This window comes from Barbus barbus, assembly GCF_936440315.1.
Source record: "Barbus barbus genome assembly, chromosome: 11".
Classification (NCBI taxonomy): domain Eukaryota; kingdom Metazoa; phylum Chordata; class Actinopteri; order Cypriniformes; family Cyprinidae; genus Barbus; species Barbus barbus.
The window spans coordinates 7,600,952-7,842,835 of NC_136739.1; the positions used below are offsets into that span (position 1 = coordinate 7,600,952).

The window sequence follows — 241,884 nt, forward strand, 5'->3', positions numbered from 1 at the left end:
ACCGGGCTAATGTGGTCATACTTCCTGGTACTAGTAAGAACTTTTGTTGCTGCATTTTGAACCAGCTGGAGTTTGTTTATTAAACGTGCAGACTGCAGAGCAACTTCCTCTAATGCACTTCCTCTAATGTCAAAATAATTTTCTAGTCTATTTAAAAGAATGTTGTGGTCGATAGTGTCAAACGCGGCACTAAGATCCAGTAGCACTAATAGAGAGATACAACCACAATCAGATGATAAAAGCAGGTCATTTGTAACTCTAATGAGAGCAGTCTCAGTACTATGATATGGTCTAAAACCTGACTGGAAATCCTCACATATATATTTTTTCTCTAAGAAGGAACATAGTTGTGATGATACTACCTTTTCTAATATCTTTGATAGAAAAGGGAGATTCAAGATCGGTCTGTAATTAATTCTTTGGGGTCAAGTTGTGTTTTTTTTAATGAGAGGCTTAACAACAGCCAGTTTGAAGGTTTTTGGGACATATCCTAATGACAATGATGAGTTAATAATATTCAGAAGAGGATCTATTACTTCTGGAAGCACCTCTTTTAAGAGCTTAGATGGAACAGGGTCTAAATTACAGGTTGTTGGTTTAGATGATTTAACAAGTTTATACAATTCTTCATTTCCAATAGAAGAGAATGAGTGGAATTGTTCCTCAGGGGATCTATAGTGCGCTATCTGATGTGATGCTGTGGCTGGCAGCTGCATGGTTACAATTTTATCTCTAATAGTTTCGATCTTGGAAGTAAAGTAGTTCGTAAAGTCATTACTACTGGGCTGCTTGGTAATGTCTGCACCTGCTGATGTTATATATTTTGTTAATTTAGCCACTGTATTAAATAAATACTTTGGGTTGTGTTTGTTTTCTTCTAAAAGAGACATAAAGTAAGCAGATCTAGCAGTTTTTAATGCTTTTCTGTAGGATAGGGTACTTTCCCGCCAAGCAATATGAAATACCTCTAATTTTGTTTTTCTCCAGCTGCACTCCATTTTCCGGGCTGCTCTCTTTAGGGCCCGAGTGTGCTCATTATACCACAGTGTTGGACTCTTTTCCTTAATCTTCCTTAAGCGTAAAGGAGCAACCGTATCTAAAGTGCTAGAAAAGTGAGAGTCAATAGTTTCTGTTACATCATCAAGTTGTTCTGAGCTATTGGATATGCTGAGGAATTGAGATAAGTCAGGAAGATTATTTATAAAGTAGTATTTTGTTGTAGAAGAGATGGTTCTACCATATTTGTAACAAGGAGTTTAGCGTTACAGCTTTAGCTATATGGAATATACACAAAACTAGATAATGATCTGAGATATCTTCGCTCTGCTGCAATATTTCAACGCCACTGACATCAATTTCATATGACAGTATTAAATTTAGAGTATGATTTCGAAAATGAGTAGATCCTGAAACGTGTTGTTTAACACCAATGGAGTTTAGAATGTCTATTAATGCTGATCCCAACTAATCTCTTTCATTATCAACATGGATATTAAAATCACCAGCAATTAGGACTTTATCTGCAGCCAGCCCTACCTCAGATGTTGGCCTGTATACAGTAGCCAGTACAAACATCACAGGAGATTTATCATTAACACTTGTTTCTTTGCATAACGTTATATGAAGCACCATTACTTCAAACAAATTGTACTTGAAACCCGACCTCTGAGAAATACTGAAAATATTGCTATAAATTGTAGCAACGCCTCTCCCTTTACCTTTTGGACGCGGTTCATGTTTGTAACTGTAATCTTGGGGGGTAGACTCGTTTAAAGTAATGTAGTCATCTGGTTTTAGCCAGGTGTGGCAGTGCAAAATACTTTGGGCCACAACATTTTTTCAGTTTACTTTAATTTTCACTTTGCGTGATTGGGGTGGAGTGTGTCAATTAACAGCGGAAGGAGGATATAAGGAAGTGAATCTTACCCAGGAGTATTCCGTCATCAGTAAGGTTTGAATTGTGAGAGTGATTGGATTACCGTGCAAAGCGTAAAGACGGCCGCTTCCGTAACTGTTGCCTTCGGCAAACGATATCTGGTGAGTCCCACTTGACTTTTTAAGTGTTGCACTTCAAGATCATCTGGTTTTATTAAGGCTGTTCTGAAGACAAGTCTCGGCTGCTTGTTCACCTGTCCTGGAGTCTGATGACAACTCGATACACTCTCCAGCTTCCCTCATTACTGTGAACTTGGTCAGTATCTCTACGGCGCCATTAGACACACTCATTCACTCACTACACACACACACACTCGTATAACATTCATCCCAGCACATTCAGTGTGTTCTTTTTTGTTTTCCATGATTGTTCAGTGGTTATTGTTGCTTTAAAATTGTGGTTTGATGTTATTCCTTAATTATGAAATGAACAAAATGCTTATTTAATGTTTCTTTGTTTTCTCTTTTTTTATTTTCTCCTATGGACAATTTATGGATGATTGTGGACATGAATCTGCAGTGTTGGAAACGTGAAATAGTGTGACGCAATTACTACACGGATTTCACACTTGAATTGATCCATTTTGAATTGTTTTTTTGCTTATTGTTTTCTTCTCTTGTTCCTTATTTTTCAAACAAGTTTGTTTCCATGGACATTGTGGATTAAATCTTCCGTTTGTGAACATTTTCCTCTAACTATTTTTATGTCTTAATATTGTAACAGGTGGTTTATTTTTTTGCTATCCTGGGTTAATTTAATTTTGTCAGGATAAATCCTGGCTAGCGCCCGAAAAAATGTCTCTAACAGACTTTATTTATGCTAGGGCGGCCACCACCGTTACACAGGTTTCTGTCAAACAAAGCACATCTAGTTTATGTTCAGTGATCATATAATTTACAAAAAGCTTTATATCTCCTGAGTCTCCTTGGTTCCGTACTCCAGCGAAACGTGACAGAACACCGGACCTCAAACAAATAATAAGCGGCGCCCGTTTTTGTTCCTGTTTTTTTAAAGGTTTTTTTTTGTTGTTTTTCCCGCGGCACGGATAGCACCACGCAGTTCTCCGCCCTGGGCCACCGAGATCTCCCGTTAGTGGCGTATGCGCAGGAGTTCTGCGGGCTCGCCGTGTGGACGGAGCTTGATGATGCAACGCTCAACTCTCTGTTCTGGATTGGGGCCAATTACTATCGGCCCGTGGACCTCCCAGACACCACAGGTCTGAGCTGGAGGGAAGCGATCCTCCGGTGTCTGGAGAGTGTCTGGCCCCGATCCAGGATCAGGCAATCCGGGGAGCCATGGTGGAGTGTGGAGCTCGGGAGGCCACCCCCCCTCCCCGTTGGATTTGTTACGGCGCGGTACGCGCCTTCCGGGAGGGGGGAGTAATGTCACATTTATGGTCTGTTTTGTGTTTGTCTTTGTGCCATGTGTTCCTTCTTTGGTTTTTCCTGTTCCTGTTCTCGTTTGGTCCCATTTAGTTCCATTTGTTACAGCTGTGTTTGATTAATTATCTCATTTGCCTCCTGTTACTTAAAGGGGTCATCGGATGCTAAATTCACTTTACAAGTTGTTTGAACATAAATGTGTGTTGGAAGTGTGTGTACACATCTATCATATAATGATAAAAATCCACCTAGTGTTTTTTTTTTCAATCCCTATTTTAAAATCCCCTTTCTCGCATCAGGCTGTTCTGAGATTCCTGTCAGAATGACGTAGTTCTGTACAGGCCCCTCCCACGATAGTTGATTGACAAGAACGCCTTACCTTAGACCCGCCCTGAGTGAGCTGTCCGTCTCTGGTGCAGGGGAAGGTAAGGTGTCTTAGATCGAAGTGTTTAGTTGTTGGATGTAATAATGAATATATCAGTCGACATTTACTCCCGACATCTGAGCCGCTGAAGATCCTGAGGATTCGTAACTTTCTCTTTGAAGTGAATGCCCGATCCCCGATCTACATAAATGCATCTATGTTCGCCTGAATCATTCGTGATCCAGCTTTATCTACAGAAGAAGTGAGTATAAGGGTTTTTATGAATCTTTGCAAATCGCCTTTCCTAATAATGTGCTAGTTAGCCAGTTTCGCGGCTGAAGTTTAGTATGCTCCATAGATACGCTCCTAATGAATAATATCAACTTGTGTAAAATGTGCATCCGATGACCCCTTTAAGCCCTATGTTTCCCTGTCTCCAGCATCCGGTGTTATACGTCATATGTGTCCTGCGTTCTCTATGTTCCTTGGCTTTTGATTTCCATTAAAGACTGTGTGAATTATATCTCCTGAGTCTCCTCGTTACCATACTCCAGCGAAATGTGACAGTCCTGACATGAATCTGTTGACAAAACACTCAACACAATCTACTGAAACCACAAAACCTAACTTAAAGAAGAGATACTGTAAAGCAGCAACAAATAAAATGAAAATATATTATAGTTTAAATTTATATTAAATGTGATTATATATTCACTTTAGAGTGCTTATTTGCCTAATATCCTTATTATCATTGTTATATCCACCTTCTGTGTGTGTGAAGGTGTGTATTATAATAGGGAGTTTGAGCGGGGCAGCCGCTGCAGAGAAGAAACAGACTGTCGATTTGCTCACCCCACTGACAGCACAATGACTGACAGCGCTGAAAACACAGTGACCGTGTGTATGGACCATGTGAGGGGGATCTACAGCACATCAGCACATGATACAGCACAGACCATCAGCCCGTCCACAGCTACCGCCACGGTGAGACTTATCACGCATACAACTCCTATAAAAAAGTGGCTCCTTCCTGCTCATTATAAATCAAGTGCACTTATTTGATGTGTTGTTTAACATACTAAAGCACATGTAAAGGACATGATTATAATTTTATCTCTTGTGTGTTATTCAGTATTGCATTTAAAGTTAATATGTGACCTTGGACCACAAAACCAGTCATAAGGGTAAATTTGTCAAAGTTTAGTTTTATACATCATCTGAAAGCTGAATGAATAAGCTTTCCATTGAAGTATGGTTTGATAGGACAAAATTTGGCTGAGATACAACTATTTGAAAATCTGGAATCTGAGGGTGCAAAAAAATATAATATTATTTTGATATTATTATTATTTTGTAATATTATTAAAATATAATATTATTTTCAAAAAATTGAGAAAATCGCCTTTAAAGTTGTCCAAATTAAGTTCTTAGCAATGCATATTACTAATGAAAAATTAAGTTTTGATATATTTACAGGAAATTTACAAAATATCTTCATAGAACATGATCTTTACTAAATATCCTAATGATTTTTGGCATTTAAAAAAAATCTATAATTTTGACCCATACAATGTATTTTTGGCTATTGCTACAAATCTACCCCAGCGACAGCAACTTCACAATTGCAAATGTCTAATCACAATTCTATTTAAATTCTCGACATACAAGTTTTAATAGGTTAAAGTATATTTTAGTTTGTCATAAATGTTTGTCAGTATATTCAGCAGTGTGCTTTAACCATATTTCAAAGACTAGATTTAATGCAATTAAGTGTCTGAAAACATTACATTGAGTTCACACATAAGTATATTCTTATAAAGTATATTATTTACATTAGAAGTACTTTAAAAATAAGTTAAAGTGGGGTTTTTTTCACAATTGTAAAGCAGATTTTTTTTTCAGTTTGTGACAATACCATCAACACACATTTATGTTCACTTCTAAACATTTGAACTGAAATCTAAAGTTGAGTTCAAGCTAGAAGTAACAATGAAATTATATAAAAATATGTGCATAAGTCTATTGCCTCTGATGCTTTCAGATAGCAACTATTCCGCGAAATTGTGAGTGATTGGCTTAAGTGGCTTTATATATCAGTCTCTTGTCTCTTTCACTCTCCTCTGTATTTATTTCTTTCAGGCCGTTCCTCATGCTCTGTTGGCTAAGTGTGTGGCTCTGGAGTAAACTGGAGCAGCAGCCAGTCAGCCCCACACACCTGCAGACAGCCACAGCATTACTCCCTACAGGTATTCACTCCAACAAACTGTCTCTCTCACACACACACACACACACACACACATACACACACAATCACAATCACATCACCTGCTCACATTTTGCAACAAATTCTGTTATGTTTTTATTGCTTCCTGTATGTTCCCTGCCTAAAAGTTCCCATGATGCTCAGCGCATCAGCTGTTTTTGCTGTTAGCCCTTATGTTGCTGCTGCCACAGCAAACGCCAGTCAGGTTTGTTCATTTACCTTCCCACTAACCCACCCTGAACTTCCACCTAAACCATCTGTTCAGATCAGATGCTAAACTGTCTATCATCTGAGAAAACATGTTTCCCTCTCAGTTTTCTGTTAATTATTTCTCTGAAAAAGTCACCAAGTTTAAACATTCAATAGTTTTAAATTCTTAAAATGTTTTCCTAGTACATCAAGCTAAAAAAATTCAAAGCATCCAAAATCTAACAAATTTGATCACTTTAACTATCATAGTTCAAATTACTTGCTGTTAACAATATAAGTTAACAGCAAGTAATAAGAAAAAAATATTATAATAATAAATATTATTAGTTCATTTGTTTTTACACCCTGTTATGTATCTTTCCATCTTTTCTATTTTTCATGTTCTGTGTACATGTGATGTTCACAAAAGATACATTGGCTTGGGTCTGTAATATGTACATTGTACATCTATGTACATCATTGTACATCATTCATTGTAATATGTATTGAAATAGGCACATTTTAGAGTGGCCTTTTATTGTGGCCAGCCTAAGACACACCTGTGCAATAATCATGCTGTCTAATCAGCATGTTGATATGCCACACCTGTGAGGTGGATGGATTATCTCGGCAAAGGAGAAGTGCTCACTAACACAGATTTAGACAGATTTGTGAACAATATTTGAGAGAAATAGGCCTTTTGTGTACATAGAAAAAGTCTTAGATCTTTGAGTTCAGCTCATGAAAAATGGGGGAAAAAACTAAAATGTTGCGTTTATAATTTTGTTCAGTGTGCTTTCAAAATCCAAAAAAACGTACTAGGTTACGTATGTAACCCAGGTTCCCTGAAGGGAACGAGAGCTGCGTCTCGTAGCGTTTTCGGACGCAGCTCGAAGTTCCTGGAAGGGAACTGTTAATTTCCGGGATTAAATAGGAAAAAAATACACATTTTCAATGTGGTCTCAGTCATTTAGACCTCATTGTATATTTTAATGAAAAACTGCAGTTATTTAATAGCCTAATATGCCTAAATCTTTCCTACTGTGTTTTAATACATGTTATGAATATACAGGTGCATCTCAGAAAATTAGAATATGGTGAAAAAAATCTTTTTTTATTGTAACTTATTTCAAAAAGTTAAACTTTCATATATTTTAGATTCATTACATGTAAAGTAAACATTTTTTTTTAATTTTGATGATTAGAGCTTATAGCTCATGAAAGTCAAAAATCAGTATCTCAAAATATTAGAATATTTACATTTGAATTTCAATAAATGATCATCCATGCAGTATAAATTCTGGGTATCTCTTGTTCTTTGAAATTGGGGAAGACTGCTGACTTGGCAATGGTCCAGAAGATGAACATTGACATCCTCCACAAAGAGGGTAAGTCACAGAGGGTCATTACTGGAAGGTGTGGCTGTTCAAGGAGTGCTGTATCAAAGCATATTAAATGCAAAGATGACTGGAAGGAAGAATTTGTGTAGGAAAATGTGCACAAGCAACAGGGATGACTGCAAGCTTGAGAATACTGTCAAGCAAAGCTGATTCAAACACTTGTGAGAGCTTCACAAGGAGTGGATTGAAGCTGGAGTCAGTGCATCAAGAGTCACCACGCTCAGACGTCTTCAGGAAAAGGGCTACCAAGCCACTTCTGAAACAGAAACATTGTCAGAAGCGTATTACCTGGGCTGTGGAGAAAAATAACTGGACTGTTGCTCAGTGATCCAAAGTCCTCTTTTCAGATAAAAGTAAATTTTGCTTTTCTTTTGGAAATCAAGTTCTGGAGTCTGGAGAAAGCCTGGAGAGGCACAGAGTCCAAGCTGCTTGAAGTCCAGTGTGAAGTTCCCACAGTCAGTGATGATTTGGGGTGCTGTGACGTCTGCTGGTGTTGGTCCATTGTATTTTATCAAGTTCAAAGTCAATGCAGCCGTCTACCAGGAGATTTTAGAGCACTTTATACTTCCATCTGCTGACAAGCTTTATGGAGATGCTGATTTCCTTTTCCAGCAGGACTTTATCACCTGCCCACAGTGCCAAAACCACTTCCAAGTACTTTGCTGACCATGATATTACTGTGCTTGATTGGCCAGCCAACATGCCTGACCTGAACCCCATATGGAATCTATGGTATATTTTCAAGAGAAAGATGAGAAACAGTCGATCCAACAATCCAGACGAGCTGAAGGCTCAATAGTGCCTCAGCAGAGCCACAGGCTGATCACTTCCATGCCATTCCTCACTGATGCTGGAGTTTGTGCTAAAGGAGCCCCGACAAAGTATTGAGTGCATAAATGAACATACTTTAAAGAACTTGAACTTTTCTGTTTTTCAAGTCCTTTTTTTGATTGATTTTAGGAAATATTCTAATATTTTGAGATACTGATTTTTGACTTTCATTAGCTGTAAGCTCTAATCATCAAAATTAAAACACAAAACTTTTGAAATGTCTTTACATGTAATGAATCTAAAATATATGAAAGTTTAACTTTTAAGTTACAAAAACAAATTTATTTTTTCACCATATTCTAATTTTCTGAGATGCACCTGTGTTTCAGTTGTACTTGGGAAATGTCAGATGGCAGTTTGTAAAAGCTCTGCTCATCACATTACAGACTCTCAGTGTGTTTAGTGGATGTTGGATGCAGGACCGCTGCAGTGGTGCAGAAGAGCTCTCTCTACCAACAGCGCCATCTACTGCCATGCTGCGGCAGGCACATAGCCTGAAGAGTAAATGGGATAGTGGTACACAGGGGCAGTTGGATTTCATCTTTAGGGGGCACTCAGAGAGACCATAAGATGCAACGATACAAATTACTTAAATAAACAATATTTTACTGTGCTTATGAAAACTGTATTACTATATTAAGTAATTAGACACAATTACCTATTAAAGTTACAGAAGTTAAGTGAGTGATTCTCAAGTTTTTCTTTTGTTGTTTGATTAACATTATAAGCCTAATATAAGAAATGCATGGATCCGTTATACTGACACACATCCAATATTAACTGTTTATGTTTACTTGAATACTCGTCAATTGTGACACAAAATTTTGTGTATTTGCTTATTTGCTCAAGAAGACGCCTAAGTGAATGTCCCGGTCTCATGAAAGTGCATTTCAATGGCACGATATTCTGATTTTGGCGTGCATATGAGACGCAATGGTTAGGTTTAGGGGTGTGGGGAAGGCGCGTATCATAAGTACACCAAATAGAAACAGAAAATCGTGCCATTGAAAGCACTTTCATGAGACCAGGCTGGCCTGCTGTCCATGCAGTGCCTCTCTGTGCGTGCGCGCGTCATTCAAATGTGTGCGCGCACATTAACGATCTATCACAGCGCGTGAGTACCACATTGAGATAAACGAGCGAGAATGATTAACTTTCTTGAGGAAGCAGCACTGGCCTGATCGTTCAGAAACCTGATTATAGTTTTAGGGGGGATGAGACGACAAATAGGGGGGCTGAAGCCCACTTAAAAAGGGTCTAGAACCGCCCCTGGTGGTACAATTTATCAATTAACCCAGCAAAATGTTAATCTAATGAAGACGTAGGCTGTATCCGAAATCGCCCCCTATACCCTCAAATAGTGCACTATTTGAGGGGACAGCCATTTTAAGTGGTGTTCGAAACCATAGTGGATGTTCTCGAGTGCACTCATTCAATCCCACAATGCACCGCAAAAACGAGTGTACAAGCGATGTACACTCAACGGCTAGAGAATCCCCAGAATGCACTGAGAGAGTCGCGCGCCGAATGAATTCCCGTGTCTCACCAGAAGATGGCGCCCACAGCTGAATCATCCATCCATTAATTTTAGAAGCGCTCGTCCACGGCGTAATACAACACAGGTACAAATTAATTGCAAATTGACTACTAGGGTTTATACATAATTTCCGTGACTGAGTTCTAGATAAATCCTCCAATCTTACTATTGGAGCTGCCCGTATCAAATTATTATTTAACAGGAAGCAAACTATGCAAAAGGGGCAGTCCTTCCGGTGCACTTAGTGTCCGAATTCACTCACTCGTTTTCATTCACTCCTTCAAGTGAACTAACGTTATATGAGTGGACTAATGTAGGGAATAGTGAATGAGGGTATAGGGGGCGATTTCGGATACAGCCAGAGACTCTAGACTGTTTTTAGGGCATTTGTGAGTAGGGTGAAGCTGCAGGCCCGGAGGCCCAACCGCATGTTCAGACCAGCACACTATCGTTTTTTCAGACAGTGCCTCCTGCTGTTTGGATGAACATTTGGTTGTAGCGGTGTGTACCGTAATAATTTCCAACATTATAAAACTGCTAGCAAGTAGTAACATCGGATACGTGAGTAAGGTTATTAATTTTATTAAAGCGATTCCTGAAAATTACCAGGTTTTATGGCATAAATCAATGTGACATCTTATTACACCAACAAACGAATAGTATATTTTAGTATTAAATTTAGTATTTAATTTTTTTTCTCCCCAGTTATTTTCAAACACGTGGTGCGTAACCTGTTATTGCTAGCTTAGTCAGTTTAATTTGATAAAAATTAGTGTCGAAAGATAGCATTATTTTATAATATTTACAGCTTGCTCTTATTTTCAGTGTTATTGTACCATTCTGGGATACTTAATATGTTTTCGAACAAAATAAAAAACGTTAAAGTAAAAATGTTAAAATAAAATGTATAATATATAATAAAATTATTATTTGTAACATATTTTAGTACTATGTAGGTCTACTGTATATTACTGTATTAACTACTATTATTTCATACTATTAGTAGTAGTGGTATGTGTAATAAAAATAATATTGCACGTTGTTTTTATTGTACTTTACAAATCTCAAGTGCTACCACAGACAATAATAGTAACACAATAACTAGAATTAGAAATAAGTTCATTAATAATTACAAATAAGATCTTTGGAATAAAATGCGGCCTTGAGTTTATTTTCATCAAAATATCAAGGAATCTGCGTAGAATTGACAATATGAGCTCTGTTGGTTTGTCTAAATAATTTGCGTGTGACTTGTGTATTTTTTCCCAGATTGTTTATTTGTACAGGCCATCATTCATGGCTTTTGCGAGCTGCAGGGCTTGTCTTGGCAGGAGGCTGAAGATGTGTTCCTCCAGGGTCCCATTTATTACTCAAGGTATGTTTTCAATTTTTGTTTGTACAAAAACTGTTGGATTTTTGTGTTACACAACATTTCTGACAACAGCATTTATCTTTTCTTTTAGTGAAGTTTAGGAATTTGACAGAAGAATTGCTCGAGAAATGAAAAATCTCCCCGACAAGAATGTAAAGCATTTATTTTATTTGATGTTGTTTATTTTTATTTTTATTTTAACCTGTGCTGATCAGCTGGCCCCCATCTTCACACAAATCTTCAATAGATCACTGGAACTGTGTGAAGTCCCCTCATGCTTCAAACGCTCCACCATCATCCCCGTCCCAAAGAAACCCAAAATTACTGGATTTAATGACTACAGACCTGTGGCCCTAACGTCTGTGGTCATGAAATCATTTGAAAGACTGGTTTTGGCTTATCTGAAGGACATCACTGGACCCTTACTGGACCCCCTGCAGTTTGCCTACAGAGCAAACAGGTCTGTGGATGATGCAGTCAACATGGGACTGCACTTCATCCTGCAGCACCTGGACAGACCAGGGACTTATGTGAGGATCCTGTTTGTGGACTTCAGCTCCACTTTTAATCCTCACCTCCGTCTGCCAGTGGATCAACAGCTTGCTGACAGACAGACAGCAGTTAGTAAAGCTTGGTAAATCCATATCCAGCACCCGTACCATCAGCACTGGAGCTCCTCAGGGCTGCGTACTCTCCCCACTGCTCTTCTCCCTCTACATGAATGACTGCACATCTAAAGACCCCTCTGTCAAGCTCCTGAAGTTTGCAGATGACACCACACTGATCGGCCTCATCCAGGACGGTGACGAGTCTGCTTACAGACAGGAGGTTAAGGAGCTGGCTGTCTGGTGCAGTCTTAACAACCTGGAGCTGAACACGCTCAAAACTGTGGAGATGATCGTGGACTTCAGGAGAAACCCCCCTGCACTCCCTCCAGGGCCGGCCCAAGCCTCTATGGGGCCCTAAGCAGAATTTTATTTGGGGGCCCCTTGGTGCCGCCAATATGACTGGTTATTGTCAAAGCTTGATTATTCACACACTATAAATCTAACACACCCATTATCAGTGTTTGTTGTAGCTGTGTTGCTTAGGGGGCAGTTGTGGCCTAATGGATAGAGAGTTGGCCTTATAACCTGAAGGTCGTGGGTTTGAGTCTCGGGTCCAGCAGGGATTGTAGGGGGTGAGAGTGAATACGAACACTCTCTCCACCTTCAATACCACGACTGAGGTGAGACCCTTGAGCAAGGCACCGAACCCCCAACTGCTCCCCGGGCACCGCAGCATTGGCTGCCCACTGCTCCGGGTGTATGTTCACTACTGTGTGTACACTTGGATGGGTTAAATGCAGAGCACAAATTCCGAGTATGGGTCCCCATACTTGGCCACAGACCACTTCCCTTTCCTTTTACATCATACTGCATGTTTTTACCCTTCTGTGATTTATAATTGTAATAGTTGCAAACTTACAACAGTGGTCAAGTGTTCATTTTCACTTTAACATTCAAAGTCTTAGGTCAAAGTTTCACAGACAGACTAAACCAGGATTAAGCCAGGATTAAACCATAGTTCAATTAGGACATTTAAGTGATGTTTATAAACATGCCTTAGAAAAAAAATCATTACTGGTGTTCATCATAAGACAAAACAAAAGCACTGACATGTTTTAAGATCAGTCAGTGCAAGTTTCTTTCAGTTAAAATAGCTCAGATTTACATTTTAGTCTAGGACTAGGTTTAAGTCTTGTCTGTGAAACAAGAACCCGGGGGTTAAAGTATTAAGTGGCATACTTAATGTGCTGAAAAGTAGCTAAATAAACCAGCAGACAATGCATTTACAGAACAGAATGTTATTTTAACAACATAAATATTAATCGAAGTTGTACTTTTATTACAAGTCATACTTTTTATAATAAATATTAAACACAACAGAGAGCATCTGTAAATATAAAACAACAACTCTTAATTAATATCTAGCTAATTGAGGCATAATGATATTGGAATATAATAGCAAAGACGCAAAATGTAGGCTGAGGTAAATAATGTTAAGCTGTTATCAGTTTATGAAACAGAAGCTTATTGTTATTATATATACCAATATATACCCAGGAAAGGTTATGGCAATTTTTACTGATCTGACCAGGTGTGCATTTCCCAAAAGCAACTATGGTCGCAAGTTCTGTCGTTACAAATAGAGTTCAGTGGAAATAACGACCACAGTTAGCTAACAATGGGTTTGAGAAACGCACCTCTGATTTGTGCCACAAATTTGTGCCATGTTGAATCCCCCCCCCCCCCCCCCCCCCCCAAAAGATCGTTTTGGCTGGCGCTGAGCTGAGAAAGACGAGCTCAGAAAAAACATTAAAAGAAAGACGCGCTCTGTGCTTTTCATATTTCATAACTGTTCAGTGTTTTAAACCAAATACAGTTTATTTTAGGTTTCAGACATTTAAATACACTTCAGTTAAGTGAAACAAAAATACATTTAATTTGTTAAATAGGCTACGCGCTGATTTCTGTGGAAAGCGGCAATAATAATCCTTTCAATTAATGGACGACATGTTTTATTCCTATCAAATAGTCTACACATTGTGTAGGTTACCATAAAGTTTACTGTTTTTCTCCCAGCTAACTGACCACTTACTTTCATGTATTTCGGGAGAAATAGGTGAATTTACGTGATGCTAATCCGACAGATCCACACGGCAGCGTCCGGCCCATAGGTTATTATCAACATGCTCATTATTGTAGCTGACACGTCGCTATGGAAATAATAAAAAATTATATGTATAGAATATTTAATTATTTAATATTTCACTTTTGTATAATTACCACTGTCCATTGACATATATCACGAATATAAGATAAAATAAAATAAACGGTCATTTCCTCTATAGACTACTCTTGGGGGCCCTCTGGTGGCCACGGGGCCCTAAGCAGCCGCTTAGTTCGCTTATGCCTTGGGCCGGCTCTGACTCCCTCCACTCACCATCATGAACATCACTGTAACAACAGTGGAGTCATTCAGATTCCTGGGCTGCACCATCTCTCAGGACCTGAAGTGGAACAGTTTGTGCTCCTTGCTGATATATGTATCGAAATGGGTGCATCTGTATTGATACAGCAGCAAATGCCATGACGCAGGTTTGAAAGAGAAACACAGAACAGAAAAGACCAGAAGAAGTTTAAATGTTAAAGACATTTTTTGCATCTCTTAATTGCTCTGGAATGATATTATTATTATTATTATTATTGTTGTTATAGAGTTTACAGGGTATGGTGGTTTTGCTGTTGCAAACACTACTGTTGTTGTAGAAAAAAATATTGATAAGAATATAGTCTTATTTAAAGTAAAATTCGATTCTAATCCTGTTCTGAATTTAGGGGAGAGCGGGGCACAAAGTAACACTTTTTGACTTTCTCAAATTGTGTAATCAAACTGGTCTGATGAACCTCATTCTAAGCATCAAATTGGAAGGAAACCAGTTCTGCTCATCACCTACAGAGTACCATCCCAACAGTAAAGTGTGCAGGTGACAGCCTCATGCTGTGGGGCTGTTTTTCTGAGGCAGGGACTGGGAGACTGGTCAGGGGTTGAGGGAAAGCTGAATGGAGCAAAGTAGAGATATCCTCGATGAAAACCTGTTCTACAGCGCTCAGGACCTCAGACTGGGCAGAAGGTTCACCTTCCAACAGGACAATGACTCTAAGAACACAGCCAAGGCAAAACAGGAGTGGCTTAGGGACAACTCTGTGAATGTCCTGAGTGACCCAGCCAGAGCCCCGACTCAAACCCTATCCAACAAATCTGGAGAGACCTGAAAATGGCATATCCATCGACGGTCCCCATCCAACCTGACCGAGCTGAAGATGATTTGCAAAGAGAAATGGTAGAAAATCCCCCAATCCAGGTGTGCAAAGCTTTTTGCAACATACCCAAAAAGACTCAAGGCTGTAATTGCTGCCAAAGGTGCTTCAACTATGCACCTTTTTCTTCAATGCCGAAGTAAACCTATGGGTGAGACTTCCGGTTCATTAGCCGTTATAGATAAAGAACGAGAAGAATAACAACATGCAGTAAATAGTTTGACTGTTTGCACTACAAACCAGTGTGTTCATAATTAAGATAATACATTAATAGGACAAACAAATTTTCAATATCAAGCAGCAAAACAAACTCTTTTGTACAGCTAAAAATAGCTTACAGCAAGAAAAAGGTGGATACTGAGTACTTATGTGATATTTCGTTTTTTTTATCTTCTTTTTAATAAATTTACAGACGTTTCTAAAAAAAAATCACTTTGTCATTATGAGGTACGGAGATTATTGGAAGGGGGAAAATGAGTTCAAACAATTTCAGTATCAGGCTGCAACACAAAATTTAAAGTGAAGGTGATCTGAATGCACTGTAGTTTCTTTAAATTGCAGATACGGAATTTTGGCTTATGGTGAGATGAATTACAGTCCAGCAGGGTTATTGTGTTCTGTACTAATGTTCTGTGAAATAATCAAAATGGCAGAATCTTTTAGGCTAATAGTGGACAGTTTACTGTTTTTGTTTCATCTGATTGTGGTTGTTATTCAACAAACAACTTCAAATACATTTAAATGGTGAGCAATGGAAGGTGTTACATCTGAATTGTTTTGTAGTCAAAAAAACAAAAACTTATGGAATGTTACAACTTGTAAATGTAAATATTGGCGTTTCATTTATGTGTGATCATTTTTGTATTGGGATTGTACTCTTAGGCCTACTGTTAATGAAACACTGTCTAGCCTATATATATTATATAGATGATTAATGATTATACAGAATTTAAAACAATATGTGAACATTTTCATTTTATCTTATTCTTATGCCATTATAAATTGACAGCCATTTTTATAAAGAAAATGTTGAATGAACTCCTGACACTTAACTCTCAATTGATTACATTGTGTTCTGCTCTTGACCTGTTTGACTTTAATGACTTTTTGTCTGAATATTTTATTATTTTGTATGTTTAGGCCTAATTAGCCTAACGTTACCTCAGTAAAATACTAAAATTGTTCCCTGTTTTATTGTCATCTTAAAATTACACAAAGTGACATTTTATATTACATAGACACGTTTAGAGCACACATGTCCTGGAAAACAAACCCACAGCAGTAAGCGGGTCACTATAATGTCAGTGAAAGCAGTTATGACCTACACGCGTGTTTCCATAGCAACGAAATCAGCCGCAACTCTTGATAGCGTGCGCGCGCAGCCGCCACTAGTGTTTTTTTTTTTTTTTTTTTTACGTCAATGACAACCGGTTAGTTTTGACTCAAGCGGAAACTCAGCTTCGGTGTTCTCGGTGTCTGGGCGCGGTTTCCGGCAGCGGGCCGGCTATTGGACACCTCACGGATCCGTTAACCGACGATGGCGCTGGCTTTGCCTTCTGTACGGAAGCCGAGATGGAAGAGGCGTAAAAATTTGAGCGAATCCCCCAAGTGAGTTGGATCTTTTAAATGATTCATTTAAACAACACGGAAGGATTTCTTTACTGAATCAACCCAAGCCGCTATCGAGTCAACCACTCTCCGACTCATTGAACCTTTTCAGCGTGAATTCAATGTTTGTATTGTTTAATGTAGGCTGCATTACATTCATGGCGGCATTAAATTAATTAAATGTAAGTTACATACAATTATTAAGACTAAAAGGTAATAGGCCTTTTGCGTTATTGGACGTACTGGTACCCATAGATTAGCCTATATAGACCATAATAAGAAACAGAATTGGACATAATTAAGGATCTTCTACAGAAGATTTCACGTGTGTCACCAGAAAGACAATACTACTGACACTTTATCAGACCTCCTGAAATCCTGAGATGTTGTTATCCCGCTAATAATGTTATTTATTTATTTATTTATTTATTTTATTTATTTATTTTTGTATATGGGCAGATCTCGGGCTCTGCTGTAAATAGTTATACATCTAAAATGTTTAATAAATAAAGAATCAAAAGAAGAAAGAAAATTTCACATGTAACGAACAGGTAACAAACAAGAGGAAACACACAAAAGGACGAACATAAGAAAATAAATTAAAATAAATACAAGTGTAAATATGTTTTTAGTAATAAAAATAATAAACAAGTAGTTTAGCTAGATTAAATGACAACTGATAAGCAAAGGAAAGCTAGACTATATTCTGCCACGTTGAAACTTTTATTATTATTTATTTATTTATTTTACAATTTTTCAATTCTAGCTTTTTTCTCGCAATTCTGACTTTTTTCTGACTTAAACTATAACCTCAGAATTGCAGAAAAATAAGAATGTGAGATTAAAAAAATCGAAAAGTCGAAATTACGTTTTTATTTAATTTTTTATTCTGTTTTTATTCAACTTGCATATCTGTATGTGCTTTCCCTGTCTTTTTAATAATCTTCTATTATGGTCTTTGCCAATAATTTGTCTTCTGTCTATATTTTGTTCCCCTTTATTATATTTATTTAGTTATTTATATTATAGGTGCTATAGCTTACTCTTATTTGTGTTTAATTGTGCCGATCTCTATATTTTTATTTTACTTTTTTTTAACCTCTGCTGCACTTTGGTCAGTCGTATGGCTGTTTTTTATACGTGGTATATAAATAAATTGAACTTGAAGTAGACTCATAAATAGAGTCATCAAACTAAAACTCATAAACAGAATCACTATCATACAAAAAAAAATGGGGGGGTGGGTGAAGAAGTAGTTCATATTATGTTTCAAGAAAACAGCTATCCCTACGTAATTACGTCATGATGTAAAAGAATCAGTGAGTCGTCCTTGAACTGATTCTTTCGAACGAACTGCTTAAAGTAACCGGTTCGCCAAAATGACTCGGACTTTACAATAGCGGAGAGCGACGCGGCAGAGGATCCCCACCCGTGAGCATGGCGGTGTGCTAGTGTGTATTAATGAAGACCGGAGAGAGCAGGCGGAGACGGAAAACACTAACATGCGCCCCGATCGCTTCAAATAATCTGATTTTAACGGACTGTGTGTTAATTCACCGATGCCAGAGGCAGTCCGCTGGGTTTCTCCATGCAGTCTTCGTTTACTTCTATAGGATGGTGAGCTGAGCAGATAAAAAGCACAAGTTATTGGTGATTGCATCTATCCAGCCGTTCCCTGCTGTCAATTATAGGCGCGCGTGGGCCGCCGGTGCTCCGTGATCATGAAGCGCTGCTGCGGGAAGCGCGTCTTTGTGCGAGGTGTGTTTATGTTGGCGGACAGACTCGTTTAAACGCCCTAAACATGAATGCCATTGTCATGTCGAGTGCCGTGTGAGTTTATTTTGATTCGTTGAACCTTTCAGACCGGAGAGATGCGTGAGTATAAAGTGGTGGTCCTCGGCAGCGGCGGGGTCGGTAAATCCGCCCTTACCGTGCAGTTCGTCACCGGGACGTTTATTGAGAAGTACGACCCGACCATCGAGGATTTCTATCGTAAGGAGATCGAGGTAGACTCGTCGCCGTCGGTGCTGGAGATCCTGGACACGGCGGGCACGGAGCAGTTCGCGTCCATGCGGGACCTGTACATCAAAAACGGACAGGGCTTCATTCTGGTCTACAGTCTGGTGAACCAGCAGAGCTTCCAGGACATCAAACCCATGAGAGACCAGATCATCCGAGTCAAGAGGTGAGATGGGACCGATAACCGTCACGAATTAGGGTGTCGGAGCTTCGCTGTCGGTGACATGTCATTGTATACGATGAAATTGATCTTAACACATCTGACAGCATGTCCAGAATCGGCCCGTGTGTGTGTATTGGGCCTCTACAGGCCTGTTGCTCGAGCCTTGATGTGCCGCATCCAGTGTTTAAACACGCTGCTGTCTGCATGAAAGATTCATGCTCAAGTGATGCGATGCACTTCTCTGCTGCTCGAAACCTGATCCATACTTCAAATGCTGTTCTCATTTGTTTAGGAAATATTGTAATGGCTATGTGATGAATATTTTCGTGTGTTTTAAATTAAAACCAGCTTTGAAGTTTCTCTGGATAATTTGACAATATTAGCTTTTAGCTGATTTAAAATAGAGTCTTCACTTCCAGGGAAAATACTCTATAGATAGATAATTAAAATGCACTCATCTTTATTTGTCTGAATATCCCTCCCCTAAACTACCATAACAATCAAAGTAGTCCATAATAGAATTATTAGAATAGAATAAGAATTATTATTATTGTTATGATTAAAATCATAGTGTCAAGAGTAATTGCAAGTTGCAATTATCTGTCTCTCTGTCTGTCTGTCTATCAAAAATAGGAAATGCGCTTTGTTGTTGTGGGCGTGTTTGAAAAATTGCAAAATGTATTTAATGTCTGAAATTTGATCACTTTATTTTGTGTTTTTAGAAATGCATTTACAAACATGTTTTCTCTTGTTTAGATCATGTTTTGGCCTAGTTTTTTTTTTTTTTTTTTTTTGAGATATAGGCCTACAGGCTGAAGAAGTCAGCACTTTAGGGAAAGCAAACATGGAAATTTACAAATGGTTGGTATGTACAGGTACATCTAAAAAAATTACAATATTGTGAAAAAGTTCATTGTTTCTTGTAACTTATTTCAAAAAGTGAAACTTTCATATTTTAGATTCATTGCAAAGTATTTCAAAAGTTTTTTTGTTTTAATTTTGATGATTAGAGCTTACAGCTCATGAAAGTCAAAAATCAGTATCTCAACATATTAGAATATTTACATTTGAGTTTCAATTAATGACTATCCCTACAGTATAAATTCCGGGCATCTCTTGTTCTTTGAAACCACAATAATGGGGAAGATTGCTGACTTGGCAATGATCCAGAAGACGAACATTGACGCCCTCCACAAAGAGGGTAAGTCACAGAGGGTCATTACTGAAAGGTGTGGCTGCTTACGGAGTGCTGTATCAAAGCATATTAAATGCAAAGTTGATTGGAAGGAAGAATTTGGGTAGGAAAAGGTGCACAAGCAACAGGGATGACCGCAAGCTTGAGAATACTGTCAAGCAAAGCTGATTCAAACACTTGTGAGAGCTTCACAAGGAGTGAACTGAAGCTGGAGTCAGTGCATCAAGAGTCTCCACGCTCAGACGTCTTCAGGAAAAGGGCTACCAAGCCACTTCAGAACCAGAGACAACATCAGAAGCGTCTTACCTGGGCTGTGGAGAAAAAGAACTGGACTGTTGCTCAGTGGTCCAAAGTCCTCTTTTCAGATGAAAGTAAATTCTGCATTTCATTTGGAATCAAGGTCCCAGAGTCTGGAGGAAGAGTGGAGAGGCACAGAATCCATGTTGCTTGAAGTCCAGTGTGAAGTTTCCACAGTCAGTGATGATTTGGGGTGCCATGTCATCTGCTGGTGTTGGTCCACTGTGTTTTCTGAAGTCCACAGTCAATGCAGTCATCTACCAGGACATTTTAGAGCACTTCATGCTTCCTTCTGCTGACACGCTTTATGGAGATGCTGATTTCATTTTCCAGCAGGACTTGGCACCTGCCCACACTGCCAAAGGTACTAAAATCTGGCTCAATGACCATGGTGTTACTGTGCTTGATTGGCCAGCAAACTCGCCTGACCTGAACCTCATAGAGAATCTATGGGGTATTGTCAAGAGGAAGATGAGAGACAGCAGACCCAACAATGCAGATGACCTGAAGGCTGCAGGAATCAAAGCAACCTGGGCTTCCATTACACCTGAGCAGTGCCACAGGCTGATTGCCTCCATGCCACGCCGCACTGAAGCAGTAATTCATGCAAAAGGAGGCCCTACCAAGTATTGAGTGCCTAGAAATTAACATACTTTTCAGAAGCCTGACATTTCTGTTTAAAATGTCCTTTTTTTATTGATCTTATGTAATATTCTAATTTTGGGTTTTCATTATCTGTAAGCCATAATCGTCAAAATTTCAAGAAATAAAGGCTTAAAATATTTCACTCTGTATAATGAATCTATATAATATATGGGTTTCACTTTTTGAAATGAGTGACAAAAAATATTGACCTTTTTCATGATATTCTAATTTCTTTAGCTATACCTGTATTGCCAAATTGTAACTAGTTCTGAAAAACACGATTCTGTTCAAATTCTGTATTCAAAACTTCCTGAGTAAATGTTTTACAGAAATAAAACAAAAAATTTGACTTTCTGTGGGCTTTTAAATCAGTGCTGGTTTGACTGCATTCAGTGCCCCTGAAACTAAAATGTAAGCAACAAGTGGCAGAAAACAATGCTAATGGAATTCGATTTAAACTGATTCTAATGGCATCATATAAGAATTCCCCAAGGATCAGTTGAGATCCCACTGAAAAACCGTATCCTTAGTCGTTCTGGATTCCATTAGTATCCTTTAGGATTGGCACCCAAATCCAGGAGCAATCCGTTACCAATAGGAACTTCACTTATCAGGGACAGTAAGTGAACTAAAGATGATAAGATAAATAATTGGGGGAATACAAGTGATTCCATTAATACTTTTATCCTTCTTATCAGTCTTCTTATCAGTTTTAACTCAGGCTCCCACCAACCTCAGTCACCCTGAAGCAGAAATATATTAATACAGACCTGCAAACAACATCTCCTCCAGCACACATTCCCATGCAAATAATATACATCTGCACTCTCACGCAGAAGGATGTTTCTGCCTTCAGAAAATATTGAATAATTGAATGGCATAAATATTTCACACAGTAAAAGTGATGCATAATGAGGAGGAGATAGTGGGAGTAAGACACATCTGTCACAGCTCTGTTTGTTCTTGTTGAAGGATGAATGAGACCGGTAGTGAAAGAGCAGGGTTTAGTGTCATTTAAAGAAGTGCATGACTAAAATAGATGATTGTTATAGCAAGTGCAACTGTTATGGCTCACATTTACACTGAAAAATTACTTCAAAATGACTCTGGCTGCAAAAACTTGGCGAGTTTTGCAGTCACGCAATGCTAAAATGTTACTAAAATGGTACAGTGCAGACATGTGACCCAATTTTGGTTCATGACCCACAAATTGTGAGAATCAAGGGACAGCACACTGTCATTCTGAAAGAACTTTTAAACTGTGATGTCATTAGTGGTTTGTTAATAACAGGGTGTGTTTATAAGGGGCGTGGCTTCAGTAAGCCCACCCCTCTCATCCTCCCTTGACCATGATTAGTGGTTGTGGGTGAAGACGTTCTTCTTTTGCCTAGAGGAAGACCGTACTATGAGAATTCAGATGTGAGGTGCAGGATGTATTGTGTGTCTGCCTTGAGAAAATAGTATAATCACAGTGACCCATTTTGATACAGTTGAGATAATTAAACAAAAAGGTGAGGCCCTGACAGGCTACATTGTGAATATTGTCAATTACACAACTGTTTGAAACTTTTGCGTCAATAAGACTTTTGAATGTTCTTTATGTCTCTTATGTTATCAAGGCTAGATTTGTTTGATCAAAATACAGTAAAACAGTAATATATTATTGTAAATTAAAATAACTGTTCTCTTTGTTAATATCTTGTAAAATGTAATTTATTCCTGTGATCCAAAGCTGAATTTTCAGCATCATTACTCCAGTCTCCAGTGTCACATGATCCTTCAGAAATCATTCTAATATACTGATTTACTGCTCAAGAAACATTTCTTATGTTCTAATGTTGAAAACAGTTGTGCTGCTTAATATTTAGTCTTTTTTTGATCAATTTAATGCATCTTTGCTGAATAACAGTATTAACTTATTAAAAAAAAAAAAACTTATTCGCCCTAAAACAAATTTATGAAAGAGTGTATTAAAAATATTACAGACACAAATTTTCTTTGTACAATATTTTAAGTCAGGCAATATATTAAACAAGTAAAGTGTTAGATAATTTTTTTCTTTCTTTAAAATGACTTTTCTGTGCATTTGTATAAAAATAATATTTACCAGTAATATCCTACTCTGACATCCATGAGCCAATCAAATCCTGATGGATAAAATCAAGAAATAAATTCTGTTTAAGTGTTCTCTCTGGTTGTTTCCAGGTATGAGAAGGTTCCTGTGATCCTGGTGGGGAATAAGGTGGATCTGGAGAGCGAGAGGGAGGTGTCTGTGAGGGAGGGACAGGCGCTGGCCGAGGAGTGGGGCTGTCCGTTCATCGAGACGTCTGCCAAGAGCAAGACCATGGTGGACGAACTCTTTGCCGAGATCGTACGGCAGATGGACTACGCGGCACAGCCGGATAAAGATGATCCATGCTGCTCCTCCTGCAATATACAATAACCCCCCCAACACACACACACAGAACTCACATTACAGTAGCTTTGATAGACCTTCTAGTGTCAACGGTTTTCCATCATTCTGTATCTGCAGACTGACAGTAACTTTGAGGATTTTTTTTTCTTGTCACTTTAAATCCTGACTGACTCAACCACAGGAAGAGCACTTGCCTTAGGTTTCACGTTTCCTGTTTGAGCAGGATCCTTCAGTGGCGATGAGTTGGACTTTTATGTTCTTGGTCTTATGGTATTGATGATTTTATCTGAATTTGTCACCAGGTCAAAGAGAGAGAGAGCGAAAATAAGAGGGTTCTTAGCCGTATGCTTGATATAGCCATATAATCATTTAATGAAGCCTTTCTAATTGTCCATTTATTTGGGAATAAATCCCTTAAAGTCATAATTTTTCATCGGTATCTCATCTGAAACATCAAGAGGTAGAAAAACAGTCAGGTGGCTTTAGCTCTGTTCTAAAACCTAGTTAGCTGCCTACCTAGACAGTATGTTAAAGCCCAAATATGTTCCTTATGGTTTCCCAGAACGCATTGCGGTGAGCTCTGAAAAATTAATCCAGGATTGTGGATGAGATTCTAAATATATTTGAATTTCTTTCCACTCCATAATATTTTGCTGAAAGTTAATAAGGTGTGTTCTATGTATTTTTATACATTGCACACACAAGTATCATGCTGTTAGCTTAACAGCATGCTAATGTCAAACTCTCCAAATCCAAGTGTATGAGCTTCACATAAGCAACTGTATATGTGTGATGCAGAGCAGGGCTGAACGATTAATCAAAGTAATCACAATATGGTTTTGTGCAATTATCAAATCACAAAGGCTGCAGTTTAAATGCATAAATGTATGTTGGAAGTTTCTGAATGAAATTATGATCAATGCTTTCAGTTGCTAATAAAACATTTATAAACCTGCAGCCGACAATGGAGAAGCTTTAAAGTCGTCATCATGAAACAGAAGTTACGATTGTATTTTCTTCCCTATTGTTACTTTTTGAAAAAACAAAAAAATATTGGGCGGGGCTTGGTTTTGTTCTTTGAGGATTTATTGGATCATTGTCATTTGCTGTTGCTGAATTCTCTTGTGATTGACAGGTTGCACACTCGCTGATGTTGCTGCAAATGGGAGGAAAGTTATTTTTATTAAAGATTGATTAAATGAATTTAAACGTAAAAGTAATCATGCACATGGATAAATCCTAAAATAATCACTGCAGTAGCAATATACCATAAAAATTCAGATTTATCACTTTTGATTTAAGGGGGTCCCTGCAGTTTTCCACCAAAGTAAAAGTTTGATAGGATAATATTTGATAATGCTTTGTTTTATTTTGCAGTAAAACAGTATTATTTACTATAATAATCAATTTCATGTTTTAATATTTAATTAGAATAATCATAACAATAATAGTACTTATTTTATCGTCATATTGATATGATTGCTATGAGTTTTGTGAAATTTACAGTATGAAATATACATTGCAATCACAATTTTTACCAGAAAAAACTACTATTCCACCAAATTGTTCAGTCTGCAAAATCCATCTACATAGAATGTTGTTAATAAACAGTAAGGCGTCTTAGTAGGTTTTGGAACAGAGCTCTTTATGCTGCTTCCATTCAAAGTCAGATTTAGAAGATGAGTTCAGAAACTGGCGACTCTACCAATAGTTTTGCAGTGAAAAAATTGTGAACAAAGAACTCTTGTAGCAACCAAATTGGGGACGCTGTGCTTTACGCCACTAGCAGTAGTTCTAGTGTATCAACAGAGAGAACCATTTATCTTGTTTTTTTATGTTTGCTAAACATGTTGTATCATGCAATGTTGGACCTTTTGACTCTTTGATGTATTTTATTTGCTTAAATGTTGAATGTTTGACTGTAAATCTCTCTGACTGCCACCATGTCTGCATCATGAACCCTCCATCGTGAGTTTCAAGAGACTTTCAATTGCACTTTTCCAAGCAGGAATGTTAACTTTCCAAACGAATGGAATGCAGCGTAAGTCCCTGTCTCTGATTGGATGGGGACACATCTGGACACTGAACTTTTGCTAATTTAGTATCTCATATGACTCTGTAGGACTCGTTTCTTTTTCTGTCTCTCTCTATTTTATCACCCTCTTTCTCACGCATCTCTTCAGTGTCTCAGCCCCTTTCTACACTCGCTCTCAATATTCTGCCATGCTTTTGTGGGTCATTGATGCTGACGATGATGGCTGTTGGTTGACTGTCTATCCGTTTGTAAAGAGGTTGCCAGTTTTTCTTGGTATCCTCCTCCTGGACGGGCTTGAGGTTGAATCTCAAGGCTGAACATATAGAGATTATGGAGGTGTGTGAGTGTGTGTGTGTGTGTTTGAATAGAGAGCTCTGAGTCAGTATTGATTTTATATTTTTTTATGTGGACCTGTGCTCAACTCTTCTGAATGATTGAATGGTGACACTCTGTTTTTGTTTTGTTTGGCACCTAAATAAAGTGCATCTGACACTCGCATGCACTGCAGTGTGGTTTCTGTTTTTTCTGTGTTTTAAAACCAAATATATGCCCGCTTTATAAATAAGAAATATTTGAGCAGATCATTGTGGCGGGAGGAGCCAACGACAGACACAGTGGGCGTGGCGTCAAGCCTCGGAGAGGTTTTTATTAAACAATATATCAAAATAAAGTGTCCAAAGGGGGAAAAGTGTCCAAAACAAACAGGGATCTGGTGTCCTCGTCGTGCTGCGGGGCTGTGCAGGAGGGCAGTGTTCAGGAGGGAAGGGTCCAGGGAAGGGGCGGAGTCCGGTGGCCGCACGCGCTCCCCTCTCGGGGCCGGGAGCGAGTGGCGGCGGCGTCTCTTGCGCGGCTTCGTCCATCTTCGGGCATCCCGGCGCTTCTGGGGGATTCGGCGGCCCGGCATCCTGGCCCGTCAGCCGCCTAACGGGTGCGGCAGTCCTCCTCGACGCTCCCTTCCTGGACCCACGAGGACACCAGCGTGCATGCACGGGGGAGAGACCGGTCTCACGAGGAGAGGCGCGTTCGGCATTTAACGGCGGCGGTGATGAGGCTCTATTCACGTCAGGTGCGCCTCATCACACGCCGCCAGCCCTGGCTGTTTCAGCGCCCCTCCTCTCTCACACACCCACTCCTGTCGGGAGCCTGGTGAAGGGCGGCGAATATGGGACGGGGGGGTGGTGATGATGGACAGGGGGGAGGCAGCCGACTCGTCACAATCATGTTACACTGAAGGACAAAAGTGCATCCTGTAGTTTGTTTGAATATCTGCACACACATGACAGGTTCTGTTTTCCATCAGGCAGGTTTTGTTTATTTGATGGCTGTTAAACTATTTCGTTGTAAGAGATACAAGTTAGTTATTTAACATTTAGCAGATGCCTTCCATCTAAACTGTCTTTTAAGGTGCTGTAGAGCATTTTCCGTCATCATAAAAGTTTTACACATGAAGACACAAATAGAGTATTTGAGATGAAGATTCCAGTCATATCAGTAGTTTAATAAAAGCGGTTTTATTTTACATGGAGCCGGTCGACACAAGGGGGAAATTAGTTAAATTGTAACTGACAGCAAAGAGCTGTGCATTTCTACAACTGGACTCTATAACTGTAGTGGTATTGGAGTATCACTGATATAGGCCTATCCTATTATAGTTTTTGTAAATATTTTGAATTAGATATTTGGCAACACTTTACAATAAGGTTCATTAGTTAACATTAGTTAACAACATTAGTAAACATGAAATAAGAATGAACAATACTTTTATAGCATTTATTAATGTCTGTCCGATCGCTACCACTTTGTTCATTTAAATGGAGAGTCATCACAATTATCACCAGTAAAGTATGGAGTACCACAAGGATCTGTCCTAGGTCCTCTGCTATTTTCAATATACATGTTGCCCCTTGGTAATATTATTAGAAAATACGGGATTAGTTTTCATTGTTATGCCGATGATACACAACTATATATCTCAACAAGACCAGATGAAACTGCTCAACTATCTAAGCTAATAGATTGTGTAAAAAATGTAAACGATCTGATGACCAATAATTTCCTCCTATTCAATTCAGATAAGACACTTATTGGACCAAAAAACAGTACACGGAATCTCTTGGATTACAATTTGCAACTAGACAGATGCACGTCCTCTAAAGTCAAAAATCTGGGTGTTATATTAAACAGCAACTTGTCCTTTGAAAATCATATTTCCCATGTTACAAAAACAGCATTCTTCCATCTTAGAAACATTGCCAAGCTTCGAAACATGCTACCTGTTTCTGATGCAGAAAAGCTAGTTCATGCATTCATGACCTCTAGACTGGACTATTGTAATGCACCGCTAGGTGGTTGTCCTGCATCTTCCATAAACAAGCTATAGATAGTCCAAAATGCAGCGGCTAGAGTTCTTACCAGGTCAAAGAAAATATGATCATATCACCCCAATTTTACAGTCTACCTATTCAGTTCCGTATCATTTACAAAATATTATTATTTGTCTATAAGGCCCTAAATGGTTTAGCTCCTGCGTACCTAACTCGTCTTCTACCACGCTACAATCCAACCCGCTCCCTAAGGTCGCAAAACTCTGGACTTTTGGTAGTACCTAGGACAGCAAAGTCCACTAAAGGACTTAGAGCTTTTTCACATTTGGCTCCCAAACTCTGGAATAGCCTTCCTGATAACGTTTGGGGTTCAGACACACTCTCTCTGTTTAAATCTATATTAAAGACACCTCTCTTTAGCCAAGCATTCACATAATGCATCTTATAATCTTGTACAGTAGTTATATCTGATCAATGTACATTATTATTATTCTTTAGCTTGAGTTGAACAAATCATTTTTGCTTAAATGGAACAGTAGCTACGCTAATTATGTCTCTATTTGTTTATCTGTTTCTGTCACAGGATTAACATCCCATGGTAACTAGGAATTACAGAAGCTTCAGTCTGGATCCAACCCTTAAATGATCTGAGATGACCGAACACCTGAGGAAAGATAATGCCAACTCCTCAGAGGACCTCAGAGGATGCCAATGCTCAGACAACATTCAGAATTACCAAATTTTGCCATAAGTTAAAAATATTAAGCTGCAATATATTGTGGAAATTTTAATTCCTGTAGAGCTGCTTTGCAATGATTTGTATCATAAAAAGTGCTATACAAATAAACTTGAATTTAATTGAATTGAATTAATCTTAGTTTAAGTTAATTTCAGCATTTACTAAAGCATTATTAAAATCACAAGTTTTGTTTGTTAACATTAGTTAATGCACTGTGAACTAAATTGAATAAACAATGAACAACTGTATTTTCATTAACTAACATTAACAAAGATTAATAAATAGTGTAATAAAAGCATTGTTCATTGTTTGTTCATGTTAGTTGCGGGTGGCGATGGCGCAGTGGATAAGACACATGCCTTTGGTGTGAGAGACCCGGGTTCGAATCCACTGTGAGACACCAATGTGTCCCTGAGCAAGACACTTAACCCCTAGTTGCTCCAGAGGCGTGCGACCTCTGACATACATAGCAATTTTAAGTCGCTTTGGATAAAAGCATGAATAAATGTAAATGTAGTTAATACATTAACTAATGTTAACAAATGACACCTTATTGTAAAGTGTTACCAGATATTTTTATATATTTTTTCTGCTTTTGCTTTAGTTTGTTAACATTTAAATAATTTAATAATAAACCAATTTAAGGGTTGGATCATCAATAATAATTAAGCAGCAAAACTGTTTATTAGAATGATTTCTGAAGGGTCATGTGACACTGAAGACTGGAGTAATGATTTGCAGGAATAAATTGCAAATTATTAACATTTACTTTAATTATCCTTATTATTCCAAACTTTTCACTAGTACTGTACCATAAAATATATAGTATACTCTATATACTAAAATATGGTTGAGTATGTAGTATCATTCTGCACACATGCATAAACAGGAAAGTCTATGTGAACAGTGAGCTGCTGTTTTATGGGGTAAATCTTTTACGGCAGACCTGAACTCTCTGCCCACTCACTGGACACAGGAATGCAGGGAAAAGCAGCCAAGAGAGGACACGGGAAATGGACAGAGGACATAAGACCACAGCAGTGAGGGGGAGATTCACACACCAGCATGAGACTTATTGCTGGGTGTCATGGCAACCGCATGGCAACACATGCTGCCAATTTCACACTCTAATTTGCAGTGATTTGATTGGCCAAAAATAGTTAGTGTGGGAAGATACGGACACACACCATCTATCAACATCCATCAGAAGGCATGCACCTACACTTAGCTGCCTGTCATATGTCAGATGTAGAACACTGAATGTGATCTACAGCACACTTGTTGCAGGAACGATCTCTCCTGAGAAACCTGCTTTATAAATGCCATAAAGACACAACTTTTTTACAAATGCACAGATTTGTAAAATCTGCCATCAGAATGAGAGTCCAAACAGCTGATAAAAACAGTATAATAATCCACAAGCAATCCACACAACTCAAGTCCATCAATTAATGGCTTGTGATGAAGTAGAAACTGTGTTTGTAATAAACAAATCCATCATTAAGATGTTTTAACTTCAAACCATTGCGAGTTCATATATCCATAATGTTGCTTTCTCCAGTCATCTCGTCTGAATCAGGAGAGAAATCTGTATCAGGAGAGAGATCAAGCACCTTTTACAAGACAAAACAGTTCAAAACAAATATGTCAGTGGATGTGAGAGGACAACAGGAGATGGACCTTTTCACGAGAGGAAGAGATAGTTGGACATGGAATGGTATTTCAACCAGAAGTAATGATTTGAAGTTAAAAATGTCTAAATGGATTTGTTTCTTAAAGCCACACAGCTTTTCACTTGACAAGATGTTAGTTGATGGATTGGAGTGTTGTGGATTACTTGTGGATTATTGTGATGTTTTTATCAGCTGGCTGGGCTCTTATTCTGACGGCACCCATTCACTGCATCCATTGGTGAGCAAGTGATGTAATGCTAAATTTCTCCAAATCTGTTCCAATGAAGAAACAAATAAGCAGCCTATGCATTTATTTATTTCAAAATGTTTTGAAATAACTAGAACTGCAATTATTTTTAAAGGTTATTTTTAAGTAGAAACTGGCTAATTTGGCTGTACAGAACTGATTTGCTACTGTTTGTAGCTCACAGCGTTATGGTGCTTCACTCTGCAGATGGCAGCATGTGAACGCACATCTCGTTGGCTGGAAGGTCTCGTGTGTTGGTTGGATCTGTGCTGTGCTCAGTCAGTGTAATCCCGTCTCTTCAGCCGGCAGACATGGCGACTGCGAGGACGCTCGTATGCTCCAGAACAAGCTGCATCTGAAGCGGCTCCGCAGCATCACCGTCGCGCTCGGTGCATTCGTGCACAAACGCACACTTGCACACAGCGGATTTATAATCGGGGTAAGCGTTTGGATTCTTCCCATTCATAGTGGTGCTCTGTGCTTGGAAGAGATTAAGGGGTAAATCTAGCCACAGATTTGAGCCTGAGAACTGCCGTGACATTGCTGAAGCTCCGTTCCGTTATATTTCCATTATGCCCCGACGCTTTCTTCCAGGCTATTATGAGTCCATTCACTTGATGAAGACCAGTGCGAAAGGCATATCGAAATAACATATTCTTCTATGAGGACCTTGACATTAGACGTCAATAGACCTGTTCCGCGCTTTGTTCAGTTACACTGCCTGGTACGTGGAGCCTACGACGCGACGGACGCTCCATTTCTAATTTTTGTTTTAGTTTCTGTTCTAGTCAGTCTGAAGCAAAATTAGCTATAAATATGACATGTGTGCATATAGTCTTAGCTGTTTTAACCTAGACAATGGAAAGTCGATTTGGAATTTAAATGGTTTTCATTCATTTCTTTGCACCTGATTGAACGCTTTGAGGCGAGGTGACGTGCAGCTTCAACGCGACGCGACGCGTGTAGAACGCGCACTGAAAGAATAAAGCGCATGGATGAGCCATTCTGAAATCCTCCAAATTTAATTCATTTTAACGCTGAAAGACCACGAAAGCAGTCTATTTGACAAAGGTGAATTAATTCAGAGAATAAGGTCCGTTTTGTATTCCACGTATAAAAGCCTATGAACTTCTCAGCGTTGTTCTCAGCATTTGATCTCTGTGTTCTTAATTAAACATTGCGGCTTTTTGTAAAATCATAATTTTAGCTATCCTGATGTGTTATGCATGTGGCATTTCATTTCCCAGCCAAACAAAAGACACAGTGCCTGAAGATGTACTTGCATCACCATCAGTACCGATGATTTTTCCAGGGCTTTTGGGGCATTACTGAATGAATGGAATTTTTTAAAGACTACTGGTGAAGCACTGGCTGTGTTTCTCATGGTGGATTTGGTTTTTGCTGGCACTGGTCTGATCTTTCACCCTCCCCCTCTGGATAACCCCTGAGAGCAGATCGAGCTTTATTGCTTCTCTCCAAGGTGTTTTATTGATAGTAGCCTATAAAACTAAACAGCCCAGTTTATATCAGAGGTCTATTTTTACAATGCACTTTTATTTATTTAAATCTACTTTATAAACAGCTCAGATATGAATGATATTGTTTGTGTAAATGAAAAGTGTAAAAACTAGTGACTAGACTTTATTAATAAAGCAAAAATGTTTTATTTATTTATTTATTTTTATCTGTCCTAAGATAAATTAATAAAACCTCTCAGGGCAGTAAATTGGCCTCAGGCACAAAAAGAAATAATACTGTCATATTACTGTCAGGAAGACAAAAATGCAGTTATTTCCTGGTATTTCTTTTTTTATACAGGCATATACAGTACGAGCATAAACCAGTAAATATATTGAATATTGACTGTTTGGAAGGTTCTTTTGAAGATTGCTTAGATAAATGTTATTGCGAATGAGAAGTGCAGGTCGCATATGGCCATCTGATCCACAGAGATCTGTGTTTGTTGTTTCATATTTTCCTCTGACTGCACCCTCTGTCAGTCTCTCAGCTTCTCACTTTCTCTTTTTCCGTTCTCTTTTCCTCCCCTCTGTTTCTCATGTTGACCCTTGGTTTAGAAGTAATGACATCAGTGCTCTGGAATGTGTGATAAACCCTGAAAATGATGGGAACAGAGAGGGAGAGATATGAGAAGTTGGATCAGCGTAATAGGTTCATTGTCTGAGGAGAGCACAAAAACATTAGACCAAAAAGACTGTAATTTTAAGCTTCAAATAACTTACATGTCAAGAGCCATCAGTGTAAATACAAAACTTCTTCATTTTCATATGTCCACTGGGTAATTATTACTATCCTTGTGGGACATTTGGCACAGACAAAACCTGATCATACACACATAGTCAGAGTGTGATTTTTGTGTGTGTTGTGTGCAGGCTGAGCCAGGAAGACCATGGTGGAACAGGGCCAAACGTCGTTAGCGGGACAGAGGTTAGGGGCACCAGAGACTCTGGGGATCAGCACCCTGGAGCCCGGACACAAACCGCCTGCTATGCCCCCTGGACGCCTGGTGCCCATCAGAGTCGTGCTGCTGGATGATTCAGAGGAGATATTCGACATATCGGTGAGTTCATATCCAATAAAACTCTTATGTTGTGTTTAAAAAAAAACAGACTCTTCTTGGTGGACATATATGGCCTCTTCAGACCAACATGAATGATTGGTACGATTTTGACATGCGATTTGTCTGATATACTCAGAGTGAAGTTATTTTTCCTTGTTTAGGGGGAAAAAAGAAGTTTAAAGAATTTGCAGTGATATACTGTTAGCGAACATCCTGATGCCGTCCACACTGCTGAGAGCAGCGTTTAGATGAATATGTAAATATGCGCTGCACGCTTTCCTCTCTAATAACAAACAAATACAGCACAAAAATGACAGCAGTGAGAAAGCAGTCGTTAAGAAAGCATCTGATCATAGCCTTGCACCAGCTCTGCAATTTTCATGTTTCAAGTCATTTTTATTTATATGGCGCTTTATACAATATATTGCTTTAAAGAAAGCTGCTTTACAACATCAAAGGGTTAGTTCACCCCAAAATGAAAATTCTGTCATTATTACTCACCCTCATGTTATTCCAAACCCGTAAGACCCTCGTTCACCATCAGAACACATATTAAGATATTTTTGATGCATTCTGAGAGCTGTCTGACCCTCCATAGACAGCAATGCAACTGTAAAGTTGCCAGGTCCAGAAACATAGTAAGGACATTGGTAAAATAGTCCTGCTCCAAGTAACCGTCTTCTGCCATTTTGGAGAGTATCACAATGCATATGCACGCTTTCCTCTAAGCGTAAAAAACAATGATCACGTAAATGTACACGCTTTCCCCCCTAATGCAAACAACACTGATTACAATGATTATGTTTTTGGGTACTGCCAAAAATGGCGTAAGACGTAATAGGATTAAAAAAACGAAATTACCGTCATGGGAAAATTGCGTCGGTTAGAGGTTCTGAATTTCAAATTTATTTTCGATTAATCGTCCAGCCCAAGCCACACCTACCTATTACATCATTGCCACGGACCAATGGTAGTTTGCCAGCTAGAGTAAACTTTTCTGGAAAGTTTCATACTCCCGAAACAAACTGCAAACTAACTTTGTTTTGGTCTAATTTTGGTCAAAATTACGTCATCAGCTCATTCTTTGATTTCACTTCAGTTATATCAGGGACTTAATGTGTAAAAAATGGCAGAATGGCTAAATAAAAATGTAAATTCACTCTCTGACAGTAGGTGGCACTTATAAAAAAAAAGCTCTGAACATGTGACTAAAAGCTGAATCTCACTGGCTGGCCAGCTTCAATTGTAGTGCAATTAAAAAGAGATTAAAACACCTCTATGTTGCACTGACTGCATGTGAATTGTGTCAGTCTGAACAGAGTTGAGCATTCATCTTGGTTTGAACTGGCCTGTACTCTATGAAGTTTTCACTTGAAGAACGCAAGCTTCTAGAGGGCATATAAGTCTGAATTAATGAATTTAGGTAAAGGGGTGCAGAGCCAGTGGTGGTTCTGTAGGCAAACATCAATGCCTTGAATTTAATGCGAGCAGTTATTGGTAGCCAGTGCAAATTGATGAACAGAGGCATGATGTGCGTTCTTTTCAGCTCATTAAAGATTAAATCTTTAGTCCATGTGGGTTTTAGCATATATAAGTTTTTTAAAAAGTATGTTTTTTGTTTTTTCCTTTAAGGAATGTCTCAGGGCGTATACAGATTTGTGTCCAATCAGGTGTTATCTAAAATAAGAATGTCCTTCTGACTAGCAATTAATAGTTTTCAGTCACATGACTGGCACGGAAACCTGTGGGCAGCACATTTGTAGAACTGCAGCGCAGGCCTGTCAAGCATTGTTTTGCTCTTCAGGTGGGCATTTCTGTAAGGATCTCATGTTTCATGAAAACTAGGAGTAGGCAGATTATGGTTCACTGGTGTCTTCAGTGGTGTAAACAGTCAGTTTATTCCATTCACAACCATCAACTGTGTAATGTATTGGCTTTGAAAATATTTAATTGCTTTCATCCATAGAGCAAGCTGAGGTTATTGACAAAATATATAAAAATAGTTTATCCTCAAATTTTTGTTTCAATAGCAAATGTCAACAAAATAAAGGATGGGCCTTAATGGTGGGAATTTTATATATTTTTTGATTTACTATACATTACACGTTATACCAAAAGGCAAAGAGTCACTGACTGCAATCTGTCATTTAGAACATGCTGGCATTTGATCTGATTGGAGGAATATTTGTGACCCTGGACCACAAAACCAGTCATAAATTTCAATTTTCAAAATTTGAGATTTATACATCATCTGAAAGCTGAATAAATATGCTTTCCATTCTTGGTTTTGTTAGGATAGGACAATATTTGTCCAAAATACAACTATTTTAAAATCTGGAATCTGAGGGTGCAAAAAAAAAAAAAAAAAAAGAAATATTGAGAACATTGCCTTTAAAGTTGTCCAAATGAAGCCCTTAGCAATGCATATTACTACTCAGAAAGTTTTGATATATTTACGGTAGTAAATTTACAAAACATATTAATGGAACATGATCTTTACTTAATATCCTAATGATTTTTGGCATAAAAGAAAAATCTATAATTTTGACCCATATAATGTATTGTTGGCTATTGCTACAAATATACCTGTGCTGCTTATGACTGGTTTTGTGGTCCGGGGTCACATTTATAATTTTCATAATATAAACATTCTGTACCATATGTATTGAACATGATTGTGATTATTAATAGATTTTGTTGAGCTGGTTTTATTAGCTGTGGGTGTGAGTGAGACTGATTTGTGAAGGGAAGTGAGAGTGTTTCATGAAGGTGTTTAGCTATTCTGTGGATAAATATAGAGCATGCCTGTGCAAACCAAATCTAAAATTATATGTTATTTTTTTTCTTGTAACCTGCAACATTGCAGAACTGTGAAACTGCAGAGAGCTGAGAGGTATTGTCCTAAGGTTTGCTTGGCTGGGGTTCAGCTGCTCTGGGTTCAACGCTCTCTCTCTCACACACACACACACACACACACACACACACACACACACACACACACACACACACACACACACACACGTTGGTTTTTGTGGTTTATGGGGACTCCCCATAGGCGTAATGGTTTTTATACTGAACAAACTGTGTGTGCTATTGCCCTACACCAACCCTACACCTAAACTTAGCCCTCACAGGAGACTTTGTGCATTTTTAGATTTTCAAAAAAACACAATTTAGTATGTTTTTTAAGCCTTTTGAATTACGGGGACATAGGCAGTGTCCTCATAAACCACCTTCATATTGTAATACCTCTATCATACCCATGTCATTATACAAATTTGTGTCCTCATAAACCACATAAACATGCACACACACACACCTCATATTGCAATGCACACCTGAGTGAATTGGAAGATGTAATTTGTGATCAGTAAAATGTGATAATTTCATAAGAAAATCAGGTATTGTTACTTTGAGTTTCAGGTATTAGGCAGATAAATAAAAAAATTCTGTAGATTTTCTGGAGACAGCAACACTTCACATGTCAACTCTCTTGATTTTGTAGATTTTTAAGTAATAATTTTGGGTCAGTAAGATATTTTTATGTTTTTGAACATTTATTCAAAACATACATGACATTTATTTGATCAAAAATACAACAAACAGTAATATTATGAAATAATATTGTGTTTTAAAATAAGTGCAATCTATTCAGTATATTTTAAAATGTAATATATACATGTGGTATTAAAGCTACATTTTCAAAAACTATGATACTTTTTTGAGTATAATGTAATTTAATGCATCCTTGCTGAATTAAAATGCATTAATATTATTTTTACAGTTAGTAAAAATCTTACTGACTCCAGAGTTCTGAACGATAGCGTATGTGATGTGGGTTTTGATGTATCTACGTAGATCTCAGATCAAGTCCGAGGACTGGTTTGTCACGTTAGATCTAAAAGACGCATACTTCCACGTCTCCATCCTTCCCACTCACAGGAAGTCCCTGAGGTTTGCTTTTGGGAGCAAAGCTTACCAATATCGGGTTCTTCCCGTTGGCCTTGCACTCTCACCCCACACTTTTACATCAACGATTGGTTGATTCTAGCTCAATCAGAGCAGCTGGCGATTCAACATCGAGGTGTCGTTCTCGCGCACTTGAAAGAGCTGGGGTTGAGACTGAACGCCAAGAAAAGTGTGCTTTCTCCAGTACAGAGAACCACTTATCTAGGCGTGCCGTGGGATCTGACCACGATGCAGGCATGCATGTCCCCTGCTCGGATCGAGTCGATCCAGTCAAGAGAGTGAAAGAAGGCCAGTCACTCACTGTCAAGCAGTTTCAGAGACTGCTGGGTCTGAGGGCAGCTGCGTCCAACGGGATACCTTTTGGCCTGCTGTACATGAGACCCCTACTTTGGTGGCTCAAGACCAAGGGGTTCTCCCCGAGGGGAAAACCACTCCGCACTTTCAAGGTCACGAGACGATGCATACGTGCCTTAGATATGTGGAGGAAACCTTGGTTCTTGTCCCAGGGCCCGGTGTTGGCTCCTTGTCGCCGTGTAACACTAGCGACGGACGCGCCCCTCACCGGTTGGGGAGCGGTCATGAGTGGCCACCCTGCCCGCGGTCTGTGGAGTGGCCGCCATCTGACATGGCATATCAATTGGCTGGAGATGCTGGCCATGTTTCGAGCACTCAAACACTTCCTCCCAGACCTAAGAGACCACCACGTGTTGATGCGCACCGACAGCACGTCGGTGGTCTTGTACATAAAGACCAGGGAGGTCTGTGGTCACGACCCTTGTACAAGCTGGTGGTGGTGAAGCAGATATGGCGAGTGTTTGGCCAGGCACAGGTGGACCTGTTTTCGACTATAGAGTCAGTTCAATGTCCCCTCTGGTCCTCTCTGACTCCTCCAACTCCTCTAGGACTGGATGCTATGGTGCAGACTTGGCAGAGGCTTCGTCTGTACGCTTTCCCCCCTATCGCTCTGCTCCCGGGAGTTCTGGCAAGAGTGTGCCGGGACGAGGTCAGTCTACTACTCATAGCGCCGTTCTGGCCGGGCCGATTATGGTTCTCGGACCTGATGTCTCTCCTCGATGGCACTCCATGGGAGATTCCCGTCAAGGGAGATCTCCTCTCATAGGCGGGGGGCACAATCGTCCACCCTCGCCCGGAGCTGTGGAAGCTGTGGGTGTGGCCACTGAGGGGACACATCTCATAGCTTCCGGTCTCTCAACCGAGGTTGCTGAGACCATCCTCCAATCCAGAGCTCCCTCTACGAGGAAACTGTACGCCCTGAAGTGGAAGCTCTTCACTTCATGGTGCGGAGGCTGTCAGCTCGACCCAGCTAACTGCCCGATTGGTACAGTTGTGGAGTTCGTGCAGGCCTGTTCCTCTGCAGGGTTAACCCACTCCACCCTGAGGGTCTACGTGGCGGCTATATCAGCCTACCACGCCCTTCTCGGTGGCCTTTCAGTGGGTAGACACCCCCTAGTACATGTTTCTTCCAGAGGCTGAGGCCTCCGGCCAGAGAGCTTATGCTATGTGGTGGATCAAGATGCTATTCCATAGCCTCGAGTCGTCTGCTCTCCCCTTTCCTGGGGATCAAGACTCACTTCTTAGAAGTTGGCCTTTGGGACGCAGGCCCCACCGACTTTAGCCACTCGTGGCCCTTTTTCTCTCGCCCTCGTTGTGCTCCCGAGGGATACACATAGGGCAGGGACTTGGAAGTCTGGCGGCGTGGGCATCTCGTTCCCCTAGCGTTTTCGACGCACCTCGAGTTCCTGAAGGGGAACGTCTCAGGTTACGTATATAACCTTGGTTCCCCGAAGGGAACGAGACGCTGCGTCTCGAAGGCCACACTTCCGGCATCTCTGCCAGCGCTTGCTTCATTCCTAGAAGCTGATGCTGGCTCCGCTGCATGTGCTTTTATGCTTCCTGGTCGATTACGTCACCCGCCCGTGACGTCTCGCCCTTCCATTGGACAGATTACACATGTGATTCGGAGCGCGGTCACGCTAGAGGAATTCCCCCTAGTGTTTTCGACGCAGCGTCTCATTCCCTTCGGGGAACCATGGTTACATTTGTAACCTGAGACGTTTTCTGCCATCTGGCAACCCGGGGTGTTGAAATTCTATTGGGTGAACTGGCAGTGGGCATAGTCACACAGACCAAAACAAAAACAGACATTTTGACATGGAACACACATTTCAAAGTAGAATAACTGGTTGCAGCATTGCTTTTTTGAGAAACAAGTGTGAACCTGGCATGTTTCCTAAATATCTGTAAACATATTATGGCATTTTATGCTTTAGTACAGTCAAAAATTACATAAAGCACCTTGTTTTGGCTATTTAATTGTAATGACTGCCATATACTGTCTTGTGCTTGACATGTTTTTTGCTCAGTCATTTGGCAGTGAGATTCCCAGCATTAATGATCACCCTTGACTGAAGTGTGTTGATTATTGATCATGTGTGCTGTGTTTGTGTTAGAGCTCTAGCTCTCTGTTTGAGTGAAGATGATAAAGTCCCTGAAGAGGGTGTTATTCTTTCTTCCTCCCTACTGACTCAATCAATATGTCAGTTAATGTAATGATGAACTGAATAAACACTGGTCTGAGTCATAATCACTGACACATCATACTGACTCCATTAGTATCAGTGTGTGGTCTCTCTTTCTCTCTCTCATTCTATCCTTCTTTTTCTCTTGCTGTATTTTGTATGGAGCTCCACACATTAGGGCTGTATGAAATTTGAAAAAACAAAACAAAACAAAAAAAACACTGACATTGTGATATAATTATATACATATATTGTAACGGGGTGAGGAATCACACGACAGGGCAGGCAGGTTAAAGGCCCTGAAGGGTGGCTTTATTGAGGAGGAGTGATGGGCAAAAAGGGTCCTTGTGGGTGCTCCAGTGCGGTGAGTGCTCTCTTCTTCCTTTCCCAGTGCAGTGAATCCGTGAAGTGTTCCAGTGGGGCTGGTCGGTCACACGCTGCTGTCTGTGGGAGAAATGAGAGGGCGAGTTAGTGCTTGGTCTCATGGAGTAGTCTCCTTGTGTGTGGGGCTTACGTGGCTTATGGTGCCACCGCCTGACGAGCCGCAGCTGTGACCGATCAGCCTGTGATGAGGATGGGCAGGTGTTCCTCGCTTGTTTCCAGGGCGATGCTGATGACACTTCGGGACGCTCGTCACAATATATATATATATATATATATATTTTTTTTTTTTTTTTTTTTTTTTTTGCAATATACGTTGTGATAAATTGTGAATTGTGATACGTGTTGTATCACCCAATTCATGCCAATACTCAGCCCTGGTTTTCTTAGGCCTGTTTTGGACCAGGACCAATATGACTACAAAATAAGAATAACTGTCAATATTTTATTGAGAGTATTGATGGGAATATTGTTGTATTACTGAAAATAAGGAAATATTTTATAAATATAAGTATATATATATTTAATTTTTTAAATTTCTTCATTTTCAAACAGTTAACCATCAAGCCTTTTTTGACATTTGCAAATAAAAATAAGTACTCGAGAGCATGCGTGTGTCTATATCGTCCTAATGCACGGTGAGGAGGAGCGTTTGAGTGGCTAAAGACTCTCCAAGGACCACAGTTGGAGAATTTAAGAAAATAGTTCAGTCTCGGGGTCAGAAAACCTTAAAAAAAATTGTCAAACAGCCCCTACATCACCACATGTTGTTTGGGAGGGTTTCAAGACAAATTCTCCTCACTCATCCCAAAACAATCTCCAGCATATTCAGTTGTCAGACATGACTGGAGCCAAAAATGGGACTGGCTTTTATGGTCAGATGATGCTAAAAAATTAGCTTTTTAGCAGCAAACACTCAAAATGGTTTTGGTGAACACAGGGATTAAAAAGTACCCCATGTGTACAATGAAATATACTGCTGTGCTTTTGATGTTGTGGGCCTAAATTTCTGCTGGAGGTCCTGGACATCTTGTTTAGACACATGGCATCATGGATTCTATCAAATACCAACACATAAAAAAATCAACAAGGGACTGACTCTGTTAGAAATCTTATGAGGGGCCATGTTTGGATCTTCCAACCGGACAATAATCCAAACACAAACCTCAAAAACAACACATAAATGGGTCACCTGGCACAAAACCAAGCTTCTGCTATGGCCATTCCAGTCCTCTGACCTGAACCCTATAGAAAATGAGTGAGGTGAACTAAAGAGAAGAAGCACCATCATGGAGCTGTGAATCTGAAGGATCTGGAGAGATTCTGGATGAAGGAATGGTCTCTGATCTCTTGTCAGGTGTTCTCTAACCTCATCAGGCATTATAGGAGAACATTTTGAGCTGTTAAACTGGCAAATGGATGTTTCAAAAAGTATTGACTAAAAGGGTGCCGTTAATTGTGGCTAATGTGTATTAGAGAAATACATTTATTTCATAATGATATTCCTCCTCATTTAAAATTCTTATTATCCAATAAAAGGTTTCATTTTTGTGAATTTTTTAAATAAAAGATCAAAAGGATTAACAATGCAGATTAATTTTCACAGCCTTCTTTGATCATATTTACCAAGGGTGCCAATAATTCTGACCACGACTGTGTATATATATATATATATATATATATATATACATACATGTAACAAGCTGCGCCTGTGGCTCTGCTTATTTGTGACAACGCTAATTTACACTGTGCTTAGTAGAATGCGTTGGTCTATATGTAAATGAGATGTTGCGTCTGTGTTCTTTCATTTGCGCCTGGTCAGTAAATCAACCACAGAAATTTCCTCACCCATCGGCTCTGTTTTGGACTTGCACTCTAGCGCTAATTTGCACTGTTTAGTAAATCTGGCCCATAGAAGGAAGAGGTATATTAAATTATTTAGGCATATAGTTGGCATTTATCATGTTTATCTCTGACCTCCAGGACAGAATTTCTGCGTGTGTGTGTATAATGGAGCGTTATGTGTTTGTGAGCGTGTGCAGAAAGTTCCCACTGTTGTCCTCATGTTCACATCTGTTTCTGACATTCACGGTGGATGAGCTCTGCATTCAGACACATTATGAGGGGCACTCGATGGAACACATGCCACTTTTCCAATGTTAGAAACTGAGTTTAAAAATGAATTTCTGTAAGATTTTAAAGACAAACAAGAATATCCTTTTAATCTATTACTTTGTGCTGTCTCAAGCCAAATTAATACACTACAATTCAAACATTTGTGGTTGGTAAAAGTCTCTGTAAGAAAGTCTCTTATGCTTACCAAGGCTGAATTGATTTGATCAAAAATGCAGTAAAAACAATAATATTGTGAAATATTTTTACAATTTAAAATAACTGTTTTCTATTTGAGTATGCTTTTTAATTTAATTGAAATAAATTTATGTCTGTGATGGAATTTTCCGCAACCAGTACTCCATTCTTAAGTTTCACATGATGCATATGATTTCTTTTGGAAACCATGATTTATTCTGGATTATTTTATGAATAGAACGTTCAAAACAACAGCACTTATTTGAAATAGAAAACTTTTGTAACATTATAAATATCTTTTCTGTCACTTTTCATTTTGACATTACATTTCTTGGGTACTAGCTGAAGAAGGTGTTTCTGTTGTTTATATAAATGTTTGTCCATGAATCTTTTGTTTAATATATAAAGTCATAAAAGAATAACAAATCATAAAATTGTAAAAAAGAAAGAAAGAAAATTAGCCACTTTCTTGAGTTAATTTGCTGAAAGGCTGCAGCTGACATCACGATTAATGGCGCATTAAGTAGAACATTAATTTAATAGTTTAATAGGGGGAGTTTTGATGCTAACAGGCTTGATGCATTTTTTCTAATACATGGAGAAGTTGTAAATACAAGCCTTAGGACTCAGTTTTGTGAAATGAAAATGGTAAAATATTTGCATATAAATATAGACTGTTAAAGCTGCAGATAACCCCCTACACGACGCGGACGGGCATGACGAGTGCGTCGCATGTCTGGCCGTCGCCCACGCAGAGGCTGCACTCACTAGGGCTTCGTGTCCTCACTGCGAGGACATGAACCTTGCTTGCCTTCGCTCGCGGATTGCCTTTTTTCATGAGGGTGATCCACCCCGCTCCATTCCCCCGTCTCCTCTTAGGAAGTCAAGCCAAGTCACCTTTATTTATATAGCGCTTTTAACAATGTAAATTGTGTCAAAGCAACTGCACAATATCAAAAAAGGAAAATAGTGTGTCAATAATGTAAAATGAAAAGATTAAAAAAAAGATTTTCAGTTAAAGGCATTTCATTATTGAATTCAGTGATGTCATCATCCAGCTCAGTTCAGTTTAAATAGTGTCTTTGCAATCAGGTCGATGATATCACTGGAAATGAAGTGTCCCCAACTAAGCAAGCCAGAGGCGACAGCGGCAAGGAACCAAAACTCCATCAGTGACAGAATGGAGAAAAAAAACCTTGGGAGAAACTAGGCTCAGTCGGTGGGCCAGTTCTCCTCTGGCCAAACAAACCAGCAGTTCAATTCCAACTGCAGCAAAGTCAGATTGTAAGGGCTAAACTGGTTCCAGTGGTCTTTCCCGATGGCTGTCTAAGTGGCGGGGTCCTCACTGGGGATCTGTCTCTGGCGCTCATCTCAGTGTCCTGGTTTCCGCTGACGTTCAGGGCTGTAGAGGTCGTCTCTGGGATCCACCATCTGATCTGGATACGGACTGGATCTGGTGACTGCCGTGACCAACTGGGCTGGATACGGACCGGATCGGGTGGCTACGGTGACTGGGGATATGTCCTCGGGGCTCATCCAGGTGTCCGGCTTCCGCCGACGATCAGGGCCACATACATCATCTCCCGGCGCCGATCCACCATCTGATCCGGACATGGATTGAGAAACAGAATAGAAACAGACAAATATTAGCGAAGATGCCATTCTTCTTATGATGTAACGAGTACATCATGTGTTATGGGGAGTGTTCCCGGCTCCGGTTGATCTAATTAATGCAGCCTAACAATCCTTTAAAAGATTTGAATAATAGAAGTGTATTAGTGTGTTATGTGTAAGCCAGCTTAAAGAAATGTGTCTTTAAACTAGATTTAAACTGACAGAGTGTGTCACGGATTCTGGAAGAGAGATGAGGTGAGGACTCAAGTGCAGGAGAATGGTGTGTCCTTTAATAATAAAATTAAACAAAAGCTGAACAAAAACCACCCCGAGGGGGAAAAACAGGCAGGCAGGCCGAGACTGCAAACACACACACACAACGTCAAACATCTCACATTAAACATGAAATAACGGAACAGCACAGGACTGCAGACACCAGGAGAATAAATAGGGAGACAAACGAGGAGGACACAGGTGAAGTTACTGAAACAATAATGAGATAACAAGGAGGGCGGGGTCAGACAATAGACAGGAGAGCACATGGCACAAACCACAAACAACAAGCCATGTGCTCAAACAAACAGACAGTGACATCTGGTGGCCAACCAGGGCACACCAGCAGGACCGTGACACAACCCCCTCATTAAGGAGCAGATTCCAGATGCTCCACACTAAAACTGAAATAAAAAAAAAATGTCTGGGAGGGAGGTGGTCCAGAGGCGGATCAGGGGGAGGGATGGTGGGCCAGGCCCGTGTAGTGGCAGAGGGCCTGGAGACACCTCTGTGCCAGGATGCCAGGGTGGTGCCGGCAGAACAGGAGGCCAAGGCGGGGCAGGCAGAGCAGGAGGGTCGTGAGTGGGCACTTCCGCTTCGGAAGCCTTGTGAGCGTGCACCGCCGCCTCGGGAGGATCGTGAGCGGGCACCGCCGCTTCGGAAGCCTTGTGAGCGGACACCGCCGCCTCGGAAGCCTTGTGAGCGGGCACCGCCGCCTCGGAAGCCTTGTGAGCGTGCACCGCCGCCTCGGGAGGATCGTGAGCGGGCACCGCCGCTTCGGAAGCCTTGTGAGCGTGCACCGCCGCCTCGGGAGGATCGTGAGCGTGCACCGCCGCCTCGGGAGGATCGTGAGCGGGCACCGCCGCTTCGGAAGCCTTGTGAGCGTGCACCGCCGCCTCGGGAGGATCGTGAGCGGGCACCGCCGCTTCGGAAGCCTTGTGAGCGTGCACCGCCGCCTCGGAAGCCTTGTGATCGGGAACCACCGCTTCGGAAGCCTTGTGAGCGTGCACCGCCGCCTCGGAGGAACTGTGAGCGGGAACCGCCGCCTCGGAGGAACTGTGAGCGGGAACCGCCGCCTCGGAGGAACTGTGAGTGGGCACTTCCGCTTCGGAAGCCTTGTGAGCGGACACCGCCGCCTCGGAGGAACTGTGAGCGGGAACCGCCGCCTCGGAGGAACTGTGAGCGGGAACCGCCGCCTCGGAAGCCTTGTGAGCGTGCACCGCCGCCTCGGGAGGATCGTGAGTGGGCACCGCCGCTTCGGAAGCCTTGTGAGCGGACACCGCCGCCTCGGAGGACCTGTGAGCGGGAACCGCCGCCTCGGAGGAACTGTGAGCGTGCACCGCCGCCTCGGGAGGATCGTGAGCGGGCACCGCCGCCTCGGAAGCCTTGTGAGCGGGCACCGCCGCTTCGGAAGACTTGTGAGCGGGCACCGCCGCCTCGGAAGACTTGTGAGCGGGCACCGCCGCCTCGGAAGACTTGTGAGCGGGCACCGCCGCCTCGGAAGACTTGTGAGCGGGCACCGCCGCCTCGGAAGACTTGTGAGCGTGCAACGCAGCCTCGGAAGCCTTGTGAGCGGGCACCGCCCCTTCGGGAGGATCGTGAGCGGGCACCGCCGCCTCGGAAAGACCACCAGCAGACCACGCTGCTCGCACCGACATCAGCGGGGGATCCTGCACACTGTGCATCAGCCTGAGACGCTCTGTCACCGGACGCAAATTACTGGGTGCGGCAGACGAGGTCTCTGACGCCCCTTGCCTCGCAGCCTTGTCGGCCATCACTGGGGGCGCTGCAGCTTCTGCGAGCACTGCCTGAGGCCCACCAGCCACCCTATCTGTTGAACATGCCAAGCACTCAACAAACTCACCAAATGTCAGGTGGTCCAGCCCCCTCATCCTCCACCTGTTGAGGGGCTCCTCAAGGGCACTATTGAAGAGGTCCTTGAGGGCTGCATCATTGTACCCCAGACCCTCTGCTGCACCAACGAACCTCAGGGAAAACTTCCTCACGTCAGTGTCCTGCTGACGGAGGGAGCTCAGAGCCTGGAACTGGAGGATGCGTTGGTAGTGAGGGCTGCTGATGTTAGAGGCTGGTGGAAGGTGAGAGCCCATTCTCCGCTGAGTCCTCATTTGGCTGTTCCGTTCTGTCACGGATTCTGGAAGAGAGATGAGGTGAGGACTCAAGTGCAGGAGAATGGTGTGTCCTTTAATAATAAAATTAAACAAAAGCTGAACAAAAACCACCCCGAGGGGGAAAAACAGGCAGGCAGGCCGAGACTGCAAACACACACACAACGTCAAACATCTCACATTAAACATGAAATAACGGAACAGCACAGGACTGCAGACACCAGGAGAATAAATAGGGAGACAAACGAGGAGGACACAGGTGAAGTTACTGAAACAATAATGAGATAACAAGGAGGGCGGGGTCAGACAATAGACAGGAGAGCACATGGCACAAACCACAAACAACAAGCCATGTGCTCAAACAAACAGACAGTGACATCTGGTGGCCAACCAGGGCACACCAGCAGGACCGTGACAGAGTGTGTCTGCCTCCCTAACAGTGTTAGGTAGATTGTTCCGGAGTTTGGGTGCTAAATAGGAAAAGGATCTGCCGCCCGCAGTCGATTTTGATATTCTAGGTATTATCAAATGGCCAGAGTTTTGAGAACGCAGCAGACGTGGAGGACTATAATGTGATAAGAGCTCGCTCAAGTACTGAGGAGCTAATCCATTCAGGGCTTTATAAGTAATTAACAAGATTTTAAAATCTATACGATGTTTGATGGGGAGCCAATGCAGTGTTGACAGAACCGGGCTAATATGGTCGTACTTCCTGGTTCAAGTAAGGACTCTAGCTGCTGCATTTTGGACCAACTGTAATTTGTTGATCAAGCGCGCAGAACAACCACCCAATAAAGCATTACAATAGTCTAACCTTGAGGTCATAAACGCATGAATTAGTATTTATGCGTTTGACGTTGAGAGCATAGGCCGCAATTTAGATATGTTTTTTAAATGGAAAAACGCAGTTGTACAAATGCTAGAAACATGGCTTTCAAATGAAAGATTGCTATCAAACAGCACACCTAGGTTACTAACTGATGAAGACAAATTGACAGAGCAGCCGTCAAGTGTTAGATAGTGTTCTAGGTTATTACATGTGGGGTTTTTAGGTCTGATGATTAACACCTGTTTTTTCAGAATTTAGCAGTAAGAAGTTACTCGTCGTCCAGTTTTTTATATCGACTATGCATTCCGTTAGTTTCTCAATTTGGTGTGTTTCACTGGGCCACGAAGAAATATAGAGCTGAGTATCATCAGCATAACAGTGAAAACTAACACCATGTCTCCTGATAATATCTCCCAAGTGTAACATGTAAAGCGTGAAAAGTAACGGCCCTAGTACTGAGCCTTGAGGTACTCCATACTGCAATTGTGATCGATATGATACCTCTTCATTCACTGCTATGAACTGATGGCAGATAAGTACGATTTAATGTTCAGATAAGTACGATTTGAACCATGCTAATGCACTTCCACTAATGCCAACAAAGTGTTCTAGTCTATTTAAAAGAATGTTGTGGTCGATAGTGTCGAACGCAGCGCTAAGATCCAGTAGAATTAATAAAGAGATACACCCACGATCAGATGATAGTCATTTGTAACTCTAATGAGAGCAGTCTCAGTACTATGATATGGTCTAAATCCTGACTGGAATTCCTCACAAATACTATTTTTCTCTAAGAAGGAATATAATTGCGAGGATACTACCTTTAGTATCTTTGACAGAAAAGGAAGATTTGAGATCGGTCTGTAATTAACTAAATCTTTGGGGTCAAGTTGTGTTTTTTTAATGAGAGGCTTAATAACAGCCAATTTGAAGGTTTTAGGGACATATACTAATGACAGTGATGAATTAATAATAGCCAAAAGAGGATCTATGACTTCTGGAAGCAGCTCTTTTAGCAGTTTAGATGGAATAGGGTCTAACATACATGTTGTTGGTTTAGATGATTTAACAAATTTATACAATTCTTCCTCTCCTATAGTAGAGAATGAGTGAAATTGTTCCTCAGGGATCTATAGTGCACTATCTGATGCGATATTGTAGCTGACGGCTGCATGGTTACAATTTTATCTCTGATAGAATCGATCTTGGAAGTAAAGTAGTTCATAAAATCATTACTGCCGTGCTTTTGGGAAATGCCAACACCTGTTGATGCTTTATTTTTCGTTAATTTAGTGACTCTATTGAATAAATACCGGGGGTTATGTTTGTTTTCTTTGATCTTCCGCGTAAAGAAGCAACTGTATCTAAAGTGCTAGAAAAGAGAGAGTCCATAGTTTCTGTTACATCATCAAGTTTTTCTGCACTGTTGTATATGCTGAGGAATTGAGATAAATCAGGAAGATTACTTACAAAGCAGTCTTTTGTGGTAGAGGTGATGGTTCTACCATACTTGTAACAAGATGTAGAATTTACAGTTTTAGCTATATGGAGTTTACACAAGACTAGATAATGATCTGAGATATCATCGCTTTGCTGCAGAATTTCAACACCACTAACATCAATTCCATGTGACAGTATTAAATCTAGCGTATGATTTCGACAATGAGTAGGTCCGGAAACGTGTTGTCTAATCCCAATAGGGTTCAGAATGTCTATGAATGCTGATCCTAATTCATCTTTTTCATTATCGACATGGATATTAAAATCACCAACAATTAAGACTTTATCTCCAGCCAGTACTAACTCAGATAGAAAATCAGCAAATTCTTTAATAAAGTCTGTGTGGTGCCCTGGTGGCCTGTATACAGTAGCCTTTACAAACATCACAGGGGATTTATCACTAACACGTGTTTCTCTAGATAATGTTATATGCAGCACCATAACTTCAAACAAGTTATACTTAAAGCCTGCCCTCCGAGAAATACTGAGAATATTGCAATAAATTGTAGCAACACCTCCCCCTTTACCTTTCGGACGTGGCTCATTTTTATAGCAGTAATCTTGGGGGGTGGACTCATTTAAAGTAGTGTATTCATCTGGTTTTAGCCATGTTTCTGTCAAACAGAGCAAATCTAGATTATTATCATTGATCAAATCATTTGCAAAAAGTGTTTTTGTAGAAAGGGACCTGATATTCAGTAAGCCAAGCTTTATCAATTGTTTCTCTGTATTGTAAACATGTTTTATTTGTTGAACATCAATTAAATTGTTACTCTTAATTTGGTTTGGACGTTTTCTGTATTTTCTAGTTCGGGGAACAGACACAGTCTCTATAGTGTGGTATCTGGGTGAAGGAGTCTCTATGTGCTGATAATTAACTGACTTCTGTGACGTGAGGCAGCTAGCAGATGGTCGGTTTAGCCAGTGTGTCTGCTTCCTGACCTGGGCCCCAGTTAGTCAAGTACGAACTCTAAGACTATGTGCCATATTTCTAGAGAGAAGAGCGGCACCACCCCAGGAGGGATGAACACCATCTCTTTTCAACAGGTCAGGTCTGCCCCAAAAACTCGTCCAATGGTCTATAAAGTCTATGCTATTCTGCGGGCACCACTTAGACATCCAACCATTGAGTGACGACAGTCTGCTATGAATCTCATCACCACGGTAAGCAAGGAGCGGACCAGATCATATTACAGTGTCTGACATCGTACTTGCAAGTTCAAACACCTCTTTAACATTATTTTTAGTGATCGCCGACTGGCGAAGTCGAACATCATTAGCACCGACGTGGATAACAATCTTACTGTACGTTACGTTTAGCATTAGCCAGCACTTTTAAATTTGCCAAGATGTCAGGCGCTCTGGCTCCCGGTAAACAATGGAATATGGTGGCTGGTGTCTCTATTTTCACGTTCCGTACAATAGAATCGCCAATAACCAGAGGACTTTCATCAGGTTTCTCAGTGGGTGCCTCACTGAGTGGGGAGAACCAGTTTGATGTTCTGATCGGAACGGAAGAGCGGTGTTTTGACCTGCGACTAGGCCGCCTTACAGTCACCCAGCTGCCCTGCTGCACGGCTCAACCGGAACCGAACAATGTACAGGACTCCCTGAGCTAGTCGCATCCAAAGCAGTATCTACAGCCCTCACATTCTTACTATCCTCAACTAAAGTTTGGATGCGTGTCTCTAATTCTGAAACCTTCTCTGTCACCCTAACTATTTCCCTGCATTTATCACATGTGAATCCTGGCCTGGTTTCCTTCGGCTCGTCTGAGGAGGAGGAGATAGCCATTGACAAAACTATGTCCTTGATGGCATCTGACGCTGACAAGTGGGCGTGTTCCGGTGAAGTGTAAGCCCTTCCACTTCCCCCTTCGGGCAGCGAAAAGTCATTACTTAAGGCAAAATCACTCACAAGTACCAGCTCCCCGCAGGGTAAGCTACCCTCGATGAAAATGTCCACAAATGTAATTTCTCCCCCTGCGGGCGACGATATGTCATTAATAAAAATAGAACCTCTTGCCTCCCGGCTATCGGCTTGGAAGGCCATCCCAGATGTGTTGAGTTGGGTTCTAAAGACCATAGAACGAGGTTACTCGCTCCAGTTCGCTCGTAGGCCACCTGCATTCCGCGGCGTGGTGCAGACCTTCGTGCAGGACAACGAATTTCACGTTCTCCAAGCCAAGATACGCACCATGCTTGCAAAGGGTGTCGTGGAAACGGTCCCCTTAGCGGACAGCGAGTCAGGCTTTTACAGCCGCTACTTCCTCGTTCCCAAAAAAGACGGTGGGCTCAGACGATCCTCGATCTCAGACTTCTGAATCGAGCCCTCATGCGACGGCCGTTCAGAATGTTAACAATAAAGCAGTTCCTTGCGCAAATTCGACTGTCTGTGGATCTGAAAGATGCTTACTTTCACATCCAAATAGTGCCCCGTCACAGGCCGTTCTTGAGATTCGCGTTTGAGGAGATGGCCTGTCAGTATACAGTCCTCCCGTTTAGACTGTCCCTGGCCCCCCGCACTTTTATAAAGTGCGTAGATGCGGCTCTTTCCCCTCTGAGGCAGATGGGAATCCGCATATTGAATTACCTCGACGACTGGCTGGTGCTAGCCGACTCAGAATGGCAACTGATTGCTCACAGGTCGTTGTTGCTCAAGACCCTCCTGTCAGCCTTAAGAGGACATCATATCCTGGTCCAGTCAGACAACACAACTGTGGTAGCCTACATCAACCACCAAGGCAGCCTCAGGTCACGCCCCCTTCACAGGATGACTCGACGTCTCCTGCTTTGGGCACAAAAATGTAGCTCCGGGGGAATGGACGCTACATCCTCAGACGGTTGAATTGATCTGGTCAGTCTTCGGCAAGGCAGAGGTCGAACTCTTCGCCATCCGAAGACAACTGTCACTGCCCAACCTATTTTTCGATGTAGCGGCATGCTCTGGCCCACGATTGGCCCAACACCCGCCTATATGCATTCCCTCCGATCGCCCTGCTACCCCAGGTTATGAAGCGGATCAGAGAAACAAAGTGCTTTCTCTCCTTCTCTTGGCCCCCCTCTGGAGGAACCAAGTTTGGTTCCCAGAGATGATCCAGCTGCTAGCTGCAGCACTGTGGTCAATTCCATGGAGGAGAGATCTTCTCTCACAAGCGCAAGGCAAGATTTGGCATCCCCAGCTGGAACTGTGGAGCCTTCATGTCTGGCCACTCGATGGGAGGTTGATCGATTCCCAACTATCTGCGTAGTGCTCTTTCTCCCTTTGGGCGTACAAGGCTTATGACAAGCAGACCCTAGATATTTCTCGGGTCTCTTATAGCTTGGGCTCATGTGGCCCACTTTGAGTGTGCCTGAGCTGAGCTAGCAGAGCAGGCTTAGTTCTGCTTATGCTTATAGCCCGGCGCTACTGGATGCTTTCCCCATTAGTAGTCGTCAATGAAAAATGACGACGCAACGAGAGTTCCCTTTCGATATGTCATTAATAAAAATAGAACCTTGATCCCTGAGATAAGGGAACAAGCATTGCGTAACTGGTCGTGCTATAGCTGCACGCAAATCAATGGCTGTCGCTTCAGTCATTAATTCTGATGAAATGGTGCTTTGGGCCGACTTATATAGTAAATGTCCCCCCCCCCCCCTTTGGTGGGCTCAAGCGCCATTGGTCTGTGCAGTACACAAACGTTAATCAATCTGGCTTCAGTAACAGAGTAAACAGGAGTTTCCCCATTAGTAGTCGTCAATGAAAAATTATGACGCAACGCTCGTTCCCTTATCTCAGGGAACCGAGGTTACATGAGTAACCGGAGCGTTTTATTATGTTAATCTGGTCATGTCTCAGGGAAGGACTAACGTTCCTCTCTCTTTGTGTTCTCTGTCATTCTCTGAAACAAAGATCATCTCATGGGCCATGATGAAAGCAATGTATCTTGCTTTTGACCACAGTCATTCTGACTATCTGTTTGCTTTGCCCAATATAATTTGATGTGAAAATCCAGCAATTATCTCACATTCTTTAGTTTTGACTTTCTGACATACATTACCAGCATTCCATACATAACAAATATTTCCTGTGAATCTTTGCAGTAGTTGATTTGTACAATGTGTTTGTTTGTGGCAACATTTTAAACTAGCTTTAAAAAATATAGGCAGCGGCTATTTGCACTATAAGTGTAAATAGCGATAGATGCTATTTACACTAAGTGCAAATAGCGATGGATGCTATTTACACCAAGTGAAAATAGCACTATTTTTTAACGATATGCTATTTACATTGTGCAAATAGCTATAGATTCTATTTACACTGTTAAAATGGCTATTTATTCTACTTATTCCAAATAGTGGCAATTATCTGCACCTCAGTATTGTAGTACATTATAAAACAGTACACAATAATAATGTATTGAGTGTAAATAGTTATAGTTTTATTTCAAATTATTAAATGGATGCCACCTTATTGGGACAATAAAGCCCTCCCTACACTTACCCTAACCCTACCGATACTTTTATTTTAACTTACTTTAACAAATAAATGCCTTTCTAATGCGATATGAGATTTGAAAAGGGAGAAAAAAAGTTCTGCAAAAGGTGGGTTCAAACTCGGGTCGATCGTGTCAAAAAGCGCATGCCTTACCATCTACACCACTGAAACTGATGCTGAATTACTGTCTTTTTTTATTGTTGACTAACCCAATCACACGATAGTGGGCATAGTTAGTGTAAATAGACTTTTCAAACAAGGCGGGCTATTTGCACTTAGTGTAAATAGACACTCCGAAAAGGATATCTTGCTGGAAAAGTATTGGTAGTCACTGCCATTTACTGTATGTAGCGTGTTGTTGGATTCTACTAGGAATCTTAACTACCCCAGAAAGTCTTTGTCAGCTATCTTCATCAGAAAAATCATGCTTGAATCATGAATACACCAGCTTGGACTAGCATGAAAATCCATGCCGGTTTAACCTCGCCTTTTCAGCTGGGATAGCACAAATCCACCTTGATCCACATAATTTAAGGTATCATTTATTTTTATATTATTATTTATTTATTATTATATTGGATCCATAAGTACACTTTAAGTCACCTTTTATATCATTAATATTATATTATCTGCAAGTACAGTTTTTTTTCATAAATGCTTTTAAGATTTGATTTGAAGTGAACATTCAATACAATTAAGTGTACTTTTTTTCCAAAGGGAGCCAACTTTTTATGTGTCCTCACTAGTTAAAAATGCTAAAAATCTGCCAAAAACTTATATTATTTATGATCTTTTGACTCCTTTAAAACCATCATTTAATCCAAATTACTTTCTTAATACTGATATTATTGAAGTTGATTGATTAATGGCATTTAAAAGGAAAGAAAATAATATTTTCTTAATGATGTGAAACATAATGTTTGCGTGTTTGTGATTTGATCTTTAATGACATATCTTTAAGGCAGATGCAAACACGGCAAAGACAATCTGTCCTCCTGACACAATAGGGCAGCGAATATACCAGACCATTTGCCGTTTTCGTGTCTGTACACGACTCTCTTTGGAAAATATCTCTAATCTTGCAAACCAAGAGGGCTGAACAAATGCTTCAGGGTGATTTTCCACCAACTGAACACTGGTTTCTGCAGGGCTGAGTTAATGAATAGACTACACACACACACACACATGCCTGTGGCATTTTCACAGGCATTGACTTGGCTCATGTTAACTAGATATAATGGGTCAGTTCTGTTTGTAGAGTGAAAGACAAAGAAAGAGACAGACAAACGGATGTGTGCATTTATCTTTCTTGACCAAAAAGATAACACTGTGACTACAAAAGGTTTAAATATTGTGGCTTTTAATCCATGTCTTGCATTAATGTCATCTATGTACTAGTGTAAATTAGTTTTTTGCAAGTACACATTTGAAATTCACAGTCTTTCTCTTCCAGAGTTTTTGACTAATAAGGATTCAGGAGTGTATCCCAATGTTTATCCAATCAAATACTGTCTATAAAGAAAAAACCTTCCCCTAATAAGACAGGTGGCTAGCAATAACAAGTAACAAATCAAATTCCTTTCAACAGGAAATACATCATTACATGAAAACTGTGTTTGTCAACAACATTTGTGTAAAATAAGTATACTTAATTGTATTGAATGAATATGCAATGTACTGTACTTAAAATATTAAAAGTTTATTTAAAATATATATATATATATATATATATATATTTGCAGATATAATAATGATATAAAAGTCAACTTAAGTGTACTTCAAAAGAGCACACTTTCATGATACTTAAGTAAACCTTTAAAAAGTGCACTTAGTCATTATGCCAAGTACATTTCAAATCATGTTTTAAAAATCTTTTGCCATGCTTCACAGAAGTACACTTATTTTGATGTGTTGACTAATATACTAAATCAGATGTAGTACCTGATTATAATTTTAACAGTAGTGTGATAGTTCATTTTACATATATTTGATTTTACATTTGCAATTAACATACATTTAATTGTCTGAAATTTAAAACATTACATTTGTTCTTTTAAAGTATATTATTTATACCATACAGTTTTTAAAGTATTCTGAAGTGTACTTCCTTTCACTAGGGGAAGCTATTTCATGAGATCTTTAAGATATAAGTGCACAGACCAGGATAATGACATTCACTGTCAAATATTTTCAATATTGATTTTTACGTTGTTCGTTTTTACCTACAAGGACCTGAATAATAAAAGCCAGGCAGCTATTTTAAGAACTACTGTATCTTTGTTTTCCACCCTCTTCTGCTATTCTGTTCAGCTTTCCTTTCTGATGGTCTTTCCCTTGTGACTTTTTTTGTGATTATGACCTGTCTCTCTTTTACCACTTTCTGTCTCTGTCTTTATGATGTGTCTCTATGCAGTGAGATGGGGAGTTACTTGCCCCTGGTTATGATAACCATGGAAACTGTGCAATCTTCCATGGGAACCGGGTGGAATGTTTCAGATCTCACTGTCATTGCTGCAGATATTTGCTCAGACTTGTGTTTCCTCAGTAGGGGGCAGGGCAAAATTTAGTACTGGGGATGTCTGAATATTGTTTGGATAGTCAGTCTGAGCTGTTGTAGAACAGGACAGATTCTAACAAGCAATAAATTCTATCCATTCTGTTTCAGTTCTAAATATTTGACGACAGGCAATAAGATGCTTTGTGGGTTATTTGGTGTTGATTTTTCATGTTGCACTACACAGATCCATCAGATCTCATTGGCCAAAAATTCTAGACATGTTCTGATTGTAATTTTGCCACATTATGCAACTTTTTTTGCGCTGAGTGTGAACAGACAAATTCACAACTTTGCATCTGTTTAGGATGCTGATTTTTCCTAACGAAATAGAAGCCTGTTTAGTATTGCTATTTGCTATTAACTAGTTGTTTATTAGTAGGGCTGCCCCTAATAGATTAACCATTAGTCGACCAGAAGAAGCTTGGTCGACCAAAATTGTATTAGTTGCTTAGTCGCAGAAAATAAATAAATAAATAAATAAAAATCCACATTGGCGAAGTCATGCCACGGCTGGTCTATACAGTAGGCTACATCGGGCAGGATATCCAAACACTCGCCTATCATTTATCGACCTCAAATATGGCTTGTCATCTGAAATATGTAAGTAGCAGCAATGTAACATGGCCGCTCAATCTAATGTTAATCTAGAGAAATGTGCGCTGTTCAAGTGTCTGTGCGGAGTGTGGAAACTGAACTGTAGCGCTCACTGCAGGACAGATGAAGGCGCCGGTGCGCTCACTTGCTCTTAAAATACTCCCTCATTTTTGCTCATATAGATAAGAGTTATACATTTTTCAAATCTGTACTCTAAACTCTACGTTTACTTTTGTGCACTCACAATTACAACAAAACATTGCGCTTTAAAAAAAAATCAAAAATCAAACAGGATGCGCTTTCTGGCGTCTCAGTCTCTGTGAACTTGAACGCAAAACTCTGTGTATATTTGTCTTACAGACATGAAAAAATATATTTATAGAGAGCGAAATGTCAACTTTCAAATGAACCAATTCAAATGGAAAACAAATATTCTCAGATTATGTAATCCGTATGAAACATGCAGACAGGAGCATCCACTACTGCAAAGATGATGAGTCAAGTGTTGCCGACTTCATCTCTTAAACAGAAAACAAAGAAAGCACTAGTTTATCAATAAATTATTAAAATGTTAATGCAGTCTCCTTACTGTTTTTCCCTGACACATTCATAGTCATTTATTAAAGTCTCTGTGCTGCGGCAAGCTATATGTGTGCACTTGAGCGCATAGGCTATGTAGGCAATTAAAGGCTCATTATTATGATTTAAATCGTTTATTAATAAACGTGCGATTAGTTGACTAATGCTTCAAATGACGACTACTGGTCGACCAGAAAAATCTTTATTCGGGGACAGCCCTACTTATTAGCATGCATATTACTAGCATATTGGCTGTTTATTAATACTTATAAAGCACATATTAATTCCTTATTCTGCATGACTTTATTCCAGATCCCTTAACCTTAAGCTTAACAACTACAACAACTACCTTACTTAATATCATTAAGCAGCAAATTAGGAGTTTATTGATGGAAAACTCTTAGTTAATAGTGAATATGTGTTCCCTAATCTAAAGTTTTACCGTCTGTTTATTCATATTGAATGTGAAAATTGTACCTGCAGATAAAATAAAGTTCTTAAAGAGAGACACTTTCATGACTGTTTCGTTATACACTTAAGTACACTTTAAAAAAGGGCACTTTGTAATCATGTCCAAATAAAAGTTTTACTGCATTTGTCATTCTTTACAAAACTATTTATATTTTGATGTGTTGACTAACATACTAAATGCAATAGTTTGTATTTTTGAATGCTGTGCTTCAAATTTTTTAATAGTCCTCCTTTGCAGCACCTTAGATTCAGAAGCAAAAGAGTTTAAGAGGTTTTGATATCAAGCCTAATTCGTTCTAACTAGAAAGTCATCGTTGTGTTTTGTTGTTAACAGCATCGAGCATCGGGCCGGGTTCTGTTCGAGATGGTCTGCTTGCATCTGAACCTTATTGAGGGGGATTACTTTGGCCTGGAGTTCCAGAGCCATCACAGAAAAATGGTAAATCTGTTTTTTTTTTACACCAAATACAGTCATAATAATTTTTTAGGACCATTTTCCACCATTTATCTGACCCGTATAATTAAACAAGTTGATTTTTGCTGCTGTAGGAGCTCAATGATCTCAACAGAAAATAGCTGTTTTGAGGCCTGTTTAAAGATCTCTGCTGTGTGCTCTACTCCACAGGTTTGGTTGGATTTACTAAAGCCCATTAGAAAGCAGATCACACGTAAGAGGCCTCACTGCTGTGTGTGTGTGAGAGAGAGAGCGAGAGAGATGGAGAGAGAGAGTTTAGTATCTCTCTATGATCTCTCAAGACATAGTCTCTATTTTTGAATGATCTGAGTCTAAAACATTCATGCTAGGCTTATATAAACGTAACCCTCTCTGTGTGTGTGTGTGTGTGTGTGTGTTAGGGATGTAACGGTATGAAAATTTCTCATCACGATTATAGTGACCAAAATTATCACGGTTATCAGTATTATCACGGTATTGTTAAAATGTGCTGGAGATGCTCAAAAAGTACCGATACATAAATCACTTCACCAAGTTTTATACTTAAAAATCAACAAACAGCAAATAGAATGACTTTTTGTTTGCATAATCACTAAAACAATAACATTACCAATGAGGTCTGGATTTTAAATGACAACTTGACTGACACCAGTTTAATAGCATGTTCAAATAATGTAAATGTTCAAATAAAGCTTTGAAAAAGTTTCATATAAAGGTAAACCTCACATTTCAGCCTTTAAAGAAAAGAGTTGAGTTAAAATGATAATTGATTAATAAATTATTATATGCATTTTATTTGCTCCATAAATAATTCTATATAGCTTATCTGAATTGTTTAAATGTGTAGAATCCATATAAGCTTGTTTTTCATCAACCGGTTAAAATTTACAGCAGGACATGCAAATTTGGTCCGTTTTTTGGCCAGACAGAAACTGCACACAGACTGAATGTAAATAAGTGTCTGTAAATCCACTCTCTGGCAGCAGGTGGCGCTTTATATGGAAAAGCTGAATTACAGCTGATTCCCGCGAACAAAGCAGTATTGTGTTTAAGAACACTTCCTTTAGATATTACATGGAGCTAAGATGAAAACAAAATGCCATCGAATCGTTTCTGAAGACAGTCAGATCCTTCAGAGGTACATTCATATAATTAATTCACTGATATATTCATTTGTATAATTCCCTCAGCACTCTTTTAAAACCTCCCAGCTTTTCCGCCCTATTTTCACTCAGAATGAAACTACTCTGCTGCCATGCGCACGTGAGACTGTTACTGAAAATTCTGCTTTATGCTGGACAGTATTTATGTATCGCGAGTTGTTCAAATCACGGTAATCGAATACGGTTTTAATGATAATTAAAATATGAAACGGTAATACTAACCGTGGGGAATTTTATCATGATTTATCGTCAAACCGGTAATCGTTACATCCCTAGTGTGTGTGTGTGTGTTTGTGTGTGTGTGTCCAGGGCTCAAGCACACCGTCCTTCGGTTTGTTGTGAAATTCTTCCCCCCTGATCATTCGCTGCTGTTGGAGGAGCTGACCAGGTGAGGCTGTTCTTCCGCTCGCCTTCAGCTCATTCATTGTGGCTTTCATGTGTCTCTCACATGTGCTTATATGCCTGTTTTCTCTCAGGTACTTGTTTGCGCTGCAGGTGAGGCAGGATCTGGCCAGCGGACGTCTCACGTGTAGCGACTCCAGCGCTGCTCTTTTGGTCTCTCATATCATCCAGTGTGAGTTATGCTGATTGTGATTGTGTCTGTTTAAAGCGATGCAGCCTTAACTACCCTAGTGAAAAATGTATATACTAAAATGTATTTGGAGTACATGGTTGTTGGTTGTGGGGTGAAGGGATGGAGCGAGGACTCAATAGTGCAGGAGAATGGGCTTTTTATTAGTAATAAAACAAACAAAACAGCAACAAAATCTACCCCGTCGGGGGAAAAACAGCAGGCAACAAGGCAAATTGGCAAGACAAGGCAGGGCAGGACACAACCAGTGTTGATACAGGACTGCAAACACAAGGAGAATAAATAGGGAAAAAATGAGGAAAGTAACGAGGGAAATACAGGTGGGGCAAATGAACCAATAATCAGGAAAAAAGAAGGGTGGGGTCAAGACAATAGACATGAGAGCACATGGCACACAGGAAACAAACACAAAAGCCATGTGCTCATACAAAACAAAAAACACAAGCACATGGCCAGCAAAACAAATCACCGGCCATGTGCAAAACAAGACACAAACACGCAGCTAATGAGAAGACTCATAAGCCGCGTGTTCACACAAGATGTCACAACATGAAAGCATGCAGCCAATGAAAAACACGAAGTGTGTGCAACAACACAAGAAGACAAGAAAAGCACACGGTCACACTCGAAACTGCGCGCTCACGTGAAAACAGAACATGACGGGAGTGTCAGGTCACAAAACACTGAATAACACTAGACCGAAGTGACAGAACCCTGACACTAATACATTTAGCCTACATATTTATATACTCAATAAAAATACCCTGCAATTGTTCTTTTGGTATACTAAACTGGTATACTTAAAGTCTGCTAAATTGGAACAACTAGTTTTGTACTTAATGCACTTTAATTGTGCAGAAGTATGGTCTCAAGCAATATGTCAGTAAATATGTTAATAGATTTGAACTATACTTAGTATGAAATAAATGTATTTAAAATATATTACTTTTTTACTAGGGTAGTTACCCTTAACCAAAACAGATAGCCCATATACACACTTGTAACTACACAACTGTTAATAAAATTCTGTATTAATGTATCAGGTTACTATTTTGTTTGGCAACTGAGAGTCTTCAGTCAGGTTAATGAACTCTATTATGTGGTAGAATTTTTTTTATTGTGACTATTATTATTGCCTAAGAGGTTTTATCAGTACACCTTGGTAAAATCACTGTAATGCACAGACTCTGCACAGTCTTGCAATTGATACCATTTATTGTTGCGCTTATGGGACAAAACAGCTTAAAAAGATTTCAGAAATGGTTTGACCTCCGTAGGTCAAATATTATGATATATTGCATGATATAGTGATTGAATTCAATGAATTATGTCTAAAATTACCTGTTGCTATTTTATGTTAGATAATAGTTTATCTTACATAAATAATCCTATTTCTAAAGAACATAGTTATCTATTACTTAAAAAAATTTATACAGTTTGTTCCCTATTCATTTAAAGTGCCATATAGTATAAAACACATAAGGGCAACTAACGCATACGGTAATCCAACTGGACAATCATTCAGTAAAAGGTTATAAAGCCATGGATATGTATGTTAATATTTTTATATATCCTGTTCCTTCTCTGTCTCTTTTTCTGTCTTTGTCTTCTATCTCTGTCAAGTCATTTACTCATAGTGAACCTGTGTGTCTGTGTGTGTGTGTGTGTGTGTTTATTTAGCTGAGATTGGGGATTTTGAGGAAACTCAGTGTAGACAGCATCTACTTAACACCAACTACATCCCTGACCAGATGGCCCTGATGGACACAATCATGGAGTTCCACCATAAACACATGTGCGTCTCCCAAACAAAACACTAAGGCTCACTGTTTGGGCACTTACAATAGATCATAGGCATCTATTTGATTTCCCTGTTGGAAAACAAAAAAACAAAAAACGCATATGCTGGTTAGGTATGTTTTGAAGCATGGGAGCTGGTTTGCTGGTTTAAGCTGGTCCTTAGTTGGTCATGGGCTGGTTTAAGCTGGTCCTAAGCAACTAGCTCCTGCTCAGGTAAGCTTAAACAAGCCCAAACCAGCTGCCATGCTTCAAAACATACCTATCTAGCATATGCTTTTTTTTTCAACAGGGTTGATTATGCATTTCCATCTGGAAGTAATTTTTAACAATTTGAGACAAAATTAATTAACCTTTAAAGTACAGTATAGCATATAGCAAAACACCAGGCAGTGTTATAACTTGTGCTTGTGTATGTTTATAAGTGGACAAATGCCAGCAGAGTCAGATTACCGGTTGCTGGCGATGGCGTGCAGGTTGGAGATGTACGGTATCCGACTCCATCCTGCTAAAGACAGAGAAGGAACCAAACTCAGCCTGGCTGTAGCACACGGCGGCGTCCTTGTGTTTCAGGTGCATGCAATCACACGCTCTCTCCCTCTTTCACACACACAAAGGCATACATGAACAAAAGCATGACATGAATTGTGTTTTACTCAGGGACACAACAGGATCAACAACTTCAACTGGTCTAAAATCCGCAAGCTGAGTTTCAAGAGAAGGAGGTTCCTTATCAAACTAAGAGCAGACCCTACTGTGAGTTTCATGTAGTATGAGTGAATCATTATATTAAGCTCTCAATTAGTATGTCGAATTGTAATGTGGACTCTCTGTCTGTCTCGTCCTGTAGCAGAATGTTAATCAAGATACGCTGGAGTTTTTGATGGAGAGTCGGGACTGCTGTAAAATGTTTTGGAAGATCTGTGTGGAGTATCACGCCTTCTTCAGGCTCTTTGAGGAGCCCAGACCCAAACCCAAACCGGTGCTGTTCAGCAGGGGCTCTTCCTTCAGGTTCAGGTACTGAACTGGCGAAATGCTTTTGGTAACATTTATATGCGTGAATTTATCTGGGGGTGAAGTGTGAACCCTTGTGAAAAGAAGTGCACTTAACTGTATTGTGTGTGCACTTGTAGTGTACTTCAAATCTAAAAGTATTTTTTAACTGTACTTGCAGGTAATGTAATATTAATGAAATAAAAGGCAACTTAAGTGAGTACAATCGTTATGTTTAATAGTCCTGTGTCATGCTTTAAAGAAGTACACTTATTTTGAAGCACATGGCAAGTACTTAACGGTAATTTTAACTGCAGTGTATTATTTTTCTCTCGTCAAAATGTTGTGAAATCCAGTTGGACTAATTACCCCCTCTTCTCTGCAGCGGTCGGACACAGAAGCAGGTGATAGATTATGTGAAGGAAAATGAGTTTAAAAAACTGCCCTTTGATAGGTGAGCCTGATCTGTTATTTTAATAAATGGAAAGTCAACATTTCTGCACTGCTATTCCTTTAAGATTGAATTAGTGTTGAAACTTGTAAGTCTGTGTGGTTCATTATTTGTGTTTTTGTTGTTCTGTCTTTCAGGAAACACAGTCGAGTGCAGTACAACAGCAGTATGTCACGTCTGCGTTCTGTACAGCACCAAGTGCCAAATCAAGTTAGTGTCTTCACATATTTTCAAGCCATTTTTAAAAAAGAGAGATAATCATAAGGAATGTTTTGGGTTCCGCACAACTTAAGCTCACTCTAAAGCATTTGGTGCATAATGATGTTAAGTTGCACAGCAAATATTTTAGAAATGGATGGATAAATGAAGATAAATATTAAAGGTGCATTCAGAAGTCTAATACTAATTTAAAAAGTTGTATACATAAGAAATATATACTCAAACATAATGAAGTCTGTACTCATAAAAAAAAGTGTTTTAAAGGGTAACTGCCTTTTTACTAATTTTCTACTGATCTCTGAAGCCCAAGTTATAATGTTATCAATATTTTTATATAAAAAACCCATCATAATTTAGAGGAAATTAGAGGCTAGTTTCTGTCCTGTTTTGACCCCCTTCATCAGAACGCTCTGTTTGAATGGGCGTGGCGGACTGTAGACACAGAAGTAAACGCCCACTGCTATGATTGGCTAATAGTTGTGTATCTTTGACAGCCTACATTCTTAACAGATGGACGCTACTGTGATTTAGGTTAAAAATGCATACATACTCAGTACATGTCAAACGATTTGTAAGAAGAGACAAAGCAATAGTGACCATGTAATAACAACAGTTAATCACACTTATGTGTTTGCGGATCCAATACAGTTGGCACAGCATCGTCTTTTAGTTTCAATCTTTCTAAAAACCCTGTGTCGAATCTCACCTTGTTTGTAAACTAATCTGCATAAAATGACGCAGTCTGGAGCTTCATTAAAAATAAAGTTCAATCTCTCTTTCCTAACATTGTGATCAGAAGGAAGGCAATGCAAAGACTATTTTTTTTCCATAATTTGGCACTCCACTGCATCTTGTTGTCTTCGGAGCCATTTGGTTTCTGTGTAGATCTGCGTTCTCTAATTATTTACACTACATGCACGAGTGTGCGGTGGGCGGGGCTAAACAGACAGTGATGTCGAAACAGGTGCTGAACTTCTGCGGAGGCGGTGCTTATCCGCACTTTTACATCATAGAGAAGAACATTTCACAAGCTGCCGTTTTGGCCAATAAAAGCTGACTAATGAAAAAAGTTTTGAGTTTTGAAACTTACAGGATATTTTATAGACCAATTTCATGTAGATGTCAGAGTTACGTCACTCGCAGCTGCGCGCACATTGTGGTGGCAGAAAAACACGGTAACAAGGAATAAGAGATAAAATGTATTGTTGTGCCTTTGGATGTCAGAATCGGAATGCAAATCATTTTTATAGAATACTGTTGTCAAAAACGCCATTTGAAGCCAAACGCAGACGTTTAAACGGACAGACTAATGAATGAAACCTGCTATGATTAATCTACTTTTAAAGCATAAATGTGATTTAAACAATTGGTCTACATAATATTCACATATGCAGTTCATAGGGCATATATTATATTTGCCCTACAATTACAGCATGAAATACTATTTAAACCTATAACATTTTACATTTAACGTTACCTATTTTGTCTTTCTGCCACAACCTAAGCTCCGCCCACAGAAAAACGTCACAATGTTTACTAACAGGAAAAGGGTCTATAGGACAGTGACCTCTTATATGTGAGCCTGGACCACAAAACCAGTCATAAGTAGCACAGGTATATTTGTAGCAATAGCCAACAATACGGGTCAAAATTATCGATTTTTCTTTTATGCCAAAAATCATTAGGATATTAAGTAAAGATCATGTTCCATGAAGATATTTTGTAAATTTCCTAACGTATATATATCAAAACTTCATTTTTGATTAGTAATATGCAATGCTAAGGACTTCATTTGGACAATTTTAAAGGCGATTTTATCAGTATTTTAATTATTTTTTGCACCCTCAGATTCCAGATTTTCAAATAGTTGTATCACGGCCAAATATTGTCCTATCCTAACAAACCATACATCAAATGAAAGGTTATTTATGATATATAAATCTCAATTTACCCTTGTGACTGGTTTTGTGCTCCACATATGTCAAAAGACCAAGGGAACTTTGATTTCTCAGCTTGTGACCCCTTTAATTACAGTTGAAATCAAAAGTTTACATACACCTTTCAGAATCTGCAAAATGTTAAATATTTTACCAAAATAAGAGGGATCAAGATATTTCATATAAAAGATGTGTACATATAGTCCACAAGATAAAATAATAGTTGAATTTATAAAAATGACCCCGTTCAAAAGTTTACATACACTTGATTCGTAATACTGTGTTGTTACCTGAAAGCTGTGTTTGTTTTTTTTATTTTTTGTTTAGTGATAGTTGTTCATGAGCCTCTTGTTTGTCCTGAACAGTTAAACTGCCTGCTGTTCTTCAGAAAAATCCTTCAGGTCCCACAAATTCTTTGGTTTTCCAGCATTTTTGTGTATTTGAGCCCTTTCCAACAATGACTGTATGATTTTGAGATTCATCTTTCCACATTGAGGACAACTGAGGGACTCATATGCAACTATTACAGAAAATTGAAATGCTCACTGATGGTCCAGAAGAAAAAAAACATGCATTAAGAGCCGGGGCGTGAAAACTTTTTTAATTTGAAGATCAAGGTAAATTTAACTTAATTTGTCTTCTGGAAAACATGTAAGTATCTTCTGTAGCTTCTGAAGGGCAATACTAAATGAAAAAATATGATATTTAGGCAAAACAAGAAAAATGTACTCATCTTCATTCTGTTCAAAAGGCTCTTAATGCATGGATTTTCCTTCTGGAGCATCAGTGAGCGTTTGAACCTTCTGTAATAGTTGCAAATGAGTCCCTCAGTTGTCCTCAATGAGAAAAGATGGATCTCAAAATCATACAGTCATTGTTGGAAAGGGTTCAAATACACAAAAATGCTGGAAAAAAAAATAATTTGTGGGACCTGAAGGATTTCAACAGCAGGCAGTTTAACTGTTCAGGACAAACAAGAGACTCATGAACAACTATCACTAAACAAAAAAACAAAAAAAACACAGCTTGGATCGTTCAGGTAACAACACAGCATTAAGAATCAAGTGTATGTAAACTTTTGAACGGGGTCATTTTTATAAATTCAACTATTATTTTATCTTGTGGACTATATGTAAACATCTTTTATGTGAAATATCTTATTCAGGTCAGTACTTAATAAACAATAACATGCATTTTGTATGATCCCTCTTATTTTGGTAAAATAATTAACATTTTGCAGATTCTGAAAGGTGTATGTAAAGTTTTGACTTCAACTTTATGTATGGCCTCAAAGAAAATTTCCGTAAGAACAGCAACGAAAACACTATCAACTACTGAATGCACATTTGAATTAGTATAATTTGTTAAATGATTAAAATAAATGAATGACTGAATCAATGGACTGGGCCCTAGAGGAGCCTAGTGTTCTTTGGAAGGGCCTGGCACCCTCAAGCATTGGAGGCTGCAGGGCAGTGATCCCAGTGGTCCTGTTTATAATCCAGCCCTGGTAAGAACAGCAAACTTCTATTCACATAAAGCATTCCCACCCTTAACGAAGTGCTGGCATTACCAGAGTTTCATTCACATAGATAAGTAGTTCCGCCCTAAAAAAGGACAATTTTATAAAAAAGATCAAAGAGATCAAAAGATCAAAAAATACATTTAATTCAGGAAAAAGCCTCACATTTGTGACCCCGGACCACAAAACCAGTCACAAGTAGCAGATATCACTCTATCACAGATATATTTGTAGCAATAGCCACCAATACATTGTATGGGTCAAAATTATTGATTTTTCTTTTTGTCAAAAATCATTAGGATATTAAGGAAAGATCATGTTCCATGAAGATATTTTGTACATTTCCTACTGTAAATATATCACAACTTAATTTTTGATTAGTAATATGCATTGCTAAGGACTTCATTTGGACAACTTTATAGGCGATTTTCTCAATATTTCGATTTTTTTGCACCCTCAGATTCCAGATTTTTAAATGTATCTCAGGCAAGTATTGTCCTTTCAGCTTTCAGATAATGTATAAATCTCAATTTCAAAAAAATTGACCCCTATGACTGGTTTTGTGGTCCAGGGTCACTTTTCTGCTTCTACACCCTCTGGGATGCTGGTCCCTAGACTTCCTTTGTAATTGCACTGCTGTTCATGATGATGTTGATGAAAGTCGATTACTTTCAGTGATTGATAGCCCATGACTCATGTAGAACCCAGAATACTCTGGAACCTGTAATGTGTAGGTACTTTATTTCTAACTGTTCTAAATTCATTTTAAATTATTTTTTAAATCATTTTAAATGTTTTTAAATTTCTGGTTTTATTGCTGTGATTTTTTTTTTTTTATGATTATTTTACTTCCTTTTATGTAAAGCACGTTGAATTACCATTGTGCATGAAATGTGCTATATAAATAAACTTGCCTTGCCTTACTGATGAAAGACTCACATCCTTCTCTTCCTCCCTCAGGCTGTCAAGCAGAGCTGGGAGGGCTCATTTTTAGTAAGCTCAGAAGATTCTGCGGTAATAAGACCATGTGGAAACTCCTCCCCATCGACTCAGCGCAACGGATGCAGCGACCAAACATACCCCATTCAGGAGGACTGCAGAAGCCCGGCAGCTTGGCAGCAGCCCGTCGATCGAGCAGGTCTGGCGTCCCGTGCAGCTAAAGGCAGCAGCTTATCCATCCCGTACATTGACTGCAGTGATGCAGAGTTTAGTGAACAGGAAGTCAGAGGTCGGGTCAGCAGGTCACACTCGCACACACGTGATGGCAACAGCGATAGCGCTTACGGCACCGGGTTTGGTTTGCCCCGGTCACACCAGCAGGACAGATACTTAGGCAAGTTCAGGCAGAGAGAGTCTTCGCCTCTTTCCCCTGTAAGCCAAGCCACAAGCCCCGCCCACAGCTATCCCAGCCCCTCTTCTCCAAATCAAAGTTCTAACATTTTCGAGTCACCATTTTTTGGAGGCAGGGTACATGGGCCGCTTCATAACACACTATTGGAAGAGTTGGCTGCAAAAAGCTCTTTAAACCACCACACAGGCACCCGAAGCTTGACCTCTAGCCCCACCCCCTCCTCAATTCACAGGACCAGCTCACTAAGCTACGCCCAGTATAATGGACACACCAGGCGGAGCTTTAGTTCAAAAGCAGAACGGGAGGAAAGAGGGGGACTATTTAGTAGCTGCTCCCCAATTATGAATCGTTCAGCAAACAAGTCCCAGAATACCGTTAGCCAGTTAGAAAGAAACATGCGCGTCTCGAATCAGCCACACACTCCCGTTCTCTCCCGTGCCGAGAGAATGGCCATGTTGGAGCGCCGAATGCTGGCCAACGGGCTCACGCCTCCCGGCAAGGCCAATCTCAAACCAAGCTCCCCGCACCGGCGCTTCGGGGCTGTGCAGATGATTGACGGCTCCACCAGTAGTGGAACAGACACTAGTGACTCAGAAGAGGCGGATTCTACTGGTTCCTGCAGCCAATCGCTGGGGTTTGAAAACCAAGCCGCCCATAGTTCATCCCCCCTCCCTAGAAACAAGTACTCGTTTGGAAGCTTGCAGCTAGATGAGCTTGACGATGAAGGAGGGAGTATGAACCTCAGTGATGAGGAAGGGATGCAAGTGTTTAGCTGCTAGCATGCTAGTGTGAAAACATCATTGCGGTGTGATTCTCGGTGATGCCACATTGAGTATTCTCTTTCTGTAACCTGAGATGGCCTTAGCTGTGTGACAAGGTGGATATTCTTCCCTAAAGTGATATTATCCGGCCTCTGTATTGAGCAAGAGGGGACTTTTGCAGTGCCAAGTTCTGCACAGAACGCTAATTACTCGCAGTTCTGATACTGCAATAATCTAGAATACTTCAGAAATTCAGAGTGATGTTGTCACTCCCTGGAGTAAATTTAAGATCCCTGGGTTGGAAACATGCAAGGAGCCATAACAGGTAGATGTGAATGTGATTTTGCCAAGTAAGATGTGTTCCTGGATCCATATACTAGTTGGTCCTGGAGCAACTTTCATGTTGACCCACCGGATGTTTGGGTTAGGGTTAGATTTAGTTTTAGAGTTGAATCCGGGGCACCAACAGCATTGTCAACTCATCGTTTCACTCTAGTTTTTAAAGGTTGTTAAGGGTGAGGCTGTAATACGAATGAGTCTGAGGTAGAACACTTTTTGGGGCCTTCATGCCTCTCGTTTATGAGGAACAATCTGCATAAACCATTACTTTTAGACTTTTTAATAACTGTAGGAAATATAACTTTTAATCCTACTGTACAGTTGAAATGTGGTACTTTTAGAACAAGGCTGGTCAACTCTAGACCTCAAGGTCCACTGTCCTGCAAAGTTCAGCTCCAACCCTACCTACGAAACAATCGGTCATTTAAAAAAAAAAAAAAACATATATATATACTTTTTAACCACAAATGCTCGTCTTGCACTAGCTCTGCAATGCGAGTCCATGACTTTAAGCATTACGTTGGAAACGTCACGCGTGGTTAGCTTAACATTTGTGTACTCAGATTCAAAAAGGTAGGGTAGGGCAAAAAAATCCATCTCATTGTTCTCCTCCAACTTCAAAATAATCCGACATCATTGTTTTAACTTTTTTTTTTAAAGGGCATTTGACTTTCCTCAAACATTCAATTGTAAACACTATTTGTGGTTAAAAAGTATATATATATATATATATATATACAGTATATACTGATTGATCGTTTCACTAAATAAATCCCTTATTCCTCAGTTAGGATTGTGTTTAGCTGGATTATGTATATTTGATTGGGGTTGGAGCTAAATTCTGCAGGATGGTAGCTCTCCAGGAGCAGAGCTGGCTTCCCCTGGTATAGAACTTCATCTTCATTAATATTCTTAATCATCAGTTTGCCATTTGTACATTTTTGCCGGCGCTCACAGCTGCTTCTTCATAGAATCATTTAAAGAACAGTGTGATTTTTGAAGATTCACTCATCCTGAGCTTTGGCAAAAGATCTTCATATCATGGTCTTCATTGTGTGGCTTTTTTCTCCTTCTGGCTGAGCCTCTGTTTACTATGAGAAATTAGCAAATTCAGAGACTGGACATTTTTAACGGTATCTTAAAATCCTGCATAATATTTTATTAGGTAGATTTGAATGTAAGCATATTGAATATAAGGGGTTTTGTCCTATTGTGTCAGTATTGTGATGAATGTATTTGTCAGTAAGAGGTTTCAGTTTATGAAATGAAGATCCTGTCATTGTATACTCACCTTCATGTCATTTCAAATCTGTATGACTTTTTCGTCCCTCCGTTCTAAAGAATGTTTGCAGTTTGCAATGCTTTTATAGAAAACAACAGAAGTGTACAGTTTATTGGTCTCAGTGGGTTTGGAATGACACGAGGGTGAGTAGGTAATGACAGAACTGTCCCTTTAAGCTATATGATGGTTCAGTCTATAGAGAGAAAGTGTCACAACATTTGTGTCTACGTCTCACTGTGTTTCTCTACCTTACTTTGCACATGGGTTTACCTGTTATCCTTCAGCAGGGATTGGAAAGGACATTTCAATTAGGGTTTTTGATATTTTAATAAAAATTGCAAACCTGTTGTAGAAAAAAAGAATCAATAGAAATGTGATAATGCCATCTAGCACATGTTTCTAATCTCTGCTTGATTTCTCACTCAGCTTTGATGTCACTGCACTATTGGCTGATATTCACTATTGTTTTGTACCTTTTCTTTTCTGCCCTCTTTTTGTTTATTATTATTATTCTGAAACCGCTTGAGCTTGTCATTCTTGTCATTTATGACCAATAAATGCTTGTTATGTTTTCTGCTGGCATTTAAAATGGAATGAATGAATCTGTAACTAATGGTGTTTTTAAATGCTGGGCTGCATGCTTTCCCTTCATATGGCTGTTCTGTTCAATGAAAGCTGAAAGGCAGTGCATTCTGGGAAATTTTCACACATGAAAATTTGAATATCCTTATGAATGTCTGTGACATGACTGATCTTCTTTTGTTTGTTCACACAATGATCAAATTATACACCAGGATTGTTTAGAAATCAGCTTGATGGCCTGAAAACAATGACGCCACCTGCTGTTAATTTGTGTGGATAATGTTGATGATCTCTCTCACACCTTGGCTGTGTTCAGAATGGAATAGGCCTTTATCACAGTCCGCGTGTCGTCACATCCGGCTCCGATTAGGAAAATTGCTTTATTGTCGATGGACAGACGCCAGTTTTGGGAAGAAAATTAAACTAATTTAGTTTAGTTGTTCAATGATGAAATAAACATCAATGTTAAAACTGCGTATTTATACCGATTCCATACCATGTATCATGCCATCCTTCATTTTAATGTGTAACTTTAGCCTGAGCGACGCAGCGCTGCCAGTCAGATTAATGAAGAGCACACATCTCAAGTTACTGAGAAATACTCTGACTGATTTAATTTTATTTTTTATATTATTTTGTTTATTTCTGAATTATATTCATTGTGATTAACCTCCCGCTCTTGTTCACAGTATAACGATATTCAATCGTTGCACGCAATCACAGAGAATAACTCGATTAAGATGATCAAACTTATTTTTAATTATCATCTATGGGCTGGAAATATTTCAATATTTGAACAACTTCAATTTGATGCAATTGTAGAGGATTGCATCAAAGTCAGCGCGTGAAAAAATGTTGTTTAATTATGTTTAATACAACAAGTTTGCCCTAAACCTTAAATTTTATCCTTCTATACAGCCTTTAGTCATAATTAATGTTTTAAGCTTTAGCTAATTCTAATGCTTATTAATGTGATATGTTGTTTGTATAGTTTTCTTGCTGTTCTGTAATGAAATAAGGTGATCAGACTGTGAAGAATTGCCTATACACATACAGTATGGCTCGCGCGCTTCTGTTTAAGTCACAAAATACGCATCGGCTATCGTGACAACACATTCCTTCGTTTATAATACTCAATTAATTGTTGTAAACTGAGATTGGTGTCTATAGAAGACATATATGTGCTGAATTCTACATAAATTATCCACAACAATGCCGTGCTATGGGCACAGCCATTGATAGAGGCTACAGCGGAAGGTCTTTTACGCTACTATTTGAATCTTCCGCTTTTCGAATGCGGAAGTGTGATAAAGGCCCATACTAGTGTACTGTTTGCTGCACACTACACACTATGTACTTCATGCATGTTTTTAAAAAAGATGTATTTGAAGAATGAACTATGCAACAAACATTTCAAATAGCAGTAAGCTATACTGTTGAAACTTACCCTAACAGCAATGCACATTTAAGTGGCTTACATTTAGAAAATAAAAATGAAACATTTTATTGTTTATTATTTTAGTCTGATCAAACGATCAGTATGTCCAGTTCTTTTATCACATTGGGAATTTATATCACGGACAGTACATACTGCATATGTGACCCAAGTCGCTGGGGTATATTTGTAGCAATAGCCAAAAATACATTGTATGGGTCAAAATGACTGATTTTTATTTTATGCCAAAAATCATTGGTATATTAAGGAAAGATCATGTTCCATGAAGATATTTAGTAAATTTCCTAATGTAAATATATCAAAACTTAATTTTGGATGCATTGCTAAGAACTTAATTTGAACAACTTTAAAGGCGGTTTTCTCAATATTTAGATTTTTTTGGACCCTCAGATTCCAGATTTTCAAATAGTTGCATCTCGGCCAAATATTGTCCCATTCTAACAAACCATACATCAATGAAAAGCTTATTTATTCAGCTTTCAGATGATGATTTCAGAAAATTGACCCTTATGACTGGTTTTGTGGTCCAGGGTCACATATAACCAAACTACATAGACTGCATAGCAAGTACAGTAGTATGGTAGTTGCTATTCTGAACATAGTCACTCCCTCTCTTCCTCTGTCTCTCTCATTCAGCACTGTTCAAGCTTAATCTCTGTTCTGATGTTTCCCTGCCTGTTCCTTCTCAATGACTTTGGGTTCTGCTGCTCTTTATGAACCACATAGACTTTTTAACAATGTATTTTGTGCACTAGTGTCAATAAAGTTACAGTTGGCCTTTGAAGACTCAGGAATTGTTTTTTTAAATCTTATAATGCTCACATTTTTCATGATCCAGCCCTCCTTCCCTCTCACTCCTACTAACACCCCCCCGTCCCCCAGCTGTCTATGGCTGCACAGCGCATGTCTCGCTATCTGTCCACACATAAACTGCCGCATACAAGCATTAGTTCACGTTGTATGTATGTCTGTATGGCATAGTGTGAATTGTTTATATTGTTTGTATGTGTTGTTGTGTACATGGAGGAGTTTGTGCTGTAAATACACTACCATTTACAAGTTTGACACGTTCCTTATTATTACAGTTTTCCACATTTTCAAGTTTGAGCTTTTTATCCAGCTATCACTCAACTAACTAACTTTAAACTGTATGAACTGCCGGCGACTTGTTGATGCTTTTCTTTCACATTCTGCCCTTAATTTTTATTGAATGTACACTTGTAGTGTACTTAAAATCTGAAAGTATTTTATAAAATTTTTTAAACTCTACTTGTGTCAGCAGATAGACACAGGACTCAGAGGTAAGTGCAATACAATCAACAGGTTTATTGAGTAGTAGCAGAGGGGAGTGAGCCAAACCTTATCTCCAGGATGATAGACGGGGGTGGAAGACCGACGGGCATCTGCATAGGTCTTGTGTCTCCACACTGCCTGCTGGAGTTGGACATGAGCTGAGTCCCAAACTCTCTCGCTCGGAACCAGTGGTCGACAGCTGGAACGTCGGAGGGCTCTTCTGTCCAGGTAAACAGAGGGGGTTGGTAGTCGAGTATGCCCTTGGAAGGGTGAGGCTGGTGGTGGTTTGCTTGAGGGAATTTTGTGCATACTCGGCCCATGGGAGGAAGCGGTTCCAGCTGTGCTGGTTGTCATGACAGTAGGCCCGGAGATATCTCCCAATCTCCTGAATCTTCCGCTCAGTCTGGCCGTTAGTCTGGGGTGATACCCTGAGGCGAGACTGACGGTGACATCGAGGAGTTTGAAGAAATTTCCAGACACGGGAGACAAACTGTGGCCCACGGTCGGAGACAACATCTTCTGGGATGCCGAAGGTGCGGAAGAGATTATGGAAGAGGGCCTCTGCCGTTTCGAGGGCTAAGGGTAAACCCTGGAGGGGAATTAACTTGCAGACTTTGGAGAATCTGTCCAATGCAACCAGTATGCAGGTGTATAACCTTCTGACTTGGGGAGATCTGTGACAAAGTCGACTCCTACGTGGGACCAGGGGCAACTTGGAATGGGTAATGGGACTAATTTTCCGGCGGGTAAGTGATGTGGGGTCTTGGAGATGGAGCAGACTGAGCATCCACGAATGTACTGGGAGACATCCCGGGATATACTGGGCCACCTGTACCGAGCTTGAAGGAGCCGCCGAGCCTACCGGGGGTTTAACCTCTTAGCACTTCGGAGATATTCGAGGTTTTTGTGGTCAGTGATGACCGTAAAGGGGTGTTGAGCTCCCTCCAGCCAGTGTCTCCATTCCTCCAGTGCCAGTTTAATGGCGAACAGCTACCGATTTCCAATATCGACGGGCCCCGACTTTTTTACGCCTCTAGGGCCGGGTTTCGGGCCAATTTTCACGTCATAGTTCAGAGGCGTGCCGGGCATCGGGTCTGTTTTGGGTTTCTCCTTATGTTATATTGTAGACATCCATCGATTAGTGATGAAAAAAATTGCAGCGCTGGTGGAAACGACACGAGACCGTGCCGCGACTGAGAGCTGCTCGATGGTGTTTAGTATCCCGCAGCAGCAGCAGGTGCGGAAGTGACTTCAGCACGTTCAAATGCACGCAATAGGCTAAAGCTTGCTGCAAAACCCCAGCAAACATAATCATGCATGTCTCTGCGGGAAATAGTAAGGAGATATTTGAATTAGTTACTAATGGAGTCTGTGTCGCAAGGATGAAGTTGCTGATCCTGACTCGCCGTCTGCTCATTAGACGCGCCTTTAGAGAGAAATGCATCTTTATTGATTATGATTAAGATTATTATAAAAGAGTTTTTGTTTTCGATTTTTTTATTTCGTTAAGTGATAATTTAAAGCTTTCTATAGATATATTTATCATGTCTGTGAGGCATGTATTCGCTCAGCTTCGGTTCATTTTTATGAAGCGCTCCTGGTCAAGACGGCAGAAAGCACATCATGTTTGTTTTCTTTGTTTTATAAAATAACTACCTTTTGTTGGTATTGTGAGTGCACACAAATACAAGCAGACTCTTTACAGATCTGAATGATGTATTACTCTTACCTTCATCAAAAAAAAAAAAAAGATGGTGTAGGCTATTTTAATTTGTTTCCACTGAAAAAAATCCAAGTGTTTGCGCTGGTGCCTCCATGTCCTGCAGAGCGCGCTTTAGCTTCCACTCTCCGCACAAACTTAGATATAGGCTAGCGCACATTATTATTATAGCACAGGCTTAACGTTTAAACATTGTTATATGCTTGAACTGTTTTAGTATATCTATAGATTTTATTTTAGGCAAGTCGTGATGATATGAGATGGCTAAATTGATCAAACATAGACTATGATCAGCTCATGCAGCTGGCCGCTTGGTCTTACTTTAAAAAAACAAAAACTTATAGGCTATTTAACGAACAAAAATGCTCCAAATGTTTTTCTAAATTAACTTAATAAAAAAATGAAACAAAATATAATAATTTTGCCATTACACACAAAACTGAACTATTTTAATAGCCGAAATAGTAGTATAAACTGTTTTAGAAGAAGGGGGAAAAAAGACAGGCTCGGGTCGGACCCGGGCCGGTAATTCTGATAAGCTGTCGGACGTGGGCCGGGCTAGGTCGTAAATTTGAGGCCCGTGCAGGGCTCTACTGAGAGGAGACTAAAGTTCAGAATGAACCTCCGGTAGAAATTTGCGAAGCCGAGGAATCGTTGGAGTTCCTTTACTGATTGAGGCTGGGGCCAGCCCCGGAAGGCTTGGACCTTCCCCTGGTCCATCTGGATCCCATCCGCACTGAGGATGTAGCCGAGGAACTGGACCGTGGGGCGGTGGAACTCCCACTTCTCGAGCTTCAGGTAGAGGTGGTGTTTTACTGAGTTGGCGTAGGACCTGCGTCACGTGATGGCGATGTTCGGCCAGGTTCTGGGAGTAGATCAGGATATTGTCTATGTACACGATGACAAACCGGTGGAGGAACTCCCGGAACACCTCATTCATAAACCCCTGGAAGACGGACGGGGAGTTGGAAAGGCCATACGGCACAACCCGATATTCATAGTGGCCTGAGGGGGTAATGAACGCCGTCTTCCACTCATCGCCTTTCCGGATACGAATGAGGTTATAGGCGCTCTGCAGGTCCAGCTTCGAGAAGAAAGCCTCCGTCCTTCTTGCCCACAAAGAAGAAGCTCGAGGCCACCGGAGAGGTGGAAAGACGAATGAACTGTTGTTGGAGAGCCTCCTTGATGTAATCCTCCATTGCCGTGCGCTCCAGGATGGACAGGGGGTATACTCGACCCTTGGGGATTATAGCTCCAGGCAGCAGGTCAATGGCACAATCCCATGGCCGGTGCGGTGGTAACTTTGTGGCTGCCTGTTTGCTGAACACATCCTGGAACGCCATGTAGTCAGATGGGATCATCGGAACCTCACAAGGTTCGGGGCTCTCCACTAGGGTGGAATGAATTTGGAGCTTCGGGTTACTAACCAGGGGTAGAGGGACAGTTTTGGATGCAGGTTTTACTCCATTGGAGCATCTCGCTGGTATCCCATCTGACTTCGGGGGAATGTTGAGATAGCCAGGGGCATCCCAGGGTGATATCGACGGTGTGTCCCTCCAGTACCAGAAAGGAAATTCTCTCCTGATGAAGACAACCTACTTGCAGAGTGATCGGCGGAGACCGGAACTTGATGTGCCCACGCCCGAGTGGTTTTCCCTGTATGGTCTCGATCTTCAGCTCGGCTTGTCTCTGGCGGGGTAAATCAAGCTGTTTTAGGAGGGCTTGTGAGATGAAATTGCCTGAGGATCCCGAGTCCACGAGGGCGGGTTCTTAAATTAAATGACGTGGGGTGAGCAGTTGTACCGTTAGCAGTGGTAGTGTAGAGATATCAGGCTCCAATTGGAGGGTACTCACCGCTGGGCATGGGGGACCAGAGGGGCACACCCGAATGAAGTGCCCCGGAACTCCGCAGTAGAGGCACAGCCCCGTGGCGAGACATTGAGCACACTCAATGCATGAGAGGCGATTAGTATCCATTTGCATTGGTTCTGGTACTGGAGGACAGGCAGCTGGTGAGGACGGAGAATGAGCGGTTATGTCCGGCTGACAAGCCGTGAGACATTGGGAGATCTTAACGGCCTTCTGCATAAAGCTCTCCAGACCGACAGTGTTATCATAGATCGCCATCTGGGCTCTGATCAGTGGATCCAAGCCCTGACGGTAAGCAGTGAGTAGCGCTGCCTCGTTCCATCCACACGAGGCCACCAGAGTCTGGAACTGCAGCGTATAGTCACTGACCGAAGAATCTCCCAGATGGAGGCGGAGTAGTTGGTCAACAATGGAGAGCGAGCCGGTGGATAGGCCGAAGACCTCCTTGAAGTGGGAAGAGAAAGCATCGAAAGAGTTAATTATAGTGGTCTGTGAGTTCCAGATGGCTCATGCCCAGAGCAATGCCTGTCCGGTTAGCAGGGAGATCAGGAAGACAACTTTAGCCCGTTCGCTGGAAAATTTATGGGATTGCTTCTCTATGTAGAGTGAAACTTGGAGAAAAAAATGCTACATTCAACAGCCTCACCCGAATAGTTAGCAGGGATGGCCATGGGACTGGCAGAGGCAGACTGAGGGTGTGTGACCGGAGAGAGAGCTGTCTGAAGAACGCTGACCAGCTCTTCGAGGGGATCCGCAGCGGCGGGGTTTTGGGAACTCCGGTCGTCGATTCTGGTCTGGTCTTCTGTCAGGAGATAGACACAGGACTCAGAGGTAAGTGCAATACAATCAACAGGTTTATTGAGTAGTAGCAGAGGGGAATGAGATGAGCAGAATGTCCAGGTAAGCAAGCGGTGAATGGGAATGTCTCTAGGGACTTATCTGAGTATGAATGTCCTTTTTCCTGTTCCAGGGGATCCGGAGATAACATCGGAGCGTGGAAACGGTGGAGAACAGGGATAGGAACACTCTAGCAATTGGTAAGTAGACAAAAGATAAGTGGGTCAGGTTAGTCAACATGGAATATTTGAGACCAGACAGTGAGTGAATGGGAGGAGTGCAGGGATATGGTGCTGTTGATTAGTGCTGGCAGGTGGCGGTGATCAGAAATCAGGGGATAGGGATTTGGTGAATGTCGTTGGTGGAGACTGCGGTGACTCTGGTGACTCTCTGACAACTTGCAGATATACTGTAATATTAATAAAGTAAGAAGACTCTTAAGTGTACTTAAAAGAGAGTAAACTTTCTTAACTTTGCCTCTTAATACACTCAAGGTCATTTTAAAAGTACAGGGTGTCAAATTAACTTAAAGGTTTTACTTTAAAGTACACTTAATTTAATGTGTTGACTAATATAATAAAGCACATGTGAAGCACTTGATTATAATTTTAACTGTATTGTTGATATTACATTTAAAGTTCATATATTTTAAAGGTACTGAATTGCAACTTTATCATTACAAATGTGTAATTACAAATATTTTTATTTACATGACATACAAGTTAGAAATATAATTATTTTAAACATTTTTAATTAGAAGTATTTTTAAGTTGACTATAAATGCTTGTCAGTACATTCACTTTAACCGTATTTTAAAGACAATAGAACAGAGGTAATTATGAAATTACATATAAAATGTACGTAAGTGAAAAAAAACCTCTGAAGTTTATCTACTTGTTTTACATAAATTTAAACTACGATACATTTTAATTTAGTCACCATTAAATTAAATGTTTCTGAAAACATTGCAGTCAGTTCGCACTTAAGTATATTATTATCATACTAAGCACTCTTTTTAAAAGTATGCTGAAATGTACTTATTTATCACACAGGGGCCCAACTTGTCCATTTCAAACTTTTAGTTTAAAAGCTTTAGGATCACGAGAAACATGTTCAGAGCTTTGACTGGTAGTGTATGCTGAATGTCATTAAGATTGCTTTGTTTGTGTTGTTGTCTGTGTCGGGCTGCACTCACACCTGCTTTATTTATCATGACTGCACTACTCAAAGGAAACAGATGAGGCGGATTTGGGCAAGTACTGAGAAAAACGTCCCGTAGGAGTAGAGATTTGTGGGAAGTGCACTAGACTAGAGGAACAATGAACATAGACATGCATATTTAGTACAACCCGAATTCCGGAAATGTTGGGACATTTTTAATTTTGAATAAAATGAAAACTAAAAGACTTTCAAATCACATGAGCCAATATTTTATTCACAATAGAACATAGATAACATAAGAAATGTTACACTTTTATCCACTAAATGAGCTTATTTCAAATTTGATGCCTGCTACAGGTCTCAAAAAAGTTCATTGCACAGGGGCAACAAAGGGCTGAAAAAGCAAGACATTTTGAAAAGATTCAGCTCGGAGAACATCTAGCAACTAATTAAGTTAATAGACATCAGGTCTGTAACATAAAAGGCATGTCTTAGAGAGGCAGAGTCTCTCAGAAGTAAAGATTGACAGAGGCTCTCCAATCTGCGTAAATAGATTGTGGAATACTTTAAAAACAACATTCCTCAACGTCAAATTGCAAAGGCTTTGCAAATCTCATCATCTACAGTGCATAACATCATCAAACGTTTCAGATCAACTGGATACATCTCTGTGTATCTCTAAGGGACAAGGCCGAAGAACTTTGTTGGAGGCCCATGGTCTTCAGGTCCTCAGATGACACTGTATCACTCATCGGCATGATTCTGTCACTGACATTACTAAATGGGCCCAGGAATACTTCCAGAAACCACTGTCGGTAAATACAATCTGCCTTTCCATCTGCAGACGCCAACTAAAGCGCTATCATGCAAAAAGGAAGCCATATGTGAACATGGTACAGAAGCACCGTTGTGTTGTGTGGGCCAAGGCTAATTTAAAATGGACTGTTTCAAAGTGGAAAAGTTTTCTATGGTCAGACGAGTCTAAATTTGACATTCTTGTTGGAAATCACGGACGCCGTTTCCTCCGGGCTAAAGAGGAGGGAGACCTTCCAGCGTGTCATCAGCGTTCAGTTCAAAAGCCAGCATCTAGATGGTATGAGGGTGCATAAGTGCATACGGTATGGGCAGCTTGCATGTTTTGGAAGGCACTATGAATGCTGAAAGTTATATAAAGGTTTTAGAGCAACATATGCTCCCCTCCAGACAACGTGTATTTAAGCAGGACAATGCAAAACTTACTACAGCTATTACAACAGCATGGCTTCGTAGTAGAAGAGTCCAGGTGCTGATTTGACCTTCCTGCAGTCCAGATCTTTCACCTATAGAGAACATTTGGTGCATCATTAAAACAAAAAATACATCAAAGACAACTTATTGGCTCATGTGATTTGAAAGTCTTTGTTTGGGTTTATCAAGTATGTATGTTTGTTTATTTATTTATTTGACCCATTTAGACACAAGAACTGTTACTGCCTTACCAAAAGTACATTGGCAATGCCATGGTACAGCAACTTTGATAAATATCATTGTGTTGTACAGTATGATCACTTTCCTATAGTATTCACATGGTAGTCCATGGCATTTCAAAGAATAGCATGCTACTCCTATGGTAACTGTAATATTCAAAAGAAGCATGGCAGTACCATGGTATTTTTGTACTTTTCTTTGGTATTGATACATATTTGCATGTTAAAATAAGTAAAAGTGAAGTCTAAATGCACACATCACATATCAAAACGATAAATATAAAGGGAATATGCCTCAGATCTGTGCTAATGATCTTCATCTGTGCCTGTCTGTTCTCAGAGATGACGTGTGCTTTAGTTAACGGTCACGCTGATGACTGTAGAGGAGCGACACCGTCTCCTCTCATCTCACCCATGCTGAATGACACTGGTGCCATACGCAATGATGATGAGGAGGACAACAGGAGGAAGGTGAGATCTGTGGATGAAAGGCTTTGACTGTACAGTCAATAATCCTCAAAAGCATTAGGAATTGTTGCATGGTACCATAGCAGCACAATGTTGTGAATCAGAAATGTTTCTTGAACAGCAAATCAGCAATTTAGAATGATTTCTGAAGGATCACGTGACACTGAATACTGGAATAATGATGCTGAAAATACAGCTTTGCAACAAAGGAATAAATTACATTTTAAAGTATATTAAAATTACATTAGAATACACGCATTTACATTACATTTAAAATAAATGTCAGTGTGGCTTTATTGTTTATATGCATAATAAACCATCTCTATTACTCAACTGTATTATACACGTTTAATGTCAGTTTTCATGAAGTGTCAAATTGTGCTGATGACCTGTATTGTATTGTGTGTGTGTTTGTGCAGGACTGTCCTGCTGATAATGCATACTGCATAGCTAACGAGCTGCTGTGTACTGAGAGGACATACCAGAAGGACCTGGAGCTGATCACAGTGGTAAATGATGGACAGATTCTTCATCAGATCTCCACATACACACACACACACACACACACATTCATGAATAGCCACATTCAACTATTTCTATTCAACTATAGAGCTCATGTTCCTGTTTCAGCCCACAAAACACACAGTGCAGTCATCAGAGACTGTGGATCAGGTTTAGAGATTCCCAGACTACGGATAAATTTTATACTTTTATCCACTAAATGAGCTCTTTTAAAATTTGATGCCTGCTGTCACGAATCCGGCCTATGAACTTCCGTTCACTCACCACCAGAGGTCACTCGCTCACCACATTGACTCTTGCACTACACTAACTGTTGCACGTCACCGCCAGACTACAATTCCCATCATCCATTGCACTGACGACACACACACAGCTGATTGCACTGATCACACAGCTGAGTCCCATCACACGCCTTACTTAAAAGCCATGGACTTCCTCAGTCAAATCGCCAAGTATTGTATAGCGTATATCACTCTCCTAGCTGTGTGTGTATGTGTGAAAGAGAGTACAGAAATGGGGTTATGTTTACAGACCTGAGGGCAAATTGGCTTTTGTAGGATTTTACCACTGTTTAGCGCAGCAGTATATCAGCACAGGAGTTATGCTTACTTTATCAGCTACACACCTAACCACACACTCAGTCCAGCGATGAGCAAAATTTTTAGACAAGGTCTCTAATCTCATGTTAGGCTAATTTATTATACATTTAATTAATATTATTAGTTTTTATTAGAATTGTGAAAGTTAATATTGTGTCCAGAATTATAGACTGCACACTCAGTATGAACATAGTACTTTTTTAAAAGTTTGGTGTCGGTAAGATTTTTAAATATTTGTTAAAAGAAGTCCCTTATGCTTACCAAGGTTGCATTTATTTGATCAAAAAAACAGTAATATTGTGAAGTATTTTTACACTTTAAAATAATTCTCTTCTACAACCCGAATTCCGTAAATGTTGGGACGTTTTTTAAATTTGAATAAAATGAAAACTAAAAGACTTTCAAATCACATGAGCCAATATTTTATTCACAATAGAACATAGATAAGATAACAAATGTTTAAATGGAAAAAATGTATTATTTTATCCACTAAATGAGCTCGTTTAAAATTTGATGCCTGCTGTCACAAATCCGGCCTATGAACTTCCGTTCACTCACCACCAGAGGTCACTCGCTCACCACATTGACTCTTGCACTACACTAAAGCCCCTTTCACACAGAGATTCCGGAAAATACACGGGTAATGTGTTCCGGCAATTGTTCCCGAGTCGTTAGATTTGCTGCATTCACACTGCCAGTGATTTTCCGGAATCTGTGCGCGCGTTCACACACAACCCGTAAATGTTATGGAATGACACGTGACGTCATCATGTGACGTATATAATGCGCCGCGCACCATTTCACTAAACTGGCGAATGGAAAAACAAGAAAAAAATAAATAAATTGCCGAACGATTTCAGCTTCAGAGCGGATAGTGAGGGGCTTCGATCGCTGCTTCATTCCAGTTTACACATCTTTTTCGTTGTGTGAATGTTGATCTGCCTTCAAAACACCAGGTGAAAGAGTCGCATGATAACGCGCGTCATCAGCCTTTACGGCATTTATCCGGCTTTTGTTCACACAGCGCTCGTTCCGGGACTGAACCCGGCAATGTTACTAGGTCCCCAACCCGGGATTGGTCCCGGAATCAATCCCGGGTCGTGGTTGCGTTCACACAGAAGGCACTCTGGCAATTTTCCGGCAATGTTCCGGGACCAACGTGCAGTGTGAAAGGGGCTTTACTGTTGCACGTCACCGCCAGACTACAATTCCTATCATCCATTGCACTGATGACACACACACAGCTGATTGCACTGATCACACAGCTGATTCCCATCACACGCCTTACTTAAAAGCCATGGACTTCCTCAGTCAAATCGCCAAGTATTGTATAGTGTATATCACTCTCCTAGCGATAGCTACTCTACGGGGCCCACTTAGTTGTCATAGTCTTGCCTTGCCTGTTTTTTCGTGTTTTGATTCTTGCCTGTGTTTCCTGGATTAACCCTTTGCCTTGCCGTTCAGACTCTGTTTGTATCTCGTTTGGATCATTGATCATGGTATTGGACTACCCCACTTCTCAAGCCCTCTGGATATTGTTCGCCGCTCAAAGACCCACGCTTGCCCTAGGATTACTCTTTGTCATGCCTGCATTATACATGTTCGCCCCATAACACCTGCTACAAGTCTCAAATAAATTAGCACGGGGGCAACAACAAAAAAAAAACAAGACATTTTGAAAAGATTCAGCTGGGAGAACATCTAGCAACTAATTAAGTTAATTGACATCAGGTCTGAAACATAAAAGGGATACCTTAGAGAGGCAGATTCTCTCAGAAGTAAAGATGGGCAGAGGCTCTCCAATCTGTGAAAAAGTGTGTCTCCAATCTGTGAAAGAGTGTATTATTTTAATATGTAATTGCAATGAAAAATGTGATTTATTCCTGTGATGCAAAGCTGAATTTTCAGCATCCTTACTCCAGTCTTCAGTGTCACATGATCCTTCAGAAAACTATGATTATTTGCTGCTCAAGAAACATTTATTGTTATTAACAGTGTTGAAAACAGCTATGCTGCTTCATATTATAGTATTTCATAACATATATGTCATGTTACAGAAAGAACAGCATTTATAAGAAATTTAGATTTTTAGTTGTCTCTACTGTCACTTTTGATCAATTTAATGCATCCTTGCATAAGTCATACTGACCACAAACTTTTGAAAGGTGGTATACATATATATATACACATACTATATCATGAACTACAATCAACAAATTGCACACTTATTAAAATGTTCATAATTGGAATAGTTACTCAATGCACATAGAAACCACATAGCTATAAGCAACAAAATTATTAATTTACAAGCAGGTATAGGTTTTGTCATATTATTGATGTGTATGTGTGTGTGTTAGTCGTTTCATGGAGTTTTGGATAAAGAGGATTGTGTCCCTGACACTCTGAAGACACTGTTGAGTTCCACCTATGAGCCGCTACATTCCCACCACACACACTTCCTCCAGGAGCTCGAGGAGAGACTATCACTGTGGTGAGTAACACACACACACACATCGATCAGGTTTGAGGCTACAATCTCGACAGTAAACTGAGTTTGAGTGATGGTTTCAGCAGTGGCATTGACAGCTCTCATTATAATCATCATCATTAGGGTCATTCGAGCGTTTAAGAGACTGAAGCTTGTGTGTTAGTATTCATATGTTCACATGAGTGTGTTTTTTCAGGTTAAACTATATTTGTAGTCAAGGGTCATGAGTATGAAGGCTGAATCTTATATTTATATTATATATCGGTATTATTTCTTTATTTAATGTACATTATAATACCATACCTTGTGTTTTATTATCCTAGATAATAAAAAAAGAAAAGACAAATATTTTTTCTTCAGAGCAGTATTATTTTAGCATTATTGATATGCTATTGTATATTTAATTTAATAGTTTGAATTATATTTAATTTTTTTTATAATTTTGGCTTTCACTTTCATTTTAAATGAATTTTTTTGTACTTTTGTTGTGTGTTTTTGTAATTTTCATTAATTGTTTTTTTTTATATGTCTATATAGTATTCATTAATTTTATATATTAGTTTTAGTTTATTTTAGTGCTTAAACTAAACAAAAATGAGAAATGTTGCCTTGTCAACTAACTGAAATAAAATGTTTAAGTGTGTTTTTTTAACATTTATTTTGTTTTAGGTAATTGAGATGTTTTATGGTTTTAGTTTTTGCTGTTGGAACAAATGGGAACACAAAAATAGGTTATAATTTATATTATGGTGTCCTTGTTACAGTGTAATTATAAGTACTGAGTAATTTAATTAACAACATCAGGGTTTGGGGTTAGTTGCTTGTAAGTATGCATAATTTACTGTTATTACTATAGTAAGTACATGTAAGGTGTAACAAGGACACTGTAAAATAAAGTGCTCCCAAAACTTCTGTGTGTTATGGTCTCCTTTTCATCTCAGAAGTTTACTGTCCACTGTCCTGTAGAGTCTAACGCCAACTCTAATCAAACTCAACAAGCAAGCAATCAAGCTCTTCACGAGTGCTAGACAGTTACAAGCAGATGAGTTTGATCATGTTTAGAGCTAAACTCCGCAGGACTTTGCGGACCAGATCTGAGACTCTGCTTTAGTGAATAAATGTTATTATGCAAGTTGGTGCACAGCCAGAAAACATCATTAGTCTGGAGTCTATTATGATCACCACCTGCTGGTCAAACCACACCATTACTCAGTAACTAATGATTAAAATATGTACAGTAAGTTGAAGGGATAGTTCATCACCCAAAAATAATAATTCTGTCATTATTTAATCATTTAATCATCAATTCTGTCTCGCCCTCATGTCATTACAAACCTGACTTTCTTTCTTTCTTCTGGGGAACTCAAAACAATATTTTGAATGTATTTGTTATGTGTTTTAGGGAAGGCCGAAGCAATATGGAGGTTAAAGGAGACATGCAGCATACAGGAGACCTACTGCTGAAGAGCACACAGGAGCTGAAGGTGATTCTGTGTGTGTGTCTGTGTATGTGTGTGTTATCGGTCATGTTATTGACAGTACTGTGTGTTTGTGATCCTCCAGGCTCTCTCAGCTCAGCTGCAGATGATCTCAGAGTGTGTGTTTGCTCTGGAGAGAGTGTGTGTCGCGTCCCGCAGGCTGGAGTGTGTGTGCCGTGAGTTTGAGCTGCAGAAGGTGTGTTACATTCCTCTGAACGTCTTTCTGCTGAGTCCCCTCCATCACCTGCTGCATTACAGACAGATACTAGACAGACTCTGCAAACACTACCCGTCGACACACACCGACTACAGCGACTGCAGAGGTGCGTGCATGTAACAGTGTCTGTGCTAATGTTTTGAAGAAATGTTCCCTGAAGACAGCTAAATCTGAAACAACTTGCTTTTGGGGATGTCCTCAAAAGAAAAGAAAAAAAAGCTTCATAAAGCTATTTATTTTAAAAAGTTGTATTTTAGGGCTAAATTATGGGAATTAAAGACCTGTAAAAATAAATGAGAAGTCACTATTTAGATACAGAGGTGCTAAAATGTTTTCTGTATTTCTTCATAAATTTGACCTATATTGAAGTCAAATAATACATTTAAAAACGTTTAATTAATTAATAATGCAATACTTTCAGTAATTTATTTGGTGACAAAACTGACAATAATAAAATAAAAAAAGATTAAAATAAACAAAATAATACACTTTAATAAAAGTTGTGTATATATTTTATTATATTTATTATATTATATTATACTGCTATATTATACTATACTTATATAATATATATATATATATATATATATATATATATATATATTAGTGCTGTCAAACAATTAATTGCATCCAAAATAAAAGTTTTAGTTGACATAATATATGTGTGTGTACTGTGTATATTTATTATGTATATAAATACACACACATAGAGTATATATTTTGAAAATATTTACATGTATATGCATTTATATATTTATAATCTTATATTTATCATTTTTATATAACAATAATAATAACAACATTGAAAAAAATCTTACTGACCCCAGACGTTTTAATAGTAATGTCTCTGTGTGTATGTATATGTGTTTGTGTGTGTGTTTAGCTGCTTTGGACGATGTGTGTGAATTGGAGGCTGTGCTTCGTCCTGGTCTGGAAGAGATTGAGAACTATCAGAAACTCCTGGAGCTTCAGAAGGATTTGATTGGTGTTGAGCATCTGGCCGTGGCTGGACGTCAGCTCATCAGACTGGGCTGCCTCAGCAAACTCTCTGGGAAAGGCCTTCAACAGCGCATGTTCTTCCTGGTGAGATTTCAGTACACACATATGATTTATACGATATAGGGACCTATTGTTCTTAAAGGATAGATCAAATTACAATTCTGTTAATTGTAATTTGACTCCCCCTCATGTTGTTCCAAACCTGTATGAGTTTCTTTCTTCTGTTGAATACAAAAGAAGATATGTTGAAGAATGTTGGTAAGCAAACAGTTGCCGGTAGCCATTGACTTCCATAGTATTTTTTTTTTCTATAGTATGGAAGTCAATGGTTGCCAGCAACTGTTTGATTACCAACATTCTTCAAAATATCTTCTTTTAAAGAATGTTTGTAATTCTGAAAATTCTAATGACTATATAACTAACTCAAGGCCTAATACTAAACTCTCTTCATATTTTTACACATGAAATGAACAGATTTCTGATTAACTCTTTCTTTCTTTTTATGTGGAGCCAGTTCAATGACGTTCTGTTGTACAGCACACGAGGGATAACATCAACCAATCAGTTTACAGTGCACAGACAACTTCCTCTGCGTGGCATGACAGTAAGAAAACTCATCAACCTTTGTTCAGATGTTATTGATTGGTATGAGAATCCACCCATGAGAAATCTGTGTGTGTGTGTGTGTGTGTGTGTGTGTGTGTGTTCAGATCCGGGAGAGTGAGGATGAGTGGGGCGTCCCGCACTCCTTCACACTGATGGTACAGCAGCAGTCACTGGTGGTCGCAGCATGGTAATCATTTGCAATATCTGTGTGTCATCAGCCAGACAGCAAGTACAGCAATAGAGAGCAAGTCAACAGTGCAGTCATTTTAACTGTGCCCATTGTTTACAGACAGCACATTTTCAATTGATTGATCCATTACAGCTTTGTCAGTGGATGCAAGAGTGTAAGAGGTGCATATATGATGGATGCCTCAAAAACATTCAGGTCTCTTGTCTCTTGCAGTTCAGAGTCAGAAATGGAGAAATGGATGGAGGATTTAAAGATGGCGGTTGACATGGCTGAAGAGTCTAATGGGCTGACCGCTGACCTGCTGTCTGCTAGCAAGGATGTCAGTAAGTGACACATTATCAGATCACACATTTTGTTACAAAATACAGTTACCATAGTATTAAAATAGAACATTTTTGCTTTCTTAGTACAACTTTAATTTTAGTACAAAATATAATATTTCGCTCCACCACTAAAATGACTTTCCTTTTTGGCAACTTGTCATGATCCAGTTAATTAGCATTTTCATGATCCTGCATTTTTTTCCTTCTTAAATATCAAATTTCACTTTGAAATAAGTCACATTATAAAAGTAAAATGAGTTGCTGTTTCATGAATCTATATTTTTTTTATGATATATATTGTCACATTTTAGAAGTACATTTTAGCATATTTTAAAAAGAGTACTTCTTGTGGTAATAATGTACTTAAAAGAATGTTCTTAAGTGAATGCAGTTTTTAAGGATACTTAATTGCATGTTAATTATGAAAATGTATTAGTTTTAATTTATATTAAATGCAATTAGCTTTACTTTTCAGTGCTTTTATGACCCACTTAAGTTTTTTGCAATTTCATAATTACTTTTATTACTGACAAGAAGTTTTGGTAAAATAATATATACATTAATGTGAATTCATTTGAAACTTGTATGTCAGTCATTTAGCAATTTAGTACTTTTAAAATAATTTATAATATGGAATAACACACCATTTACAATTATAATTAAGTACTTTACATGTGCTTTAATATGTTAATTAACACTTAAAAAAACAAGTTTGCTTCTTTAAAGAACAAAATAATACATAAGATTCAAAAGATTATTAAAACATAATGATTTAAAATGTACTTTGAAGTAAAACTTTTAATTTGACATTTTTACAAAGGGCTCTTTTTTAAAGTTTACTTTTTTTAAAGTTTACTTTATTTAATTAATATTTTACTATCTGCAATTACAGGTACTTAAATGTGTTTTTGTTTTTTTAAGGTCTGAAGTACACTACAATTTAATACAATTAAGTGCATTTATTTTTCACATGTTATTCTGCTGTATATCAGCTGTTTAATCAGAAACTTACAGAAGTCTATAGAAGTCAGAATATGTTGGCAAATGTTTCAGTGATGTGTTAACAATTGCTAACAATATAGTAGCATGCTTTAGCACAATTATGTGTCTCAAGAGACAGTAAATGTTTTTCCCAGAATCCTCAGAGGCGTCTGAAGTGGAGTCAGAGGATGATCTTTGTGGATCTCGAACATCTTTGCCTCGAAATGGCAACAATTCAGGAAACACTCTTAACCGCGGCAACACGACAGCACATGTGTGCTGGCATCGCAACACCAGTGTTTCCATGCTGGACTTCAGCATCGCCATAGAGGTACCAGTCCTCCATCTGCTCATCTCTGTGTTTAAGTATGAAAATGCTGTAACACAGTTTGGTCGTCATCTTGACTGTGTCTGACAGAACCAGCTCTCAGGAAATCTACTCAGAAAGTTTAAAAACAGTAACGGCTGGCAGAAACTCTGGGTGGTTTTCACCAACTTTACCCTCTTCTTCTACAAAACACATGAGGTAAAACGCTAACAGACACATACACTGTCATATCCTCTGTGAATGTGTCAGATGTGTGTGAAATGTCTGGACTCACACTCATTTCTCTGTTGACTGTTCTCTCTGTAAGGATGAGTATCCGCTGGCCAGTCTGCCGTTGTTGGGTTACTCAGTAACACATGCCGGCGAGTCGGAAAACATCCATAAAGATCACGTCTTCAAACTGCATTTCAAATCTCATATCTACTACTTCAGAACGGAGAATGAATACTTTTTCGAAAGGTACAGCAAATCTCATTATTCTTTCAAGAGATCTAGTAAACCTTGCAAACTACACTGAAAAAAGGTATTTTGGATGAACTAAAAAATACTCTCAAATACTCAGTTTCTGAAAGCCAAATTTATTTGTTTTTCTCAAATTATATTTATATTTACATTTACATTTAGTCATTTAGCAGACGCTTTTATCCAAAGCGACTTACAAATGAGGACAATGGAAGCAATCAAAATCAACAAAAGAGCAATGATACGCAAGTGCTATAACAAGTCTCAGTTAGCTTAACGTAGTTCACGTAGCAAGTTTTTTTTATTATTATATGTAATAATTAAAAAGAAAACAGAATAGAAAATGAATAGAGCAAGCTAGTGTTAGAGGCCTTTTTGCTTTTGTTAATTGTCTAATAAATAAAAAGAAAAGGAATAGATATAATAGAGAATAGAGAAGCTAGTGAGAAGTTGTGTTCCGAAAGAAAGGGCCTGATCTTCTTGATGTTGAATAAAGCAAATCTGCAGGACTGGGCAGTTTTAGCAATGTGATGTAAGAAAGTCAGCTGATCATCAGTCACAACTCCAAGGTTTCTAGCTGTTTTTGAAGGAGTTATGGTTGATGTGCCTGGATGGTGAAATTGTGATAAAACGATGGGTTTGCTGGAACCACAATCAGTTCTGTTTTGTCAAGGTTAGGTTGAAGGTGATGGTCCTTCATCCAGGAAGAAATGTCTGTTAGACAAGCTAAGATCCGAGCATCTATCGTTGGATCTTCAGGATGGAATGAGAGGTAGAGTTGAGTGTCATCAGCATAGCAGTGATACGAAAAGCCATGTTTCTGAAGCCTAGTGATGCTATGTAGATAGAGGAGAGAAGTGGTCCAAGAACTGAGCCCTGAGGCACCCCAGTAGTTAGATGTTGCGATTTGAACACCTCACCTCTCCAAGATACCTTGAAGGACCTACTGTATCTGAGAGGTAAGACTCAAACCACTGGAGTGTGGTTTCTGAAATGCCCTTTGCCAATAGGGTTGACAGGAGGATCTGATGGTTAACCGTGTCAAAAGTAGCGGACAGATCCAGCAAGATAAGTAATTAAGATTTGGAATCCGCTCTTGCCAGTCTTTGGGCTTCAACAACTGAGAGCAAGGAAGTCTCAGTTGAATGTCTACTTCTGAAACCAGACTGGTTGCTGTCGAGGAGGTTGTTCTGTGTGAGAAAGGCAGAGACTTGGTTGAACACAGCTCGTTCAAGTGTTTTTGCAATGAAAGGAAGAAGGGAAACTGGTCTGTTGTTCTCTAAAAGATATGGGTTAAGGCTGGGTTTCTTAAGTAGTGGGGTTATACGAGCCTGTCTAAATGCTGAGGGAAAAACACCAGTGTGAAGGGATGTGTTATGGATGTGAGGGAGTGAAGGTACAACTGCAGGAGAAATGGCTTGAAGGAGATGAGATGGAATAGGATCAAGCGGACAAGTAGTAGGATGATTAGAAAGGATGAGTTTGGAGACTTCTGCCTCAGAGAGTGAAGTGAAGAATGAGAACGAGTGTATGTTTGCTTTACAGATTGTGGTGTGGAAAATTGTGCACTATTGGTTTTAACTTTATTAATGAAGAACATGGCAAAGTCGTCAGCTGTTAGAGTTGATGAAGGAGGGGGAGAAGGACAAAGGAGGGATGTTTTAAAGAGCATGCGAGAGTTAGACGAATTGTTGATTTTATTATGATAGTATGTCCTTTTAGCAGTGGAGACATCAGCAGAGAAGGAAGAGAGGAGTGACTGATATACATTAAGGTCAGTAGAATTTTGTTATTTGCGCCATACCCTTTCAGCAGCCCTGAGCTTAGAACGATTTTCACTGAGAACATCAGACAGCCAAGGGGCAGAACGGGTGGTACAGGCTGGCCTGGAAGACAAGGGGCAGACAGTGTCTAAACAAGATGTAAGAGTGGAACAGAAAGTATCAGTAGCCCTGTTAGCATAAAGATATGCTAACTGTTTAGTGGGAGGAAGCGAAGATGAAACCATAGCAAATAGCCGGGAGGGTGAGAGTGAGCACAGGTTACGTGGAAAAATTACATGTGGAGGGGTATGTGTTGTGTTAGGAACCATGTTGAGGTTAAGAGTAAGGAGGAAGTGATCCGAGGTGTGCAGTGGAGTAACCAGTACATGATCAGTGGAGCAGTGTCGTGTGTAAATAAGGTCCAGTTGGTTGTCTGATTTGTGAGTAGCCATAGTTAACATTCTCTTGAGATCAATAAAGGCAAGCAGAGTGTGGAAGTCTGCAGCCTGAGGTGGATGTTGAAGTCTCCAAGCAAAACTAGGGGAGTACCTGTTAGTCCTCTGTCGTGTGTGTCATGTGTTCCTGCCTCTTGTTTCCATATTTGGTTTGTTTCCTGTCCTTGTTATATGTAATCATTAGTTAATTCTTGTCCAGCTGTGTTGGTCTAATTGTCTATGATTATCCCTTGTATATTAGTCCTGTCTGTTCAGTTAGATTTTGTCTGGTCTACTCGTTACTCCCCGGTGTTCTTGTCTGTGTCAGCCTTACCTTGTCTTGCCCTGTAAGCGGCGGCGCCCCTTCACCTCGTTTTGTTTTGCTCGTTTTTCTAGTTTTTATTTTTGTTCCTGTGTTCGTCCGTCCCGCGGCATGGAAGTCGCCACTCGTAATCCCGCCATAGCCCACTGCAAGTCGGCGTGGGAGTTCGGCGGGATCACCGCGAGTGCTGCGAGTCCGCTGACCACGAGCCCTCCAGCCCGCCGATCGCGGGAGACATCCGCCATCCGTGGGGAAAGCCAACCCACCATTGGCGGCTCCCCCAAGTCACGCCGCCGTCCGCGGCTCACCCAGGCCGCCAGCCCGCCGCTGTTTCAAGCCTGCCGGCCCGTCGCTTACTCAAGCCCGCCAACCGCTGCCTTGGATCCAGTTCATGTCACGGCCAGGAGTGCCGTTTTTAAAGTCTTGTTGTGCCCTCAGGAACAGTTTTAATCATGTCAGTCGGTCTTGTCCATGGAGACTCATCTGGGGCTACCCCCTTGTCGCGGAAGTGGAGGCGGTTGCTGAGGGCCCCTGACTCCTTGTCATGCCCAGGAGAAGCCTCAGCTTCCGAGCTAGCCCAGGTGGGCTTCCTGTTCCTGTGGGTTGTCCTGTCCCAGGCCTGTTCCTGTCCTGTCTTGTACTGTTCAGTGTGTCTAGCCCCGGAGGGCTCCTGATACCCCCTAACTTCCCCAGGGAATTTTTTTTTTGGGGGGGGGTAAAAGGGATCCGGCTGTAGGGGCCGGACCGAGGGGTCCAAGGCCAAGGCCCCGAAGACCATCTGCCATGGCCTCCTGAGCTCCATCCACTAAACACTGTTCCACTCTGGACCCCGTCCTGTGTTCATGTCCGTGTCTGTCCTGAGGGGCCTCCAGAGCGCCCTTTAAAAGGGCGGGTAATAGTGACTTAATGTGATTGCAAAGGAGCTGTTAATACCCAGAGATGGTAAAGGAATACATTTCCAATCGTTAGAGATAAGCAGACCAGTAGCTCCACCACTTCCAGTCAGCGAGTGTTGGAAAATTTGAAATTATTGGAGAGTGCTGCAGGAGAAGCTGTGTCCTCTGGTTTGATCCAGGTCTCTGTCAGAGAGACATATTTTCTGAAAAATTTATAAAACCCCAAATAATTTCTGCAGTCATTATAGCTTTCTGCACATGAACAATCTGGTGTCAAGAAAAACAAATACTGTTTAAATTTTTTTTTAATTTAATTAAATAAAAAATAAAAAAAATTAAACAAGAAATCATGATTATCAATCTGACCAGTATAAAAATGCATGTTGTCTTTCGCAAGGTAAATGTGACCCTTAATGTTATAAAGTTTTGTTGTATAGTAAGATTTTGATGTCTGTGTAGATGGATGACAGTGATCAGAAGTGCTACAGTCTCTGCCAGCAGAACCCGCTATCTGAACCGATCAGAACCGGACTGAACCACAGAGAACCTGCCATGTGAACCGGAATGAACCAGGCTGAACCCCGCAGAAACTGCCATCTGACCTGGACAGAAAAAAAACATAAACCAACAGACCCATGCAGGCATATAGGGAGCAACCGTGTGTGTGTGTGTGTGTGTGTGTGTGTGTGTGTGTTTGTGTTTTAATGACAACGTCACTTTTTTTTGTGACTGACTTTTTTTAATAGCATTGTTTCATAGTATGACATTGAAGGGGAATGTCGCCATTTCACTTCTGAGCCTTTTAATAGACACTGTTCAGTTCAAATATCAGCCTCAGGCAAGTTTTCTTTCCCTATTATTTGTATTTTGCTGAATTACTTGTAAGAAACAGAAATAATATGTAAGGTGCTTAAACTGTATCAGTGACATTAAAGTTTTTATTTTAAAGGAGAAAATCAGAGCATAAAACAGAAAATGATAAAAGATTTCACACACCTGCAGAAGTACAGAGATTGCCATTGTGCCCTTAAGGACAGGTGCTGCTGGTGAAATTTCAGATAAAAGGTGCTTACAAATCCTTAGTGAGATGTTCACAAAAACTGCATTGTGTTTCATAAAATGGCCTCAAATATTGAAAGGTGCTACTGTGTGTTCACAGGATGTAGTGTTGGGTGTGAATAGGACATAAGGTTAACTGAGGTTTATTATAAGGCCTATTTATAGCATGTGTTGACATACTAAAGTCATTATCTTGAGAAACTAAAAGGAAAACTGTTAATAAAGGCTCAGAGATGAAGAGAGGTGGAATTCCCCTTTAAACTCATGGCATTCCCCATAAACACACAGGTGCTTTTTAATGTTTGCGTTTTGTCCTCTAGTGTAAAAAACATGAAAAAGCATTTCTTGCATTTTTAACTGGGCTTTTACAGAATCTCATTTTGTAAATGATATTTAAATGTAAGTGTAAGCCGTAAGTGTCACTTGTTGCCTTTAAAAGGAGGCAGATCCATTTCAGTGCCATGGTTTTTATAGTACAAATTTCTATGTTTCTATGTTTTACACTTTGTTTCTATCAGCTGAAACCATGTTGGGTTCCAGAAACCAATGTACCAAAATCATGATGGGTATTTCTGTTTGTTTCCATTTTGGACTGAATAATGTAAAAAAGCATTGCAAATTTGGGATTTAAAGGCAAGTTATAAAATACACAAGTACATTTCGTCATATTTATACCGAACCTTATATTTATAGAGTTCAAGTGCCATTAAGAGCATAACACACACAAAGTATTTTACGCTATGTTTATTTCAATCACCATATAACATTTGATAAGGAAGAAAGGATATTTTGTTATTCAAGGTTGTAAGAAGATTGACACCCCTCACTGTCATTTTAGAAATATAATTTTCAAAATTCACCCATTGGCAGCACCGTATAAACTACAACTGCATATTACAGGTTAGTTTAGTCCACAGAAGAAGTAAAGCTTTAAAATGTACAGATAAACATTATGTTTTAGTTTCATATGGCCCAAACACTGCTAAAATGAATGGGAAAAGACAAAGAGAGAGAGAGTTTATTGGAAATTAAAGCAATAAAACCTCATTCCAGAAAGCGGTTGACTTCTGTGGTCTTTCTGCATTACACTGGTCAGCAGAGAGCGATACTACGTCATCAGTGTGAGGCTATTAACCAATGGAAAATCAAGAGTAAAGCATTTTATTATATATAGGCTTATACATATATGCAATAAAATACAATAATATGTGATATTTTAGTGTATATGGGTGATTCTGTTTGGTTATCACGGAAGTGAGAGGGAATCATTACTGATGCCAGAGTAGCAGAAATACTTTTTGGACTTTAGAAAATTAATGAATGTATGAACTAACGAAGGAACAAATGAATGAATGTATTTAAAAAAATATTAAAATAGCTTAATAAGAATGATACTAATCAAGAATTGGCTAAAACACATCTCTTCCATCTTTATTTGACCCTCTCTATTTAAATTTTATACTTTAAAAAAAAAAAAAACACTTGCTAACGTTCATTTACTAACGGCTTGTTTCTTAAAAAAACAACTAGCTTCTCTATTCTTTTTTTATTCAATCTTGGCTATTTGTTTTCTTTTTATTTATTATACAATTAACAAAAAGGAAAAAAAAAAAAAACATTAACACTAACTTGCCCTATTCATTCTTTTAAATGTAATATTTGTATCATTATTTGAAAGCTATTTTAAAACACCATTACTAAACCACTCAACAGAACATTTCCATTCTTTTTACTCTCTTCAGAGATGGGAAATAGTCACACTCATATCCCTGAGCCTTTTATATATATATTTAAAAGAATGAATAAAGGCCTATTCAAATATTAATATAATTTTCCTTTATTTGTGGAATGTTTTAACACCATTAGCAAACCACTCAACAGCCTATTTAGTGAATTTGAATTCAGAAACAATTGGTAAGATATTTATAAAATGATCAAATAAATGAATAAATTAGGTAGTTTGAGAGTAGTTAGAAATAGCCTACACTTCAGTGCGTCTTGCCATCTGGTGCTGTTACTAGAGAGGATTTCCTTACATTCTCTTGTAGCGTAAAGCGGAGCTCTAATGAGATTTCACACACAGGTATGGCCCTCCCGCTGAGATTTACCCCTTTATATTACTGCTGGCCCCTCAGAACACACCAAAGACTGATGCTCGTTTGATAAGAGAAAATTAACACTTTACATTTCTGAAAGTCATTTGACTTGTGAAATTACATAAACCCTGTAGCTACTCTGTAGTAGCCTATGTATTTAATTAAATACCAGTCGCGAATTAACGATTCCTACTATGGCGAAATCTTAGCTCATTAATATGAATAGAATTATACGCGCCGGTTCATGAATAATGAATACGTTTCTTGCAACCTTCTCGTGGATATCGGCTTTGCTCATGAATATTAAGCAGCGAGACTTGGTCGTAGTAGAGTTTGTAAAGTCTCTAACCGGACAGGGGAGGGAGTCGAGACGGGACGGGATTACGCATGACTTCAGCGGCGTGTGTTAAACCTCCCACAAACACACGGACATGAGACCATGACAGCACGGGAAAGTGTTTCATTTAGACCGCCAACACTTTCTGGAGACTTTAAAGCACTGGAACAATGGACTAAACATCCGTCGCGATAACGGCGGAACAAGCGGAGGGTTTTTAGGAAGATTTTTTTATATCACAGGCGCTCGCAAAAGGTAGTCGGGACAGCGGAGAAAACAGACTGAATGTTTTTAATTTATTTATTTATTTACACGTCTACAGGAAATTAATGAACGTTTGTAGCTCGATATGTCAGTCCCGAGCCATGCGGAGACGCGTAAATTCACCCGGGGGCTCAGTAAACCGGGCACGGCGGCGGAGCTGCGGCAGAGCGTGTCGGAGGCGGTCAGGACGTCGGTTTTAGTGGTGAGTAATTGTATGCCCGTTTGTGCTGTGGTGTAGCGGTTGCGGGTTCGAACTTCTGGCAAGAGTAAACAAAATGGAACTTTGAATAAAAACCAGGTAAAGAATAATTCATTTGTGTGCTATTGTAACTTTTTGATTTTGTCATTGTCGTGTCACATCCCTCAGAGCTAATGCAGATAAATAAGTTTTAGAATAAAATCAGGCTTCAAGTTGATTGTTTGGCCCAATTTTATAGGCTACATTTTATTTTTTCTTATTAATTAATGGACAGTTAATAGACTACACAAGTTTTTTTTTGTAGGAAGAAGTAATATGTGCTTTGTTGTGTCTGTGTGTGTGATGTTGTCCTGACCTGAATGATGAATCTAACTTTCCTTGCACGTTTTTTTGGATACTGAAATCAAGTGTATAGCAGCAGTTCTGGCAGGTCAAGCTTGCATTAGTTGACTCTCAGCTGATCCACGTCTACCTATAGAGATGTGACATCTATCACAGCACCCATATAAAAGGTCCTTCAGTATTATCACCAGCTTTTGCATTGCTCAATAGCTAACAACACTCCTACATCCCCAGCTTCTCCTCTCATTCAGTTAGGATTCGGCCTTCTGATTCTCCTTTGAATCAGGCTAATTTAAATTATTAAACATTAATTATGTGCAATACATTTATGTTGGTTCTGTTCTATTACCCCGGAGAGTTATTGCTGCTCTCATCCATGGATGAACAGGGAGTTCTTGCCCAGAACAGAACCATAACGCCAATCCAAACTGTATGCTAATTGTCTGTCCTCTTTAATGATAGTGGCCCTAACAGAAATGGACTTCATCCAACTTGACAGGGAAAACGAGTCAGAAGCACACATGGTCACGCCTTGGTGGGATTTATTATTTCTGTACTAGAGGCAGTGTATTTCTGGAAGACTGTTTGAGTGAACATCTCTCCCTCACAATCCAAACAGTGTGATTTAGTGGTGATTTTTAATTAAAGGCGTTTGCTTTAAATCCCACAAGGGTTGAGCCATGAACTGTCACCTGTATGCCCTTGATTAAGACTCTTAACCTCACGGGACTGACCCTGTGCTGTAAGTCGCTTTGGATAAAAGCATCTGCTAAATGACTACTTAATTACTCAGTATTCTTGCACATTTCAGGTGTTCCCTCTCAACCCTATACAGACATTTTCAAAAGGAAGTGATTTGAGTCCAGACTTGTGTGAATGAGTCATTGATACTCAGGTTTTGTTGTATAAAACCACAAGCTATTTAAGTCTGTGAGCCAAATAGCATACTAGCATATACCTACTGTTTATGCAGTATGCATACTGTGCACAGAATGTACAGTTTCTGTAAACATGGAATACAATTAGCCAAAATGTGATGTATACAGTAGAGCACAGTGAGTGAAATATCAACCATCTTGTAAGAAAACGTAATTATTTAATGAAGTGGCCATTTCGTATTAATTTGTACAGAAAGGAATGGTTTTTCTAAGCATGAATGTCCACTATCTAAATCTAACCATCAGTGGGATGTAAGCAGGTCGTATTTAAACATTAATTTGTACAGTCTTGTACATATGAATTACTATTTTAGCCAAAATGTAAAATAGTTACGAAATGCCATGAAAGTGTGTTTGAAATATTGTATCCCACAATGCATTGGTCTCAACTTGACCTTCCATTTCCATAGAGATGAAAGAACCAGAAGAAATATACAATTTTCATTAATTTTATCGTATTTGAAAGGTTATTATTGTTCAATAATAATAACTTTCTGATTCACATACTCTTTAAAATACATGGCAGTATACAGTGTACACTGCACAGTTAGAAGTATGCTTCCATTCTGAACACAGCCTGAGAGTTCAAGTCCAGAATGCTCTGGCTGTGAGGTCTGAATCTGAGGATCAGAACTGTCAGAATGAACTCTCAATGAAGCATATGGTAGGCCAAGAATGTGTGTGTAACTTCAGCGAGCTCTCACACACACTTGCATTCCTGCATTATACTTGTAAATATAATGAAATGTGACTCTGTGTTTGTAGAATAATGGATAGATTGTGTCACGTTTGTATGGTTTGTGCTGTGACAGGCCTCTCAACACAAATGTATTGTGAGTTGGGGTCGAGGGAGACCCACAGATATGTGTTAAGGCGTGTAAACTGTAAGTATGGTCACATGCAATTTGCATTTCATCTTGAATCAGGTGTTCATCTATGAACCCACTCTGGACTGTGGAATGAATTTCAAAAACAAGATTGTGAAATCCTCCTCTCAGATGTCTTCAAGTAGATATAATTAGTTTTGTGTGTCATACATGAAACAAAAAGAGGACTTTTACATGTTCTGAAGAAAATGTGAGTGGTGTTTGCTTGTGCAAATCTCAGTTCTAGGTTATTGTGGGTGATTGCTTTTGACTTGAGCCTTTAAGTCTTTACATATGGCTCAGGTTCCTTTTAAAATGTCAGTCTATGCCCATTTTACCCTTTATCAACCAGCAGATAAACAACAAGTATTATTTGCTTAGAAAAGTAACGATTCAAAGAAAATGTGTCTTGAGGTATCGTTTATTTCCATAGCACTAAGAATGCAAGAAAGCCAAAGTTCAATACTTCATGAGTTTGTTAGTTTTGCGTTTATCAATAGCTTGCAACAGTATATAGCTGTGTTTCCATTACCCTTCAAATTGCACAAATTGCGAATTGAAAATATACCTAATGGAAACGTGTCAAAAAGTTTTTATACTCGCATGAGGTGGTTTTCAGCCAATTCGAAAAATGAATATTTTGCAAAACTGCAATGGAAACATTTTAGTTTTTTTCCCCCGCATTTTCAGGTCACATGGCTTACGAAAAAGTCATATGATCATTCTTCAATGTACTATAACCTCCAAGAGACACTTCATACGTGGCCACTCTCAAGTATAAGGGACTTTCCTTGCCATTAATGCTTAGACAATTTACACTGCACACATCTGCGGCAAGTTACGGCTCCGACACGGCTGTCGGAGCTGATCTAATCAATGCTTGTGTTTATACCAGCCGCGCCACGGCATGTTTCAGAAGCGGCTCTCCATGCTGCTTCTGCAAAGACACACGCATACGCCTCCTTCAATTAAATATAATGGCTAGTGGCCTAGCGCAGTGGCTGCGATATACGTAGGCCTAATCAAAAATCCATCGGAAAAGGAAAAAATTACGATTTAGTCGCATAACATCAATGGAAATGCAAAACGTTTTTATCTACATTTATAAAATATCGCTAAAGTTTTGTGCAAATCTGTAATGGAGACGCAGCTAGTGCCCATCCAGAAGTATTTTTCCCATTAATTTTCCAAATTTTTTTCTTGGCTTTAATGAGGGAAATTTTTTCAAAAATGCTTTAGAAAAGTTTTTGAAGTTCATTCGAAAAGACACATGGATAAGACACATAAGACACCATGTGTCTTATCCACTGGTGATGGCGCAGTGGATAAGACACATGATTTTGGTGTGAGAGACCCGGGTTCGAATCCACTGTGAGACACCAATGTGTCCCTGAGCAAGACACTTAACCCCCTAGTTGCTCCAGAGGCGTGCGACCTCTGACATATATAGCAACTGTAAGTCGCTTTGGATAAAAGTGTCAGCTAAATGAATAAATGTAAATGTAAAAGGAGTCAGGCCCAGCACCAAAACAAACTTGTAGCCAATCAGCAGTAAGGGGTGTGTCTACTCATGATGCAAAGGAGAGAGTGCTCAGTGCACATGACGGACATTAGCCAAGCCGAGTGACGACAGAAAGATAGAGATGGCGGATAAAAAACAAAAGAGGAAAATGTCTGCGGAACAAAAGAAGGCTTACACTGTGGCTACGGTCTGGCTACACTGGACACGACGAAGTGACCGTTGAAAATCATTTGAAATTTGTGCCAATATGTCATAAATAGAACGCGGTAGCAGTTTACTGTCAGGGATTTGTCGTGTCGCGGCATGGCATCCAGTGTAGACCGCATCACTGATTATAATGAGTTCTATAGTATTTTGTTGCGCCACTCGTGTCTGGTGTAGACACGGTGTTACGATAAGGCAAGGAGTAAATATCGGATCAGCTTTCCAGCGCTGGAGAGAACTCAATGAGCGGGAAGGCCTGCGATTGGACGCCGATGTTGCTTTGTTTCTTCTTGATAGGTGAGTAACAGTGGTTTTGCTTTGTTTCACAGAACTAATACGTTGCCGTACGTATGTGTGGGGCAGAGCTATCAAAATATGGGCGAGACCCTTTTTCGGTAGGGGCGTGTTTGTTTTGGTGACTTCAAATATCAACATTGGTTCCCAGAAATCACTTACCCAACCTTTAGTATTGCAAAGACATAATCGAATTAAAAGCTATGGAGAAAAATAAAATCTAAAAATAAATAAATAAGTTCATTATAAATAAATGCATACACACATACATACGTGTGTGTGTGTAATTTGCAGTGTTTTAATTTGAGTGGGTGGGTGCTGGGGAACTCTTTTGCTGTGATTTGTATGCAGCGATTGGTGGCGATTTCTTTGCTGAATCATTGGTAATGTAATTTTTTCACCATGAAATTCCATTGTGATACACAACTGTCTATAAAACAAGCCTAAATAATGCAGACCAATAGTTTCAACAAAAGCATATAATCGATTAACAACCTTGTAGCTCAAAGTAGGTCTATCTTGTAATCATTAAAAATGAATGGGATTTTACTTCTGGAACCTGACTGTTGTACTCTGTAAGACTAGTGATGGTAAATTTAAACACAACTAGCATTGGTCAGTAAAACACCTGCTGTATTTCAAGGGCTAATGTGCACATGCTGTATTACAGACCTCCTGTGTGTGATAGTCATCTGGCTAGATTTTGTGTGGTTTCCACTAATCATGGACTTTGTTCAGGTGGGCATTAATAGGCACTTAGTGGCTCTGAAAAACAAAAGCAAACAGTTACTTGAAGTGTTATGTTTACCACCAACATTCACCACCAGTTTATACAGTCTGAAATATAAGCCTCATTTAATAAGCAGATCTGATAAAAAAAAAAAAAAATAGCAGCCTGAAATGAACTCTGTGCATCATGAGTTTTGTGTTGGCACATCAAATATGCTGTCATCATAAACTGGCATGAAAATCATCCAAGTTTGGCTTCACCCTCCAACCAATAATAAATCAACACTTATCACTCCTCCAACACACACCTGGCTTATGACGTCATCAACACAAAAACACGCAGAAACCTGTGGAAGTCAATCGGCCTGTGTTCAGTGATGAAGTTAGCTGGGTAATATGTCTGGTCGCTAGTAACAGAAATATGTTCAAATAATGTTTTGCTAACGTTCCCATAAAGTTATGAAACCGTTATTTGCCAATGTTCTTACTAGAATGTTAGCCAAAGTTCTTTGAATGTTGTCTGTTAGCTGCGAGGCAGTATTTCTCTATACAGTGTTCATATAAACTGAATTGTTGTACAACTGTCTGACATTTAACTCTGGCTGTTGGTCCAAACGGCATGTGTTTATGACATCTGAAGAGCGATGTGTTATGACTTTATTGTCTGCGTGGTGCTGTTGGTAATTGTGGGAGCGAATTGGGCAAGAGATGGAGATGAAGGACTGGTCATCCTGGTTCCCACTGATTTCTCTCTGCCAGCGTTAGAGCCGCATTGTTCAGAGTGACCTCCTCCACAGGACTTCCTTCCTCATAAACACACTCATACAGATCACATTACAGCTGCCCACAGGCACTCAGGAGCGCTGCTCTGATGATGTCCAGCCTCTGCTTCACAACCTGCAGGGAAACACACACACACACACACAGAGAAAGTCTGTTTGATGTTGAGGGGAATTGACCTGTAAGAAAGTACCAAAATGTACCATGGTAAGTTGCATGGTTTTCATCATTGTATGCCTACCATGGTATTCCTGGAATGCCACAGGACTACTTTGTATGAAACCTGTATGGCTGACTAGGTTAGGCCTATATGTTGTTAACAGCCATAATGAGATCTATGACAAGAACTATTTTTCAAGGAGGTAAAACAAAACAGATAGAAACTCTCTCTTTATATCTCTCGCTCATCTCTAATGGATCTGTTATTGGTTTGCAAGGTTTCCATAACAGTGTATTTGAGCAAGACAGTCTGGACAGTGATTTGAGCTCTGGGCTCTTCTCCAGGACAAACAAACACACACACACACACACACACACACACAGAGACACACACACACAATCTAAACATTCAAATGAGTTTGACTAGTGTATCATTGAAAATATGGTGGTTGGGAATATGATCCAGCATTGCTTTTGGAATGTAATATCTGTCCTGGAGCACCAGCATTAAGGAGAAACAGAAGTTATCAGATGACATTTAAAGTGTAAAGATTGTAAATGTAGTGTTTATTTATTGATTTTTAGATGCATTAATAGGAAAATTCACTCAAAAATGAAAATTGTCATCATTTGCTTACCCTCAAGTTGTTCCAAACCTGTATGAGTTTTTTTCTTAGATATTTTGAAGAATGCTGCATGGGAACCAAACAGCTGATGGTAACCATTGTCTTCCATTGTATTTTGTTTGTGAAGTCAATGGCTGCCGTCAACTGTTTGATTTCCAGCATTCTTCAAAACACCTTGTTGTTCAGGTGAAGTGCATTATGTAGGAATATGGTTGTCCATGATTGTGTACATATATTCAGCATTAACACACTTCACTCTTCTAGCAAACACACACACACACACACACACAGTGTCTTGTTGTCTGGTGGTTTGGCACACACTCAAATAATGGATGTGGATTTCACTCAGAAGTATTTGAAATAGGTTGCACATGAGTTTCTCAGTCTGAGAAGGGTTTAGTTTAGACTTGTCTCACAGATACAGTCTTAAGCCAGGGTTATTTTTTCCCTATACTTCCTCTCCATTCTCACTCACACACACACACACACACACACACCCTGTTGATATCTTTCCCACACAGTCAGTCAGGATCCTCACACGTTATCCTCGGCACTAGTTTCAGCCTCAGACAGCACGTCCTCAGTTCATTCACTCAACGTCTGTGTGAAATCACAAGCTCTAATCTCATTAGCTGGCTTTACAAAACTTCCAGGAGGCAGAACACACAGGGTTTTACCAGTCTGCTGTTGCAACAGTTACATTATCCTTACAAAAAAAGAAGTACATTTAAGGTATAAATTACATTTGTTTTCCAAGTATGTAGTAAATGTAGGCAGTGTAGTAGTAGTAGTGTACTTGTAAGTATACATTTCAGGACTTGTTGGGACTAAATTGTTACACATTTTAGTTTATAAAAATATACTTTCAAGTATACTTTAAGTGCAACAGACTTTGAGTACAGAACTAGTTTACATCTAGGTATTTCTTTTTTATTGCAAATATACTTTTAACTATACAAGTAAACTGATAAATATACTATTATGTTACTAGTTATATACTTATAGCCTAACTTTTCATTTATAAAAGTACACCTTTGAGGTGTACTCTACTAGTTTAATAGTTTTTATACTGCAGATGTAAGTTTTCTTTAAGGAAACTTACGTTATACTTAAAGCTGCACAAGTATAATTATATACTATTTATGTTATTTCTGCAAAACCAATATTTGCAAACTTCAAGTTCAAAAAGACATTGTAAAAATTATCTATATGAATCAGGCTGTTTTATTTAAAGTCTTCTGAAGACACGTGATCACTTTATATGATTTACAGATTTCATTTAGGCTTTTATTCACATATAAACCTTGTTTAACAAACATACGTACAGTATAGAAAATGGAATATAAGCAGAAGCTCAAACGTTCTAATTGCTTAACACAAAAATGAGGAAAGAATATGAAAAATATCTCCATTTGTTTTCCAGAGATGAATGAAAGACATTTGGGTGAGTACATTTTTGGGTGAACTATACGTTTAAACACAAAATAAATTGGCATTTTCAACAAATGCAATTTCTGTAAAGCTTCCAAAGTTAAAAAAAAAAAAATCAACTGAAACATAATATTTTGCAATATTCATTATATGTAATAGTCCATTGTAATATGATTACATTAGGAAGGGCTGAAACATTGTACAGTGACAACAGATGCTTTTATTAAGAAATTATATAGTGTCAGTGTTTCAGTTATCACACATACTGAAAGACAATGATAGACACTTCCACATCCGGCCCACACAAGACCTGAGTCAGACAGTCAACTGATTGAGCTCCTCAGACGCCTCCAGCACCTCCAATGACAGGACGAAACAAAGACCTGTGCTAGTCATTTCCTCTCACACACACACTGGTTTCCATGTTTTTATGTGGACATGTTTTTATCCTATAGGCATAATGGTTTTTATACTATACAAGCTGTATTTTCTATACAGCTTACCCGAATACTTCCCCTAAACCTACCCCACACACAAAACTTAGATTTTTAGAATCCTTCATTCTGTATGATTTATAATCTGCATGGAAACCAAATACATGTCCCCTCAAGGTAAAAATGTACTGTTCAATTTATAAAAATATTAGTTACTTTAAAAAAATCCAATGGACCCCAAACTTTTTAACATTTGTGTGTAAATGTGATGTCCTTCCTTATGTAAAATAGATTTTTTTGATGATCAAGTTTGGAAAAGTCCTCAGACACCCTCCCCATAACCATTTCATAGTTTATGACCGTTATTAAAGGTAATACCAGTAAAGAAACTACTAGTGGGTTATTAAACTACTAGTGGATAGTAACACAGATATCTATTTATTTTCTGTATAGAGTCACAGCAACTCTTTCATTGTATGAATGAATGTAAAACAAAAGTAAGTGTACCTCACACTCTTCCTCTCTCTTTGTGTGTTTGATTTGGTGCTGAAAGTGTGTGTATCTAACAATACAGGGGCTTATGGACTCCAGCCGTGACCAAAGGTCATATTTACTTGGTTTTCTCTGACTGCAGCCCTACTGTACAGTCAGAAGAAACTCCATCCTTTGTGAAAGGCTCTTCCCTCATTCGAGAAGTCAAACAATGCCTGAATATAGACTTTAATCACACAAACTCCAAGCTTTCACAGCCGCTTGTTGTCTTTGTCTTTTTTTAGGCTCCTCTTCAGCTACAGCATTATCCCACGCTATGGGACGATCGAGTGCTTTTACACTCAGAGTTCAAGCAATTTCATTATTGACTCTGTTTGCCGCCGACCTATCAATGTAAACTGCCTGTTCAATCACAGGTCCAAATTTGGAACCAAGTTTGTGATTTTCACTCATGATTCATGACATTTGGGATGCACTGTGTCATGACACCTTTCTTTCATGGCCAGTGAAGTGAGTGGGGGCGGGGCCGAGAGCCGTGGGAACGGAGCGAGGCCGGTGGAGTTAATGATAATGAGCGAGTCCCCCATTCCCTGCTCCTCCCCAACATGGTGGATGGCAGCAGGCTACGGCCTCTTGGCGAATGGCGCTGACTCCTCCGCTCCCTCTCGGACGGTAGCCGCCCCTCCTCCACCCAGGAGCACGGCAGCGAGCCTTCCGTCCCACCTGTTCTTCCATCGCTCCAGCACCACCGCCGCCTCGGGCAGCCATCTCCTCAGCACCGCGATCCCCCTCTGCAGCGAGGGCTCTCTGACAGCGTGTCCCTCCTTCCTCCCGGGTTTCGGCACCAATGTAACAAAGTTCGTAGAACGGGAAGAAGGAGGTGGGAACCGGCAAACATTTAAAGACTTCAATAACAAAATAAACAAACACAAAAGTAAAGAGGCAGCCCCTCACGGACAACTGCCGCACACAAAACACAAAATAAAGTCCAGGCCTGGTCCTCTCTCGTCTTCCACTGTCGTCACTCCTCCTTTTATCCTTCCGGAGCTCCTCCGTGGGACTCGAGACCGGTGATTGGTGCAGGTGTCCCTCATTATCATTAACTCCACCAGCCTCGCTCCGTTCCCACGGCTCTCGGCCCCGCCCCACTCACTACAGCCAGCATTAACTTTTTCAGCAATTTGAGCTACAGTAGCTCTTTGGTGTGATTCTGACCAGGCGGCTTGGCCTTCACTCCCCACATGACCCTGACACCAGTTCACCGGTTGTCCTATCTTGCACCACTTTTGGTACTGCTAACCACTCCATACTGGAAACACCCAACAGGACTTGTTGTTTTGGAGAAGCTCTGATCCAGTCATCTAGCAATCACTATTTGGCTCTTGTCAAAGTCACTCAGATCTTTTCACATGCCCATTTGTCCTGCTTCCAACATATGAAATTCAAGATCTGACTGTTCTAGAGCTATCACTAACGATTATTTTGGTAATCGAATAATCGGTCAATTAATCGAGTAATCGAATAATTAAAATAAATTATTTTGTAGTAATTAAAATAGATCTAAGTGAAAAATAGCTTTTAAAATACATATACAGGTCCTTCTCAAAAAATTTGCATATTGTGATAAAGTTCATTATTTTCTGTAATGTACTGATAAACATTAGACTTTCATATATTTTAGATTCATTACAACACAACTGAAGTAGTTCAAGCCTTTTATTGTTTTAATATTGATGATTTTGGCATACAGCTCATGAAAACCCAAAATTCCTATCTCAAAAAATTAGCATATCATGAAAAGGTTCTCTAAACGAGCTATTAACCTAATCATCTGAATCAACTAATTAACTCTAAACACCTGCAAAAGACTCCTGAGGCTTTTAAAAACTCCCAGCCTGGTTCATTACTCAAAACCGCAATCATGGGTAAGACTGCCGACCTGACTGCTGTCCAGAAGGCCATCATTGACACCCTCAAGCAAGAGGGTAAGACACAGAAAGAAATTTCTGAACGAATAGGCTGTTCCCAGAGTGCTGTATCAAGGCACCTCAGTGGGAAGTCTGTGGGAAGGAAAAAGTGTGGCAGAAAACGCAGCACAACGAGAAGAGGTGACCGGACCCTGAGGAAGATTGTGGAGAAGGACCGATTCCAGACCTTGGGGGACCTACGGAAGCAGTGGACTGAGTCTAGAGTAGAAACATCCAGAGCCACCGTGTACAGGCGTGTGCAGGAAATGGGCTACAGGTGCAGCATTCCCCAGGTCAAGCCACTTTTGAACCAGAAACAGCGGCAGAAGCGCCTGACCTGGGCTACAGAGAAGCAGCACTGGACTGTTGCGCAGTGGTCCAAAGTACTTTTTTCGGATGAAAGCAAATTTTGCATGTCATTCGGAAATCAAGGTGCCAGAGTCTGGAGGAAGACTGGGGAGAGGAAAATGCCAAAATGCCTGAAGTCCAGTGTCAAGTACCCACAGTCAGTGATGCTGGTGTTGGTCCACTGTGTTTTATCAAGGGCAGGGTCAATGCAGCTAGCTATCAGGAGATTTTGGAGCACTTCATGCTTCCATCTGCTGAAAAGCTTTATGGAGATGAAGATTTCATTTTTCAGCACGACCTGGCACCTGCTCACAGTGCCAAAACCACTGGTAAATGGTTTACTGACCATGGTATTACTGTGCTCAATAGGCCTGCCAACTCTCCTGACCTGAACCCCATAGAGAATCTGTGGGATATTGTGAAGAGAAAGTTGAGAGACGCAAGACCCAACACTCTGGATGAGCTTAAGGCCGCTATCGAAGCATCCTGGGCCTCCATAACACCTCAGCAGTGCCACAGGCTGATTGCCTCCATGCCACGCCGCATTGAAGCAGTCATTTCTGCAAAAGGATTCCCGACCAAGTATTGAGTGCATAACTGAACATAATTATTTGAAGGTTGACTTTTTTTGTATTAAAAACACTTTTCTTTTATTGGTCGGATGAAATATGCTAATTTTTTGAGATTTTTTTCATGAGCTGTATGCCAAAATCATCAATATTAAAACAATAAAAGGCTTGAACTACTTCAGTTGTGTTGTAATGAATCTAAAATATATGAAAGTCTAATGTTTATCAGTACATTACAGAAAATAATGAACTTTATCACAATATGCTAATTTTTTGAGAAGGACCTGTATAATAGCAATGAGGCAATAATAATTAATTCAAATAAAGTATTGAAAACAAGTAATCATATGGTTTATTGAAAAACTGTTAAAATACATAATGTATTATAAACAATAGAACTAACGTAGGCCTTCATTATGCATTATAACAAATGCAGAGGGCGCCAACGGCTTGTTTGTTTTTACACTTTACTGCGCCATGTAATCCTTGTCCACTTAATCTAATAAAATGTCCACTTAATCTTTAATATTTGGCCATTTCATTACAACAGAAATGCCACAGCCACTGTAATTTCTTGAATGTGGACATCAAAACGTGTAACGTTTAACTCAGAGTGAGGGTTTTAGCTTTTATTTTGAAATCGCGATGAACAGTTAGCATATTGAGAAAGATACTTATGTATTCTCCTGTGTTTGTGTAGGTTTATAAATCTTCAGATACTCCACATGTAAATAATAACAGTTTGTGTGGAGCCGCTCTGACACGTATACTGTGATCTGTCAGGATTATGGACCTGTTTTTGTTGTGTTTTTGCTCCCCATGTGTTCTGTGACCCAGTTTCTCCCTCATGTTAATTGTTTATTTGATTCCAGGTGTCTCTCCTTTGTTCCTTGATTGTCCTGTCTTTATAAGCCCCAGTCCTTTCAGTTAGTGTTTGTCGGTCCTTGAATGTCTTCCCTGCCTGTGCTCCTTGTAACCTTGTTGGATATTAAAGACTGTAACTGTGAATTCTCCGTGTTTCCTCGTCTCCTCGTTCGTTGCTCTGTGTTCCCTGAGAGAGTGTGACAGACGTACACGCATGTAAATAATTAAACGCATATTTTAAACCAGAAGCTTATATATTTAACTGAATCATAGAGTTTGTGAATTCACAATATCATTATGCTTTTTTATGATTTTTGAATGGGTTTAATATTTTGTGCAGCTTTGGAAACAGTTGGAATGTGACATTTCCTGTATTTTACCGGTTACTTGAGACGTAGTCTCAGCCTCAGACGTCACGCCCACGGAACGTTGGCTAAACATCTGATGCATATGGCACACAAAAGTGGAAACACTTCAGGAGTTTCGAAGTTTTCATCGGATTGGTTGAATTATACAGGATTTCTGGGAGACGTGTGTGTCACGTTCTTTAACATTCCGCCTGGAAATAAAGATGCTGTGACGCCAAACCCCTCACGAATGAAGAAAGCCGTCAAGTTTACAACTGTGACAATGAGTGCTTATCAGGGTAAACTAAACGCTGGATTTTCAAAAGTATGTGAAATACTTAATTCGCGGCATAGAATCTTTAAAATACGTCTGAGAGTTTTACACAACGGTCTGTTATTGTGGCGACATTTCCACGCCCCGAAACGTGATGCTGAACGAAACGAACTGTGATTGGTTGTTTGACATATCGGTCAAACGGCCTCATGGCCGTGCCTTGGCCAATGAAAGCTGCCATGGATTCCAGCTCTTCAGCCATCAGTTTGAAGGTCTGGCTACGCGAGACTACTCGACACAGGCAAATTGCAGTCAAAGATTTTTTTTAAATCGAGTACTCAAATTGAATCGATTAATCGTGACCGCCCTAGACTGGTGCAATTATAAAGTTATTCTCCTGTTAGTGGTTTAATGTTGTGAGTGATCAGTGTATTGTCAATCTAGTTTGTCAGTCTGTCTGAGGTACTTTGGGATGTTTACACACATTAATGTGTTTTTTATTGTTCTCTGTACACATGCAGCATATACAGTGGGTACGGAAAGTATTCAGACCCCCTTAAATGTTTCACTCTTTGTTATATTGCAGCCATTTGCTAAAATCATTTAAGTTCATTTTTTTCATTTTTGCCAATTCTCCTTGCAGATCCTCTCCAGTTCTTTCAGGTTGGATGGTAAATGTTGGTGGACAGCCATTTTTAGGCCTCTCCAGAGATGCTCAATTGGGTTTAAGTCAGGGCTCTGGCTGGGCCATTCAAGAACAGTCACGGAGTTGTTGTGAAGCCACTCCTTCGTTATTTTAGCTGTGTGCTTAGGGTCATTGTCTTGTTGGAAGGTAAACCTTCGGCCCAGTCTGAGGTCCTGAGCACTCTGGAGAAGGTTTTCGTCCAGGATATCCCTGTGCTTTGCCGCATTCATCTTTCCTTCGATTGCAACGAGTAGTCCTGTCCCTGCACATACCGCTTAGAATTAAGGCCAAAAATTTCTATCTTGGTCTCATCAGACCAGAGAATCTGATTTCTCACCATCTTGGAGTCCTTCAGGTGTTTTTTTGTGTCTTGCACTGAGGAGAGGTTTCCGTCTGGCCACTCTGCCATAAAGCCCCGACTGGTGGAGGGCTGCAGTGATGGTTGACTTTCTACAACTTTCTCCCATCTCCCGACTGCATCTCTGGAGGTCAGCCACAGTGATCTTTGAGTTCTTCTTTACCTCTCTCACCAAGGCTCTTCTCCCCCGATAGCTCAGTTTGGCCGGTCCCAATCGTCATCATTTAAGGATTATGGAGGCCACTGTGCTCTTAGGAACCTTAAGTGCAGCAGAAATTTTTTTGTAACCTTGGCCAGATCTGTGCCTTGCCACAATTCTGTCTCTGAGCTCTTCAGGCAGTTCCTTTGACCTCATGATTCTCATTTGCTCTGACATGCACTGTGAGCTGTAAGGTCTTATATAGACAGGTGTGTGGCTCATTGTTTTTTTAGCATCTCATATCACGAGCACAGTGTTTTTAAAATGCCATGGCAAAAATCAAAGTATTTCAGCATTGAAGAGCTTGAAAAATATGTCCTGTGTGAATATATCCTAAATAATTTTCTGCTTAACGTTTTTCTTCCATTCTTGTTGATTTATATTTAGATGGAGTTCTGACCACAGCTTTCTGGAAAATAAACTAAAACCCATTATGTCAGGACTCTGAAATGCTGAACCTCCACCGCCCACCAGATAAAGACCAGGCTCGCAATGTTTATATCTGTCAGATAGGGGTTCATTTAAATCTTTTTTTTTTGGGGGGGTGGGGGTTGTAGGGTTGTGGGTTTATGCCATAATGTCACAGAGCAAGACTTTTGTCTGTTGACATAAATAAAGCATAAAGTCAGCTTGTTCTGCCAATGCCAACAATTACGCACTTGGATGGGAAAGGGTCATCTTTTGTTTAATATATGAAGAGTTCTTTTGCAAACGCCACTTTAAAAAAAAGAGCTGATTGCCGTGCATTATTCTCCACATATAGCGCGATCTGAACCCTAAACTCATTTTGCCAAAAAACTGGTATTGTCCACTCTCAAGGCATCGCGAGTTCACATTTTACTGCAGAAGTTGACAAGCGCCCTTGCTGTTTGTGAATAGTGTAGGGTTGCACCAGCCATTCGTAAGTTCTTAAATGAGACTTAAATGAGACTCTTACTTAAATGAGAATGTTAAGTCCACACTAGAGGCTTAGTAATAAGCCGACAAGCGCCCTTGTTGTTTTTGAACAGAAGCCGATAAGTCCATTTTAGTGAATCAGCGCGCTGTATTCAGGTCAGGTGACAGTGAGGAGTTTTGTCAAAAATTTTATTTAAAAATCATTTTTATATTTTTTGGGAGAGCATAAAACTAAAAAATGTCAGGGTAATTTAAATTCATGTATTATTTATATACTATAGTAGCTATAGTATCTTTTTATTGTAGCTTTTGTTTTTATATCAGTTTTCAATTTAATTTTTGTATTTTTATGTGCTTTTGTGGTGTCAGATTTTGTTAAATATTTCTTTTTAGCCTCATTTTATTACAGTCTTAGTTTTAGTATTTTTAGTACTTCAAATTAAACTATTTAATAATTTTATTTCAGTTAGCTGCCAATATCACATTTCATTTCAGTTTATTTAGTCATTTTTTTGTTATTTTATTTAAACTTTATTTCAGTTAACAAAAATATTCTGAATTATTTGTTTTAGTTAACAATAACAACACTCGATCATAATGAAAAAGAATACTTATTAAAAAGCACAGTGGCATAATATTTGATTATTTCTTGGAATCAGTCAAGCAGTTAAAATATTATTATAAATATCTGAAAACCCCTGTATGTCGAAGTCAGTAAATCTCTTAAAATGTTAGATAATTCTATCTTTTTATAGCATTGCAAGGTTAGATATGTTGTAAATATACAGATTTATTGAAGATGGGAGGAAAAACACTGACATTTTGCCAAAATGTTCTTGGTTTCCTCTAGTATAAATAGTTTTTAAAGCATTAGAGAAAATGATTGTGTGTGATTCCCGTGTCTTTCTGAATAGCATGACTAAGTCAGATTTAATACCAGTAAACTGAATCAGCGAGGGACAGAGACAGCAACAACACACACCTCAGCACACACGTCAAAAACGTGAGATTTTCCTTGATATAGATCTTTTTGCTCCTGCGTGTGTATTTGTGGTAGTCTGAGATAAGGCTGTTTGATGTGTAGGGCAGCGTTATCTCTACTGAATGTCACAGGAAACAGAATAAAACACAGCTCTATAAATGGGGTCATGTGACTCATGTTGAAATAAATGCGTTTCCTACACAGGAAGGGTGTGTGTGTCCATGGGGCAAACTGTATCTAGCAGCCAGTGACATGCTGCTGCATGTGTGAACAGATGGGAGTTCAGCGATGTGATAACCTTTGGTCTGATCAGCTCCTCTGTTGGATCCTCGAGCTCACAGAGGTGTTGTGATTAGCATCATGTTACTCTTCTGCTGCACATGCTCGCTGTGATTTATGGTGCTTTACAGAGTAAATGACGTACAGCTCCACACAGCCTCTCACAAATGAACCAAGATCATTTGGCATCTCATACTCTCCTTCTGTATCTTCATGTTCCCAAATCCTCTTCAATCATCTTGAATATTGTCAAACATCTCCATTGTTCACTAATGTCCTCCGGTTTGTCTTGTCTTCTTCTCAATATCCTTGAATAACCATGTATGCTCTTGAATAATCTTCATTTTAAATGATGTCAAGTATTGACAAACAACTTTTCTTCTGGATGCTTTCTCTTCTCTGTTGGTCTCTTTATTCAAGTCTTTGTCTTTTCTCATCTGGTCTGGTCTCTTCATGTTCACACATCTTCTCAAATGCACAGATGTTCTTCATATACCCTAAATAATCAGTGTCCACAAATGTTCTCAAATCTCTTTGTCTGTTCTCATCCTGTCTCATTTCTTCCTTTCGCAAATTATTTAGTCCTTGAATCATCTTGAATGGTTTCGGATCAGCTCCAATGTTCAGAAATCTGTTCAGAGGTCTTCTCTTCTGGTCTCTTTGTCTCCAAATCTTGTATTTTCTCATTTTGTCTAATCTCAAATGTTCACAAATTTTCTTCAATATGTACCAAGTCTTATTAAAGCTCTTATTTTCTCAAGGTCACATATCTTCTTCTGAATGACAATCGTCTTCAGCGTTCAGTCCAATATTTCTTTTCATCTCATCAGATCTTGTGTGGTCTCTTCTTTTCTCATCTCATCTCATCTGGTCTGGTCTTTTCTCATTTAGTAACATCTCCAGTGTTCACAAATCGTCTTGAATGTTGCTAAATCTTATTGCATCTCAAGTTGCCAAATTTTCTTCTGATTGTCCTTCAATCATCTAGAATGTTCTCAAACATTCAGTGTTCAGTAATCTCCTCGGATGTTTCACAGTGGCTTCTCAAGTTAAATTAATAAATGGTCTTTCTCTGTTAATATGTGTAATTTCATCCCATCTCTGTGTCATCATGTCATATTCAGGTGTAGTTCAGAGTCCTGTAGAGTTTGGTTTCTTACAAGTAGTCTGATGTGTGTTTCATATACGTGTAGATGAAATTTGCGATGAATTCAGCTCTAAAGTCTTATGTAAAGCACAGATGTTGTTACCTGATCGTAGAATGTTTTCTCCAGAGAGAGTGAGGAGAGCGGCTGGGGATTATCATGTAGATTTGTTGCACACGCCGATACTCGCTCAGACGCCCCTCAAACACACTCACATTCCTGCAGATGAGTGATTAGCGATTCAGTGTTCAGCTGATTACTGTGTCAACATGAGTCATGAATGAACACTCATAAATCTGTCCTGAATGAATGAATGAACTGAGATGATGAGCTGACAGGAATGATAAGCATATACTGTAAACAGTGGCAAGGTTAGGCTGTAATCACAGTGATGTTATTTCTCTAACAATAATGAATGTTTAGAGTGTTTTGTGACATCTGTGTTTTGTGACAACTTGTTTTAGAGATTCAGTTCTGTTTTTTTAAACACTGGTGTGGTAGACATTGATAAGACTAGGAACACTTTATTAAACTCTGTGTGTGTTGGTAGATCAGCTGCACTGTGATTTCCTGCCTGCAGGTGGCAGCAGTGCTGCTCTTTATTATGAGCAGGACCACAGTATGACCTCCCATTGCTTTTCTCATGTTTAAAGTAAGAGACGTGTGTGTGCTACAAATTATTCTTCCATTTCTCATTTGTGTCTGTTGAATTAAGTCCATTTAAAGGATTCAGTTTCAGAGACAAACAGCTATAAGAAATACATTTAAATTATTATAAGGGTGCATGCAAAAATACAAATGATACATAATCTATAGAAGGTCACTTCCACAAATTAAGATTGATTGCATTCATATTGTGAACCGTACCACAAACCTATCAGGATGACTGTTCACAGTTTAGTGAATCACTTTCGCACCAACCAAACAAATCAAACAACAAACAGGCTCAGATGCACTTAAAATATGCCTTTACTGAAAGCATTTACATTTGCATTTACAATCATGCTACGGCGTGTTATTGAGTAGCCACACTAACGTCTCCATCACTCTGTCCAAGTATGACTCATTGAAAAATGTAATATTTGAAGGATTAAATACACATTGCATGTCACAAAGCCAAGGACAGTCGTAGTCCGATAAACATACATACATGCAGCTGGGCAAAGCTGAGCTGCAATCACATCTGTTTGTGACACAAATTCAAGCTAGTTGGATTCCTGTCTGACTAAAACTTTTAAACGCACTTTCTAAGACTGAGAGCATATCGCATGGACTCTAACTTCATGGAGAAAACAATAGGTAATTAACAGATATTTGAGACTGAAAGCACACACACTGACATACTCTCACACATGCTTCACACAAACAAATGTCTCTTTCTCTCACTCTTTATTGTCAAAGTGTGTGTGTGTGTGTTTAAGCTCTCTGGGGGTCTTTAGTAGAAACAGCATTGCACTCACTCAGTTTTCTTGGAAGTGTGTGTTTTGTCACATTCCAAGTTACACCCTCTTCATATTTCCCCATTCCTGCAGAGAGCGATTGCCAATTACATCAGTTTTGATTATGCAACACACCCTGCGATGGTTTGATGATGTAGATGTGAGGGGTCAGAGGTCAGACTGAGCATGTACTGTACATGAGAGAGACCTCACATAAAAATCAGGGCCCATATTCACAAAACATTTTATCTTAAGGAAAAGACATTTTAGACATTTAACATTGTACATTAAGGAAAAGAGAGAAGTCTTAAGCTAAAAGTAAGGGCAGGGTTGACTGTTCTCGTTGCTATGGATGATGTCAGCATGCTTACTAACTATGCACACAGTGATTGGCTGATAGGAGAGGGGTCTCTGCCAGAGATTTATTCATGGAAATATTGCAGAGCGCAATCTTATGTTGCCATATTCAAATAAAGATTTTTTTTTAAATATTAATTTCCACATTCAAATAAAGATTTTAAAATGCTGGCTAAGTGTCACTAATTAAACAATATAATATGTATATTTTCAGCTAATTGTCAGCCTGTATGCTTCTTGTAAAAAAAATAAAATAAATTTAAATTGTGAATATGCATATAAACAGCCTTTTAATTAACAGAGTAGAATAATCATGGCCGATAGTAAGACATGCAAACAAAAAAGAGAACCAAACTGGATGCAAGTACAACTGTTACTTCTTGCTCAATTGGTTAATGAAAACAAGTGTAAAATCAAAAGGAACATTTGGAGTTGGGATAACCTCCAAAACCAAAGGTGATACCTTTTTAAAAGCACATTATCGTCAAATGTTTGTAAAATGTTTACGTTCCGAGAGATTGCTGGCAACAGCCATTTTACTTGAGCTTTATTGTCATTCTGCTACATGTGTGGACATATAGTGGAACGAAATGTCGTGTCTCGCAGGACCACGGTGCTACATACTAGTTAAACATAAGATAAACATACAACAATGCAAGTATAAGAGAAAAAAAGAGCATCTGACTATACATATACTATAAATACTATAACTACTATACCTAGTTGACTAGACATACACAAACTGAGACTGTACAAGAACTTTACATATATACTGTAAATGAAATTGTGCAAAAAGATAGAAATAAAAAAAAATTTTATATATATTTCGTACATTAAATTGTTGTGCAGATTAAAGAGAGATTTTGTGGGAAGCAGTGCATAGTGCAAAAAGATTTGTAGTGCAATGCTCAAGTAAACATTATTTTGTAGTGCAATGCTCAAGTAAACATTTTTTATTGAGTCTTTGTAGCAGGGAGTGTTTATAGAAAGTGTCTAGTGTGCATATAGTGGGATCAGTGCGTTACTACAGGTGGTTTGTATAGCCCACTCACCTGTGTGTAGCACACTCAGAATTGCACTTAGGAAAAGTTGTCAACTGTATTAATGAGTTGGGTGAGTAGGGGGTCAGAGGGGGACAGGGAGATTGGAGTTAAGAGCTCTCACAGCCTGGGGAAAAAAGCTGTTGAGCAATCTGACAGAGCGAGCTTTGATACTCCGGTACCTTCTACCTGATGATAGGAGCTGGAAAAGGTTGTGGGAGGGGTGGGTGGGGTCTTTCACGATGCTGGAGGCCTTGCTGGAGCATCGTGCAAGGAAAATGTCCAGGATGGAGGGGAGAGGGGCAACGATGATCTTTGCGGCAGTGTTCACTGTCTGTTGTAGGGTCTTGCGGTCAGCAGCACTGCAGTTCCCATACCAGACAGTGATGCAGGTGGTCAGCACTCTCTCAGTGATGCCCCTGTAGAAAGTGGTGAGGATGGGTGGCGGGAGACTTGCCCTTTTCAGCCGGTGGAGAAAGTGAAGGCGCTGTTGTCCCTTCTTGTTGAGTGACGTGATGTTGGTGGTCCAGGTGAGATCCTCTGAGATGTGCTCCCCCAGGAATTTAGTGCTGCCGACTCTCTCCACAGTTGAGCCGTCGATGGTCAGTGGGGGGTAGTCAACAGAGTTTCTCCTGAAGTCCATCACAACCTCTTTTGTCTTACTCACATTGAGGGACAGGTTGTTAGCACCACACCATTTTGCCAGCTGTGCCACTTCCTCTCTGTAGAGAGTTTCATCGTTGTTGCTGATGAGGCCTACCACAGTTGTGTCATCAGCAAACTTGATGATGTGGTTGGAGCTGGACTTGGCAGTGCAGTCGTGGGTCAGCAGCGTGAAGAGAAGCGGGCTGAGCACACAGCCTTGTGGGGCACCTGTGCTCAGTGTGGTAGTGCTGGAGGAGTTGCGGCCGACACGGACTGACTGAGGTCTTGCAGTTAAAAAGTCCAGGATCCAATTACAGAGGGGGGTGTTAAGGCCCAGAAAGTTTAGTTTGTGGATGAGCTGTTGTGGGATTATAGTGTTGAATGCTGAGCTGAAGTCGATGAACAGCATTCTTGCATAAGAGTCTTTCTGTTCCAGGTGAGTAAGAGCTAGGTGGAGAGTGGTGGATATTGCATCGTCCGTGGAACGGTTTGGACGGTATGCAAACTGGAATGGGTCCTTTGTGTTTGGGAGACTGGACTTGATGTGATGCATGACTAACCTCTCAAAGCACTTCATCATAATTGGGTGCCGACTCAACAAGGTGCAACTGCGAGGTGTTGAAGATGTCTGTTAGGACATCCGTCAGCTCTGCAGCACAGTCTCTCAGTACACGTCCAGGTATGTTGTCAGGGCCCGCAGCCTTTCGTGGGTTAATCCGGGACAGGGTCTTCCTTACGTCGGCTGGAGAGAGACAGAGTACCTGGTTGTTTGGAGATGTGAGTAGTTTCTGTGCAGGTGTGTCGTTCTGTATCTCAAATCTTGAGTAGAAGTGGTTGAGTGCATCTGGTAAGGATGTGTCATCATCACTGGCCTGTGGTGGGGGCTTGTAGTCAGTGATGGTCTGAATGGCTTGCCACAGGGACCGAGTGTCTTTACTGTCTGTGAAGTCGTTGTTAATTTTTTTAGCATATTGTTGTTTCGCCTTCTTGATGCCATGAGACAGATTGGCTCTTGCTGTTTTGAGGGCTGATTTGTCTCCTGATCTGAATGCTTCATCTTTGGTCTTTAGCAGCCCATGAACCTCTGCTGTCATCCATGGCTTCTGGTTTGCACATGTGGTCTTGGTGACTGTCACATCATCTATGCACTTTTTGATGTAAGCAGTCACAGTTTCAGTGTACTCCTGCAGGTCTGTGTGGTTGTTGTAGGTGGCTGCCTCTTTAAACATGTTCCAGTCTGTGTCCTGGAAGCAGTCCTGTAGTGCTGAGGTGGCATTGTCTGGCCATACTGTGATCTGCTTTTGAACCGGTTTGGCGAGTTTGAGAAGTGGTCTATATGCTGGGATTAGCATAACAGTGATGTGGTCCGAGTACCCAAGGTGGGGGCGGGGTTCAGCTTTGTATGCGTTTTTCTCTGTTGTATAAACCAAGCCCAGTGTGTTGTTTCCCCTTGCTGCAAAGTTCACATGTTGGTAGAACTTTGGCAAAACTGTCTTTAAGTTTGCGTGGTTGAAGTCACCGGCTATGATGAAAAAGCCGTCGGGGTTATTTATTTGTTGTTCACTGATGGCGCTATACAGTTCACGAAGCGCGTCCTTAGCGTTTGCACACGGAGGGATGTAGACCGCGACGATAACAATGACCGTGAACTCCCGCGGCAGATAGAACGGTCGACACTTCACAACCACAAACTCCACCAGCGATGAACAGTGTTTTGATATTACCGCAGCATTGTTACACCAGTCTTTGTTGATATACACACACAAGCCACCTCTGCGGGTCTTACCAGATAGTGATGAATCTCTATCCGCTCGGAAGCTGGTTAGCCCGTGCTGCTGAATGGCGGAGTCCGGGATGTTGTCGTTTAGCCATGTTTCGGTGAAAACAAACACACAACAATCTCTTGCCTCATGCTGTGTAGACGACTGAGTTGAATTAAGTCCAGTTTGTTTTCCAGAGAGCGAACGTTTGAGAGCATGAGTGCTGGAAGAGCCGGTCTTGTGGGGTTAACTCTTAGCCTAGCTCGTACACCTTAGCGCTTACCACGCTTCCATCCTCTCTCACACCGCTTGCGACGCTGCCTTGTGCGGGTAGCGTCAGTAGGCGAGGCCGCGGTCTCGAGGTCCGGCTCCAGCAGTAAACAAAGGTCTCGTAGCTTCCCAGTAGCCACCGGCGAGAGTTGTTGTTTGTACGCATTGCCGATATCCAAAAGACTTTGGCGATCATAGATGAGTTTTGGAGTGATTTCCTTATGAGTTAGCGGTAAACTGACACAATTTGGAGACAAACAGATGACATTAAAAGACATAAAAGCACCATCTTTGGGACCCGGAGCAGCCGCTGCGTCTGATCGTGCCGCCATCTTCCTTTTATAGTTTGTGCTTTGGTCTTAGTGACTTAGGAGTCCTCTTCACTACTTTTTAGTGCTAAAACGCTTTGTGAAATACTCTTAGAGTAACAATTTAGGAGTCCTAAATTTAGGATTGACATGCCCATTATTTTTTTAAGATTTTCCAGTAGCCCCTCACTGCAGAACAAAGATCCAGGGGCGGGGTTGAATCCACATCTAGGGGGTGGAGATGGTAGGTTTTAGGGGTGGAGATTGGTAGGTTTAGGAGTGGAGATGGGTGGGTTTAGGGATCATGGGGTGGAGATGGGTAGGTTTAGGTCTATGTAAGGTGGGAGGAGTTGGATCTGGATCAAACTACGCCCCCTGGATCTTGTGTTCTGCAGTGAGGACCATCTCAGATTTTCTCATAAATTGGCGAGTTATGAGCTACTTTTAGCCTTAAGATGTTTTGTGAATACGGGCCCAGAGCTCTAGGAAATAGATCTACATACTAAATACCAAAGCAAATGTCTGTGTTCACTCAAATCCTGCTTGATTTTTTATTTTATTTTTTTTATCTCTTCAGTCTTCTCTTTCCTTTTAAGTTTTGCTCAATGTCAGGTATTTTTAGTTGATGTATGACGTCAGTTCTCCTCAAGCTCTCACAGGTATCCTAGCAGAGGAACCACAGGTGTAGAGAATCACATTAACAATCAACATAATCACAAACTAGCATCTGACAACCATCCATGCAATTTGGCATAAATTTGGAAAGTATGGACATAAATATACTTAAAAAGAATATACCTAAGTGCAAACTGAATATAATGTTTTCCGAAACGTTATACATGCTAATTGCAATTAAATGAAAAAGTATTATAGATTACATTTATATTAAATGCAGTTTAATGTAAGAGTCCTTATTTTGACCCACTTAATTAGGACTTAAGTACATATTAGTAAGTAATTTCATATTTACTTCTTTGTCTTCATTAATGTCTTTTGAAATATGATTATCTACTGAATTTACTGACCAGCGTTAATGGTAAACTAAAATATACTTCAGTGTAATTTCTGTTAAAACTTGCATGCCATGTGTTTAAATATATTTGTAATTGCACATTTGTAATGAAGTTGCAATTTAGTATGTTTAAAATATAAATATAAATAAAATATATTAACTTTAAAATGTTTTAATGAATAACACACTACAGTTTAAATTAATAATAATCCAAGTACTTTACATGTACTTTAGTCAAAACATCTAAATAGATGTACTTTTTTAAAGCATGACAAGATTAAAACATTTTGATTTAAAATGTACTTTAAAGTAAAACTTATCATTTGAAACCATTACAAAGTGCACTTTTTGAAAGGTTACATAAGTGTGTCAAGAAAAAAGAATAGAAAGTGTTGACAAAAATGAACTCTCTTTAAGTACACTTAAGTGGCTATTTACTTGATTAATATTATATATATATATATATATATATATATATATATATATATAATTTATTTTTATTTATTTATTTATTATTTTTTTTAAATATACTTTTAAGATTTACAGTAATTGCAAGTGGACCTCCATTACAATTATTAATTATCAATACAATATTTAATTTTATAATTGAAAATGTAACAAACTTCTTTTCGTGAAATGTTTTGCTTAAAAATTGTGCTTGGGCCGTCTTTATTTAATTACACTTGGTATTTTACCTATATACATTTTATGTGTGTGTGTGTGTGTGTCTCTCTCTCTCTCACACACACACACACACACTGTCCTTTTGTGGACTCTTAACAGTGTGTTTGGTTTTGTTTTGTGTGTGTGTGTGGAATTCCCTCAGCAGATGAATAAACAGGGTGTGTCGCAGAGACGGGAGACATGTTTAAAACTTCTGTCACACACACACATTAGCAGTGGACGAGGTACACAAATCAAACACTTGAGTATAGTTAGCCTAATAAAATATTACACGTGTTGCTTAATTTTGTGCACACAGAGGATCTCCCAGTTCTTGATTCATTCTGAGTCAGACACAAACACTCAACACTCGCTCACTGAATCAATGAGTTTTTGACTCAAGGACAGCTGTGATTAGATTAGTCCAGTTCGCAAATGAATAGTTTATTGCAATTTTCAAATCGATTCAACAGGTTCTTTGAAAATAATGAGCTCATTAATGAATCGGATATTATCACGCTTTGGAAAGTCGATTTTTTTTCAGTTTAAATTATGACATGCAATATGTTTGAATGAAATGTACTAGAGTAATAATTATGCTTTGGAATGTAGTAAAGTAAAAGTTTCCCAAAATAAAAAGTATGTATACTTGAAAAATTTAAAGTAACAAAGTATAAATACACTACTGTAGCTCTCAAATGCCATTCATTTTGAAAGTTGGTGCATTAAGATTGGTGCATCATAATTTTGTTGTGTCCTTTTGAATTTTCTATTATCATTTTTAAAGTTTTATTTTATTTCAGTTGTAGTAATCTTCAATTTCAATTTATTTGATTTCAGTTAGTTGCCAAGCCAACTTTTCTATCAAGCCAAGTTTTTCATCATTTCAGTTTTATTTCAATTAACATAAATGAGGTTTGATTACACTTCATTTTAAGGTGCCATTGTTAATGTGAATTTTATACAAACAAGCAATGAGTAATATTGATTAACAACATACACTATAGGGTTATGATTTGGGTTTGTTGCTTGTAATAATTTACTATTATTACTGTAATAAGTTTAACATGTATAACAAGGACACTGTAGTATTCCCTGATTTTTAACGTTTTTACTTTAACAATAACAACCCTACTTCGATTATCAAGACGGCAAAGGTTTCAAATGTGATCTCAAACATTTCTCATTTATTTCTCCAAGACCAAATGATCTGAGCTGTGCACATTCATTTTATAGCCTTATACTCTTATTGTGGGGGATTCCTGTGAGGAATTTTAGGAGATTCATCTTTATGAAGCCCTTAAATCTTGGCTTTCCTTTAAGAGGTTTATGGAAGAGCAGCGTCTGAGGATGAAGCTTTCCTGTTGGGTGTCTGTCGTGGAATGTTTGTGTGTGTGTTGGGACACTGTGATTAGCGTGCAGGTGTATCCCGTGAGGCCGTTTGACAGGGGGAGGAATGTGCGAGTGAGTGGTACTGGAGAGTGTAGGAGGGGCGTCTGTCTCCAGTCAGAGCGTGAGGTGAGGCTTGTGTCCAGTGTGTGAGTGCGTTTTGGAGAGAGCAGCAGGCTGCTGGACATGCTGAGATCTGCCTGCTGTCTGGGATCTCAATCACTCCTGTCACTCCGCAGGCGCACAACTGCGTGTTATACAGGACCGTTTTGCATGTGGAGAGTTTATCTGACAGAAAGAGTTTGTAGTCATGCAGGGCAAGACGGGCAAAGCGCCCAAGAAAGAGCTGGTGATCGAGTCTCCCCAGCAGTTTAAATATGTTCCTGTGGTGGAGGAAGAGCAGGACGGTGCAGGTCCTCAGGGGAAGGTTAGTGCGCTCACTGTAAGCTCCTGTCAGTCTGATCAGAGATGCTTTTCATCGCTTCTTAAACGAGAGAAATCTGAGTGGAATAGTTTGATCAATCTTATTGATTTTTGTTTTCTGTCAACTGTTTGTTTTATAGTAAAAAGCTTAAACAACTTTATGATAGTTCGACAGGTTGATTTTTATAGTTAATCATCTGTGAAACTGTAAATCAGTTTTTTTTAAATCAACTCTGGCAAATTCATAGTCAGATAACTTTTTTTAAACAAAGTCAAGTGCTTTTTAATAGCCAGTCAACATTTTTCAGTCAGTTTTTTAATGTGACTTTTTTTCTTTTTTTACTTTTAATTGATTTCATGACCGTTGAAGTGAAAGTTAAATTAAAGCATAAAAACATCATGAAAAATTGAGGTGTGGTTGTGACAGAAGGGCTGTTTAAAGTTATTGATTACGCCTTTAGTGCCTGTAAACTGGATCAGTTTAGTTGTGTTTGGAGTTGAAATGTGTAGTTTAGTGGTATGGTACAATGGTGTCAGAAGATCACACCATGATATATAAAGTTTGGGGTAAAGTTTAGTCAGTGCATTATATCAAATGATTCATTTAAATTTAAGTACTCAGTAGCTGAACACTTTTTTTAAAGCTTTGTATTAATTAATACTATTTTTGAAGAAATAAGTTCTAGAGAACAGCATTTGAATCTTTTGTAACATTATGAATGTCTTTACTGTCACTTTTGTCCAATTTCATGAATTCTTGCTGAATAATAAGAAGAGTTGTTTCTTGAGCAACAAATCAGCATATTAGAATGATTTCTGAAGAATCATGTGACACTGAAGACTGGGTGCTGAAAATTCAACTTTGCATCACAAGAATAAATGACATTTTAAGATATATAAATATATAAATGTTGGCCAAATAAATTGTAAAACCATTTTAAAAATTCCCTAAACTATTAAACAATAGTGTCTAGTGAAAGAATCATGGTGGTTCATAAGGGTTAAAAAAAACGTCTCAAATGTCTCTTCCAGCATTATCGCCTGAATGCAGATTCATTTTGTCTGTCATGCACACACACACACACACACACACACACACACACACACACACACACACACACACACATATACACAACACACCCGACTGTCACTGCCCACATATTGTATCTTTCTCCTGTATTTCTATTGCTGCACACACAATAGAGCAGAGCTCAGCTTTCAGACTGTTTGCTTTAAAGTGGAGAGTGCTCTGCTCCTCAAAAGAGAGAGATTAATGTGCTGAGATGATTCATATGGAGATCACACAAGCTTCCACCATCTCACACGTGTATGTCTTTCCTGCTGTCACTTTAGTCCAATATATTCTGCTGTTATACTGACTTATGAATTTTATTTGGATGCAGAGTGTGCTGTGATTTGTGGGCCTGTTGTGTCCAGTTGGAGTGTGACTGGATGTTTCAGAGTACAGCAGTGTAAAGAAATAAACACACATGCTGTTCTATCAGACTGCACTGTCACATTTGAGCAATGTGTGTGCGTGTTTTCCGACTGGTTTGCAGTTAGAAGTTTCTATTGCAAAATATTGAAAGTTTAATTAACTATATAAATGAAGACATTACATAGGCTTCTGTTGTTTCTAGATACAGCTAGTTATAAATACTACAACCTAAACCTAACAAAAAGCAATTTTACTAATGAGAATGTCCCTGAAAGAAGATTTTGTCAGAATTAATTCACTTCTTGGTAGAAATGTGTGTACAAAATAAGTGCACACATATACTTAGCCACAGTAACTGGTGCATTACTCTGATGCCATTTTGAACACAACACAACTGTGCAAACACTGTCCTGTTGATGTTCCCAGGAATAAATATAGGTGTGTGTGTGTGTGTGTTTGCCATTTGTGTTTGTACACATGCAGTGACATACTATACTGCATCTAAATATGTAAAAAAAAAACTGTCACTGCTATTGACGCTACTGAAAAGTGAAACAAAGTTAGTAGCATCTCTGTGTAGGTCATTACTCTCTGAAATTGCTCTAGAATGAGTTAGTTTTTGTGCAGGTAGTTTCATCAGTGATAATAAAATCACCTGTCAGTCATATGACTGTAACTCAGGTCTCTCATATATGTGTTAAAGATTAAACTGCTGAATGTTTGAAATGTGAATATTAACTCTCACATCCAATTCATTTCAGTTGACTGGACAGTGTTTCTCTGCTATTTTCTTGACAACCCATTGGAAAAACAATTCCTCTACCTACAGTTTTGCAAAAAAAAAAAAAAAAAAAAAAAAAAAAGGAAAGTACTTGTGCATACAATTCACTGCAGTTTCCAGCTGAAATGAGCACTAGTAACAGTAAAACACCAACCATTTTTATTTATTTTCTCACAAATAATGATTACGGGGGCAGATTGTCAATTAATAAAGACCTATTTTTGTTCTATCTTGCACAATACCATATTATGACCTCAAAACACTTTTACCATAGCGCATGATTTGTAAACTAATACATTTCAGTGTTCGCATCACATAAACAGCTCCATATGTATGGCTTTTCTGCCATAGTAAACTTGCTTGGTTGCTCACCTGGTACAACTTGTGATGCAAAGTTGGATACAAGCCCCATGAAATATAAGTCAAAACTTGCAGAAACAAGATAAAATGGCTTGGTTGCTTCAGCAAATACATTTTTGTTTTAGTGGTAAATTATTTTCAGATGCAATAGTGTTAACCATTTAATGTTGTTTGTTTGATGTTTAATTTTTTTAGAACTGCATACGTATATTCACGTTCAGCTGTTTCAGATAAAACTGAACACACGTTTAGCATCACTCACTGGACACTTGGAAAATGTGCAAAAGCAATGTAATATCATTTTGAAGAAATGTCACCACATGCACAAATTTCCAGTGAGTCTGACTCAGCCTGACTTTGAGAATCTGGGTTTGTATGCTCATGACACACACACTGCTGGGATTGAACTTGTTGATGGTTGTTTTATATGGTGTCTGGAGGCTTTAATCTGTTGTACAGTCAGTGGAGCTGGTGTTCATGGTGTTTGGGTGAGATTCTGGTCTTTGATTGGTCTATTCAGTTATGATATCATCATCAAAACAACCATGTCTCCTTGGAGATCTGCATCTGAGGTCATTTTGCCAATATCACTCCCAGATGTGTGAGTGGACTGTGTTATCTCACTTAGTCTCTCTCACACACACACACACACACACACACTCCAAGATTCCTTCTATATAAGTGGAAACCTATTACCAAGATATATTCTCATATTCTTTAGAGATCACCATTTATTTTATTACAGAAAGAGTATTAGCAGAGTGAAAGTTATTATTGCCGCACGACATTTCAACTTTGGTTTTAACATTTTAGGTAATTTTGTATCATTAAATCTCCTTTTGAAATGGACTCTTGAACTCTTAATGGGCTCAGGAAGTTTCTTTGACTTTTTAGACAATGTTACCATTGAACACTATTGAGTCTGTTTAGAAACGGGTACAATCGCAATGGAGTATCTTAAGGTGCTTTGCTTGAGGTTTTCAAGAAGTAATATTTCATTGGACTTTACAGATCAACCCTTGCCTCATTTGATTGTGCTAATTCAGTTTTTTTTTTTACCTCCTTTTCTCCTCTAATTAGTCAATGTGAGCACCATCCTATAACATATTGCAATATTAGAATTCTGATATCTGTAAGATGTGCTGAATTTGTGCATGTGTGTTTTCAGGTGAAGCCGCGTGTGGTGGAGCCTCTGGACTATGAGAGTGTGCTGGTGCAGAGGAAAACTCAGATCCTCAGCGATGGACTCAGGGACATGCTGCAGTTTCCTTTGGAGGATTTTCAGGTCAGATTATCTATGACTTTCCAATTTTTTTTTTTATTGTGGTATCCTATCTGACCTAAAAATGTGAACAGTGGTTGGTCACTTTACACGTCACTCTGATGTCCTTTCCTGCCTTAAAATGTGGTCACACTAGACTTTAAACACTGCAACAGCTGGAATACAACATCAAACTCTGTGGTGTCTTTTTTTAAAAAGCATAATTCAGCATATAACATATAGGCATGTTATCTACTACTAGCTAGGTTGTAAAAGTTTGTACTTTGTTTGGTTGCACCATTTATTTTTAAAAGGGTCATTGGATGCCCATTTTCCACAAGTTTATATGATTCTTTAGGGTCTTAATGAAAAGTCTAGAACATACTTTGAGCCCAGCTCACACTGTGCGATTTTGGCCACGATTTGCTCGTCTGAGACAAATTTTGAAAATCCTAAAATATTCCTATAATCCTAAGCTAAAATCGGTTGTCTAGATCGCTGATTTGACATGTTCACCGACAGCCGATTAATGGCCGTTGCGATCAATTTTTTCCTCCGATTAAATTCTGGCAGTGTCAGAAGATTTCAGACACTTTCCTGCAGTGTGACATCTCCTACGACGACCGTCAAACCAAGAACCAATAGGAGCACTGAACCTGATGACGCAATTAGCGCGACAACTTCAAACTTCAACTTCGTTATTTGTAAAAACAATATATGTACAAAGTAAAGTTTACTTAAAGTTTATTTATTAAGGGGCAGGATGTTTAAACTCGAATAACAAAATTACCTCAAGTTCGCTCTGTAGAACTGGAAGTCCATAAAGTCCTCTTTTGCCCAGCCATGACTTGCTCCACACACGTCGTCTTTTTCGTTTGTTTTTTTTAACATCAAGGCATGTAAGTAATAAAACTAATGCTACACGTTGCTGTTGTTTGCTAGCTAGCATTATATCGAGAGAACGCGGGTCACGTATTGATGACGTAAAACTCCGGACAAGTCTTCTTGAGTATGTCCGTTTTTGTCGCGTCTTGACTGTCGTACAGTCTGACATTAAGACAACTGAGATCCTACAGTCTGACATGGGGATCATGTTCGCAAAAGACTATTAAAAATCGCACAGTGTGAGCCCGGCTTTATTTAAAATTTCTCAATGGCAGTGTAAAACAACACCCTTTTTATCCAAGCTCTTTTCCCAGCAAGCCGTTTCAGTGCATTTCCCGTTAAATGCTAATGAGCTCTGCTCACCCTGTCCCTCTCCCTCCGTGGGGTGACGAGCCGTTCTCTGAGACTGTAAACTTTAGCCGCATTCATCATGAAACTTGCTAACTGGTACATTATTAGGAAATGCTATTTGCAAAATTCATTAAGACATCTTAAGCCAAGTTCACACTATACGACTTTACACGTCGGCAGACCGCTGTGCTGTTCAGACTACATGTCTGTCTTTTAGTCGTTGTGGCGTTCACACTACATGACTCAAACAGGGGTTACACACTACACGAGCTGACAACAACTCTGTCACCCAACTACTCGATTCGGTCCCTAAACCACGTTTTGTCATGAAAACACGCAAGAATTGACCGTTCGCAAAGAGCTTGATTGAAAGTTCTGACCAATCAGAACACGTATATTATGTGCTGCCGCTGCTATCCGCCATCTTTCCCGACAGCTGGCCAGTCTTCATAGAAATACATGTTAAAACGGGGTGAAAAAAATCGACTGAATTGAAACTTTTTCAATATAACTAAATATAAATATGTGAGGAGGGTTAAGCTGTGCTGTTGTTGGCTGCCATGGTAACGGCAATAAGCTGAGGTATTTAAAAGTGCTTGTTTTGCTTACCAGAAAATCTGGTCATGCACTGTATGCATGGCTTGCAGCGCTAAAGTTAAATGCTGAGTGTTAAATAATAAAATAACATGTTAAAAAGTGTGCTCTTATCATTCTGTGGACAAAATCCCGTGAACTTCGCGCCGATCAGGAGCTGTATATGCACATGCAGCTCATCTGTTTTCAATGCAGGTTAACCGCGAGCTTCATGTCATCTTCCACTCAATAAACTATGACAGGTCCTTTACTGCAAAAAGACGGTCACTGCGACACTCGCAAAGTGATGAAACTATGGCGCTATGTGCTTTTTGTGCTATGTGCTATGTGCTGGGGAAGTCGTGGCCTAATGGTTAGAGAGTTGGACTCGTGATCCAAAGGTTGCGGGTTCGAGTCTCGGGCCGGCAGGGATTGTAGGTGGGGGGAGTGAATGTCCAGCGCTCTCTCCACCCTCAATACCACGACTGAGGTGCCCTTGAGCAAGGCACCGAACCCCTAACTGCTCCCCGGGCGCCGCAGCATAAATGGCTGCCCACTGCTCCGGGTGTGTGTTCACGGTGTGTGTGTGTTCACTGCTGTGTGTGTGCACTATGGATGGGTTAAATGCAGAGCACGAATTCCGAGTATGGGTCACCATACTTGGCTGTATGTCACTTCACTTTTTAAAACCATTTTCATAGGTTTCACGTTATATTGTGGGCTTGGAAAATATGTAAATGCGCATGCCCAGTAGCCGCAGCTGTATCTCTTCTAGCCTTAACCCCAAATCAGACAGGAGTAGATTAACTTCGGTGGACTTAAAATGGTGTGTTCCGCGGTTGAAATTAAACACCTTCTGATGTTTATTCATGTCCATTTCGTGAATTAAGTAAATATGAAAAGACGATCGGTTCACGTGTTTGAACTGAGGCAATACAGTGATCTGTCACGACACATTGAAGAGCCACAAAAAGGTATTTATTGTTTGAATTTCTTTAAAAATGACTCGATTTAAAAGCTGAGAGTCCTGAGACCTTGTTTCATATCAGCAGTAACCTGCTCTGTCTTCTCTGTCAGTGTGTGTTTCCTCTCTGCTCTGAGATGTGTTTTTCACTGCGTGAGATAGAGTGTAGTGTGAGTGTTTGTCGGTCATGGCAACAGTAACTATTGGTGGTTAATAAAAAAATATAGCAGCCAAAAGCCTGTGAAAGATGCTTATGTGCAGAAATATAAGCCTTTTCTTTAAGCGAAGTTGCTGGTGTTTTTCTTCCGGTGACCTCAACCCATGCCTTGCTCTTTCATTGGCTGTAGCTCGTCACAACACCTGACACCACGTGATGTCGAGTCGGCCGACCGGACCAGATATTTGGCATGCTAGATATTTATTTGCCGTTGGCGAGGTGTCGGCGACGCGTCAGCGAGCGTCTTTGATGCATCGTTGAGTAGTTCACACATAAAGATCGCGGAGCGCTGATCACCCGCAGATTTTCCCCCGATTACAGCCCGACCTGTCAGTGAGCTCATTAACTTGCAAATCGGGCTTAAATCGGGCTTAAAATCCTGTAGTGTGAACTAGCCTTTATACTCACTTCTTCTGTAGGTGAATCACAAATGATTTGCGCGAACACAGACACATTTAGGCAGATCGAAAAACAAATGTAATCCACTGTGTCTTCAGTGGATCAGATGTCGGGAGTAAATGACGACTGCCATGTTCATTATTACATCCATCAACAGAACACCTCAATCACTTTGGAGCCATTCTTGTCTACAACCGCTTCAGCGTCGAAACAATGGCGGACTGTTACAGCTCACTCCTGGTGGGTCTGATGTAAGACGGCCGTGTCAATCCACAATCATGGGAGGGGCCTGAGTCCGTGTGACATCACACAGCTAAGAATCTGAGAATAGCTTGATTTGAAAAAGGGAATATTATTTATCTGGATTTAAAAAGAAAAAAAAAAAAAACACTGGTTGGATTTTTATCATTATAGGTTGGTTGTATACACATGCTGCCAACACATTTTTCGCAATGTCATCTTTAATGAACATTGTAATGTCTCTTTAATTTAATGCATAGTTGCATATGACGTTTACTCTCAATTATCCAATATTAACCTTCAAATACATGAGCAGAAATTGATAAAAAGCTGTTAATTTCAGTTCATCTTTAATTCTAACTTTTGTCTCACATAACTAATAATAAAATAAACATATTTCCATTCAAATGTGTGTTGAAGAACCATTAACAAAGTAATTTATACACATAATGTTCTCTTTCTTAAAATGTAAATGTCAACATTTTCATAAACGGTATGTGTACAGGATTGGCATTTGTCAGGTAAAACATAAGCTTATTGATGCAGTTCAGTCAATCTGATATTTTTTTCCAAGTGTTACTCCTGGATGGAAGCGTTCATAAATATTTAGTTTATACATATTTATGTTTCAACAAGTTTAATGGTGCAACACAAAAACATATTTAGTAATGTGTAAATATGAAAAGACTGGGCTTGGAAAATATGTAAATGCGCATGCCCAGTAGCCGCAGCTGTATCTCTTCTAGCCTTAACCCCAAATCAGACAGGAGTAGATTAACTTCGGTGGACTTAAAATGGTGTGTTCCGCGGTTGAAATTAAACACCTTCTGATGTTTATTCATGTCCATTTCGTGAATTAAGTAAATATGAAAAGACGATCGGTTCACGTGTTTGAACTGAGGCAATACAGTGATCTGTCACGACACATTGAAGAGCCACAAAAAGGTATTTATTGTTTGAATTTCTTTAAAAATGACTCGATTTAAAAGCTGAGAGTCCTGAGACCTTGTTTCATATCAGCAGTAACCTGCTCTGTCTTCTCTGTCAGTGTGTGTTTCCTCTCTGCTCTGAGATGTGTTTTTCACTGCGTGAGATAGAGTGTAGTGTGAGTGTTTGTCGGTCATGGCAACAGTAACTATTGGTGGTTAATAAAAAAATATAGCAGCCAAAAGCCTGTGAAAGATGCTTATGTGCAGAAATATAAGCCTTTTCTTTAAGCGAAGTTGCTGGTGTTTTTCTTCCGGTGACCTCAACCCATGCCTTGCTCTTTCATTGGCTGTAGCTCGTCACAACACCTGACACCACGTGATGTCGAGTCGGCCGACCGGACCAGATATTTGGCATGCTAGATATTTATTTGCCGTTGGCGAGGTGTCGGCGACGCGTCAGCGAGCGTCTTTGATGCATCGTTGAGTAGTTCACACATAAAGATCGCGGAGCGCTGATCACCCGCAGATTTTCCCCCGATTACAGCCCGACCTGTCAGTGAGCTCATTAACTTGCAAATCGGGCTTAAATCGGGCTTAAAATCCTGTAGTGTGAACTAGCCTTTATACTCACTTCTTCTGTAGGTGAATCACAAATGATTTGCGCGAACACAGACACATTTAGGCAGATCGAAAAACAAATGTAATCCACTGTGTCTTCAGTGGATCAGATGTCGGGAGTAAATGACGACTGCCATGTTCATTATTACATCCATCAACAGAACACCTCAATCACTTTGGAGCCATTCTTGTCTACAACCGCTTCAGCGTCGAAACAATGGCGGACTGTTACAGCTCACTCCTGGTGGGTCTGATGTAAGACGGCCGTGTCAATCCACAATCATGGGAGGGGCCTGAGTCCGTGTGACATCACACAGCTAAGAATCTGAGAATAGCTTGATTTGAAAAAGGGAATATTATTTATCTGGATTTAAAAAGAAAAAAAAAAAAAACACTGGTTGGATTTTTATCATTATAGGTTGGTTGTATACACATGCTGCCAACACATTTTTCGCAATGTCATCTTTAATGAACATCGTAATGTCTCTTTAATTTAATGCATAGTTGCATATGACGTTTACTCTCAATTATCCAATATTAACCTTCAAATACATGAGCAGAAATTGATAAAAAGCTGTTAATTTCAGTTCATCTTTAATTCTAACTTTTGTCTCACATAACTAATAATAAAATAAACATATTTCCATTCAAATGTGTGTTGAAGAACCATTAACAAAGTAATTTATACACATAATGTTCTCTTTCTTAAAATGTAAATGTCAACATTTTCATAAACGGTATGTGTACAGGATTGGCATTTGTCAGGTAAAACATAAGCTTATTGATGCAGTTCAGTCAATCTGATATTTTTTTCCAAGTGTTACTCCTGGATGGAAGCGTTCATAAATATTTAGTTTATACATATTTATGTTTCAACAAGTTTAATGGTGCAACACAAAAACATATTTAGTAATGTGTAAGTTGTAACATACAGCCTAAGTTGTAATTTAGCCCACAGCTGGGGAAACCTGTCCCAGATCCACAGTGTTTATACTCTTCAGAACATCAGCCTACTAATGGTCCATGCGTCATTGTCTCTGTACATTCAACTGGGACAGGAAGTAACATTGAAATATGACACATTTTAGCTTTAATCTATGAACAATGAGAACCACAGATCTCATGACACCAGGCTCTGTCCATCCTGATCTATGATCGGCCGGCACACTGACACATTCCACAGAGATCCTGACCGGCAGAGCAGATGTTCCCGGCCTCTTCTCTCTCAGTGTCTCGTGTTGTTTCTCTGGGTCACTGGCTCGGATCACACTGTACAGCTGGAGTCATGGCTCTCAGAAACAAGGTTCAAGGCTGTCGTACAATAAACAAGTACAGTAAACAGCTGTCTGACGGTCACAGCTGCACACAGAGTCCATTTGACAGCATCAAATCAAAAAGCACACGGTTTCTGATGTCCATAGACGTGCTACATCAAAAACATCATCTCCCACCCAACAGCACAGAGATCCAGGCTGCATCTCAACTTATGCTACATATTAAATTGGGATTCATTCATAATATTTAAAAAAGTGTAGTTGAAAGGTACCTGGATGATCTACTACTTATGGGAAGATTTAGGATTGCACAATTAATGGACAATGTACGATCCCATGAAGCCACACAAAGGGTTTATGAATGCCAGTCAAACGATGCAACTGATGCTGTAGGTCACATGACAATGACAACATGACAAATGTAGTTCATACTATGACAAACATACTTTTATAAAGGTCACTATAAGTTTCATAGTACTACTAAATACTTTATTTTTCAGATTCTCTCTATTTTTCAACTGTAGAAAAACTGTAAAATATAAGGCTAAGGGGCCATTCACACAGAATGTGTGACTAAAAACGTGAGACAGTGCTCAAGAATGGTTTTAAAAAAGCGCAGTGCTCAAAGGCTCTACTGTAAACAAAAGCTTGCAACGTTTGTCTCTGAGGTCTTCTGATTGGTCCACTGTTTTAGAACTGACATTGAACGGTGCAAAAGTAAAAGTAAAGTAAAAGTAAAAAAAAAGGTTAACTTGACACGACATCTTAAAAGGGCAGCGCTTATGTACGAGATGCTGCAAAAGATATGAACGCAACAGTCATACAGGTTCTGTGTGAACTACCAAAAGTATACAGAAATTCCCCTGGTAATCCCTCTCAGGATGAGACTGCAAAAGTGGGTTTTTGACAGCATGATGGTTAATTAACCCGGGCTGCAAAAGTGCACAGACTCATTTCCCAGTTAACATAACCCAGGATCTGAGATCACAGTACTGCTCTATCACCAAATCACTTGAACTGCTCCAATGGGACAGCCCTTACATCCGTTTGCAGTGCTTAAAGCTCCTTTAGATGAAAAGCTTTTGTCAAACGTGAGAATAAATCTCATTCTCTCACTAGAGCTATTTTATTATGCTTATTGTCACTAACAGGTTAACAGGATGGGTTTAGTTTGTTTATTTTCCTTCATTTCCTTGCATTCCTTCACTTTTAAATAGCATGCAAAAGCACTGTGTGTATTTTACTTCCACTTTCAAATTAGCGGCACTTTGACATCAAGCAATTGTTTGTTTGAGTCTTGTCTCTTTTCCTCGCTTTCATTCGCTTTTAAATAGATTGTAAAAGTTTACTTTCACCTTGAAATTAGTGGCAATTTGGTGTCGATTCAATTCAAGAAACAACAAAATATAACGTCAAACTGGGAACTTTTATTAACAAAATGAATAAAAATACACCATAAGCCCTATTCAGACGGTAATTTTCTCAGGGGGACATAAGTGATTTTCACCATTTACAGGGGGTAGTTGGTGATTTTAATGCCGTCCGAATCCAGAATGCCGGTGTTTTTCTCTCACCACCCCTGTAAAAATCCCCAGCCAAATTACCTACTGTTTTTTGACAAACACCAAGGTCGTGTGGTAATTTAATTGCCGTCCGTATCCACATCTCTGAGTTTACGAGAAAAAATCCAGTCAAAATTCAGTGTTTAAACCCTTTTTGAGCACTCCCGAACACCGTAAAGTTGTACTTTGGTATAATTTGCATGCATATTTATTTCTGAAGTGCTGGAAAGTATTTAAAAGAACAATACTTCATAACTGCTCCATCACAGCAACTGGGAGAAGAAAGAGAAGAAAAGCACGTAAACATTTGAAATGGGTCATTTATGGCAGCAGCAGGTATGCATTACAATTTTAAAATGTGTATTATAAACAGATATATATATATTAAGTATAATTATATAATATATAGCGCGTCTATTTTCCTATTTTTAAACTGGAGATTTAAATAATCAAATAATAAATAGGATTATTGTAAAATATGCTTGGAATAATAAGAATACATTTTACATAAGATAAGCATTTTTAAATACATTTTACACATTAATCAGAATACATTTGTAAATAAAATACATTTTATTTACAGCAGACAATCATGTGACTGGCCACGTGAGCAGCGCGTTCTCTGGTTCGCAGGATCACAGAACTCGCTCCTCCACTGTGAATAATTCGCCATCCGAATCCATGAGTTTTATCACTGAGGTGATATGTAAATTTATTTTTACAGGCGTCCATATGAGAAACAATTACCGTCCGAATAGGGCTATACATGTCTATATAAAAGAACAAAAGTGCCGTGGTGGGCAAATGATGTAATTGGTGTTGCGGCTTAACACCAGTAACACCGTAAACACAAACAGACAACAGACAAGCATTACCCAGTACTCACTAGTCCTGCAGATTCAGACCTTTCATTAGTGTAAAGTCTGGTCCATTTGCCGCTTATTCCTGCCTATAAATGCCTAAGGGAGGCGTCACACTGGCTTTTTTGTTTTATTTTCCTTCATTCAAATGCACGCAAATGCAGGAGACAGGAAACACAAGACCATGCAAATTTCACTGCTTTCTAAAGTTTGGTTAACTCTGACCTACAAATGCATAATCTTGTGAAGATGTGACAAATAGGAGATCTTTGTAACCTCAGCTGAATTAAAACAAAAAATGCAAACTTTAAAACTGCAGCACTGCATAAGCCATTAGTGTGGAATTTATGTTCCAATTTGAGTAAGAATAGTTGGTGCAACCCTACCCTATAGTGCTTTAAAAACATAGCTTTATTTATCTGACATGTCGATTTCTGGCTTAACCAGTGAGTTTGAGGCAGGACTACCAGTTTGAACAAATAAGGGCAATGTTTGGGAAATCTGCTGGATATCATTCATTTTTGCAATTCCCATTGGTGCCACTGTTAAAAATGTGCAAAGCTATACATTTACTAAACTAGTTGGTGGGTTGCCTTAATGACTTGATAATAATCAGGTTTTAGATGGCTGTTTTCAGGTTCACCTGACTCTGCTCAAACTTGTTTTTTAGGGGAGCATTTACATAACACACATTGTAGTGTTCAGAAACACCTAGATAACACACAATGGAAAGAAACAGAATTAGAACTACTCAATTAACCGTATTTAAATCGGGATCACAATTAATTAACAATAGTCATCTGTGCAATTGGCCAACAGGTTATTTAACCTGAGCTTTCATTTGACATTTTCCATCTTCATTTCGATATTCTTCTCAAATGAAAGTGCTGTACAGCTGGTCTGTCTTCCTTCACAAGGCTGCTTGTGCAAAATCTGCAAGTAAATGTTCTCAGTGGCGAACAGTAATAAATCCGAATATGAATCTGGACTATGTTGTTTGCGATTGCAAAGGTTCATATTTATGATTTATTATTGATTGAGGTCTTTATAGTGGATGAGTATTTTGCTGCAGCACTGTTTCGCCTGCTTGTTCCTCCACAGACCAACATGTTTACCATCTTAAAGTTTCTGATGTGCTACTAATCTGCTAATCTCGTGACATCAGATGTGCCTTTTCCCACGTGTCCCTTAGTGAGCTTTCCTTGAACCTGTGACCTTTCAGGTCACCAACCCAGGTCTGCCTTAATCTTCATTAGCTCTTAAAGTTTCGCTCACACACTGCTGTCCTGTAGTGGTGTGCTCAATGTATTTGGGAGTGTGTGCGCCGCTCCTGGATGACTATGCAGTGTTCCTCCTCTTCTCACCCCCTGCGATTAGCATCTTTTCCAGGAAGAAGTGAGGGCTTCAGGAAAGGAAGTTTGGCAACAGGAGGACTCTATTGTGTGTTTTTTCTTTGGAATGCTATTAACGCTATTTTCCGCTGGTTCTGAGACCCACTGACCCTGGTGACATAGAGACACTTTCCGTTTAAATATAAAACATCAAGAGCATTTGTAGTAAACAGACAGTCATTTATCAATTTCGTCTCATATCTCAGTGAGCATTGTTTAGGGCGCATGACATTTCATTTGGCATGAAGTAAAAAAAAAAAAAAAAAGGGAAACACAATATTGTGATTTTTGTTTGTCTTGTTTCTCTCACGAGAAAACTCTCATCAGGGGGAGTTATACTGAACAAAAGTCATTCTTTTCAAATTCATACTGAAACTGTTGAAACTGTACTGAAAGTGGAATAGTAATTTAGTGTCAGTCATGAAACAGGTGTGATTCATGCTGATGTGTTGAGTACTTGTTTAAGATTAATTAAAGTGATGGTTCACCCAAAAGTCGTGGCCTAATGGTTAGAGAGTCGGACTCGTAATCGAAAGGTTGCGGGTTCGAGTCCCCGGCCGGCAGGGATTGTAGGTGGGGGGAGTGAATGTACAGCGCTCTCTCCACCCTCAATACCACGACTGAGGTGCCCTTGAGCAAGGCACCGAACCCCCAATTGCTCCCCGGGCGCTGCAGCATGGCTGCCCACTGCTCCGGGTGTGTGTTCACGGTGGTGTGTGTGTGTGCATTTGTTCACTACTCACTGCTGTGTGTGTGCACTTGGATGAGTTAAACGCAGAGCACCGATTTCGAGTATGGGTCACCATACTTGACAATACGTCACGACTTAAAAAAGTGTTTGATGTTAATTAAAGTGATAGTTTACACCTAAACATCTAAAAAAGTAATATGATTGCTTCACATAATCCAGTAATATCAGGCATACGTCAATCTTAAGAGTGAACGAACACTGGCAAACTGAAGCGCTTTGCTAACAAGTTAATTAACTGCATTATATATAAGATATGCAACATAAATGTAATATTACAACTTGCATCTGCACAAAATGGATGGAAATGCACATGTGATCTAGTCCGCACTAGTCAGAATGTGTAACACTCTTGTGGATGTGCTTTTCACATAACAAGTCAAAACATGGTCTGGACGACATGCTGCCCCAACACTAACCAATCAGACCTCAAGGCATCACCCAGGATGCTGCCATAACCAGTACTCGTGGCCATCCTTAATTTGTTGGTGGTTGTTGGATCAGATGTCAGGTTTTGTATAGATTTGATTATAGATAGTATAGATTTGATTATAATAGTGTTTTTCTTCTTCAGGTATGTACACTGCCAAGACAGATCCGGACGTTCTACCCCACCATACCTCCACACGCGCTGAGAGAGGCACAGAGTCTGTTTGTGCAAGAGGTAAAACACACACACTTACAGAGCACTTTCTTTGAATTCATAACTTTACGGTCTCACATTTACTGACTTACCTTCTCAGTCATACAGTGTGTGCGTGTAAGACAGAAAAGCACAGCACCTATTGTTCTTTAACAGTATTTGAGCATTTGACGTCCTCACACATACTGCACTCAGAGGATTTCCTCTGTTGTTTATAGAGAGGGCTTTGTCTGAGATTGACCTTCATTTCATGTAACACACTCATTCCTTGCTGAGAGGAGAATAGTGCTCCATTGTTCCGCAGATATTCCCAATTCTTTATAAGACTCACTGCCAGATAGGTATAAACTCATGGGATACTCCCAAACTTTTTGAGTATAGTAACTAACACACACATACACACACATACACTGATGTTACTGGCAGACACATGGTGGCTCTCCAGTTGAATTTCATGAACAGATGGTTTAATGTGAGGTTTCAAAACCTAGTGAGCTTCAACTCTGTCTGCTGTGTCTACATGAGAAGCTGCCTTCAAAAGGAATGCCTAATAAAATACATGACACCTTTTAACATATTAACTCCATAAAGCCTGACAAATGAATTAATAGTTTTTTTTAAATGCTTGGTTTTATGATCAAAGCTCTGCAGTTTTTATTGTGACAGCAAAACATAATATAATACAATACAATGATCATTGAGAGATGAACAAATAACAATTCCGATAGACAGATATGTATCACACTGCTATGAGAAGCGTTAAACAAGGACATGCGGTTCCAGTGGTAGCGAGCAATACTAGCTGGCGAACACTTCTTACTGTTACAAAAATGCTACAACACAATCATGAATTCTGCTGTATTAAAGCTTTAATCAGGATAAAACCATATATTAGAAGCTAACAGAAGCAGTAGCATATACTAATTACAGCGTATCTAAAAGTATGAGACGACAACAAACAAAAAACATACCATTAAGAGCCGTGTACTTGCCAGTGTTGTGCAAGTTACTTCCAAACTGTAATACATTACAGATTACTTGTTACTGTTATTTAAAAGTAATTCCTTACCTTACAATATTACTGTCTCAGAATTGTAATGCGTTACATGTCTCCTGTATCACTTTTGAGTTACTTTCACCAAAATATCTACAAAAGTAGAACTTAACATTCTAAAATGACAAAATGTACTAGAGCCCTGCCCTAATGGCAAAGTATTTATATTTCGTTCCGTCTTTTTATTAAGTTCATTTAGAAAAAACCTTTGGAACGTTTGTTCATTAAGTTTTTTATTTCTTAAAGTAATGGCCAGCGGCAGACCGGCAGGCTGATCATAGCTTATGTTTGATCAATTTAGCCTTCTCAAATTATCATGACTTGCCTAAAATAAAATCTATAGATATACTAACACAGTTCAAGCATATAACAATGTTTAAACGCTGCTAAAAGTGTGTTGTAACGCAAGCATTACTGAACATGTACCGAGTAAAATATTACTGAAAATTGATTAGTAATGCCTTACACTACTACTGCGTTACAGCAAAAAGTAATACGTTACTGTAATGCATTACTTTTGTAACGCGTTACTCCCAACATTGGTACTTGCAGAGGTTCTGCGTGATCCTCTTCACTAATATTCTCTGTGTCAATCAGACTCAAATTGATAAGCAATATTGACAACGCTATTGTTTACAATACAAACGGAGCACATGCCACTGAGCTGAGGGGCGTGACATTTAGACGCGCACTGGCGGTTTAGCGAATCACAACGCACTGGTCCAGCTAACCAATCTGAGCCCATCGCGTGTTTCTGAGGGAGGGGCTTCATAAAACCAGGAAATCATCAGTGTGTTCCTGAAAGAGGGGACAGAGAGGTGTAGAATAAAGGTAAATTATGTGAAAAATTATGTTTTTTTTTTTTTTTTTTTTTTTACTATGCATTAACACGTTAAATTGCACCCCAGAAACACAATCAAGCCAAGGAAAGAAAAAAGTCAACCACCCCTTTAATAGAAAACTAAATGACAAACAATATCTTAAGTACAGTCCTAAATTCAGTTAAAATGACAAATATACATTCATACATGGTTATTCTAATTACTAAAGTTCTATCATCATATAATGCTTTTTTATTATAACATCATATTATAATGCTTGACTGACTGATGTTAAGTGTACTTCCAGATATTTAAAAAGCTGTGCAATTTTGCGAACATAACCTTTATATATCAAACTACAGTTGGATTATTTTAATTAGGTAAAAAAATAACAAACAAATACAGCTAACTAACACAATAAAAACATGGTAACAATAAAAAACATGATTTTCGAAAAAAAAAAAAAAAGTTTTTGGATAATCTGTATTTGCAAATAAACTCCACATATATATATATATATATATGTATGTGTATATGTGTGTGTGTGTATGTATATATATATATATATATATATATATATATATATATATATATATATATATATATATATATATATATATATATATATATATATATATATAATTAGTATAGAAAATATTTAATATTAGTCTGGCAAGTAATCTAAAAACATTACTAGCCAATAGTGATTCTATTGCCAAGGTGTCCGTAGAGGGTTGTTGAATACATTTTAACATGATTTTTCTAAAAAATGATGAATGGATAATCAAGTAAACCTAAGCTGCTTCCGTCCAGTAGATGTTCGTCTTGTAATATTACTAACAATTTAAGAGTTATTATTATGTTTACTTTAAAAATCATTAAAGATTTCATATTTGCCCATTTTTACAATTGTATTACAAGGGATTTTTCTTTCTAAAAGGTATAAACTATCAGTCAGACGACAGAAGGCATGTCGTAGATTGTGTACAACAGGACTTTTGGCAAAGTTTTGATGATGTTGATCATTTAGAGACCTTAGAAGTTTGTGTTTTGAATGTAACACTTTATTGCTTTTTGAGTTAATGATAGTTTTTCGCTGAGCATGCATTGCATTATGGAAATAGTTTTTTGTGAAGCATAAATGTGATGTTTCCTTACAATTTGGTCAACATGAGATAGATAGAAAGCAGCACCATTTTTCTGTAACAGCTTTTATATTTTTATATAGTGTATCTATGATGCCTAAAATCTTGCATCTTACTAGGTATTGGTTGTTGGAGTATATGTGAGTGTGTTTTTAACATTCACCATCAGCTTTATGCAAATATTGTGCTGATGTTGGGTGTTTAAATATTGAGTGTTCCTTCTGTTTCACTTTTTTTTCTTTTTTCTTTTTGATCTATAAAAAAATAAAAACTATTTTTCCTTTGAGAAATGGGTTTTCCTGCCCCTGCCTTTCATCTCCTTTCTGCTCTTCCTAAAAAAAATCAGATTGGAAAGAGAGCAAAGGATTGAGGGAATGAGATCTTTTTGAGCACAGGGTGACTTTACATAAAACAGTGACTCAAAAATAGTAATGCTGCTGCATTTCCTTTCTCGTCAGAAAGGGGAAAAGCAGTCAAGGATGTGGTGGAAGTTAACACTCCTGATCATTTAAGCTGTGGTGCTTCGGGTTTGAATCCGGTTTGCGATTCGTTCTGATCCTATTTCACCCTCCTTAAATAGTTTCCACTCTTCGTTATTTTAATTAAGATTCAAAACGTACATTGCTAACATACATATTAATACATTATAAGTGCCCAAATAAAGTCATTCTCATTGATATTGTATTAGTAAGAGATAATGCATGGGTCGGGTACTTGGCCTCCACGTAGTGCATTAAAATCGTTTAATGCACAGCTAGCCATGCATTATCCCACTTTGGATAATTTAGGATTTGCAATCATGGTCATTTGGTTAATGATGTTTCCAGCACAATGACCAGAAGATCTCAAATCTAATTCACTTTAGCTTTCAAATTCATCCTTTTAATAAAGAGAGATTGTGTTAATAATTGGACTTGTATATGCCAAAGGTAATGCTAATGATGTTAATGCTATTGTGTTTGTTCTTACAGTGCATCAAGTCTTACATCTCTGAATGGCATGTGGTCAACTACAAATATGAGGATTATTCCAGTGACTTCCGTCAGCTTCCCAAGTAAGAACTTCAATTAGACCAAGACATGTTACAGCCTGTGTGACTGATTATAGCTGTAGGACAGAGGACTGCAAGGTATCATTGTTACAGTGTCCTCCTAGGCTGCTTTGTGTGTGTGTGTGTGTGTGTGTGTGTGTGTGTGTGTGTGTGTGTGTGTGAGAGATCGTCAGCTCTTGGAAAGGTGTTTGTGTTGGCGAGAGCAGGAAATGTGTTTTGCTGGGTAACAACAGAGCAGAGGAACAGTGAGTGAGGTCATCATCTCCACATTGCCACATATACATTTACAGAGCCTTAAACTGTTCAAATGGCCATCTGTTTTTTTCATCTTTTAATGAGATAAAGTTGAGCAGGATGAGAGTGCAGCCAAGAGCTGATTATCTGGAGAAAGAAACATAAAAACTTTCATTAAAAAGTCATTCCAATCATTATATAAGGCTAAACAGACATGAACATAAATTAAATATGTTCCAAACAAACTAATGAAGATGCAAAATATATCACAGATATAGGTTGAAATCCTTTTTTTCTTGTAGGTCATTTTAATTTTGTCTGTAATCTTTTTATGGACGCTACTGTGCAATTAATTGATTAAAAACACAGTGAAAACAGCAATATTGTGAAATATTCTTATTTAAACTAACTGTTGTTTCTATTCTACTGTTTTAATTTATTTTAAAATATAAATCTATTGCTGTGATCAAAGCTGAATTTTCAGCATCATAACTCCAGGCTTCAGTGTCACATGATCCTTCAGAAATCATTCTAATATGCTAATTTGCTGCTCAAGAAACTTTATTATTAATGTTGAAAACAGTTTTGCTGCTTAATATAGTTTTTGTTGAAAACATGATACTTTTTTCAGGATTCTTTGATAAAGAGAAAGGTTGAAAGAACCACATTTATTTGAAATAAAAATCTTTTGTAACTTGTTAAAGGTCTTTATTGTTAGCTTTGTTTAATTGAATGAATCCGTGCTGAATTAAAGTATTGATTTCTTTTGAACGACAGTGTAAGTGCTGTTTTTCCTTTGAATCTGGGTGTTAATTTGTGTTTGTTTTGTACACAGCAAAGTGTCCAGACCTGATAATTTAGCCCAGCATGTTTTTGAGGTGGATGAAGACGTGGATAAAGATGAGGTAAGTCAAATTCACACACAATCACACCTTCCAGCATTGTGACCCTCTTGTTAAACGCTGAAACTGTAGTCAATCTTAAGTGATATTTTCCCTCTTTAATAAATAAGTCCTACAGGATTGTGCGTGAGAGATGCTGAATATTTTTCCCAAACCACTTTAACACAAATCCCGCCCTGCAGCCAATTTCATTGGTTAAGGTTAGGATTAGGGTTAGGGTTGGCTGTAGCATTGTGTAGGTACTCAACCCTGTGATCAACATGACCAAGGAGTGGAGTTAGTGCTGAAATGGTTTGGGGAAAAAACACACCTCTGCTCTAAAAGCATGTGCTTTAATAGTAGGTTCATAGTTTTGAGTATGAAGTAAGTCAGTGCACTAGTATTAGGACATGCTGTACTAACACTTCATAAAACTCCATCCCATTGTCTCGTAATGAAATACTTTCCATTTTTGTACAACTCAATTTATCCAGACCTCCTCTTTATTGCGCAAGGAATAGTAGGCAGCATTACTTCAAAACACATTCACAGATGCACAAAGTCATTTGGGACTTTTCTTTTAATATTTTCAACATGCTATGAAATAAGATGCACTAATGCTAACACCACATACTATTTAGGATAATATGTAAACTGGGCTACAGCCAGGCTCTGTGAGTGGATCAGACTTCCAGGTTTTCCCAGAATGGACATGGTCAAATACAATGACCTGACATTAGACCTACAACCTTACTCTTCCCAGAATAATTTTTTCCTTGAAGGCTGCCCACATCAGCTTCCTACTCGAGATTGAGTCACGTTTCTTATTTTAGCCCAAATTTGTGCTGTACGACAGACTGATATGTAACTTGGGTTGTAGGTTTGAGGAATGCAGTATAATTACTATGCTGAGTTTTGGCCTGGAATGTGGACTATGAATAACTCTTGAGTTTCAGTTAGACTCATTTGTCTAATTTGGTCGCTGATTGATTTCTTGTATTTATAGAACGTTAGTGTGGTAATGAGTGTGTTTTGGCATCGCAGTAAACACAGCCAATCGCTGATGGCCGTCCAATGGCACAGCCAATCATAACAGCTTGCCACATTGAGATTTTACATCACAGCCCATCTGAATCATTAAGGCTGTTTTCATGAATGTTAACAGTTATAAGTGATGCTTGCTGATGTAACTGGTGCTCATATTTAAACTAATGTAAACAAATTTTTAAGTATTAAATTATGTATTTGAAGGCTTCTGTTGGATCATTAAGGGTAAATATCAGTTTAGTTTTGCACAAGCAAACTCGGCTCACATTTTCCTCAGAAATCTTAAACGGTAGATTCCTTGACTGAAGTCTCTTGGCTAAAACAGCCTTCTGAGATTTCACAAGAGTCTGGACTGTCCAAGACTGTCCAGTCACTCTGACTGGGTTTTGATATCTGCTGACTGGAAAGCTCAGATAGTGTGTGTTTGTTGAGAGAACGCAGCTCTGTGAGGTCTATGAAGCATCCAGACTCCCTATGCCCACCCACACAATCACAGCACAAGCATTTCATCTGTTGAACGCCATTGTGTGTGTGGTTTGTTTACATCTGCAGAGTGTCAAGATTGAAGTGGTGATAAGGAGCGTTTAACTGGTGATTCAGAGACAAACAGACCCATTGTACTAAAGTTTAACCTTTTATTGTTCTTAAAGGGACTTTCAGGCCAATGCTCTCCTCATCTACACCTTGGAGTGAGAGGTCTGATGCCTCTTACAAAAGAGCAGTTTACACCAGCAAGCTTGTCCAGGCTGGTTGATGCTGGTCTAGCTGGTGGACCAGTCTAGCAATATTGTCACCAGCTAAACTGTTAGTTTTTATAATAAATTTGCCTCATCGAGTCTCGCTGGTTAAGCTTGTTAAAAAGCCTGATGAAATGACCAACCGACAAAGCACAACATATGCTATACTGTTCTTGCCAGCATGAGTTCAATAGTGTGGACCATTTCACACCTGAAAGACATAAAAAATTACATTCGAGGTAAAACACAACAGAAATATTTGTATTTTTGAAAAGTATTTTAATGCATCTTTTTTCAAAAAATCTGAATTTTGTTTCTTAGAAAGAATTCAAATTGTAAATGCCTGCATGTCAAATAAATAATTTGGCAAATTCTTATAAATTTGTACAATTTCATTTGTATGTTTTTGCATAATCTGCTTACACCCTAGTGAGGGTATGGTATAGGAGTGGACCACCATACTTGATTCTGTTTTCCCTTAAACAAATCATATGTTTTTAAACAAAATAAATTGTAGTAAAATCTAATTCATAGCAGGCACTTCTCCAGATCTGGAAAATAAACTAATATCATGTCTGTTGTCTCTGGGGACCTTGTGTCACTATTACAGGTGATCCAATATTTATGAGGTTTTTATTCATAATAATGACTTTTTCACATTTGAGAATAATAGTAAAGTCATCAAAACTATGAAACACAATAAAAAAATTAAGTTAAACAAAACCAAAAATGTTAAACAAAACTAGATTCTCTTATACTGTATCTGACCTTCTTTTGTCTCGACTCCAGATCTGTTCACTCTGAACATTTACACAACCAACGTCATGAAGTGCATCCTGGGATGATTTTTATTTTAAAAGAGATGTTATTTGTCAGATAATATTTCGGATGGCAACAGGATGCTCAGTGACGTTCATACATCAGGGTGTGATTGGCCTGGGATATCACAGATGATATTTCTGTTTTTCATCAAGTTATGGAAATAAAATTCATTATTGTGATCACAAAACCGCAGAGGGACTAGGTGGAGTAAAATGGAGTCATGAAGACCTCGGCTACATGTTTCTTCTGCTACTCGCTTTAGGCGAGAGCTGATTCATACTGATGAGCATTGTGTACTTTGCAGGTGATTAGATACAATACGGATGTTCATGTAAGTGTCCAGAGACAGGAATGGCGTTATCAGAGGTTCTGTTGAATCAGGTTTATCTGAGGTTCTGTTCAGTTGTGGAGTCTGGATTCTGTTCTTTCTCCCTTACGTATTTGACTCCCACTTTGTTGAACTGCAGGATCAAACAGACAAACCTTGGACTGTCATCACAAAACTATTTCTTGTTTTTTGTGTGTGTGTGTGTGTGTGTGTGTGTGTAAAGGACACGGCCTCCCTGGGCTCTCAGAAGGGTGGTCTCATTAAACAGGGCTGGCTACATAAGGGCAACATGAACAGCGCCATCAGCGTCACCATGAGGGTGAGACTCTTCTTTCCTGAGGAGATGTTATGTCTATGCACATGTTTGTTTTTCATGTCTCATTTACACTCTTCTTTTTTTACACGCAGTCATTCAAAAGAAGGTATTTTCACCTGACACAGCTGGGCGATGGGTCGTACAATCTCAACTTCTACAAGGATGAGAAGATCAACAAAGAGCCCAAAGGAACCATCTTCCTGGACTCCTGTATGGGAGTGGTGCAGGTATGCAGACAACACAAACCTCTCTCTATCTTGTTCAGAAATCATCGTGGTATTGATTCACATTTCAATAGAAATGACATTTAAGTACATTTTAGTTGACTATAAATGCTTGTCAGTACATTCACTTTAACCATATTTCAATAGACAATAGGAGCAATTATGAAATTGCATAAATAGATATACTTAAGTGGGTCAAAGAACACTTAAGTTCTGCTTATTCTATTTAATATAAAGGTAATCTGTAATACATTTTCACTTAATTGCAATTGGCATGCAGTTAAATATCTGAAAACATTGCATTCAGTTCACACTTAAGTATATTATTTCCATAATAAGTACTGAGCATGATGAGAAGGCAAAGAAACCAGAGAGCCAACTAGAAATGGCTGTCCTCCCTGTGTTGTGATAATTGATAAGCATTGTCTCTGGGAGTGAATTTTCCCCATACACTCCCAAAATAAAGCGCTACACCCATCCCAGCCCCCCGAGCTATTTTTGTGTGGAATTTTCTGGAACCTGTGGCCGTAATCACTCATAGGTATGGTCAGCAAACCAGCGTCACAGCCTACATGCGTTGTTTCGTCATTATCTGTAATGAGTTTTGTCCATTTAATTAGCCCTCTTTCTCTGACCTCTTGACACGCCCCTCACCTCCTCACCCCCCATCTGCATTAACAGAGCACTGGCTTTTTTTTTCTTTCTTTTTTTACTAATAAGAGTTATAAATTACAATAACTAATAAAAATGACAAAACACAACAAAATTACTAAAACTTTAACAGAAATTAAGTTAAAAAAAGGAAAATTAATTTAACAAAAAAAAAAAAACTATGATAGTATTTCAGTGTTACTAAAATAACACTTCTGCAGACAGACAGACAGAAACAGAGAGAGAATGAGGGAAAAATAAGCCAGTTGCTGAAACACAAATAGGAAAGGAAAGGTTAAGGAATTACAGCTCTATAATATGTACCTCCCCCTTTTCAAGGGACCATAAGTAATTGGACAGTTGATTCAAAACCATTTCATGGACAGATGTGGGCTATTCCTTTGTTATTTCTACATCAAGGATGCCCATCTACTTTTCAAATGAGAAACTTGACGAGATCTAGCAACTGAAATATAAATAAATAGACTTAATAAAATGCATTTAAAAAAATAAATAAAACAGCTTTGCACCAATGCATGTATCTTTATATTGCATTAATTTATTAAATTATTTTATTAAAAAATATTGGTAATTTTAACATTACATTGAAAACAACCACAGAACAATAGATTATGACCCTTCTAAAGCCAGGGTGTTTACCTTATTCTGATGACTTGCACTGTATGGAATCGGACACCTGGCAGATTAAAAGTATAAACATCACTGATCCTCACAAACTTCTCAAGAACACATGAGCATCCATCATAAATCAATCGCTATACATCAATTTTGACCACTATGTGAATATACGGAACTGTGTTCAAACAGAAATGTTATAGTGATCAGTGCGCCGAGAGTGCACATTCGTTTGTGCATCAATAATAACAGACAAATGCGCGCTTTGTTACGACTCCTACATGTCACTTTAATCGTCTTTGGCTTCTTTTATCCAGCTGAGAGCTGTAGTTTGCTTATCTCATACAGCGGTTTTGTATTTCACACAGCGCAATGAGAAATGGCTTAAGCTGCTCCGAAACACAGAATATCACAAGAGAGGTGGTGTTGTTATTTATTTATCTATATATATATATATTTATTATTTAACATATTAATAATAAAATTTGTGAATTTATTATATTTTAATATTAAGTTATCTTGCTCCTCCCCGGCTGATATGCGATCTACCAGCATTGCCTTTGCAATCAACTGGTAGATCACAATCGCCCTATTGGGCACTCATGTTCTACATCAGTTAAGCAGGTAAAAAGTCTGGAGTTGATTCTAAGTATGCCATTTGCATTTGGAAGCCGTTGCTGTGAACCCACATTGTGCGGTCAAATGATCTCTCCATAAAAGTGGAACAGACAATTGTTAGACCTCAAAAACAAAACAAATCCATCAGAGAGATAGCAGGAACATTAGGAGTGGCTAAATCAATAGTTTGGTACATTCTGAGAAAAAAAAAAAGAAAGCACTGGTGAGCTCAACAACATAAAAAGGCCTGGACGTCCACGGAGGACAACGGTGGTGGATGATCGGAGGATCCTCTCCATGGTAAAGAAAAACCCTTTCACAACATCCAGCCAAGAGAAGAACACTCTCCAGGGGGTAGACGTATCACTGTCAAAGTCTACAATCAAGAGAAGGCTTCACAAGAGCAAATACAGAGGGTTCAACACAAGGTGCAAACAAGGCCAGATTAGACTTTGCCTAAAAACATCTAACAAAAACAGACCACTTCTGAAAAAGCATTCTTTGGACGGCTGAAATTAAGATCAACCTGTACCAGAATGATGGGGAGAAAAAAGAATGGAGAAGACTTGTAACAGCTCATGATCCAAAGCATACAACATCATCTGTGAGCAGTGTGATGGCATGAGCATGCATGGCTTCCAGTGGCACTGGGTCACTGGTGTTTAGTGATGGCGTGACAGAAGACAGAAGCAGCCGGATGAATTATGAAGTGTATAGGGATATACTCTGTGCCCAGATTCAGTCAAATGGAGCAAAGTTGATTGGGTGGCGCTTCATAGTACAAATGGACGATGACCAAAAACATACTGCAAAAGCAACCCAGGATTTTTTGAAGGTAAAAAAGTGGAACGTTCTGCAATAGCCAAGTCAATCTCCTGATCTCAACCCGACTGAGCATGCATTTCACTCTTTGAAGACAAACTAAAGGCAGAAAGACTCACAAACAAACCACAACTGAAGCCAGCTGCAGTAAAGGCCTGGCAAAGCATCACAAAGGAGAAAACTCAGTCTCTGGTGAAGTCCATGAGTTCCAGACTTAAGACAGTCATTGCCTGCAAAGGATTCTCAAAAAAAAAATAAAAAATTAACATTTTATTTATGATTATATTTATTTGTCCAATTACATTTGAGCCCCTGAAAATGGGGGACTGTGTATAAAATGGTTGTAATTCCTAAGCTTTTTATGTTATATTTTGTTCAACCCCTTGAATTAAAACTCAAAGTCTGCACTTCAGTTTCATCTTAATTGTTTTATTTTAATTCTATTCTGGTGGCATACAGAGCCATTTTTTTTTTTTTTTTTTTTGATCTGATCTCAGTGCATTCTTTGTGGCAAAAATACACAGCTCTGCCAGCTGAGTAAGCAGCCGTGAGGAGCTTCACAGGAGAAATCCCCGACTGCTGAGGGGTCAAAAGTTGGATTCCTGCATTTTTCTCTGGTTGTCTTTGCCTGACCAGATGCTCTTGCTCTTATGTTTTTAAACCCATCCCTTTAAAGACACTTAACCCCTCTGTAAGAACTGCCCCGGGCAGGGTTGGGAATCTGTCGTCCTCCGTATGGAAATTATCTCACTTATTTCCCAGGCTTCTGGGAAGGTTCTACAACATTACATGACTCAAGTTGTACAAATTATCATCTGAATCTTGCTTATGTAGCATTCATGATACACCTCAAAAGTCATCTACTTGAGAAGTTTGTGGCAGTTTTTACTGTGGTAAATGTATCATCGTGTGAGTTCATTTAGAATTTGTTTTGTATGTGCAGAACAATCGTGTGCGGAGGTTTGCGTTTGAGCTGAAGATGCAAGATAAGAGTGGCTATGTTTTGGCCGCTGACTCTGAGAGCGAGATGGACGACTGGATCAGCACCCTCAACAAAATCCTCAACAGCAGTTTTGAGCTCGCCATGCAGGACAAGAGGAACGGAGACTTACACGATGGTGTGTGTGTGTGTGTGTGCAGATTATCAAGAACCCTTAGTCATCTGTTCATTTTAGACACATTTAGATGCACATTCCTGAAGAAAAACACACACAAACCACACTGACCTCCACACATGGGAGTGACTGTATACACAATGACAAAGAGACATGACTGTCCCTCAGAGAGTTACTGTGGTTACTGTGTGGTGTAATGACTTTCTTCTGTCTGTCTCTGTTGTAGATGATGAACAGGCGAAAAGCGATCACTCCTCTAGCAGTATGGACAGTTTTCAGGTAGGTCACACTTGTTCAGAAACAGCGTTGACCCTCGAGTGTGAGAGAAACTCAAATCTGACTGAACACAGAAATCATCACACTACAGCTGAGATTGAGTGGGATTTTTTGTGTATTCTTGGTCTGTAGCTAGACTTTTGACTGTCATTTTAAAGTCTGGTCCACTTGGCATCTTATTCTGGCCAAGAACCACCCACTGAGACTGGAAGGGCTGTTTGATAGACTTAATTTAACATTAAGGGATGGAAAACTGAAAATCTCGAAGTAAAGCAGAATATAAAGGTGTGCAAGAGGAAATCTTGCTTACTTGTTACTAAGGCTTTCAGAACAACTGTGAATATCTTGTGAAGTTTTAATGCTATGAGCACCAGCAACTTTGTCCATTTCAGAAACCAGTTCTAAAGGCTAAAGGTGCGGTCACATTTATCATTGTTATGTGAAATTTCACAGGTGAATTCCATTCACTTCAGTAGCAATATGCGTTGAGTTTGGAGGAAATTGAATTTCGCCTGGGGGCGAAAAAGTTCCCCATGTAGATTTTACTCATTTTCAAATTGGTCACGTGGATTCGCTGCACTGATGTACAGAAAGCTGCTTGGTTTGAAAATGACTTCTGTGTGAGCTGTGCTTTGTACATCACTACACTATGGAAAATGGTCATATTTTATTAAATGGCCACTCAGACCGCTGACTTGTGAGATAATGCGCTTAACATAGCGCTGGATGGTTTCTATTCTCCATCTCCGGCAAAAAAGTCCCTTTTTTAAAATAGTCTTTGATCTCCGGTACATTTGAGCGTATTACCTCAGTTTACGCAGTCATTTCCCTCGAATCACCACATCTTGATGAATAACTTCAAAATGACAACATTTATGACCAGATGCACATTTTTCCAAGAATACATTAAACAATTCTCAGTCCGGTTGAAGCATACTAAACTCAACACAACAACGTAATCCCGATAGAATAGGAACAAAGCCATGAATCCGAGTCATCTCTCGTTTATTTCCCAAGGCACATTATACAACGTACATTTACGCCATCACATTAATAATGCAAAGGAGAGCAAGTAGAAAATACAACATTACAATAACAATAATAGCAGAAAAAATCACGCGGAGAGTCAAAATGCACAGCCAGCACCAAACGGACAGAATGGCAAAGCTAACGTTAACTGAATTATAACTGCCACTTAGAATTAAACAAACTTGTATTTGTGATGACCTGAGCTGGCCTAACAGTTAATTGTGAAATGTTTGCACTTTGTAGAGTACAGTACCGGCAGTTCAAGCATTTTCATAGGATCTAATTTGCAATAAATATTTTATTCTCGAATTAATTCTTGTTAAGTACGGCCGCTGTTTTCACCAGAAAAACATTTACCCTAAAAGCGCCAATCCGGAGGCCAGAAACGCGGAAGTGTGAAAAAGGCTAATTCAGCTGTAAGCAGCTCTACAAAAGAAAACAGTGTTGGTATAAAGCACAAGTCAGTTCAGTGTTGATTCAGTTCAGTTCAATAACAGTGTCAATGTTGCAGAGTTCATCAATTGTGAAATTAATTTAAATTGAGTGATAAAACGGCTCTACAGAAGTATTGTCATTATCAGCACAATTTAGTTTCAAGTTTTGTTCTCATCCAATAGTGTGAGTGCTGTCAAATCATTAATATTGCTATATATTAAGAGTCTTTAAAAGCTCAACTGAACAAACCAAATGCGACAAGCAAGAAACCCAAACTCCATTAGGTGATACTGTAGTAATGGAGGAAAAACTTTTGTTGGCCAAAATTTAGAAACCAAACATTTTTTCAATAATCTCTTCATACTATCAAAATAATGCGTTTGGGAAAGGGAAGTGGTGACCCATACTTGGAATTTGTGCTCTGCATTTAACCCATCCAAGTGTACACACAGTAGTGAACATACACCCGGAGCAGTGGGCAGCCAATACTGCGGCGCCCGGGGAGCAGTTGGGGGTGCCTTGCTCAAGGGTCTCACCTCAGTCGTGGTATTGAGGGTGGAGAGAGTGTTGGTTATTCACTCCCCCACCTACAATCCCTGCCGGACCTGAGACTCGAACCCACGACCTTCAGGTTACAAGTCAAACTCTCTATCCATTAGGCCACGACTGCCCTTAATGTGTGATCTCCCAGAAAGATGTTTTAGTCCAGATTGTACAGTCATCATCAAACACAACTTAGAGAATATAGCATGTAAATGCACATATGAAAATATCTCTCTTGCTCTGTTCTCCAGAGTGCCAGAGACATCGAGAGCAAGATGAGAAATGATACACGGCTAAAACTCTTTACACTGGACCCAGACTTACAGGTACAGCAAATCAGCATCTTACAATGAATTCTGAAGGATCATGTGACACTGAAGACTGGAGTAATGATGGAGTAAAATTCAGTTTTGCATCACAGGAATAGAGACTGTTTTTTCAAAAAATTTCCTGACCCCAAAGTTTTGAACGGTAGTGTATGTCGATAGATGAATCTCATGAACTCATCTTCCACAGAAACTGGATTTCTCCAGGATCGAGCCAGATGTAAAGCCTTTTGAGGAAAAGTTTGGGAAGCGAATCTTGGTGAACTGTAACGACCTGTCCTTCAACCTGCAGAGCTGTGTGGCGGAAAATGAAGAGGGGCCAACCACTAATGTACTTTACCTTACTAAATATGGTTTCCAGCCATTTCCATCACAGTAAACCAACTTTTGAGAGTTTCTGGTTTGCATTGCAGGTCGAGCCCTTCTTCGTCTCTCTGTCGTTGTTTGATATTCAAAGTGGACGCAAAATCTCCTCAGACTTCCATGTGGATATGAACCATCCGTCTGTGAAAGTGCTGCTGCCCCCGTCAGGAGCTCACAACAGCACCGCAGTGCCAGACAGTCCACAAGCAGCTCAACCGACAGCCAACAGCCTGACAGAGAGCGCCATTCAGTTTCCACGACAGGTGAGGACACACTGAACAAGAGATCCAATCTCTGTCAACAGCAACTGTGACCTGCTATTGATAAACACACAAAATCATTTTGGTTCATCCCTCAAATGAAATCCATTTACATTTACATAAGCCACTTTTTTTAACATCGGTTTTGATCATAATGACCACAAATCCATTTATTTTTAGGATTCTAGCCCTTTAAATGCCACATTGTTTTTTTTATGGAAAAACACGCACAAAATATCTCACATTTCCAAATACTAAAATGCTGAATGTTTTATTTTTCTTTTTTTCTACAGTCTTTGGATAAATCAGAGATTAGAAACAATAATAATTTTAATACATGTATTATTTTTTTTGTGCCGTGTCAGACCTTTTGGAAAATAGTATAAAAATTAAGATTTTGAAAATAGTACAAGTTTTCAAGCCTATTAATAAAAAAAATATATTTTTATGCTTAAATTGTACTAGAATTAAATGTTTTAATAGGGACATTTTGTTGTTAAGGTCCTGAGTGTAAATGAGGGTGAAATATTAAAATTCTAATAAAATACACATTTTTGGGATGCTAAGGACGCTCCTGGGGTAATGTTTAACTCTCTTCTGCTCAACAAGGCTGCATTTATTTGATTATAAAATACAGTAAATACAGTAATTTTGTGAAATATTATTACAAAAATAATTAAAATATATATATATATTTTTTTATACATCATAAAATGTAATTTATTCCTTCAGAAATCTTTCTAATATGCTGATTTGCTGCTCAAGAAACATTTCTTATTATCCATTATATTTCTGTAGAAACAGTGTTGCTTTTTCCCCAGTCACTTTACTGTTACTGATCAATTTAATGCATCATTGCTTTTAATGCATCATTGCTAAATAAAAGCATTTCATTTAAAAAATATTACTGACCCCAAATACTTGTGTACATTAAACATTACAATCCTTGTTTGTGGAAATCTTTTACATTCAGTTTTTTTTAATAATTTCTGTCTCTAGGGAGTGTTTTCGGTGACCTGTCCGCACCCTGACATCTTCTTGGTCGCTCGGATAGAAAAGGTCTTACAGGGTGGAATAGCACATTGTGCCGAGCCTTATATGAAGAACTCAGACTCTGCTAAGGTACCGCTGCTGTGTGTGTGTGTGTGATATCACTTTTAGGCCTCTGGAAAAAGCCAAAAAATGTGGATAAAACCAGATGTAGGCGAGTGTTTTTAAAGCTCTCAGATTTCTGGATCAGATACTCAGATATACTAGCCCTTCTCTGCCTAGAGACCTGTCATGCTCTTTCCATTCTGGGTGTGTTAGAGTAATATAAATCAGATACAAATAATGTGAAAGGCTTTTGACAGTGCCATTTGAAATTACATGCTTTTTGCAAACCTAATTACAGACCTGCATTTCTTTAAAAGTGCAATTCTTTTCTTTCCCCTCTCCTTAGGCTGCTCAGAAGGTTTTAAAGAACGCTAAAATGGCCTGCAGCCGGCTGGGTCAGTACCGAATGCCGTTTGCATGGGCCGCTAGGTGAGACACACTGACTTTTTATTAGAATAAGCTCTTGAAAGTCAAACACAGATGGTGGAAGTCACTTATTCTGGTGCAGATATTTACATGCCATTAGCAGGACAGTTTTGATTGTGAGATTGTGGAGGATGCGGATGCATCACTGTATCACTGTGGAAATCCAGGCAGCTCACTTACTGAACTACACTGCGCATCTGGATAAGTGCCTCTTTTAACAACAAAACTGTTAATAAGTGTCATATTTTATACCAAAATCTAAAGAAATCAGAAATTATATTTTGCATGAAGAAATTATTAATCTATTTTTAAGGCCATTATGATTTTTTTTAACATTGTAACATAATAAGACTACTGCAATATATTACTTAATTTTTTTAAATTGCTTAAATTATAAAGTATAATTTGTAAATGTACAATGTGGTAGTATGTATTGTACTGAATTTAATTTAATAATAATAGTAATAATAATGCAAGTATTTTTTAAAGGGGTAATCAGGGGACATAAGTTGTTTGAACTGAAATGTGTGTTGGCAGTGTGTGTACACAACGACCCTATAATGATAAAGATCCACCCAGTGTTTTTTTTTTAATCTCGTTAAATCATTTCCCCTTTCTCATATCGAGCCGATCTCAGATGCCTGTATGTGTGGCGTCACACAGACCCAGGCCCCTCCCACGATTGTTGATTGACACTAGCGTTTTACCTTAGACCCGCCCTGAGTGAGCTGTGATCAGTCCGCCATTGTTTCGATCCCGGAGCAGGAGTAGACAAGAATGGTTCCTAAACGATTGAGGTGTTCTGTTTGATGTAATAATGAAAAGTCGTCATTTACTCCCAACATCTGAGCCACTGAAGATGCAGTGGATTACCTTTGTTTTTGAAGGGAATGTGCCCCCGATCTGCCTAAATGCGTCTATGTTCGCGCGAATCATTCGTGATCCAGCCTCACCTACAGAAGAAGTGAGTATAAGGTTCTTTTATGAATCTTTGCAAATCGCTTTTCCTAATAACTGGCTACTTAGCAAGTTTCACGATGAATGCGGCCAAAGTTTACCGTCTCTCAGAGAGCGGCTCGGAAGAGTTTTTGTTCCTGTTTTGTTCTGGTAAAGGGTGTCGGTTGTAGTTTTTAAGCCATACCATTAAGTTTATTTTTCCAATAGGATGTTACAGATGATCTGGGCAGGATGTGTGTGTCTGTGTGTGCTGTTATCTCTTTACCCGAGTGGAAAAATGGCATAACACACCAGCAGGATGAGCTTTGTGTTTGTTTCTCAGGCCGCTGTTTAAGGATGCCTCTGGGATGTTGGACAAGAGCGCTCGATTCTCGGCTCTCTACCGGCAAGATGGCAACAAGCTCTCCAACGAGGACATGTTCAGACTGCTCACAGACTTCAGGAAGTCAGTTCTACAGTCATACGCTCCAATAATAACACTCTTGTAGTGTTTCAGGTGTTTAGTGTTTGCATGACCTGCAGAATGATGTTGTACACACTCTTGTTCAGCTCACTAGAAAAATGGTATTGTTTTTCTCTCTTCTGTCAGGGGTGTTGATATTTTAGAAACAGAATAGCCTCTCTTCGTCTCCGTCAGGCGTTCACGCTTGTTTATTTTCCCTCCTTCGTGCTTTTTCTTCTCTCAGACCAGAAAAGATGGCCAAGCTGCCTGTTATTCTGGGTAATTTGGATGTTACAGTCGATAACGTCGCACCAGATCTCACAAGTAAGTCTTTCATATGCTTTTCTAAATGTCTCTCTGCATCAAACGCCCTTTTTTAATGTTTGGATTGTTTCAGGTCGCCTACCTGCTGCTTCTCACTGATTGGTTGATCTCTTGTGTGTGTAGATTGTGTCACGCCCTCCTATCTTCCTCTTCGTCAGACGGAAGTTGCAGACTGGGGCAGGATGGTGTTTGAGGTGGAGGAGTTTGTGCCATCGATCGCTAAATGCTCCCAGCCTTTCACAATTTACAACAATCACCTGTATGTGTATCCACGACATCTCAAATACGACAGCCAGAAGAGCTTCACCAAGGTAAAAACCATGCTAAATTACTCAACTCACTGCCCAGACTTCCTTTTCTGTAGCGCAAGGGTGTCAGACTACTGGAGAGCCACAGTCCTATTGAGTTTATGTTGTCATTCATTTACCTCAGAAGTCAGATATCAGAGCTGGGAATGATTTAACACCTGAGTCAAGGTTATACCGTGATGGACGCCTCCATTGTTACCAATACCAATACTGCAAAAAAATATTTTCTAACTTAGTATTTTTGTCTTGTTTTCTAGTATAAATATCTAAACATTCTTGAATCAAGATGCATTTACTTGACAAGTAAAATGACTTAAGATATTAAGTCTTTGTTTTCTAAAAATAAATGATCAAAATTTAGTTTGTTTTTGCTTAAAACAAGCAAAAATATCTGTCAGTGGGGTAAGACAAATATTCTTAATTCAAAGGCTAAACAAGATAATTTTTCTTGCCCCATTGGCAGATATTTTGACTTGTTTTAAGCAAAAACTAACTAAACTTTATTTCTTTTTTATTTATTTTTTCAGAAAATATAATTAAAAATATTTTAAGTAATTTTACTTATAAAATAAATGCATCTTGATTCAAGAATTTGTAGATAATTTTATACTAGAAAAGTAAAAGTAGGAAAATACGAAGTAAGAAAATTACTTTTTGCAGTGAATCGATAAAACCATATAAAAAACTGTATTTAGCACAGATAATGCAGAATTATCATGTGCACTGATAGCAGTTGGATAGTATGTGCACCACTGAGTTTACTGAGACGCAGACAAACAGAAGTGCTAACAAACAATGTATTGCTACTGTTTTATGAATGTTGACATGCTGAGTAGCCTTTTGGGATTCTGAACTCAGAGTTTCCAAGTGAGAACTCTGACTTGAGGAGACGTTCCAGTTAAAAGTTCCTTTTGGGAAAAGGAATTTCTAACTTCTGAGTACAAAAATGGAACACAGCAGTACTTCCAACACACATAAAATAAGCCTGAAGGACTTGATTAGCTGCATGCATTTAATTAAGGTTGTCCCTCCAGGAACTGAGTTTAAGAACATTATGGGAAAAATGCAGAAATTGATCTGAACAAATATTCTTCTCAATATTTAAACATATGCAGTGGAAATTACAGGCTTTAACAAGTGTAATGAGACATTAGGGAAATCTGAAAAGTAAAAAAAAAATTAACAAGCTACGGGACACTAGTGCTTTTCTGTTGCCATCAAACAAGAGAAGGACTTTGATGTATCTCAGGAATAAATCAGTCAAACAGTCACTGGCAAAATCACTTCAAGTATGCAATGGAGAGCTACATCCAAAACACTAATTTGGCTTAAATACAGGATGGGGAGACCAGCTTCAGCCATTTATTTTAATTGTACTTTATTAGCTTTTCATCAACACATTTATGTAGTGTCATATAAATGTCCAATACACAATGTTTTACTAATAGATTCTGTTTAAAATTCACAGGACTTGTGTAGCAAAAGTATGTAGGATAAGTACAGTTGCTAAAGTAGGATCAGTATCCTCGGTGAAGTATTAGTTGAGTGTATTTCATGTTCATGTTTCTTGTAATTCCAGGCCAGAAATATCGCTCTATGTCTTGAATTCAGAGATTCGGATGAAGAGGACGCTCTCCCACTGAAGGTAATGTCTCACACAAACACTCAGTTCAGTGCTTGGAGTGATTTTACAACAAAACTCCATTTGTTTTATAAGATGACAGCAAGTCATATGTTGCCATTAATGCCATATGACAGGTTCAATATACAGTATGCTAACTTTCAAGAGTTTAAAGAGGTAGGTAAGATTTTTGATAGAAATGAATACTTTTATTCAGCAAAGAAGTATTAAATTGATCAAGAGTGACAGCAAAGACTTACATTGTTAGAAAACAAAACAAAAACATTTTAAATAAATCTTTATGAATGTTCTATTCATCAAAGAATCCAGAAATAAATGTACCTCAGTTTACACAAAATTTTATATATAATATATATATAATTGTAATATTTTAATATTTCACATTGCTGTTTTTCCTGCATTTTTGATCAAATAAGGCCACCTTGTGTAGTTTGTGTAACTGTAAGGAGTGATCCTGTAGCTGTCTGCGCTCTGTTTTGTTAGTGTATTTATGGGCGTTCAGGAGGGCCTCTGTTCTGTAAGAAAGCATTTGCTCCCGTCTTACACCACCAGCAGAACCCAGAGTTTTATGAAGAGGTGAGATGTTAGATATCTACATATCTACGTTTGTGTTTTCTTATGGTCATACTGTTGTGTTGTCTGTGTGTTTGAACACTCGTTTTTAACATGTCCAGTTTAAGATAGAGTTGCCGGCTCAGCTGACGGACAGACATCATCTTCTGTTCACTCTCTATCACATCAGCTGTGACAGCAACAGCAAAGCCAGCACTAAGAGACGAGAACAGGTGGAGACACAAGGTGAGATACACACTCACATACGACCTTCTCCACTGGACTGAAAATACACAGTGAAAGAGTAAAAAGAGAATCAATATTTATATCCATTATAACTAATTAAGCGCAATGTGTGGGCTGCATATGTTGGCCCTGTTTCTTGCTAAGTACCATTCCACCCACTCATTCTGTTTCTGCGTTGTGTGTGTAGTGGGTTATGCGTGGCTCCCCTTGCTGAAGGATGGCAGAGTCATCATGAATGAACAGCAGGTGGCAGTGGCTGCAAACCTGCCATCAGGTTATCTGAGTTACCAGGACAACAGCAGCAAGGTGAGAGATTTTTTTATTCTTAATGGTGTTTTGTTGTGTTTTTTTGTTGATTTTTGATGTTATTGTTTTGTGTTGATTTTTTGTTTAGTTGTATTATATTGTTTTGTTTTGTTTGGGGTGTTGTTTTTGTGTTTTTGTTTTGTTGTATTATGTTGTTTTGTTTTTATTGTTATATTGTTTTGTTTTATTTTTGTTGTTTTTTTGTTTTTTTGCATTGTGTTATTTTTGTATTTTGTCACTTTGTTTAGGGGTGTCCCCGACTAAGGATTTTCATAGTCGAATCAGAATCTTGCCGATAGTCGACTGATAGTCCAATCATATGTTTGGGGGCGGGGCAAAATACATTACCAAGAGTCAAGTCAGACACTCGACAGTCATAATTACTGATTTTAACAGGGAAAATGTGTTAGTGATGCCTCGCAGATACAAAAATAATGTTTTATGTTTTGATTAAAAGATAGCATTAAATGTCGGCGAAACCCTAAGAATTCACACATTTTTTACAATTGTGCTCTCATTATAACGTTATGTATATGACAGACGTTATTAATGTTCTACCTTTCTGTTTTGAGCTGCGCACGCTGAAGATGACCAGTATAATGAAGCATTTGATTGCAGGTTTTTAATCAATGGGATTTAACTCATCATATCTCATATAGAATATGCTTCATTATTTATACAACATAACATTATATTACGACATATGGGCTATCTGCACAAAATGTGCATGCATGAACGTGTCTGAATGAACTGCTTTTGTGGATGCGTTCTTCAGAAACACGGCAACTAAACTATAAAAATAAACAGCCCTGGACTGCAGCCCATGTTGCCCATAAGGATAATGCGGCCCTGATTTAAGTATTCAGGCATGTATGCTTGAAGTCTGAAATGTGCATCAATGTGTATAAATATTTCAATAATTAATCAACACATATTCACAGTTGCCGACATGTTCGCTGACATGTCGGTTAATGGTCATGTGACTTTCTTTTATAGTAAGCGTTACGTTTTGAAGCATAAAGGCCTTTTCAGATCCATGTTTCCTGTGCATTAATTAAATGTGTGTGTGTGTGTGTGTGTGTGTGTGTTACAGCAGCACACTGGTCAAGAGGTGAAGTGGGTGGATGGTGGGAGGCCACTGCTCAAAGTCACCACACAGCTGGTGTCCACTGTATACACACAGGTATGAAGTGTCCACCTGCACATCTCAGATCAGAATTTTTACATAGTAATCAGATCCAAAATGCTTATTTTTTACTTTTCTTTCTCATCAGGATCAACATCTGCATAACTTCTTTCATCACTGCCAGAGTATTGAATCCACAGGCCAGTCAGGAGGAGAACTGATCAAATACCTGAAGGTACTTGCTGTTTGTCCTTCCTGAGGACGTTTGAGGCCTGGAGGCCACCCATCTCATCCTGAGATCACAGATCTATCTCTCTCATCCTCTGTAGAGTCTGCATGCCATGGAGGCTCATGTGATGGTGAAATTCCTCCCCACCATTTTGAACCAGCTGTTTCGTGTGCTCATCATCTCCGGTCAGGATGATGTTGCTGTGAACGTCACCAGGTCTGAGCTGAGCAGCTTTCACCTGCTGTAGTGTGTCTGTTACAGTGTTATTTTAGTATGGTTAATACACTATTATATTTTTTTTAATTAATACTTTGTATTAATTTTTCTTTTTATATTTTCAATTTTCATTTGCATAGTTTTACTTTTAGTAATTTTATGTGCTTTCTGTTTGTTTGTTTTTTGTATATGTTATATGTTTATAATGCATATAATATGTTTATTATTCTAAATTTAGATTTTAGTTTTATTGTTTTTTTTTTATTTATTTACAGTTAGTCATTTTATTGTTTCACCTTAAAGGGGTCTTATTATGCATTTTCACTTTTTGAATCTTAGTCAGTGTGTAGTGTGCATGTTTGGCCATAAAACGATCTACAAATCTCAAAGTCCACTCCAAAGGGAGATATTTCGTTTTTAAAAAATCCGATTAATCCAAATAATGCGATTTTCGAACCACCAAGCATGAGAGCATGTTCTAGTACCCCCCCCCCCCCCCCCACCCCAAAAAAAAAAAAAAATCAAGACTTTGTAAAAGAGCATAATAGGACCCCTTTGAACATATTTTGTTTATTCGCCAAGACAACATTTCTAATTTTCGTTTAGCTTAAGATTTTCCATCTAATAATTTAATTTAATTTAATTTAATTTTTGTTTTGTACTCATTTTGTCTAACATTTTGTCTCTTCTCTCGTCAGGGTGATGATTCATGTTGTGGCTCAGTGTCATGAAGAGGGTCTGGAGCATCATTTGCGTTCTTATGTAAAAGTGAGCTGCATCATGATACATCACACCTTTGCCTTTGTGATGTAAAACAGGTATTTTTGATTATAACCCTGTGTAATCAACATTCTGGTTTTCTTGTTTTTTCTTTGTTTTTTGAGTAGTACGTTTTGAAGGCTGAGACTAACTTAACCAATGGTAAAACTGTCCATGAGGAACTGGCAAAAGCCATGACCACCATCCTGAAACCCTCGACTGACTTCCTCACCTGCAACAAACTACTGAAGGTACAACCAGCGAATCAGATTCAACATCCCTCACAATAAAGAAGACCTCAAGTTTGTTTTATGAACTAAACTTAAGTTCAAGTATATTTTATTTTCAAGTTTACATTATGTAGTAAGTATACTAAAATCAGTGTACTGGTAGTAAACTTGTAAGTGTATTATTTCAAAACTTTCTAGGTATAAATTGTCCCACTTTTTAGTTGGAAAGAATACCTTTAAGTGTACTTAAAGTGTAGCTGTGGTAATTTTGTGTACACAACTAGTTTTTCTTCCTATTGCAACTATACTGCGAATTATACTACAAGTGGTACTCTGTTTAATAGCTATGTACTTCTAGCTGTCTTTTGAGTTTATGAAAGTACACTGTATAGTACAGTTTGATAGGTTTTATATTGAAAATATATCTGCTTTTGCTAAAAAAAAAAAAAAAGTTTGAATAAACTTCAATTTTTTTTATTACTTATTATTACTTAATCAAAACAACCCAACTGCAGTTTGATTAATATTATTTTGGAATGCACAAAAAAAACATGATTTATGAAAATTAATAAAAACTTGGTTATCTGTTTTTTCAAATGAACTCTTCGTATATTCTCTTTCTCCTCTAGTACTCCTGGTATTTCTTTGAGGTTTTGGTCAAGTGTATGGCTCAGTACCTGATTGAGACGGGCAAGACCAAGGTGAGGATGGGTAGCGTCACCGCATGTTCTTTTATGGGCAAACACCACTTGTGTTCTCACACTAAAATCTAGTTTATTTCTGAACTTCTTCATATGGTCATGTCTATAATCACAAAAAACTCAATTCGGATGTTATTTGCATGGCAGATGTAAGGTAAACCCGTGATTTGACCCCTGCCGTGTCCTTTAGGTGTCTAGGAACCAGCGTTTCTCAGCTACATTCTATCACTCCGTGGAGACCTTAGTGACAATGCTGACGCCTCATATCACACAGAAATACAAAGACAACCTGGACGCAACACGAAACGCCAATCACAGCCTTGCTGTCTTCATCAAGGTGAGCCGAGCTGCTGGTCTCTTTTCATGTTGCTGGAAGACATCAAGCATCAAATCTTCCCTATTAAAAAATAAAACTATAAAATATATTTGAAATATTTATTTTGTACTAAGTATACTACAAATACATTTACATATTTATGTACATTTACATATTTACTTAATAAAAGTATCCTGCAATTGTACTGTTGGGATCAAAGATAATCTGCACAAATTTCCATCATGATCTGACAGAGATAAGGAACAGATATCGGCATCACGAACAGCTGAAGATAAAGAAGTAGAAATGAAAATACAGTCAAGTCGGGAATAGGATTTATGAGTAGCAGAAAAGAAAGTGAAAGACTTAGCAGAAGGGTTTAATAAACGCCAACTGTCCACCAACGAGGATGAGGTTACACATTGCCAAAGTCTGTCAGAACACAAAGCTTGAGAGTGCGATTCCTTTGGTCCAGATCTATCTAGGATATGCGATATTACAGAATTCATATCTGCACCCAATACGATTTCAAAATCTGAAAACTTCAAGAGATAGGTTGACAAAACAGAAAAAAAGTAGGGTCAGGAGTACCTGGGGCATAAACTGAGAGAAACACAATATTCCTATTCTCCACTATTGTTTTTATATGTGTTATTCTACCATTTGTATCACAACCTTTCTCTAAAATAGTAACATTTAAAGTCCTCCGCACCAATATTAGGACACCCTTGGTTTTAGTATCCGAAGATGAGAGAGATACCACTTCATAAAACTTATTATTACACCTGCGTATATCCTCCTCTTTCAAATGGGATTCTTGAAATAACACTATATCAATCTTTCTTCTTCACAAAAAATCCAGAAGACCTGTACGTTTGTGAGGGCCATTTAGGCCATTAATATTACAACTCAGAATATTAAGGTCAGTCATAGGTATCCAAAATAATGACTGCATAATAAGACAAAATACAAGTTTGAAAATAAAACCAGTTGAGTCTACCATTAAACCACCCCTCACCCTCCCCGTTACCATTCAAAAAAACATAAATACATTCCCATGAACTATGGCAGATCAAACCAAGAACAAACCTTGATCTGCCAGCACCCCTTAATATGGTCCGTGGTGTCAACAAAAACCTGCACATTACTGTAGCACCAACATTTGGCCCCATAGTCACATATTGACTAGGTAGTATTTCTATTTTTTTTTTTTTTTTTAAAGAGAAGAGAGATAAAGAATACAACTAAAACAAATAAAATATCATAATCAGTAAGCGATACTGTATGCACAATGAACTATGAATTAAGAAGTGAGCATTAAAATGAAAAGTGAAAGACACATCACCTAACCAATTAGAGCATCTCTTCTCTGATTAGACAGCAAATGTCCAGCTGGAGTTCACTGAGAGTTTGTGGATGAATGGGATCTGAGAAAATCTCTTGCTGTTTCTGGGGAGTGTAGCATTTTAGGTTCATCTTGATTGAGAATGACCTTCAGCGTTGCAGGATAAAGGAGAAAATTCTGGATGCCAACGTATCTCATCTCCTTCCTAATTGGCGCAAATGCACTTCTTCTTTTTGTGGTAACCGTAGAAAAATCTGGAAAGAAAGACAGCGTTGCTCCATCTAAAGTTTTCACCTGGGCGTGTAGTCTGGCAGAATGAGCTCCCTGTCCATGTACTGCAGCAGTTTAAAGATGAAAACCCGTGTTTTAGCGCGATCTGAGGAGAGCCTTGTGTACACACAATGCGCTCGCTCCACTTCAGTCTCTTTGCCCATCGCAGAGCCATGTCGGTAGTGATCTTTTTAAAAAGCTCATCGGGTCGTCCTTTTCAGAACCTTCAGGCAATCTAACAGACACAGATTGCTGCGGCTATTGTGATCCTGCAAGTCCACAACCTGTTGCTCGAGCGCGGCAACTCGCCTATAGTGATCTGCAAAAACTTTCTTTTGTTCTCTCATCTCCCCTGTAAGAAGATCCAGTTTAGAGCATAGTGACTGAACAACTAACATGTGAGAAGCTAACTCGTTCCTCATCGCCGTTAACTCGGTTCTTAGAATGTCCTCAAAGTGTGTAACAGTGTTCGCAATCTTGTCCATCATATCGCTCGCGGTCGGTGGCTTGGATTTCTTCTTAATCGGAGAAGCCGATGGAGACAACTCTTGCTCTTTACGACTGCATGCCATCAGGTAAAGCACCACCAATGAATAAAACTTAAAACGAAAACTCAGCAAAAAGAGGCCAAACGTACGGAGCGCTACTCGAGTGTGACTAGGTTCATGAGCACGTCACGTGACTCGTAAAATATTCCTTTTGGTTTGATTTTATTTGTACAGTAGTTCAACAAAACTATTTGTGATATATTTCAGCAAAATGTACGTCATCAATAGCAGCTTACTTCTGAATTTGGTTCACATCAACCACAAACCAAACACTTCTCACAAAAGCACTTAAGTGTGTTTATGTGAAGCGCTCAGTTCAGATTTCACAACCTTATGATAAAATGAACGTGGATCTGCAATAATCCAGTAATCCTAAAAGACTTTTTTACAATCTCAGAGTAACAAGTTGTACATTTGTCTGAGGCAGTGTTATTTTTCCATTTTAATTTTAATAATGTTATGTTCTTTTGTCATTTGTATTAATTTATGTTTTTATTACTGTTTAGGTGAAATTTTTTCTTTAGTTTTGGTTTTAGTTACAAGTAACTACACTTGGTTTAAAGACAAAAAAGACACATCAGGTGTCTTGAATCAGTCAGTAAACTCAACCATTGTTTGTTTTCACCAGCGCTGTTTTACCTTCATGGACAGAGGGTTTGTCTTCAAGCAGATTAGCAACTACATCAACTGCTTCATGCCCGGAGACGCAAAAGTAATATGCTTCTGCTTTTATATCTCCATTTACACCCATATATGAGATTAGGATTTTTCTTTTTTCTAGTATACATTCCATCTTCTATAATTTCCCATGATGCAGTCTGATGCCTGTCTCTCTGTTTCTTCCTCACTCAGACGCTGTATGAGTTTAAGTTTGAGTTTCTGAAGGTGGTCTGTAATCATGAGCACTACGTTCCTCTCAATCTGCCCATGCCGTTCGGGAAGGGCCGAATCCAGCGCTTTCAAGGTAATCAGTCATTAAAGAGAAGAGAAGAAACACTTATAGTCAAAGACCTTGTTGAATATTGATTGAATAGGACTGAATCGAAGGCTGATGTGAGTTTTTAACATAATTAGTATATTTTATTGTGGCCTTCAAAATAGCCATCTTCCTATAATCCAGTGGTTCTCAAACAGAAGCCTTCAGCTAACATCTAAGGGGGCCTCAAGATTACCTTAATGATTTAAAATAAAACAGAAGGAGCATTAAAATAAGCAACAACAACTACAAATCAAGCCCCCGGTTTCATAGAGAAGGCTTAGTCCCAGACTAAAATGTAAGTCTGAGCTGTTTCAACTGAAAGAAACTTGCAATGACTGATCTTAAAATATATCGGTGCCTTTGTTTTGTCTCAAGATTCACACCAGTAATGTTTTCTCTAAGGCACATTTATACAAATTATTTAAATGTCCTAATTGAACTATGGCCTAAATCCTGGCTCAGTCTAAGCCCAGTCTGTGAAACCAGGTCAAGATTTCTTATTTACATTTTTTCCAAGGTCTTGAAAACCCTGAATATGTTATGTATAATATTAAATTAGACTAGCCAGTATATAACATATTGTCTGATTTCTAGACCTGGAAATGTAATACAAATGATTAAAATCTTATATTTTATATTTTATTTGGGACCTTTGCATCAAAAAGATGAGAACCACTGCTCTAATATAGACTACAGTCAAAATACAATTTTTTAAATTGTATAATATATTTATATTAATCAATAAAGTTTCTAAAAAGTAGTCTATACTTCGACTGCATATTCCAAGACTGAAATTTAGTCACATTCTGTTAAAACATTTATAAGTGTGAAAAACAATTTAATCAATGCTTGTTTTTTGTGCACATGCTCTAAATCAGGGGTCTTCAACTACAATTGTTTGAGGTCCAGTAATGAACCCTCCTCACCAGCTGAGGTCCGGACAATTATGTAGCCTACCTAAAAACATGAATTGATGGTTTTTGCCAGACCATGGTATCTGCAGGATATTTAAATTGAAGACTTTTTAAGACCTGCACAAATAAAAATGACTGTAAAAAAGCATGATTTAGAGATACAGGTTTTCACCAAAACAAAAAGATTTATAAAATGATAAACTTGAAAATTGAGTCATTATTAATTATTATATTTATTTAAACAATTATTATCAATCATTATATTAATTAAATAACATGTAAATATATTTTACTGTCTTATTTGCTTACCTTTATATAATACATTATCTTCTTGTCGATCCACCAGTTCACTTTACAACTCTTTTGTACAACTGTTTGCTGCGTAAAAACATGGGTTGATTTTCGCAATGGTCTGAACAAAACAGCGGACGGGCTGATTGTAAATGCACATTTATTCTCTGCCAGCAGGTGGCGCTTTAGGAACAGCAGAAATAAAGCGGTTTCTCTGGTAACGGCTAGTGATGGGAAGTTCGGATCATTTTACCGACTCGGACCTTTGAGTCTCGTTCAGCAAAATGAACGAATCTTTTTTCGAGTCATTTCGTTCATTTCGTTCATTTTAGCAAAATATAATTCAAATGTTATGTGTTACTTTCCAAACACATCTACTACTTATGCAAACGTTTATCACACTACAAACAATACAAAACTATGCTATAAGAAACAGAAAATATTACTTAATTGTTTACCTGGGTCTTTAGTCTATGATTAGCGCACCACCTCTTATCTGACAAGTGTTCGGGTTTGAGTCGTTCGTTCATCACGTGACAGCCCCATACGCTTAACTAATGCAGCGTGAGCCGGAAAGAGAATTGATTAGTTCTTCGATCGAGTCTCGGGTTTGAGTCGTTCGTTCATCACGTGACAGCCCCGTACGCTTAACTAATGCAGCGTGAGCCGGAAAGAGAATTGATTAGGTCTTCTATATCGAGTCTCGGGTTTGAGTCGTTCGTTCATCACGTGACAGCCCCGTACGCTTAACCAATGCAGCCTGAGCCGGAAAGAGAATTGATTAGGTCTTCTATATCGAGTCTCGGGTTTGAGTCGTTCGTTCATCACGTGACAGCCCCATACGCTTAACCAATGCAGCCTGAGCCGGAAAGAGAATTGATTAGGTCTTCTATATCGAGTCTCGGGTTTGAGTCGTTCGTTCTTTTGTCACGTGACCACTTGCCGGATCAGTACATATCAAATAGGCTACCATAAAGTAAAACTGTATTTTTTTGTATGTTGGATCATATTTAAGAATTATCATAAAATTATCAAAATATGTGTAATAAGCATTTTCCTAGAAATAAAAATGGTCTGTTCATTTTTTTTAATGCAAACATGCCTTAAAGCATGTTCTAAAATATAGCCACAGTGTTATTTTAAAGCTTATTTATTTTTTATTTATTTAAAAAAGGCCTAGCTTGTTGTGCAGTATTTTGTTTTAGTTTTTTAAGGCTCTGTGGCTTTAGTATGTTTTAATTTTCTTGTATTTTTTATTTAAATAGTTTAAATTCATTTTGGAATAGTTATCTTCTTTGCTATAGCTTTTTCTGGCACAAAAATAAACAATAAAAAACAATTCAGGAGTGTGTACAGAGTGTTAATGTCTAAAGTGTCATATGTTACAAAAGTATAGTAAGTAACACTATAGTCCAATCTAAAGGGTTAACTCAAAAGACATAAATACAACAAGGTATTGTATTTTATGAAGATTAGACTAAAAAAATAAAAATAAAAACAAAGCATAACAAGTCAAGTCTGCTTTATTGTCAATTCTTCCACATGTACAGTACATACATACAGAGAACTGAAATTGCGTTACTCTCAGACCCTTGGTGCATACAGTTAACATTAAACACTGACAGTAGACGTTCAAATACAGATAAATACAGTTTAAACATATGCACATACAACTATACAAATGAGGACGTTTGTAGAAAAATAAAGAAAGAGATAAAGTGGCATAAGGCACATGGCAGAATAGATAGAGTGCAAACCAGTTAAATAAAACTAAACTAAATGTGCAGGTATATGTGTACTGCAAGAAGAGGTTAACCAACTCCTTATCTTTTTTTACCACATGGTGTTATGGAAAAGAACCATGTGACAGAAATTAAAAGCAATAATTTGAGACCAGAAAAGCATCACATAACTGTAAGAGTAAATAATAATACTAATAATTATAATAATAATAATAATGACTATGCACCCGTTTGTAAGGAAGGTTGTAAATTAACTAATTTCTCTGTCCAAAACTGTCACGTCACGTGACAAAAGAACGAACGACTCAAACCCGAGACTCGATATACAAGAACTAATCAATTCTCTTTCCGGCTCACGCTGCATTGGTTAAGCGTACGGGGCTGTCACGTGATGAACGAACGACTCAAACCCGAGACTCGATATGGAAGACCTAATCAATTCTCTTTCCGGCTCAGGCTGCATTGGTTAAGCGTACGGGGCTGTCACGTGATGAACGAACGACTCAAACCCGAGACTCGATATAGAAGACCTAATCAATTCTCTTTCCGGCTCAGGCTGCATTGGTTAAGCGTATGGGGCTGTCACGTGATGAACGAACGACTCAAACCCGAGAATGCTGTGCAATGCGCATGCGCGACTGAACGAATCACTCCCCGAGACGACTCGTTCTTCTCGAGTCACATTAAAGATTTGTTCAAAATGAACGAATCGTTCAAGAACGACCCATCACTAGTAACGGCAGTACACAAAGCAGCACAGCAGACTTTGAAACGTGCAGTGCTCATATTTATTCAATTAAATCATTGCCTTTTGAAGTTTGATCGCAATTCTTGTCTTTCCATCCCCAATTTTAAGACCTCCTGAAATCATAATTAAGACGTTCTTGTACCATTTAAGACTTTAAGGACACGTCAACTTTTCAAATTTTTGAGAATGCTGTTGTTTTTCACTTACTGAAAGTTTCATCTGTCTTTGCGCCACTCTCTTCACAGCTGCACCCAAACTGCTCTATTGAGCTGACTTGGATGTGCTTGATATAAATTTGATTCTATTAGAAATTAGCGTTTGGCATTTATTTATTTATTTAATTATGTCAAAAGCCTTCATAGATTTGGAACGGAGTCTGCCTGTTGGCGAGCCCTGCGCTAAATGATGACAGAAGTTGTATTTTTTGGTGGACTATTCCAATATAATTCCTGTTTCTATGGTTATAAAGCCTGTTGTTTCCGTTCCTATAGTTCAGGATTGTGTTTTCGGCTCTGAACTCACATCCTTCTCTCTGTGTCTCTGTCAGATCTTCAGCTGGACTACTCTTTAACTGATGATTTCTGTAAGAATCATTTCCTGGTGGGGCTGTTGCTAAGGGAGATGGGCGGAGCTGTACAGGAGTTCAGAGACATCCGTCAGATCGCTGTACAGGTGCTGAAGAACCTGATGATCAAACACGCCTTTGACGATCGTTACTCCTCCAAGGTGAATGAGCAGCATAGTGTGTCACACGCACGTGTGCTAAGAGCACTGCTTTGAATATAATAAATATAAAGTGTGTATTTTGTATGTTTTTCAGGGTCAGCAGGCTCGCTTGGCTACGCTTTACCTGCCTCTATTCAGTCTGCTGCTGGAAAACGTCCACAGACTCAACATCAAAGATGTGCCGCCTGTCATCAACCAGACTAACATTGTAAGACTGACACCTAGTGTTTGTTTCAGCCTGTGCAGCCATACAGAAGCGCTTGCCACCAGATTGCAGGTTAAAGGGATAGTTCACCAAAAATGGCAATTCTGTCATAATCGACTTACCCTTATGTCATTCCAAACCTGGTTTAGTTTTTTCTATAGAATGCCAAAGAATATATTTTTTGAAAATGTCAGTATTTTTGTCCATAAAATGAAAGTCAGTAAGGTTCAATGTTGCTTAGGACACCTTTGTCTTTAATTTTATGAAAACAGTGACATTCTTCAAGATATCTTCTTGTGTGTTTCTCAGAAGAAAGAAGTTATACAGTGTCAAAGCATTTCATTTATTGGATGACATTTCTATTTTTATTACAACTGAAAATCTGCCCTGATTTGACATTTGATTTGATTCTGATTTACAGGCTCTTGATTCGTTTAGATTTTGATTAGATTTTCTGTTATTAAGAATACTTCACTGAAATCATTGATAATAACCGATATTAATAAGAAATATTGAAAATTCAGCTTTGCATGACAGGAAAAAATGACATTTTAAAATAAAATAGAAAGCTGTTATTTTAGATATTAATTATATTTGACAATATAGCATAAGAGACTTTTTTCAAAAACATAAAACAATTTTACTGTCCCCAAACTTTACACATCCATTGAAAAAAAGGTGAACATTAAATGATCTCAATAATTAATATCAGTATCAGATTATTTGAATTATTTTTATCAGAAAGCAATGTAGTTGCAAGTGTAGTTCTCAAAGTAAAAAAGTCATGAACATATATTAACATGCAAACAAAATGTATAGTAAAATACAAATTGCAGTACAATGAGTGACCAAAATATAGTGGGTTAACAGGTTGCTCTTGAAACAGACTTCTGTTTGTATTGTTTCAGAATGGCCGTGATGATCATGTCATGGTGACACCTACAAAAAATATGGCCAGTCCAGTGGACAGCAGCCTGCATAAAGAGGTGTTTGGAGTAATTTCAGGAACAGGTGAGACACAGCGTCATAACCAGCCACTATCTGACAGTTTTACAGAAACAAGCTCTTTGTTTGTTCCCATTGAAATGCCTTTTGACTATTATGTCCTATATCAGGCCTTACAGAGTTCAAATAATTATGTTCAGATTATTGAGAAATATCATTTGAGAGTGATTATGTCCAGTATATTGATGTGTTTTGTGTTTGCCAGTCTCTCCTCACACTCCGACCGTGAGCTCTGTACGGCACACTGACTCACGCACCTCTCTTATCAGCACAGACTCTGGAAACGGCCTATCAGAGCGCAGCATTGAGAAGCCACACCCCCCAGACAAGGTACTGCTCACCTGACCTGATTGTCATTTTTGTGTACATTATTTATGATGGACTGTTATCATGTTTTATGTTTATGTGCCGCAGTGTGTGTTTATCCCAGTAGTGTGTGGGTGTGGGTGTGTGTGCTAACCTATGGTTGTGTGTCTCTTGCTGCCGCTGCGTTCAGCGGGAGTGTTTCTCTCGCCGTCACTCTGCCAGCGTACTGCGTTTCTTTACTGACTCAGAGGAGATGCCGCTCTCTGCACGTCTCAAACGACAGACCATGGACTTCTCTCTGCTGTCTACACCGTCTGAGCAACACACACACCCTACACAAGTATTACATCAGCGCTGACCTTTGACCCCTGCCTTGCAGCCCTGCTATTACCACTCACCTCTGACCTCTTACCCTACACGGTCCCAATTTGGTGTTTCTGTGTGTGCATGTGGCTTTACTGATCCTCTGTTCCCTTAGCTAGACAATAATGATTGACTGTCTTAAAGGGGTCATATTGCATTTTGTTTTCCCTGAGGGTCACTTTCCCTGAGGGTCACTTGTACAAGAGATAATTGATCAGTTTATATTCAGATTCAGATCATTCTGCTTCAGTTCTGTGAGTTTATGATGTAATTGAAAAATTAATGTAGTTTGTGAAATTAGTTCTCTGTTACAGCGTTATGACATCATTTCAAGGAAATTTGTTATGTTCATATGTGTTTGATTATTAAATCAGGTTTATAGCAGGTGTTAACACTGATTAACAAGCATTAATGTAAATGAAGGACAGGGTTGGGTGGAGTTGCTATAAACCAGTTATGCTCATTTACTTAGAGAGAATAACAACCCTGTCCTCCTCCTGTCAATCACTGTATCACCCCCTGCACCTGCCCACCACAGTCCTGCAGGGGGCCCCAGAGTCATTCAGAGCCTCAGCGACTCAAGACCAAAGACACAGTGATTGACAGGAGATGAACAGGGTCGTTATTCTCTCTAATCAATTGAGCTTTACTGGTTTATAGCAACCCCACACGACCCCATTATATTAATGCTTGTTAATCACTGTTAACACCTGCTATAAACCTGATTTAATAATCAGACACATAGATAATAATCAGGAACATATATTTCCTTGAAATGATACCATAACATTGTTAAACAGTGAACAATGAATGACGTTTACAAAGCCAATTAATATTCAGTGCCATAAACTCACAGAACTGAAGCTGAATGATCTTGTGTTGTTGTCTTGATTGAAGCATGTCAGTGTGATGAAATAAATCAGACCTGAATTGACGCTTCAAATAAACTGATCACTGATGCATCACACAGCAGTTGTGTGGAGTTTGGTGCCACTACTGAATTTAAGGTGTTTGTGTTCGTTTAGTTGTAAACCTCTCTTTTATTAAGAGTATTATTGTGTCCTGCATCATAAATGTGTGTATAATAATTAAAATATGTGCAGGTTGTTTGGGAACGCTGTCCGGTAGAGGCTTTTCAAACCATTATTTGAGTGAAAAAAATGCTAGAAAATAAATAGCATTTGCTATTTGGTATACACATTTCACACAATAACATTTAACAAAATTTGATAGTGTTACTGTTTTTAGCTTAGACTAAAGCTGAGAAACGTTAGATCATCTACAATTGTTTGATTCTACTCACAGTCTTAGTGTTAAAGAAATAAATGGATACATAATTGCATGTGGAAAAACTTAAATTTCCATAGAAACAGATACTTTACACCCCCCGTTGCAAATATAACTGCATTTTAATTGCAGTCACACCAGAACACATTATCTTATCCTCTCGTTATCTAAGTCAGCCAGGTGCATTAGTTGCACATTATTTAGATATGGATATTGAATGAAATAGCTTTGTGGTGACTAAATATTTGGTTTATTTTTTATTTTTTCATCAATGGTCTTTTGGACTACAGTTAGACTCTGTTTAAGTAACTCTGTGTCATGATATGACCTCTTTAAGATATCTTCCAGTGGAGAGCAGACATTTCTGTCAGCACGTCTGTATTTTGTAGACGTAACAGAGCAGATCTTGTGCCTAAATCCATAGCTGATGCTTCCAGTCACAGGAAGCTGAGTCAGTAAATCTGTTGATTGCAGGAATGCTGTGGCGCACTGAATGATCTCTCTTTGATATTATTTCCTTTTGTTGCATTTCAATTAGTACAAAAACAGTCCTTCAGTCTCCATCTGTGTAGCCACATGATAAATTAAGTGAATAAACAGACGCAGTATTTTGTGGGTTTCATAGTTTCCACACCCTGCTGTCTCAGTGAGGATCTGCTGGCAGGGGAACATGGGAAATATTCTGGCCAGTGCTGTGCTATGGTAGATACATTAGCATGTTAGTGTAGGCCTGTGTGTGTGTAGAGCTGTGCTGTGCTCCTCCCTGTCTCGTCTGTGACATCCTGTAGGGAAAGAGCTGTGAATGGCCGTTTGGAGTGTGTGCAGTGCAATAATGCTACTATATCATTGTCCTTTTTTTATGAAAGTGTGCATGTGATTTGAGGTGGATGTGTGTTAATAAATGTGCATGTGTATGTGAGTGCTTATAATTTCCTGAGTGTGTATTTATAGTTGCCCCAAAAAGTATTTGGACACTTAAGCAACACTTCAGTTGATCAAACCAGATATCATTTAATTTAAAGTGAGAGCACAAAAAAATCTTTAAAAAATATTGGTTAATTAAAATATAACTGAAATAAAATATTATATATTATATGAAAATTAAACTGTAAAAACTTAAATGAAAATAAAATGAAATTTAAAATAAAAGTCAAGTTGAAGTGCTAAAGTTACTATAACTGGAAAAAGTAAAGCTAAATACAAAAAAAACCCTAAAACATTTAAAAATCACATAACAAACTTACTAAAGTGAATATAAAAACTGAAAATATAAAACTAGAAGCTAATTCAAAATATTAATAAATATTAGAAAATATAAATAACACTGATATTGTTATATTATTTTAATATATTGCAAAGATATTCAGACAAGTGTGACTTAAGTGTCCAGAAATGTCAATGGTTTTGTGGTCTGTGAATGTCTGATCTTGTTTTCTCTGTTTCAGTGTCATGTCGCTGGGGTTCTGGGCAGCTCTTTGCTTCGCTGTGATAAACTGGACCAGTCTGAAGTGAAGAACATATTAATGTGCTTCCTGCACGTGTTAAAGAGCATGTCTGAAGGTACACACACACACACCTGAGATTATATAAGCCTGCTTCATTGTAGTTGTCTGTTGTTTGACCGTCGCATTTGCTGCGTGTTAGATGCTCTGTTCAACTACTGGAATAAAGCTTCACCCACAGAACTGATGAACTTCTTCAGTCTGCTAGAGTAAGTGTTGCACTTCACACCTGCACCTCCACAGCACATACACACACACACACACACACACACACACTCCTGGCTCATCATTCATTTCTCATCTGATTTTAGAGTGTGTCTTCATCAGTTCAAATACATGGGAAAGAGACACATTGCAAGGTAATGTCTTTATTTCTTTATATCTTTTTTTATAAACATATTTATTAATTTTGCACATATTTATAATAGTAGAATATAAATATGTCATAATATATAGAAATATAGGTAGCACTTTACAATGAGGTCCTAAAAAACTAACTTTAAATGAGCAATATATCAGTGTTTATTGATCTGCATTAATGTTGGTTAATAAAAATACAATTGTTAATTTTAGCTCAGATCCATTAAATAATATTAACAGATACTTTTGATTTTAATCATGTTTTTGCGAATGTCGACACTAACTAAGATTAATAAATGCTCTAGGGGTGTTTTTCATTGTTTTTCATGTCTAGTTCATGTCCAGTTGTAGTTAATGTTAACAAATGAAACCCTATTGTAAAGTACCCCAGCGTATAATGTTATAAATAAATAATATATAAATAATGTTTCATAATAGTATTTTTTGACCAAGTAACTATCCAGAAAACTGATGAGTTAAGCACCACTAAATATATGTTTCTGCTGTTGGCCAACATGTTTTATAGATATGTTATATATATATATATATATATATATATATATATATATATATATATATATATACATTTTATAGAAAGATATAAAGATTTTATAGAAACTCGTATTAGACAACTACTACCAATTATCACAGAAGATTTATTTTTTGTCAGTGAGTGTTTAATGAGCTCATAATAGAAGCTTCTGAAGTTCATGTTACATTTGACTCTGTCATCAGGACTCTGGAGGGATCCGGGCCGGTGGTTCACGAGCGCCGCTCTCAGACTCTTCCTGTGTCCCGCAGCAGGACAGGAGCCCTACATATGAGACTGCAACAGCTCAACAGCCTGGACAACTCCTACACCTACAACCACAGTGAGACACACACACAAATCCAGCTATTACATCTGCAGCTCTCTTTAGTCTTTGAATAAAAGACAAGAAATGAAAGCTTCCTACTATTTTAACATTTAATGTTGAAAGAATTGGACTTAATTTATGAGATCAAATGAAATAAAAAAAATTTTTTAGACAAAATTAATGAAAATTAGCCAAGAAATGTCTTCAGCCTCAGGCCATCCAAGATGTAGATGAGTTTGTTGCTTCATCAGAACAGATTTGGAGTCCAAATAGCTGATAAAAACATCACAATAATCCACACCACTCCAATTCATCAGTTAACATCTTGTGAAGTGAAAAGTGTTGTAATAAAGCTTTGTAATAAACAAAACCATCATTAGGATATTTTTACTTCAAACTGTCGCTTCTGGCTGAAATATAAATCCATAATAACACTTCCTCCAGTGAAAAACGTAATCCCTCGTTGTTTTATCACTGTCATGTTTGTTTAGAGCTGTTTTCGCTCTAGACAGTGCTTGATCTGAGAAAATGTATCTTGACGAGACGAGATGACTTTTCAACTGGAGAAAGCAATATTATGGATAAAGTATTTTAGCCGGAAGCAATGGTTTGAACTTACTTATACATCTTAATGATGGATTTGTTTAGTACAAACAAACAGCTTTTCACTTCGCAAGATGTTAATTGATGGACTGGAGTGTTGTGGATTACTTGTGGATTATTGTAATGTTTTTATCAACTGTTTGGACTCTCATTCTGACGGCACCCATTTACTGCAGAGGATCCATTGGATGAGCAAGTGATGTAATGCTACATTTACATTTTACATTAATTCATTTAGCAGACGCTTTTATCCAAAGCGACTTACAATTGGGGAACACATCAAGCGATACATCTTAAAGAGGGAAATAGACACAGGAAGTGCTCGTAATACCAAGTTTCAAGCATTGTTCAAATAAGTACAAGCTAGACAGGGAAAGATTAAAGAAAAGAGAAAACAAAGTTTGTTTGTTTGTTTGTTTTAGGATGAAGTCAAATAGTGACGAAAGAGATTAGTTTTCAGCTGTCACTTGAAAATTGTCAGGGAATCATCATTCCGGATAGGGGTGGGAAGTTAATTCCACCAGCCAGGAACGGTGAACGAAAATGTTCTAGAAAATGATTTTGTGCCTCTCTGTGATGGTACCACGAGGTGTCGCTCACTAGTGGATCTCAGACTTCTGGAGGAAATGTAGCTGAGCCTGTGGCTGTTCTGTATGCAAGCATCAATGTCTTGAACTTGATGCGAGCCACAACAGGTAGCCAGTGCAAGGAGATAAAGAGAGGTGTGACGTGGGCTCTTTTGGGCTCGTTGAAGACCAGTCATGCCGCTGCATTCTGAATCATTTGTAGAGGTTTGATTATGCATGATGGAAGTCCAGCCAGAAGAGCATTGCAGTAGTCCAGCCTAGAAATGACAACGGCCTGGACAAGAAGTTGTGCAGCATGCTCCGTTAGGAAGGGCCTGATCTTTCTGATGTTGTGGAATGCAAACCTGCAAGATAGAGCAGTTTTTCAATTTGGTCTTTGAAAGTCAGCTGGTCATCAAAGATTACACCAAGATTTCTGACCGAACATGATGGGGTAATTGTTGATTAACCTAACTGGATGGTGAAGTCATACTGTAGAGTTGGAGTGGCAGGGAAGACAAGGAGCCCAGTCTTTGCCAGATTGAGCTGTCGGTGATGTTTTTTCATCCATGCCGAGATATCCGGCAGGCAGCCTGATATCCGTGCAGTTAATGTTGGATCATCTGGTTGAAATGAAAGATAGAGCTGTGTGTCATCAGCATAGCAATATTAGGAGAAACCATGTGCCTGTATGATGGGACTCAGTGATGTAGTGTATATGGAGAAGAGGAGGGGTCCAAGAACTAATCCCTGAGGAACCCCAGAAACCAGTTGATGTGCTTTGGATACCTCCCCTCCCCAGGCCACCCTGAAAGACCTACCAGTGAGAGAGGATTCAAACCAGCGAAGTGGAATCCCTGTGAAGCCCAGTGATGAGAGGGTGGACAGGAGGATCTGATGATTCACCGTGTCAAAAGCGGTAGATAGATCCAGCAAAATAAGAACTGATGATTAGTAATCAGCTTTTGCAGTCCGCAAAGCTTCAGTGGCTTGAGAGTAGTGCAGTCTCAGTTGAATGGCCACTCCTGAAATCTGACTGGTTAGCTTCCTGTTGGCTATTCTGTGAAAGAAATAATGATACCTGGTTAAAAACAACTTGTTTGAGTGTTTTCACTATGAATGGAAGGAAAGAGACAGGTCTGTAGCTATCTATAAGTGAAGTGTTTCATGTAGGATTTTTGAGCAGTGGGGAAAGTGCTGTGAGGAGAGATGCTAGAGTTCTCCAAAACTGTTCCAATGAAGAAACAAACTCATCTCTAATAATTTCTTTAAGACAAATTTAATGGAATTTATAGGCAAATCTCAATAAATTCAAATGTTAACAGCATTAAATCTATTGACAGCCACTCAACATTCTCATTTAATTTCATTCACAGTTATTTGTTTTACTCATTTATTATAATTCTGACCTCACAGCACATAGAGCAGCTCTCAGATCAGCTGATATAAGACCCTTCCACATTTGTTTGTGTGTGTGTTTCTAGATTACAGTCATTCAGATGCTGATATGTTGAATCAGTCTCTGTTGGAAGGAAATATTGCCACAGAAGTTTGTCTAACAGTTTTGGACACACTGAGCATCTTCATCATGGGCTTTAAGGTCAGAAATCAGCCATAATCATCATCATCATCACAATCACCTGCAATCATGAGTGGTGTTTGTTCACTTTATTCCTCACTGATAACAGTGTGTGTTTATATGTGTGTTTGCTCTCAGACTCAGCTGAGTTTGGATCATGGCCACAATCCCCTCATGAAGAAAGTCTTTCAGGTTCATCTCTGCTTCCTACAAATCAACCAATCAGAGACGGCCCTCAAACAGGTCTTCACTTCTCTTCGCACTTTCATCTACAAGGTGAGTGTGACAATAGAATAAGCACATAAATCAATAGCTACTAAAGGGACAGTCCATCCAAAACTGAAAAATCTGTAATCATTTAATAAGGCCCTATATGATTTTATATGAGTGGAAAATACAGATAGAATCCAGTCATAAATTGCATAATGTCACAGAATTTGGCAAATTTTGGATGAATAAATCAAAAGTGGGGTTGTACAATTAATCAAATTGCAATATGTACTATTGTCTGTGAAAATTAAACTGTGAAAGATTGATATTTAAATCTGGAGTGTGCATTTCTGTATGTCTCTGTGTGAGTGTTGCAGTACAATAATATTGTACTACTATACAACATTACACAATGATAATAATAATGAAATTATTAAACCCTTTTTTAAAGGAATATTTTAGTGTTTTAATTTTCATTTTTAACAGTAAACTTCTGTTGTTCAGCACTTTGTTTGCCAAAAAATAAAACAACTTGTTGAATTTTCATTGATAATATTTGAAAAGGTTAAAAGATTATTTAAAAAAATTAAATTGTTAATGTTTTATGCTTTCATTTGATTACCCCCATTGTTGATACTAAATGTGTATTAAATCCAAGTAAATTAAAACTGAAAATTAGAATTTATTTTTTTAAATCTTAATGTCAAAATGTTAAGTTTTATAAATTCAATTTATTAGTCATGCTTTTTGATCTGACTTAATTGAAATCCAGACAATTTAAAACAGAAAATAAAGAATTTGGCAAAAAATAAAACAATTTGGGGGAAATAATAAAATCCAATTTGTAAAAAAATAAAATGCATTTCATAGGGCTCTAATTTACTTACCCTCATGTCATTACAAATTATGAAGAATGTTCATGCTGCTGTTTTCCTGTTTTCTTTCATGTGTGTGTCCAGTTTCCATGTACGTTTTTCGAGGGCCGTGCGGATATGTGTGCATCTTTCTGCTATGAGATTCTGAAGTGCTGTAACTCCAAACTGAGCTCCATCCGCAGCGACGCAGCTCATCTGCTCTACTTCCTGATGAAGAGCAACTTCGACTACACTGGACGCAAATCCTTCGTCCGCACACACCTGCAGGTGGAAAAATGCCACATTTATCATATGACGCTGAAGTCACAGTGTTTGGATATGTCTGGATTATTTCATCCCGTCTTTACAGATTCGATGTTTGTGATTCCTCAGGTGGTGATTGGCGTCAGTCAGCTGATCGCTGATGTCATCGGAATAGGAGGGACGAGGTTCCAGCAGTCGCTGTCAATCATCAACAACTGTGCCAACAGTGACAAAACTATCAAAGTTGGTTCATTTTATGTACACTCACATGCAAACACTAGATCCTGAAACAAAGATCAGATGTGTCTGATTACAGTAGAAGTGATTTAGTTTTTGGGGACAGACAACATTCTATTATGCTTGATTTTTCAAAGAGTAGGACCCAAAAGTATTGACATTTATTGGTTGGGATTTAAAATGTAACGTGTCTTGGAAATAAACAGGTAGTTTTAGGATTTAGGAAAATCTAAAAATAAATTTTATTTTGCCACTTGCGAACTCTTTTGTACAAATGGTCAGATATCCGAGATGATCCTTTAAACGGACTAATAAAAATAAGAAATATAATATATTATATTATAATGTTAAAGTTTGAGGTACGATTTTTTAAATGTTTTTGAAAAGAGCCTCTTAAGCTCATCAATTCTGCATTTATTTGATAAAAAACAGTAATATTGGAAATATTATTACAATTTAATTGTTTTCTGTTTTAATATATGTTCAAATGTAATTTATTCCTGTCTTGCAAAGCATCAATTACTCCAGTGTTCAGTGTCACATGATCTTTCAGAAATCATTTTAATATGCTGATTCACTGCTCAAGAAGCAGTTTTTATTATAGATAATAATAGCTGTGCTGCATATTTTTTTGAAAATAGTACTTTTTTTCAGGATTATTTGAAAAAATGTTTAAAAAAATTGCATATATTTAAAATAGAATAAAAAACGAATTAACCCCAAATTTTTGAACTGCAGTGTTCAAAACTGCAGTATTATAGATAATAATAGCTGTGCTGCATATTTTTTTGAAAATAGTACTTTTTTTCAGGATTATTTGATAAAATGTTTAAAAAAATTGCATATATTTAAAATAGAATAAAAAACGAATTAACCCCAAATTTTTGAACTGCAGTGTGTGTGTGTGTGTGTGTGTAACAACAAATATTACATTAGCAGATTACACAATATAAGCGTTGTCTGTACTGGTCTCAGACTTTTGGACCTCACTAATAACATAAAAAGACATTTTTATGCTTTACAGATTCACTAAAAAAGGGTTTTGGATCATTAGATCCGGATCTAGATGTAGCTTGTTCTGGGGCAAATACAGTTCTACACAGACTCATACTCTGACATTTACACATTCACACACAGTCACTCATCCCCTTGCTTCTCCCTCAGAACACAGCATTCCCATCTGATGTGAAAGACTTGACCAAGAAGATCCGCACTGTTCTGATGGCCACAGCTCAGATGAAGGAGCACGAGAGAGACCCCGAGATGCTGGTGGACCTGCAGTACAGTCTTGCCAAATCTTACGCTAGCACTCCTGAGCTCCGCAAGACGTGGCTGGATAGCATGGCCCGTATCCATGTGAAGAATGGAGACCTCTCTGAGGTACATCACACACAGCCACACACATCGTCATGTATGTTTAACACACTGTGAAGCTCATGTTCTCTGGTTTGGTTCCCTTCAGGCAGCCATGTGTTATGTGCATGTAGCAGCGCTGGTGGCCGAGTACTTGAGGAGGAAAGGTTAGACACACACACACAAACTCTTGTGATGATGCTATTATAGTCTAGGGATTGTCAACTTTAGTCGTATATTATTTCACATAAATCACATAAAAATACTTGTTTATCACTTTAGTAACAGGGTTAAATATTTGCACTACAGTTCAAAAGTTTGGGGCCAGTAAGATTTTTCTATTCATTAAAAAAATCCTGAAAATGTATTACTCTTTCTGCAAAACATTGGAAATAATTAAAAATGTTTCTTGAGCAGAAAATCAGCATATTATATTGATTTCTGAAGTATCATGTGACACTGAAGACTAGAGTAATGATGCTGAAAATTCAGCTTTGATCACAGGAATAAATTTTACACAAAATTTCTGTCTTTACTGTATTTTTAATTAAATAAATGCAGCATTGGTGAGCATAAGAGACTTTTTCCAAAAACATTATCCTTACAAACGATAGATAGATAGATAGATAGATAGATAGATAGATAGATAGATAGATAGATAGATAGATAGATAGATAGATAGATAGATAGATAGATAGATAGATAGATAGATAGATAGATAGATAGATAGATCTTTTTCTCACCTTCTCACCTCCTCATATCTCTCTCTTCCCCATATCTGATGAAGTCCCTGATGATATCAGTTATCACTCAGTATGTTACTCACCTTTTGCTGCAGTTTTAAGAATTAAAACGCTTTATGACCGGACTCACTCCAAACAATTATCTTTCACCTTTTCTACCGGTCATTATCACACATCTGGCTGTTGTCATGTGTCTGTTTTTTAAATGGCATTGCTTCAGGAAAACTCTGTCTCTCCCAGTGTGAATTGTAATGGTTGTTTGTGTGTTTGTGTAGGCACATTTAAACAGGGCTGTACTGCATTCAGAGTGGTCACACCGAACATCGACGAAGAAGCGTCCATGATGGAAGATGTGGGGATGCAGGATGTTCACTTTAATGAGGTGAATATCTGTCTTAAAGCCAACAAACCATTCGTTCAAATCAGAGGAGAAACAAATAGTCATGATGCTGAGCAAAAACAAATTCACACAGTATAACAGATGGAGCAATGAGAAGCCACCTTTTACAGTAGCTGGTATCAGAAGTAGAATGCAAGAGAAGCCAGTTCAAGACTGAATTTGAGAAATTAAAAAAAAACGTAATTGGGAGGGCAGAATGTCACATTCAAAGGTCAGCAGCAACAACAGTGATAAATTAAGTGATATTAGATCCATAAAGTGCTTGATTCATTTTGAGAATGACTGAATTTGTATTTCTTATGCGCATGAGACGAGTAAAGAGCACTGCTGCAGAAATATATCTCACGAGTCATGATTTCCTACATATATATATATTTTACTAATACATACCGGTAACCTCGGTATGAATAACTCCATTATTTTTCATATAATTCATAACCCATTCTATTAAAAACACATTGAATATCCATATCTGATTCTCCAGGTACAATGTGAATTGTCTGAATGCAAAACTGCTGTGTGGCGTTAATCAATCACGGCAAATAATGTATTTGATGTTTAATATTTAATTTTGAAGTGGAAGATTTTAGACCAGTAAGATTTCACTTGAGGCAGGGCTATCATATTTTGATCAACAAAATGACTTGCAGGTTAAGATACAGCATTATAGAATGTCAGTGTTGATTTAGTTTAATATTAGTACAGTAAAAGAGGGAAGCAATAAACTAATGTCCATGTAACTGATGGTGGTTATCAGTGAGCTTATCTCCACTTTGACTGATACTCAGCCATCATTTCTGCACTTTGACTGAGAGATAAAACAGTAATAAGATTAAACAACAGGTTTATTTAGTTAACCAAAACATACATAAACATTTCCATAACTGAAAATAAAATCAAATATATATATAAAAAATTATATATATTAATAATTATTAATATATATAAATAATTATTATTATTATTATTTCAGCTAGTTTCCAAAGGGAAAGGGAAGTGGTGTGTGGCCAAGTATGGTGACCCATACTCAGAATTTGTGGTCTGCATTTAACCCATCCAAGTGTACACCCAGTAGTGAACATACACCCGGAGCAGTGGGCAGCCAATGCTGCGGCACCCGGGGAGCAGTTGGGGGTTTGGTGCCTTGCTCAAGGGTCTCACCTCAGTCGTGGTATTGAGGGTGGAGAGAGTGTTGGTTATTCACTCGAACCCACGACCTACCGGTTACAAGTCCGACTCCCTATCCATTAGGTCACGACTGCCCACAACGCTTCACATTTTTGTTTAGTTTAACTTGATGTACTAAAATGACTAAAACTAAATCTGAAATGTAAAAAATAATAAAAATGACAAACATAAAAAAATAAGTGAAACTTTTAATAATAAAATGAATAAAAAATGAAAAGTTTAATAAAAAATTCAAAATACAAAAACAGAAACAAACGCAAAACGTTTAATAAAAAAAATTGTACTTAAATGATACTAAAATTACACCTGAAGAAAATGTGATTAATGAGCAAAAATTATGAAGAAAAGTGAATTTAGTCACAAATTGAGCATAGATTACATTTGCATTTATGTTATGTGGAGACATTCAGTGAGGCTTAAGCAAAACTAAATACTTTTGTTTTCACTGTATGCTAAAATATCTTTGTATGTATATGTATGTAAGCATGTGTTTGTCTTTGTGCGTCATAGGATGTCCTGATGGAGCTTTTGGAAGAATGTGCTGATGGTTTATGGAAAGCAGAGCGTTATGAGCTCATCTCTGACATCTACAAACTCATCATTCCCATTTATGAGAAACGCAGAGATTTTGAGGTACAGCTGTAACACACACTGCAGAATAAAAAGGAGTGTATTTTAAATGTCTAAGGGTGTGTTACCTGACACTTAAGTTTATCCAAGCTTTTACTAAAAGTATACGCATCAGTACAGAAATTGAAACTCCGATGTTTTTTGTAAACACTGTCGTCTGTTTGTGGCAGAGACTGGCTCACCTCTATGACACCCTGCACCGTGCCTACAGTAAGGTCACAGAGGTTATGCACACGGGCAAGCGCTTGCTGGGAACATATTTCAGAGTAGCGTTCTTCGGTCAGGTGAGTCTCATCAGCTTCACTCATCATTTCTTTATCAGGACGAGCTTTGTAATGACTCTTTATTGTGTCTTTATTTATCTGTCATATGATTCATGTTTCTTCTGGTTTACCGTCTGAAGGCAACGGTAAGTCTTGTGTGTTTGAGTTGAACATTCTGTGGCCCAACACGGACTACTGGATTTCTATGCTCATATTTTATCTTCAGCTTTGGGTGTAAAAAAAATTATTAATGGGATTTCGAAGCCTCCAACGTATAAACATTACAATCTGGTATGGTAAATAAAAAATAAAGAAACAAACAGTATTGCCCTGCTGACAGAAACTTTGAGTTTAGTTGCATTGCTGGCTCTTGGTGTGCTTACTTGCATCTGCAGCTGCTGCACTGATTTTCTTAAATCTGTTTGTGTGTGCAGATATGCGTGTTTTGCATTTGGTTGGTAACCCATAACACGTCCATGAACTTTTTTTGATCAGCATCAAGATTTTTAGGTTAAAATTGACAGCATATGAATACATAACCCTTGCAAAAAAAGAAGTAAAAGACTGAACTCGCAGATAATATACTATTAATGAAATAAAAGGCCATGAATGATTCTTAACTTTAAGTAGACTTTTTTAAAAAGTGCACTTTGCAATATCAGAGGTTTACTTCAAAGGACATTTTAAATCATTGTTTTAATAATCTTTTTTCATGACTTCAAGTGCACTTATTTTGATGCGTGACAAATACCAATATTAAATTTAAATTATTATAAATGCTTGTCAGTACAGTTATTAATTATGAAATTAAGTCCTACAAACTTAAGTGGGTCAAAAAAAGTTTAGCTAATTGCATTTAATATAAATTTAAACTATAATACATTTTCATTTAATTGCAATTACATTTGGTTAAGTGTCCAAAATTTTATGTATGTATATTATTTTTTTATGCTGAAGTCCATTACTTTTACTTTTTCATGGTAAGTGTATGTCACAACTTTTTGGCCAGTGATAGGCTTAGATTCAGTGATTTGGATACAAAAAACATACTTTTAAGGCCATTTTTGTAATGACTTTCAGTATTTACTTATCTGCCACAATATGTAATGTCTTTTGGCAGCAATAGCTGGCATGTTGTGCTATCTGATTGATTTTTTTTTATTTTTTTTAGAGCCCTAAAAAAAAGTTACTTGCAAATGCATTTTAAAACAGTCAGCTTCCAAAATGTATTTTAAACCAACTGCCTATATTCTTTTATGTGAAATGATTACCAGTACTTAAGACTTACACAGTATGTCCTGGTACTCCTGTAACTTTGAAGATTAGCTATAACACCATTTTCTAAACCTGTTTCTCTGTTCAACACAACTCAAGAACTGGTGAAAAATGAATTTCCGACTAAAATGGGCACTTAGTTAAACAACTGAAGTGTGTTTCTGACTGTGTGCAGTCATTGATGAGTTGTTTCTGTCGCTGTGGTGGTTTGTGTCTCTAGCAGTACCAGTGTAATGACTCTGAGATGAACGAGGTAAACTCAACATTAGTTCTGCGTGTGTGTTGTGCTGTGGAAGTCATCATAATCCCTGTTTAATAATTAGGATTAATGATCAACACTCTACAGTTTTTATACTTTTCAGTATTTCCAGAGGAGTGTTGAAAATAGTTGCGTCCTGTGACTAACTTTGTGTTCAAAAATTAGTAGGCGTGTAGCCTAATTTGGTTTCAGTGGATTCTTCTGATTGAGTCAGATTTGCTTGTTCTTTTAGGGGTTCTTCGAGGATGAAGACGGTAAAGAATACATATATAAGGAGCCCAAATTCACCCCTCTGTCTGAGATCTCTCAAAGACTCCTTAAACTGTATTCAGACAAGTTTGGAGCTGAGAATGTCAAAATGATCCAGGATTCTGGCAAGGTACGAAATGTCCAGTTACGGTTTTATATAACCTGACTTTTGATTATCAGAAAAAAGTCTGATTCACATTACAACTTCTACCAACTTTCTGGTCAAGAAACACCAACTTAGACAGGAAGAGATTGACAGATCTGTCAAACATATTTTTATGTAAAGTTTAGGGGTGAGTAAACCTGAAATCACATACAGTATATCATATATAAATAACACATATACAGTATATGCATTACCTTTCAAAAGTTTGGAGTTAGTAAGATTTTTTCTTTTTTTATAATTATGACGTATACAGTCATGGCCAAAAATATTGGCACCCTTGGTAAATATGATCAAAGAAGGCTGTGAAAATTAATCTGCATTGTTAAAAATTCACAAAAATCTAACCTTTCATTTGATAATAAGAATTTAAAATGGGGGGAAATATCATTATGAAATAAATGTTTTTCTCCAATACACGTTGGACACAATTATTGGCACCCCTAGAAATCTTATGAGTAAAATATCTCTGAAGTATATTCCCATTCATATTCACAATTTTGAGCACTCCAGGGTGATAATGAACATGAAATTATCCAGCCATGGCTTCCTGTTTCACAGAAATATAAATAGGAGGGAAAACAAAGCCCAAATTCCCTTAATCATCCATCACAATGAGAAAAACTAAAGAATATATTTCTGATGTGCAGCAAAAGATAATTGAGCTTCACAAATTAGTGAAGTGGCTGTAAGAAAAGAGCTAGAGCAGTGAAAATTCCCATTTCCACCATCAGGGCAATAATTAAGAATTTCCAATCAACATAAAATGTTACGAAACTGCCTGGAAGAGGATGTGTGTTTATATCATCCTAATGCACAGTGAGGAGGAGAGTTTGAGTGGCTAAAGACTCTCCAAGGACCACAACTGGAGAATTGCAGAAAAAAAGTCTCGGGGTCAGAAAACCTTAAAAAAAATTGTCAAGCAGCCCCTACATCACCAACAATGCATATTAATTTTCACAGCCTTCTTTGATCATATTTACCAAGGGTGCCGCTATGTTTGGCCATGACTGTATATGTGTTTTTCTAGAAGATTTGAGAGATTTTAAGATGGGAATATTTATGTTTGCCATGAGATGTAGAAGTCCAGACATATTTAACCAGCATTAAACAGTGTAGTTTAACTAGCACTACAACTATAACTGCCTTTAAGCTAAAGCTGCATTACTGTTCGGTGTAGATTAATCCGAAGGATCTGGACTCTAAATACGCCTACATCCAAGTGACTCATGTCACCCCGTTCCTGGAGGAGAAGGAGCTGCTGGAGAGAAAAACAGACTTTGAGAGGAGCCACAACATCCGTCGATTCGTCTTTGAGATGCCATTCACCGTTTCAGGCAAAAAACAGGGCGGAATAAAGGAACAGTGCAAACGCAGGACTATACTCACCAGTGAGTACACACACTTACACACTGCATACTGAATAAACTGTTTTACAGTTATTCGATCCTCCCAATCACAAAGTACAGGCCTGATCTTCACAGAGCAGATCCAGACAGCCTTTGTGTCTCGGATTTAATGCTCAGCGTACATGTCAAATTTTTCAGGACTGTTTGAAAACATCTCGTGAATTCATTTGAGTGAATGTCTAAAGCGAGTAAAGCTGGAGTCTTGACAAAGAAGCAGCTCAAATATAAGAATCATATTCATACACTTGTTAATTATTTAATGGTTTTCACTTAATGGTTTCACTTTCACCATTTAATGAGCAAAAAATGACTGCATTTGTAATGTGTTAGCTTTATGGTTGTTAACTTAATGTGTAAATCTTCTGTTCTTTCTCTTCATCTCTCAGCCACGCATTGTTTCCCGTATGTGAAGAAGCGGATCGCGGTGATGTATCAGCACCATGTGGATTTGAACCCCATTGAGGTGGCGATTGATGAGATGAGTAAGAAGGTGCTGGAGATCAGACAGCTGTGTTCCTGCAGTGATGTGGACATGATCCAGCTGCAGCTCAAACTACAGGGCAGCATCAGCGTGCAGGTACACACACAAACACATGACCTTATGCACAGTGAGTTTTATAATGTCATGTGACATCTGTAAACCTGTCTTTCGCTCTCTCTTCAGGTAAATGCTGGGCCTCTTGCTTATGCCAGAGCTTTCCTGGATGACGCCAGCACTAAGAAATACCCTGACAACAAAGTCAAACAGCTGAAAGAAGTTTTCCGGTAAAACACACACTTCAGTCTCTGAGCATGAGACTTTCTGAGCACCTCTTTCATCTAAAAATATTTTAAACAACATTGCATACCTGTACAATGCAATATATACAGGGTTTTTTTTTTTTTTTTAAGAAATTCATATTTTTATTCAGCAGTGTTACATTAAATTAATCAAAACGGACAGTATAGACATTCATTTCAAATAAATGCAGTTCTTCTGAAATTTGTATTTATCAAAGAATCCTGATAAAATGTCACAGTTTCCACAGAAATAAGCAGCGGTTTTCATTATATTTTAATATGTATTGAACAAGAAAACAGTTATTTTAAATTGCAACAATATTTCTCAATGTTACTTTTTTTGCTGAATTTTTTTTTTTTTTTACTTTTAATCTTACAGACTCTTATATGCAATATATAATAATGAGCTCACATTAAACTACTATTAAACTTCAAAACAGCTCAGATCCTATGAAATAACACAAAAACACTAGTATGTGAACATGGGAATTATGTTACCTGAATTATGCAATTTTTAATTTAAGTAAATCGAATCTTAAATCTAATTTTTGTGCTTTCTCAAAATAGCCACCTTTGTCTAGAATCTAAAGACAAATACACATTTGATTCTGACCTGAGGCGGCTGTCGGTTACTTTCGTTTTGTTGTTTATGTTGTTTAGTTGCTTCTTTCCTGAGTCTTGAACTGGTTACATACGTTTTCTTTAAATCATCCTGGCGACTCATTTTTTAAGTCTCGTCGCGACCCAGGGTTTGAAAACCACTGGTCTAGATTACAGCTCTGCACTAAATTATTTTGTCAATAAATTCATACATAGAAAAAAATGTATATGTGCCCACACATTGACTGGTATTTCAATTGAAATCTGCGATTGTGTGTATTTGTGTGGTGTTTTGCAGGCAGTTTGTGGAGGCGTGTGGTCTTGGTTTAGGTGTTAATGAGCGTCTGATTAAAGAAGATCAGCAGGAGTATCATGACGAGATGAAGGCCAACTACAGAGATCTCACTAAAGAGCTGTCCGCCATTATGCATGAGCCTGTAAGACACACAAACACACTGACCTAAAAGGCATAGTTCACCCAAAAATGAAAATCATGACAGTTTTGATTTTTGGGTGAATCCCTTTAAACTTTCAGATACTTATGTATAATGTCTTTTCGTGCTTTTTTTAATCTCTCCATTTCTTTTCCTCTTTTGCGGTCATGGTCAGACTGAATGGTAAATTATTTGTTACTGAAATATTCTTAAAACCTGGAATCTGCAGTCACAGAAACCCACAGGATTCACACACACATCATTAGCACTGCATTCTACACATTCTATTTTACATAATGCTTTCTGCTATCTATGAAACGCTCATCTCCATTTAAAATGATGTTTTTTTTCTGAATTATAAGAAAGCTCCCATTTCATATAGGGGGAAATCATGAAAATGCAACAAATTATGTCTGTTTGATGTAATTTTATTATAGCTACTGTTACCTGATGCTTTTTTGTTGCTTCAAAATTTAGTGAATAATATTCAGTAGTATTTTCATTGTTAACAACAAACCGCACATGTATCCTTAGAAATGAATCATGTAAAATAATATTGTCTGATAATATGACTGATCACAGTTACTATGCAGGATTGGTTAGTAAAGTTTAACAAAAGGAAAACTGCAACACTATGAGAGCACAAATTTCTGTAGATTTGACCCCACAATCATTGAAGAAAATGTGAAGAACCATTTCAATTTGTGTTTGTTTTGTCCTGTCCTGTCTGTATTTATATTTTTTATTTGAAAATATTATTTGTTTTGTCTTGTTTTTGTCTTTTTTGTTTTGTCTTGTTTTTGTCTTTTTTTGTTTTGTCTTGTTTTTGTCTTTTTTGTTTTGTCTTGTTTTTGTCTTTTTTGTTTTGTCTTGTTTTTGTCTTTTTTGTTTTGTCTTGTTTTTGTCTTGTTTTTGTCTTTTTTGTTTTTGTAAATGCAAAGCACTGTTCAGATTCCATGTGGCTTTCATACTGAAGTGTTGCATTATGATTTTTGATCATTCTTCTTCTTCCTCTCTTTTTCCTTCTCCGTCTCCATAGATCAGTCCAGTGGATGATGGGATGCGCAGTCCTCTTCCAGATTCACTGCACATCTTCAATGCCATCAGCGGGACGCCCACTGCCGCCACTATCCAGGGCCTGCCAAACTCCTCCTCAGTGGTGTGAACCTGACCCCTGCAGTGACCTTATTACCCTTTCACCTTTCATTTCACACCTCCACCCGCACTACACCTCTCCAGACGTCATGAAGATGTTTCTGTATGATCTGTATGTTTCTGCCTCATCAAGGGGATTTCACCTACTGTTTCCTGTGGAGACTTGATCAAAAACTGTATTTTATTTTTGGCCATTTTGCCAGTTTTATTACTAGCCGTAGTAAAGAGAGCAGATAAGATAGGGAGAATGGGTCCGAAAATGATGCAAGCCTGATTCAATCTTGCGCCCCCCATGCAAGCACTGCATTCAACGTGTGCTAACATCCAAACTATGACTCTGACTGCAACGGCTTTTACATATTATAAATATCTGCATCCTCTGCGTCATTCTTTATTGTTTTATTTTGTATTACTTGTTCAAGCTCAGATTTTCATTTTTTGAATGACGGACTGGAGTCTATTTGCTCTGCTGGCTCGCTGTCTGAGACGCGCCTGATGTTGCGCATCGAGTTTAAACCGCCACCAGCATCAGACGGGTTTAAAGCTGTCATATGTGAGCTATGTGTCTATGAGTGTGTTTGTGCAGCAGACGCACATTGAGTGGGTGTGGCATTCGAGTGATGAGGTCAGCTCTTTCACGGGATGTGCGGCGGAGCTTGTGCAGACACAAATGATAATGTTCAACTATATTATCAGTTATCAAATATTTTTATACTGTGGGACAGCTGAATGTGATATTGTTTTGTATCTGTATTTAACAGTCTTTGCTCTGCTGTATTTAAACTGGTATTGTCCCTAATGCTTTGAATAAAATCTCACACAATTCTCAAATACTCGTTCAGTTGTTGTTGTTTTATTTTAAAAAACATTGCCAGATTTTTAGCCATCATTAATTACCATAATTATATTGTGTTTTATCTAGGCTTTCGAATGTTGTTTTGTCTTTTGGTTGTTGTTTTGTTAATGTGTTTTGTCTTTTCGATTCTGTTGTTTGTTTTGTCTTGTTTAGTTTTGTTTTGTCTTATTTTTATTTTATTTTTATTTTTTTGTCGACTTATCTTGGGTATTGTTTTTTTGTTGTTTTGTCTTGTTTTTTATTGTCACGTTTTATTTTTTGCTTTGTTTAGTTTTTTATCTTGTTTTTTTGTCTTGCCTTTAGTTTTTGTTTTGTCTTTTTGAAACTCCTATCGGTGACAGAATGGAGAAAAATACCTTGGGAGAACCAGGCTCAGTCGGGGCGCCAGTTCTTCTCTGGCCAGACGAACCAGCAGTTTAATTCCAGGCTGCAGCAAAGTTAGTTTGAGCAGAGGACTGGTTCCTGTAGTCTTATCCTGATGGCCGTCTAGAAGACAAGGTCTTCACTGGGGATCTGTCTCTGGGGCTCATCTAGTTGTCCTGGTCTCCGCTGGCATTCAGGGCTGTAGAGGTCATCTCTAGGTCCTGATCCACCATCTGGGCTGGATACGGACTTGTGTATTTTTTGTTTTGTTTTATCTTGTTTTTTGTTAGTCATGTTTTATTTGTTATTTTTTTATCTTGTTTTTTGTCTTTTCTTTATTTTTTTGTTTTGTCTTTTTTGTCATTTCTCAATTTTTATTTTTTGTTGTCTTTTTTTTCTGTTGTTTTGTTTGTTGTCTTTTTTTTCACATCCTATTTTTGGTTAGTCTATTTTTGTTGTCTTGTCTTATTTTTGATTTTTCCTTTTTTGTCATGTCTTATTTTGTATATCGTCTTGTTTAATTTTAGTTTTGTCTTGTCTTATAGTTTTGTTTTGTCTTTTGTCTTCCGTTTTTTGTTTTGTCTTTTATGTTTGTTTGTCATGTATTTCTGTTTTGTCACTTTTTTGACATTTTTTGTTTTTTATTATGTTTCTTTTTTGTCTTTAGTTTTTTTTTTTTTTTTGCTTTGTTTTTTGTTTGATCCAAAGATTTGAATTGATTTAATGTTACTTCTTCTATAATCCACTATAAACGGTGTAGAAACACAATGTGAGCAGATGTTTTACCCTATGGACCCCTGAGTATTATCTATCACTCTTGCTCTTGTTTATGTCATAAAGCAGACAGGACACAGTCCGTGCTAATAAGACACACACCTGTTCTAGGTGCCCTTACTCAGATGTCCTGTCCTGGCCAGGTCTTTTCTCACACAGGTGTCCAGCAGGTCACACACACATACACACACTCCTGCTGCCAGTATGCCAGGTGAGGGTCTTGAGTGTGAAAAACTGTTTACATCCACAGAAATGATCATTACTATTTGTGTGATGTTGCATGTGAACTAAAAGATGATAAATCCCACAGACGAAAAGATGGACGAGACGAAGAAAAAAGTAAGATTTTTTTATATGATTTTAATTTTATGAAATAATCCTGCAATGATTAAGGCCTTTATTTTCTAATAACTGTTATTTTATGGACTACATATTTCTCATTTAGACAGCTACCGTGAGTAAATGTATTAACTTATCAAAGTGATAATCTCAATGACTCTGATAATGCTCTTTACATCTTGAATAACGCCACTATACGTTTTTTTTGTTGTTGTAGTTTGTTTGTTTTTTTTCAATCCTGGCTTGCTTCTTGCATATTGCAAATATGGTATATTTGAGCAATTAATAATAGCAACAAAAAAGCTTGCACAAAGAAATAATATTAGCCTACAACATATGTAATATATACTCTGTACTCTATACTCTGTAGTAGATATTCTCTCTCTCTCTATATATATAGAATATTCTATAGAATGTAGTAGATATTCTATATACTACAGAACTATGTATTCCATATTATGTATACTACATAAACTATACTGTATGTACACATATATACATATATGCTTACAAATGTTTGCATCTCATGTAGTGTATGTTTATGTATGCTGGTACAGACGGCTGAGGGTTGTGGATATCCAATCAGCATTTTCTTTATTGTGGTCAATGAGTTCTGTGAAAGATTTTCCTACTATGGCATGCGAGCTAAGTGTGTGTGTGTGTGTGTGTGTATACCTGTTTTTCTATTCAGGTGGGGACTTAAACCTGAATACACACAGACTCATGGGGACTCGTGTCATGGTAAACAAGCTAATAAAATCACACAGAATGTAATTTTTTGACAATTTAATAATGCAGAAAGTTTCCTGCGAGGGCTAAGTTTAGGTGTAGGGTTGGTGTAATAAAATACGGTCTGCACATTAGAAAAAGCATTACGCCATTACGCCAATCATTCATTTCTTACTAGTTGAAATTCCAATTTCACATATCAGAAATACAATTCTTACTAGTAAAAATGTATATTCTTGATATCAACAATTTAATTCTTGATATCAAAAATTTAATTAGTGACAATGTTCATTTCTGATATCTGAAAATTAAATTCTTGATATCAGAAATTAAAACTTTTTTTTCTTCTACATTTTTTATATGTGTGTGTGTGTGTATTGTGTGGGGAATGTGGCCGTATCTGCATGATTATCATATGTATGGACGGACATCAGCGTGTTTATTACCGACTCTATGACGGCTATCATTGTGATTCAATGATCAGCTATTATTGATTATATGGCTCATCTGTATGATTATCATCTCTATGGAAGCACATCAGCGTGTGATTACTGACTGTATGACCATGTCTGCCAATATCACTTCATGTCTGGCAATCAGAATACTTCAGTATACATACTATATACAAAGCATTTTTTTCCCATTTTTTTCCTTTTTTATTGCTCAATTATTTTTGTATTTCTTTGTGCTCAAATAAATCACTTATATGATGTCTAAACTTCTGTCTATTATTTTATAATTGAAAAACTATACAGGAATATGTATAATGACTAAAATAGTTTGTATAATTCTGCAATACATTTGGTGGCTATTATTCCTCAAACAGGGAGGTGGGAGGACTATAAATAGTTTCAGAAAAAATATTGCAAGAATCTCATTTTTCATGGTATCTTCTTCCAATTTGAAATATAAACTCATGAGACATGTGGCTTTCAATCCATTACTTTTCTGGATTGCTCCAGGACTTATTTCATGTATTTGTATATGAAATAAAAAAACATTCAGTGTGGAAAAATATTTTTCAAGGCACGTCAGTGTCTATAACTTTTTATCTTTTTGAGCATTATCAACTCTGGATGATAGATAGTAAAGCCAAGAGTGTCTTCTTTCCAAAGATACCTAATTTGTTTGTGTAGCACACTTTGTCAGGAACTGTTACCGTTTTAATTTAGGTAGGTTATTTTCACCTGTGAGGCCCAAAATGGGGGGCGAAGGTTAACAGGTTAAAGGTCATGATGCTCAAAACTGCTCTGCTTTTGGCCCTAACGTCTGTCAAGCGACTGGGTGACTTGCAAGCCCTATCTGTCAGTACTTCTTGTCTTGAGTTCGGACCCAACGACTGTAAGTTCATTCTTCGGCCGCGCAGCGGCTATGTACCGAAATTGCTCACAACTCCGTTCAGAGCCCAGGTTATCTCCCTTCTAGCACTCCCCGCATCGGACGGTGAGCAGGGACCTAACTTGATATGCCCAGTCCGGGCAATGCAAGTGTACTTTGAGTGTTCTAAGTCATTTAGACAGTCCAAACAGCTCTTTGTGTGCTTTGGAGGCTGCTCTAAGGGGCTGCCGGTCACAAAGCAAAGGCTATCTCATTGGATAGTAGAGGCTATCGCCCTGGCCTATGCCTCAGCGGGCATACAGTGCCCTATAGGTGTGAAGGCCCACTCCAAGAGCGGAATGGCCTTCTCCTGGGTGTGGTCCAACAGAATCTCTATTGGGGAGATTTGTGCGGCCGCCGGATGGTCGTCGCCATCAACCTTTATCAGATTCTACAGTTTGAACGTCCCTGCCCTGTAGGCAGGGGTGCTATCTGCTTAGTGCTACTTTTCTCCCTTCGGGTGGACAAGGCTTATGACAAGCATAGCTTGGACTCACGAGGCCCACTCTGAGCGTGCCTGAGCTGAGCTCGCGGAGCAGGCTTAGTTCTGCTTCTGCTTATAGCACACCACTTCTGGATGCGTTCCTCATTAGCACTCGTCAATAAAAAATTATGATGCAACAGGAGTTCCCTTTCGATAGAGAACCTCGGTTCCCTGAGATAAGGGAACTAGCGTTGCGTAACTGGCCGTGCTATAGCTGCACGCAATTCGAAGGCTGTCGTTTCAGTCATTGATTCTGATGAAATGGCTCTCTGGGCTGACTTATATAGCAAGTGCCCCCCCCCCCCCCCCCCCCCCACTGGCGGGTTCAAGCACCATTGGTTTGTGCAGTACACAAACGTTAACCAATCTGGCTTCAGTAACAGAGTAAACAGGAGTTTCCCCATTAGCAGTCATCAACAAAAAATGACGACGCAACGCTCGTTCCCTTATCTAAGTGAACCGATGTTACGCTACTAACTGGAGCGTTTTATTGGACAGAATCAAAACATAATAAAATAGATAAATAAACACTCTGCTAATGAATACTATGTTATGCATGCCAGGCCAGTAGTTGGCGATCAAGAAACACCCTGCAAATGCATACTACGGATGCACATGACATCACCTTTACCACGACTGAGGTGCCCTTGAGCAAGGCACCGAACCCCCAATTGCTCCCCGGGCGCTGCAGCATGGCTGCCCACTGCTCCGGGTGTGTGTTCACGGTGTGTGTGTGTGTGTGTGTGTGGATTTGTTCACTACTCACTGCTGTGTGTGTGCACTTGGATGGGTTAAACGCAGAGCACCAATTTCGAGTATGGGTCACCATACTTGACAATACGTCACGACTTTTTTCATAAATTCACTTTTTCATTTTTGTTGATTACATGGAGGTGATACAGGCATAGTGTTCAAAAGCTTGTGTTTTCAGGCCCCCAAAACAGAGTTATTAATGACACTTGATGTTAACAAACAGAATCACTGAAGGAGAAAATATTTTTTTAGGTTACCATTACGATGGTCAGTGTTTCTTTAGTTGGGCTCTTGACCCTTGACTTTTTAACACTAGATTTTGTTTGACTTCTGTAACTGAGTTATAACAGCTAGACAAGCCAAGTGTAAAGTTGATTGGGTGGTGCTAGTTATGTTTACATAATCATTATTTGACCTGAATCACTGAACTCATTTAGAGCCTAATCTCTGAGTTAGATTTGCATTGATTATGCAAATTATTAATTATTGATTATTCTCGTTTGGCTCTGTTCGAAGGCGGTCGCATTTTTCTTCCCTCCCTCCCTCCTGAACTTCCCTGCTTGCTCTCTTGTATTGTCCTGTCCTTCTTAAGAGACTCTCGCTGCACTATTTACAAAACCGAAATTATGGATCTGATCAACTGGTCTCTTAACGCAATTGACACCATCTTCTCGACTAGGAAAGCGGGATCTGGAGAACCGGAATGTCCCGCTGGGACGTTTGCTGCTGGCTACACGATGGACGCATGGGAGAGATGGCGGGTCGTGTGTCTGGCGGCTCTCTCCGTGGAGGACATTGAAGACATCTTCTTATTCGGAACAATGATAACTGGGTTTCTGCTATTTGGATTAGGCGTTGCCCTAAATTATCAGAAAATTAAGGAGACGGGACTGGCTATCCAAAACCTCTCAAGGCTGCCCGTCATGATGGAGGCTGTAGGCAGAGATGGATTCGATCACGGCTAAGCTCTCGGCTTTGGAAAGAAAAATTGATGGACAAGCAGATCAGAATGGACAATGAGAATAGCTGTGAAACTGGAAGACAGCTGTTCGCCCTAAGACAAAACAATCTTATCTCTTTCCGGCTTCCCACAACAGAACGGCTTGGCAAGGCCGCTCTGGTATCAACTCTCCGGTGAATACTGCAGGGAGACGCTCTTTCTTCCATTCCCTCCCCCCATCAAACACCTTGTTATTGTCGGGCGCTTGTGCTCTGTCCAAGGTCGTTTCCATGGCAATTGCTATGTCGCATCACAACCTGCGAACTGAGTCGACTGGTTTGGAGTGCTGGCGAAACGGATTTCAAGGCATACGAACTCACACGAACTTACACATACACACACTCATACACCTCCCTACCCCCATCCCACGCCTTCGTCGCTTCATCCTGTCAGTGATAACGGGTCCGTGTGTTTGCGCTGTGGCTGCTGGCCGGATGGCTGTTTCGTCTGAACTAGGATTACTATGCAAGTTATGTTCCTGTGTTGACTGTGCTTTATGCTGAGGTTTTTGTCTGTTCTCACACTGCACTCTCGTCCAGGAGCGTAGTGTGAGGACAATTTTTTTCTCCTCTCTTTCCTCATGTTATGCTGTATTTCTTCTTCTTTATTGCATTTCGTTGCCTTGTACCTACATGTGCAATGACAATAAATTGAATCCAAAATCCAAAATCCAAATCCATTACAGCAGCCTTGTGATTCTACTGTATAAAACCTGGAATTTTCAGTATAATCCAAAGGGTTTCTTAAAAAATGTTCTGATCAAAAATGCAGTTGAAGAAACACTCTTTTAGGCATACAGTGACATCAAGAATCAGTGTATGAATCTCAAAAACGGCATATGCAGATAAAGAGATAAACTCTAAGCAACACAGAACAAGCTACTAAAAAATCACATAAAAACAGCAAAAATAAAATAATAAAATAAATTGTCACATGTGTTCGATCTTTGAATTCACTTGACATATATTGGGGCTTTTACTGGCCCAAGTCAAAAGATCCCACCCCAGAACCTCTGGCAGTGTACGTCTGTGGCATCTGCCCAGAAGTATACTTTTAAAGGGGTCATGAACTGCCTTTGTTTTTTGTTTTGTACTATACTCTCTGGTCCACTTATAATGGTATCACAATTTTTACATTAAAAAACTTTTAGATTTAGAAGTAATAGACTATTTTCTGTCCTGTTTTAACCCCCCTCATCAGAACGCTCTGTTTGAATAGGCGTGGCTGATTGTCAATGCCCACTGCTATGATTGGCTAATAGTTGTGTATGTCTGACAGCCTACATCCTGCACAGATTGACGCTGCTGTGATTTAGGTTTAAAACACATAAATACTCATATCAAAAGATGTTTTTAACAGACAAAGCAATAGTGACCACGAAATAACATCAGTTACTCACACTTGTGTGTTGCGAAATTACTGTTGGATCCAATATATTCAGCACAGCGTAGTCTTTTAGTTGCGCTCTTTCTGAAAATCCTGTCAAATTGTGTCTTGTTTGTAAACAAATCTGCGGTAAAATGAAGCGAACAAAGCACCAAGTTCTTACTGACGCAGTCTGGATCTTCATTAAAAATAAAGTTCATTACTCTCCCCTAACATTGGAATCAGAAGGAAGGCAATGCAAATATTATTTTTTTTCCACAACTTGGCACTGCACAGCATCCTGTTGTCTTCGCAGAATCTTTATCATTTGGTTTCTGCGTAGACCTACACATTCGCCTCTATCGTAAACGCTACATGTGCAAATTGGTGGGCGGGGTTAAACAGGCAGCGATGTAGAAGCAGGTGTTGATCTTCTTCTGCAGAGGAGGTGTTTGGCCACACTGTTACATCACTGAGTGGAACATTTCACAAGCTGTCGGTTTGGCAGACTGCCAAATATAAGCTTCAATATAAGCAATATCCCTTCAATATAAGCTGTTCTTAAACTAACAAGAAAGTTCTGAAACTTACAGGATATTCTTATAGTACAATGACCTCTTATATGTCAAAAGATCAAGGGAATTTTGGTTTCTCAGTTCATGACCCCTTTAATGAACAAACAGGTTCATGGCCTGGTAAAAACATTACAGTAAAATATAACTGAAAAATATAATTTTCCTCCAGGAAGTCTACGTCAAGTCCAAACCAAGGGAAGGAAAGAATGCCATTTGGTAGGACTTTAAAATTGGTTTAACTGCTCCTTAAAACCGAACTTTCACTGAATGATTTCATGTCACACGGGTTTGTGAATGGCTGGACAATATATCTGAATATCACTAACCTGGATTCCATTGAACCATCAGCCAATACAAACTACACACTGGTGAATCAGGGGAAGTGAGTAAATTTTTCAGATTTTTCACTGATGTTTAGTAAAATACTGTTTGCCAACATGCTTTAACTTGTTAACAAAGTTGATAATTGCTTGTATCAAATTACTTTTTAAAGTCACCATGGAATCATTGTCTCTTCTTACTTACTAATGATGTTTTACTAACTCTTAACATCCCCATTCATCTCAATAGCAGTTGCTCAGCAGGAGCATGCAGCCCTGAAAATGCACAACCTAAATGCTGACATATTATCAGAAATTTTCTTTTTGAAAAAACAAAAAGAAAAAGCTGCTTGTATACATTGTAATTAGAGGAATTCACTAATTTCACTGTTTGCACAATCAACACTTATTATTTTCTAAAGTTGTTTAGTAATCAAATTGATAGTCTTGGTCCCGGTTTCTGATTGGTTAATACACTGTTCTCGCCATGCTAAAATACATGGTGTAGTTGCCACATAATGTGCCCAGTGACATCCAAAACTAGAATAATTTCTAAGTGAAACCAATTGTTGAAAAGGAAGAATTGTTAGCATTCCCATTCATCTCGATAGCAGTTGCTTGGTTGGTGCATGCAGCTCTTAAAATACACAACCTAAATGCTGCCATATTTTTAGTCCAGTCAGTTCCTGAAGGATAAAAGTGTCATACTACATTTTTTTTTTTTTTTTTGGAAAAAATATTTTCCACATAATGGGATTAAAATGGGTTTTGAATACCACTTCAAGTTGACTTGAATAAATCCTTGTGTTTTAGAGTCATGCTGTCTGACTGTTGTTGTGTTGGCTTCTCTCCTAAGGCGGAATTTCATGCTCAGACATGGTGAACAATGGTGTGAGTTTTCCTTGAAGTTTGGATTCGGTGCCTCATACACCTTCCTCATCACCAGCACTGTGTTCTCCTCTGATGTGTGTTCTTTAATAGAAGTTGAGGATATGAAGCCCAACTCGGTCCACATGGCTCTGCAGATTCCTCAGTACTTCCTCATAACTACAGGAGAGGTCATGTTCTCAGTCACTGGCCTGCAGTTCTCATACTCACAGGTACAACAACAGTACACTTCACCGGATTGGTTAATACAGCATTCTCGCTGTGCTAAAATACATGGTCTAGATGACACATGTTGTGAATTAGATACAGATTAGAAGTGATACGGATTATCAAAAAAGAAAAAATGTAGGCTGAGGACTTGGTTCAGTCCATTTTTGATTGGCTAGTTTTTTGTTTTGTTTTGATTTTTTATTTAGACGATAATTGAATACAGAATATAGATTTCAGACCACAAAAAAGCCAAGGGGTAAAATCAATGGTTTCAAACATAGCTAAACACAACACATAATGCCTAAATAAATAAATACACGATTCAGATCAAACAGTTCATGTTTTAATAGTTTTTTTTTTTTTTTTTTTTTTTTTAGATTGCTGGAGGCAGATTTGAATATACATTTCCAATCAATTGCAATTTGCTGTAAGACCCCACTGAGTGAATCAGATATAGCAAGAAAAGTTTCAAGTCATGATATCTTTAGATATGGTTTATAATGCAGATGGACTATAATAAACAATACTCTACAATGAAACAATGGTCTTTAGCCTTTTGAGTTTAAGTAGCCTAGCAATTATGCAGAAGGCATAATGCATTGCAACAAGCTCAGTGAAAAAAAAAAAAAAAAAATCATCCAAGATGATATCAAGTTACGACCAAAATGGGTGTCCAATTTGCCAAACATAAACCCATGCTGAATTAGCTCTGTAGGCTGACAGAGAAATTGACATCATGACTAAACAGCTCATTTGAACTAAATTTTCCAAGGGACCGTCCAGAGTCAGTACATACTAGTAGCTACTGATGCATTAGGACATCAGTAATTAGAAATGTATGAATATTTCTTCTTTTAATACCGACCTACCACGAGATGAGCAATTGTTAAGTAGTGGTATACAGCAGAGGTCTCCAGTCGTGCTTCTGGAGAACTACCATCCTGCAGAGTTGAGCTCAAACCCCAATCAAACACGCATAAACCAGATAACTGAGGTGTTTAGGGCTGCTTGAGGTGTGTTTGATTGGGGCATAAACTGAAATTGCAGGAAGGCTGTCCAGAAGCAGGGTTGGAGACCCCTGATATACATGTATGCTTCTGTAAAAGCCACAAATGCCACAAAATGTGATTTCAATTTAGGGTTAGGTATACTACCAATAATCCTGAAGAGAAATCCACCAGCAAATCTGTCAGGTTTTTGTCATGAATTCGGTAAATGGAAATGTATTGTTTGTTGAAACAGTTCAGCAGCAATCTCCTATGCCTGTGAATGATGTAATTGATTTGGTTTCCCTATACTATTTTAATCTACTTATATTTTTGTATGCAGTATATCTGATTATTTTAGTAATAAACTGTTTATACTTCTAAATTATTTCATGGACAATGACAAGTCAACAGTTTTATATACATTTTTATTCAAATATTGAATATTTGCGATATTCAAAAATGCTTTTAAAGTTTATAAATGAGTTTGTGACTCATCTAAGAACTGGTTGGTTTGGTTTATGACTTAGAACATTCATTGAGCACTTTTGAAAGCCCAGCTGTTGTGAAAGTGGTCTAGCAGCCATACAGCTCTCTGGTAACTGTGTGAAGGTAGGTAGGGCTGAACCTGGTCAGTACCTGGATGAGGAAAATGACTGCTGGTAGTGGTGTTGATGAAGCCAGCAGAGGTGCTCAGTCTGTGTTGGGCAAAGCCTGGGCATTTATCCACAAATAAATGGGAGTGTTAATGTAACTGTGGTATTGTGGCCCAAATTTACCCATTTACTTTTATCAACCATATCCTGCTAATAACTGTGTGACTGCCCAGTATACCCAACATTTCACCAAGCTTCACAAAGGACAGATGATCACTTTATCACCGTGGTTACTGTGAACTGCTAAATGGAAACAATTCACTATTTCATAAAAAAAAAATAAAAAAAATAATCAATTTTAAATTTTAAATTAAAGAAAGAAAGTATTACAGGCTTGGAACAACATGTGGGTAAGCAAATAATGGCAGCATTTTTTTTATTTTAATAAATATGATTACAGTTATACTCGTGACGGAAATCACTTTTCATCACATGGGTGGAATTATTTGTATTTAGCCTGTATTCATAATCATTAGAAGAGGTATTCTGCTCTTTGACCCCATTACTGTGGTAGAGAGCGGCCGTGTCACCGCCCCGTTACACCCACATGATAAAGAGCCCTGATGGACTGACTAACACATGAGTATGAACAGCAGATTCAGGAAGCAGCAGCCATAGTCATGGACACTGAAGGATCAAAGGTACTGTGTGTTTGAGTGTGAATGAGAGTTTTCTGGTTATTGTTATTTGTTGACAGCATGGTCCTGATGCCAGACAATTGGAGAATTTTTGAACAGCAGATGTATGAAGAAACATTAAGTGTGTGAAGTTAATATTTGTTCAAAAAATGTCATTGAAAAATTGCTTTAACAGCAGAAACATTTTATAAGTAAATTACTTCCATTGAATTTGCCACAGTAAAAGTTTGTAATTTTTTTATAATTTCAGAACCACCCAAGAGGGTTTTTCTTTTTTCTTTTTTTCATAGGGTCACATAATATCTGATGACCAAAGTGCCACTGTTAGTGGAAAGGCCGTGACTGTGGTTATTGTAAATGACGTGTGAGAGATTAGATTAGCTGTGTATCTCTTCTGATTCACCATAAACTTCTTTTAACATTTATAGAGTCATAATGTGCTTGTCATTGCTTTGTGCTGAAAGTTCCTCTTTTTCAAAACATTAACGTTTTAACACTGCCTCCATTTGCAAGAATATGCTAGCATTTGTAAGATTATATAAGGCTAGGTGCTGTCAAATTTCTGAAATGTTGGATAATTTGTGCCTCAATAATATTTGACACTAAAGTTAAGGTATGCAATAATGCCTTTGAGAATACAGGATGCACCTGCCACGTTCCAGCAACTCATGAGAATTGCACATCTTATTTGGATGACACTGTGATTTATTTGGATTGTCAAGATGAACATCTGGTAACTCTAGCAGTGTTTTAATTCCTCTCTCATATTAAACTTTTGCATAATTGGTTTAGTGCATTTCTAGACACCTGGGGATTCTTCAGGAAGCCATTAAAACATAAACAATGTCATACATAGATTTTTCTTCAAGTTTATTGCCAGAAATGGGCATAGGGTGTTATGTAGATAAGAAGTAAAACAGGTTCACTTGACTGGCATTGTTGCCATATCTACACCAACTTTAAATTATCCATAGTGTTTGTTTTACACTATTTGAGTTCCTAAGGTCTAGTTTTTTGTACGGACTCACAATTTATGATTTACTATTTTCCTTGAAAAGATTTCTAGCATTTCAAATGTTTAAATGTTTTCAATCTACAACTAACTAGAGTACTTCTCATTAGTTTTTCTTTCTTTTATAGAATTTAAAAGTTGACCCGGAGAAGCTGTTTACCAAGCAAGAGAGGATTGGGAAGGGATCTTTTGGAGAGGTCTTTAAAGGCATTGACAATCACACACAACAGAAGGTCGCTATAAAGATTATTGATCTGGAGGAGGCTGAAGATGAAGTGGAAGACATCCAACAGGAGATCACAGTCCTCAGCCAGTGCGACAGCCCCTTCATCACTAAATACTATGGCTCTTATCTGAAGGTGAGGCCCATGTACTGCTTCCCTGAAGCAGTTCAATGCGTATCATGCAGCTTATGGTGACTTAAACTGGATTTAATCTGTAAAATGTATGATATTTGGGGATAGCAGAGGTCCAAACTTTTGTGTGCTGATAATTTTTTCTTTGGAAGAAGTAGAGTTTATATATGTAGATTGAACATTGAGATGTACTTATACTTGACCTAATTGCCAATTGCCAATACCTTAGTGTGAATAGGCCTTTTGGGAGTTGTCCTATATAGGCAAATTTCACCATAACATGACTAGAGAGCTCCCACAGAGGACTGGCTAGGGTTGTAAGAGTGTCCCATATGTGTGTAGCCCCACTGATCTGATACCCTGCTCCTGAAGGGCTAGCATCTGCAGAGCTCAACTCCAACCCTAGTCAAACATCTGAAGCAGAAAATCAAGGTCTTCAAGATCACGTGAAAATAACAGGCAGGTGTGTTGGAGCAGGGAGGTTTGCAGGAAGTCAGTCCTCCAGGAGTAGGGTTGGCTACCCCTGCTTTACAACTAATGGGAACATCTGGATGGATGAGTGACATTCGCAGAAAATTGGTCATTTAGCTCTTTAGGTTTGGAACATGGTTTTAGAGATTTTAAAAATCACTGCTGCTTGTAAGACAATAAGACAATAGTGACATGTAATAACGCAGTCCAAACTGGAATTATATAACTCAACATCTCTTGCAGGACACAAAACTGTGGATCATCATGGAATATTTAGGAGGGGGTTCTGCTCTGGATTTGGTGAGAATTTTAATTTCCTTAACTTTACCGACTAGTACAGTCTATATTGATGACAACCTGGTATTATAATAGAAAAGTCAATGACAAGTTAAAAGTGTATAATTTAAAACAATATTTACAAAAAATAAAGTTGCAAATCTCTAGGGCATGGGTGTTTAATCCGTTTCCTATAGATTTACCTTCCTGCAAAGTTTAGCTATAACCCTAATCAAATATTCATGAATCAGCTATTTAAGATCTCCAGAAACACTTGGTAACTTCAAACAGGTGTGTTGGTGCAGAGTCGGAACTTGTAGGGAAAGTTAACCCAAAAATTAAAATTACCCCATAATTTACTCACCCTCAAGCCCAGGTGTATATGACGTTCTTCTTTCAGTCAAATACTTAAAAAAAATTTCCTAGTTCTTCCCAGCTTTGAAATGGCAGTGAGTAGTGGTCCAGATTTTGAAGGAAAATAAAAAGCGTCCATCCATCATAGTCCTCCACATTGCTCCAGGGGGTTGATAAAGGCCTCCTGAAGCAAAGCAATGCGTTTGAATAAGAAAAATATTCATATTTACAACTTTTATAAACCGTAATCTCTAGCTTCCGAAATTGTGAGAGAGAGAGAGAGAGAGTGGCGTCCAGCGGATGACATAGGACAGAGGCAAACACGGTGATGAACACAGAAGTGATGAACTCAAAAGAACAGAGGAGAGAGCAAAACAAAACACCGGTCACAAATTAGAAGTACAAAACGAGGGTTTGTAAAGGAAAATGCCTGAGGATTTTGATATTAGCCAAGAGGAGACTGCTTTTCCTTTGCTGTTAATAAAACTTGGTTCTCGCATGACTAGGATATTCTCACTGGAGCTAATGCTATGCCTCCGTTCTACGTCATCCGCTGGAATTCCACTCTCTCGTTAATGTGCATAACAACTATTAACACTTTATTTTGCTTCAAAATGTGAACCAATACCCACTGCCATTATAAAGTTTGGAAGAGACAAGACATTTTTAATATAACTCTGATTGTATTCATCAAGAAGAAAGTCATATACACCTAGGATGGCTTGAGGGTGACTAAATAATGGGGTATCTCATTTTTAGGTGAACTATCCCTTTAAGTCTGCAGGAGCGAGAACGAGCACCCCTGCTCTAGGAGGACTACAAATAATTTAGGCCACTGCTCCTCAAACCTGTCCTGGAGCCCCATGACATGAGCTGATATGAGGAATTACTGTGGTTATAGTCATGTAGTAAATAATTATACTTGTGTTTTTCCAGAGGTTTATAGTCCCACACATTTGCTAAGTTCCTCTAACAGGTTTGTTCTTTGATCTACAGTTGGGACCTGGAGCTCTTGATGAGTCCCATATCGCCACCATCCTCAGAGAGATCCTGAAGGGTCTGGATTACCTGCACTCCAAAAAGAAAATTCACAGAGATATTAAAGGTACCTGTGACGAATTACCTACAGTTTTCTGCCATTGAAATCTATAAACGTTCTCCAGCATTTCAAGATGGCACTTCTGTTCTGAAAGCTATGATATGATTTGTGCTTGTTTGTTTCTCTAGCCGCTAACGTCCTGTTGTCAGAGCAGGGTAATGTGAAGATAGCTGATTTTGGTGTGGCCGGGCAGCTCACAGACACACAGATCAAGAGGAACACGTTTGTGGGCACTCCATTCTGGATGGCACCAGAGGTCATTAAACAGTCAGAGTATGACTCAAAGGTCAGATCCGTTCACTGTGTAATGTACATAACAAAGTTTTAATCATGGCATGATGGCATAGGTTAGTAGCTATCCAACCCTGCTCTTCTACCATCATGTAGACTTCAGTTCCAGTCCTGCTCCAACACATCTGACTGTTATTTTCAAGTAATCCTGAACACCTTGATTAGTTGGGGCTGAAGCTAAACTCTGCAAGAGGATAGCTCTCCAGGAGGAGAGTTGGCTACGTCTTATTTAGCCACTCTGTTTCCATAATTTGTATGTCTTTGTTTAGACCTATTGATCTTTAGAAAACACCAGATTGTCCAGAATCTGTTGTATATCATCAGTTCTCAACAAGAGCAATGAAATTTGTGTTGCACATTGCAAGTTTTAGCACATGTAGAATAGGTCACTAAGGTTTGTGTGTTTTTTGCAGGCAGATATCTGGTCATTGGGCATAACTGCAATCGAGCTAGCAAAAGGAGAGCCACCCCACTCTGATCTTCACCCCATGAAGGTGTTATTTCTCATCCCTAAGGAAAACTCACCCGCACTGGAGGGAAACCACAACAAAGCTCTCAAAGAATTCGTAGATGCCTGTCTCAATAAAGACCCCAACTTTGTAAGTGCTGCCTACATGTTTATAAGGATTAACAAGTTCCATGTGTTTTGAATTAGGGCTGGAGCTAAATTTTGCTGTAAGGTGGCCCTTCAGGAGCAGGACTGGACACCTCTGATAAAGCAGGGTTTCTCATTCAGCCCTGTAGGTCAAACCCTCAACCAAGGGTCTTCAAACTAAGTCTTGGAGGGCCGTTGTCCTGCAGAGTTTAGCTCCAACTTGCCTTGATTAAACCTTGATTAGCTGGTTCAGGTGTGTTTAATTAGAGTTGGAGCTAAACTCTGCAGGACACCGGCCCTCCAAGACAGCTTTGACTGCCCACTCCTGATGTATAGTCATGTATAATCAAAAGACAATGTCTGTATTGTCTCTGCCAGAGGCCAACAGCTAAAGAGCTTTTGAAACACAAATTTATCACTCGATGTGCCAAGAGGACATCATTCCTGATGGATCTTGTTGACAAGTACAAGAGATGGAAAGAAAAACAGGCCCTCGATGAGTCCAGCTCTGATTCAGAATCGTAAGAATCATAAAAAAATATATTGGCACAATTAGTTATATTAATAATATAATTATTTATTCACTGAGAAAACATTGTGTGTCTTCAGAGATGACAGTGAGGCATCTGGAGAGTCTGTGGCTGATGAATGGATCTTTGGCACTGTCATAGGACATAAGCCCACAGTGGAACAGAATGGAGTCATAAAAAAAGAAGAACTACACAAAGAGGTGACATATGCCATTGTCTAAAAATATCAAAGCAAATCATTTGTATTTGTAAGACAGCCTTAAGTACAATTATCAAGAAAAAGATGCTCATTGGGTTTGGAGTGATAAACAAAAAATGAGTGGTTTTTAGATGTTAGTGGATCATCCTTCCATCCATCAATTCTCTTGCTGCTTATCCAGGACCAGGTCACATTGGCAGCAGGCTAAGTAGGGCCGCCCATATATCCTTTTCCTTCCACAGCTCGTCCTGGGGGATCCTATGGCATTTCCAAGACTTCCAGCATGGAGGTTTCCCCAGGTTCTATTCTCAATTGGACATGCCTGGAACACCTTCATTGTGAGGTGTCTGAGAGACATCCTACCACATCAACTTGTTTATGAGGAGTATCAGCTCTACTATGAATGTCTCCAGGATGCGATACCTGCGATCTCATTCTTTTGGTCATTACCCAAATGGCATGACCGTAGTTAAGGGTGAGAACATAGATTGACTGGTAAATCAAGAGCTTCACGTTTGTGCTTAGCTCTCTCAATGGTCTGGTACAACGACTACATTACTGTCGCCACTGAACTGATCTGCCTGTAAATCTCATGATCTGACCTGCTCTCGGGAGCAAATCACTCCCTATCCCAAATGGGAAATCCACCTTTTTGCAACTGGGAACCACTGCCTCAGATTTTTGGAGCTGCTGACCCTCATCCCCCCTGCTTCACACTCGGTTGCAAACTGGACACCCTTCACTCCCGGCTATGCTTTGAGATACTGTCCATGAATATCACAAAGGGTATCAGGGGCAAGGGACAGTCCTGGTGGAGTCCAGAAGCCACTGGGAACAAGCTCTGTGGATTATGTTGATATTTAAAGGGTTAGTTCACCCAAAAATGAAAATTCTGTCATTATTACTCACCCTCATGTCATTCCAACCCCCAAGACCTTCGTTCATCTCCAGAACATAAATTAAGATTTTTTTTTTTATTAAATCTGACCCTGCATAGAAAGCAATGCAACTGAAACTTTCAAGAAAGGTAGTAAGGACATCGGTAAACAGGTCCTTGTGACATCAGTGGTTCAACCATAATGTTACAAAGCTACAAGAATACTTTTTGTGTGCAAAGAAAACAAAAATAACTTTATTCAACAACTCTTTCATGTCAGTCTTCGACGCAGATTCACAAGAGTAACACGAGTACTCTCGTGAATGTCTATGGAGGGTCAGATTCAGAAAGCTCTTGGATTTCATCAAAAATATCTTAATTTGTGTTCCAAAAATGAACAAAGGTCTTATGGGTCTGGAACGACATGAGAGTGAGTCATTAACGACAGAATTTTCATTTTTGGGTGAACTATCCTTTTTAAATGTATGGTTCCTCTGATAGGACACCTTGTGAATTTGAGTGGAACTGAATTCATACATTCACTAAAACTCGCCAAAACGCCACCTGATTAAAAATCGAGCAAAAAAAGAAGAAATAGTGCTAAGAAAAGTTTAATTTGAGCACAGATATTCGGACATGTACTGTATATATCAGATTTGCACGTCTGCCTTTCTCTCATTGTGTAGGTTCCAGACAAAGAAGCAAAGAAGCCTTCACTCAAGAGAAAAGAGTCCAAGTCCTCTATTATTTTACCATTGTTTTCAGAGGTAAGAATTTAATCCAGAGGAGCCTTCCAACGTATTATGTATTTGCAAATGTTTATCTAGAGTTGAACTTTGCAGTTCACTAATGATCAGGCAAATGAATGTCAGTGCATACTGAACTAACAATCCTGTATGTATTCAAAGTCTCAATCACAGGATGCATGTGTTTGTTCTTCTGTCAGCTGAAGCAGAAGCAAGGTGTTTATAAACTGAAGCAGGCCATGCTCCTGGCTGAAGAGACATGTCCTGGGATCACTGACAAGATGGTGACGGGGGTGGTTCAGAGATTAAAGAGGTATTTACAGCACCCTGCCTGCATTGCCCAATACGTGTGTAGAGTCTGATGTGTGTTTTCTGTGTTTTCAGGTTTTCGTCTCAACACTAACTGACGCTCAGTGCCTCTGCATGAAGAATCTTTCTGTCTGTCTGTATTATGTATTTACTGCTGTTTTATTATGGTGGGATTTTGAATAAGCCATTTACAATCTGAGTTACTTGCTGTCTGTACATAAGTGTAGTATGTGGACTGGATTTGTTTAAGGACCCCATGGAATCATTTAATAATTTAAGTTTTCCTCGATAATTCCTGTAAGAGAAAGACTGTAAATTTATTTTTATTTGTCAGTTTAGCATATAAATGCCTCAAAACTCTTTTAAAACACATTTTGTTTTTTACAGAGCTTTCATTTTCCTTTTGCTAGCATTGCTCTTAGAGTTTGAAAAAAGACTGTAATATTAAAATAATTTAGCACTTTTTTTGCCCTTGAACATATTTGTAATTCTTTAGATGGCAATTTATTTTTTCCGTACCTGTACAAGGCTGATTTCTACTCTATTTCTATTCTATGCTGTGGCTAGTCTTGGCTTTAGAGGTTATTTTTTCCAAATATGAGTTTTCTTGCTGCTTGTAACATTATTTTAGCACTATGCTAACATGCTCATGTAGATTCTTTAGATTTAGGAAGAGAGACACAATCTTCATTTTTATGGTCAGTGTTTTCCTATAGGAACATTTAACTCGTTCAAGTTAATTACGGTACAGCAAACAAATAGAATTTTCAAAGCTGAAATGTGTCATTTTTAAACCACTAGCATTAGAATTGCAAAATAACAACAAAAATATAGGTTTTGCAAATTCTACCCCAGTCTACCATTGCTTGCCGATAGCCTACAATTGACTTATAGTTGATTCTGTATAAACCAGAACAGGAGTGTTTCAACATCAAAAATAGAAAAAATACTTGCACTCTACCCATTTACTAACTGCTTGTTTTCTTGAAAAAAAAAAATAAAAACACTAGCTTCTCTATTCTGTCTTTTTATTTTATATATATATATATATATTTATATAAAAACCTTGCTACGTGCACTGCGTTAGGCTAATTGAGACTTGTCATAGCACTTTCATATCATTGCTCTTCTGTTGATTTTGATTGCTGCTTGTCCTCATTTTTAAGTTGCTTTGTCATTTAGCAGATGCTTTTATCCAATGTAAATGTAAAAATAATACACGAGCTTTAAATGATCTCATTCTGTGTAAAATCCATTATATACAGTACTTCATTTAGCTGTAAACCATTTTTGTTGTCCGACGCTTCGGAGTTACAGCACACTTGATTGCACCTGGATGATAGCAGCAATATAATGTGTTAGGTAACAGAAGAGCCTATGGGATTATAGGACTATAAATCTGTGCTAAAGTTCAATTCAGACTAATGTGAGTGTTCACTGCTATCATCGCCCTTATTCAGACTAATGTACAACTCTTGAGTGTTCACTGCTATCATCACCCTTTTCAGGAAGCACCTGCTGCTCAAAGCCGACTGGTCCTCAAGGCAGATGAATGTGTAACGGTCAAACCAATCCAAACAACTGTAACAATCCAACAAATTCACACAATTTTAATTCTTACATCCAAAAACAAGATCAAAATTTGTCACTCTATATACAGATATTACATACAATGTTTATACACATATTACAGTTTTTACACGAGAAAAATATACATAAAAATGTAAACTTTTGTATACAAAAAAATACCTTAGACAAATTAAAGACCAATAACAAAAGGTGACTAGATTATCCTATGAGTTTTAAAAACCGTTCTACAGTACATTCAGTGAGTATAGGAATCAGTCAGCCATCTTAACGCAGAGTGCAAGCGACTTTTGTCTGGGGGTTTCTCTGTGCAGCGGACCTGCTGTCATTCACACAGGACACACAGTAGTAACACAGTAAAAACTTGGACTGCACACAACATTTCAGCTTTTGTCACAACTGATGAACATTGGTGGGGAGAATAAACAAAGACGACTCGTTCACAAGTAACAACTGAAAAGTCATTTAGAACCTGTGGAACAGTGCAGGTGAAAGTGCAGCTGATCGCAGGAGGTTTAAGGGCGATGACCTAGAAAACGAACAATGTTTTGTCACTACAAATGAATGTCGAGATTGACTTGAGGATGCCTCCAAATGAACTGCCTGTGATCATTCTGCCACACAAATGATCTCTTTCATGAAACAGAGCAGAATGAATGTGTAAATCATCATAACCATTATCACGTAAGCTGTTGCATTCAATATAACGCCACAACTTGTACAAGAATGATTCTACGAATGATTCAATCAGTTCAATGCAACAATTGATAACGGTTTTACAAACGATTCCATTCAGTGTGAAAATTATGTAACAGCAGTTTTGTGAACTGTTCTATTCAATGCGACAGTTTATGCAAGAATAAATCTTTTCTAAAACCATTCTTACATAAACTCTCACTGGTTTTTAGAAATTATTAAATGTTATTGCATCAAATGATTTTACACAAGTTTCGTTCTCCTGGTTTTTCATGAATAAGACCCATTATTTTTTTCTTTTCTGACTAGTGAGATTGGATTAGACTAAGTGCATAAGGGCCACGGCTGTGGTTTTATGTCTTTCAGCGACCACTGACTGTTATTTTTTTAATAGCCATCAAAAATACTGTTGCACATGATCACAGTCTCTTTGTCCAAAGAAATGACACAGATACACAACATCAATCAATAAAAAATGATTAATCACGACAATTTTGATAGCCATTAAAACTACCAAACATTATGTCACTAAATGCATCGGTTCCACCAAGTATGTTGCAAATGACTAGTTTTCTTTCAAATTTCAATTCGACCAATAAAATCCAATCTAGAGGATTCTATTCTATAAATATATTTAATACTTAATAGATAAGATAATCGTTCAGTGTGTAAAATCAACCAAAACCTTGGTTTTACGGTCTTAACTTGAAAAGAGAGTGAAATCTGCAGGGAATATTGGTCCCACGTGGCATAAGGCTGACTGACGGTGACTAAAGATGGCTGAGTTTGAACCTGACACTTCTGTGGAAGTCTGGAGAAGAACCATCAGGTTGCACAAACCATTCTCCATAGAAATTGCACCAAATGTCCACAAAACAAACGCAGGGTTATTTCAGTTGACATCAACTCTCCCGCCACCAATTCCTTCCATCTGCCAGCTCTACTGTACTCGGAAACCATGCCAGCAAGGGCTCTTGTATTAGAAAGACCAAACGAGTTCCTAAACTGATTAAGCACCATGAAGAACAACAAACATTTGAACCCATGTATTTGGCAAAATATCACCTCAAAGTGTCATTGTTCTGTTTACTCTTCGCTGAAAGAGTTCCATGTCAGTGTTTCTACAAGATTAGCAAAGTTGCAATCTTTGCCGTGAATCAAACAGTTAAGCCATAAATGAAATCCGTTTAAGGAGAATGAGATCCAGCTGTTTGTCACTGAGGCTGCTGGGAGTGAGCCGCACATGAAGACTGGTATGAGAGACTCTGGTGAGGAGATTATTGCTTTAATTAACCTTGTGATGTGAGCAGTCCAGGCCTGGTCCACAGAGCATGTGCAAAGACCCATCAATGAATCATGCTGTTCAGTCATACAGATTTGTGTCCTGATTACAAGTCGTATGGTGAATTCCCTCGAGACCACATCAAGTTTAGACCGGTCCTGTTTTATAGAGACAGACTGCTGAATGACAGGAGTGTTGTTGGCTGTGCTGGCGTTCATTCTGGGCTACTGTCTGAAATCAGGCTGAAAGTTGTACAACTTCAGTGCCACTATGACAATGTTGACATTTATGGTTTGTTTTTATACTGGTATGCATCTTGGGTGATCCAATCACATGGATGCCACATTGCATTACACTAATGCATCCTGGACCACCTTCTCATTTTATACTTAATCAATATGCTGTAATTTTGCAAGCTATGTACAACTATAAAGTTGACCTCATTGCAACTAGATTTTCTGCTCTATTGTGACATATCAGAATGATGGCTTCTCAAATGAGAAAAATTGTAGAGCGGGATTTTATTTTGTCAATCAGGAACTGATTGGATCTGTCATTTGCTAATTGCTGCAGTCTCGTGAGTGACAGCTTGCTCAAAAATAAAGCGTAAATTGTGTAAATCGTAAATTTCTCATATCAACAATCAAGTTCAAATATGAGGGCATGAGTGTGCCGATTTATTTTTCTTTTTTTCTTTTTGTACTTCATCAATAGGGCTGTCGCGATTAATCGATTTTAGTCGACTAGTCGATTTTTAAAAATCGTCGACTTCATTTTGCTCGCTTCGACTAACCGCCAGAATGGCGCATTTCACGGACGAGAATCCATAAAACACATTTTTAGACTATTTCCCAAGGCTGCATGATATATTAAACCCAGTTAAAAATCATAATTGTGAATTCGCAAACGCTATGATTGAATTAAATAATTATATGCGATGCAGTTCACACAGTATATGCTCTTTAATTATTTACATGCGTGTAGGTTAAGTTTGTGCGTCTCACAGCGGCTACTCAGAAACTGTTATCATTTACATGTGGAGCATCTCATACTCATCTCTGCATGTTGTTGAGAGTTTGTGTTTATTATAATGTTCATCTGGGAACGCAATGCGCGCCATTTCATCAGATTTGTAAGGTAAATCATTTATAAATCTACACAAACACAGGAGAATACATCGAGATTTCAAAATAAAAGCTCAACCGCTCACTCTGAGTTTACACGGTTTGATGTCCACATATTCATTTAATTACAGTGGCTGTGGCATTTCTGTCCTAAAGAAATGGCCAAATATTAAAGATTAAGTGTACGTTTGAATTAAATGGTGCTTGGACAATATTAAACAGTAATGTGTAAAAACAATCTGTTTAACAATCCCTGCAAGCCTTTGTCGTAATGCTTAATCTACATTAGCTCCATTGTTTAGAATACATTATGTATTTTAACAGTTTAAAACCATATGATTTCTTGCTTTTGATACTTCATTTAAACTAATTATTATTACATCATTGCTATATGTACCTTAAGTCATTTTAAAAGCTATTGTTCAATTAAATCCATTTTTCTAACCAAAAAAGAATAATTATGATTATAGGGCCCTATGAAATCCGTTTTATTTCCAAATTCTTTTTTAAAAATTTTATTAATCAAAAAGCCTGTCTAATTAATTGAGTTTTACAGTTTTATCATCTTTACCAAATTCTGTTCTCCATTATTTTCTGGATTCCATTTTAATTGTTCCATTAAATTTTAATAATCAAAAGCATCTCCAATTAATTGATTTTATATTTAAAAATTAAACACATTTACTGACAAGCTATGCAATATCACGTTCATTATCGAAGGCGATATATCAGCGATAATGAAAGCGATATTGCGTAGCTTGTCAGTGAACTACGGCTCCGTGTATTAAATGCCGCTCCATTTGAAAACAGGTGATGGAAATTTAGCGCTAATCAAGGAACCGGCTTTACTGATGAGATGCGCATATCGCATGCAATATATCGCCCAGCCCTAATAAAAACCCATCATAAGTGGTGGAAATGCACGTTAACACCATGTGTAAATGATTATTCCTCAGCTGACTACTTGTGATCAGATTACCCAAGACTGATGCTAATACCAAGTATAAACAAGAGTCTTGCCCTGCTCTTTCTCCAGCCAACACACACCAGCACATTCCTCTCACAAGGACTCTACAGGACACAAGCCAACCAACAACCTGCTACTCTCATTTGAGGAATATTATACTAATGGAACAAGTAATATGACAAGAATATGATTCACTAGCCTTAGTACAACAGACCACCACCCCTTTTCCACTTACACGGTGCTGGTGCCTGTTTTTGCACGTTTCCACTGAAAAAAGGTGGTTTTGTGCCTTAGCTCCTAAACCTGCAGATCTCAAAGATCTAGTAACATTAGAGTCACTGGATGGTAAAAGAGTCCTGTATAACGTAAAAATATATGTTGCACACAACCTCAGTTGACATTTCTATTTTTAATCGTGCTGCACAGCGTCTCCAGCAACAATATAGTCCCTGTCTGTCTGAAATAATGATTTATTTACAAACTGGAATAAACTAAGACTGTAATGCACATGATCAGGTAATGTAGTAATGTTGTCAGTTAGATCACTGTTTGGCTCTCAAGAAATATGGGTCGGCTCTGAGACAGCTCCACAGATCACTGGCTCCTGCACTAGCACCATTTAGTGGAAAAGGGGCATATGAGGGTAGAACATAACTCTTGGATAACAGCAATAACAAACAGAGAATGGACACTGCTGACAGACCAAGCAGAGATACGTGTACAGAATGATTCAAAATCTGCTGCAGATCTATGGTTGGTGATGAAATTCAAGAGTTAGTTCACCCAAAAGAGAAACCCTTAAACCCATACTTTCTTCTGAAGAACACAAAAGGAGACGTTTTCAAGAATGTTCAGGCTGCTCTTCTACATGCAATTAAGATGAATGGACATGAAAGCACCATAAAAAAGGGCCATGTGACTTGTACACTTTATTCCAAGTCTTCTGAAGACATACGATAGCTTTGAGTTAGGAACTGACTGAAATTTAAGTAATTAAAAGCCTGTTTAGACAGATTTGATTTTCTGTTAAGACCAATGGGGAAAAAGGCAGATGTGTTGAATGAAAATGCAAATTCACTCCATGACAGTAGGTGGCGCTTACTGAAAAACAGAAGTACTGTGCTAATTTCCACTTCTGACACGCACTTATCACAAAGAAGAAAGGAAGTCGATCAGTATTTTCATGTTTTCAAACGGCCGTTCAGACTTTTGTATTTAAAAAAATCCAGAGACAAGAGAGCCAGTTCTGGATTCTTCCTCTGCTAATTACGGTCACTTTGATCACAAAATAGTATTAGTGAGCGCCATCACATCATTGTTTTATGCAATGATTTTTTGTGATCAAAAGTGCAAACTACCGGTCGGCCAGTTTTCTTTGCAGTTTGCCAAATTAGCACTGACAGTATGAAAATATGTGTGTCGGTCTGAACAGATGCATTAACAGCCATTCATTCAAATTAAAATGTTTACTAAACATCTGTCTTGGTGTAAACAGGCCTTTACTCACTCAAAGTCGTGTGTAAACAGGCAAATATGCCACGGAAAGACATTGCTAAACAATCCTGGTCATCACACGCCATAACTGATTGTTATACACCAGTTTAAATGTGTAGAAATTTAGAGTGCCTTTTTAGAGCTTGACAGCCCTTATTCACTACTTTTTTCTTTTTTTTTTAAGAGCGAAAAGTGAACATAGTTTAGAATTTCTCCTTTCTTGTTCCAAGGACGGTGAGTAAATGATGACAGTTTTCATTTTTGAGTGAACTATCCCTTTAAAATGTGAGATTGGGTGGTCTCTCTAACCAGACTCAGTTGCTCTGAGGGAACGGGGGAGTGGCCGCAGTGGCACTAGTGATGATAAAGCCTGTAGGTGGTGCTGTCGAGCTATGGCTAGGCTGCAGGTCTTTGGGGATCCCACTGTGGGAAGCCAGTTGGTGGCCGAAGGCTGCACTAAACTGTGGGAGCTGTAGTTTAGGTTGGGTGGGGGTGAGAAGGTCCCGTGAAGAGGGCGAGGATGAGGGTGAGGTGAGGCCGGTCAGGCCCGGTTGGGGTAGAGCGGAGAGAGCAGCAGTGGGCTGCAGGATTATGGAGTGGGACGTGGAGGGCGGGGTGGACAGAGCGGTGGAGAGCAGGTGAGTTTCAGCAGTGAGGAGGTTACCGAACTGTGCCGGGTCTGTGAGCGAAAGCGGGAGGTTATTCCAGGAGGTGCGCGGAGGCCCGGGCGCTCCACTCAAAGGCACCTCCAGCAAGAGAGGCGGGTCGGTTTGATAAGAGGCACCATGTGGGGGTGAGATATGATCCCTGTAGGGCGATGGCACATGCTCGCTGCTGTAATGACTAACTGGTGGGGACGAGTCCGGTTTGGGAGCTCGGGAAAACGTTCGTTCTGTTAACCCACCACTGAGATTTGTAGAGGGTGCGGTGGCGCTGCTCTGGGCTGGCTGGGGAGAAGGGGATGTTGGGAAATGATGGTCTGTCGGGGCGTGGAGGAGATTTCCCTCCAGCTCTAGATTGGGAAAAGTCTCAGAAGCCATTCGGCCATTTAGAAGGTCTCCGATGCCAGTCGCTGTGACCCCTGATCCCGAGAACACAGCCATGGTTCGGTGGTCTACCCCGTCTGCTGGGGTCAGTTCGGCCATTGAGGACAAACACACCAGGGAGTCAGGATATGACCCCATGGCCTGCAGGGCTCTGACCAGCTCCTCTGCCTCCTCTGTGGTGGGCAACAACTCTCCATTTTTACCTGGATCCACAAAGACAACTCAGACAAAGTGCAAACCAACCAACGGGCAAGTAGATTTTTTGAAGAAAATTTGAGTGTTGATTGGCAAATGCTAGTCTTTGTCATTTCTTGCTGGCCCAAATCAAAAGAGGCTACTCTAGAGTCTTTATCATATTTTGTTGTCATATAATCAGATGTGAACGTACCCTCAAAAAGGTCAAAATCCTGAAGATCATCGGGGAGTCTGGGCAGCACATCAGAGAAATCTTCCTGATTCAGCTCAAGATCATTGGGAATGTCAGGCATTTCATTTGTGATGTCGTCAGGAAGCTCGTCTGCGCTGAGTTCAGGGGTTGACGGACTCCTGCTAGAGCGACAGGCAGAGAGTGAGTGCCAGCTAGACTTAAGTTGAATGAAGTCAGAAACATACTCTATGAAATACATGAATATGAATGGTTGGCCAACACATTACAAGCACAGATCCTCTTGTGTTGTTGCTGTTGTGGTAACCTAGATACTCGCGAGGTTGAGTTCCCTTCCTGCCTTTCATTGAACTGGAAGTGTTACATTTCAGGTAGCTAGCTATCAACATAACGACAGACTGTCTGACATTAACTTCCTCAGCAAGATAATCTTTTATGACAGTAGTTGTCCTACTCTACTGGCTTTTACAGTATCCTTGCGACAACACTGGCAATACAACATGTGTTTGTCAGATTTTTTAGTATTCAAAACTAGACTTGGCCTCAAGACCATATTATCATAGTCTTGGTCTTGTCATGGTCTCAGCATAACACTGTGGATACATTTTGTGGTCCATGCCAACTAGCATTCTGTGCTGTCGTGACAGAATTGTTTATATTTACTGTGTAACTCAGGGGTGCCCTGTCCTGTTCCTGGAGATATACCTACCTGCAGAGTTCAGTTCCAAACCTGCACCAGCACACCTGTTATATTATTTTTAATTATCATGTGCTCCTGAAAAATAAAAAGTGCACCTTAATTAATTACCTGGACTTAGAATTGGGGATGAACTTTGCAAGAAGGTATATCTCCAGAAACAGGACTGGGTACCCCTTATTTACACGGTATGGATCATTCAGAACCTCTTCTAGTCTCAATCTTGACTTGAACTCAACCTACTTGGTTCTTGAGCTAGACACCATGCTGGTTTCATCTGGCCAGAGGAGAACTGGTCCCCCAATTGAGCCTGGTTTCTCTCAAGTTTTTTTTTTTCTCCATTTCTGTCACCGATGGAGTTTAGGTTCCTTGTCGTCGCCTTTAGCTTGCTTAGTTGGGGACACTTAATTTCTGGCTATTTGACACTATTTGAAGTGAACTGAACTGAGCTGGATGATGACATCACTGAATCAATGATGAACTGACTTTAACTGAAAAACTGACTTTTTATTATTGTCCTCTTGCATTATCGACATGCTATTTTGCTCTTTTATATTGTAAAGATGCTTTGACACAATCTGTATTGTATAAAGCACTACATAAATAAAGGTGACTTTACCTCAAATGAGCTGGTCTTGACTACAACATTGGTATTTCCAATGTGTAAGGACACATTTTGAAATGCAACAATGAAACATTTGTGAAGCAAGACTGTGATGCATTTGAAAGCAGTATATGCACCTGACATGGGCGTGGTGAGTGGGGAGTGAGAGGGTGGGCATTAGCAAGTTGCCCTGTGGCACAGCGGGAGGAATGGGCTTCTGCGGTCTGCGTGGACCTCGTCTTCTTTTCTTTTTGTGTTTCTTCGTCAGTGCAGGTGGTTTGGTCTTCTTACGTGGGCGCCGCAGCTGCTGCTGCTGCTGACTGCGTCTGTTGCCATCCCCGCGCAGGAAATTATCCTGCCACACACACATTTACGTACAACTTACAACCAACGCTGTACTGTGTAAAGACATCCCTTTTTATGGTTATCAAGATAAGTTGTGTGGTTTATCACCATTTTCTTGGCATGTTCGTCACAAAGAGGTGTCTGGTGAGTGATGTCAAACACAGGAACGGAGCACTGCTGTCCATCAGCGAACCGTGCCGTGCAACTGGAGAACAGCTGCTGAGAATGATTCAACAGGATATCTGCGTCAACGTGCTGTCAAGAACATAACACACTGGCATCTGACAACTGCACGCAGGTGTTGCTTGTGACTTGGCCATTGTTCACACTGACAATTCATCGTTTCATCACTAGGCCACCACTAATATCTGGTCATTTTAGTTAAAGGATACGTTGAAAACAGTGACGTGAAAATGGCAAAGCTATGTTGCTGCAGCTTTGACCCTTCGTGGTTCCTGTACACATTGTCCTTTCATACTTGTGTGGTACTGCAGACCTTGAACTGAAGAAATAAAATCATTTATACAGACATATTAAAATCACACACAGCCCTGAAATGCGCACAATTCTTGCAAACATGTCATGTTCAACACACCAGGTTGAGATCTGTGAGCTCTTGCTGAGTTTCTGAATGAGCTGTGCAGTGCAGTCTGGGTCTTTGCTTGCAGCATGGAGCAGAGCTTTCCGGAAGGCGTATCGGTATCTGCTGTGACGGGTGGCTGCCCTGTCCTGTCGGCACAGGTGTTTATACCTCTCCTGTAGGTATGTACATAGCTGTGCCAGACGTGCCCGCCGGGAAAGCGGCTTTTCATTGGAGCTGATGCACACAAACAAAACAAATCAGTCTGGATAATAACATGCTTGTTTTTCTCTAAAACATTTTGATCTCGTGGAGTACATTAATTATAAATGGCATTATATTTACCATCTCAGAAGTTGTGAGGAGCAAGTGAGGAGTGAATTTCTTACCTTTGATGTGAGCTTCTTTCCTGAAGTCTCCAGGCCTGAGGCAATAAAGGAACAAGCTCCTCTGAATCTTCATCATCTGTACTGTCCTCAGACCAGTCTAGCCCTATGGAAACACACATGCATATATGATTAGACATCAAGGACAAGGACATTGCATATTGCTACATACATTATAAAATATTACTACAATTTAAAACAACTGCTTTGTAATTTAGTATATTTTAAAATGCATTAAAAAAATAATTTAAAAATATTTCTGTGAAGCAAAGCTGAATTTTCAGCAGCATTACTCGAGTCTTCAGTGTCACACGGTCCTTCAGAAATCATTCTAATATACTGATTTGCTGCTCAAGAAATACTTAATATTTTAGTGGATTACTCATGACTCTTTTATGATATTATGGGAAATAGAAAGTTGAAAAGAACAGCATTTAGCTGAAAAAGCATTGCTTTTGTAACTTTATAAATATACTGTCACTTTTCATCAATTTAATATCATCCTTGCTGAATAAAATAAATAATTTCCTTACTGACCACAACGTTTGTGTGCGTGTTTGTGAATATATGCATAGATACAAAGTGCACATTAAATGTAAGTAAAGTGTCTACTTTTAAGGTTTCAAATAAGTTTTGGGTGAATAAAATGTCAAAATGTGGGTGAAAATGTTCTATTGTTACTCAGTGTAACACTTATATGCATGTAAAAATATAAACAACATACTTATTCTGACCTGTACGTATTAAAATATGTAAAAGAAAAAGTGAGCAAACTAAATTTGATTGCATTTTAAATTAGTAAAAAATGCTTTCAGACAAATGGCCAAAATAGGATAGAGGCAATGTTTAAGAATGTAAAATTACAAGTAAGTAGTATTTGGGGTAAAACTAGTTAGTCTTTTAATATGTCATAAACTGATTCTTGTAGTAAATATGCTTGACAAGATTGTTAAACCCTCTTTCGTCTTTGACACGTGTATATGTGTATATATACACACACATACAAACATACATATATAGTTTTGATGCTTGAAAACTCTCTTTCGTCTTTGACACACACACATATATATACATATATATATATATACACACATACACATACACACACAATTAACGCATAACCAAAACTTTCCAGAATTTTTGGAAACTTGTAGAAAAGTTTTTTTTTTACCCCTTTGCAACCCTAGTTTTTAGTTTGTGCATTTTGTATTGTGTAGAACAGAACTGCTTAATTGTAACAAGTTGGTCGTACCAAGATGTGGGAACAGGTCTCCGTGTTCTCTCTGTCTCTGAGCATAGAGCTGCACAAGGTGCTGTAGTCTGAGCAGGCAGACAGGGGGTGCTGTAAAGGCAGTGGGGCGCATGGCCACTGTGCGGGGCTGTGGGAAGTCCTGGGCAGCAGGTGGGCGGGGGGATGCAGCAGGGACAGGTCTCCGGCTAACAGGCTGGGTCTGAACCCCAGCAGACGGGAGCAGACCAGATAAAACAGAAGGCCCAGTCTGAGGTGGAGCTGGCTTGCATAGCAGAGTCTGCACTGCCCCATGTTGGGCGTAAGCGGGCCGATCTGTATGTTGAGGGGGCTGGACAAGCCTCGCCGAGGGTTGAGGCGGAGGTGAAGCCGGTGGTGGAGGTGGTTGTGGTAGGTGTGGGGAGGTTGGGAGTGTGCAGGGTTCAGTGACGGCGCTAAAGTGCTCAATGTCTGGCTGATGGTGCTCTGGGTCCCGAGCGGTCACCCTCAGGCCAATCACTGGCCTGCTAGGCAGCTTCCGCTTGCTGGAGCTCTTCTGCGCCACGCTATCCTCTCCATCCGTGTCCTCCTCATAGAAGGCAAAGGGGTCGAGGAGGTCAGAGTCCGAGAGAGGCATCGGGGTCAGACGGGAGCACGGCGGAGACGGAGGGAGGCCATCTAGCCCATTAGTGTCTCTCAGAGCCAGAGAGGGAACGGTGATATTCAAAGCGACAGACTCCACGTGAGCACGGGCACGAACCTCCTCCAGAGCATCCTGCTTCTTCTTACGCTCCTTCTTCGGGATGAAGCCAAGCACCTGTAGGTGGCTGTTACAGTATCTGCCAAAGCATCAGTACATGTTACAGTATCTGTTCAAATCACACAAAGCGCATTTTAAACATGAATTGAGAAGAACTGTCAAATGCCTCCATGCTACTACTGGCGGAGCTCAAATTTTAGTGCCTAATTTCATTGATTCTCATGTTATATTGTTGTAACACATAGGTTTTAATGTAAAATATGGTTGTTAGGCCAGGCACATATCCACACATAGGGGTGGGTAATATGTAAAAAATATATCACGATTTTATAATTTTTTTTTTAATATCACGATTTCACCATGATTCTTTGTCATGTTGGTTTTACTATTTTGTCTGCACAGTACAGCCAAACTAATTTCCCTATTATAAAGACAAATCCTTTCAAGGTAACCAAATATAAAAAAAGAATGGTGGATATTTAGGCCAAAGTGGGCGAAGATGAAAATCTTTATCATTATTTTATCTTTGTTATTAAATATATAAGAACAATGATAGAAATTACAAATACACTTAATATACAAATAAAACAAACAGTGCTTTATTTTCAGGTACAATAGGCATATTTAGCAGGAGCATTCAAGAAATTGAATGAACAAATATAAAAATAAAACACTATATAGATTGATTCCTATTATAAGTAACTATTATTTTTTCAGTCAAGAGTAGAGAGTTATTTTTTTGTGTGTTTTGTTGTTTTAACATTAAAGAATAAAAATTCTGTCATCTGTTGATTCTGTCATAGTGTTTATAGTTATACCATCATTTACTCACTCAAAATTAGTTTTAAACCTGAATGAGTTTCTTTCTTCTGCTGAACATGCATGCTATTTTGAAGAATGTGGAAAACCAAACAGTTGCTGGTCCTCAGTGACTTCCATAGTATTTTTTTTCCCTGCTATCAAAGTCAATGTGGACAAGCAACTGTTTGGTTACCCACATTCTTCAAAATATCTTCTTGTGTGTTCAGCACAGAAATTAATACAGGTTTGGGACAACATGTGAGTGAGTAAATAATGACAGAAATAAAATTTTAGGGTGAACTATCCCTTTAATGACAGTCGGCTGCATGTTTCGTACAGTCCCTTTAAGACCTGAACGCATCTAATATACAGGCACGTATCCTTTTTTCTCTCAACTTTACTTTAATTTTATACATAACCAACTGAGTTTATATGTAAACCTTGTGTGTTTTGACAGTATTAGCTCAAAAGATAAATTAGTTGAGTAATCAGGTGCTGTTAGACAGGGTTTTTAGTGTGCGCGCTTCGGGTGTACGGGCTAAGAAAAAGCACACGTCAGACCAGCGAGTGAATGAAAAGTTTAACCGGCAAGGCTTTAAAACACAAATAATGTACTTTTGTGATTGCAAATAAGTGCAGTGTCCTGTGAGAGTAAATCTACCGCTGAGTTAACACTGAATGGATGTGGCGCTGTAAAGTACATACAGACGGCGGTGCCAGAACTGTAACTGATAGAATGTGTGCTGTAGCACGATACTACGATATTTCTTCAAAAGCAGATCGTGGAGACATTTTTATCATCCACGTTCAAAAATCGTCATATCGCACACCCCTATCCACATATAGGGATGAGAATTAGAAAGGAAATTCTAATTGTGTTTAATAATTGTGGTTCTTTAACAAATCCACTGATAATTTTGAAGAAGAAATGGACAAAATTCGTATTGTATTTGCTTCCATCAGCAGCCTGTTGTCAAACAAGATATTTTCAGATTTCTACACAACAGAAACTACAAATAAGCAATAAATTATAATGTGATCCTGGACCACAAAACCAGTCATAATGGTCTTTTTTTTTCAGAAATTGAGATTTATACATCATCTGAAAGCTGAATAAATAAGTTTTCCATTGATGTATGGTTTGTTAGAATAAGACAATATTTGGCTGAGATACAACTATTTGAAAATCTGGAATCTGAGGGAGCAAAAAAAATCTAAATATTGAGAAAATCACCTTTAAAGTTGTCCAAATTAAGTCCTTAGCAATGCATATTACTAATCAAAAATTAAGTTTTGATAAATTTACAGTATACAGTAAATTTGCAAAATATCTTCATGGAACATGATCTTTACTTAATATCCTAATGATTTTTGGTATAAAAGAAAAATCAATTTTGACCCATACAATGTATTTTTGGCTATTGCTACAAATATAGCTGTGATACATATTACTGGTTTTGTGGTCCAGGCTCACATATACAATTCTTTTTTTTTTTAAATTGGTTCTGGGTTAGTAGCTAGTTATTACCCAGTTACTGTAATTACTTCAGTAACTACTTTAAGTATATTAGTCTGGACTTTGACACAATACCTTGAAAAATACTGATATTCAATACTATTGTCAATAACACTAGAATAAAAAATGTCAAATATTATTAAATTTGAACAGTATCTAAATTATTATTATATTTTCTTTTTACCTTTTTTTCTGAAACAGGGCGAGGGATATAATCCCATTATAAATGTACTGTAAACTAAATGTTTTATAATAAGTATATTCAGTATTTCATACTACAGTAGTAAATTAGTTTCTTCACTTTTATTTTTGCAGAAAACTGGGAAGCCTTTAAGATTCTGTGACAACAAGATGACAAACACTTCTCATTACAAATCTAGCCAAATATTATCATCCTCCGTCCACAAAAATGGAGATTATGCAAATAGAAATAATGCAAATCATGCAATTACGTGAAAATTAAGCATAACTGGTGCACTTTGCATTACCAAATGCACATTGAATTTACAGAGTTAGAGTTCGCTGCAAACTAAGAAACATGTAGTGCTGTACAGTGATATGACCACAGACAAGGTTAACTGCTCTTTAGCTTTACCATTAACCATTAAGGGAAACAAGTGTAATGTGCAAAAAAAAATTTAAAATCTGAAAAAGCACCAGTTGTTAATTCCTGACACTAAACACTCAACTTAGAGTGTACAAACCATGACCCTCTGTAAGCCTCTAATCTGCTGGATTCCCTCTCATTTTACCTTCGCTCTTCTGCTTTGGGGATTGGGTTGGTGCATCGCTGACTGTTATACTTGGCCACATATTCGCACTGTTTAAACGGAGCGGTTTTGTCCTCCAGAACATGACGAATGCAGAAGGCGTATCCGTTCAATCTGCGCTGCTTGCAGAGTTTGGGGCTGTAGGAGCACAGCGGCTTATTATCCACCTCTGAGAAATGGATGTGTTTACCTTCGTACATCACGTGACTCTGGTCCCTGAGAACATCAGCTGATCCGAGACAGAAAAAAGTGTGCATTACACCACATAAATAACACACACTAAACACACAGTATATATTTCATTTATAAACGCAAAACGTATATTACACAAAGCCTATGAATGTTATGTAATATCTATTATATTAGATGTTATATGCTTTAATCATGAGCATGCAATAAAACACTGGCAACATTAGCTCTTGTGTCTCGGTTTAATATTTGAAATAAATGCAACCCAGAGTCACAGCTAGATGATGTGGTTATAGGTTAACTACAAAGATCTCAACACAAAGATAGAGACCGGTGCAACAAAAACAAACAAGCATGTGATAAATATCATATCCTCAGATTGGGTTTGACATAACTGTATTATGATTAACAGAATGGGTCAGGTCACTGTGAGAAATTGTGGTTTTGAGAAGAGTCATGAAGAAAAAGCCTAAGTAAAATTCAGTGAATATAATATTTATTATATTACATACACTAAATTATTAGCAAATTTATGTATGGGGTCATATACATGATAAGTCAAGGTACCTGACAAAGAAAACCACGAAAATAAAATGGCACAAATAAAATAAATCAAAACTTTTTGGTTTTATTGTGACACTGAATTAATGAACTTAAACGCTTCCGCAGATATTATAACGATATCCATATAACCCTTTCTTTAACCTCATACTTTACAAATGATCGGTTTCGTTAAATAAACATCGCTGTCATCAATTCAATATGCTAAATAACTCCTAAAACATTACATACAAACATATTGGGTCAGTATGTTGACACTTTTGCCTCTGTTAAAGCAAATTTATATTATTATCAGTTTAAAAATTAGTTTCAGCCCCTGACTGTCAATATCACACACTATTTTGACATCTAACTCGTTAGCTACAATGCTAAAAACAAACCCAGGAAACAGAAACAGTGCTGTGACACTGCGCTAATGTCATATTTAGAATGCTAAAAATAGAAAAATAAGCTCATGCATGCGCGAATTATGTTATTAGATTTTATTAAATACGTGAAACTTGTGCATATTAATCGCAGTAAATGTGGCTATAAACAATGGCGTATGTGGCCCGTTAAATCAGGCCGAAAGAGCGGGTCGCTTCAGCCGATTAAGCATTAATAGTAGATTATTTTTTAGAAACCTTTTGCAAATTAATCCCTTTAAAATTAATAAATTATTGCAGCCTTAATTTAATCAGGATTAGTGATCGCAACATGATACGGTTTGTTGAATATCCATTCTAAGTCAATGTAAACATTGGCCTACAGTAGCTACCAAGCCTCGGTATTCGAGTAGCGTTGTGAGGGAGTTAGAGCGCTCATGAATCGGATAGAGCAGTACTCGAGTCCGCTCACCTGCAGTGGTTTCAGCCTCTACGGGTTCTCACTCCGGACAGACTGTATAAACGCCACAGATCATCAACTGCACCGAATATTCATCGGAATTCCTTATGCTACGTAATATTATTCCCCGTTGAGGTGGTGAACCGTTAAAGCGATTACTAATGTACTTTCAATATTATGTTATCGTCTGCTCCCATTGAACAGATCTGCGGGGGTTTAGAGTTCAGTGCTCGGCAGACTCACAGCACCACTACCGGCGCTGCGGGGACATGACAACTGCTCCACTACCATGATGAACTACAACACAGTATACAACAAACTTACTACCGTGATGATGAACTACAACACACCATATATTGTATGTTACTGGTGTCTTGAAAAGAAACGTCCCAGTCATCTAGCAGTGTTGTAATCGGTAATTAGAATACTTTATATAAAGCTAATAAGATAAAGCTGAAATTACATAAAATATAAATATTTACTATATTTTTTAATAGAATTTTAACTAAAACTTAAACTAAAAAATGTAAATAAAAGTGTAAGTTAATTAGTAAAATTACCAAAACCAAACAACAATTAATTCTGAAATAAACTGAAATTAAATCTAAACAGAATTAATATTATTAGTATTAGTATTAGTATTAATGACAAAATCACATAACAAAATTACTAAAATGTAAAATAAAATATAATATAATAACACTGCTCAGCGGTTGTTTCTTTTGAGCAAACTGGATCCTTCATGCAACATAATCAGAGTTAGAAACATGATAACCTGGTTTATTGGGTGTAATGCATCAATGCTCTTTCCAACCCATAATCTATTTTATAATCTATAATCATAATACATGAATTGAACAGGTTTTCAATCTCTGTTTCACTTTTCATACAATAATCTCTGCACTTGTACATCCCAAGGGTTAATTTTTAAGCAGATTTTTGTTACATGGACGGTCACGTAATAATTTTACACATTACAACTGGCATCTTTTCATCAGGCCTTCATAATTTATTTTTGCTACATTTATTAGTATATAGTTTGTAGATTGTATCATACCAGACCCAGACATTCAGTCGTAAAATATATAATTAAAATATATTTATTGCATGTTACGATTATAATAAACTATGACCATAAATTTTTTTTTTTTTTAAATAGTACAACACTCCAGTTTAATGTAATTTCCACCACAACAATGTTGCCCCTAAACTTTCACCTCTTTCCCAAAAGTTACTGTACTTGTTTACCAAAAAGAAAACAGTGGCAATAAAACACTTGAGATAAAACATAGGACATGCTTTGTAAATAAATAAATAACCTGTGAACAGAATATTTTTGTTGCGCATATTTCCAGTAAAGTTGTTACTGTCAAATTATGCGAAAGCTGTGATATTTTATTTGCTTGCGTGCATTTTGGATATTCTATATAATGCTGACTACGAAATTAACCTTAGCAAGACAAGGGAGTTAACTAGCTGAGATGTGGTTAAAATATCCCTGACATTTTGTTTAGGGGGAATAGGAGGCATTTACACGCCAGAGGGCGACAGAGAGAAATACACAGAATGACTGAATCTAGCTAGTTCATATCATAGGCCTACATTAGGCTATGTTTTAGAATAATGATAGAAAGCACTTTTCACCATACAGCTGCTCAGTTTGAACAAATCAATCATCAGAGGATGAGGAACATGTGATTCCAAGCAGCTAAAATGCTAACTAGATTCTAAGTGATGCTTGTCGGTGCAACCCGTTGCCATGAAACTCGACCTTTGTTAGTGGTTGCCAGGACATTGCTCTGCGATTGCTAAGGGGTTTGCATGGTAATAGCATATTGCTTTTGTTAGGGAAATGCTCAGTCCTGCTAGAGTGTGCTGGGTAGCTGCTCACGGTCCCAAGTCACACATTTCCTTCTTAAAAGTCTCCTGATGATGTGCATGTTACTTTTGAGTAGAAAGTCAAATCTTATGAATATGCTGCTGGGAAAGTCTACCACACCTCTCATTATGAGGAGCTTTTTCCTCATAAAGCTTTAGAATCAAAACATTTTTGTGAGGTGTCTTTCACCAGTAAATGATGAAGCCATCTGCCCCCAGCAGGAAGAGCACTTTGGGTGGAATATTTTATTCTTTGGGTGGAATATTATATTCTCAAGGCCTCTTTCCCTGGCCTATAGCCCAGATCCAGGGCTGCTTGCTGACTGACCTTTTTGAGCATAATTAGGAGAGCGTGGGGCACAAACTAACGCAGGGTTAGTTGTAACACACATAGTTTAAACATTTCCACACATGCTAGCACAACAGAACTTACGATATTTATCAACAACATATGGTAAATCATTTATAAAAATGGAAAACAATAATGGACCTAAACAACTATACCTTGTGGTAGACCACAATAGATGTGTTTAGCCTCCGAGAAAGACCCATTATGAAACACTATCTGTTTTCTATTATAAAGATAACTTCCAATCCAATCAAGAGCTGTGAGTGAAAAATCCATTGATTCTAAAATATTGTAAAATTAGCTTAAAAATAATTTTCTCCAAGAGCTTGCCCAAAATAGGAAGAATACTAATTGACCTACAATTAGATCCTGAAAAATCAGTTTTTCACTTTTTAAGTAATGGTATAATTTTAGATTATTTCCATAGATTTGGATGTACACCACTAAGCAAACATCTATTAAATATATGATAAATTGGTTGAGCAAGCTGATTAGCTACAGTTTTATATAATCAACTCCACAAGATTTGTCATCTGGAAGTAAAAAAGCAACATCTGTTCTACTGTGTTTTGATCAATAGGACTCAAATTAAAACAACATATTTTATCTTTTATCACTTTAACAATAGGATTACGCACTAATCGGGAGTCATTAATATAAATGTTAGATTGTAAATTGTTCACTTTATTAATAAAATGAATAATGGGTGGTTGTTCTGCACACTTAATAAACAAACTCCAGCTGGTCCAAATTGCAGCAGCTAGAGTCCTTACTAGAACCAGGAAGTATGACCATATTAGCCCGGTTCTAATACTGCACTGGCTCCCTGTTAAATATTGTATACATTTAAAAATCGTGCTAATTATATAGTACAAGCTTTTAATACACATTTTACTAATATAAGTTCAATCACTTCATCTGGTTTCTCTGTAGATTCAGATGGTAAGGATAATATGACCATCTCTTCAAGTTGCATAAGAAAGTTTTTTTCTTTCTTTTCTACCTATTTACCTGTCTCAGGCTCACAAAGCCTTGACAAGTCTTCAATATAAAAAGTCTGCTGGCCCTGATCAAATAGAGCCTTACCTTTTTTTTAAAATATCTGCAGACTTAATAGCGAGACCTATTGCTTCTATTTTTAATTTAAGTTTAAGCAGTGGTCTGATACCAAATTCTTGGAAGTCAGCAACTATTCGGCCATTAATGAAGGGTGGAGATTCTGTATTGGATAATTATCGGCCTATTTCAAGATTGTCTGTTACAGCTAAAGTGTTTGAATCTATGGTAAATTAACAGTTAAAGTATACTATTTGTCAGCTAATAATATTTTATGTCAAACTCATTCAGGTTTTAGACAAGGACATAGTACTGTAACTTCTGCAATGTCAGTCACTAATGATATAATAACTGCATTGGATGATAAAAAATCATGTGCTGCACTTTTTATTGATTTATCAAAAGCATTTGATTCTGTGAATCATGATCTTTGGTTGCAAAGGCTTAAATGTGTAGGTTTTAGTGATATAGTGTTGAAGTGGTTCTCTAATTATTTGACTAGAAGGACTCAATGTGTGTCCATAGATAATGATGTTTCTGCTCCTTTAATAGTGAAGACAGGTGTTCTTCAAGGATACATTTTGGGGCCGATTTTATTCTCTATCTATACACCTGGATGAGCCCCGGGGACATATCCCCAGTCATCGTAGCCACCCGATCCGGTCCGTATCCAGCCCAGATGGTCACTGCAGTCACCAGATCCAGTCCGTATCCAGATCAGATGGTGGATCAGCACCCAGAGACGACCTCTACAGCCCTGAACGTCAGCGGAGACCAGGACACCTAGATGAGCGCCAGAGACAGATCCCCGGTAAGGACCCCGGCATTTAGACAGCCATCGGGAAAAGACCACTGGAACCAGTTGAGCCTTTACAATCTGACTTTGCTGCAGTTGGAATTGAACTGCTAGTTCGTTTGGCCAGAGGAGAACTGGCCCCCCGACTGAGCCTGGTTTCTCCCAAGGTTTTTTCTCCATTCTGTCACTGATGTAGTTTTGGTTCCTTGCCGCTGTCGCCTCTGGCTTGCTTAGTTGGGGACACTTAATTTCCAGCGATATCGTCGACCTGATTGCAAAGACACTATTTAAACTGAACTGAGCTGGATGATGACATCACTGAATTCAATAATGAAATGCCTTTAACGGAAAATCTATTTTTAATCTTTTCATTTTACATTATTGACACACTATTTTCCTTTTTTGATATTGTGCAGTTGCTTTGACACAATTTACATTGTTAAAAGCGCTATATAAATAAAGGTGACTTGACTTGACTTGACTATATAAATGAACTATATAAATGTACACTTTTATGCAGATGATACTATTCTCTACACTATTGCTCCATCTTAAAAAGTAGCAATGGACTCTTTACAGAATGCTTTTAATTCATTTCAGACTTCTCTTGGCAATTTAAAATTAGTGTTAAATGCTAAACAAACTAAATACATGATTTTTATACAGTCCAGATTACCATTAAATGATTTATACTTTAAATGGTACACAAATTGAAAGGGTTGAATCTTACAAATATCTTGGTATCTGGCTCGATGATAAGCTGACTTACAGTTCTCATATCTATAGTCTTTTAAAGAAATTGAGATCAACTCTAGGTTTTTATTTTCGTTTTAAAAAATGTGTCACCTTTGTTGCTCAAAAACGTTTAGTAGAAAGTACTCTTCTATCAGTATTGGATTATGGTGATATAATTTATATGCATGCATGCACCTCAGAATGTTTTGAAAAAATTGGATGTAGTTTATCATGCTGCTTTACGATTTGTTGCGGGTACAAGTGTCCGTACACATCACTGTAATTTATATGAAATGACAAACAGGACTTCATTGTGCTTAAGGAGAAAAAAACATATGTTTATTTTTTTATTTTAAAAGCTTTAGTGGGTAAATTACCACAGTATTTATCTACTTTGTTGCAATACTGCACAAATATTTATAATACCAGATCAACAGATAAACTTTTACTTAAGATGCCGATTTTTCATACAGAGATGGGTCGCTCTGCTTTTTCTAATTATGCTCCGTGTGGAATGAGCTTCAAGGTATATTACATATGGAATCTATACCATCTCTTGCGATGTTTAAAAATATTTTAAAGTGTTTATATAGAACAGTGTACATGTTTTAATAACTGACTAGGATTTGCATTGTTTTTTTGGGGGTTTTTTAGAAAATTTTGTTTTATGTTTCTTCATTGTGTGGTTGTCACGGTGCACACAGCAGGAGGAACGAGGAACACGGAGACGAGGATGTAAACTCAAATAACAGTCTTTAGTGACTCCAAACAAGGCAGGGCATGACAAGGCAAGCTAGACACAGACAAGAACACCGGGGAGTAATGAGTAGACCAGATAAACACTAACAACGCAAATTCATTTTTACTGTATTTTATTTCTGTAAAGTCTGTTTTGCCAAAGTCCCCAGGGAACTGTGGTGGTGCCCTTTTTCAGCTAGCGCATGCTAGATATGAAGATTTGTAATTTGTATTTTTAAAAAGAACATGTTCAACAATTATAAATAATATTATAAAGACACATGCTAATGAGTTATTGTGATTTTTATGGGGTTGGGGTTGTAAAATAATATGGTATACAGAGTTTAACTGCAATTAGATATAATGCGCTGTTTTGGCGGCATAAACTCAGAATCTTCCGACTGAACCAACAGCACAGCAGACCTGAGCAGCGAACACGGCGGCCCACGCCATGTCTTGTTCCCGTATCTCAGGGAACCGAGGTTACGATAGTAGACGTTCCCTCTCGAGAGTGCTCTCTCGACATGATCCTCTATACAACCTAGTCGAAACCACCATCACAGTCAAACGGTTAGTGGTTGCAGGTAGAACCATGGGTCGTACTCGCCGACAAGACCTGTGAGGCTAATGACCACACGTCCAAATTGTAAAATCTGGCGAAGGTATTCTGCGAAGTCCATCCAGCCACCATACAAATATCTCTGATCGAACTGCCCTTAGTCCACGCCCACGAGGAGGCAACCGCCCTCGTCAAATGGACTCTGTCACCAAAAAGACATTCCGTTCCCCAGCTCGAATATGCCAAGGCAATAGCTTCAACCACCCAATGTGTAGCTGCTCGGATTGCCGAAACTGAGCCGTGTGGTCGATGTAAACTTGCAAAGCCTGCACCGGGCACAACACCTGATTAGGAGTGGCATCCGATGAAGCCGCCGACTCTGGAGTGAAAGCAGAAAGCGCCACCACTGAACAGTGTCGAGAGCGATTTAGGCACGTAGCCAAATCTCGGCTTGAGTGTGACGTTACAATCACCCAGTCCAAACTGCATGCAGTACGCATTCACCGAGAGCGCTTGCAAATCCCCCACACTCTTGACCGAAGCAAGGGCGAGCAGCAGTGCGGTTTTAAGCGACAGCTCCCTCAAGCTGACAGTCTGAAGTGGCTCGAAGGGCGGGAGGGCTAGCGCCTCCAGCACCAGAGCCAAATCCCAGGATGGAACTGTAGGAAGGCGAGAGGTTCTCAGTCTTCTCGCACCTCTCAAAAATCTGATAACTAGATTGTGTTTTCCCACTAAGCGCCCGTCGATAACGGCATGAAATGCTGATATAGCTGCAACATAAACCTTAAGCATGGAGGGCATACTGCTGTCATCCATTCGTTGTTGCAAAAAATCCAGACTGTCAGACACGGGGCAGTTTTCCGGGTCTCGACCATTCGATTCACACCATCTCTCAAACACTGCCCATTTACAGGCGTATAGGCGTCTTGTAGAAGGGACTTGCGCCTCCGTAATCGTGTCCACCCCACGGCGAGACAACGAGCCCTGGTTTACCGGTTCCCGCACACCATCCACACATTAGGTTTCCACCATTCGGGATTGGGGTGCCATACCGAGACGTCCGCCTGAGACAGTAGATCCCGCCTCAATGGGATCGGCCACGGGGGAGCCGTTAGTATTTCCAGCAGATCGGGAAACCAAGGTCTGTTCGGCCAGCACGGAGCGATTAATAACACTGACGCTTTCTCCTCTCTGATTTTGTGTAGCACTTGTGACAACATCTTCAGCGGGGTGAACGCATACAGACGGGCATTTGGCCACGGCATCGTGAGTGCGTCCTCGCCTAGAGGAGAGCATGACAGAGAGAAGAACAGAAGGCAATGAGTGTTCTCCTCGGTCGTGAACAAATCCATCCTCACTGTCCTGGGGTTCAGTCTCCATTCTCTGTGAGGAATCCCGTCTCTTGATAGCATATCCGCGCCGCTGTTCAGGCAGCCCGGAACGTGCACTGCTCGAATGGAGAGCAGACAGTGATCGGCCAACAGCAAAAGGCATGCTGCCTGTCTATAAAGGGCTCCCGTGTGTACTCCGCCCTGACGGTTTATGTACGATACCACCGACATGTTGTCCGTGCGAATCAACACGTGATGCCCCCGGACTTGCGTGATGAAGCTCCGAAGAGCTAAAAATACTGCCCTCAGCTCGAGGCGATTTATGTGCCACGTTCTCTCCGACTCCGTCCAGTAGCCAGAGGCCGGTACGCCGTCGCAATAAGCTCCCCAGTGAAGGAACCACGAATCGAGCTTGCTCTTAGTCGGTTCGTCAGTGGACTCCCACTCTAGACCGAGATCGCTCACGGCCTTGGTGAGAATCCTAACGAACTCATCCTGGAACGCGGCGTCTCCTTCCACTTCAGAGTACTCCTCTGGAGTGTGGGCCCAGTCCTTTTCGGACGTTATTAGGGACAGCACCTCGTCAAGATCATCGTCATCTCCGCACCGAACGAGATAATCTCCGAAGCGCCAAAATCTCGGCTTTCTGCGCGGTTGCCCACATGAGGCTGTCATCCCATCAGCGGCTCATGGGAGGCGGTGGGACATTGCCGAGGGAAATCACAGAAGGCGACTCTTCCCCGGGACCTAAGCACCCGCACTGAGAACTCCTCGCAGTGCGGCAGCCCGACCCGTTGAGTGCTGCCTCATCATGGGCGAGACCCATGCATAGGATGCAGAACTTGTGAGTGTCAGGGTCCTGAACACAGCGTGCAAACGTTGGACATGCTGGAACGCCGAGAAGGAAATCCGTCTTCTTGCATCTTCTCCACAGCTGTCTTCAGTAGGATGTGTGAAAGAGGAAGATTCTGAGTTTATGCCTCCAAAACAGCGCATTGTATAGCGATGGGGCCCCGCCACTATTAGCCGTCTTGGCTGGCATTGGCCAGTGAGAGTTGTAACTTCAGTGGAGTTGTGCAATAAGATTTCAGGTAGGTTAGGAAGGAAGTGAAGGAGTGAATGGCAAATCTACAATGGCCTTCATTATAATATTAATTATAATATTTCTTGAATAATTATTAATCAAAGTTACATTTAGACATGTTAGAGAATAAGTTGATTATGGCTTTAGTCTGCCTTTCTACTCTCTAAGAAGCTGCTCTCATTGTGTGTGTAACCATGCCCGATAAGGTTTAGGGCTGAGGAAACCTTGAAGTAAGATAAGTGTTTCTCTGCGTATATGTGTTAGTATCTGTCTGTACAGGGAGAAGCTCAGACAGTCCAGGACAAACATTCCGTATATCAGTTTATCAGATATGCATCTTTGGAGAGACGTATTGCGTCGGACCTCTGATCACTTGTCACTAAAATAGTCATCAGAAGATATGCTTCAAGCTTGCATCCATATGTGGAAATTGTCTAAGTTTATCTAGGTTAGAATTTTGATGACTTAAGCATTGACACAATTAGCAACCTCTGTTAGGGTATAATTGCTGGGGTTTTTGAATTGTAAAGCAGGTCGGCCTACAAACTCCATCACGAGTGTTGAAGCTGACTTCTGCGGATGAAACTCCAAACTATTTCTTCAGTAAATTTCTTTAATTAATAGCAATCTGACTCCTGGTCTTTGTTCATCATACCTGGTCCATAGGTTTTAACTGTTATTGCCCAACAGAAGGGAGTCCCCTGGGCGTTTACGCCATGTCGAGAGACCGCTCTCGAGTGGGAACTACAAGTTTAGAACTTTTGTTTGTGGCTTCAAATTTACTGATACATGTGTGGCTATTCTCTACAACTACAAATTCCGCTCTCACGGACGCTCAGTTGTTTTGCCTTTATTTTTAACAGTGAATGAATGCTGCATTCACACTGATGGACTCTGAACTAGTCACTCATCTCACCAGGCAAAAGCACTAAAGAACACTTTATAAGAGATCAGTGCATGTAAATTTTTTCTCCACCTGGTTTTTCAGGGTCAGGAGGTGAAATCATTAGGTTTGGAGGTCAGTGTTCCTACTGGGCAGATGTCAACAACATTCCCAGACAACGCTGACACGAACATTTTTCTTCACATATATAGCGATCTCCATGGCATTTCCTCTCCTGTGGTGCTAAGTCCCTCAACGCCAGCAAAACTAGACACAACACAGAAAAATGTGTTTTCTTTAGTCTGATACGCCTTCATATTTTCATAAAGTTGAAGATAAGATTGAAATAGCTCCGTCCTGCTCACGTCAGACACATCAAGTGCTTAAATACAGCATATAATAATGGATTCGATGAGTGGACTGTTGTTTTTGTCCTGCTCTCTTTGACTGTGAAACAACTCGGATCGCTGCCAAACATCACGGACGGGTCCTAAACCACAGGGACGGTAAAATGAGCTTAGTCAGAGGAAGATGGAACGTCAGGAATGTTTTCAGGCAGAAGACACAAATGTCTTTGTTGTGCTGGTGAAAATATCCAGGTGGTTTTTATACTTCATGCTTTATACTTCATTATAAAATATATCAGTAGAGACTCAAAGAACTGGATGAAAGACAAAATAGAAGGCAAGCAGCTTTTTAGCTACCCTAAATAACCCTGTAAATAATAGTCAGAAAAATTCTTTTTTTTTTTTTTTTTTTTTTTTTTTTACATTTTATGGGACTGATTTTCTTTCTTACTTTTCCTTCTTTTTTTATCTCACTTTTATGGCT

The 241,884-nt window shown here is 38.8% G+C and overlaps 5 protein-coding genes across 7 annotated transcripts; 4 read left to right on the forward strand and 1 right to left on the reverse strand.

Moving 5' to 3' along the window:
* The first annotated feature begins 18,131 nt into the window (after positions 1 to 18,131).
* Positions 18,132 to 26,021, forward strand: LOC306876754 (ras-related protein Rap-2a). The gene is made up of 4 exons (XM_079428150.1): positions 18,132 to 18,362; positions 18,437 to 18,503; positions 18,608 to 18,930; positions 23,270 to 26,021. Exons 3-4 carry the CDS (start codon positions 18,617 to 18,619, stop codon positions 23,505 to 23,507), a joined length of 552 nt encoding a protein of 183 aa, XP_079284276.1. The 5' UTR covers positions 18,132 to 18,362; positions 18,437 to 18,503; positions 18,608 to 18,616; the 3' UTR covers positions 23,508 to 26,021.
* A 6,884-nt stretch (positions 26,022 to 32,905) lies between these two features.
* On the forward strand, positions 32,906 to 94,262 carry LOC306876790 (FERM, ARHGEF and pleckstrin domain-containing protein 1-like; the record flags this gene model as incomplete). Its single annotated transcript, XM_079428197.1, has 25 exons — positions 32,906 to 33,076; positions 57,633 to 57,737; positions 57,924 to 57,966; positions 59,225 to 59,303; positions 59,392 to 59,489; positions 61,188 to 61,302; positions 61,730 to 61,877; positions 61,965 to 62,060; positions 62,155 to 62,321; positions 62,683 to 62,751; positions 62,886 to 62,958; positions 67,384 to 67,561; positions 80,881 to 81,011; positions 81,428 to 81,517; positions 84,487 to 84,620; positions 86,020 to 86,101; positions 86,181 to 86,418; positions 87,196 to 87,395; positions 87,826 to 87,915; positions 88,022 to 88,104; positions 88,321 to 88,430; positions 89,567 to 89,742; positions 89,830 to 89,937; positions 90,047 to 90,198; positions 94,076 to 94,262. 25 exons carry the CDS (start codon positions 32,906 to 32,908, stop codon positions 94,149 to 94,151), a joined length of 3,012 nt encoding a protein of 1,003 aa, XP_079284323.1. The 3' UTR covers positions 94,152 to 94,262.
* Positions 94,263 to 97,188: 2,926 nt separating this feature from the next.
* LOC306877057 (dedicator of cytokinesis protein 9-like) lies at positions 97,189 to 195,202 on the forward strand. Of its 2 annotated transcripts, XM_079428584.1 has the most exons (54): positions 97,189 to 97,363; positions 97,431 to 97,574; positions 128,356 to 128,472; positions 140,034 to 140,123; positions 144,094 to 144,176; positions 145,243 to 145,312; positions 148,446 to 148,541; positions 148,631 to 148,765; positions 152,433 to 152,607; positions 152,831 to 152,883; positions 155,139 to 155,213; positions 155,404 to 155,544; positions 155,627 to 155,839; positions 156,836 to 156,958; positions 157,278 to 157,360; positions 158,637 to 158,759; positions 159,001 to 159,080; positions 159,204 to 159,391; positions 160,968 to 161,033; positions 161,514 to 161,606; positions 161,705 to 161,828; positions 162,016 to 162,134; positions 163,228 to 163,317; positions 163,409 to 163,495; positions 163,590 to 163,705; positions 164,404 to 164,473; positions 164,593 to 164,715; positions 165,324 to 165,395; positions 165,586 to 165,732; positions 168,503 to 168,586; positions 168,727 to 168,838; positions 173,096 to 173,274; positions 173,369 to 173,482; positions 174,388 to 174,490; positions 174,690 to 174,814; positions 177,886 to 178,000; positions 178,085 to 178,151; positions 178,254 to 178,301; positions 179,038 to 179,174; positions 181,813 to 181,928; positions 182,046 to 182,183; positions 183,077 to 183,259; positions 183,365 to 183,478; positions 184,637 to 184,852; positions 184,935 to 184,992; positions 185,844 to 185,950; positions 187,667 to 187,789; positions 187,957 to 188,070; positions 189,816 to 189,962; positions 191,176 to 191,386; positions 191,791 to 191,981; positions 192,069 to 192,169; positions 193,083 to 193,221; positions 194,258 to 195,202. In XM_079428584.1, exons 2-54 carry the CDS (start codon positions 97,458 to 97,460, stop codon positions 194,381 to 194,383), a joined length of 6,237 nt encoding a protein of 2,078 aa, XP_079284710.1. In that variant the 5' UTR covers positions 97,189 to 97,363; positions 97,431 to 97,457; the 3' UTR covers positions 194,384 to 195,202. The 2 variants fall into 2 exon arrangements, with proteins under 2 accessions (XP_079284710.1, XP_079284709.1); XM_079428583.1 differs by lacking the exons at positions 97,189 to 97,363; positions 97,431 to 97,574 and adding an exon at positions 124,330 to 124,612.
* A 3,467-nt stretch (positions 195,203 to 198,669) lies between these two features.
* Positions 198,670 to 213,895, forward strand: LOC306877103 (serine/threonine-protein kinase 24-like; the record flags this gene model as incomplete). Its single annotated transcript, XM_079428640.1, has 12 exons — positions 198,670 to 199,226; positions 204,165 to 204,408; positions 207,827 to 208,057; positions 208,769 to 208,825; positions 210,152 to 210,260; positions 210,383 to 210,540; positions 210,959 to 211,144; positions 211,519 to 211,661; positions 211,750 to 211,870; positions 213,433 to 213,513; positions 213,693 to 213,805; positions 213,877 to 213,895. The coding sequence occupies 12 exons, from the start codon at positions 198,670 to 198,672 to the stop codon at positions 213,893 to 213,895; spliced, it is 2,019 nt and encodes a 672-aa protein (XP_079284766.1).
* A 7,237-nt stretch (positions 213,896 to 221,132) lies between these two features.
* On the reverse strand, positions 221,133 to 232,039 carry LOC306877161 (INO80 complex subunit D-like). 2 transcript variants are annotated; one of them, XM_079428722.1, is made up of 10 exons: positions 231,657 to 232,039; positions 230,052 to 230,298; positions 226,247 to 227,061; positions 224,998 to 225,100; positions 224,624 to 224,845; positions 224,421 to 224,530; positions 224,137 to 224,270; positions 223,821 to 224,038; positions 222,386 to 222,543; positions 221,133 to 222,200 (listed from the first exon to the last, which is right to left on the reverse strand). In XM_079428722.1, exons 2-10 carry the CDS (start codon positions 230,267 to 230,269, stop codon positions 221,266 to 221,268), a joined length of 2,913 nt encoding a protein of 970 aa, XP_079284848.1. In that variant the 5' UTR covers positions 230,270 to 230,298; positions 231,657 to 232,039; the 3' UTR covers positions 221,133 to 221,265. The 2 variants fall into 2 exon arrangements, with proteins under 2 accessions (XP_079284848.1, XP_079284847.1); XM_079428721.1 differs by lacking the exon at positions 231,657 to 232,039 and having other exon boundaries at positions 230,052 to 231,003.
* Between the last annotated feature and the right edge of the window lie 9,845 nt (positions 232,040 to 241,884).

Coding starts and splice junctions, on each gene's coding strand:
- LOC306876754 (XM_079428150.1), top strand. CDS start 18,617: ATGCGTGAGTATAAAGTGGTGGTCCTCGGCAGCGGCGGGGTCGGTAAA. Junction 18,931..23,269: donor CAGATCATCCGAGTCAAGAG/GTGAGATGGGAC, acceptor GGTTGTTTCCAG/GTATGAGAAGGTTCCTGTGA.
- LOC306877057 (XM_079428584.1), top strand. CDS start 97,458: ATGTCAGTCCCGAGCCATGCGGAGACGCGTAAATTCACCCGGGGGCTC. Junction 145,313..148,445: donor AAGACGTGGATAAAGATGAG/GTAAGTCAAATT, acceptor GTGTGTGTAAAG/GACACGGCCTCCCTGGGCTC. Junction 189,963..191,175: donor TGATCCAGGATTCTGGCAAG/GTACGAAATGTC, acceptor TGTTCGGTGTAG/ATTAATCCGAAGGATCTGGA.
- LOC306877161 (XM_079428721.1), bottom strand. CDS start 230,326: ATGCACACTTTTTTCTGTCTCGGATCAGCTGATGTTCTCAGGGACCAG. Junction 225,101..226,246: donor AGACCTGTTCCCACATCTTG/GTACGACCAACT, acceptor GTGTTTCCATAG/GGCTAGACTGGTCTGAGGAC. Junction 222,201..222,385: donor GGATTTTGACCTTTTTGAGG/GTACGTTCACAT, acceptor TTGTGGATCCAG/GTAAAAATGGAGAGTTGTTG.